This window comes from Antechinus flavipes, chromosome 4 (assembly GCF_016432865.1).
Source record: "Antechinus flavipes isolate AdamAnt ecotype Samford, QLD, Australia chromosome 4, AdamAnt_v2, whole genome shotgun sequence".
In the NCBI taxonomy this organism is placed as follows: domain Eukaryota; kingdom Metazoa; phylum Chordata; class Mammalia; order Dasyuromorphia; family Dasyuridae; genus Antechinus; species Antechinus flavipes.
Window position 1 is genome coordinate 446,057,011 of NC_067401.1, and position 288,358 is coordinate 446,345,368.

The following is a 288,358-nucleotide window of genomic DNA, read 5'->3' on the forward strand; positions in this document are numbered from 1 at the left end:
TTCCCTTCAATCTTGATCTACTGAACTTTGCTACATCGTTTTCTAGTGTTATGACTTATCATGGATATAAACATAAAAGATCCACAAAATTTCAGACAATAATATAAAAGATAAAACACAGGAAATGTGTTGGAAAAAAAAAGTGGGCTGGTAATGGAGTAAAAGGATTAACAACCACTATCAGATAACCAATGCTACCATGGTATTCCTGAAATTTTAAAAGAATCATTTCAACAGGGCTTCAACATTTGGGGATCTACCTCCCCATGCCCTATCCTTATGGCAAGATATAAATGGGTCATATAGGATGAGAAGACATGGATGGTAGCTAGCATGATTAGAGAGAAATTACAGCAATGGAATCCACTGAAGTATCTGGAGTTATGGATAACAGCTAAGTTGACAGATTCCTATTATGAAGGCTTTAAGAATCCATCAGCATGGGTATTTCATATACTAATACAAATTGCCATGCCTGTGTCTTTTTGAGTTTACTTTTAATGTTTTCTTTTCCTTTTGTTTTAGTGTCTAGGGAATACCAGATTATCACTTGAGCTGCCTTTTAAAACAATTTTATAAAGATACTCTGATGAAATCAGATGATGTGATGAAAAAAGAGAAGAAAAGGAAATTTGTAGATATTAGGGGTTTCAAGGCTCACAAAATCAAATAAAGAATTATTTTCAGAGTTCTTAGAAACTGTAGAGGCTATGAATGAATAAATGGATGAAAAAATTGGTTAAATGTGTCTAGAATTGTTTTAAGTACTGTGGATAATTAAAAAAAAAAAAAGAATCAATTCCCCATCCCTCCAAGAGCTTACATTCTAATTGGGAAACACAACACATATAAAGGAGGGGTAGGAAGGTGTGTTGTAGTATAGAAAGTTGGAGAGATAATAGTGGAACATCGGACAACTGACACTTTCTAGGAATGATAATTTTTTTAAATTTTATTTTATAATAACTTTTTATTGACAGAATCCATGCCAGGGTATTTTTTTTTTTTTACAACATTATCCCTTGCACTTGCTTCTGTTCCGATTTTTCCCCTCCCTCTCTCTACTCCCTTCCCTAGATGGCAAGCAGTCCTATATATGTTAAATATGTTGCAGTATATCCTAGATACAATATATGCTTGCAGAGCCAAACAGTTCTCTTATTGCATAGGGAGAATTGGATTCAGAAGGTAAAAATAACCTGGGAAGAAAAACAAAAATGCAAATAGTTCACATTCCTTTAGGAATGATAATGTTGATTTGACCCAGAGAATCTGATATAAGGACCCATCTGGTATAAAGGTCGTGTAGATAGGAGAGGCAATGGGAGAGAAAGAGGCAAGAGGGAAAAACATGCTGATGGCAAGGAGCAGTATATAGTGAGTCAGACTAGATAGAGAGAGTTCCCAGAGTAGGAGCTGGTGTGCCAGGACCAAGATGGAAGTTAGAGCAAGGAGACATGCATGAAGACAGCTGCAAAGCCTCATGCTAGAGTCAGGGTCATGCTACATATGTAGAACTGCCACCAATCAGGAGACCCAGGGCAGAAGCAAGTCCAACCTGAATTGAATAACAATCTCCACTACACCATACCTGAACAAATGCTCATCCAGCATTTGTTGTTTGAAAACTGTTGCTTGGAAAATTCTAAGAAAAGTGCCAAAATAACCCATTTAACTTCAAAAGCCTTATGCTGATGCAAGACATACAAATCACTCACAATTATTGTTCTACAGAGTTTACAAGGCCCTTTCCCTACCAGAATCCCATCAGGTAAGTAATACAATTATCTCTATCATATATGGGAAACAGACTTAGAAGTTCAGGTCACACAGTGAGTAAATATCAGAGTAAAGATACAAACCCATATCTCTGGAGTCCAAGCTCTATGGAATTTATCCTACCATACTGACTTTGGCATTGATTTGGACTTAACTCACACCAATACAAGAAGAAAACTGTGATATTCTCAAAAGCAAGAAGAAACTTGTTTTCAAATGTTACAAATAAAATCTTTGTTGAAATCCTAAGGAAAAAAATATGCAAGGCTTTTAATAACTTACTTTTTTTCTTCCTGGCACTGTCATTTGAAATCACCACAGCTAGTCTGGATAATGAACTAGAAATATTAAGTTACATTTTGGATAGAAATTTCTATTTTCTCAGCAAGAGTAGCCTAAAAGGAGAATATTTTTTATTCCAAATAGACACATGGAATTTTCGTTAATTTTTTTCTTCTAAGAAATGATTTTCATTAAAGTCTGGTTTGGGGTTTTATTTTGGATAATATGAAACAAGCAAATATAAGGAATCGCATTTTTTTTTTTGGCCTTTATGACAATTTTTAGGTTTTTTACATCCCCAATTGGGGGGGGGGGGTAACTAAGATTGGGACTGACAATGTCTTCTTCACTTTTGCAAAAATGCAAATTTGCTTCAGGTAATATGTCTGCGTATTCTAGGAGTTTTGGGGTTATAAGAGAAAATTAAGCCAAAAAATTTTCTAAGAACATAGGGGAGGTCAGTTAGAGAAAGCATTTAGTCATGTATCACAGTCATTAATAATGACAGATTTAGGAGCAGCTCCATAATTCTATGGTAGATCACAAACCTGTTTTGGCAAAATGAGGAAATAGGTTGAAAGCCACTGTCACCATTAAGTCTAAATAATAAATATGATTCTAATTCTCCACACTTAAGAATTCAGATTTCTTTGTTCCCTAGAGGATAAAATGGCTATTATGGGCTTAATTCCCCGAATGAACATGTGAACTGTCCCCATTGTAACAAATGGCATCATTAGTCCCAATAAATCAGCCTTCAAGAGTATCATATTTTTCACAGGATGAAAGGCATCAAGCAAATTATGGAAAAAACAAGTCCAAATATATATTCTACTGAACTATGGAAATGTGCTCAATGGGAGCCAGCACCTAATAAATGATTTTATAACACAGATAGGACAAACAAGCAGAAAGAACATTGGGATTTCAAGCAAGAAGACTTGGGTGCAAGTTCTGCTTTAGCCACACACCAGCAGATACCTTTTATCTGATTTGAGAAAGGTTTTCTTCCTCACCTAAAAAAAAATGATAATGTCTGTGGCTAATGTCTAATCTCCATAAAGAATGGACTCTAATACAATGTGCCATTTGTTATCACTGGTCTCTAACTAAATACAATCCAAAGTTACTATATTTTAAAAGAGATTATAATGACATTTTTAGCACTTGTACAAACAAAAGTGTTAAAATGCACTTTGTGCATATAATTCCTGAATTGTATATTATATATTATACTACAGCCACCAAACCCCAAAACCTAGAGAAATGTTTCATTTTTTGTTATCAATATATTCAGCATTACAATTTATAGCACGTATGTATTTTCAAGGTGTATGTAACAGACTGGGCCTAGAATCATTACAACTGGTGGGGGGAGGGGAGGTAAGGAGGGGGAAAGAGCCTGAAAAGGAACTGAGTATTTATGAAATAATGATTCAGCTTTCTTTTTTTTTTTTTTTTTTTTTTACTATAACCAAAACATCTGAAGCCCAAAGTACTTCAACAGGTATTCTCCAATCATGAAAAATGATTACAGCAATCTTGCTTTATCCAGTGTTACCTGAATCATCAACTACCCTCCAAAACTATGTGCATGGTCTTGCTATTGGTGCATAATGGTCGTTTTGGGATCCTTAGTAAAAAAAATCAAAAGACAAACTGAAATGGAATAAAATAGAAATTATTTCATCCAAACATGGTTACATAAGAATTTTTAAGAAACTGTACATAATTCAGTATGCTCTCATTTTGATTCTCTGTCTTTTCAAGGTTATGTTGTATCTCTTTCAAACAAATTTCTTGGCGTTGTTCCTTCTAAATAAAAAAGTGAAAAATGCATTAGTGACACAATTTATACCAAAAAATACAAAGCAACAATACCAAAATATCATTGTTTTGAGGGAAGGGGAAGAGAAGAGGGAGAGAATAGCCTTTCAAATCTGCCATGTTATTTGACTTATTTCCTATTAAACTCATTATATTTGTACACGTATATCCAGTAGAAGCCCACTATAATAAGATTCATCAAAACAAAGACGCAGTCACGCCTGGGTTCTAGTTACATTCCCAAAATGAAATTAAACAGAGATAGGTTGGCTATCACCTGGATGTTCAAGATGAGAGATTTAATTTCTGTTCTCTGATACTGGCATTATAAATAGAGTGTGCTACATTATCTAACTTAAAATTATTAATATTTAATATAATTTATACATTTTCAGAACCAGTCTTCTTCAAAGTCTGTATTTTTATAAGTGCAAATTAGCATATAATAAAACTACACATTTATTTTAGTTATTTATTCTTAAACAGAAAGACTTTTCTTTTACCTAACTTCATTTCATAAGAGACATTTTAAAATGAAAATTGGCCTTCATTCTTGATCAAAGAACTATTTTTTCTACTATCTACCATGGATTTACTATGTGTGATTACTGAAAGTACTTCAAAACAAGGACAAGTTGCAGGAACTGCTAAATGTTAAGTTTTTATTTTCAAATCCTATGCTGGCACATAATAGCTCACTAGTTATGTGACTGGGCAAATAACTTTACTCCTAGCCACAACTTCCTCATCTATAAAATGAGGGTGGCAGAGGCATTTACCAAATCTTAAAGTATCATATAAATGTTTGCTATGACAATAGGGAAAGAAATCCTCTTCTAAAACATATCAAGTGATCAATTAATGTTTATGAAATCAAGTCCCATTTACTTGTGCTTTGTAAAGTGGCTTTTGCACAATCTAACCACTTAGATTCCACAGAAAGGTTAAAAAATGGTAATAATTCTAATGGTTTCCTGAGGTAACCTCACATTCACTACATCCTTATAGATGAAATACTTCATTCACAAATCCTTCAATCACACAAAAGCAAATTTCATGGTCCTAGAGATAACCAGGGTCCAGATACCTCTGATACCAATACAGTCAGGGCTTGAGTCAGATCAAGGACCCAATGGTCAATGGCCTTTGGACAAGAGTTGTCATTGCATCTATCATGGGCTTCTGGCCTATAACCTTAATGAAGCTAAGGGCACAATAGTGGCTAAGAGATTATAACTACACCCATAAAGCAACATTGCTATGCATAAAACAAACAAACAAACAAACAAACAAACAAATCTCACTTGACTCCTGGGCTCTCTCCTGTTCTGTGGTGACAGCATATAAGGGCCTATTTAGGAAAATCAGGCCAAGAAATTTCTCTGCTTTAATCTACTGACAAGAAGGCTCAAAGCAGATTCACAGAGGTTCACGTCCTTGTTAGAGCTATTGGGAAAAATCACCATCTTTTAATTCTCATAGCTCAATTGTCCTATGTCCGTGACTGTTGTTATCAGCAAGTAGTCAGCACTTAATTATTGAATGATCAAATCATCAATAACTACATAATGACCTACTGAATGTAAGGCACTGTATACAGGTGGTATCTACATTAATAACTACAAGTTTCTGCCTTCAAAGAGTTTAGAAACAGTGTCAAGCAATTATTGGTAGTCTGCTATGTGTCTACCAGAGTGAGAAATAAGAGACATGCACAATCTCTTTAGCAATTTTTAAGCATATCTAGACATTCGATCCACAACAAATGATGAAATAAATATAAAATGTTTTAGCATCATAAAATGTTTATAGAGCCTAGAAAAAAAAAAAGAAAACATCATTTTGTTTATATCATATTTTCTGTTTTATTTAGCAGCTTCATTTATAAAAAACTAATCCTTATTATTTAATATAGTAATGAAAATCAAATTAATAGCAATTAAAATAAGTTTAAAATTTAGGAGAGCAATATTAAAATAATCAAAAATAATGTAACCTTGGTCATGATGAAAATGTTATTACTATTTTTGTTGATGACTTAATGGCAAATCCTGAAAATCATTTAATTTTTGAACTTTTCAATTTTTCATCTTTTCACTCTGGAAGGAAAAAGGAAGGGAAGGAGCAACATTATTTTTCTAGTACTAGATTGTATTCAGAATAAGAAAGAAGAGGTAAAGACAAAGACACTGACAAAAAGGGCTTGTAGGGACAATTAAAGAAAAGACCAGGATGACTTTATATAGTTAGATGGGAAAGAGGAGCAGTCCAATTTTCATTTGGTGTTTGAATGGCCTAGAGGAATAAGCGACCAAAGAATTCATATTCAAGATAAGCCAAGTGAGGATGGCCCAGATCAACTACATCTTCAAGTGTGACTATGAAAGAAGGCACTTCCAGGGATATCTGAATGTGATGAGACTGGAAAAAAGCAAATCTCCCAATTTTCAAAAAAGAGAAGACATTAGCCTCTGCTAATTGGAAGTCAATGAGTTATGACTTTATTTCTACTAAAGTTTGAGAGCAGATCATTAAATGTTTGGTAAATATCTAGAAAAGGAAATGATTATTACAAAAACCAGTGTGTCTTCATCAAGAACAGGTCATATAGATTATTTTTTTCCATAGGGTTATAAAATTGGAAGATCATGAAAATCAATCAATAAATATTTATTAAGTGCCTGCTGTGTACGGCAGATATTATTTCCCTAGATCTTAGTAAAAATTTTCTTGTGAAAAAGAGGCAAAATAGTATGCTAGATGAAGACAAAATTAGATGGAATCAGAGCTGGCTGAATGGTTAAACTCCTCAAAATATTAATTTATGATTCCATGTCAACTTAAAGAGAAATCTCTCTAGTAGCAAGGTTTTATGTCTGGCCCTATTCTGTTTAACATTTTTATTTATAAATAATTTGGACAACAACACAGAGGCTATACTAACTAAATCTGTAGATGATGCAAACTTGGAAAAGATTCCTAATACACTGAATGACAGAGTTGAGATCTTGGGAGTCTATTACCTGATATGAATTGAATAGAATACAATAGGGATAAATATAAAACTTGAGTTCAAAAAATCAACTACAGTTTTTAAAACGGGAGTAGAGAGTAATTTGTCTGAAAAAGATCTGGTAGTTAAAAGAGGACTTTAAGCTCAATATAATTTAGCAATGTGTTATGGAAGTCCATGGAGATAATGCAATCTTGGGTTGCTTTAAGAGGCAAATCCTCTAAAAAATAGTGAAGGGCATGGTTTTTTGGTACGCTGGTCAGATGTCTGGAGTACTGGCTTCCATTACAGACCTCATGGTATAGAAAGAAAGTTAGAGAGAACCTAGAAAAGAGCAACATGCTGACAAAGGGCCTGGAATCCAAGCCCCACCAGGAAATGGGATGCTTAACCTAGAGAAGTCACAGGAAAAACATGACAGATGTTTTCAAGTGTTTGAAGCGTTATTATGAATAAACTATTTTGGTTAGGTTCAGAAGGCAGAACCAAAGGGAAGGAGTCGCAAACAGGTAAATTTTGTCTTGATGTCAGAAGAAAAGACTAGCTAACAACCAGAGCCATTCAAAAGTGGCTGGGACTGCTATTAGAGGCCAGGGGATATCCCTATTTGAAGTCTTCTAGTAGAAGCTGGAGAACCACTCCTCAGGCAGGTTAGATTAGGATTCCTTTCCAGGTTTTGGTTGAACTAGATAAACTCCGAAGTACTTTCCACCTCTAAAATTCTGTGATTCTACAGTTTCAATGATTCTCTGGTTCCTAGAAGAAAATAGTGCAATAGCATTTTCTATGACATCTCCAAATCCACTTGTTTTCAGTTAATCATACACAGTGATAGTTATAAAAGGGTCTCATATGAACTACTTAAAAAAGAACTGAATGGACAAAGTTAGTGTGATATTATTTCATGGCAAAATAAAAGCAAACTATGTGTCATAATCTAGATACCTATGTAAAATGAAAACAAGTCAATATATCTAAATTTTAACATGCTTACTAGAGGGATACTGGGCTACCTTGCTCATGTTGCAATTAAATATCTTCAACTTTCCACTGTTTCTAAAAAACTAATGATATGGAATTAATTATCTTAAATTTATAAGTACTATGAAGTGGTTACCATAAAAAAAATAATATTCAGGGAAAAGCCCAGAACAGACTCATGAAAAGTATAATAGATATTCCTGAGAAAGCAAAGAGAAGAAAATATAGCACAGACACTTAAGCAAGAACTTGATATTGCATGTTACTTTATTACAGGAGTTAATGGATTGCTTTTAATTGTCATACTGTTAGCTATACTCTTTTCAAATACATTATTCTGCTAAATATTTAGGTAAATTGTGCATTATTAAAAAGCTTATTAATTTTCTACAATAAGAAATGAAAACACTCTATACTCACAGTATTTAATATGCAAACAAGTTGGTTTTGTTCTTCATTTTTTTTCCTAATCTCACTTTCCAGGTCTAATATTTTTGTTTGTAAAGCCTGCTCTCTGGATGTCATTTTCTCTATTTCTTCTGAAACCTGAAATATTGATAGTAAAAGAAAATAACTATAGATGTGTATTTATGTTTGCTTACTAACAATTTAAAAGCCCTGTTGTTTTCATTGCTATTCATTATATCTCAAGATGATGTTGAAATTAAATGATTTATCTTAGTGGGATAAGTACAAAGAAATATTAGCTTACAAGTCAGATAAATATTATTTTCCTTGAATTATAACTCCATTATATACTGCTGTTGAGATTATAAGCTAGCTGTGGACTGGAACCATGTCATTTTACTTTTATACCTCAAGATATTTAACAAAAAACTAGATACAGAATAGATACAAATAAACACTTTTAGAAATGTTTATTTGTAAATGTTTTAAATACATTTTAAACTCCATTTATGCAAGGAAACTTTTCTAATTATACAACTTGACAAAATTGAACTTGGGGGAGAACAGATGAACTTTTATAATCAAATAATTCTAATTAGATTTATGATATGAACTTTCAACTAATTGAATTATTTTCTAAATATTGTGAACTGTATGTTCAAATTTTAATTTTCTGACATTTAATAAGTTCTGATTAGTGCAAACAACAAATTCCATGAAACATTTTCATTATTCAAATTCATACTATTCATAATTATAAAGATGAAATACAGTCATTAGGTCTACCCCATTGGAAGTAGGCAGGGTAAAATTGAATAATGTGACTATTTCATAGTCATTAACTTCATATAAGAACTTAATGCAAGAAAAAATGGACTGCTCAAATGGCACTACTATTCTCCTAATGTCAGGAGAAAACAAAGACTCTTCTGGCTCACTATGAGTTCAAACTATGCAGAACTTTTGAGAGAACACAAATGAAAATACCATAGGATGGGCAGGCCTGGATGAGCTGTAATTAATATTGCTGGAAGAAATTCCTGAATCAATGAGATCAGAGAATCACTGGAATATGCTAGCTAATATGTTAATATGTTTTGCATGATTTCATATGTATAATTGATATCACATTGCTTGCCTTCACAATGGGTGGGCAAGAGGCAAGAGAGAAGAGAATTTGTAACTCAAAATTATTTTTAAAATTAATATTAAAATATAATAAATTTAAAATAAATATAAATCTCACATTAGCTAGCTTATTTCTGATTTGATACCAGAAATAATTTTTTAGAATATAACAATATCTGTGACTTGTTTTTAAGAAGAACTAGAGATAGCAAAGTAAGATAGGGAATGGAGCACTGGACCTGAAGTCAGGAAGACCTGAGTTCAAATGTTGCTTTAGATAATTGCTAGCTATGTAACTTCTGCCTCGATCTGTAAAATGGGAATAATAATAGCATCTACCTTCCAGAGTTGTTTTGAGGATAAAAGTAAATAATATTTCTAGAGCACTATGCAAATCTTAAAGTATTCTATAAATGATGGTTATTATATTATTGAATTAACTAAACATTCCTATAGGAGACTGCAGAGGCTCATGACTGTAATCAGAGAGGTTGCCGCTAGATGGCAATACTGGCATATTAAGCAATTCTTTTCAGCCAACAGATACTGTCAGTTTATTTTTAAATTGCTGTATAACTGTATAACCTTTAATCAATTATTTATAAAGATGTTTAAACATTAATGGGAGGGGATAAAAAAAATAAGCATAAACCAGTATAAAATTTTCCAAGTTCCTTTGTCACCAGGGTAGTGGTAAATAAGCTAACACAATTGGGCTGCACTGATAGTCTCAGCTTCTCCTACCACGTTTCTCTTGCTAGCCACATCTGGCACATCGTACCCAGCTCTAGGCACCACAGTGAAAGACCTGGAGGGTGTTCAGAGGAGGACCACCAGGATGATGACAGAGCTTGGGACAAGTTACATGAAGCCTGGTTGAAGGCACGGAAAACGCTCAGTATGCAGAAGAGAGAATAGGAAAGAAGCTACCAGGTCCTGAAGGGCTGTGAGGACAGATTCCTTTCAGAACTTGAGTAGAGTAGATGGACACCAAGACCCCTTCCAACTCTGAAATTATACTGACTGTCATACAATACATACTACATCACAGAGAAAACTTCATTAATGGGTGCCCACGGCCAGTCAGTATAGATTTAATTAGCACTCCCTGTAATTCTGGCATAGTGACCAATGAGAGAGCTCCATGAACATGCTCCAGATTCTGCTGTTGTGTTTTCCCTTTTCATGCTCCTGCCACAGCATCCCTTTGCCACCCACAACTCTGGCCCAAGTGCACTCCCAGGGTGGCCTAGTGTGTAGTAGGAAAAACAGAGGAATAGAACTGTGTCTATCACCTAATCATCAGCAGAACAATATGAGAATACACCAAAAAGGAATCTATACCTTTTGTTTTCCTTCTTCTAAAGCAACTTCCAGCTGCCGGGCCAAGGCATTGTACTCTACAGATTTTTCTTTAAATTTGAATTTGTTCTTCTTCAGGTACTCTTCTTGGCTTGCCAGCTTCCTTTCAAGCTTTTCATTTTCTGCATCCATCTGTTCTAATTTTCTTTTTTTTTTTTTTTAAGAAAACAAATTTATGAAATTAGATTACAAATACAACTGATTAAAAATTAAAACCTGATTACAAATCAATTTCATACTTACTGTTTAAGGTTTTCACATTTCAATTTGGAATTATTTTCCTCTTCCAAAGAGAATGTTTTCAAAAGATTCTGATTATCATTAATCTAAAAAAGGGAAAGAAATTCATAATTTAACTTCATTTACTTTTCTCATCAACTTCTTGCCAGTTCAATCTATTTCAAAAAAAGTTTCAAAATATCCATATGAAGTAGAATAATATTATCCCAACGTCACAGACAGGAAACTAATGCTTCTGAGAAAGAGTATGTGCAATTAATAAAATACTCTCCAATTCAGGTCTTGTGTCACTCAGATCTCTGAGGCTACTGCTAGCACAGTGGAGAGAACACGGGGCTTAGGGTGAGGAAAACATGAATTTAAATCTAGCCTGCAAGTGACTTCATTTAGCAATGGGATATGACTACCAAAAATGTTAATGCAATTGGGCCATGCTGACAGGTACAATTTCCGCAAAGAAAAAGGTGATGATCCCACCATACTTAATCCCCATTAGACCACAAGGAACACTGTGTTCAGTTATGATTTTGCTACTCTCACAGCTTCAGTTTCCTCAGCTACAAAATGGGGATAATAACCTATATTTCAAGATTACTGTGAGAATCAAGTCAAATAATGCTACACAGTATTATTTGTGTTCAGTGAAGTGTCTCGTATACAGTAAGTATGATATAAATGCTTATTCCCTTTCCCTCACTCCTTCCTCAATATTATATTGTTATGATATATATGATAGCTCATATTTCAACAGTGCCTTCAAGTCTACAGGACAATTCCTCATAACCATCTTGTGATATTAAGTAGTGAAAAATGTGAATATAACCATATGACAAATGAGGAACCTTTGTCTCATAAAGAATAAATGATTTGCCCAGTGTCACAGATTTTTGGGTCAATGATTCTTTCCCAATTCCCAGCCCAATATTTTGTCTACCACCTTACACTGCTTTTCAGGTGCTTCATGAGACTATGGAACTAAAAACATTTCATTGTTTGAAATTTCTATTTTTTACTAATAATGCCATCTTTTTTCTAACAATTCAAAGGATAAATTCCAAACAATTTAATTATCAACCAGAAGCTATCCATCCCCTTATCCTGCCATCTAGAAAAGATTTACAACAATGCTATAAATCGTCCATTTATTTACCAGGACAAATTTAAACAATTTGGGCTGTGCTTACAACTATTCACCTGATCTAATTCTACTATCAGTTTTAGATAATGAAATTTGCTTTTAAGAAAATTGGGGAGGGGGCAGTTGTTAGGTGCAGTAGTTAAAGCACTGACCTTGGAGCCAGGAGGACTTTAGTTCGAATCTGGCATCAGACACTTTTAACATTTCCTAGCTGTGTGACTCTGGGCAAATCACTTAATCCCAACTGCCTCACAAAAGAAAAAATAATAATTTAAAATTTTTCTTTGACATTTTAATTCAAATAATTAAATAATACAAATTTTTTTGTGTTTTTCAAATAGTTCAGATTTTTCAATTACATTTGGAAAATAGTCAATATAACCTTCAAATAATGTCACAAAAATTTAATAAAGATGAGCCCTTTGAGAAATATATAATAATAATGCTAAAGGATGAAATAAAATTTATAAGCTAATCTATTCATTTGCTGAAAACATTTGGTTTTTAAGCATTATTATAAAAATTAAAACATTTAATTATTTGCTAAAGTACTTTAGACTAATAAAAACTTTACTTATAATACAAGTTTAGACCAAGATCAAAGTTCTGCTCTTACACTATCATAATTTCCTCAAGCCTGACAATTTATGTTAAAACATTTTACCAGCTATAATTAATAAATGATACTAATTTACTGTTTCTGGAGGCAAAAGAGAAATTTAAATAAAGAGCCTATGGAAAAATATAATATCTAATTGAGAAGTAGACTCTTTAGAGAGTGGTAAGCTCCAAAATCCTGACATGAGTGCCCTCAACTGGTGAACTTATTTCCAAAACTTCTTTACACATGTTTCTTAAGGTATCACCAGCAATTTCACTAAGCACCTGATTCCGGAGCTCCTGGACAGTTTGGGATTTGTCTGTGTATTTTCCTTGGCAAGAAAGGAGTCTCTCCTGACAGTTCAGCAGCTTCAGCTCAGCCCCATCCAATAAACCATGAACATGTTCTAACTCCTTTGAATGCGACTCCACTTGGCCCCTTACCTGAGCAGCACCATGGAGAAAAGGAAGTACAAGAATGCTTGTTGAGCATTAATATTTTAACTTTTTTCCCAAAAAGACAGATAATAAACATGTATAACATAGTTTTTGTAATAGTATTTCATTTTAAAATAAAAAGTATGTAAATGCAAATGCATTAAAACTTATTAATTTGAATCCATTAATTATAACTTGATATAATGCTTTACAGTTTCTCAATATACTTCCAAATATATTATCTCATTTGATCCCAACACACTATTTTTAGGACATCTTATTCCCATTTATTTGCATTTTAATACATAGCCTTCAGGGAAATGAAATGCTTTCCTCACAACAATAATGGTAATTGACATTTATAGAGGCTTTAAAATATGAAGCTTTCTATATACAAACATGTGAGGTTGACATTGCTACTCATATTTTATGCCTCACAAAATTGAGACACACAGAGGTTAAGTGGCATTTTCACAAAGCTAATTCCTGTTGGAATTAGCAAGGATTTTTAAAAATGCCTCCTATTTTACAATTAGGGTAAAAATTATAATTTTAAAATATCGTTATTATATCAACATATCAATATTGGTAAGACTTTGCTATTCAAAGAGTTACAATTGCATTTCTTAAAAATATTTTATAATTTAAACTTTTTATTATATTCAACAAGCCTTAGCTCAGCTGAATTACTAAAGTTTTACTATATTTGGTGCAAAGTGATTAACTAAGGCCTATTTCCACTATTTTGGTTACTATAAACCACTTGCTGCTATGCTTCCTGATTCAATACTCATGTGAGCAGTGAGGATATAGACAAGAAGCAGCCAAGGGCAGTCCTAGAGAGGCAGCACCTGAAATAGTTACTAAAGGAAAAAGAAACAATTGCCTGTATGTTGTATTTAGAAACAAAAAGCAAGATGGCTAGCTGGTCTCTCTTCACTGACAAAATCAGGGTAGAGCAGACAGCCTCGTATTGCTAGGATAAGAGATTTCTGCAGTACCCATGGCCACTATAAACACCCAGTACTCTTCATCAAGAAGAATACAAGTAGGATCAGGTCAATAAGTACTTGTTAAATTCATATTATATACAAAACCTTCTATTAGGAAATGGCAGAATCTCTTCTCAAGTCTTGGGAGGTCTGGATGTTAGGGAAGTCCTTTATCCTCCAATCATGGCAAGTGTTCAGGGCGATTCAGAGTTGGTGAAGACACTGAAAGGTCATGTGAAACCACAGCCTGAAAGCCTCTGGCTTCTGCCCTGCACTCCCATCCAGTGTCTAAAAGCACTGCCTGACATGGCGCATTCCTGGGCTGGCTTCTCCTCGCTTCTCATTGCATGGCCCAGGAACCAGATGCTAAGGTCCTTTCTCAAGCTGACTTACCAAGCATTCTACTGCTGCACGCAGCTCCAATGGGGTGGACATGTTGTTTGAATGCCAAATGTATGTTTGCCTAAAAGACTATTATGTGGAGAGCTCATAGAAGACAAGAACTCACATGGAGGTCAGAAGAAATTCTCTCTGGAGAACCTTGGAATCAATTGTGGGACATGGGGGACATTGGCAGCGGACTGCTCAGCATGGCGGGTCCTCATCCAAGAAGGTGCTGTGCTCTATGAGCAAAGCAAAGCAGAATTGCAATAGCTCAAAAGAAGCGTGAGATGCACAGATTTAGAGAATCCACTCCAAATGTTCCTATGAACTATTTGTCCTTGACTGGGGTAGAGACCTTCTGAGTTCACATCAGTGTACCAGCCTATCGGATTCCAACACAGTAATGTCCTTTTGGTTCCCTACTAGCATGAGGAACCTCCAAAATTAAGAATGGACAATGGGATTTTCCATGAGAGAGAAAATACTCAACAAAGCACTCTCCAGTCCTTTCATTCCCTTTCTCTCCTGAAGCTACTTCTCCAATGCCCTTGCTTCCCACCTCAGGAAAGGACTTTCTCCTGGCCTAACTTCCTCAAGGAAGAGAGAGGCCCTCAATGACAGTGTGCCAGGCCTGAGGCTGGGCTCCAGAAAGTGGAGTATATATGCGGAGTGGGGCCCAGGTTCTCAGTTAAGTCAGTGCAGGATCTGAAATAAATATGAAGTCATGAGAGAGCTCCTTTAGAGCTTCCTTCTATTAATTGTTAAATTCATATTATATACAAGAAGGTGTATATACATACACCTTCTATTAGGTAATGGCAGAATCTCTTCTCTCAAGTCTTGGGAGGTCTGGATGTTAGGGAAGTCCTTTATCCTCCAATCATGGCAAGTGTTCAGGCCATTACCTAATAGAAGGTTTTGTATATAATATGAATATAACAAGTACTTATTGACCTGATCCTACTTGTATTCTTCTTGAGGAAGAGTACTGGGTGTTTATAGTGGCCATGGGTACTGCAGAAATCTCTTATAGAGCTTTAGGGGAGCTTCCTTCCCTTAGAAGGAAGGACTGAATGGAGCTGGAGGGTGGCCACTCTGCATCCATGTCCACATTGATTCCTCTTTACTTAAGCAGACAGAAATCATGACTTGCTCTGGGAGAAGGGATCAGCCTATGGCTAATCTTGCTTCCAAAGGAAACAAGGCCAGTCATGAAATGACAGATATATTTATGGTACATTATGCCACTGAAAATTAACACCAAAGGAAAAAAAATTGATGGAATAAATAAATAGGCCTGTATAGGATAACATACATTGAGGTAGAGTCTCGTCCTACAAATTTGGGTAATAGAGCACTTTTAGATAAAGGTTAAAAAACAGGCAAATCATTAAAAATGTGATTTTACATACCACACTGTTTCCTATGTTGCCCAAAAATACACTTTTATTTTTACATTTAAGAGGAGTAAGCTTACCTCCTCCAATGTTGAGTTTTTGCTTTGCGTTATTAGCTTTTTTTCACAAACTAGTTTTTCATATCTGCTTTTCACGTCTTCAACTGCTTTTTGTAACTTCTGTACCTAAAGATACACTATATTAGTTATGCCACCCACTTGTCCCTTCTTTTCTCAATCATCATAATGCTGATAATTATATCATAATCAGGATCATCATCATAAAAAGCCCAAATTTTAGTCAAGTGATAAATTATTTTTCAATTATAGTCTTCCTTTAACCTCTCTAATCATATGCTAACTCCAATTAGCATATTCCTCTAATATGTGGCTCTTTACCCATTATTATTTCTCTCAAGAAAAACCACCACATTATAGTTTAAACTCTTATTTCTATGCTGATGACTCCTAAATCTAAATCTTGACCATCTTCTGCTTAATTTGGCTTTAAGTCATACTTGAGACTAATTTGGATGATTATCATGGGTATTAAGGAATAGGAAAATGAATACTTAAATAAAATAATAGATAATAATGCAAATTTTTTCAATCTTTTTCATTTCTTAATAATAGACCTGGCTACTTAGTGTATACTGACATATCAGACCAATAACTTCCATAAACATTAAAATATATGCAATAGTTACCTGAGATTTATACACTTCAACAAGTGCTTTCTGCTTTTCTTCCACTTCTCGTAATTCCAAGCATTCATTTTCAACTGAAATAACTTTTTCCTCCAGATTAGCAAGTGTGATCTACCAAGGAATATATACATACATATGTACACACACACACACACACACACACACACATTATAAAAGACTAAGAAGTAGGATGATATAAATTTAAAGGAAAACTTAATAATGAAGTTGTTTTTTTTTTGTTTTTTGTTTTTTAATGAATCTGAGACTTCACTGATCATGGGAACTGTTTGTTCACTTGTTGGGCAGGGGACTTTGAAATAAAAAGTCAAGATAGAAGTTATTAAGGTTATAGAGAAATAGAAGTAAAAGAAAGTAGTATATTTTCTCACTGGCTTCAACAGCAAATATGACTATAAAAATGTCTATGACTGCTTATCGCCAAACAAAGAGAGAAACACTTTAAGCTTACTTGTGACATAAAATTATAATGGCCAATTAATTATAAATAGTGAACAATATCTCATTAAGGAGAAATTTAAGGAAAAATGAATGTGAAACATAAAAAATTAAAATGTAAAAACTTAATAATATTAGCTGACATTAATATAGTGCTTTTAACATATCTTGTTTGAACCTCACAATAAAATTAGATGTTACTATTTTCTCTAAGAACAAATTAAAAATTGAGATTTCTTGGGGAAAAGAAAACTACTCTAAAAATAAAAAATTAACTTAAAAACATGTAAATGTAGAGAAGGATGGATTTTTTCTAGCACTGTTTGATTTCTTTTTTCTCAATGATATTGTTATTAAAAATCATGGAATACACTCTCGTAACATTCTGAACTGCAATTTCCTCAGAGGGCAATGGAAAAATATGTAGATATAATCAGGCTATGGAATGGGACCCATGATAAACTGCTTTTGAGGAGTACTTATCTTTGAGGATAAAATGCTCCAAGAACTAACTTTATTGTGCATTATTATTTGAAAAGAACCTTTACATGCATTGTTTAAACTGATCTTCACTCTAAGTCATGAAACATAATAAAGCTTATTATCCCCATTTTGTAAATGAAGATATATGGGAGCAGGGGAGGCTAAACTACCCAAAGTCACAGAACCAGTGGGAGAACCAGGACTCAAATTTGGTTCTCTTCTGATTACAAATTAGTGTTTATATTTCCATTATACAACAGCTTATTTTGTATTCATACATGTATGTAAAACTACATTCATGTTTCTTAATCAAGAGGTGTTTTGTTTATCAGTTCTTTTGTTAAAAGGCTCTCAATACAAAGGAAAAATGGGGTGAGAGTATTTATCTATATGTAATCTAGCTCTACCTCAGTGTGTTACTGTACCTTTAATTTTTCATTCTCAAGAAGAATGTTTTCATTTTCTGGTTCACTGGAGTTAAGTTTTCTAAAAATATCTTTATTTGAATTTCTTTTAGGATCTTCTTTCTTTTGTTGTTCTTCCAAAAGATTTGTGATCTTCCTTTATAGAAGGATAAATTTTATACAAATTATTAGAGGTATACAGATAATAAGAATAGCTCAAATTAGCTAATTAAAATCAATATAAATATATTGTGCCATTTTTACATGAAAATATAAAAAGATAATAAAGAAGTTGTAGCAATCTTCAATATTGAAATTACTATTTTTTTTTTTTTTGAATCAGACTTCTGGTTTTATTATTGCAGGGAAATCTATATGAAAACATTCTCTACAAAAGCAGGCTGGCACTAGCCTTAACACTTAATAGTTTTTGAGAGTAGACTGAGGCACTGGGACATTAAGTGATTTGCAAAGGGTCACAGAGCTTGAATGACTGAGAGACAGGGTTTGAAAGTCTCCCTGACTCAGACTAGTTCTCCATCTACTACCCTATCTCACTGTGTAGATCTCCATCCCCTATACCAAGAAATCCAGAACAGAAAGGACTAAATAGGAGACATAAGGAATGATGACAAGAAGAGTCTAAGGAGTGACATCTAAAAGAAATTCTGGTAGTATGTGATTATAAGCAACCATGAGTACCTTTTTTATGGAACTTAAATTCTACTTTTCTTTCTTTCTTCTATTTTTTTCCTAATTTCTTTCTATTTTCTTTCCCAATTTTCCTTTTCTCCTGCCCATGCCATAAACTGGTCAAAAATATTCCAAAGTATAGCTTAACCCATTTAGGGTCTAGAGAATACTAATCCTTCCCTTTTCTATTTAATAAAAAGTATCTAAAGGGTCTCCACATTTTTATGCACTAATTTTGATACATAAAATAGTTTGAGTTTTTCCCCAAACACTATTTGATAAATTTAAATATGCAAAATAATGATATCACAACTGATCACTAAAGTCTATAAAAGTAAAATAGTCCTAATTTCAGTGATATGACAAAATGAGAACATAAGAGAAAAAATCTGAATGAAAATTCTAATGTTTAGTTTTAAATTCTATTAGTTCATTAATTTTAATTATGCTCCCTCCAGAATTACAAAAATATCATTTGTATAATTTTTTAGTTTTCTTTAACTGCATAAAATATTTCAGATGTTATTTATTTTATATGAAGAGAATTCATTTTATTAATTATAAATTATGATATGCTGATACTATTACATAAAGAGAAAAAGGTTATTCCAGTTCTATGGGACAAGGTAATAACATAAACACATTTATTTCCAATTAGAATATCCAAGTGTATTGTTTGAAGTGCAAATATAAAAACAAATGCAATTGTTAATTCACTATGAATCATTTGATGAATTTTCTTAGGTAAATATATTATATTGAGCAAGGTTAAAAAAAAATCCTTTATCCCATGAAATCTTACAAAATCAATTACAAATCCTTTAAAATGAACTTTAAAAAGCACTGAAAATATGTCTTGTTAAATAATATATTTTTCTCACTTTTTCAAAGTCTCAACCTGGACCTCCAAATCTGTCTTTTCTTCTTCAGCTTTCTCATAATGACTTTTCCAGGCAAGGGAAGCTGAAAGTGCTTCAGACAACTTGGCTTCCTAAAAAATGCACCAAGTACTCATTATATAACTTAATAATGATGTGTGTTGTTCAGATCCCTAAACACAAACAAAATATAATTTAAGGAAATAAATTCATTTTATGAAATATGAAACTGTAGAATGCAAAAATATCCATTTTAGTATATATTCTCTTTGGAAACAAATTTTAAAATCACTCTTAATGGAAACACTACACAGCATAATCATTTACCTTGAGATTTTCCTACAAGTATGGACCTAGAACTTAAAAAGTCACAATATTTATTTGTATTACACAGATAAGAAGTCAGTTTTTAAAAGTGTTAGAATCCTGCCTCAGAGATTTAACAGCCAAGTGACTCTGGGTTTTTCCCAGCTTCAGACTCCTCAACTATAAAATATGGAGGATAACAAAACTTACTTTCTTAGGCTATTGTGAAGATCAATTAAGACAATTTATGTACAGTGTTCTGAAACCTTAAAGAACTAAACACAAATGTTACTTTTTATAACAAGTATGAATAATTGACTAAATTTCTTTCTTAATTAGGAAGAATCCCTACAATCCAGGAAAGATAAGGCAGAGTTCCATCTTTACCTTTAGGTCTTACCCTTTGTCCTAGTGTAACCCTGTGTCCCTCTGCCCTGTTAAAACTACTAATGCTTCTACCAGGGGAAGAAAGGTAGTAGGAGTCACTGGTGGGCATATCTCTGATTTACCTGCCATGTCACCAATGCAATTGGTGCATTCCTTATAGGCCAGTGAGTAACCTAGGACACTGGATTTCCCTTCTGCTTTATTGTAAAAAGAATGGGAATTATAAATTAAAAGGCAACCAATGCCGAAGACTGCCAGGGATCTTTTTATCTACCTCAGGGAATGATCTAATCAAAGTCACAATATAAAGAATGACACTAGTCAAGATGATCATGCATTATCTCACTATCCTTATATTCTTACTAGAAACAGAGATGTAGCTAAGGGAGTTTTAGAAATTATATCATCGGATCATTTTGTTTTACAGATGAGGAAACTGAAACCCCAAAAAGTGAAAATTCTTCCCCAAGACCTCACAAAACAGCAGAATCAAATTCTAATTGAGGTCTGCTGGCTTTTCCCACTACATTAAATTTTCATGGAATGTGATTATGATTCTAATTCCAGAAAAAAAAGATTGAGCACATTATAAAACTTCAGTAATACTAAATAAAAATTAGAAATATTAAAAAAGTGGTAAAACAAACAACAAATAAAAAAATTATCCAGTCAAGTCTTTTTTTTTTTTTTTTCAGAGAAACCTTTCTTTTGTGGTGTTTTTGATGTCTAAATAATACTAGGCTGAACCAGAGACTGATGGAACTGTATGTAAAATACAGTCTAAAAAGCTCAATTGATAATTAGCTTTTATTTTTATGCAAGTTTAAAAAAAAAAGACAAGGACATTGTAATGTTCTTCTCTAAAATATAATATTCTCTGGGAACAAGTTTCTTGGGGGGCTTCTGGAGGCAGCCTTCCTTTCAGTTCAGTATAATAATCACCCCAAATGCAGCCAGGAATTAAAGTCCACATCCTTTGTTTTCTCTTTCAAATACTCTCCTTCCTTGGGCTCGGTTAGCTTTCTTAGAGGCCTATCTCTCTCCTTCGTTCCAAGAGCTCTTCCTGCTAGTCCTTTGCCTCTGCCAGCTTCAGCCTCTAACTCCCTCCGAATCTCCAGCCAGCACAAAGGTGGAATATGGAATGAATCTGACTACCTCAGAAAATGGGCTTGTGTATTAGACTTGTGAATCTCCTGGACTCAATCTTGGTGAGGCTCCTAGCTTATATATGCTCTCTTAAAGGTGTGAAAGGTGTGAACTCTAATAAATACTAAGTTCATTAGTGAAGTAGAAAACTGTTAAGCACCATGCTAAATTAGATAATTATTGTCTCTATCGATTCCAGTGACTTAGCACCTTGTAATAATTCTAACAGGACATAAAGTTAAAAGAAAAATACTAAATTATTATGGTTTTCATATTGTTAGGAAATGGTGAAATAAAAGTCAAATATGGTTTGTGTTTCCATAAATGCAAACTGTTCTGGGCCTGAAGATTGTCGATTCCAATTAGCTCATCAAAAATGAAGGGTCATCACTATGAAGCAATTTCAGCATAGTCTTAAAGAAGTAAACAAGTTTTTTATAAAATCATTGTCACTCACCCGATCTCTAAGTTGAGAAGCCAGATTTTCAATATTTGCTGTAAAAAAGTCAGCTCTTTCTTTGCAAACTTTAGCTGCTTTTTTCAAGGCTATTTTTTTTTGCTCATTTGTTTGCTTCAGGGCAATAATTTTCTGTTCATATGTTTTCAATTGTAGCTTCCACTCGTCTATCTCAGCTTTTAAGTTCTGTAAAAAGGTTGATCAATAACTAATACACAAAATATCAATGTATGGGTAAAAGTCTGTCCAGATTTTAATTTAAAACAGTTTCACTATAAGCAACATTAAATGAAGAAATATGATTTCATTTTTACAAATTAGCTTACAACATAAAAGAAACATATAGTTAGAATGGCAATGACTTCATAATACAATTATTGCTAATTATCAAAGTAACAATAAGCTGCAAAATCTTCAGGAAAAAATAATATTAGTGCTTGAAATGCAGAATGAGACATAGATTTTAGGAAATGGATAAAATGAAAATCTGTTTTGCTGAACTGTGAATATTTATCATGAAAATTATGTTTTTATTTTCTTTTTACTGTTTAACTGGGAAGTGAGGCTTGGAAGGCCAGATAATCAAGGCATCTGAAATAAATTTTTAAATACAAAAAATAAATGCTACCAACATAAGAAACTTTCTGAGGCTGCAGAGAACCAGCTAAACCACATCATTCTCAGGGGATCTATTGGTTAAACTTGAAGGGGAGAATAATGAAACATCAGTGATGACAATCTATTACCAGAAACAAAGATGGGATCACTAACTTCAGATTCTATCACTTCTGTCACTGGTATGTGAAAAGAGATAATGGCAACAGGACCTATGCTTTCACCACACACTGCTGCTCTTTCCAAATGACTTTCACCACTTCTTACTCCCACAATCCAAGTATTTTTCATCCCTGTGTGCACTAACACTAGCCCACAGATAACTTCTTTACCACCAACAATATTGTCCCAGAGATGCCTGTTCACTCCTGAACAAGATTCTGATACGGGTTTTTCAGAATCATGGCTTCCCCTCTCCAGGGAATTTCACAACAGGCTCTTATAACTGAGATGTGGCAAGAGCTGTCAGCTATGAACTTGCAAGCTGCTGGTCCCAAACAATTGGAGGAGGCAAAGAACAGGTGTATGAACAGCTCATCTTTTGACAAGGCTGTGACTCAGAAGGTTTGGGACTTACATGGGAGCCAGTGTTTAATAGTGCTCATTGTAGCCTCCTCAGCTGAGAGAGAAGACTAGTAACAAGATTGGGAAATTTAATGCTTTTCTGAGTTTGAGTTTCTTCATCTACAAAAAGCAGGGTCAGACTAAGATGACTTCTAAGTTCCTTTCCTGTTTTAAATCCTACAAGCCTATGAAGATTAAGTGAAAAATACCAAGAATGTGAAGTTAGTTTGTTATTAAGAAAACAGATCTATAGATCATATTAATATCAAAACCAATAAAAATTCCAAGTTATTATAAAGAAATGCAGAATAGGTTTTTGATGAGAAACAATGCCTATTTCTGATATCAAAGCTAAAAAGCACAGAGATAAAAGTGCTTGTATTTATCTTGGTAAACAGATAACTAAGTATTTTATATATCTTACAGTTATTTTAAATGTAATTTCTCTTTATCTGTATTCATACTGAGTTTTGTTGTTAACATGTAGGAAGCTAGTGATTTGTGTAGGTTTATTGCTGAAATTATAATTGCAGTTCATTTTTACTTGACTCTAGGGTTTTCTATGTTTCAGCTTTCCTTAACATGATAAATAGTAACTATTTAAAACTAAGAAGCAATGTTATATATAATAAACTAGAGGTGTTTCTAAAAAATTAAAGTGAAAAGCAAGGATTGTCCATTATCATCACTATTTAAAACAGTGCTAAAAATACTAGCTAAAAGATACCAAAAGAATAAACATAGCAAAATGGAAACAAAATGAACTATTTTTTGCAGGTAAAATATAGAAAACTCTAGAGACTCAAGTAAAAATGAACTGAAATTATAAATTATAACTTCTTTTATTTTTACTTCTTTTACTTTTACAAAGTTACAGGATATAAAATAAATCCATGTAAATCACTAACGTAGTACATTCCAACAAAACCCAGCATGAATACAGATAAAAAGAAATCACATTTAAAATAACTGCAGAATGCATAGAATACTTAGGAGTCCACCTACCAAAATAAATATAGGTATTTACTGAATAGCACCCCAAAATAATCTTTACAGAAATAAAGGCCTATCTAAAAAACTGAAGAAATAATAAGTACTCATAGTCTAGACCAATATAATTTTAAAATATAGGAGTACTGGGTCAGCTAGGTGGCACAGTAGATAGATAGCCCTGAAGTCAGGAGGACATAAGTTATATAACTAATTATGTTATAATTATAATATATTGATATTATATTATAATACATTATATCACATTAATATTAAGTTACTAATACCCTATTTTAGGTTTTCAGTTGAGATAAAAAATCTATTAGTAAACATTTATATTTACTGCCAGATACTAAGGATACAAAAGAGGCAAGAGATAGTGTCTTCTCTCAAGGAGCTTACTCTGATAATGGGGAAGACAACATGAAAACAATATATACAGAATAAGCCAAATTAGGGATTTTAAGAAAGGGAAGGTACTATAATTAAGAGAGCTTGAGAAAGATTTCCTAAGGAGGAAGACATTCTAGGCTTGAAGTTAGAAAACTATGGTCTTTACATTAAAACCATGAACCTAGCCCAAAAGCTTATAAAAGAGGTTTTCAGAAGAACAATTTACCCAGGAGAGAAGGGAGGAAGGAAAAGAAGGAGACAAGCATTTATATAGCATTACCATGTGCCAGGCCTTGTGTGAAATGCTTTTGAAAATATCTCATCTGATCCTGACAAAAATTTAGTAAGTTAGAAGATTTTATCTCCCTTCTACAGATAAGGAAACTGAGGCTAATAACTTAAGGGATTTGCCCTGAGTTACAAGTGTCCAAAGGCTGGATTTGAAGTCAGGTTTCCTGACTCCTTATCTAACATCTGTCCACAATACTATCATCTGCCTCTAACGAATGTTACCAGCATGAAGCACTAAAATTGAGTAACAGATCATCAGGTTTGACAAATTTTGAGCTTCTTTTTCTTTTTTTTTTTTTCTTGCCTTAAACTAGCACAGGGGAATTTATGTAATAATCATGAAAATACTAGATTTTAATCTCTCATTTCTCAAATCATCATTTTAGAATAACTCTCCAGAGAAGTTTTACAAAAACAAGTACACTTCCTGCTAAACTACAATGCTAATAAGGCAGTTCCTAAATTCTATTTAAATGAGGATTGGATTTTAGATAATTTATAACTACTCTATTACCAAAAGTAAACCCCTTGATATAAATAGATTATTAGGAGCTTTGCATATTACCTACAACATGTAAAAATATTTAAAATACAAGAATTTGGTGGAAAGGGTTTCATAAACAAGATTTTCAAACTATCAACATGACTGAAATCAGGAAAAATAAAAAAGAAATAGCCTCTATTTTTAACATATCCAATATATTTTTACACTGTAGCTGTTTAGAAAATCCATGGGAAATGTAGCTGTTATTCCTTTTATAAACCACAAGATGTCACTGCTACTCCATGAATAACAGCAGTAGTAAAAAAGTAAGAAGCAATATCTATTATATATTTAATTATTTTGGTAGAAATTTAGTTTTTTATTCTCCTTCATTTATCCTCCTCCTTCTCTGTCTAAGATTCATTTAACACTGTCTAATTTGTACCTAATGTCCTGGACTTTTTCTGTCTTTTATGATTTCTATCCCCAAAATCAATGTTTTCTCTAAACAAGCTAAAGATGTTTTAAGAAAAAAAAGTTTCATTCCAAATCTTAATAAAGTGGTTTGCTGATTCATCAAAAAGCAACTATTATATGGCAGACAGAATTGGACATATAAAGGCAAACTGAATATAAGTTCATGAAAAATAGTTTCACCAACTCATTAATCCTTCTTCTAAACTATCTCCTCACACCCAGACTTTGAGGGAAGATTCCATGAAGAATGAAACAATAAATGAAAATGTGACAGAAAGAAGAAAAAGAAAGAATTATTGGAGTCATTCCAAATATAAGACATAGAATAGGTAGAAAGCACAAAAGTAGAAGAGGGCTGCACATGATCACTAAAAATCAAATATCTCAGTTTGCCAATCTGGCAGGAACAGAAAGGATAGGAAAGATAGTAATGTGAAGCAAAGTTGGAAGAAAAGACTGGAGCCAAATAAAAGACTAAAAGTCAGCCCTATGTTCCTAATCCAAAGGCATCAATTTGAATCAGTAAAAGGGGGGAACTAGATATTAATTAGCTGATATAAAGAAGGGCAGGCTTCTGTCTTTCAAAGTCATTTATCAAAGGCATGAAAAAGAACCTCATGATTTGTTTTGCTTGACTACAAAGATTTTTTTCACCTTTTTTTTTCTGTTTGTTTTCTTTTGAAAGGAAAAATATAACATTCTACAATTTTAAAAAAGGTTAAAAAAAAAAAAAAAGAACCTCAAGATCTGTCAAACCTGATGATCTATTACTCAATTTTAGTGATAGCCTCTCATGATATCTTCATGCTGGTAACATTCCTCAGAGGCAGACGGTAGCACTATGGTTAGAGTTAAGTAAGAAATCAGTAAGACATTTGTGACTTGGGAGAAGTCCCTTGTTAACTTCAGTTTCCTTATTTGTAGAATGGAGATAAAATATCATCTAACTCATTAAGTTTTTGTGAGGATCAGACGAGGTATTTGCAAAAATATTCCACACAGGGCTGGGCACATGGTAATGCTATATAAATGCTTATCTCTTACTTTTCCTTCTTCTCTTCTCTCCTGGGTAAATTGCTCTTTTGAAAACCTCTTTCATCAGCTTCTGGGCTAGCTTCATGGTTTTGATGTAAGACCATAGTTTTCTATACCTTGAGCCTAGAATGCCTTCCTCCTCCCTCAACTTTCTCAGTATTGACTTCCCTGGTTTCCTCTTGTCTCAAATAAAATCCTATCTTTTACAGGACATCTTTCTCAAGCCCTCTTAATTCTAATACCTCCCCTCTCTTAAAATCCTAAACTTAGCTTGTTCTGTATGTATTGTTTTCATGTTACCTTCCCAGTATCAGAGTAAGCTCCTTGAGGGAAGGCACTATCTTTTGCCTCTTTTGCATCCCTAGCATTTAGTGTCTGGGTAAATATAAATGTTTACTAATTGATTTTTTTAGCTCAGCTGAAAACCTAATATAGGGTATTAATGTATGCTTAGATAAACAACAACAACAACAAAAAAACTGAAGCTGTCAATAAAATTAAAACAAAAAAACAACAGATGGGTAGGTAGATAACTAACCAAAGCCCAAACTATGGGACCAACAAGAGGTTGGTTCTGGAGCCTGTTATCTCCTGGGCTCTTAGTTCCAAGTGCCACTAGGATGACCCAACTAGTTAGGTGTGAGAGACATATATGTTCTCTTCTTACTGTGCCCTCCAGGAAATATAAGTGAAAAAGTGAAAATCAACTTCCAACAAGCTCAATTCTTAGGGCCACAGCTACTTCTCTTCTTAGCTGACTAAGGTCTGATTACTAGCAGGGCTGACCATTCAGCTTTTATAGTCTTGGTCACTCCTATTTGCCCATGCAAAATATATAAAGCAAATACCATGAACAACCCCATTCTTAGTTTCCATACATATACATATATATATATAGCTAGGCTAATCAAGATCTGAAAGAGTCACATCCTCACAATTAATTGTCTCTCATCTGCGTCTAACAACTTATACTTTCAGCAAGTGAACTAGGATGAGGAGGTTCAATAATTCAAAGAACCCAGATCAATTCCTCGATGCATTTGTAAAGTACTTTATAAATGTCAAATATTATGACTTCATACTACCTTGTTTCACATCCTCTTTTTAAAGTTTTAGCCAAATGTGAATCCAGTTTTCTTCTGTTTTTTTAATCTCTCATCACTATGTCTGAAAGTCAATTCCTTTCTTGTTGTTTTCTTTTATTTTGCTGAAATCCCACTCTTCCTATAAAATCCAATTCCCTGAAAATCAGTTATTCTGCTGCCTTAATGCAAAATCTCCTTCCGGCAAATTTCTCAAAGAATTTTGCTTGAGTTTCTATTTAACACTTAAATATGATAGAAAGGAAAGTGAAATAGATTTCCCTTTTTCTAAAGTTCCTTCACAAGAGGGTGGAGCTAGAGCTACTTTTATGTCATCAATATGTAACTTTGCCCTGAAACATAATGGAGATTTAATGCATGTTGCAGAGAAAAAAAAAAAAAACTATAGGCAAGACTATATCTAACTTAGAAATTTTAGAGGTAAAAACACTCAATACTTAAATTTCCTTAATTCATTTTCCTTAAAAAAAAAAAAAAAAACTGCCAAAATGTAGGAATGATTTTCTCATTTCAACAGTTTTTCATTTAATTGACCATTTAGGCAACAGTGGAAAAATAAATATATATTAACCTTCATATAAGATTTCAACTGGTCATTTTCAGCTTCTTTTTTCTGAATCTGGAGCTGCAGACGAGATTGAACCAATTTCACTGAATGTGAAAGCTGACTTGTTTTTAAGGTATTTTTCTAAGAAAAAGAATGGAAAAAACATGAGGCACGTTAATCTTTTGATAAGTACAAAAAGTTATTTTCATGTTTGTCCTGTGATCTCTATTTGGTTATAATCATCTCTAAATTAAATAAAAATGTCATGTCAAACTATGTAATGTTTTATTTCTAGTTTTTAAATGAGTCTTATATGTGATAGGAATTTTTTTTTTTTGGCTTCCTTATGTCATACTTCAAATCCTTAATTTATCTGTATAAAACTTTCCTTCCTTAGAATATAATCCTGGGCTATGCTAACATATAATTGGCAGATCACAAAATTATTTAAGTGTTCAATTAAATTTTAAACTCTGGAAAAAATTATTGTATAGTTCATAATTTGTAAATTTTATATGAAACATAAAATTTTGGTTTTGCATTAAACCTAAAGCATCCCCCAAAAAATATATTTAGGGGTAATGGCAATAGATAGCACAAGCAAGCTCTTAAAATTTCCAAAAAACAAGAGTTTAAAATATGCAAGCCATTCTTTCTAAGACTATTTGAGTATTTATATGGAGAGGGAAATGAGGAAGGGGAGAATTTTTTTTAATTAACTTCTAGGAGAGATAGGGGAGAGAAGTAACATAGTAGATAGAGAGCACTGGCCCTGGACTTAAAAGAAGTTGAGTTCAAATCTTAACTCAGACACTTGACAATTATTTGCTGTGTAATCCTGTGCCCCAAATGCCTTGCAAAATAATTATAATAATGTTTCCAGAAAAATCTGTAATTACTGGAATTTTATACCAAAACACACTTACTTTTTCTTTCTGAATAAAAGAAAAAAGTTCCTGGATATAGTTCTCCTTTTCCAGAACTTTATTTTTAAGAACCTAAAGTAAAAAAAAAAAAAAAATTAGAAATATTACACATAGAGTGATATTATATAAATTAAATATATAAATCAAATAATACACAAGGCAGCAAAATAATAGAGAGACAAAGAAGAGAAAAGAACTTACATTATTTTCGTTTTCATTATCAGCTAACTTGGCCTTCAATATGTCAATTGAACTGTTCACCTACAAATTCAAGACAATTATAAATAAAGAACAATAAAAATGTACACAAACAGTAGTAGAAAGTTGGCAACTAATTTAACAAATGATCATATACTCTCTTAGGGCTATTTGGTTGATTTTTAAATGTTTTCTCATCAACAAATCTATTTTTGACTAAATTATCTAAATATAGCTTCTTCCTGTTTCCAAATTATCCTGTTATTTTTTTAATGTTGCACATTTGATAATTTAATGTATATTTATAATAACATAACTGACATAATAATATATCTGATGTGTTTGAGACATGTGTGGCTGGTAAATATATATATATATATATAAAATAACCTGTATGTATTTACATAAAATATGAACACATTCACACATGCATCAACATGAGAATATATATGCATTATGTATGTATACAAATGTATTGTGCAATTATGCACATGCATGTATCCCTAGAAGACATAGGTGTAAATCTTGCTTCTGCCACATAATGACTAAGGACTCTGGGCAAGGGATCTACCCTAGCTGGGCCACAGGACACTCTAGGTTATAGAAAAGATATCATTGCTAGAGGGAGTTTTCTCTTATAGGAATTCCTTACAACTATAATGTGCTTTACAGAAATTTAGCTAATATGTAAAACTTTAAAGAAATCTCATCGGGATGATTTAACTGGCAAAGGACAATGAATTTTGATGTTCATTCCCTGAGGTTTTTTAGTGTTCCTACAATCACAGTTTTATAGGAAGTGATCCTCCCTCCAAAATAAAATAAAAATGAATTTCAAAGTGTAGCCATTGACCACTGACTGCTGGTTCTGAGATTGACTGCGACAACATTTCTATTAAATATAATTCTATAGGAGCACATTTTATTTTTACATTGTGATGTTTAATAGTTTAATACTCTGATTCAAATTATTCATTACCATACCAATAATCATTTTTATCTGTTCTGTGAAGCAGAATTTTTAAAATCTCTAGCCTCTGACTTGAAAATCTCTAGTTTCTAACTTGAAATTCATATTTTCCAGCAAGGAGAACAATGAAAATTATTCTTTAAATACAAATCAAACAAACAAAAAAAGATTTTCCATATTGTTCCATATTCTTCAGTCTAGCCATCTATGTTTAGAGCTATCTCTGATGACATAGTCCTCTTTGAAAATGAAGGACAAACAACAATCTCTGTGGGGACCCAACTGAACCCACACACAGCTTTGCACACTCTTTTCCTTCCTTCTTTCTTTCCTCCTTTCCTCCTTCCCTCCTTCCCTCTCTTTCTTCCTTTCTCTCTACATAGAGTATCATATTCTTACTCACAGCTACTCTTCCCAAAGTAATGTATTTTGGGGAGATTGCCTGAAACCTCTCAAAATATTGGGGGTTTAAGGGTTAGATTTCTTTCTTAAAGACTAGGCCCTAAATCCAAATCACTCTAGCTCTCATTTATTAGCCAACAATAGGTTGAAGGCAAATCCCACTTGATCATAATTTAAATCCAGATTGACTCAAGAGTAAAAGTGAATAGCAACTGTCACATCATTTGGCTAGAAACTCTAAGGGTTTTCCCTTCAGATGGATTTCTTTTTTGACTAAAAGGTCATTCTTTGCTTCAATTCTTACCAAGTCTAAATCACTGAACAGATGTTGCCTCAAGATAAAACCTCTGAAAGACTTTAGCTTAAAAAAGCCAAAGTCTCTTATTCCATCCAGAGCCATCCCCAATTGACTTGATCTACATCTTGCAACTTAACCCCAGAAGGCTCTGGAGGTAAAAGTGAAGTTGGTGACTTTGTATAGCCCACTTTCACTTAAATACAACTCACAAATTGGTATGGCATCATCTCCCTGAAGTCACTGCACTCCTCAAGAACGAAGGTCAAACAACAGCAACTTTATAATGAGTCTTTCTAAATAGATTATCTAAAACTAAAAATGTTGCATATCGTTTCTTAATTTGTCGAATTATCATGGTTCTCTGTGATAAGGTTATTAGCTAATAAATTATAATGCCACAAAGGCATTTAAAAATGTATGATTAGCACAGTTTTTACTAAAACATATTACTACTACTGACAGGGATGAACCCTGAAACTGTCCCCTTTGACTTTTGAGGGGAAGCAAGTGAACTCTGAAACTCTCCTCTGACAGAGACCCACTCTTCAGGACAGTGAAGTGGTTTATTAAGTTGATGATTAGCCCAGGGCCACTCCCCGTAGCTCAAATGTAAGTGGTCTCATTCAGTTGGAGATCTCGACCAGATATTTCTATTGAGTGGCTTGAAACTCCAAGATAGGTACTTTCTTTTGAATTGGAAATCTAAGTCTGAGGGCATTGACAAGCCTGAGTCTCAGATTGCCAAGAAAAGTCTATTCTGAACTCCAATTCTCTTCAGAAGTCGGAAGTAGGATTATGCTTCGCAAGGGACTGCTCCTCTTGGCACAGTTGCCTGCCAGGACTCTTGCCCACTGTGAAAACATTCTCTTCTTGTGATAACTTTTGTTATTTCTCTGACAGGAGCTCTTGCCATGAGGAATGTCTTTCGAGCAAAACTGGCTTCTCAGCCAACAATAAACTTCCCTTTTGCCATTCAGATTTTTCGTGTTCTTAAATTCTTTTCAAGTTGGACCTGCACTGACCAGAGGGGATTCCCACACCTCAATTCTCTACTACTAGAACCATATCATAGAACCATAGAACCTGGGTTTATTTATTTAAGGTTTCTTCCACAATCACTGCTTTGTTGCAGTTCTACCAAAAAAGCCCTTTTTTTTGGCATAAATCATTCAAAAAGCAATCATAAAGGAAAAGTGAACTTTGATAATTCCAAATTGAGAGCTGAAATGCTAAATTTAAGGAATAAAGGTAATGGACTAAAATATCAAACCTTCACCCAAACGCAAACTTGAATACTGAAAATTTGAGGATACTTAATTGTCAATGATATATAACATTCTAAATGTGAATAAATGTCATCTCTTTGGAAAATCCAGTTTTTCAAATCCCCAGAGAATTTAAAATGTTAAGTGCTACTTGCCAATTGCTAGCCAGACCAAAGAGTAATATAAAACATAAGACCTCTTGTCCTTAGTTCTTAATGTCATTATGTTTATGAGAAATTTTAAGATCTATTGCAAAATCAGAGGATTTATGAGCCCAGACTCCCCCCATATATAGCAAAACTGTATTTTGCTTTCCAGCAACCAGCTTAAATAATCAAAGAGAAAGTTCTTATGCATTGCAAAATAATTACCAAATTGGCTTTACTTTTTAAGAAAATGGTTACTTAAGAAAATGGTTACTATTCACATGAATTTTAACTTTTGAAAATGCAATTGGATTACTCACACTTTCACTATTAAACCCAGCAAGGAAGTCTTTAAATATTGGTATTAGTGACACTACAGAATTAGCTGCAATCTCAGTTTCCTGAAGTTTTCTCTCCAGTTCAGTCTGTTCATTTAGGGTATCTTGTTTCAGCCTACACACACACACACACACACACACACACACACACACCAAAAGAAAAAAAAAAAAGCTGAAGTTAATTTTTTTTTTCATGCTTTTCTCATTATGCTTTGAAAGGACAAATAAAGCCCTATCTTGGTACCTCTTTGGAGCATGGAGTGACTCTGGATCCTAAAAGGTTAAACCAGCAAAACATATTTCCCAGAAAGAAAAGGTTTGCTTAAGTATAAGCCTTATCTATGACATCCAAGGATCAACCTCAGTTAGACACAGAGTGAAGCTTTGGGGCACAGTGCCCAGCAGAAACAATAGAGCTGGTTTACCAAAAACTTGGGAGGGGGATGATAACTATAGTCTTCCTATGTACTTATTACACATATAACCAGGAGCAAATCCCTTATCGTCTCTAAACCTGTTTGTTTATATGGAAAAGGAAGATAAGAATAAAATATTTTCCCCTAACTTATCAGAGGACTTGAAGCAATACTTTTTCTTCCTTACTACACCACAAGTTTCTGGTCTCCATCTACAGGACAGCCATGCTAAATAAATCATCTACCTTCAAAGATCTGACATTTCAAAGAACAGAATTCCACACCACCCAAGTCTACTACCTCCAAGTGGAAGAGAGTATATGTCAGCAGAGAAAGAGCTAACAAGCTATACAAGGTTTTCATGTGGGTCCAGAGACAACCCATTATAGAGCCCTCATCTGAGGACCAGACTGACTATACCTGGAGCTCATCTTCAGAATGAATAATTTCATTTCAGCATGGTATGAGGAGCTAAAATCTGTATCAGCCTTTTTAAGAATCAAGGGTCATCTCTCTGCCAAAATGAATGAATCATGTAAAAAGGACCTGAATGGAGGGAGTTACTAATTATTCTTTATGAACTTATGATTATATTTATCTAAAGTACTCAGGCTTATATTTGTCAAAGCCAAATGCCTTTGCTATACAAATATTTTATGCGAGGTTTTTATTATTGTTTTTACAAAGTCTAATCCAATTCTGGCAAATGAAAATACACGTAATCTGATGATATGAATATGTGATTGTAAGAATAAAGTTGGAAGCTTCACTGGAAATATAGAAACAATTGTGGGAAAAATTAGAAGTTATATAAATTATATTTACATGTATAATTTATGTAACTTATATAAATTATAGATATTTAAGATTTTTCTATTAATTAACATACCAGTTTACTTCATTTTCACTTGTACTCCATGGTTGCTTATTTTCTTGTGTTTTACTTGGATAGTATAATGACAGTTCTTCAGGATGATTTTCCTGTTTTTCTGGCTTATCCATAAATCCAATAATAGAATCCAGATTGGCTTTGGGAGTTCCTTTTCCAGGCAAGCTGAAAACTTGGAAATATTTTATTTTTTAATTTTAGCCTTTCTTCAACTTTCAAGATGAACTTTTGACTTCTATCACTAACCTAGTCAGACCAAAGCAATATAAGTAATCCCTTATAAGAAGGTGATACAGTATAAAAAAAAGAACTGAAAGGCAGGTACTAAAACTTACTAGCTGTGGATGCTTGTGCAAGCCTTTATCTTTTCTATGCCTCTATTTGCTCACCTATAGATTAGGATATTTGTACTACTCTTTCAGAGTTGTGAAACCAGCATTCTGTAAACCTCAAAGCATTATATAGATCAGTTATTATGATTGTCCAACATTCCGTAACTTTAAGTAGATTTAAAATACTGTGATAAAAGCTATGTCAATGAATTTAATTAAAAAAAAAAAAAAAAACCTTCCAAAAAGAGCATAAGAATAACCATACTGGGATATTACCATATTATAGAATACAGAGAAACATAGCAAAACTTACATAGCCTGATGCAGAGTATCATAAACAGGAAAACAAATACACTAAGACTACAACAATGTAAATTAAAACAACAAAAACAATAAAATCAATACTGAACTCTGTAATTATAAGGATCACTTTTTTATTTTGAAAAACTTAAGAATGTACTTCCCTCCCTTCTTTGCATTTGGAACAATGTTGGACTAGGTTAACATCCTAGTTAATTTTGTTAAATTGCTTCCCATCTTTTTTCATTCTTTGTTCTAAGAGATGGTTCTGGGAGAAGAGGGATTAGGGATATATACTGAAAAAATGATACAAAAACAAAAGTTATAAATAAAAATTGTAAAAAAAAAATGAACCCTAAATGACTGGGTTTTTTTCTTTCTTGAGGTTTCAATCTATATCTTGAAGTGAAACAAAGAGGGCTATGACCCAAGGAGAAACTGACACATTTGATATTACCTCATTAGAATCAGGAATGCTATGTTTGATACCAGTGATCCCAAGTATTAACAGAAAAGGATACAACCAAAACACTGCATAGCTATAACAGCTAATAAGCCATTTAAATATATTTGTTTCTCCACATCAAGTTCCTAAAGAAATCTAAGGGAAAAGATCATTTGTTTTTGTCCTGCATGAACATAAGCACAAGCGGCCTAGAACACAGTCTGTAACATCTAATGGTTGTATTGTTGGACACACAGTGAACATTTAATAAAAATTTGATGTTTGGACTGATAGACAATCTGAAAGATAATGGTTCTGCTACATAATAGGATGTCAAGCTAGAGAATCTTTGAGAAAACTTCCAATTCTTAAAATTCTCAAATTCTAAGAAAATCTTCTGTACTCTTCTTCCTCTAAGAACAAAACAAAACAAAAAAACAAAAAACAATTTGCAAACTTACATGAAAAGGATTAGGATGAAATATCAGTTCTTGATTTCTGGAATGAGATAGATCACACTAGTCTGGTTGAAAGAGAGGTAATAGCATTCCAGCACCCTGCTCCTAGAGAAACTCTGAAGGAACTTCACTATTGTGTATACCGATCATAAAATCTAGATGAATCAGAGAATGTCAGAAATAGAAGGTAACAACAATGCCAAAAATTTACTTCACACTTTTAGATGGAAATTTCAGGAAACTAGAAGCTTTTCTCTCTCCTTAAGTGGAGTAATGTCTTCCAATCTAGCCTCTCTCTGATAAGTCAGTGTAGTACAATGGAAAAAGCACTAGAGTTAAAAAACAAAACAAAACAAAAAAAACAAAAAACAAAAAAAAACAACTTGTTCTAGTTCCAGCTTGGACATCTACTAACCTGATGAATAAAACTGAATTAAATACTTTCCTGAACCCATTTCTACACCTATAAAGTGAGGACAATACTTTGCTTTAAAGGGCTATTGTGAGGAGCAGATGAAATAGATCTTCAATATAATAAGGACTGAAACTCAGGTTTATTGAAGGCTGTCGGCCTCCACACTCAGTGACCCCAGACCACAGCTTTCTAAAGCTTGCCCCTATGCTTCCTGCTGAGCTGTTACTTCTTGTGGTTGTCAATGTGCCTAGAGCAAACAGGCTGTCTCCTGAACATTCCTTCATTCGGAAGGCCTCAATTAGGCTGTTTAAAATACTTGAAAAGTAAGTTTATTATAATTCTTAAGGCAAGAACAGTCCGTGAGGTCAAGAGGACAACAAGTGTAAGGTACCTACTTCTAGAATTTGTGACACACATTTTGGCAGCTTCCTAAGTGTCAAATACAGTCAATAGATGAGGGTGCCAGGTGTACACCCTCCAGATAAGTAAAGAATTTATTATGATTTCTGCTAACCATACTTTTCTTTCATGTGGAATTTAAGAAGCATTTTTATAGTAGGGAAAGAACAGAATTTGGGAATTCTGGAGAGGACTTGGTATAATCATTTCACTTGTCTAGTTATAAGTTTTTCTCTATGTGCCTTTTATCTACTGTTTCAATAGTATATTATAACTGCAACAAATAGTATTTTTATTTTTATCTTATAGATAGGGAAATAGGTTCACAGGAGATTAAGTGGCTTAAACCATAGTTATAAAACAAGTTATGGGGAATTCAAACCTAGATTTAAAGATTAGTGCCTCTCACTATATTACACTGGCTCTCCACAGTATAAAAACTAAAATATCAAAATTAAACATGTTTTATTGTTCATTACTTGTGACAAATACCAATACAAACAGGCACTAAGTCATTATTAACATGACATAATGGAGAGAACTGGCCAGAGATTCAGAGAGACCCATGTTTCTCCCTGATATATAATGGATGCGTAAGTGGCCAAGTCACATGATTTCCCAGGGTCCAAGGCAAGGATTGTTTTTCCTTTGTATTTTAAGTGCTTAGTGCAAAGCCCCTCACACAGCAAGTGTTTTAAGGATCAACAATATGAATGGGGCACTTAATAAATATTTGTTGATTGAATGACTTAAAAAGTGATTTTTTTTTTCAATAAAATATAGGCCAGGAAAAGAAGCAATATCAAGCAAATTCAAAAAAGTTCAACAAAGGCCAAAGCATGTTGTGAATTTTCCTTATTTAGTCCTTCTGTTTGTAACAAAATGGGAAGCCTTAGACTCTTCCATAGTAACCTCTCAAGCTGCACAGATGAAGCAGGACATAAGGGCTGAAATTGGGTGTGGGTGGAGGATGAGCCAGCACTCATGGGACTGGGGCCAGTGTTTGGGGGGATTCTTTGGGACTCAAGCAAGGTAGGCACTGTGGTCAGGAGTTTCTTCACTAGGGAGGTTCTGAATCAGAGAAATCACCAATCTAGCCCCTACCTCTTCTGCCTCTCATCACTCTGTGATGTAATGATCGTGTGATGACACCCAGGCTTGGAATCTTAGAGGAGATCCAAGATCAGGAGATTCTAACATTTTCCTGACTTTGGGCAATGCTGATAACTATAATAATAATAATAGCTAACACTAAGATATGCCTAGTTATAGATATAAAACTATAATAGCTAACATTTAGATATGCTCAGTTATAATAGGCATAACTATAACAGTTAACATTTAGATATACCTAATAAATTGGTATAGCTAATATATATATACATATATATATATGTATATATATATTAATAGTGATCATCATGCCGTAATCCCCTTGATCTTTAGGAGGTAAGGGTTGGAAAGGCCCTGATGTAAACTGTGTCCCCTTTAATCTTTGAGAGGAGAGCGATCCTGTCTCAAATGCTCCATCCTCTGGTAGGTGCCCCACCCTCCTGTTCATAGGGAAAACTCCCAGATAGTAGGTCTCCTATTGAATTGGAGATCTTGGCCTGGGGCATGATCACCACCCTCCATTGAAAGGTTCCTCAGCTCAGAGACCAAACAAACCAGATTTAACTGAAGGCCTGGCGCCCAGAGTTGCTTTTCAGTGTAAACCCATCTTTGCAAAAGTCCCAACACAAGTTTGCCTGTTGAGAAAGATCTTTCTCAGTGTAATAAACCCATTCTTGCCACAAATCTCGAGCCTGTATTCACTGGGGTTTGTAAATTCTTTCGCAAAGCCTGCAGACAGGCCAGGGGATCTCTCAACCCCCATTTCTCACACCTCGACAATCATATACTACAGAACAATCTGGATATACCTTATGACGGTAATGGCTCACATTTAAATGCCTACTACGTGCCAGGAACCGTGGTCAACTCTCAACAACTATTATCCTTGACCCTCACAATCCCGGGCAGTAGAGGCTACAATCCTCTTTTTACAAGAGTAAACAGACTCTTGTCAGGTGACTGGCTGGCTCAGTAACAAGGACAAGTTAAAAGCTGCATTGGAACGCAGGTCCTCCTAGCTCCGATCTTCCGGGGCTCTTCCTTTTGGGCCTGTGAATGGGACAGCTGGCCCTGGAGCCCTTTCCCCTTAGACCATACCCCAGTCCTCACATCTATTCTGAGGAAGGCCAGCACACTGGGGACGGGGCCCGGGGGAAGAGGTACCGCTTGGGGTCTGCTAGGTACTTCCCTGGGAAAGGAAGAGAGGATAGAGAAAACCACGCAAACGTCGGGCCGCCACGGGCATTTCCCTCCCAGGCCGCTGAGGGAGGAAAGGGGTCAGGAACTGAAACAAGCTCTGCGCGGCTCGATCTCGCCCCCACCCCACCCTCCCCCAGATATAAAATGGCGCTACGAACGTCAATACGCCGACGATAGCGTCAGTACGTCACGTCGCGTCGCCCGGGTATAAAAGGAAAGGCGGGCGAACAATTCCATCTGCTATGCCGTGGCTCTCTCAACTGACCGGCAGGGGGCTGTGGGAAGTGGGGAGTGAGGAGGGTTGGTGGGTGGGTGGCCCGGGGAGAAAAAAGCGTGTTCCTTGGATTCGCTAGCGGAAAAGTCACCTTTACCGGACAAAGTAGGAGGAACGCAAGCGGCGCTGGTGACCGAGGGGAAGCGGCTTCTTGGCAACCCCCAAGCCCCTCCTTTTCCGCTTTGCCTGTAGTCGCCTTAGCTCATTGGCTCGCCTTGGGAGTGAGCGGGCTCTTGGCGCCTCTCTGTTATTGGTATGCTTAGGGAAAGGGGCGGGACTAGGTGAAGCCGAGTGTCTGTCAAGATTACTCCACGTGAAGGAAGAGAAAAAGCCGGCTTGGGCTCTACCTATCACCTGACTTTGGAAGGCGGTATTGAACATCCCCCTAGTAATACGCTGCCTTGTCCTTGGGGAAAGGGAGGATAAACGAGGGTTAAAAAAAAAAAAAAAAGAAATATACATGATCGGAGCTTGCATTTCCTCCTGCTTCTCCAGCCCGACTGACTGGTCCAGCCCTGGATAAGAAAGGGGGAAGAGGTACTCTGATAAGGGCGCGGCCTCTTTTATATTCTTAAATCAGTTCTTTCCCTAACTTTGCCCAGAGGTTATGGATTGAGCCTCTTTGGTTGCTCCAGCTCTTGGGATGAGCCTGGCTCTCATATATTGATCCAAGATTTCAAAGAATCAAAGATCCGGGAACCTTCCCCCCAGCTTGTCTAGTTTAACTTCCTGGATTTCAGAGAAATGAAATAAGAAAACCGGTCAATTGTTTAAATGGTTCTGCCCGATTTGAAGGGACTCGGTGCTTAAGAATCCAGTCCTCTTGGGGCAGCTAGGTGGCGCAGTGAATGGAGCACCAACCCTGAAGTCAGGAGGACCTGAGTTCAAATATGATTTCAGACACTTAATACTTCCTAGTTGTGTGACTCTGGGCAAGTCATTTAACCCAATTGCCTCAGCCAAAAAAAAAAAAAAGAAAGAAAGAAATAAAGAAAAGAATCCAGCCTTCTCTCTGTTAAACTTTACAATCCTGCAATTATATCATTAATTAGTTCCTTGGGTCCTAGAAGGAAGACTGGAGAAGACGTAAGCGATAGAGACCCCCTCATTTAAGAGATGAGAAAATCCAGGCACATAAAAGTTTAAAAAACAGGTCGTGAAAGGAGAAGGGAATAAGAGTTTGTTGTTCTGTGCCTTTAAGCTCTTTACAAAATAGATTGATAGAGTTAGGTTTTATTTTTTCTCTCCTTTTAAACTTATTTTCAATATTCACCCTTGCAAAACATTGTGTTCCAAATTTTTTTCTCCTTATCTTTAGTAAGTAATCCAATATATGTTAAACATGTGCAGTTCAATGCATATTTACACAAATATGCTACACAAGAAAAATCAGGTAAAAAAAATGCAAGCAAACAACCACAAAAAAAAATGAAAATACTATGTTATAATCCACACTTAATCCCACAGTCTTCTCTCTGGATGCAGATGGCTCTCTTCATCATTGGAACTGGCCTGACTAACAGTCATTCATCATCGTATAATCTTCTTGTTGCTGTGTACAATGATCTTCTGGTTCTACGCACTTCACTTAATCCACACTTAATTATATAAGTCCAGGCCTCTGAAATTGTCTTGCTAATTGTTTCTTAGAGAACAATTCTATTATTCTGTTATATTCATATACCATAACTTATTCAGCCATTCCCCAACTAATGGACGTCCACTCAGTTTCCAGTTTCTTGCCACTACAAAAAGGGCTGCCACAAACATTTTTGGCACATGTAAGTCCTTTTCCCTTTTTTATGATCTCTTTGGGACATAGGCCCCGTCGAGACACTGCTGGATCAAAGCATATGCACAGTTTGGTATAGTTTCAAATTGCTCTCAGAATGGTTGAATCAGTTCACAACTCTACCAACAGTATTTTAGTGTCCCAATTTTCCCACATCCCCCGATATTCATCATTATCTTTTCCTGTCATCTTAGCCAATCTAAGAGGTGTGTAGTGGTATGAAAGTTAGTTTTAGAAGCAATATTCAACCAAGTGCCAGAAGGTCCTCTTGCTCAAAAAAGAGCATTTTCTGCTACACAATGGTATTTGTTTTTCCAATGTTGCAGTTATCGTTCATAATAGACATTCACAGTGGTTTCCCTCCTCCCCCTTTTCCTTGCTATATGCAGGAGAAATAAGTCATAATAGTGTATAGAAAATATACTTTTATGTTTTAAAAAGGCAATAATTCAATATAGACTGTATTGTAACTATATTGTAAATTTCCATTCATTTGATTAATGAAGAAAGCAAGTTACCTAGAAGTTTTGTGATCAGTCCTGTTCAATTCTCTGTGACCTCATTTGGAGTGGTCCTGGCAAAGACACTAGTCGGGTTTTCCCTTTTCTTCTCCAGCTCATTTTACAGATGAGGAACTGAGACAGACAAGGTAAAGTGACTTGCTCCAGGGTCACAGGTGTCTTAAGGTGAGATTTCAAGTGAAATTTTCCTAATTCCAAGGCCAGGAAGTAGATGGAGATTTGATAACTGACAACTAAATTGGTTCTTTGGAAAATTCTCTGTCAAAGGAATCCATAATTCAGGAAGCTATTATAAAATTCCAAATCCAAATTTGCTTCATTTTTAGCTGCAGCTTTTTACCTTGCTGGAGGCTGAAAGCTCTAGAAGACTTTACCTCTATTTACATAAAGTTATATAGCAAGTAAACTAATTTTGGTGATTGGTGTGTTGTCCCTTTTTTCTATTGAATTGGCAAGTAGGAAATACAACATACTGAAAAAATGAGCATTAGCAGGAGTTATTTAGAAGGCCTTGTTTCCATTAACTACTACTTACTGAAACTTTGGCAAGTTCCCTAGCCTCTTTGAGTCCCATTTTCCTTCTTGGTAAGAATGGGGATCTTGCCCTCTCAAGGATTGTGAAAGTAAGGTGAAAACAACTTTTTACAAATAGTTCTCTGGCTTATTTTCTCCTCCCTAAATAGTGAGATGAAGATAGAATGAGTAGAATTTTTTTTTTTTTTGGAAAAAAAATAATTTACATAGTAAATGTGCACATGAAATGCAGATTGATTGCACTAATGGGCACCTATGAAAAATGTGCACAGGGACAATTGTCCATATTTTGACAATGCTGCTAGAACCTAAAGCACTTCCATTAAGTATTTACAGGATGTCCTCAGATTGTTTAGTGCAATAACACTTTGCCTCATCCTTTATGTGAGCTAATCAATTTCTCTTGGAGCTATCCTTTATATCCTTTATAGATAGATAGATAGATAGATAGAGAGAGAGAGAGAGAGATAGATAGATAGATATAGATATAGATATAGATAGATAGATATCTTATTGTTTTTTTTGCTAGGAAAAAGCACATATTCCAGAAAAAAACAGCCTGGCTCAATACTGCAGGCTTCTGAGTAACCATGAATAAATTTTAAAATATCATTAGTTTATGTGCTAATGTGCACATTATGTGCACATTATTATGTGCCAGTAGGGTGACAAGAACAGGAGATACATATACAAATACAAGGAACTTCCCTAATGATGGAAAGCACTGGCATAGGGCCAGGGATGGCCTGGGAAGAGACAATTTTGGATTAAAAATTTAGAGGAAGTACAGAAATTAGGAGCAGCACTTAATAGGAAGACAAAGGGAATGAAGATTTGGATTTTTTTGGTGCCTTAATATAAGACCACTGATACCCCTTGCATACAACTAAATTATGACTAAATTAGCACCTTACATTTAAATTTGACACCACCTCTCCTCATTTTATAATAGGGAAATGAATGGTTTGCCTGAAGGATCACAATAATAAAAGATAGCAAAGTTGTATTAATGTAAGATTTTGAAAGCACTTTACAAATACTATTATCCTCACAATATCCATAGGAGATACTTTCACTTTCCAATAAATTATGCTTAATTCATTTAAGTGTTCTTACTAACTGTTCCCACCCTTTGGGGAACAGGAACCAGTTTTGCCAGCCTTACGTAAGAGGCAAATTTTAAAAGAACAAGCCTTTTAAAGATTTTAAAATAGTTTGTACATAAATCCTTAGAGTAGATACAGTGGTTCTCAAACTTTTGTTCTCAGTATCTTCATATTGTTTAAAGAAAAAAAAAACTATCGATCTGTTCAAAGAGTTTTTGTTCACATAGGTTATATTTATAGCTATTTACTATATTAGAAATATAAAATGATTTTGAATTTGTAGACCCTCTGCAAGGGTTTCAGAGACCCCAACAATTCTTTGGACTACACTTTGGGGACCATTGGAGTAGAACATATTGTAATTGTATTGGCTTATAATTATACCAAATTAATCAAAACTAAGAAGTGTTGGAATTTAATATTTATCATTAAATTGGAGAAAGATAGAAAGCATCTTATCAAATATGTATATGAAGGAGATAATCAACTATACTGGACGACATTTGGGATAGAGAAGGGAATCTGTTAATTTAAAATATTGGGTTCAACTATATTTAGAAAAAGATGAAATTTAACAGATAAAGTGTTAAAACGTGGGTTCAAACAATCAAATTCCAAAAACATTTAAATTTACACGATGCTTTAAGCTTAAAAAGAACTTTATACGAATTATAACATTATGTACATTTTACAGGCTAAAAGTAAAATAACTTGTTCAGGATCAAACAGCTAGTATGTGTTAAGAGTAGGATTTGAATGCAAGGAAAATCCACATTTCAAATCCAGCACTCTTTAGTACATCGTGGTACTTCTCAGTGCAAGATGGGAGAAATTTAAGATACACAAGTTGAGAAAAGATCTGGGACTTTAGCATTCTTGACAACAACCTAAACATGAGTAGTTGGCAATGTGATTAAAACATTCAAAAATATATATGGCTGCTTTAAGAAAAATAATATCTAGGACTAGGGGAGGTAAATAATCCCATAGCTATTGTGTTCATCTTGAGTGGCACTTTTTTTTTTTCCTGAGGCAATTGGGGTTAAGTGACTTGCCCAGAGTCACACAGCTAGGAAGTATTAAGTGTCTGAGACCAGATTTGAACTCTGGTCTCCTGACTTCAGAGCTGGTGCTCTATCCATTGTGCCACCTAGTTGCTCCACAGTGTCATATTTTTTTAGACTGACAAGAAAACTGGAGAGTTTAAAGGCAACCAAGAGATAGACTTCATGATGAACTTAGGAAGATCTTGAACATTCTGAGGATGCAAACTATACTAGTTCTGCTTCCTCCAACAGGCAAAACCACAAACAAGGTAAAAAGGCAGAAATACAGGCTTTATTGTAAGGAAATATTTTAGAATTATCAAGATACTTGGGGAGATTTTGTTTTACACTACACTGTACTAAGTATAAATCAAGGTTCAGCCACTCAGAAGTGGTGAGCTTTTGAAACATGCTTGTAAGCCATTTCCCTCACTTAGAAATTATATTTCTGTTTGATGCTTTCTCTGTTACACTTGGGTCACCCACAGGTTCTAGGCCAGTTACACTTAGTAGATATAATTAAGGCTATTCAAAAGTAAATTGGATTATTTTAGGAAGTAATGGGTCAAAGAATTCCTATTTTACTGGGATGTCATCAATCAAAAGCTGGTGACCACTTGTTTCCGATAGGGAATTTTTACATTTAACACTGGGTGCTCTTTCAGGTCCCTTTTAAGTCCGATAAGGACCATAAGCCAAAGATATGGGGGCAAAAGGAGATTTTGAAGTGATGAACCATCTTGAAACTTAGGGAAAATGGGAGTTGTGAGTATAAATAAAGAGGGAAAAGTAATGTCTTAAAAGTGTGGAATTAGAGTGTTAAAACAACTTTCAGGTCTAGCTGTCCCTCAGAAGAAGGATTATAATGGTTTTATTCTACTCTGTCTCAGAGGACAAAACTAAGCAAAAGGTTGAAGTTTCAAGAAAAGCAAATTTAAATTCATGTCAGTAAAAACTTCCCAACAAGACCTGTGCCAAAGTGAAATGGACTTTTTCAGCATACATACACACTTTATTCCCGGGTCTTCAAGCTGGATGTTTTGTAGAAGGGATTTTTGTAGAGGTACAGATTGGTTTTGTTCAGGTGTGAAATGGCCTGTGAGATCCTATCCAAATGTGAGATTGTTTGGTTCTGGGAAATCTTCATTTGCAGCAATGTTTGGCCTTTTCTCCTTTTCACAAAAAGTTTACAGATACTACACATGTTAATAAACACAGATTCTGCCTTGCTAAGTGTTCCAAGTTGTACATAATGCATTCATTGTTTCCTTATTTCCTTCACCTCACACAAACTTAAGTTATAGAGCCTCAAAGGACAGAAGAGAAACTTCCAATTGTGCCTTCTCGTTTACAAGAAATGTTTGGCCAGATAGCAAACCAAAGCATAAAAAGCAGATGGGAGACAGATGGTCTGTTTTGAGTTCGCAGAGGTGCTGGCTACAGTATTAGCAACTTTTTACACACCCATTTTCTGATCCCTGATGTTTGCTGGCTTGGGGCCCACTTCTCAGATCTCTCTTTCCTTTAAAATGGGAGTTCCTTGAGCTCAGGTACTATGGACTCACTTTTAGCCTCCTTTGTGTACCCTACACTTACCTCAGTGCTTGGCAAACAGTAGGTAAGAAGGCTTAATAATGGCCAGTTGTCTTACTGGTTGGCTGTTTCCTTATCTATAAACAGTCATAAATATATTGCCAACTTCACAGGTGTGTTGTGAGGAAAAGAGTTAAATGGGCCTTGAAATACAGTATAATGTGGATTATTACATAGGATAACTCATTGATTTCTCAACAACCTTGATAGGCAGGTACAATTATCTCCATTTTATAGCCGAAGAAACTGAGACAGAAGTTAAAAGTGTCTTACCTTCATTAACACAGCTAGTAAATGTCTGGGGTAGGATTCCAACTCAGTTTGTATATACCTCGAGGCTTCATTAATTGTTATATGTTTACATATATCTAATAACTTAAGATGAATATGCATTTGCTCATTAATCGTTTATCTAAATTTTAGTCCTGGGATGTCTTTCCCAGTGGCTACTCTCCCTGCTTAGTTTTAAGTGGCCACTGAGATAGCTTTAGCCATCGGATTTTTTCTTTCTAGAGACAAATGTTCTCAGGATTAAGGAGAATGGAGTTGTGAGCCAGTCTTCCTTTCAATAATAAATATTAAGCATTTACTATGTGTACTGGAAATACAAAAAAAAAAAAAAAAAAAGATTTTTTTTTTCCTCTTCCCTCAGTACTTCCATTTTCCTTTTTTGTTTTTTTTCTGATTGTATTTGTCAGCTTTACTCTAGGCTCCTACCAAGAGAATTCCAGAGCAGATAAGCATTCCCAGGCACTCTCAGAACTGAACTGCCTAGAAGCTACCCAAAACGTGAAACTCCTGTGACTAGACCAACAAGGCCTCACTGATAAAAATGGAGTTAGATAATCTCTAAAGTGCCTTTTTAATCTAAGATCCTGTGATTATAAGAAAATTGTAGGCTTGGTGGCAAAAGAATTCTATCTTGACTGCTGGCTTACTGTATACCCTTTACCAAGTCACTTACACATGCTGAACTCTAAACATACTGAAGCATTTTATTATCATAAAGATCTTTATTATACTACCTACCTCTCAAAATTGTTAGGAAAATATTTTATAATATACAAAACATTATATAAATGTCAATATTGAAACACTTAGCATACTGCCTATATAATGCATTTAGCATAGAGCCTTTATGATATAATAAACACAGCACAATGTGTGATATAGTAACATATCTATATAAATGTTAGCTATCATGATTTTTTTTTTTTTTTTGGACTGAGGCAATCAGGGTTAAGTGACTTGCTCAGAGTCACACAGCTAGGAAGTGTTAAGTGTCTGAGATCAGATTTGAACTCTGGTCTTCCTGACTTCAGAGTTGGCGCTCCATCCATTATACCACCTAGCTGCCCCTATCATTCTGATTTTTAATGTGTTAGTTGAAGGGTTACTAAAATAGAAAACATTTCCCCCTTTTAGAAGTTTCTTTGCTAATATAATGCTTCAAGATTGTACTCTGTCAAAAGGGTTCCAATCACTGAGCAATGAAATGGGAATTTCCAAGTTTCCTCTTCTAAAATCAAGAATGTAACAGAGGAGCTTATAGACTGGTTGAGAGGTTTTATAATAGAGAAAGTAGTTTTAGCAGCTCAGTGATGTAGAAAAACTTCATTGGAGTATCTCAAACTAGAAAAAATGTAACAACTCCTGGGTACAACTTAAAGTACATAGGTGTTATTGATTAGAGAAATGAGGATTAAAACCATCTTGAGACATCATTTTACACCTACCAGATTGGCTAAAATGAAAGAAGGAGAAATGTTAGAGAAGATGTGGAAAAAGTTAAGCACCCATTCATTGTTGGTAGGAACTGTGAAATGATCCAGTCGTTTTGGAAAGCAATCTGGAGTTATGCCCAGAGTTATACTCTTTGACCCAGCAATATCACTCCTTGGTCTATTTCCAAAGATGATTAGGAGAAAGGAAAAGAACCTATATGTTATAAAATGTTTATAACAGCTCTCTTTATGGTGACAAAAAACTGGAAATCCTACTGCAAAAAATTATGAGCTCGATTTTAGAAAAGTATGGAAAGACTTGTACAAAATAATGAAGAGTAAAAAAAGAGCAAAACCTTGTATACAATAATAACTATATTGTTTTAAGAACAATTTTGATCAAATAAGTTATTTTATCTATTATAAATACCCAAATTAATTATAAAGGACTTATGAAGAAAGATACTGTGCATCTAGAGGGTGGGGGAAATAAGGGGAGAAAAATTTACATGATAATTTCATTGTATATTTGAAAGGAATACCCAAGTTGTGCATGGTAATTCTGTAGCTTCATTTACAATCATCTTTTTTATTGTACTATGTTATAGAAATACTTATTTTATTCCATAAATTTAAAATTACATAGACCTGAGCAAAAAATGATACGAAATCTACAGCTTCATTTATAATTCCATCTTTTTTATTGAACTATGTTGTGGAAATACTTGTTTTATTCCACAGATTAAGAATAAAATAAAATACATTGGCCTGAGCATGAAATTATGAACTTTATTTGAATTTAGAAAGGGCTCCACAAATACCTTATAAATGTTTTTTTTTTAATTTTAAATTTTATTTTATTTAATAATAACTTTGTATTGACAGAATCCATGCCAGGATAATTTTTTTACAACATTATCCCTTGCACTTGCTTATGTTTCGTTTTTTCCCCTCCCTCCCTCCACCCCCCCCCCAAGATGGCAAGCAGTCCTAAATATGTTAAATATGTTGCAGTATATCCTAGATACAATACATATTTGCAGAACCGAACAGTTCTCCTGCTGCACAGGGAGAATTGGATTCAGAAGGTAAAAATAACTTGGGAAGAAAATCAAAAATGCAAATAGTTCACATTCATTTCCCAGTGTTCCTTCTTTGGGTGTAGCTGTTTCTGTCCATCATTTATCCATTGAAACTCAGTTAGGTCTCTTTGTCATAGAAATCCACTTCCATCAGAATACATCCTCATACAATATCGTTGTCGAAGTGTATAATGATCTCCTGGTTCTGCTCATCTCACTTAGCATCAGTCCATGTAGGTCTCTCCAAGCCTCTCTGTATTCATCCTGCTGGTCATTCCTTACAGAGCAATAATATTCCATAACATTCATATACCACAATTTACCCAGCCATTCTCCAATTGATGGGCATCCATTCATTTTCCAGTTTCTAGCCACTACAAACAGGGCTGCTACAAACATTTTGGCACATACAGGTCCCTTTCCCTTTTTTAGTATCTCTTTGGGGTATAAGCCCAATAGAAACACTGCTGGATCAAAGGGTATGCACAGTTTGATAACTTTTTGGGCATAATTCCAGATTGCTCTCCAGAATGGCTGGATTCATTCACAACTCCACCAACAATGCATCAGTGTCCCTGTTTTCCCGCATTCCCTCCAACATTCATCATTATTTTTTCCTGTCATCTTAGCCAATCTGACAGGTGTGTAGTGATATCTCAAGAGTTGTCTTAATTTGCATTTCTCTGATCAATAGTGATTTGGAACACTCTTTCATGTGAGTGGTAATAGTTTCAATTTCATCCTCTGAAAATTGTCTGTTCATATCCTTTGACCATTTATCAATTGGAGGATGGCTTGATTTTTTATAAATTTGAGTCAGTTCTCTATATATTTTGGAAATGAGGCCTTTATCAGAACCTTTAATTGTAAAGATGTTTTCCCAGTTTGTTGCTTCCCTACTAATCTTGTTTGCATTCGTTCTGTTTGTACAAAGGCTTTTTAATTTGATATAATCAAAATTTTCTATTTTGTGATCGGTAATGGTCTCTAGTTCATCTTTGGTCACAAATTTCTTTCTCCTCCACAAGTCTGAGAGATAAACTGTCCTATGTTCCTCTAATTTATTTATAATCTCGTTCTTTATGCCTAGGTCATGGACCCATTTTGATCTTATCTTGGTATATGGTGTTAAGTGTGGGTCCTTGCCTAATATACCTTATAAATGTTGAATGAGTCATAATTTGGGGGGAGGGGGAGAGAGGAAGCATGCAATAAGCATCTTCTTATAGCATAAAAATGTGTTATGAAGCACCATAGGGCTTTGAAATAGATCCGTACAGTTTTTATATAATGATTGTTTTAAAATCAACTTTCTTTTCAATATATCATAACCCTGTATTTGGAAGTAGGTATTAGGATCTGTCTCTGTCATGTGTTCTACTTCCCTATTACAATAGAGACAACCTATTTCCTAAATTCTCATTTCAGACTCTGAGATTTAGCTCCTGTCTCAGCAAGAAGCACATGAGATTTATTGTCAAAAACCAGTTTTCTCAGATTCAAATTCTGCTTGTTGCCAGTGCCTGTTGTCTGCTATTTGACTTGACTGTGTACCTGGCTTCTAATCTGCTGCTTTGCCTTTATCTTTATTTCTTGGCTATGACTTGGACTCTTTCTAATTCTTGAGTTCCCTTCCAAATGGAAATCATTGTTTGAAACACACTATAGTCTGATTACCTTTCAGGTATGACACTTCATCAATGCAAGTTGCTATTCAGAAATCTGTTTAAAAAAAAAAAAACAACAAAAAAAGCAACCTTGGATTTCTTAACTTTAACTCTTAGACTTATTGAGGCTCTTTTAAGTCTGGCTCCCTATTCCTTGATTCTGTGATGTACCCATGCACTATAATGAGATTGGAGGAATTTAATGTCAGCCTAATAAATTGTGCAAAAGTTTTTGCAGGCTTCTGAATAGGAGCTTAAGTTGAACAAATATTATATCTCAAAGGTAGTCTAGCTGTAGATTTCTCATACGATGGGTTTCAATCTAGAAAGGAACTCAAGATATTGAAATACATGAAGTTGTGGGCTTAGATAAGAAGTGTAATTATATGCCTTCAGTTTAAAGATCTTATAATACAATTTCTAAAAATATTCCCAATTCAAAATTGGTCAAACCAGATTATTTGCTCATTATTAAAGGGGAATCCCAGCTAATAAATTTGGAAGGTTCTCTTCTCAACAGTGTTGATATCGGCATATCAGAATCATTGAATTATACTCTGGCCAAAGGTGTTCTCCACTGTAATGAAAGGATTTGATGTGAAGTCTTAGCTGAAAACTTATCTTCTGTGGATGGCAAGGCTCTCTAGATTTTCCTTTCTGGAAAAGATAATCAAGCCCTGGACACAGAACTTAATGCAAGAAATCTGTACCACTTAATAGTTTTCACAAGATAAAATCAAGGGAAAAAAGAACATCATTGTCCAGATGTAATTGAATGTACAATCTATCCAGTACTAGCTCTCAAATATTTTGCACATAGTACAATATTCTTTGCCATGAGGAAGTGTGGCACAATGAATATGTTACTTGGCAACAAGGTAGGAGAATCAGAAGAATTTCGTATTTCCAGTTTTCTTTTTATAGTGCAAATGTTTTTACTGAGTTCTCTGCAAATTTGGAATCTGGATAGTGCTTATTTATAGGAAGCACATTTTATTTAATTTGTGACTTATATTCTGGTTAAGTAAATAGATGTAATAGATAGAGTACTGGTCTTGGACTCAGAAAGACTCATCCATGATCAGACATGTAATAATTGTGTGACCCTGGACAAGTCACCAAACTCTGCCTCATCTATAAAATGAGCTTAATAAGGAATGACAAACTACTCTAGTATCTATCCCAAGAAAGCTTCAAATGATCTTGCAAAGAGTTGGACATGACTGAACAACATGGAATTTACATAAAAATATCGCTTACAAATTATTTTTTATCTGCAATAGCATATCATTCAAAAACTTGCAGCACACCATTACTGTCAATAATGAGCCAATGCTACGAATAGACAAGTTGAGCTCAGAATTAAAAGAGGAGACTGGATCACCTTTAACAAAATGCAAAGTTTCTTTAATGATCCTAAATCTCTTCTAGAAAGAAGGGTCTATCTTAGAGAAAAAAAAATCAGTATTCTATCAACTTTTTTGTAAGACTATGAGAAATGGAACCTATAAAATTGAAAATGAAATTACACAGGAGACAATTGAGGGGCACATGTTAGAGGTAAATAAATTCCAAACCATAACAAATCTTACAGGTAAATATTTCAGAGGTTTTTAAGTTATTATTTCTTACATATAATGTGTCCAGGTAGAGAGTTATATTGTATATAGTCCTTCAAAATAATAGTTATATTGTATATACTCCTTCAAAATAATAATACTAGCTAATGGTATATATGTAGCTAGTAATATAGCTATTATGCCAGTAATAGCTAATAGCATAATATATATACTACATATGCACATATATAGTACTTTACAGAATATATCTATCTATCTATGTAGATAGATAGATAGATAGATATATTACAGTATACTTGAACAATATAGTGCATATATTATTCAAAGGAACCACAAAAAATAGGATTGAAGAATGTTGTCAAAGAAATGTATGACCGGAAAAGCATCACGAATGCCACTGAGACATAATGGGTAGACAGTCAATCATCATTGATTTCCTCATGATAAGAGGAGAAAGTGACAACCTCCAATGCTGCAAGACTACTGATAACTTTGTATTGTTCCCACCATCTTTGGTACCAAGTGTCAATTCAAGATGATGTTGCTAGCCTTTTTGTAGTGGCAAGGAACTGGGAACTGAGTGGATGCCCCTCAGTTGGGGAATGGCTGAATAAGTTATGGTATATGAATGCAATTGTTTGAGAAATGATGAGCTGACTGATATCAGAAAAGCTTGGAAAGATTTACATAAACTAATGCTAAGTGGAGTAAGTAGAACCAAGAAAACAAGATTATGTGAAGATCAAGTATGATGGATGTACCTCTTTTCAACACTGAGGTGATTTGGGCCATTTCCAGTAGATTTGTGATGGAGAGAGCCATCTGCATGCAGAGAGAGGACTATGGAAACTGAATGTGGATCACAACATAGTATTTTCACCTTTTTTGTTTGCTTGTTTTTTTCTCATTTTTTGATCTGATTTTTCTTGTGCAGCATGATAATTCTATAAATATGTATAGAAGAATTACACATGTTTAACATATATTGGATTACTTGTTGTCCAGGGGAGAGGTGGGGGGAAGTGAGGGAGAAAATTTTGGAACACAAAGTTTTGCAAGGGTGAATGTTGAAAACTATCTTTGCATGTATTTTGAAAAATAAAAAGCTATTGTTAAAAAAAAAAAAGATGCTGTTGCCAGGATGGCTACTTCCCTGTCATTCACCAATCATTCAGTAAATTATTAAGCACCTACTATGTACCAGGCACTGTGCTAAGCACTAGAAATGTAAGAAGGCAAAACAGACTCAGTCCTCAAGGAACTCACAATGTACCACCACTTAACTTCTAGCTCAGCTAAAATCTTTGGCTTGGATATGATATTCCCATAGGGTATGGTATGGTATGGTATGGTTTCCCTAAATCACAAAGGGCAGAAATCCTTCCTTCTCTGATTGTGAACAAAAGTTTCCCTACTTCTATTACTTCGATATTGTGGCTTTAGGTAAAGATTCTCAACTCCAGTGTTGTGCCACAGTCTCCTTGAATTGTCCTACCTCAGTTATTCTGCCCCAATCCCCAGGTTGCAACATCACTGTTCCCTCTAAATTCTTATCTTTGCAGTTTGGAAATTAAACCTAGCAATGGCCATTGACTCAGTACTTATTAAATAGCTTTGAGGATTCCCTAATTTGCTTTATCTTTTGGGCTTTCCATCTATGAAAATGAATGGATTATAGTAAAGGTGCAGTGAATGTATGTCAGAGATGGGGGAAGTTTATTGTTTCTCTTACCTTTTTCTCATCTTTTCTAAGATGAGAAATTCTACTCTTTCTCTTCTTTTCATACACAAACACAGCCACTAGATGTTTGAAAGCATCACATATTTACATCTCCTTTTGTTACTTGCCCCCTAACATCCTGTTCATTTGACCATCCAATGTCTGTGAAAAGGGCTTTGTCACACACCCTCACAGGAGGAAGGCCTCTAGCACATTGGGTGGATAACCTATGGTGAATTGTGGGAGGACTTGGACAAAGAATCTCAAAGTATAAACAAGAATGAATGGGTTACAATCTGAATCGCTGAAAGATCACATTTCCATTTTAGTAAATTTGGAAAATGGGATCTTGTCTTTTCCAAAATACCTACATTATGCTTTTTATAGCAACCAAGAATATGATGTAGCCAAAGTATAAACCAATTTCAAAAGTTAAAAGTCATAGGAGATTTAGTTGTGCAAATTAAACTAATACGATTTGGCTATAGAAAACAAGTTATTGAGATTTGGAATGCAAACAATCATGTTTTATAGTGGAAATAAGAAGCTTAATCCAAATTGAGGCTCCTGCCTCCAGCTCTGGCTTAAATATGGACTAGAATCTTTAGCAGTATGTCTGTGCCAAATATCTACTATGCCAAAAAGAGAACGGGCCAGAACAAAACTTTGTAAGAGAAAGCTAAGGGAAATGAAATCTGCTTCTGCCCTCCCTTCCAAGTTCCCACATTCATTAATTCCAAAGATCTGCACAAAGCATAGGAAGGAGGGACAAAGACCAAGATATTTTATCATAGGGATAGCAAGATAGTACAGTAGATAGTCAGAAAGAGCTGAATTCCAATCCAACCTCAGATAATTACTAGCTGTGTAACCTTGGGCTTAATTTTTTTCCTTTGTTTTCTTATCTGTAAAATGATAATAGCTCCTTATCTCTCAGGATTGTTGTGAGGATCAAATGAGATAATTGTAAGATGCTTAGCAAGTGTCTTAAACATAATAAGCACTATATAATTATGATTAGCTCTTATTAAGTGTAATTATGTTATGATTGTAATTAATCAACAAACATTAATTTCCTACTATGTGCCAGGTACTAGGGATTTAGAGACAAAAATAAATTATCTCTGCCCTCAAGTTTAACCCATTGATAGAGACAACATTTCAATCCATAGTGTCCTATGGAAAGATCAGCCTGAAGGCTACTTTTAATTCAACCAGAGGATGCATCAAAGTGGGTAATGTATATGTACCTATCCCTTATAAGTACCATGCCTCTAGCTGATCCCTTTCAGTGTTCCATGTGCTTCTAGGCACAAGAGTCTTGACATTTTCCTGTAACCCCTTTGATAAAAAGATAAATCCAATGAGATGCTTCTGACTTGGACTCTAATGTGTTCTCTCTCCCTCATGGTGATGACACTTAATAATTGTTTGTTGACTGAAAATGAAGACTTGAGAAAATTGCAGTACAGAGGGAATTGTTGAGAGTTGTGAAGATAGAATGCCTTTCTAAATGTTCCAGGAGTGTTTTATGTTTTGAATATTGTTTCTAGAGAGAGTGTAATGTGTCTATCTCTAAGTAATTCTCCTGTTTTAAGTGCAAGTATGATAGACTTGGTCCTCACCCTCTGTCTCCCAATCCCAGTTTTTATATTCATAGAATGCAGTACCAGATAATGAGGTGATAATGTGACAATGAGGTGTTAATACCTAGCATACCCTTTATAAAGTGTGAAGACTTTTCTCTGATGGAATTAAAGGTAGCCTGGCTATTTGGAAGATATATATATCTATATATATCATACCCAGAGGGATTTCAATAAAAGGGCTTTGAAGACAGTTAGACAGTCAGTTTAAACATTCAGGACAGTTTGTGGAGAATTCAGCTGTTGATGAGAAAACTAGCATCTAAGAGGGAATGGGAGGGCAGACATCAGCATCTAGCAGCAGACTGCTTGCCCAGGATCTGGGGAGCCAGTTTGAGAGAGGAACATAAGACCAACCCCCCTCCCCAAGGGTATCTTAACAGCAATACTTAAGCAGCAGTAGTAACATAATGACTCATATACTCTCCCTGGAGGTTGACATTTTTAAAAACATCAGCACCTGATATGGTTTGCAGGATTGCTGAATAATCTACTTCTGCTCTGTTCTGTCCATAAATTTCTCTCGTAGTCCACGATTCCTAGAGAAACAAGCCAAGATTTAAACTGCCTTTTATTTGGCAGTTGTCTTCTCTTCAGGAAGCACCAACAAAGCTGTAGAATTCTGACCTCTTAGACTCCCAAGGTTACTTCCAAGGCTGGACATGTCCATCCTAGGATTACTTTTCAGTTGGAGAGATGGAGAGAAGGAATCACAGAACAGCAAAAGCACCAGAGTACCAAAGACCTTGGCTCAAGCTTGACCAACCCTGGTCTCTTAACTGTTTTGGAGGAATGTGAGTCTGAAGCTGCTTGGAGAATCAAAGAAAGACATCACTGAAATCTGGCTCTCTATTTGAATTGATGCAGGACCATATCTCCTTGTCACTGTCACCTTGTCATTGGCTGCAGGGAGGACTCATATCAAACTGCTGATATTCCTCAATTCCATGTAGGCTCTCTGGGGCTCAAACCCTGCTATATAAGAATGTCAATGTCAATACATTGTTTCAAGCATTTTTTTTTTGTAGTGAAGTAAATAAGTAGCTATCCTATATGAGGCAGCTAGGGTAGAAGGAGCTTTAGATCCAGAACTTCCTAACACAATAACCCTGGGCAAGTCCCTTAACTGCCTCAGTTTCCTCAATTGAAAAATGAGGATCATAATAGCACTGTTTCCTAAGCTTGTTCTAAAGATTAAATGAAATATTATTTGTAAATCACTTAGTATGTTCTCTTGCACATAGCAGACATTCAAATAACATTTCTTTCCCTTCTTTATACTTGATTTACACTTTACAGTGAGTGCATTGAGTCTGGGAAACCATAGCTTTGTGAAAATTATTAAGCTGCTTTTGAGAGATTTTCCCTTTTAAGTACTGGGGACAGACACCAAGAAAGGTAAAATCATGATTCCTCTTTTTCAAGGGGTTCACATTCTGAAAGAGATAGTATACAACAGCTGAATAGTAGGAGCTTAAATGTTTGCTGATTGATAGATTGATGATCTATAGAAATCCCTTTTCTATTTGGACTCTAAGCAGAGTATCTTCATATATATTAATATAGATATATGCACATATATGCATATACCAAATAAAATATATATGTATATGCATATCTCTGTATACACATAAACACACAAAATGTAAATTGGAAGTAATCTCAGAGGGAAAGTACTATTATTATTCTCTAGATCAGGCTTCTATTATTGTTCATCCTATTATCTAATCAATAATATGAAAGAGAGGTAGCAGAACATGCTGGATAGATCAGCTCTTACAACAGAAAATCAGGTTCAAGTTCTTCAGATTATACAAACTCTCCATCAACTCTTTGACTATCAGTTACAAATTGCTCATATGCCTCAGCATGAGGAATTTTTTATAGAGATGGAATCATAAGCCTGGACACTTAACCCCCAAAAGAAAAAAAAAACATGCATTAAAGGAGCTGCTGCCCTTGTTGGTGTGAGAATTTATTGTCCCACAACTCTCAGATTCACATTCAGGTCCTGCAGTGTGTTCATGATGGATAGTCACCTCACACCAATTGGAGTCACCTCATGCTGTCTGGTTTTGACTATGCATAGCTCAGGGGGAATAATCCCCCCTGTACCATCTTGATATACTGGGAAGCCAGGATATTAGCTATAAAACATGACCTTGAGCCTGCACTCCCATATTTACAACAGTAAAGGATGAATGAAAAAGTTAAGGAATGAGATTCCTTTTTCCATGGCCTTGGAGGGAAAGGAGCCTTAGCAGTTTCCTGTCAAGGAAGCTGTTAAAGAAGGAATGGTTTCCTACCCTCAAAAGCAATTTCAGACAAAACCGTAGCTTTCAGGCTGGGATGCTATTACATCTGGCGGCACAACCACTAAAGATTCTCCTAATTATGTGGTTGGGGTAACTAAGTGGCACAGTACATATATTGCCAGACATGGAGTCAGGAAGACTCATCTTTGTAGACTGTTTGCCTCCGTTTCCTTATTTGTGAAATGAGCCGAACAAGGAAAGGACAAACTATACCAGTATCTTTACCAAAAAAATCCCAAAGGGGGTCACAAAGAATCAGATAGAACTTAAAAATGACTGAACAGCAATTATATGGTAAGCCAATTAGACACAGCTGTGAAATGTCTTCATGTATCTAGTTCTCTGAGTTCTGAAAGCAACTCCTTAGTGCTCTCCACATGGATGTGACCATGCCATCCAACTGATAGGCTCTGTCAGTGAGCAGACCTTCATCATATCCACATGACCCATGTTGTATGGTGAAGACTTGGAAATACTCTTCCAAGTTTACTACCATGTTGCTTCAAAATGAACTCCTCCAAAATTTAATGGGCCAAGTTTGGTCCAAATTCCCATATCCATGAGAACTTAAGTAAAAGAGATCATCTTGTACTTCTCACTTTTAAACTTCAGACTTTAGGAGAAAGCTATTTTAGTCTTTGTCCAATGTGCTTTTCATAGCTGTTTCTTTTTTTTAAACTTAGTTTATAATGCTATTTTGTCATTTTAAAACCATCCAGTACTTTAGGCTCGCTTAATTTTCTTTTTTCTCTGTTAGATATTTTCTCCTAAATCTTACTTCAATATTTTGATATATCCAATGATCTCATTAATGTGGTCATTCCCTCCAGTGATACATATGCCATCAATTCTAATTCATCAATTCAATTTTTGTCAATAAAACATCAAAGATTTTATTGAGTTTTACCATCTTTCATATCTTTCTCTAATTCTTTCCTGATTCCTTTTAATATTAATGCCTTCCCTTTGTAGTTGCCTTCAATTTATCCTCTATTTCTTTTATTTATGATTAATGGTTTTCCAGTTATCTTCTCAATAGACTTTGAGTTTGAGAGTAGAGACTGTTGTTGCCTCTCTTCCTATCCCTAGTATTTAGAACAATCCTTGGCACATCGTAGGTGCTTAATACATGCTTATTGTCTTAACTCTTTTTGATATTTTATGTATACTGGTGCTATCATCCCAATGTATTTTGTATATGTTTCTTTAGCTATACTATATTATTGACCTCTATCTTCCTTTCAATATCAAATAATATCTTTTACATCATTTCTCAAGTATAAGTCATCATGGATAATACATTGCTTCCTCCTTACCCATGTCAAGCATGTTTTCATTACTTGATGAGTTACCTGCTAGTCTGATTCATCTTAGCTCCTGATATTCCATGATTTACAACCATATAAAAAATCACCAAGAAAATACTTTTGTTTAAAAACTATGCAGAGAATAGTGTGGGATCCCCAATTTCCAAATGCAATACAGCTTGATTTTTTCCTATTCAATTTGAAATTCAGCTCATTATCCATCTTTAGTGCCTATGTAAGCTATATGTATATATAGAAAGACTCATTGAATGGGCTAATGATCCTGCTGTTTAGCCTAACTAGATTACAAATATACTCTGTTTACTTGATATTTATTAGGCGAATCGCGATATTAGGCTTATCTCTTGTGTAACTATGGAATTCCTTGAGAAAGGTTTGTAATGTTCCAGGAGCACTAGGAAATCAACATGATACTATATGTATGTGTGTGTGTGTGTGTGTGTATGTATGTATAGATATAAATAGAAGCATATAGAAGCTCTCTCCCATGCCTTAAATGTAGCCCCAGTCTCACCCTGCCTTAAATCCACCTCATCCAAAATTCCCTCTTTAAGATACAGCTCTGATGCCATCTTTAGCCTTACCTGATGTCTCCAACTGGCAGAGATCCCCCTTCCAAACTATCTTGTATTTACTTGGTATATATTTGAGTCAGTATATCACTTTATATTGAAGCTGTATATATATTCTTTGTACTTTATCCCCTCACCTCCCAATAAGCATTAGAATGGTAAATATAAATTGTTTTTTTTTTCTTTGTCCTTGAATCCCTAGCACCTAGCATGGTGCCAGGCAAATAGCAGGTGCTTAAGAAATGTTTGCTGATTGAATGATCATATAGAGGGATTGTCTTTTCTGTTGGGAACCCAACATGTAACTTTGCTTTATCTCTGGTAGACCTTCTCTTCTTGTGAGAGGATGATGGTGACACAATGAGACTGAGAGGCAGTTGCTATTCTCTGATCTCCCCACTGAGAGGCCGTTGCATTGTCTGACCTCTCTCCTCTTTCCCTCTGCCTCCAATTTATTTTCCCAGTCCATAAGCAACACCTGTGTCAGTAAAGGCTGCTTTGCAACTCCTTCAGATGTTCACAGCTGTGGAGGCTCTCTGAGAATTGACCTGCCCCTTACAATGCACTTAGGGATGGTCCTTAACACTTTTCCATTTAGACTCTGTGCAGAATATCTTTAATCACACTAAAGAACAACTTCAGAAAGAATACAACTCCTAATTTTTGCTTAGTTTGTTATTAATACTCAGAAGATTCTGAATATCATTATCAAGAAGAAAAGCAAAAAATTGCTTTTCATCAAAGCAATTTCTGAAAATACATCTAACAAAAAATCTTGGAAGGTCTTAATCTATGCTTATATTACACATGAATGCATACCTTGATAGAGTACAGATTGCATTTTGCCATGTTGCCTCAAATTATTATTATTTTGAATAAAAAGAAAATGCAACAAATCTCTAAATTAGGTGCTCTTAAGATGGAAAGAATGCTTAGGTCTAAGTCAGGAAGATCTAAGTTTAAATTCAGCCTCAACAAAGGGGACTTGGGAACTCAGAAGCAAATCATTGGCCTAATGTAGACTTGCCTTAAAGCGATTTTCTTCTTAAAATTATGTTGAACTTCACATTTAGTGTCTGAATTATAATGCACAGTTTCTGATAAATGAGTTTAATGTATTAATCTATGCATTCAGAGGAATACTTTAATATACTTTTTATAATTTATGATAAGAGCTTTTTCCTACTTTGTTAACTGGGGATCTTCCCCTACTGCATGATTAAAGCATGTGTTTACACCGAGTATAAACATCTGAAGATTTTTCTCTTCATGTATTATTATTTAAATATAACAAATATTATTAAAATTAAATATTAGCTGAAAAAAATTTAGCCTCAGATATTAGTTTTGTGGTTATAGGAGAGTCATTTAACTTTTGTTTGCTTCAGTCTCTTCATCTATAAAATAATAATAATAGCCCTATTTCCCAGAGTTGTTATGAGATAACTTTAATGAAATAAAAACTTTAAAGCATGTACACACATTTATATATCCACTTGCTAGCTGTGTGATCACTTAGCCTCAGCTTTCTGATTTGCTAAAATATTGATAATACCAGCAGCACCTACCTCAATGGGTTGTTGGGAGGATCAATAGAAATAATATGTAAAGTACTTTGCAGAACTTGAAGGGAGAAGAAGGAAGGGAGGGAAGGAGAGAGAGAGAGAGAGAGAAAGAGAGAGAGAGAGAGAGAGAGAGAGAGATGTATAGATACAGATATAATTGTTAGATCAACTGAAATTATGTATGTGTGTATATATATATTATATATATATAATGTAATATATAATATAAAGACATGTGTGTACACACACACACATATATATGTTTCAGGGAGGATCAACTGAGATGTTATATATGATACTGTGTTACATGTGATATATACATATATTATCTTGGTCTTTCCATATAATATTACATATTATTTATATCATATCTCATATCCGATCACATCATATTACATCATATCATATTATTTCAGCTGATCCTCTTAACAACAATATGTCAATATGTTCTCTCTCTCTCTCTTTCTCTTTCTCTCTGTTCTTTCCCTTCTCTCTCTTTTCCTCTCACCCTCTTTCTGTCTCTTTTTTCTTTATCCATCTTCAAGTTTGACAACTGAAAATATCAAGATATCTCTCCTCTACTGTGGGATACTCATCCCTGATTTCCTTAAGTCTCTCTATCCACTCTATTACTCTTGCTATGTAACTTGTCTATCTCTATTTCCAAACATGCCGTTGGTGCAGGGGTTTTATCACCACCATTTTTATTTATTTTTTGCACATTCATCCATTTTACATTTGCCCATTGCCATTGGGTCATCTACAATTTGTATTCTGCTGAAATCAGGGTGTTTCATGATTCATATATATGCAGCACTGGGAAAACTGTAAAAAGGGATAAATATTTGGTGAAAAAGCAGATGTTATAGGAAAGCCATTTTCCATAGAAATGAGAATCTTCAGGCATTAGCTAAAAGTTGAAGAGAATAACATATGTGATTCAGTCTTTCCCCTTTGTGCTATAACTAATTCCAGTAATTATCATAATTTGGAAAAATTCAAAATTGTTTGGAAAATCATGCCAATAACTGTCATACCAGCACAAGTTATAGCATATGTCCAGTATCTACTCTCAACAAAAACAGCTTATATGTGGAACATTTAAAAATTATCTTTTAGGAGCTGATCCATGTGGTGTCTTGGCCATATTGAGGGATGAGAAAGTTTATTCTACAGCCATTTAGAGGAAAAACTTTATTTATTCTGTTTTTTGTTTCTCATCAGGTTTCTATCCCATAGGGATTTGGCTTTTTTTTTTTTTTGAAGGCTAAGAAAAAATTGCTTCTTAGCTATGAAACAACCTCCATAAACTCTTAAGTGTGGTTGGTCTTGCTGAATAGTCATGGCTTTGAAAATGTAGTATAATCAGTATTAATATCAAAGCATTCAAGTTTTATATAGCCCTAGAGAGCACTGACATTGTCTCTAAGACCCTTGCATAATCCAGAAGGGTACTGTTACCACTAATAATTCATCCTTGAAGTCTATTGCTTAAAGAGCTCACAAGAGGAAAAAAAGAAGAAGAAAAAGATGATGTGAAGAGAGACATCCATATAGTTAGGGAGCATATTTGTGGTTAAGGAGCGAGAACGCTTGTATTTTGGGAGCAGACGTTTCACTTTCCAGTAATAAAATTGGCTTAGCCTGGATAAATTGCTTTAGAAATTATGCATGTGTGTGTGTGTGTGTGTGTGTGTGTGTGTCAAAAATATATGTACATAATTTAAAGAAATAATAAAATTAATGTTGTGGACAGTACCCAGGTGGTCTATATGGAGCAAACATTTCTGGGAAGTTTCTTCTCTTCCCCTCCATAATTTTGTAGTCAAAACAGAAAGTTTCTGTTAAACAACCAATTTTAGCAGGGCAGTGTGGAATAATAGACCATAAGTAAATGAAAAGACCTTGATCTGAGGCCTTGCTGTGATATTAGACATGTGATCATGAGCATTGTTTTATTTGAGCCTTAATCTCCACATAAAAAAAAATGGAGACAATAGTATTTATCTAATTTCAAACAGGATTGCTGTAAATAAAGCACATGGCAAGCTTTAAAGTAAAATATAATTGTGGAATATTATTTTAGCTAGATTGGAATTAAATTGTCAGCTCACTGACTTAATCAACTTTCAGTATCTCTGACTGTCTATGTGAAATTTGATATGCATATGTGGTGTCTTTTGGTATTTTTTGAAGAGTGCTTAATTCAGAACAATGGAAAAACAAATATTTATGATGATGACAATATATATCTAACTCATGAATGTCAATAAAATGAATAACAAGTAAAAGGAACCTCCATCTGGTAGAAATTATTAGCACATCTCCGGTAACATTTAAACATTTTAGCCTAATACTATTTAGTCATTTTCAGTCCTGTCTGATTCTTTGTGATTCTGCTTGGCTTTTGCTTGACAAAAATAAGAGTGGTTTGCCATTTCCTTCTTTAGCTCATTTTACACATGAAGAAACCGAGGCAAACAAAAGTAAGTGATATGCCAGTGTCATACAGCTACTAAGTGGCTGAGGCTACATTTAAACTCATATCTTTCTGACTCCAGATCCAGCATTCAGTGGCCCCGAACCTAATACTACAGTTAAGGAATATTTCATTTCTATATCTTGATAATTTATTAATAGGAAGACTCTAGTGTCCAATATAACATCTTGTACATAGTAGACATTTAATAAGAGTTTCTTGAATTTAATTTCCAGTCACTTTTATGTGGAATTAACAGAGTGAAGACCTCTCATGGGAAGATAACCTTAAACTATACCTTAATTATGACTTGAGACTTTATAATAACAAATGAAGCTAAAGCTAAAAAAAGAAAAAAGAAAAAAGTTTCAGGTGTTTGTCCCCTCCTGTTTCCCACTATCTTTTAATTAGCATTTAAGTACCTCTTTTAAAGGCAATTTATTCTTTTATTTCTGAGTTAGATTTCCAATTAGAATGTAAGCCAGGACTCCCCCAAACAATGGGAGAAAAGGCCAAGTGGGGACTTCTGTATTCAGGTATGTAATTTTGTATTTTGCACTTTTTGGGGGGGCACAAATTTTTATTTGGCACTTCTTTACTGACAAACACCTTATCAGATGGGAGATTCCCTTTCTTATGAGATGATTATAATCCCCTTTTTGCTTTTTCTTACTCTTAAGAATCTCTGATTGTTTTTGTGGTCAATATTGTCCTGCATACCTTGCTTTTGAATAAGCTGATCCCCATGTCTGGAATCTCCTCTGCTCCTAAGAATCTCTAGGTATTACTTTTAATCTATGGGAAACCTTTCAGAAATCACTATTCATTTATACATAAAAGGAGAAATCTGCCATCAGGTTTTAATCATCTAGTTGAGGAAATATGGTATAAGGTAAATCAAGACAATAGTACCAGATATTTCTCAAAGCAATAAAAGATTAATGCCAGAGGAGAAAAATGGGCAATAAATTGTTATTCAAGGAAGAATAACAATTAACAAACCCACTGTAGTTTGTATGTAGAGCACAAGGATTCTATCGTTAAATTTAATCTTCAAAAATGCCATCTGAGGAGAAGATGGTACATATTATTCCCTGCCCCTGCCATGTTACCTCCAAACCTTAGTGAACCTGTAATCTTGTTAGTAGAGGTCTTAACTTCACTGATGCAGATAATAACCTACCCATGTCTGATTATCTTTCTACTATTTTGTATATTAGAGTCAAGGACTTAAAGATGCTTGAGGAAATCAGTATTTGTAAAAAGGCAAAAGATGCTCTAGGACATTATTGATGTGTACCCAGAGGTTAGGTACAAATTGACCGTAACCTGTGTTGCAATCCCACTTAACTAAGAGCAGTTTTATATCATGGCCCAAAGAAACCCAAGAGCAGAAGAGCAAATCGTAATTCTTCTCTTGCCAAGTTTGTTTTTTTGGTGAAAATTGACTTCTTAGGAGCTCCAGAGAGGTGTAAGTAAGGGGTAATGGAGAAATGGAGGCAGGGTCAACCACTACTTATCAAGCCCTACTACTGCTATTCATCTTTTCAGTGGATTCTGACTATTGTGAGGGACTATGAGGGTGGGAAAATATATTCCTGGAAGTAACAATTGTGAGATCTACTGAGTCGCCAAAGCACAATCCAGCACAGAAAGAAGCCATGGTACTGTTGAGGTTGTGAAGGGGACCCCAAAAGTTTGAAATTATAGATTGGTTTTGTGAGGTGTCTCAAAAGAATTTGCAGGTTTGAACCCATTTCCTGGTCAAGGGGCAAAGTTTTATTGTAATTGTAACACCAATTGAAATGGGCTAAGTTCAGAAAGAATTTATCAAAGTGCTAAGAGAGAGAAGACACCTTTATCCAGCTTTCTATCATTGACATGCTAATTCTATGGGCCAGGAATGGAGTAGGGGAATTTCCTGGGGCAGACTCCAAAGCCAGAAGATTTAGGATTACTGATTTCTTGTTAAAACAGAAGTCCCCCTAAGATCAGGGAATCTCAAAATCATTGCTGTGTCCCCTAGAAGCTATATGGTATCAGTATCAGAGCTGAACCTAGGAATTCTGATAGAAATTCATTGGAAGAATGGGGGCTTCCAATCTATGAAAACGTCTGTATGAAGTTAAGGTAGACTAGAGACAAAAGTTATAGAATTTGAAGAAACTGAGAATCTAGAAGACTAGAGTGTTTGAAAGAGTCAGGAATTGGGGGGCATAAGATTGTGAGTCAGTGACCAAGAGGTCCATTCATTATAGGATAACAGATTCAGAGTTGAAGGAACCTTAGGGGTCACTTACTCTGGCCACTCCCCTCATTTTATAGATGAAGAAACTGTCTTCAGCTCCATAGGACAGGTGAACAGAGATTCAACAATTTCACATACTCCTTTAGTTTAATTGGAAAATGAACTTGGAAGAAAACACAAGAGAGAATTGTGTGGACGAGGATGCCATCAGGTCCCAGGAGACAAAGCTAGTTGTCACAGGAATTCAAAGATAGTGACCGAGGAGAGTCTAAAATATGTGAAAAGTTGGAAGCTGAACCAGCGGAATGGTTGTGAACATGTAATGCTTTTATCCTCTGGCTGATGTATCCATTCCTTCTCTCGATATTCTATTATCATCAGTTTCTTTTATTTCTTTTTTGTTTATTTCAGAAAATTAAATAGACTCAGGTGAGATGCAAATTTCATTGCTCTACAATTTAGTGGAAATGAAGCTGGACTTTTCTCTCTGTCCAGAGTGGCTTGAGAGCCTTGAAACAAAAGTTTTAGGAGGAAAAGAAAAAACCTAATAAATATTTTCTTGAAAACCATGCTAAGATGTCAGATCACCTAACTCCTCTGAGACTAATAAGCCAGTTTACTTGCTCTGTGGACAGTTCTCTGCCTTCTGACTCCCTTGAAAAGGAAGTTGAGAGATTTTTGTGACCAGCCAGGCCTGCCAGAATGAGACAATGAACAAAGAGGAGCCTTAAGTTCTTTAGTTACAAAATTTAAATAAACTCTTCTGTTCTTGAAAACAGATAAAAGTCCCGAGTATGCCAAATCTTTAACATTTATATAATATTTAAATTAGTTCCTGTAACTGCTTCTCCATCTCTTTCTTCCTCTTCCCCTTTCACTTGAAGATATTTCTTTAGTCCTTATAAATGCTATTCAAAAGTTTATTTAATGAATGAAGTCTGCTTTGTACCCACTGAAAAGTCATCTTTCTGGCAATGTATACCACACTTACCCAATCTGCCCAGAAAAATTTCTTAAGCCATACTTTCTATTTAAACATTTATCATATCTCTTAAAAAGAACCCTGTACAACTAAGTACTCTGGAGAATCAATGCCCGTGAGATAGATTTTTATCTTTAAATTCAAGTTGGGTTAGTTGAAGGCAGACAAATTGAAAGATCTCACTCTAATTTCCCAGTTATCATATTGGGGAAGTCATGTTATAATATTTGTCTTATATTATGATAAATGTCATTCCATTTTCTGTTTCATTGACTGTTTAAAAAAATTCGAATTTTCAGATTCGTCCTATAGAGAACTCCAGAATTTTATAAATACAAGAATTGGAAGGAAAGAGACTTTTTGGTAACTTATCAAGAATTCTCTTCATGTCCTTCCTCATGAGTGGTTGCTGAACTTCTTAAAAATCTCCAGTTAAGGGGAACCAACTCACCTACCAGAGCAGTCCATTTTCATTTTAGATAGCTCTGATTGGTAGGAAGTTTCTTCTTATGCCAAATATACATACAGTGGTCTTTTTGCAATTCCCATCCAATGATTCTAGTTGTACTTTTGGGGGTCAGGAAGAACAAGTCCAATCCTATTTCCACATGATAATCTTTAGATGACTATCATGTCCTCCTCCAAGCCTCTTCTCCAGGTTAAACATTCCATGTAGTTTAGTTTTCTTCAATGAATTTTCATGTGACATAATCCCATTGGTCCTTCATCATTCTATTAATTTCCTTGAAACAATCTCCACCTTAGTAATGGCCTTCCAAGAATGTGGTATCCAGAACTGTATGTATTTCTACCATTATTTCCCTAAACTAATACTCATAATTTGCACAGGCAATGATTCTACTAGGGAATGATGTTGTATACATAATTTATTGGTAAAAACACTAGGCACTCAGGACCAGAGTATTTCATAATTATCCAATCCTTGTTTAGTCTAAGTAAGTGTAACTCAAGTTTTTCCACAAAGGTAGAACCTTGCATAAAATCCTTTTATTATTTTTAATTCCTTTTAACTAGCATGACTTTTTTAAAATTAGGGACAATTAAGGATTTCTTAAAGCATAGTGGCTTAGATCACAGAGACAGAAACATTAAGCTACAGTGTAAGAAATACCATTATACTTCTGACTTTCTGTGCCTTTTTCTATTAGTACATATATCTCTTCTGTCCCCACTGCCATTTTTAAATTTCCTTTTATTTGTTTTTTTCCTTCTATTGGAATAGGCTATTTTAAGAGAGGTATTATCTTTTTCCACTTTGCATTTGTATTCCTAGATCTTAGTATAGTGCCTGGACCAATACACACTCAATAGTAAGTTTCTTGACTTGATTTGACTTTCTGTGTAATCTTGAACAAGTAACCTTCTAATGCCACCAGTGAGCTTTCATGTTCTTCCTGAATCTTCTCTTCCCTAAACTGAACACCTCCAGCTCATTCTTTTTCTAGTAATTAAAATTATTATTTTTATATCACTACATTTCTCACTATATCTCCATCTAATCCCTCCACCTCAACCATCCATTTCTTCTAAAAATAATTTTAAATAGATTTTTTTAAAAGTTCCACAAAATTAACCATTAGATAGAATGAGACTTACAATTATGTCATTCTGCCTCACTTAAATTCAATTTACATGAGAGCCAAGACATCATTGGTCCTTTTTGAAATGAAGGACAAACAACAATTTGGACACTATATTGTTGTAGGCAATCCTCTATTTCTTATGTCTCTTAGACTGTCAAAATTGACAAAAGAGAAAGATGATCATTGTTGGAATAGTTGGGAGAAGACAAACATACTGACACACTGTTCATGGAACTGTAAATTGGTCTATTGATTTGGGAAAGCAAACTGGAACAGTATCTTAAAAATTACCAAACTTCATATCCTTTGACCTATTCCAGAGAAATCAAAGAAAGGAAAAAAAAGAAATATATATATATGTATATATATAATATTTATAACTGTTCCTTTTGTAATGAAAAAAACTGGAAAATAAAGGGTTATCTATAAATTGGGAAATGGATGAACAAATTTTAATATACAAATATAATAGAATTTATAATGTCATAAGAAATGATGGGATGGAGAGTTTTAACCAAACCTTGGAAGAAGTTTGAACTGAAACAGAGTAAAGTGAGTAGAACCTTGAAAATAATATGTATAATAACATTGTAAAGAAACATCACTTTGAAAACTTAAGAACTCTAATCAATGACCAACCATGATTCCAAAGTACTTGTAATGAAGCATACTACCCAACTTTTGTAATGAAATGTACTTCTGACAAAAAGGTGATGAATCCAAAATCCAGAATTTATACATGGCCATTATGGCTTAACTTTGCCTATCTAATGCAAGGGTTCTTTTCTTCCTTCTTTCTTTCCCTCCCTCTCTTCCTCTCTCCCTTCTTCCTTCCTTCCTTCTTCCTTCCTTTTTTTTCTTCCTTCCTTCCCTCCTCCTTTCCTCCTTTCCTTCCTTCCTTTCTCCTTTCCTCCTTTCCTTCCTTCCTTTCTTCCTTGAAATTAGATGGGAAAGGCTGCCAAGAGGAAACACCATTTTATGGGCACAAAATCAAAAGCCAGCTAATAAAAAAAAGGAGCAACCTCCACTCATGAATGAGGAAACATGAAACCCAAGGCTTAGGAACAGGGAGGTCTCTTTTGTCAATGTCTAACACATCATACTTGGAACATGGAGTATATATTTGCTAACCCCTTCAAGGTGATTGACACACACACACAAAAGAAATGCAGATTCGAATGGTTGGTCTGGTTACTACAGGAAAGACAACTATTTTGTACAAATTGAAGCTGGATGAAATACTAATTATTATTCCAGCCATAGGTTCAATATAGAAACTGTAGAATACAAAAACATTATCTTCATGATGTGGAATGTAGGTAGCCAGAACAAGATTCAATCCCTATGGCGCCATTACTTCCAGAACACACAAGGACTGATTTTTGTGGTTGACAGTAATGACAGAGAATGAATGAATGAGGCTTGAGATGAACTCATGAGAATGTTGGCAGAGGATGCATTTAGAAATGCCATCATATTAGTGTTTGCTAACAAACAGGGTCTTCCCACTGTCACAAATGCAGCTGAAATCATAGATAAATTTGGACTGCATTCTCTTTGTCACAGAAACTGGTACATCTAAGCTACCTGTACAACTAGCAGGGCTGAGTTTCATGAAAGACGGAACTGTTTGTCCAGTCAGCTTCAAAACTAGAAATCAAACAATCTTCTCTCTCTTATTTCCTCCTATTTACCTTTACTCATGTGGCAAACTGTGCCACTTTGTGGTACTGAGTGCTGACAGCTGTTTTTTTCCTACCTAGTATGTATTGCCCCATGCATAAATGTGGCAAATACAGGCCTGAAAATAAGTTTCTTATTTACAGTAAATAGTTTTTATTTCCAGTGGGGAAGTTTCTGGCACTCCTATACAATATTATTCAACTTTTCTTATTGTAAAAACAACCAACAACAACAATTTAACAGTTAGTACTGCAAAGGGATTTTAAGCACATTAGTATTAAGTTTCTGCAGGATAATGAACAGCAGCATTGCTGAATGCTCCTACTGGCTTGTGAGATCTGTGTTGAGATCCATTTTGGTGACTGGTTTTTAAATAGTAAAAAAAGACAAGTAAAACATTTAAATACACAGAATAGAGGAATATGCTTAGAGTAGGTTTGCAGTAATAGCTTGAATACCTGACCATTGTTATTTAATTTGAATTGTTATGTAGCTTTTCTTTTGAAACTTGAGAAATGATGATAAAAATCAAATGATCAATTTTTCATGGTTAAAATAGAAATACATGTAATGCTATGTCTTTGGATCTTTGTGTATTTCATAGTATGTGCTTGTATTTGTCCTCACAAAAAGTTTTGTGGTTGTGGCTCAGAGCAGGCTGCATATTGAGATCGTTAGATCTTCATAAACTGTTTACAACTAGACTTTTTCCCTTTTGCAGTTTAGGTCAGTTGTGATTAGTTCTCCACCACACTTGAATAACTCTTAGGAAGAACATAATGGCGATTGGTAATAAACATTGAGAAAAGCTTTGGGACATATTTGGACAACAACAACAAAAAACAGTCTTTTAATTTTGTTCAAGTATGTGGTGCTTCTGTTTGAAATTTCTCCACAATAATCACAACCTCCATTAGTCCCAAAGCTTGACTGGAATTATGTTTAAAATACAGTCAAGAATGCCAGTTATTGTGCCTAGGTTTTGAAAGAAGATAAACTGAGCATGAGAGCTTGGGGAATCACTCCACTCTTAGAAGTATTCATATCCTCCTTTGAACAATCCTCCTTTCTGGATATGTGTGAAATATTTTTTACTATCCCTTCTATATTACAAAGGTCAGATTTCTCATCTGAAAAAAAAAAGATCTTTACTTTTTTATTTTTGTATTTTGATAAACACTGAAGAAGCTTGAGTTGTTAAACCTTATCTCTGGAAAAATTCAGAAGTGGTTTGTTTGGTGGTATAGAAACTTAACGTTTTCAATATATAATTAGTAATTGATACTTTGTATATTTGTTTTCAGTTTTTATTTTGACATGAAAGCATTGTAATGAAATCTATTAGAATATCTCGGAACTATTAAAGTAAAAGAAATTAGATGGGGAGAAAAAGGGATACTTAAAAGACCAGATAGGATGGCCAGAAAGAAAAGTAAGAAGAGAGGATTCTTGAAATTTTTTAAATGCATAGAAGAGAATGAGAATCAGTAAGGAACATGGAAAACAGGTAGCTTTGAAAATAAGTTGTCAAATATATATGTAGTATAATATAATTAAAGCTATTAGAGTAAAATCTCTGAACTATTAACAATTTTTTTTAATTACGAGATCAGTCAGTGATGCGTGCCTAGAAAGAACAATAAGAAAAGAGGGTTCTTGAAATCTTTTTAAATGCTAGAAGAGAATGAGAGCCAGTAGGAAGTATGGAAAACAGATAGCTTTGAAAATAATTTTGTTAAATTTATTGCATGTTTAAAAACAAAAACAAGCTGTTCAGAATGCAGATTCCTAACTTCATGCAGAGTCTTTTTCTCTTCTACTTAGCATACGGAAATTCTCACCCTATTTGTGTTGGTTAAGTTCAAAAATTTTAAAATTAAAATTAGTTTTCTTTCTACATTTGCATGCAAGTTATAACAACACACACAAGGCCACTTTTTGTAAATTTGCATTTATTTCATTTAACATAGCACTTTGCATGTACTGGGTACTTCATAAATGTTTGTTAAATTGAATTGAAGACATCATTAAGAGAGAATAAACTTCTCACCATCTGTTCTTTATCCTACCTGGCAATACAAAAAGATAATAGAGCCAGAATTATTGTAGGCACATTGACAAGTCAGTAATACCTGCAGCAGGCTATGATGACTCTTGATTACAAGATAATTATTTATATCATTTTCTGGGAGGCTGAGAAGGTGGAGTAGCTAACACCCTATAATTTTAGACTATATTCAAGGGAGAAAACAGCAGTAGAATAAGAGGAGGAGTCCTTGGTCCTCTGAGGCTCTAAGCCAAGGAAAGACATTATGGACTCATCTGTTTGAATAACTGAGCTGCCTCAGCATAAACAAACAGAATAAAACAAAACAATGACAACAACAACAACAACAACAAAAACCTCACAAATGAAACTCAGCTGCTGAAGTGTCCAGCCAAGAAAAGACAATGGAATGCTTTTTAATTGCTTAACATAAAGGATTTAATTTCTGGTTCTTTTAAAGGAAAACCAAAATTTCCTATTTCTTTTTTTTTTTTTGGTGAGAAAAGAATGGATTCTGTTGGAATCAATTCAGCTTTTCAAACTAATAGGAAGAGATAGACATCCTTAATGTCTTGAAACAACAATAGAGAAGGAAATAGTGGAACTGGTGGCAGTGAAATGGGGTTGAGGAGTCAACAGCAGCAGTTGAGAGGGCACATAGTTTAACACTCACAGAAATCCAGGTTCAGTCTTTGGAGAACCTAACCTTTAAAGCAAAGGGATTAGGTTCTCCTTGGAAAGGGGAAAGGAAGAAAGGGAATAAACATTTATTTAGTGCCTTCTATGTGTTACTCACTGTGCTAAATGCTTTAAAAATATTACCTCATTTGAGCTTGCCCACTCTCTCAGGTGAAAGATAGATGGTACAGTGGATAGTGTTGATTGATTAATTGTTAATCTAAATTGGAATCCTGTTTCAAATCTCCTAGCTAGGTGATCCCATGCAAGACATTTAACCTCTGATCTGTAAAATGGAGATAATAATCACATTTCCCTTCTACTCTTATTGTAATGATCAAGTATACAGTATTTTGCAAATCTTAAAGTACTATATAAATGCTATTTGTTATCATCATTTTTTATTGTTCAGTTGTTTTTAGTTGTGTCCAATTCTTCATGACTCATGGGTTTTATTGGCAAAGATACTGGAGTGATTCACTATTTCCTTCTCCTGCTCATTTTACAGATGAGGAAACTGAGGCACACAGGGTGAAGTGACTTACTCAGTGACACAGCTAGTATCTGAGGTCAGATTTAAACTCAGGAAAATGAATCTTTCAAACTCCAGGCTTGAAACCACTGTGCCACCTAGCAGCCCTTATTATTATTATTACCTGGTTCTATCTCAGAGTAGAACTTCAGGAAGTGTCTCTTAAACAAAGGTTAAGAATAGCTCAGGTCTCCTCCATAGGAATTAATAGAGTCCCTTCTAGAAAAGCTCTCAAAGTGCAAAGTAAATCACATAAGGAGCAGCCATTTACTTTCTCCACTCCAAAAGAATATTTAAAACATGGGAGATTCAAGAGGGTACTTTGACAAAGCCATTATTTGCTAATGAAATAGATATCCCAAACTCCATTAGACATTTCTGGGAAGAGGTAAAGAATCTCACGTGACTCATGAGACTGTTGAACAACCATTTCAGCTTCATCTCAGTTCTGTCCTGTCTGAGCAAGCCTTTCAAAGTTCATTTGGAATAAGTTAGGATATGACTTATCATCCTGCTAATGATCATTCTCTCCTCCAAGAAGTAGTAGAATAATTGGAAAAACCTCCTTCTACCAGTCAGTATTCCGACTCAAGAGCTCTTGACCTCTGGAACTCACAACTTACTGTCAGGGCTAGAAATGCCCATTTAAGGATTATTGTTTAGTCATTGATGCTTTGGGGGAAAAAACACATAGAAGATGAGTTAGCCAGGGTGTAGAAATCCATTCTAACGTTCACTTAAATGAGCAAATGTTTTGGTTGCCTGCCATGTGTGCGTAACTGTCCCAGGTACAAGAGGATATGTAGAATATCTCTTCTTCTTCCACTTCCATGGAGTTCTAAGAAAATGACTTAAAAAATCCTAACACTTGATAAATTCAGAGAAAGAATGATAGCAAAATAATTTCTCCTCTTAAAATCTACTGAGTGGAGAGTATTTCCTACTTCCTACTTCTTCCTACTTAATGACCAATTATCTTTGACACAATCCTTCCCCTGCCATCATGGGAACTAAGAGTAGAATGAATGAACAAGCATTTTTAACTAGCTGCTACATGCAAGACACTTTGCTATACATTGGTCACACAAAAACAAAAATTAAATAATGTCTTCCTTCAAAGAACATACATCCTACTAGAAGAATGGAAAGAGGAAACATTAGACAGACTGAAGGAAACAGAAAGATTTCCTTGGGTAGCCATTTATAAAGGTTAATGAAAGGGGGGGAGAGTTCTAGCTTATCTGAAGTCATAAGCTCATATATCCAAATGTGAGAGGGACCTCAGGGTTCAACTAAGTCAATCCCCAAATTCCACAGATAAAGAAACAAGCTCAGGAAACTCAGGTGATTTGTCCAAGGATACACAAAAGGTAAATGACAAATTGTGGATTCTAATTCATAATCTCTTATTCCAAAACCAGTGCTCTACCGATGGCACTGTACTGTTACTCTATCCTATCATTTGCCAATTGCCCCTGATCTTATCAGGAAATTGTTCCATAATGCCCCTGATTTCTGTGTTCTCCCATAGCAATAGTCCCTCAGCTCTGAACCAGAGGTAATAAGAGTTTTCATTTATTGCAACTATAACTGGAGTTAAAAATAATAAAGATGAGCAACAGCTTGCTGTATTAGATAAAAATCCAAGAAAAGCAGGATTCAAAACCACCCTGTGACAAATTTAACCCAAGTCACTTAATCTCTAATTTTCTAAGACAAAATGTTTATAGAATTTTTGCTGATAAGCATCGGTAGAAGGTGTTTATCAGGATCTTTTCCTACACCAATGAAATCAAAGATCTGAGTAAAATGATAATAAATAAAATTAATTTTCAATCATTTCAGTCATGTCCAACTCTTCCTGATCCCATGTAAGGTTTTTTTTGGCAAAAATACTAAAGAGGTTTGCCATTTTCTTCCTTAGCTTATTTTACAGATGAGGAAACTGAGGGAAACATAGTTAAGTGATTTGCTCAGAGTCAGACAGGTAGTAAGTGTCTAAGACTAGATTTGAACTCAGGAAAATGAATCTTTCCAACTCCAGATTCAGTACTCAGTGCACTATGATGATCCCTAACTGTAATTACAATGACTAACATTAATAGCAACTACAATAAAAATGGCTCACATTTATGTAGCACTCTCAAAGTGCTTTATAAACATTTCATTTGATCCTCACAACAATCTAATGAGTCAGTTGCCATGTACAGATGAGGAAACTGAGAGTCCAAAAGATTAAGAGGTATTCCTGGTATCATACAATAGTATGTATTTGAAACAGCTTTCCAACCCAACTCTTTCAGATCCCAAATTTAGTATTCAGCTTTCTGTCAAGCTGACGGTTGAAAGTATGAATTTACTGAATACTTTCATGGATGAAAGTCATGGATTGATTGCTTCATTTGTGCTCCTATTTCTTCCTGTATACAAGATGATCCAAGAATGAAAAAGATGAGAATAAAATGGATTGAATTTTACTATCTGAGAGAGGGTCAGCCAGTCAGTCAACACACATTTTTAAGCATTGTTTATTTATTTGTTTTTGTATTCCTTGCCCTTAGCATAGTGCTTGGTAGATAGTAAGAATTTAATAAATGATTATTTAACTATTTATCTCACTAGCAAAAGGAAGTGGTCAATTGGCAAAAATCTTTATATCAACAGTTAGTTTTAATCATTTCATTGTTCTATCTACATTGTCTCTACAGAACTCCTGCTACATGACTATTCCTGGATTTTTGGCCAATGTTGCCAATTTTTTTAGAGATGAGGTGAAAGCTTGGGGTTGTTTTGATTTGCAATTCTATTATTATTATTTTAAATTTGTATCATTCTTTCATATAGTTGCTAATGGTTTGGAGCTCTTTTTTGAACCATATATTTATGTCTTTTGACCATATAGGAGAAAAGATAAAGCAGGTAATATGTAGGTGGGGAGAAAAAAGGGAAGACAAGTTTCCATTCTTCTAGGGGGAAAAAACATACACACGGATGAATAAATTACAAATATATACAAAGTAAAACAGTATAAAGTAATTTACAGAGGAAAGGATGAAGATAAGGAACAATTAGAGAGGTTCAGCTAGGTGGTACAGTAGTATATAGTATGTAGTATCTACTACATGCCAGGCATTGTTTTAGGTACTTTTACAAATATTATTTCAGTTGGGATTGACCAGAAAGTGACCTGGAAGACAAGCGCAACTTTTAATGATTCCAAGAAAGCTCTTACTAATCACTGGCAAAGAATTGGAAACTGAAGGAATACCCATTAATTGGGGAATGGCTGAACAAATTATGGAATATGATTGTGATGGAATATTATTGTACTTGAAGAAATGATAAGAGTTAGTTTCAGAGAAACCTGGGAAAATTTATATGAACTCCTGCTAATGGAAGTGAGCAGAACAAGAACACTATAATAGCAATAATATTGTAATGCTGGAGAAACTGAGGCAAGATAGAGATTAGAGAGTTTTTAAAATATTTTATTTGAAAGGGAGAGATTTACTGGGACCAAGTGGATCCATGGTTTGGTCCCAGGGCTGAATGAGACTATCTTCTCCAAGAATCCAGCATCCAGCCAGCATCCAGTAGCCAATGTGAATTCTCCATGACATATTTATACCAGTAGCCAAACAAAGGCAGGGGAGTGGAGTCTAAACTCTGGTAGGCAGGAATCTCTAGGCAGGAAGCATTAATTCAGTTCTGATAGGCTAGAAAGTAGGACCATAAATTCAAACAAACTGGGAAATAAGAAAGTGTCTGACTAGAGACAGAATATCTGGATTGCCCCTTTTTGAGTGTACACATTGACAATGTATATAACTTCTGAGTTATACCAGTCTTAATGCACTGGAGTGGGGGTGGGTTTGCAACTAAAGGGATTGAGGGAGAACAATTAAAGAAACTGAGGCAGAACCAATTAGGGAAAATGAGGCAGAACAATTAGGGAAACTTAGGACAGTAAAAGGGAAACTGAGTCAGGACAATAAGAGAGAACTGTGGCACAATAATATAATGACAATTGATCATGAAAAACAGCAAATGATCAACACAGTGATCCATGAAAATTCCAAAGGACTCAAGATAAAAAATGCTAACTCCAGACAGAGAATTGATAGACTATAATGGCATATTGAAGCATATTTTTTTCTCTTAATTTTCCTGCTTTATTTTCCTTTATAACAAGAATAATGTGAAAATGTTTTGCACTACTTCATATGTATAGTTGGTATAGTTTTTCTTTCCTTCTCAATAGGCATGGGGTGAAAGGTTACAATATATATATTTTTCATTTTAAAAAGTTCTCAGCAATCATCAAGTCACTGCACTTTATTTGTGTAAAAGTTTTTTTCAATTTCATGTAATCGAAGTTATGTTTTTTATATTTTGTAATGGTTTCTATCCTTAATTTGCTTAATAATATATACACATACTCACACCAACCCTAATTATGAAAAAGATTTTATCTGGTTTCCTTCTAATTTTTTGTTATGATATAGTATTTAATATTTAGATCATATCCCTTTTGATTTTATTATAATAACTATTGGTTTAAATCTAGTTTTTAACAGTTTCCTTTCCAATACCCTTTATTCAGTATATTGGACATATAACATTTCTATCCCTTTCTGGGCTATCTCCTTGGCTTCTTTCCTCTTCAAAGACTTTGATTATAATTCTGTTTAAAAAACATATCTCAAACACCTACTATAAGTTAGTACTAGAAATAAAAAGTCAAAAGTAAAATAGTCCTTGCTTTTAAGAAGCTTCCATTCTTCTTAGGGAAACAACATACATACAGATGAATAAATTACAAATATATAAAGTATAACAGTATAGTATAAACAATAAAGTAAAACAGTATAAAGTACTTTACAGAGGAAAAGATGAAGATTGGGAACAATTAGAGAAGGACAGCTAGATGGTATAGTAGGCAGAGCCCCAGGCCCAAACTCAAAAAGACCTAAATTCAAATCCAGCCTCAGGCATTTATTAGCTGTGGGGTCCTGAGCAAATCACTTAACCCTATCTGCCTTAGTTTTTCCTTTGTAAAATAAAGGAAATGGCAAACCGTCCCAATTTCTTTGCCAAGAATACCCTAAGTGGGGTCACGAAAAGTCAGACATGACTGAAAAATGGCAAAACAAAAGGTGGGAGATGATGGTGCCTGAAATATGATGGGAAACTATACTAGTTCTATTGTATCCTCTTGGACAACATCTGCCAAAACAAATCTGAGTTTTGGGATTTTTACCTTTCTAGCAACTCATTATGTTTATGTCTGGCAGTTGGTAAAGTGAGACCAAGAGAGAGGGAATGGAGAGACTTACTAAAATTTCATTTTTCCATCCCATCTTAGAAGTTAGGAGGAAATCAGTTTTGTTTTCATAAAGTTGTCTGTGGAAAATTAATCCTTTGGATATGTTGCCAACTGCCTAATCATCTTTGGGAGGAATTTTGTTGTAGCCAACTGGAGACTACAAAGCCTTCACATCTGTTTTCTTGATCTTCCAAATCTACCTCTCAATAAACACAGATTTTACTCTCCAGCTTTGAGTCAGTGACTCTAAAAATAAGTCTCAGAGTAGAATAGTAACAGAAGGATTCCAACCTTATAAGCCTTTTCTTGTGTGGAGCTATAGGATACCAGGCTGACTGAATAGTTCCATTTCCCAATATTAGGTAGATGGTGACCGCAGAAATACACACATTCTCCAATAACAGACTCATCAGAAATCCATTTGGATCAGAGAGAATCTTAGATCTTATATTTTGATTTCTGTTGCTTTTTTTAAGTTTATATTTTTAAAAAATTTATTTGAAATAGTAAATAGAAAATGATGGGGAAAATTGTGCTTCATCTTACATTATGTTGAGCACCAATGAAAACCAAGAAAAACAACCCTTTTTAAAAAAATAATAATAGTAATATATAATGCTTTAAGATTTGCAAAACATTTGGCATGTTATCTCATTTGATAACTACAAAGTAGATATTATTATTATTATTATTATTATTATTATTGTGCAGGTAAAGAGTCTGACCATGAATATGATTTATAAAGGATGACACAACTAAAAACTCCATTGTTATCCCAGTTTTCTATATGAGATAAACTGATGTTGAGAGATTAAGTGATTTGCCAACTTCACTCAGCTAGTAAGCATCTGAGGGAAGATTTATACTTGGATCTTGCTGATTTCAAACTTAACACTCGAATCATGACCACTAAATTGCCTTCCAAAATTTTTTGACAGAAGTGAAAGTCAACTCCAGAAGAAAAATTGACTCAGTTGTCCCTAAACCCAAATTGCACAGATTTGTAGCACCAACTGCCACTCACTCCTACTCAGTTTTAATTGATTAGCCATGATACAAGTGACTTCCCTGGGCTCTCAACACACTGAAAAAGCCTGAGCAAGAGTTTCTAATGGTCTATAATTAAAATTAACAGAAATGTAAGTCAAAACAGCTACAAGGTTTCAGAACTTTTAACAAAAATGATAAAAGATGGGATGAGTGGGGTTGTAGAAAGGTAGGCAAACTATTGTACTTTTGATGAAATTATAAATTAATAAAAATTATTTTGCAAGGCAATCTGAAATTACGCAACTAAAATATCCATCCCCTTTAACCCAGCAAATACATTATTGGGTCTATAACCTAAGAGAGCCATTAATTTGAAGAAAATTCCTACATACATCACTTTTTGGGATAGCAAAGAAGTAGAAACAAAATAGATGCCCATCAATTGGAGAACTGTTAAGAAATCTGTGATACAAGGATGTAATAGGATGTTACTTTGTTTGAGAACTGAAGTGATAATTACAGAGAAGCAAGGAAAGATATACATGAATTGATACAGAGTGAAATAAGTGTCAAAAAAATAATATATGCTAAAGTTTCTTAAACTGTGAATTGTGACCCCTATATGAGGTAATGTAATTGAATGTGAGGGTCAGGAAATTATTGTTTATTATAATATTAGGACATGTTTGATATGTATATCTATTTTATATACTCAGCTGGAGTTGCATAAATATTTCTTGGGTGAAAAGGAGTTGTGAGTGGAAAAAGTTTAAGAAGCCTTAATTTATTCAATTACTACCATAGTATAAATGGAAAGAACAACCATAAAATAAAAAATTAATCCTTCAAAATTACAAAGAATAAGCAAAGGAGATAAGAGAAGACACCTCTTTCTGTTCTATTGCAGAAACAGAAGGTCCATTGATGTGGAACATTATGTAAAACATTTTTAAACTATCAATCACTTTTGCTGTTTTCTCCTCTTACTCTCTTTTCTCTTACAGGATATTCTTTGTTCTATGGGTTGGATCTCTAGGAGAGGATGGAAGGCAAGATGCCAGAGGAAAATTTAGGTCATATGAAATAAAAGACATCAATAAATTTTATTTTTAAAAAGAAATTAGCAAAAAAGCTAAGGTTGTGTCCAAGAATAATTTACTCGGCAAAACTGAGTGTAATCCTGAATGGGAAAAAATGGATATTTGAAGAACTGAAAAGTTTCAGGTATTTATAACAAAAAGACCAGAAGTCATTGGAAAATTTATTATAAAAGATCCAGAAGAAATATAAGGAAAATATTAAAGACTAACCATAAGGCATTCATTAAGATCAAACTGTTTATAAATTATACATGTGCCAATGTTATCAGTATTTTTAAAACTTATCATTGCTAAAGTAATTTGAAAGAAAGATTAGGGCTGAGTCAAATATGATGGGATAATTTTTTTTTTTAATTTCTTGGGAGAAGGTAAGAGGCACTAATTATATTTCAAAATTGGGGCATGAAAGGAAGAACTTATATGGAGGAAGCTAGTGAGGTTGGAGGGCTGGTAATGTTATAAATCTCTATTGAAGAAAAAACAACATGTACATCTGGAAAGGAGAAGTTTTCTGAAAATGTAGAGAGATGGGAAAACTGCAGGACAGGGTGGGAGATGGCCTTTTGTCCATTTGGGGTTTAGGATGCTGGGGGAGAAGATGAAGGGATGTGGAGGGTGTATGGATTGAGATTCCCTTAGTACTGGGAAGGGATGAGGGAATTCTGGGAGAGATGGATGAAGTATTTGAGGGGAAGAGAAGATAAAGTAACAGAGATAGGGTAAAAGACGATGCTGAGAAAGAAAATAATGAGTAAAAATCAGATGGAGGGAAATTCACAAATCATAATTATAACTTTGAATAGGAATGAAATGTTTATAGTAGCTCAGTGGTGACAAAGAACAGGGAATTTCAGGGATGCCCATCAATTTTGGAATGGCTGAATCAATTGTGGTGTAAAGCTGTGATGAAAATCTACTGTGCTATAAGAAATGATAAGTTCATTGATTATCATCATTTTATATTATCATTTTAAGTAATATCATTTTAAGAATGACCTTGAGTTAATGTCTTTTTGACTATTATAAATACATAGAGGACATGAAGAAAGATGCTATCTGTTTCCAGAAAAAGAACTAATAAATAAAAATCTATAGAGAATAATGTGTGTGTGTGTGTGTGTGTGTGTGTGTGTGTGTGTGTGTGTGTGTGTGTGATGGTAGCCATTTATGGAGCAAGGGAAGGGTGGGAAGGAAAAAAAAGAAAAAGAAAAAAAATTTACATGATAACTTTGTTGTATATTTGGAGGGAATAGTAAGTTGTATATGGTAAATTTATAGTTTTATGTGCATTCATCTTTTTTATTTTATTATAGCTTTTTATTTACAAAACATATGCATGGGTAATTTTTCAACACTGACCCTTGCAAAACCTTCTATTCCAAATTTTTTTCCCCCATCCCCTCCTCTAGATGGCAGGTAGTCCAATACATGTTAAATATGTTAAAATAAATCCAGTATATGTATACATATTTATACAGTTACCTTGCTGCACAACAAAAATTGGATCAAGAAGGAAAAAAAAACCTGAGAAAGAAAAGAAAATGCAAGGAAACAACAACAGAAAGAGTGAAAGTGCTATGTTGTGAACCATAATCAGTTCCCACAGGCCTCTCTCTGGGGGTAGATGGCTCTCTTCATCACTGAACAATTGGAACTGGTTTGAATCATCTTGTCGTTCAAGAGAATCATGTCCCTCAGAATATCTCATCATATAATGTTGTTGCCATGTATAAGGATCTCCTAGTTCTGCTCATTTCACTTAGCATCAGTTCATGTAAGTCTCTCCAGGCCTCTTTGAAATCATCCTGTTGGTTGTTTCTTATAGAACAATAGTATTCCATAGCATTCATATACCATGACTTATTCAGCCATTCTCCAACTGATGCGCATCCACTTAGTTTTCAGTTTCTTGCCACTATAAAAATGGCTGCCACAAACATTTTTGCACATGTGTATCCTTTTCCCTCCTTTATGATCTCTTGGGATAGAGGCTCAGTAGAAACATTGTCAGATCAAAGGGTATGCACAGCTTGATAACTTTTTGAGCATAGTTCCAAATTGTTCTCCAGAATGGTTGGATCTGTTCAGTTCCACCAACAATGTATCAGTGTCCCACTTTTCCCACATCCCCTCCAACATTTGTCATTATCTTTTCCTGTCATCTTAGCCAATCTGAAAGGTGTGTGGTGGTATCTCAGAGTTGTCTTAATTTGTATTTCTCTGATCAGTAGTGATTTAGAGCACCTTTTCATGTGACTTACAAATAGTTTCAATTTCTTCATCTGAAAATTGTCTGTTCATATACTTTGACCATTTATCATTTGGAAAATGGCTTGATTCCTTATACATTTGAGCCAATTCTCTATATATTTTAGAAATGAGGCTTTTATCAGAACCCTTTGAATGTGAAAATATTTTCCCAGTTTGCAATCATCTTTTTTAGTGTACTAGGTTATGGAAATGCTTGTTTTGTTCCCTAAATTGAAAATAAAATAAATTTAAATAAAGTAACTAATTAATAATAAATAAAAAGAAATTACTGGAAACTCTAAGATGGACTTTACATCCTGTTTTCCTGACTCTAAAAATAGAACTCTTTTCTAATCTGTTATACTCTTCTTTATTAGAGAAGAATTGTCAGAAACTATGGTTGTGAATGTATGGTTGTGTAAGAACCCAGTCCATTATTAGAGCAACCATGGTGGTTGAAATGCTTTTCTAGTATCTCCTTGGTTGCTGAGGTCATGAACCATATGAAGATTCTGGGAATTTCTCATGAGGAATGCTAGAAGAGAGAATGAAGAAAACCAGCATGTGTCCTCAAGCTCAAGGACAATTTTGGACTGACCTTTAGGTTATTATCCACTTCTAAATCAATCATTCTGAGACCAGGCTGACTACCTGATTGTTCTTGGTATTGGGAAGTGAGCATGAGGAATCCTTTTTGTGCCAAATGGAGAGTGGCCCCTCAGAGATATTTCCTTCCTCATCTCTGCCCAGACTCTGACTACTTCTCTCCCCTATGTCTAAGCAGGAAAAGCCATTTTCTTTCTTCAGTCAGAAAATATTTACCTTTGCTATAATATTTCTAATATGTTCTACTTTCTAGCTCCTTTCTATTTCCTTTTTTTCCTGTTGAGGCTTCTGTCCATTCCTTCTCTATAATTTACTCTGGTGTTATATCAAATATAGTAATCACTGCTAAGTTTTTTTTATATTTGATATTAGTTAGCTGTGCTGATAGCTGCTGACTGGCCAGCAAAGTTTCTTGGAAATGTTACAACCAATACTAAACTTGTGATTGAGTAAAGTAAATAACATTTCCTTCTTAAGAGCAGAGAGGGGAACAATTGATGTTGGGACTTCTTCTTTGAATTAGAGAGCTGAGGAGGAGGGAAAATGTGTCTGAGGTTAGTCTAATTTAACCAGGTCCATTTAGCAACACAGAACTTCCTTGATCTCACTCTGGAATTTACTATATTATGTCACTAGCCACATTGCAGGGATGAACAACTAGTCATCATTATTTCTTTGAATGAAAAAGCTTGGGAACCAGCATCACTCCCATAAACCCCCAAGATGAAAGATACTCAAATGCTATTTATTTCTCCTCCTTCCTGCATCTCCCACCAGAATAATCCAAGAAGCCTTCATATAGTTCATGACCTCAATGGCTAGGATGATCCTGGAAAATCATCATCATTTCTGGGGTTACCTTGATATAACTCAACATTTAGCACAGTTCCTGAAACATAGTACGCACTTAATCAGTGCTATTTGATGACTTGGTACAGGACTAAATTTCAACCCAAGGTTATGTTTTTATAGTAGAAGCTTTAAGCTTTGTAGGAAAGAGACACTACTGTGAGCTGTACTCCCCATCTCACTTGAAATACAAGTGATGGGGGAACAGGGGAGAGGGAATAAGCCAGTAGGAAGGTGACTGAACAGCAGCATCTAGCTTGGACATCTCTTGGGTAAGACTAAGTTCTATTTGTAGAGTCCAATGTAGGATCCCTTTGTTTTTTTTTCTTCTAACCAAAGAGATCTATTAAGATGAGGATTGGTAGCAAGAACCTTGCAAATCAAGCAAATTTCACTCTGCCATAAAATGGGATTCCTGGGCATCAGAAGAAAGATAATACACTGTAATCCACTGACTGTAGAGATGGGGTTGAGGAGTGAGACTATTCTTATCCCCTATCAGGGAGACGTAACAGAGAGGTCACAAGGAAGGCTTTTGTAGCCTGACCCTACCACCTTGCTGCTGACAAGATGATGTTTCTGTGGGTTACCTGATAGCTATTGCCTTTGCAATAAGAAGAGAGTTCTTTCCCTAGGGGATAAAACCACAGCCTTCTTCCAGAAACTTCCAAAGAAGCAGGTAATTTGAAGCTGAGAAAGAAAAATGACCCAGAGGAAGGGAAAAGAGTGATGGGAAGGGGTGGGGGGAGGCCCTCAAGGAGGGCAGGAGGCTTGGTTAAAGGGAAATCATTCTCAAGTTTTGCCTTCTTACTCCAACAAAGGCAGAAGGTCAGGCCCTCTAGGAGGTCTGGTCTCCATCCCAGCTGGACCAAGGGTGTCAGCCAAGTTCTGACACCTCACTCTGAGAATGTCTTTATCTCCATTTCTTTCTCTCCTCTGTAGAGAAGATAGTAAATGAGTAAGGAGGCTGGCAGACTCGGTGTAGCTGCCTAAGCATGATTGAGAGGAAGCCCAGTTACAGGGCTGGGCAGATACAGCACTGCCTACAGAAAAGGAATCTGCTGAGGCAGGTCCAAAGAGAACCACCCTGGGTGTCTACAAAGGACGGACTCTCCAACTTTCCCAGGTTCAGGAAGGTAATATTAACTTCCTGGCATCATGAAGACAGTGGAGAGCTCTGAGTGAACTGGGATCCCCAAGCATTTTTTACAGCATGCCAGAGAGAAATCATTTGCTCCTTGTTTGCAGCCCCAAATCTCTGGTTTTCTTGGTGGTCCTAAGCCCAGAACTCCTGTTGCTGGGGACCAGCCTACAGCTACAAGACAATGCCTACGAAGGGTTACTTGTTGCCATTCATCCGAGGGTGATGGAAGATCAGGACCTCATACCAAAGATTACGGTGAGTGGGAGAGGTATCAGTGGAATTGATTAGCCCTAATGTTTTCTCAAAAAAAAAAAAAAAAAATCAATGGTGCCGTGTCAGAGAGAGCAAAGTCATTTACGGTAAAGCTTGGCTCCTTTCAGTTTATTTCAAACTGATCCAGCCCTTTGTCTACAAAGCCACTTTTTTTTATCATCAGTTATTAGAGCTTTGGGTTTCTCCTTGTAATTAAGTTCTTATGCTATAATTAAAAGAAATAACTTTTATTACAGCAAAAATTGGAGAGATAACTACCATCCTATGATTGACCACTGGACTTTATTCTTCCCTCCATTAAATGGAAGCCTTTAGGTGCAATTTTTTTTTAAAGACCATCATATAGTAAAAATTTTGGAAAATTTATCATATTATGGTGCTAAATAATCTACCTTTCTGAAGTATTCAAATCTATTTCAGTGAGAAAATAAGGTGATTTTGAGAGTGTTTATTAAAATCACATGATCCTAGAGATGGACCATCCTCAAGAGCCACGTAACACAGTGGAAGGAGACATAGATTTGGACCTAGGAGATCTAGGTTCAAATTCTGGCTTTGTTTCTCACTAGTGGTGGAGCTTTGCATGGCTTTCTTAATTTCTCAGTTTCTTTATCTCTAATACAAGAGAGTTGTACCAGATGACTCGAAAGTTTCTTTTAGTCCTAAGTCTAAGATGTCCTTCTATATTATCATCTCATCCAATATGACCATGAAGAAGAATCTACATTGTACCCAAAAGTGGTCATCTAATCCCCGCATGGAATTATCCAAGGGGGCAGCTCAAACCACTCTGGGATTGTTCTTATTATTAGGAAGCTTTTCTTGGTGCTGATCCCGTTGCCTCTTTGCTCATCTGCCCACTTCTCTGAATGCAGGTGTATTTCATCTTAGTAGTGAATCTTGCCAGAAAGGTGGTACTTGAGCACGAGAAGGGACTGTCAACTAAATGGTTGAAATTTGAAGGGAATCAGAATCCTCTGCACCTGTTGTCAATTAGGTGGTGTTCTTAGTCTTAGCGATATCACATAGGATCAGGACTACATTATCTAGTGCTTCCTGGAGAGGTAAAATTAGCTGATTTCAGCATAGTCTTAGAAGGCATGGGCCCCAACATGTTCACAGGTAAGACAAAAGGATTTCTTAAAGAACCCCTTAGAATCCATTAAAAACTCCTCTACAGCATTGAAAGGGTGAGAAGACAAGCCAAGACAACTCTCCTTTCCCCAAAACCACTTTTAGGGAAGCAACATGAAAAATGTGCTTTAGAACCAGTTCCTCCAAACTTCTATAGCTTCTTAAAAGTAGAAAGTCAGATTTGTCATTAGTCACTCAGCTTAGGCTAACAAGTCTTTCAGGTCAACCCATGAAACAAAGCCCTGGGGATCTATGAATGATGAAATATGCTCTGCTTGTGTTTACATGCAGGGAATGATAACTGAAGCTTCCTCTTACTTGTTCAATGCTACAAAACGAAGAGTGTATTTTGGGAATGTCAAAATCTTAATACCAGACACATGGAAAACTCACAATTACAGTCAACCCAAATGGGAGAACTATGAAAAGGTAAGAAAAAGCCTAGATTCCCAGTAAATAAATTTGATTACATTATATCAAGGGTTCTTACATCTTTATTTTTACTAACCTCTAATCTAAACTTAGGATTTCCTTTTTTCTTTTTCTTTCTTTCTTTCACTTCCTTCTCTCCTTTCCTTCCTTCTTTCCTCCCTCCCTTCTTCCCTCCTTTCTTCCTTCCTTCCTTCCTTCTTTCCTCCCTCCCTTCTTCCCTTCTTTCTTCCTTCCCTCCCTCTCTCTCTCCTTCCTTCCTTCCTTTTTTCCTTCCTTCCTTCCTTCCTTCCTTTTTTCCTTCCTTCCTTCCTTCCTTCCTTTTTTCCTTCCTTCCTTCCTTTTTTCCTTCCTTCCTTCCTTCTTTCCTTCCTTCCTTCCTTCCTTCCTTCCTTCCTTCCTTCCTTCCTTCCTTCCTTCTTCCTTCCTTCTTTTCATCCCTTCCTCCCTTCTTTTCTTCCACTTCACCAGATAGCAAAAAAGTTGATTAAACTTTTACATTAAATTACAAAAATTCACAATACAAAAGAACATGAATTTAAAAAGTGTTCTATTCTTTAAAAGCAATTTGAAAAAACTATAACGTGCCTAGCACATGCTTGGAAGGTGCTATATAAATGTTTATTCCCTTCTCTTCTCCTTTTCCCCAAGAAAATAATTGAATCTAATGAAATATAGTTTGGGATTGTTGTTAATTTTAATAACCTAGGAACATAGTTGTTATGAAAGTGAATTGTTTCTGGAGGCAAAGGACCTGAATTCAAATCCCACCAATGTCATTACTTATGTGGCCCTAGATGAGTGTCTCAATCTCACTGGGCCTCAATTTCCTTATTTGTAAAATAACAGGGATTGTGCTAAATGGCTTCTGTGATCTTTTTTGCTCTAGTTCTATATTTTTAACTGAAGAAATGAAAATTTTTAATGATATCTAAAAATATAAGGTCACTAAATTGAATAAATAAATAAATATCCTCTTTGGATAGATTGATGTCCAAAATTGGTTTGGAGGATAAGTGGGCATGAATTAAGGAAGATTATGAAAGAGAAGATTCATAAAACAAAACAAAACAGCACAATTCTGTAATTCAAGCTAGCTCCCAAGGGCAGAGCAAGGGAGAGGGTCCTTCCTGGAATTTTTGGTTGGGAGCCCAGAGTTTAACATTACCCACTGATTGTCAATTATAAAAACAAACATGTGTGTTCTTATATCTCCCAACTAATCTGGAGAAATGTATGCATGTATAAACAAAGACCTCCCCACATATATACCAATATGATGCATTGTGATTCCTGAGACTCTAATTGGAAAGCTTTTACATTTTTATAAATCTAGAATCATATTTTAGTTGGATATGGAGAAACAGGAAGAAAAATGGGGAATAAAGTTTTTTTTTTCCTTTCCTTAGATAAAACCCTAAAGTTAATTTTAAAACCCTATGTAAATGATAGTATATATAATGTACACACACACACACACACACACACACTTTTTAATAATTAAGAGCTTTTGGCAAATACAAACCATTGCTCTTTGTTATGAACAACTTCAATGAATGTGGATCTGATAGACAGAAAGAGTAGTTAAAGACTCATATATTTAGAATACTTAGAAGGGACTTTGAAGGTCCAGTTCCTTATTTGTCAAATGAGAAACTGAGGATTTGGGAATGTGAAGTTCCTTGCACAGCATCATACCAGGCAAAATAAGAATTTTAAACCAGGTTCTCTGCCTTGCAAGCACAGCATTCTTTCCACTTTATGATTCTGTCTATTGTATGATTTCCTTCAGAAAGACAAATTTCATCCTCATCCTTCCATTTGTGTAGAATAGAGAGATAAGGTGAAGAACTTAGAGAAATATGTGAATTCTTTTTCTGTATTTTATTTTAATTATTTTTGTGTTTCCCCTATGACCTGTATAATATGTACAGGCCCATATTTACTTGAGCCTTGGCCAGCTATAAATATATTTACTTAACCTGAATTGATGACATTTATCAGTATTTGACATTTATTGATATTTAGTCTATTAGCTTGCCCACTGTCTAAACCAGAAGGCCTGATTTTCTATTTCCTAGAAATCAGGTGATTTTGGGGAAACAGAAACTTTCCATTCCAATCTCTCTGGATAGCAAAAACCAATTAGATGCCTCCTCCTCCCCTTCTCAATGCTCTCTTGTGATGTAATCTCTTATATTAAAGCTGTGTATCTTTACTACTTCTTTAGCCCTCCTACCACGAGCTTTCTCTTTCTTATCTAGTGATGGGACAGCTCATCCTCAGGAGGTTTTATTAGCAACTTTTCTGCTTTCTACTGAGTGATCTCTGAGTAGTCATTTTGGGTAAGGGTCTTCTACATCCCTTATACATTGAATAGACAGTATCATGTAAGACAAGGCCCTTAATTTTTTTTGTATCATATACTTCTTGGCGAAGTCTTTATCCCCATTGTTAGAATAATATTTTTAAATTAAAATAAAACTAATTATATTGAATACAATCATCAAAATATGGTGTTGTTTTTTAAATGCAAGTTGATAGACTGGAAAGAACATGGAACCTGGAGAGAGGTTAAGGAAGATCAGGATTTGAATTCTCTTTCTGATGTTTCTTTTGTGCAACTGACATTACAATGACCAATAGAAGTTATCAGTGGAAATCCAATCCACTAAAACAAGTGAAGCTTCTTATTCTTTGATCTGGACATGAGAGAGATTTGGCTACACTTTCCATACTCCAGAAGCATAAAAAGAGTTTTTTAGAGACAACTCTAGAAAAGGGAATAAGCATATGCATAATATTGGTTTTCTAATGCTTTACTTTTCATTTATTTCCTGATTAAATATTTCAATATAATTTACTTGATTTTTCTATTTATTCTGAAGGAAGACACCCTACAGACTGCTGAGAGATAGACAAACTAAAACACTGTTATTAAAACACTAAAACTCTGACTTGGTCCAACTATTTTTAAAAAAAATAATTTGGAATTATGCTACTTTTAAACCAAGATAGTTAACAAAGGGAGGCAGATTGTCCAGATCTTACATACTTAGTCCAGCAAAAACCAAAAATTAGCCCCAGACCAAATAGTGATCTAGCAATCCAAGGAAAAACCATAGAAAGTGACTTCCCTCTACCTTAAATTGCATAAGGTCAGTTAATAAGAATGGGAACCTCTAGCAAAGCCAACACCAGAACACATGCCAAGCCTCCCAGCATAACTGAAAATGAATCAGAGACACAGGTAGCTTACAGAGTCCTGGTCTAGAGTAAGGAAGACCATAGGTCCCTTTGGGAAAGAGCTAAGAAGGTCAGAAAACTCCAATATAAGGATCTTGAGGTGGTAGCGCTCTGGCCAAGATGCTGAAGGCTTCTGTGATCCCTAGCAATCTACTCTAAGATGACAAAGAAAACTTCAAGGATTCAGTGCTCTGAATCTTAAAAATCCAGAGCATTCAATCTTGGAAAGTGAAGGTCAGTGCTAGAATCCCCAGGAATCAGGGTGAAAGTAAGAACCTAGAGAAGCAGTTTGGTGGCTAGTGCTAGAGAGATGAGCAAATCCAAGTATAAAAAGTATAATAGATCCAGAGATCCCTAAAATGAAGATATAAGTAACTCTGTAACAACTGCAAGCAATGATTTAATTTTAGAAAAAAAAGTATTTTCTTCAAGGACTATATAAATACCCAGGAGAAATGAAGCAAAATACAAAAAGAAAAGAAAAAAAAGAGCGAGAGAGAGAACAATAGAAAAAAACTAAGTTATCAAAAAAAATTGATTCAGAAATCAACGTAATTTAAAATTTTAAAAATTTAAAAAAGATGTAATTTAAAAATCACTGGACTCTGAAAATCATCATTTAAAAAAACTAGAAATGATATTTCAGGAAATCATAAATGAAAACTGTCCAGATCTATTTAACCAAGAGAGGAAATTGAAGATAAATTAATGCACTGGTCATCTCTTAGGGACAGAGAGGTAAGAGGGGAAGAAAGAAAAAGCAAAGTCCCAGTAATGTCAAAGTCAAAATCCAAAGCCTACATCAAAAAAAGCAGTCTATATGCCAAGGATCTAAAGTCAGGTTCATACAAGACCTGGCAGCAGCCATTATTATACAAGAAGAGATTCTGTGGTACAATATCTTAAAAGGAAAATGATGTAGGTTTGCAACAAGGAATAAATTATGCTGTAAAGTTGCGTATAATAAAGCAAGAAGGGAAAGTAAAATTTTAATAGAATTGAGAACTTGCAAACACTTCTGATGGAAAGACCAAAGCGAAGTACAAATGCTAAATTGCAAACACAAGAGTCATGATGAGAAATCTTTAAAGGTAACGTGATGTGAACAACTGAAAGGGGGTGTTATGACAATGCGGTATTTACTTTCTGGACTGTTAGAAAGTCTTCTTTCAGAAGGTGGTAGTTTAACTGAGACTTACAGGAAGCCAGGAAGTGGAGATGAAGAAAAAAATAATTCCAAGCATGGAAGACAACAAATTCAGGAATTTGGGAAATGGAGTATCTTGTGGAAGGAAGAGCAAGAAAAACCAGTGTTACTGTACTACAGAGAGGTTGGGGAGAGATGTTGGAAGGGGTAGAAATATCCAGATTAATAGAGGGAGAATAAAGAAATGTCTCTTCAGAACTTTAATGTATTAAAAGGATATTGAGGAAGCTAAATAAGAAAAGCAGAGGACCTGGGTGTATGTTAGTTCTGTTTTAAGAAAGGAAATAGAAGGAAGGGTAAATAGAAAGGAGACAAAAAAGTGGTGGATGGCTTGCTATATCTCAGAATTATGAGAAGAGTATAAAAAGAGAGACATGAAGTGGACATGAAATGAACTTCACTCTTATCTGGAATGGAAAAGGTTGAATGAATACATTACACACACACAAATAAACATACAAATAGTATGGTGTAGCAAAACATTAAACTAGGTTAAGAGGGAGGATAAATCAAGTGAAGGAATAAAACAAAACAAAATTCTCGATTCCTAAGGGAGGAATTAAAGGGGGAGGGGAGAGAGGGGAAGCAAAGAACTTGAATATGAGAGGGTGCTCATGAGTTGAGGAATGAATGAGCAAATAGTAGTTATATGAAAAATTATTGAGCCATAAAAAAGGATGAAAGAAACCATCTCAGAGAATCCTGGATGGTTCAAATTGATGGAGAGTATAGTGAGTAGAACTAGGAGATTGTGTTCAAAGATGACAACATTGTTAAGAAACACAACTTTGAAAAAGACTTCAGAAGTCTGATTAATGCAATGACAATCATGTCTCCAGAGATCTAATAATAGAACATCCTACCCATCTCCTAAAAGAGAGGTGATGGATTCAAGATGCAGAAAGAGATGCACATTTTTATACATGGCTTATGAAGAGACATGGATAGATACGATCTGGAATTTGGCTCACCCCTCTCCAGGGAAAACTGGTTTCCTCCCTGAGATAATGTGAGGAAGGACTATGATGCCTTCCTCCTTCTTATTCCTATTTCTGAGAGTTTCATAATAGAATTATATCTCTTGATCCTTCCTTAAATACTGCTCATTTAAAGGAATGATTTTGAGTACCTCCTTGGTAATTAACCTTTAACTGGAGGGAGTAAGGGCAAGGGGTGGACATAGCCCTCAGCTGACACCAGCCAACGTGGTCCCTTTTCATCACATCTTGGTTACATTAAAAAAATCACAGAGAGAAAATCCCTTTGTTATATTTAAACAAAACAGAAGTTGGGGAAGTTCTACAAATTAGAATTAGAATTAACCTACATATTAGGATAAATTGAAGAGAAAGTGCAACCTATATTGGTAAAGGGAATATATAATTTTTAAAATGATGTGTCTAATCCCTATAACCTAGAAGAAATGAAATTGGGGGGAGGGAATTTTTATTTATTTTTAAGCAGGAAAATGATAAAGGTCACACAGTCATAATGTGATTTCATATTACTTTCACTAAACATTTTAAAGTACAGTTAAATATTGTGGAAAGGTATTCTGGTAAGATTTTATATCCTTGTATTCATGTGGTCTTGTTGTTGTTTTAGGCAAATGTCATCATAGCTGATTGGTATAGGAAACACCGAGATGACCCATATACCCTACAGTATAGAGGGTGTGGAGAAGAAGGTCAATATATACATTTCACCCCTAACTTCCTACTAAATGATAACCTAACTGCCATTTATGGATCACGAGGTAAGTTCTGACCATCAATCAATCAGTCGGTGTTCGGTCTATAATATGTACTAGACACTGCTAAGTACTGAGGGTACAAAAACAGACAAAAAGTGATCCCTATCCTCAAAGAGCTTACAATTTAATGTAAAAAGTTTAAAAGATTTGGTTGATAAATATTCTCACAGAGAAATATAGAGAATTACAGGTCTATAGATGACATACAATCTAGATGAAGAAAGAAATTCACATATGGAAAGCTGGTCAATAATATGTAGATGTGAGAGTACTCCTGGGTATTTCTTTACCAGGTATAGAATTGGATTAGTTAATCTTTTATAGGTAACTATGTGTTATCACAGTGTATAGAGAACCAGGTCTAGAATTAGGAAAACATTTTCCTGAGTTCAAATCCACCCTTAGACAATTATTAGCTGTATGACCCTGGACAAGTCACTTAACCCTTTTTGTCTCGGTTTCCTCATCAGTAAAATGAGCTGGAAAAGGAAATGAAAAATCACTCCACTATCTCTGCCAGGAAAACACCAAATGGGGTCATGAAGAGTCAAACATGACTGAACAGCAATATAGATCTTTAGGTTAAGTGACTGCCCCAGGGTAACACAGCTAGTAAGTGTTTGAGATGAGATATAAATCCAGATTGTCATGGCTGGGATTGTATCCTTCAGTTCAAGTCGGGTAAATTCAATAAATATTAGGCATCTCCTATATGATGGGCATTGTGCTTAGCATTCTATTATTCCAAACCCAGGACTCTTCTCATTATACATGGCTGTTTTTCTATGATTATATCACCAAATAAATTTTAAATTTTATAAAAAGGGAGCAGAAGCAGGGGTAGCTAGGTGGCACAGTGGTAGAGCAACTTGGAATCATAAGGATCTGAGTTCAAAGACAGCTTCAGACACTTTAAGAAATCACAATTACCTCAACCCCTTCTGCCCCCCCCAAAAAAAATCAGTAAAAAATTTAAAATTTCACATTGGATTCAAAAAATTTCATATATATATATATATAGTTTTACAAGTATAAGATGGAGACAGCTAGGCTAGAAAGCAGTTTGTACAAAAAATACATGGGGATTTTAAGCTGCAAACTTAATATGAGGCAGTGATGTGGTATGGAACCCAAGAAAACAGTCTTAGGCTGCATGAGATGTATAGAGTTCTCAGGAATATGAAGGTCCCAGTGGCCTGTGCCTTGTTCAAACTTCAGTGAGAACAGAGCTTCTCATGTATGTGTATGTGTCCTGGATCCCTCTAAGAGTCTGCTAATACCTGTGGACCACTTCTCAGAATTATGTTTTTAAATATTTAAAAATAAAATACATAAATTTATGAAAAAATTATGTTCAAATACAATTACCTTTTTTTTTTAAATCATAGGCTCACAATGGGGATCCATAGATCTTACATTAAGAACTCCTGGTTCACAGTTATCATCTGTGACCAGAGTTTCTTTCTTTTTTTTTTATTAAAGCTTTTTATTTTTCAAAACATATGCATGGACAATTCTTTAACATTAGCCCTTGCAAAACCTTGTGTTTAAATTTTCCCTCCTTTCCCCCATGTCTTCCCCTAGATGGCAAGTAGTCTGATATATGTTAGACATGGTAGAAATATATGTTGAATCCAATATATGTATACATATTTATAGAGTTATTGTACTGCACAAGAAAAATCAAATCAAACGAAGAAGAAGAAGAAGAAGAAGAAGAAGAAGAAGAAGAAGAAGAAGAAGAAGAAGAAGAAGAAGAAGAAGAAGAAGAAGAAGAAGAAGAAGAAGAAGAAGAAGAAGATGATTATTCAAGCAAGCAACAATGAAAAGAGTAAAAATGCTATGTTGTGAATCACATTCGGTTCCCATGGTCCTCTCTCTGGGTGTAGTTGACTCTCTTCATCACTGAACAATTGGAACTGGTTTGAATCATCTCATTGTTGAAGAGAGCCACTGGACATGTAGTTTTAAAAGTCTCAAAGTGAAAGTTGGGACTTTTTTTTATTATAGCTTTTTATTTATAAGATATATGCATGCGTAGTTTTTCAGTATTGACCCTTGCAAAACCTTCTGTTACAACTTTTCCCCCCTTTTCTCCCATCCCCTCCCCAAGATGGCAGGTAGACCCATACATGTTAAATACAATATATGTATATATATATCCATACAGTTATTTTGCTGCGCAAGAAAAATCAGACTTAGAAATAAGATAAAAATAACCTGAGAAGGAAATAAAAAATGCAAATGGACAAAAAAAAGGGGGGATTGGAAGTGCTATGTTGTGGTTCATACTTATTTCCCATAGTTCTTTCACTGAGTGTAGCTGGTTCTCTTCATTATTGAACAAATGGAACTGATTTGGTTCATCTCATGGTTGAAGAGACCCACGTCCATCAGAATTGATCATCATATAGTATTGTTGTTGAAGTATATAATGATCTCCTGGTCCTGCTCATTTCACTCAGCATCAGTTCATGTAGGTCTCTCCAAGCCTCTCTGTATTCATCCTGCTGGTCATTTCTTACAGAACAATAATATTCCATAACATTCATATACCACAATTTATTCAGCCATTCTCCAATTGATGGGCATCCACTCAGTTTCCAGTTTCTAGCCACTACAAACAGGGCTGCCACAAACATTCTTGCACATACAGGTCCCTTTTCCTTCTTTAAGATCTCTTTGGGATATAAGCCCAGTAGTAACATTTCTGATCAAAGTGTTTGCACAGTTTGATAACTTTTTGAGCATAAATCCAAATTGCTCTCCAGAATGGCTGGATCTGTTCCACCAACAATATATTAGTGTCCCATTTCCCCTACATCCCCTCCAACATTCATCATTATCTTTTCCTGTCATCCTAGCCAATCTAACAGGTGTATAGTGGTATCTCAGAGTTATCTTAATTTGCATTTCTCTAGCTAATAATGATTTGGAGCATCTTTTCATGGCTAGAAATAGTTTCAATTTCATCTGAAAATTATCTGTTCATATCCTTTGACCATTCATCAATTGGAGAATGGCTTGATTTCTTATAAATTAGAGTCGATTCTCTATATATTTTGGAAATGAGGCCTTTATCAGAACCTTTGACTGTAAAAATGTTTTCCCAGTTTATTGCTTCCTTTCTAATCTTGTCTGCATTAGGTTTGTTGTACAAAAGCTTTTTAATGTGATATAATCAAAATTTTCTATTTTGTGATCAATAATGATCTCTAGTTCTTCTTTGGTCACAAATTCCTTCCTCCTCCACAGGTCTGAAAGGTAAATGATCCTATATTCTTCTAATTTACTTATAATCTCATTCTTTATGCCTAGTTCATGAACCAATTTTGACCTTATCTTGGTGTACAGTGTTAAGTGTGGGTCAACGCCTAGTTTCTGCCATACTAATTTCCAATATTCCCGCAATTTTTGTCATATAATGAATTCTTATCCCAAAAGCTGGGGTCTTTGGGTTTGTCAAACACTTGATTATTAAAGTTATTGACTATTTTGTCCTATGAACTTAACCTATTCTACTGATCAACTAGTCTATTTCTTAGCCAATACTAAATGGTTTTGGTAACCGCTGCTTTATAATATAATTTTAGATCTGGTACAGTTAGGCCACCTTCATTTGAGTTTTTTTCATTAGTTCCCTTGAAAGTCTTGACTTTTTCTTCTTCCAGATGAATTTTGTTATTATTTTTTCTAGGTCATTAAAATAGTTTTTTGGGAGTCTGATTGGTATAGCACTAAATAAGTAGATTAGTTTAGGTAGTATTGTCATCTTTATTATATTTGCTCGCCCAATTCAAGAGCATTTAATATTTTTCCAATTGGTTAGATCAGATTTAATTTGTGTAGAAAGTGTTTTGTAGTTTTGCTCATAAAGTTTCTGATTTTCCCTTGGCAGATAGATTCCTAAATATTTTACACCATCAGTAGTTACTTTAAGTGGAATTTCTCTTTGTAATTGTTGGATTTTGTTAGTGATATATAAGAATGCTGATGACTTATGTGGGTTAATTTTGTATCCTGCAACTTTGCTGAAGGTGTGGATTATTTCTAATAGCTTTTTAGTAAAATCTCTGGGATTCTCTAAGTATGCCATCATATCATCAGCAAAGAGTGATAATTTGGTTTCCTCATTGCCTATTCTTATTCCTTTAATCTCTTTCTCAACTTTTATTGCCAAAGCTAGCATTTCTAATACAATATGGAATAGCAATGGTGATAGCAACCTTATTTGTGACCAGAGTTTCTTGTGCAGTTCTGGAACAGGGCTGGAAGAGTGTGAAGAGTTTTGTAGAGATAATAAATGGGCCAATTTAACTGTGCTGAGAAACTAAACTAAAGAAGCACTAGTTACTAAAGGTAGAAAAATTTGATTGGAATTAAACTGTAGCTACCCCTGAATGCTGGCATAAGGAGTTCCAACTTTGTTTAATAGTAATAATAATTATAATAATAATAGGGCAGCTAGGTGGCACAGTGGATAAAGCATCAGCCCTTAAGTCAGGAGGACCTGAGTTCAAATCTGACCTCAGATACTTCCTAGCTGTGTGACTCTGGGCAAGTCACTTATGCCCAATTGCCTCAGAAAAAAAAAATAATAATAATGATATTCCCATAGCTCTTTAAGATTTACAAAGTGCTTTATAAATATGATCTCATTTTATACTATTTCTATAGGCTGTTAGGAAGTTTTTGGCAGAAGTATGACATCACTGATGTCTTAAGCAGGCTAATCTGGGAACAATGTAGGACACAGGAAAACCAATTAAGGGGGTTAAGTCTTACCATGAGCCTCAAACTAAAGTGGTGGCTTTAGAACTGTAAAATATAAAAGTGATTATGAAGGGGAAATACAAAGAACTTGATTATTAATTATCTTTCAGTCAATCTGCCAATAAGTATTTATAAAGCACCATGGGTCAGGAAGTGTACCAAACCCTGAAAGTACAAAGGCAGGCAAAAACACAGCCCCTGATCTCAGAGGAGCTCATGTCTTAATGGGGGAGAGAGCAAGCAAATAATTAGATATCCACAAGATACTGGAACCTTTGGAATGAGTGAAAGGTTATCTCTCAAGGGAAGGCTGGAATAGGTGGGGAAGGGAGGTGAGGACTGATAACAGCTTCCTGTAGAAGGCAGGATTTGAGTTGATCCTTGAAGAAAGTCAAAGAACTTAGAGGTCTAAGTAAGAAAGGAGGCATTCCAAATATGGTGGAATGCTCAGTGAAGATGCAGGGAGTCCAGAGATGGATGGAGAGATCAGAAATAGGGAGATCAGTAATAAGGAAGGGACTGGTCCCTTCAAATGCCAAGCGGACACTGTGTATTGTTCCTAAAATTCATAGTCACTGGAGTTTATTGAATAGGGGCAGATTTAACTTGGTCAAAACTGAATCTAAGGAAAATCACTTTGGGAAATGGGAGTGGAGATATAAGTCCGAGAGATTGATTAGAAGGCTATTGAAACAGTCTAGGCCAAAGATGATGAGGAGGATGGCTATATGAGTAGAGAGAAGGGGACCTAAATGAAAAATGTTGGGAAGATAGAAATCATGAGATTTAACAAGAGGTTAAATATGTGGGGTAAGTGAGGGAGGATAGGGATATCTTCCATAATAATAAAAAATCTGGCAAAAGGGAGAAGCTTAAAAGGGAGAAAAGTAATGATTTTTGTTCAGGAGGTGTTATTTTGTGATATATAAATTCAAAGGGTCCAAAAAGCAGTTGGTAGACTCATTGCCTTTCCCCTCCAATAAAGATGCTTTAGATAAATCAGTATGGATTTACAAGGTAAGAGTTGAACTCAATAATCTGATCATAAGATCACAGGCTCCTCCTCCATTAAAAGGATATGAATAATAAATGCTCAAAGTAACTAGTGCTCCTCAGTCTGAACTCTCTGGACTCAACAGATGCTCAAAGTCTGAGAGCAGCTCAAGGCACAACAGAGACAGTGAGAGCTAAATGCTTTGTCCTTGTAACTGATTAGTAAGGGCTTTTTGCGCAATGACTGACATTTAAGCTGATTATCAGGAATTAAAAGAAGAGACTTTTTTTTTCTCTCCACAGGCAGAGTTTTTGTACATGAATGGGCCCATCTTCGCTGGGGTGTGTTTGATGAATATAACAATGAGAAACCTTTTTACATGGCAGGCCACAATCAGGTGAAAGTCACCAGGTTGGTATTTTCTATCTAGTTTTCAAGCCAGTGTTTCACAAAATCATTGGAATCTGAGAGTGTGAAAGGGCCTGGAAGTTGTAAAGTTTCCTTTTGTGGGAGAGAATTTTAGATTTCTCCAATTCTGATAAAAATAATAGGACTTTTGGGACAATGTGCTTCTATTTATTCAAAAGAAAGCTTTTAACTTGAGATTCTCTTGGGTCTAAGGCAAGGGAAGCCAGGAGGCAGGCAAGAATATACCCAGATTATAGTTCCTAGAGACCCAAGGATACATTTATTAATGCTTTAATAAAACAAGTATTTATTAAGCACTTACCAGTGCTGTGCTAAGTAGCTTACACATATTTTCTCATTTGATCCTCACAGCTAACCAGTAAGGTATTTTTAGTCCCAGTTTATAGTTAAGGAAGCTGAGGTAAATGGGTTAAGTGAATTGTACATGGTCACATAACTAATAAGAAACTGAGGCCAAATTTTGAACCCAAGAACCTACAGGTACCACACTTCTTCTCTAATTCCTTTTAGCCCCCTTATCAAGTGTCACATGACTGATTCATTAGGTCCTGCCTGCCATCTTTCTTGTTAATGGTGAGTTCCACTGGAGAAGTTAGCCAGCATCTTTCATCTTGTGAATAGCTATTTCCCCTTTGGAACTTAGCCCACCAGTCAATGGAGTAATAATAAAATTTTTGCTTCTTGATTTGGAGATGGTCTAACCCTACAAATTCTTTTGAGATACCCTGTGATACTGGCCTGAAATTCCAGTATATTTTTGAAGTTCAACCCCATTCCCCAACATTTGGTGACCCCTATGGGGAGAGTCCAAGAACCCCAACATATTTTAGAGGGTTCAGCCGTTCTGCACCCCTATACCCTATTATTGTCATATTGATTTTAGGCCTAGCTCTTTAGCCATTGTACTATTAGATGCTTAGGATGAGATGGTTGTTAGGATACGAGAAGAAGAGGAAGAAGAGGCAAGCCTAATGACTTTTAGCCAGATGATTCTAGGCTCTTGCCATTTTTCCTGGTTTGATGTGATCATAACTAGGGTCTGGCCAATCTAACAGGATTACCTTATGAAGCCTAAATGTTTTATAAGAAGGATTCTGTGTGTTGGGAGGCATAGTTGGGAGGAAAATCATGTTTAGGTGCAACTAATTTGTATCCCTTTTTAATATCCCTTTTTTTAAAAATTTTAATCATATATTTTTAATTACCAAAAAAATCTGTAAGTTTGGAAGTTTTCAGGGAAAAATTCTATAGACAGCCTGTCCTGGGAAGGTCTAGGTCTAAAAATTAGACTGCCAAAAAAAGGCCATCTAATCCACCTTCTGACCTAATGCCAGAATTCCCTCTAAGTATTTCTGATCTATCTTCATCTACTTCTTCAGTTTATTCAATGCCAAAATGTCAGTTATTATTTTTGGTAAAAGATATTTATTAAGTTATGGGTTTTCCACTTAATGGAAGATACCTTGTAGAACTCATTTTTTCTCTACTCCCTTTTATTCTTTTTTTTCTAACCTGACAGAAGGCAAAGAAGCTGAGAGAAGATCTGACACAGGACATCATCCATGGACATACTGGAATATATTTAATTACTGGCTTTTTTTTGATCAATGAAATCTCCCAAGATATATTGAGGTTTACAGGCTAGACTTTTTTCTTAAGGACCATGCCTTAAACCCAAATCACTTTGGCTCTCAGTGATTTAGCCAAAAATAGGTCCCAGGCCAAACCCCAGTTGATCATTGCTAGGACTTTAATTAGCTCAGAGTAAATGTAAATAGCAGTAGATTTTGTTTTGGCTAAAAATTCTGAGAGTCTTCCCCTCCTAGATTTATTTTATTAGATAAAAAAGACCATTTTTTGCCTCAGTTTTTCACTAACTTTAATTACTGAATGGGTGGTACTATAATCAAACAGATTTAGCTTAAAAAGGTCTCCTCCCTGATGTCAAGATCCTCTTCAAGAAGAAAGGACAAACAAGTATTGGCACCCTAAAAAATGTACCCACAACCAATCTTTAAATTTAATTTTTATTATTACCATTTTCCAGCTTAATTCTAGACAAATAGCAACAACAAAAATTAAGCCCTGACTTGTAGCATTTTCTGATTTCTCATATGTAAATGCTCACACTGAAAATTTAACAATCCAACTTAAAAACTGGAGAGCTAACATGAGCTGCCCCCAATATAACCCTGTTTTCACACTTCCTCTATACCATCCTATCCAAGAAAGGAGTATTGGACCTCTGATTTTAGTATAAAAATTCATCTCCTTGCTTATAATTTGTTATAGTTACCAAATGCAACAGAACTAGAGAAGACTTGTATGGAATTAAGTGTGTGAAGATGCTTTCATGGGAATATAACTTTAAATTATACTTTAATTGTGACTTGAGACTTTATAATAAATAGAGCAATAGCAAAAAGTTCAGATGTTGTTCCCTCTTGTTTTTCCACTACCTCTTAAGCAGTATTTAAGTACTTCTATTAAAGGTGATGATGGCTTTGGATTCTCTAAAGAGTTTACAACTTGTATTCTTTTATTTCTGGATTAGATTTCTGGGATTAGAATGTAAACCTGAACTCTCCCAAGCAATGGGAGAAAAAGCCAGTCTTGGTGGATGGGGGCTTCAGGAGCTTCTGCATTCAGGGACCTATTTAATCTTGTGTTTCACAGTTCACACTTTGCACTTCTTTGCTGACAAACACCTTGTCAGACGTAGGATTCCCTTTCTTGCAAGATTATAATAAAACCCTTTTTGCTTTTTCTTACTTTGGGAGTCTCTGATTATTTTTGTGGACAATACTGTCCGATATAGGAGACTAAGTGTCCTTTTTTCCTTTAGTTTTTGAACATTCCTTTTCTGTCTTTATTTTGTCCTCTGTCTCTGTATTCCTTTAAGTCTAAGTAAAAATCTTATCTTTTATAAGAAGTCTTTCCCTTTCTTTCATAATCTCAATCTCTCTCCTCTGAAATTATCTCCAATCTGATTTTTTAAAAATATCTTGTATGTATTTAGCTATTTGTAGGTTATCTCCTCCAATAAAATATAATCTCCTTGAGGGCAAAGACTTGTATTTTTATTTTGTTTTATTTTTGCCTTTTTTTCTAGTCCTAGCACAGGTGCTTCATTAATTCTTGTTGATTTGACTGTAGAAAGGTAGAGTAGAATAATGATTAACAATTAAAATAATTGACATCAATACAGGTTTTCAAAAATTGCTTTTCAGACAGCAAGCCTGTGAGGTGGATAAAACATTTAATGAACAATTAGTTTGTGAACCACAAAAAAAGAACCAGGTATAATTCTAGAGCTGAACTGTTTTCTTTCTGATGTTTTCTCTTTTAGATGCTCATCAGATCTCACGGGTATTTTTGTATGTGAAAAAAATACTTGTACCCAAGAAAATTGCATTATTCACAATCTTTTCAAAGAAGGATGCATGTTTATCCATAACAATACACAAAATGCCACAGCGTCAATAATGTACATGCAAAGCCTATCTTCAGTAAGTATGGCCGTCAGAGAACATTTAACACTACAATCATTAGGGCATTTGAAAGGATGTGTTCATTTCTCAGCAGCCTAGAATATAAATAGAAGGGAATATTAGAGATTATCTGCTTTCTAAGGCTCAGAGAGTTTGATTATGTTGAGGTGTGAGAATTGAGTATTGAGAGATCCCCTAACAGCAATGGGATCTCCTTGGCCAGTGGCAGGCTTTGTGAAAGAATTCACAAACCCCAATGAATACAGGCTCGAGGTTTGTGGCAAGAATGGGTTTATTGACTCTGAGAAAACAGTAGGCTAAGAAGACAGCTTTCTTATTAGACAAGATCCTGTTAGGACTATTGCAAAGATGGGTTCACACTGAGAAGACAATATCTTCATCAATGGGCATCAGTGGGCAAAATCCAATTAGGACTTTTGCAAAATGTCAGTGCTATTGGAACTTCTTTGGTCTTTAGCCCAAAGCTGGGGGGTGGGGAGGGGGCCAATCCCTAGATGAATCTGAGAGACTAATTTTCAACTCAATAGGACATAGACCATGCCCCAGGCCAAGATTTCCAATTGAATGAGATTACTTATCTGGGAGTTTCTCTGATGGGTGTAAGGGTGTGCTTCCAAGAAGCCAGGAACTTTTGAGACCCCAGATCACCTTTCTCCCAAAGATTCCTTTCTGACCCTTCCCCCCCACCCCCACAAGATTAAAGGAGACACAGTTTACATCAATTACTGTTACTGAAAAACAAGTCATTGGAGTCCTTTAGGAAGGAATTAATACCCAGGAAAGAATATGGGGAACCTCATGATCTATAAAAATAAAATCCTCTCTACTTTATTTTCTGTCTCTAAGAATATTATTGGGTTTTTTATAATTTTTTTCAAGGAGAAAATCTGAAACACAAGGTTATGCAAGGGTCAAATTATCCATGCATATGTTTTGAAAATAAAAAGCTTTACAAAAATTTTTTTAACTTTATTTTTTGATAAAACTTTTTATTTTCAAAACATATACAAAGATTGTTTTCAACATTCATCCTTTTTTAAAATATTTTATTTTATTTTATTTAATAATAACTTTATATTGACAGAATCCATGCCAGGGTAATTTTTTTTACAACATTATCCCTTGCACTCGTTTCTGTTCCGATTTTTCCCCTCCCTCCCTCCCTCCACCCCCTCCCCTAGATGGCAAGCAGTCCTAGATATGTTAGATATTCAACATTCATCCTTACAAAACCTTGTGCAAGAGAATAATATTCTTAAGGATTATTTTCCTTAACTTGGCTTCCATAGACAAGATTCCAATATCACCTTGTTCCATATACTTTACTTGGAGAACTCTTTGATAAATAAAACTAAAATTTTGAAGTAGATAGACATTGTAAGAAGGAAAGATGTCAGGGGAAAAAAAGTTAATATAATTTTACTGTATTGTTGTCTAAACTGTGAATAGCTGGAGCCACATAAAGCAGGCTCAAAGACAGATTTTTTAGAGAACAAGTAGTGGTTTAATAAATCACTTTCAGAGTAAAGGATAGAGTTTTCAAGCCAGAAGATCTCTTGGGAAGGAGACCTTTCATGCTGAAGTAAAGGCAGAGATTAATGTATAAATCATAAGAGGGAAAGAAGAGAGAAGGTAGATTACAATACAATCATTTTCAGGACCTCGGTGGTTTCCCACGACAAGCCCATGAGTGGAGGACATATGGATGCTCTCAAGTCCTGTGGGCACAATTCTTAAGTAATTGTTTCAAATCTGAACATGTAGGGTCATTAATTGATACAGGACAGGACCAGTGTTCTGTGACAGGAACAGGTTGTGTAATCTTTGATTCACTTCACTTACCCTACACAGGAGAGCATTGTCAAGAATTGATTGATCATTTCAAGCTGTATTGTAAGACTCTGACTCCCAAGTCAGAATCTGCTGGGAAAATGGTAGCTCTGAACAATCTAAATTATTAATGTATTCATTAAACTTATCATGTTGATTAATATGAAAACCATAGGTTTTTTTTTTTTTTTTGTGTTTTTTTTCCACAAAACTAACCTACAAGTCAAAATATGGATAAAGTAGAATGGGCTGCCTCAAAAGGTAGTGAGCTTTCTTTTGCTGGAGGTTCCCAGAGATTGGAGGACCACTTGTTTGGGATCTGATAGAAGAGAATCATTTTCAGGTTTTGGTTGGATTAGATGTCTTTTATGGTGCCTTATTATTAGCCCAATAATAAAATATAGGCACAACAATTTACAACCCTCTTTCCATTGTTCTACCTTGGAAGACACCATATCTGAGTTACTTTGAGAATCTTTGGAGGATTCTTTGATGCTAGTCAGAAAACTTTAATTGTCTCTGGACTTGGGAAGTCTCAATTAACTATGACTCAGTAGGGTTTAATGGCAAGAATATCACTGAAGGGAGGTTTATTAATGCAGGTTTTTTCCCCACTCTGTTATTTATTACCTATGGGAAAGTCCCAGATATTCTGCAATTGCATTGCTTTATCTTTCCAATGGGGATATGGTGAAAGGTGAATTAAATGAAAAGATTTGGGGAGAACTTCAAACATTTCAGAGAACTTCATTTCAAATTCTGATACTGTCACCTGCAAGCCTCATTGATCATAATGCTTTAGAGGAATCACTTAATTTGTCTTAGCCTCAGTTTGTGCATCTGTAAAATTAGATTTGTCCAGGATCCTTCAGACAAACCACTCAATTTGTTGCAGTCTCAATTTCCTCATCTTTAGAAAGAGTTTGAGCTAACAAATCTGTTAGCAGATCTTTTTGATTCTCAAGTGTCATCTGTCAACAGGAAATCCCTATGTTGTGTACTTACCCCATGCCTACACTCAGGGTTCTGAGATTGGTTTATGTCATTAGATCAATAACATAATTATGAATACTACTCTAACCCCTGACTTCCTTATGATAAAAAGATCAGCAAACAGCAACTTAGGGTTTTTCTGCTATCCTTCTCCTTTGTTGGATAATGATAATATTTGAGGTAGAGCAATTTTTAAAACATGCTGTCATTTATGTGTGTTCAGGAAATAGGTTCAGCAAGATAACACTTTCTATGGAAATGTTTGGTTATGGGGATATTACCTTATCGTTTGCTAATGGGATGATAACAAGAAGGTGATAACACCATCAATTTGTTTTTATAACTTTGATGTATAATACAGCTATCTGTCAATTTCCATGCAAATAGGGAATGAAAAGAAATAAATTTAAGTACTGAGCTTCCCTTGTATCCCATACTGTGATCCCTGAAGTGCTAGAGTATTGGGGTTTTTTGATTTTTGTAAAAATAAGATTTATTCATAACTTAGGAAATAATTTGGTCTTCCAACTTACCAATTTCCTTTCCCTTCTTATCCAGTGGTGTTAGTATAAGAAAATTGACTTTTTTTCCTTAAGATTTATATTATTTGGGGAGATAGAGCCAGGATGGCAAAGTGAAGGTAGGGACTCACCCAAGTTTTCCCCCAGACCCATCCAAATACCTTTAAATAATGACTCTAAACAAATTGTAGCATGTCAGAACTGACAAAAAGCAGAATGGAACAATTTTTCAGCCAAAGGCAACTTGGAAGGTCTGCATGAGGGATCTATTGCATGGGGTGGATATGAAGTATAATGTAAGCAAAGGCCACACCAGCACAACCCCAGGTGTAAGAAATAAGAAGTGGCAGCAATCTCCAGCCCCCTCAGCCCACAGAAGTCAAGGATAACTCAGCAAGAAAGGTTTAGTGCTCTAGGGTGTAAGAGAAGCTCCAGCATAAGATCAATCTTTGGGAGCCACTCAATCAACAATAGCTGCAGCAGAGCTCCTAGCCGTAGTGACCACAGCAGAGACAGTGGAGACTTCCAGAGAGCTCAGCTCACAAGTAAGGGGAGATGGACAACTAGTCAGAGGGAGATTGCAGAAGGGCCTCTTTACTGACACTGTGGCAGAACTCTTTTGTCTTGTCCATATTCAGATCTGAATGGCAGTGCTACTTCACAATGCTGGCCTTAGAAGGAGCTCTGAAAACAGCTGCACAAACTGCTGTCCCTGAAGCTTGAGACATGTACTATCCATTCTGGGAACAGAGACCTACATTAACAAAGAATTAAAATCCAAATAATAGGTTGGGGAAGTGAATAAATAACAGAAAAAGATTCTGACCATAGAAAGCTACTATAGTGACAAGGAAGACCAATATACACATTCAGTAGATGATAGTAAAATCAAAACTATTACATCCAAAGCCTCCAAGAAAAAATAAGAATTGTTCTTAGTCTATGGAAAAGCTAAAAAGGGATACTGAAAATCAAGTAAGATAGATAGAGGAAGAATTGGAAAGAGAAATGAGAGTTAGGTAAAAGAAAATACAAAAATTTATGAAGAGAATGCTTATAAATTGGTCAAGCAGGAAAGAAGGTACAAAAATCCACTGAGAAAAATAATTCCTTAAAAATTAGAATTGAGCAAATGGAAGTTAATTGACTTTATGAGAAATCAAGATATAATAAAAATAAAACATCCAAAAGAATGAAAAAAATTTAAATGTGAAATATCTTATTGAAAAAAACAACAATTTGGAAAATAGATCCAGGAAAGATAATTATAAAATTATTAGTCTAACTGAAAGCCATGATCATGAAAAGAGCCTGGACATCATTTTTCAAGAAATTATCAAAGAAAACTGGTCTAATATTCTAGAACTAAAGAGTAAATTAGAAATTGAAAATATCCATTGTCATCTAAAATAAATCCTAAGATGAAAACTCCCAGGAATATTATGGCCAACTTCCAGAACTCCCAGGTCAAGTAGAAAATATTGCAAGCATCCAAAAAAAAAAAGTATAATGGAGCCATAGTCAGGATAATACAAAGATTTAGCAGCTTCTATGTTAAGAAATAGGAGGCCATGGAATATAATATTCCAGAGACTGATGGAGCTAGGTTTATAACTAAGAATCACTTATCCACTAATATTGAGTATAAGCCTTCACGAAAAAGGTAGATATTCAATGAAATAGAGGATTTTAAGCATTCATAATGAAAAGACCAGAGCTGAATAGAAAATTTTATTTTCAAGTATTAGACTCAGGAGAAACATAAGGAGGTGATCAGGGAAGGAAAATCATAAGGAGCTTGACAAGATTTATCTGTTTACGTTCCTACCTAGGTGAATGATATTTATAACTCATTATTAGGACATTTAGAAGAAGTGTATATAGACAGAGGGCACAGGAATGAGTTGAATATGAAGGGATAATATCTGAGAAATAAAATAAAATCAAGGAGTAAGAAAGAAATGTACTAGAAGAGAAAGGGGAAAGTGATATAAATTATCTGCAATAAAAGAGGCAAGGAAAAGTTTTTACAATGTAAGGAAAGGAGGGAGTGAGTGAATCTTATTCTCCATCAGAATTGGCTCAAAAAGGAAATAACATATACACTCAATATGGGTATAGAAATTTATCTTACCTTGCAGGAAAGTAGTAGGGGAAAGGGATAAGAGAAGAAGAAAGTGTGATAGAAGAGAGAGCACATTGGAGAAGGGCTGATCAGAAGCAAAACACTCTTGAGAAGGATATAGTGAAGGGAAAGAAAGAATAGAATGAAACAAATGGTTAGAAATAGCAACGGTAATGATGAAAAGAATTTTGAAGCAATTTTTTCTGATGAAGGACTCATTTCTTAAATATATAGAAAATTGAGTCAAAATTATTTTTTAAAAAAGAGCCATTCCCCAATTCATAAATAATAAAATATATATATGATCTCTGCCTAAAGGAATATAAATCATGCATGCAATCCTTTTATCTAACAGTACTACTATTGGCATGAATCCCAAAAAAGATTTTTAAAAATAAAGAACAAAATATATGTATTAGCTCTTTTCTCAAAGCAAAGAATTGGCAATCGAGGGGATGCCCATCAATTGGGGAATAGCTGAATAAATTGTGCTATGTGATTATGAAGAAATCTTATTATTCTATAATTCTATAATAAGAATTCTATAATGAGCAATGAAAAGTCCTCCATGAGCTCAAGCAAAGTGAAATGTACTGTTGTCCAAAGTAACAGCAAAGTTGTGGGATGATCAGCTCTGAATGATTTTGCTAGTCTCAGCAAGACTCCTTTGAAGGGCTTATAATGAAAAAATGTTATCCATATTTGAGAAAGAACTGATTGTGTCTGAATACAACTGATGCATTCTTATTTTATTTTATTTTTCTTGAGGGTTTTTCTTGGGGTGGAGGGGTAATCTATGTTTTCTTTTGCTAAGTGCCATTTAATTATGGAAATGTTTTGCACAACTTCACATGGTCCTTTTCAATGGGAAGGGAGGGATGGAGAGGAAGCAGGGAGAATCTAGAGCTCAAAATTTTAAAAACAAATCTTAAAAAATTGTTTTGTATGTAAGTGGGAAAAATTTAAATATTTTTAAAAATTTTTTAAAGATTTATTTTTGTTGATTTCTTTTATTTTGGGATCACATCCATTTTTCCTTCTTCTACCCAGGAAACTACCTATTATAATAAAGATTAAAAATAAATAGAAAAAAGCAGTTCAGCAAAACTAATGGCAAGATTAATTAAATATTCCCTACTCACTGTACTTCTTTTCTGCTGTGAAAGGAAAGAGGCATAGTATCTCAACTTTTCTCCAGAACCAATCTTGGTTGTTACAATTACACAGCAACATTGTGTCTGTTTCTCTTCCATCAAAATTCCCTTTATTGTGCTTAATTAGTATTTGTTTACTTGTTTATTCCTAGTTCTTTAAACTTTAGGCCCTGTTCATTATTCTTCTCTTTTTTTCTATCTTGTTAATTTTTGCTTTCAGAGATGTTATATTTTTCCTAAGGATTATTGAACTGTATGCAGAAATATTGACATGTGATTGCATGTTATCATTTTTTTATTATTAATAACTTCTATGATATGGTCTTTGATCTATTAATTATTCACAACATCATTGTTGATTCTTTTTAGCTCTATATTTTTTCTTGTTATTCTCTGTACTACTATTTTTATAGCATTTTGATCTATAAAGAATGCGTTTAGTATTTTTGTCTTTTTGTTTGTTTATAAATTCTCTGTGCCCTCACACAATCTATTTTTGTAAGGATCATGTTGAGAAATATGTATATTTTTAACATTCACATTCAGTAAATGGTGTAGGTCTTTCTGGTCTAACTTCAACAATTTTAGTTTTTTATTTTCCTCTCTTAAAGAGGAACATAAAAGTCTACAATTATATTATGGTCTAAATATCCTTATATAAATTAATTAATTTTTTCTTCATGAATTTAGATGCTATGCCATCTGGTGAATATGCCTTTAGTATTGATATGGTTTAATTGTTTAAAGTTCCTTTAACATATATAATATGTGCTTGTTCTGTTTATCTGTCTTGACAGGGTGAATTGTATTTATGCTAAGTATAATAGCACAATTTTAATGCCTGCTTTTTAGAATCATCTAGCTAATAATCAATTTTGTTCCAATTTTTCATTTTTGTTCTTTGGTATGTGCTATACAATCGATGTGCTTTGTTTTCTATCCATTTTGTCAGTTTTGATGTTATTAGATTGTTTAATCCATTCACAATAAAGTTATACATTTTAAGCTTTGTATTTCCTACCATTTGTTTCTTTTGTATTGCTTTCTACATCCTTCCTCCACCTTGTTTTTAAAGTCAATAATTGTCTCTCAGAGTAGTTTTACATATACCACTTTGAAGGTCATCCATTCCCACAAGCTCTACTTACACTTTAACATAAGTTCTTTGTACTGACTTTTGTAATATGTATATACCTATCTAGCTATTTTTTTTTCCTTGACCTTTTTTATCTTTCTCTTTTCCCATCTACTTTGGAATATGGTTCAAATTCTTCTCTCCTTCCCATCTTTCCCAATCTTTTTTTTCAAGTAACATTCTTTTCCTGTGTCTTTTTCCAAGAAATTTTCCTTTGCTTTGTCCTCCTGATTACATTTCTTCTATTCTCAGTCAATTCTGATTTCTATTTCTATTTTCTATTATATTTATTATTATATTTCTATTATATTATATTTCTGATTTCTATTTTCCAGTTCTTAGATTATATATCCTTATTTGTTTCTTCTTTATTCTTTTAATATCTCTAATCAGTCAGTATTAGTAATTATTAAATGGCTACATGGTATCATTTACTGGCATAAGCACTGAGTTTAAAAAGGAGGAAAAAATAACCTTTATTCTAGGAGTTTTCACAGAAATGGGAGAAATGATAATGTAAATAAATACATACAAGATATTTACTGAGTAGTGGAAAGACCACCTTAGAAGGAAAGCCTTTCATGATAGAAGAGCTTCAGAAGGACCAAATTTGAATCCCATCTTCTGTTGCATTTCTATGCGATTGCATTTGGAGATCTCACTCTACTATCTATATTTTTCTAGTTATTCATGCTTAGAAATTGCAATTTGCAAAAGAAACTAAGATTAAAGAAATGTCCTTTGATCATGGACATAGCTCTTCTGCTAAACCTTATATTATTTACTCTCCCACTAATTAGTTTTATCTTTGATTCTGTTTCTCCAATATCCTGGGTATTGATTGATCTTGAAGACTCATATACATCATTTCCTGAACAAGATAACAATCCCGGAGAAAAACCTTCCTTAGAAAGGTTATTATCATAATATGTGAATTTTGCCATTAACAAAACCCATCAAAAGGTTCTCACTTTTTACCACAGATATATTCCTCACTCTCCATAATTCTTTAGTGACGTACTTCCCTTCTTTGTTCTGAGAACTAACCTCACTTCATCTTTTCTTCCCTATCCATTGTTTTTCTCCTACTTTTCCTATAAGCCCTCTTCTCATATGAAATTGATAAAGCTTTACCATCAGATCTCTTTTTACCTTTTACCTCCTCTCTCCCGTTTTCTGACTTTTTAATAAAAGGAAATAATGAGATTCAATTTGTGAAATATTCATTTAATTTTTCCTCCTTCCCTTCTTTTCACTGTTTACAGTACCCTTACATTTTTAATTTCTTAGGTCCTTGACCTTCATCAATTCATCTTTCCCCCTTCTTTTACTCCTTAATTTGCTTATTTCTTTTAAACAATGCTTAGAAACATAAAAGAATTAGATTGGTTACTTAGCCTTTTTTCAATAATTAGATAATAATCAGTAATAATTTATAATCAGTAATAATTATTTGAACTTTCTTTTGTTTACATTTTATAGGATGTTTGCAAGTCAATTTTTTTTTGTTTTTATTTGTTCATTTGTTGCTAATATCCCAAATGCCTCTCATTTATTGATAGTCCAATTTTTTTCCTTGGTGATTAGGTTCAGCTTTGTAGGATAAGCTATTACTTGACTGTGTAGCTAAAGCTCTTTTGCTTTTTAGAACATAATATTCTAGTCTTCTCTTCACTTTCTCCTGACTGTGAAGTAATTCAAGGCTGTTCAAATAGGCATGTCTTTATAGTTCAGATTCTTTCTTCTGACTAATTTGCTATTTGTTATTTAAATTTATCATTTATCTTTGCTATTAAAACTGTGAAATATAACCAAAACATATTTTCCCCTGCTAACAGTCCTTGAATTCATACGATCAGTGTTTTTTTGTCAAAATTCAAAAGCCCTAGACAGTGTTTTTGTCTAGAAAACCTGCAATGTGGCACTCAATTTGGAGGATGGAGTTACATCATGCTTTTCTGGAAGACCTATGATACTTACGTTATTTCTGTACATCCTGGCTGCAAGATTAATTGCTTAGACTTCAGTAGAATTTCTGTGTTTATTTAATGTCATTGTCTTTTCTTTATCATATGTTAAATTTCCTTCTCCTTCTGCATTTCTGTCATCCAAAATTGTCAGTTTTATCTTATAAAGTCGCTGCTTCAGAGAGAATGTATATTGTGTTGTTCAATATCTGAAATCTGCTATTGTTTCTTTTTATTGAGCCCTCTGATTTTCAACTTAATTTAATTTCTAATATATTTTTCTATTGTCTTATTTCTCTTCTTTTGGAGTTTCTTACTGCTTATCTATGATTTCTGGAGAATTAGAGGAATTATCTTTTTTGGTTGGAGAATTTACATTCATTTTCCTCCATAGGATTACAGTTGTTTATGTTGTTCTGTATTCTCTTTAAACTTTTACTAATTCTCTCTATTTGTGCACTGGGTTTTTTTTTGTTTTGTTTTGTTTTGGTTTGGTTTTAAATTTAAGCATTTGCCCATATCCTTTTGATCCCACATCCTATCTCATTTATTTCCTTTTTAAAAATTTAAAAATTTATTTTATTTTAAATTTATGGAATAAGACAAGTATTTCCATAACATCATATATTATTTAAATGATTGTACATGAAATTGAAAATCTATCATTTTCAACTTGCTATTCCTTTTAAATATAGATTATTTAGAAAATATATATTTATCTCAACTTTTAAATATATTTACTATTTTTATGTTAAATATATAATAAAGTTGTCTTATAAATTTCTTTCCCCCTTTTTCTTCCTTTCCTCACCCTAGAGATGGAATATATATCGACTTATCAGTTCTTTCTTTAAGTGCAGATAGCATTTTTCTTCATATGTCCTATGTAGTTTGGGTATTTCTAATTTTACTATTATATATATATCATTTTTACTAATGATTTATTCTCATTTATTTTCAGGCATTGGTCTAAAACTTATTTTTATTCTTTTTCTTTTTTTTCCACTAAGGCTAGGGGTCAGTATTTGTATATTGAAGGAATTGGAGCTTGGCCTGGGTCTCTGACCACAGTGGAAAGAATACTGACCCATTGTGTTCCCATTTTCCTTTTCCTTTGAGCAAAAACTCTTTTTTTAACTCTTTAGCTCGAAGCTTTATGCTCCATTCTATTCTTCCCACATCTTTAGACCCCCTCCTTTCCACCAGTTCTCCCTTTCCTTCAAGTGGTTAGCTGCCATCAGTATCCTTTTCCTCCTGCACAGTGAGAAAAGCAAGGTTCCCTCTGAGTCCACAGAGGGAATGTCCAGAGACCCCCACAGCTGAACTCTATGGCATACAGCTGCAAGATTGCTTGTGGTCACTTTTCTCCCCATTCATAGAGTAGTTCAGGAGTAAGAACACTATTTAATTCCCTAAATATTCTCTAAGCTCAAAATATTTAAATTGTCTAATGTTATTTTATGAGGTTTTCACATGTGTTTCTTTGTTCATGTGATCTAGCTTTGGTTAGTCTATGTTACAACGCAATCATTTCTATTGGGGGAGTTTAGGGGGCTGCAGAAGCTTAAGAAAAAGAACCACTTGGCCATTTGGACTGCCAAGATCTTGCCATTATTTCTCTTTGCAATATTATCTTCTTTTTATTTCTTAGGTGGTTGAATTTTGTAATGCCAGCACTCACAACCAAGAAGCACCCAACCTTCAGAACCAAATGTGCAGCCTGAGGAGCACTTGGGATGTAATCATGGACTCTGTTGACTTGAGAAAGAGCCCCCCCTTGGATGCTGCTGCCCTTCCACCTCCACCCACATTTTCCTTGCTCCAGACTGGGCACAGAATCATCTGCTTAGTTCTGGATGTTTCTGGAAAGATGGTTGAGGTAAAATGCCTGAAAACTCTTTTATCTGCTCTCCAACAACTTAAGTTTTAAAATAAAGTTCTACACACTGGGGAAATTAGGAATACAAAGTACCATATACTAAATTGCATTAGAAAGGAATGAAATACTTTGTGAGAACTCAAGAATAAATTTTATTGCTTGATTGGAGGAAATCACCAATGGTTTCATGAATACATGGAGATCACATTTAAGCCTTTAAAGCTAAAGATAAAATTTCACTAACAGTGAGAAGTGAGGTCATTCTAGGAGAGAAGAATAATATGAAAATGTTAAAATTTATTTAAATTAAAATTGAGTAGAAAGGAACAAAGAACTTCATTATTAGATTGGAGTACAATTTTTCATGCTAGGGTACAAGAAGTTAATATTTCTGCCTTTTCTCATTCTGTTCTATCCAGCAAGAATTTATTAAGTGCTTACTGGGTTAGTTGATCAGTTAGTCAACAGGCATTTGATAGTTACTTTTTATGTGTCAGACAAACATGCTGGAGATACATATAGAAAAAGTGAAACCGTTCCTTTCCTCTAAGAGCTTAGATTGTACTTGAGGAAGCCCTCCTAGGCAGCTAGAAAGCATAGTGGATAGAGGGTTAGGTCTGAAATCATTTAAAACTATAGTTCAAATCTGGTCTCAGATACTTATTAGCCATGTGACACTGGGCAAATCATTTAGCATCCATCTGCCTCAGTTTCCTCCAGAGTAAAATGGGGATCATCACAATACCTACTTCCCAGAGTTGTATAGAATCAAATGAGGTAATCTTTGTAAAGTGCTTAGCACAGTGTCTGGCACATAGTAGGTCTTAGTAAATTCTTACTTATCCTCCTCCCCTTTTTTCATGCTATTTCTTTATCCTAGAAGGACCTCACTTCTCACCACTTGTTGAAATTACATCTGTCCTTTAAAGTTCAAATGTCACCTCCATATGTTCATGAAATTATTTGTGATTTCCCAGAATTCAGGAATGATACTTAGGCTTGAGTTCTCACAAAGTATTTCTGATGCATCTTACCATAGGATACTGTGTGTGTATCACTAATATTCCCAATGTGTGGCACTTCATATTAAAACTTAAAATTGCACTAAGACTTTGGGGACAGCCTGTATTTCAGGTATCTCATCATTGAGTAATCTGATCAATATTTTCATAATTTTTTTGGGGGGGGGGTTTGTTACACAGGCTGACAGACTCCTCCGACTGCACCAAGCTGCTGAATTTTACCTGCTGCAGGTGGTTGAAATTCATACATATGTGGGCATTGTAAGCTTCAGCAGCAAAGGATTGGTCAGAACTCTGCCACGCCAGATAAAGAATCCCAGAGACCGAAAGCAACTATCATCAGCTCTTCCTACCACTGTGATAGCTGATGCAGGTGCCAATATATGTTCAGGCCTACGGACGGGGCTTCAGGTAACAAAAGTCATCCCATTCACTTTATCTCCTGTATCTACATGACCATATCCTACTCTCTCCTTAAAGTCTCGGATGTCCTGAGGATGCTCCTGATAAACAGGCAATACATGATACACACAAAAAGTTTCCTAGATCTACAACCTAATATTTCTTGTGTTCTGTTGAGTAGCTGAAAAAAATGCAGTTCTCCAAGCCAGAGGGCTTTATTTCATAGTAAAGTATCATCCACTATTGTTCTCACTCAGGTAACTAGATGGCCCAAAGGATACTGGGCCTGAAATTAGGGAACCCTTATGTCAACTACAGCTTCAGACTCTCACTAGCTGGATGACACTGGTTAAGTCACTTAATTTCTGCCTGTGTCAGTATTCTCAACTAAAATGGAGTTCATAACAGTACCTATCACCCACAATTGTTGTATGGATAAAATGAAATCATCTCTGAAAGCATTTAGCACAGCACCCAATACATAGTAGGCACTTAGTAAATGCTTGTTCCCTTCCTCTTCCCCATTACATCATTAGGCATTCCTACTGCTGAATTGTATGAGTATTTAAATGTGGAAACAGGAAGACATGAGTTCATATCACATCTCCTATCCATAGCTAAATGGCTATAGGTAACTTAATCCCTCTGAACCTCAATTTCCTCATCTTTAAAATGGGAATTATACCAGCTGGTATATCTACCAGTAGTTATGAGGCAATGGTTATAAAATGATTTGCCAAATGTAAGGTGTCAGTTATTATCATTATCACCTTTATTGTTGTTACTTGGGATGATCCCTAAGCAAGATCAGTGGGACTAAGTGTGACTCTGGAGAACATAGTCAGGCTTCTGGGATAGTCTAGAGTAGGGCTCTCGGTCCCCCTTTTTTTATCATGAATCCCTTTGGTAGTCTACTGAAAACTAAGAAAACAAAATTAAGATTTTGTTGCCAACATTCATAATTAAAGGAAAAGTTAAAATTCAGATTAGAGATTAACAAAAATGAAAGTATAAGGGCTTTTTTCCAAGTTCATGGATCCCCTACAAAGTAAAATCAGTCAACAGTTTGGGGCAAAGGATGGATCAAATCAAAATTTGGGAAATGGTTTCAAGGTAGAGATCTGGAAACAAAAATGGTTTATGAGTCGAATAGCTGGGTCCTTGATATCTCTACACCTTCTGCTTTTTAAGCTCTTACTGGCCAAGCACGGAACTCTAGAGATGAGGATCCAAGAAGGCCATCATGGGCCAGAATAACTATCCATAGCTTATCCAGAAAGCTGGGCATGAAGACCAGCACAATTGTCTCCAATTTATCCTGCATCTTGCATATACCTAGCTGTTTAGACCAAGAAGTTAAGACCAAGACTTCTTAAACTTTTTCCATTTATGATCCCTTTTTGCCAGGGAAATTTTTATGTGACTTCAATTATATAAATATATAAAATAGGTATACAAATCAAACATTTACTGATAATAAATTATAATTTTTCAATCCCCACATTCAGTTGTCAGACTCCATATAGGGTTGTGACCAACAGTTTAAGAAGCTGGGGTTTAGTCTATACACTCCTTGAGAGAAAGGGTTATTTTTCACCTTCTTTGCTTCCTCAATACTGAACATAGTGCCATAGTGGAACATACTAATATAAATGCCTCTTGATTTGACTTGTATCTGACTCAAGTCAGAAAAATTAAGTCAAGAACCTTGTTCACAGGATAGGTAGATGATGATTTTTCATAATTTGAAAAGCAGTTTTTACATTCACAATGAATGTGTGTGTGTCTATGTGTGGGTATGTAAGAGGTATATGTGTGTGTGAGGACACAAGATTTGTGTGTGGGGGGGGCTCACACTATACTGCCAACTACACCAATTGTAAGGCCAAATGTAATGGGGATAATCTGCTCTCTCCTGATATGTCAATTGTAGGGACACAGACCTTCTGAGGGAATAATGAGATATTATAGAAGGCCCATGTTCACTTGGTTTCATAATACATTGATTAGTATCTGTTCACTTAGTTTGGTTGGGTTGCTTAATGGAATGAGCCCCAATCCTTAGTGGCAGGAAGACAGAATGTTGTAATGGATCTCCCTACCCATCCCTAAGTCAGGTCAGATATTAAAGAGAAACAGGAAAAAAGGAAGCATAGTGCCAGATCACATGTAAGTACTCCTATAAGATATTTGGAGCTTTTTTTGCTGCTTACCTTATTATTATTTTTTTGCTTTTATTACTATTTATTATTAATTTTATTATTTATTTAAAATTTTATTTATTTATTTGATTTAAATTATTTTATTGTTATTTATTATCAGCAATTATTATTGCTGCTTACCTTGTTATTATTATTACCTTATTCAAGGTGGTTGGTGTTCTTTGTGAAACTTGAGGTCACATCTTTACTCTTACATACCCCTATATAATATATGTATATCTACACACACACACACATGCACACACACATACATGCTTATATTTTTATGTCAGCGAGTTTCATATAATATATACATACATGTATACATTTATTATGTATATATTATATATGTATGTATACATATATGTATCTATGTGCATGTGTTTTTTAATTTGCTCTTTAATCGTTTCAGTCTTGTCCAATAATGTCCAAAATGAATTTTCCCAATTTCAGAACTGGGACTTTATCCACTTCACCACTTAATTGCCCTATAATAATTTAATTAGAATCTAATAATGGATAATCTATTTCCAGGTGCTTGAAAGTGTGCATAGAAATGCATTTGGATCTACGATAATATTAGCAACCAGTGGAGGAGATGGGGATATCAGTAATTGTTTGTCTACTATGATCAACAGTGGTTCAACTATTCATACTATTGCTCTGGGTCCATTTGTAGATAAAAATCTTGAAGAATTATCCATACTGACAGGTATGTGTTTTGACGATTGTTTTCTTCTTTGAGAAGTTCTCCCTTTAAATTATACAGATAATGTGGAAACTCTACATAAAGTCTTATTCTGCTGCCTTTTTTATCATGGTGTAGTTATAAGAGTTCTGCTTTCTCTCTGGTTCTTTGAAGCTGTAACAACAGAATGCAAACACTTCCTTGCAAGTTTTATGATGCTGGAAAGCATTTGAGTGTAGTCCCAGCAATAGACCAAGTCTACTTTCTGAGAACCAGCCAAGATAAGAACAAGGAGGCTAGCCACCTGTAATTCATTTTCGCCCTTGGTAATCTATGAAACAAAGCAGAATGCAAAATGACTCCCAATTTTATGGGAATCCATTATACTTCTTCAAAAAGAGAAGCAACATGACAAAAGTTTGTAGTTGTTGTTTTACTATATTTCTTGTATTTTTAAAACGTCTTTAAGCTTTAATTGATTTGGTTTTAGAAGTATGAGACCAATGTCCAATGAACAAGTAAACTTTCTACTGGGGAGGAGAACATTAATTCTTACATTATCATTGTAAATAAAACAATAAGAAAAAAGGAAATTGTAGTTAATGAAATGATAGTTCGTTACACTGTGAAGAGACAAAGGAAGAAGTTTGAGTTATTTTTATATTATTTTACTGCATACTCACAAAAAAATCAACAACATTATTGTATGGGAGAATTTGTCATTTTATATTATGCTGTTCATGATTAGTACTGCAAAAAAGATTATCATAAAAATAATTTCAGCTCATACACCAATCTCTGTGGCAGGGGATGAAAAGGGAAGGTGATTTTATCAAAAAGCCAGATGAAGTGAGAGAAGACAATGGCTATTTAAAGATTAAACAAAAGGCTTAGGCTTCTACATTAAGAATATCTTGATCAAGAAAATAATTATTAGACATGCTATGCCTTGAAAAACATAAAAAGAAAGTGATTATAATTTTTAACAATCAGAAACTTACTTGTTACTGACAAGAGAGTCATTCCTTAACAAATTGTCTATGTTCAGCAGACTACCAGCTTGTCAGTGGAAGACAAAAATTAGTACAAAGCAATTTTTTAGTACAATTTAGTACAATTAGTACAAATATTACAAAATAATAAAAATGAGAAAAAATATATAGCATACAGTTGAAACAAATCAATATTGATATACTCAAATAAGTTATTGATGATGAAAAATAGGTGAATGCATAGAAGAAAGAACAAGTTGATTATACTAATTTTATGTAAAAGTTTAAATATTATTAACCAGTTGGCCATAAAAGGGAGACCAAGAGCCTAAAGCATTTAACATAATGAACACTCAACTTATTTACCATGTGCCAAGCCAAAAACAGTACTTATTCTGAATATAAATTCATCTGTAAAACCTTGTGGGAAAGGATGATCAAAGATTGTGAACAGTATAACCTCGAAAAAACACAGAAAAATCATTGGAAGGTTAAAGTCATTTTTTAAAAAGCAGGGCAAAAGATCCAAATAAGTAAAACCATAGTAAGGACATTTAGTGATGAAGTGAAGATTAAAAAAAAAAGAAAATGGAAAAGATCTGCAAATATTTTATAACTAACTGTTTTCAGCATTAAGCATTTTAGATTTACCATACTTGGACCCAGACACTGGAACATCACAATGCCAGATGTACTTAAGATGTAGAACTGGCATTAACAAAATTAGGAAAAGTCACTAGATTAGAAACTTAGAGAAGTTCCCTGTGGAAGGTAACCCAATTGTGACATCATTAAGATGTAGTAAAAAAAAAAATCTAAAACACTATGTTTAGAACATCAACTGTTGATTTATTCATCTACTTTCCTATCAATAAATTTTTAAGAGATTCATCCACATATTCATGCAAAACATTCTCAATAATGTTTTTTAATCAATGATATTCCATAGTAGTACACAGCTTTACCATCACACAATTGATTGAAATAAGTAAAGAATACAATTTCTCTTTATGTCCAAAAACAATTAATATGATCTTGTGCTACATTAAAAGAAGCTGAGACTATCAATTGGAGACTATCATCATTCTATTCTGCCTTTGTCTAACTTCATTTGGTATATTTTACTCAGTTTTGAATGACAGAATGATTGATAAACTGCAAAGTGCTCAGAGAAAGGATGATAAAGAGCCTTTAGTCTGTAACATATGAGGAGCAACTGAAGGAGTTCTTCATAGTTATTCTAGAGAAGAGGAGACTTGAAGACTGAGGGGTAGGGATAGGGAATAGCTTTCATCTAGTATTTGAAAGACTGTTATGTACAGGAGATATTAGATTTTTCCTGTTGTCCCCAGAAAGCAGAACCCCAAACAATGGTTGGAAGCTTTGAAGAATCTAATTGAGCTTAGATGTCAGGAAAAACTTACGAAAATTCAGTGCAATCCAAAAATGGAATGGTTTGCTGCAAGAGGTGATGGGTTCTCCTCCCATGGAGGTCTTCAAGCAGAAGCTGGACACCACTGGTTAAGTATGTTATAATGGTTCTTCCTTTCATGGATGAATTAGACCAAATGGCTGCTGAGATCCCTTTCAGCCCTCCAGTTCTTTGATTCTAGGATACAGTTGTTAGGGTTTGTGTGCTATGTATTTCATTATCATTATTACCATATACACTGATGTTCACATGTGAAAAAAGTCATGGCATGAAAAGACTAATGGCTTCCCTTTCCATAGCTCTTTGAGGTTGACAAAACTTCACATTGATCTAATCCTTAGGAGGGAATTGGGAGTTTTAAGGGTTTTCCTGATAGCAAGTTCCAATATATCTCCTTGCTGCTTCTGCTCTTTGCTCTTACTTCTGCCTTCTAGGACTGAGCATAGTAAGTGTAATCCCTTAAAGACAGCTGTTACATTCCTCCATTTCTCTGCTCACCCCAGACTTCTAGATGTTGAAGATACATAACCCAATCTCACCATTCTATTCAGAGATATATAAAAGATTTTTCATTAATAGGAAAAAATTGGGGAGGGGCATTTAAAAGCACATTAAGCCATAGGGGAAGTTTGACAACTTTATTTCTATTTCTAACCTATCTTTTCTGCAGTAGATAAAGGGATTTTATCTTCAGGACAGCTTTAAATAAAATATACTTTCAAGGTAAGGAAGTGGGTCCTTTACAGTATCTTCCTCACCTGCATAGTTTGAACATTTTTCTAACAGATTTCATGTGAGTGTGTGTGTATGTATGTGACTTGAATATGTATTTATGTATAGTGTACATATTTACACATACGTATGTGTATCTTGTGTGCAGATTTATATACACACATATAACATATGCATATGCATATATATACATATATACACACACACACACACACACACACACACACACACAGACACACATGGGTAACAAGGAGATAAATGCCTTAAAGGTACAGACATACTAGAGGAAACACTTGCTGAATAAATAAGATTGACTCCACCTTTGTTAGAAGGAGTTTAGAAGGCACAAAATTTCTGGGTTGGATAAAGGTGGGAAGATAATTATCAGCATTGATGAAGAAAAGGGATGAGGTACCAAAGATTTGCAACCTTGACAATTTTGTCTCAGGACAGGTATTTAACTTTTACCTGTGTCTGTCCAAATTCTGTCTATCCACCTTCACCTCATCAGAAGTGAAACTTGACTAAGAGTATGGGATGAATTGTCCAAATTGATTGATTGTACCACAATCACATCTAATAATTAATTTATTTGCTTCTAACTTGCTTTTGTCATTATAGACCCCAGTCATTTGAATTTTTCCATAATTATAAGGAGAAAAAAAATCAATTGAAGGGGCTTGCTATCATCTTCATATACATATATACACATGCATGCAAGAATAGTTAAACATGGCAAAGCAAATTAAACATGGGCCTTGACCTTAAGGAATCTCACATTCTCTGATGATCAAAGGTTACAGATAAAATACTAATATTTTATAAAGCTCTTGAATTAATATTGCAATCATCTGTTTCAGGAGGATTAAAGTTCTTTGCATCAGACAAAGCAAGTTCCAATGGCCTGATTGATGCTTTTAGCAGAATTTCATCAGGTACTGGAGACATCTTTCGCCAACCTGTCCAGGTCAGTATTTCCTCCTCACAAGAAGTTCACTTCTTTGGAAGCTAACTCATCATTAACTGATGATCTTCAATAGCCTGTAATCAATACACATTTATTGAATTCTTGCTAGTGGTAGGTGCTGAAGGAGTTACAAAGTTTAAAGAAGACAACATCCAAGAATTTTATAAGACACTGACAAAGTTATAATTAATAAAATTACTTAGAAGCCATAGTGCACAATATTACCCAACAAGTGCATTAATGAACCACAAAAGAAAAGGCTGAGTGAAGTATGAGTGGAAATAAATTTGTAATCAGAGTGACTAAGAAAGACTTCCTGAAAGTGGTAGCATTTGAGATTAGTTTTAGAAAAAAAAATCAAAGTTCAACAAGCCTAGAGAAGGGACTGTTCCAGAGTCAAGAAATAGAGAAATGCAATTGCTAGGAGCTGAGAGTATATGAGTTGCCTGGGGTTCAGCTTCACATGGACCAGGATGGTAGTTGGTGGAGGAGCATGTTTCCTTTCTGAGGCATCCTATGGGCCATTATCCCCATCGGATCAGTTGTTACTGCTACTTCTCTTTCATCTGGAGCTGGGCCACTAGGAGAATCTCATGAACCCTCTCCCCACAGCTTTCTTGTCCCCTACCTAAATTCTTCTGGGTTATCAAAAGATTGACCTTGATTATTTTTGAGAGCAGGACTATTTTTGCCTTTCTAACTTTTATCCCCACTGCTTAGCACAGCACCTGACACACAATAGGAGCTTAACAGAATGCTGAGTGATTGACTAGTCCCCTCATTGTGGTTCTTTATGAATGTAAATAGTCAGAAAATTAATAGTACCTTCTGATACTGCACAATAAAGCGAGCTTTTTCTTATGTGTTATTTACATATATCAGGTTGGACTCATCTTCTTCCCAATATCAATTGGTCTCTATCATCATACTTTCACTGTCTATGCTGGCAAGAAGGAAAAATGACAGAATATGTCCGGGTCACTGATTTTTAATTAACACCGTGTTTTCTTCATTAATAGCTTGACAGTGCTGGTGAAATTATTGACATTCATCAGCACTTTAATAGAACAGTGACTATTGATGGAGGCCTGGGAAATGATACTGTGTTTTTAGTCACCTGGGAGACCCATGGACCTCCTGACATAGTCCTCCAGGATCCAAGTGGGAAAAAATACTTCACAAAGGATTTTAATACCAATCCAGAGTTGAAGAGCTCTTACCTTTGGATTCCAGATTCGGCAAAGGTAAATATTACCCTTAGGCTGAGTCTGGCTACTAATCATTGTCTTTGTAGCTCCAGAACTTATCAAAGTACCTGGCATTTTATCTTAGACATAAATATATCCAACATTTTATATGTATTATGTAATAAATAAATACCTGTTGAACTGAACTGGATTGAATGGTCTAATTGATACTGTGGATCGCATGATCAATGTGAGCATGTTAAGGATATCTCCTAACAGAGAGGTAGACTCAGAATGCAGAATGAGACTTTTATTTTTGAATATAGCCAATGTGGGAATTGGTTTTGTTTGACTAGACATATTCATTAATAGAACTTTGTTTTTCTGTTTTTCTTTTTCCAGTGGAGAGAGGAGAAGTAGGAGGGAAATAGGGGAGATATGCTTATTAATTTTTTTAAAAATACAATTTAATTTTTAAAAAAGATTTCAAAATTATTTATGTTATTAACTGGAAAAGAAACTTCTATAGTGTGATTAAAACATGATTCAATTTCATGAATATTACAAAGTGCTCCCTAAGTAAAAGGATTTGGACTGTGAATCAGAAAATTATGTTTGAGTCATACCTTCTCCACTTAATTGTGTGATATTATTTAAGTAATTTACTCTCTCTGAGTCTCAGTTTTTTTTCTCCATAAAAAGGAGGGAAAATAGTCACTTTCTCTGCTTAACTGTATTGTATAGAAAGTGCTTTGTAAGCATATGGATCATCACTATCATCATTACTATTTTGTTGTCCTCTTTTTCAATTAAAACAAGTAATTACTTTACTTTTATTCCTATATGTTTGCTGTTTTGTGTCTTTTGTGCTACCTTTTTTTTAGCTGAACAAAAGTACTAGATTATGACCATATGTAAGCAAGCTCACTTAAAAAAACCATTCTCAGTGCAGTGCAGGAAGACATGACAATAGGAATGATTTGCCTTTTACTCTATTCTCATTTTATTTTAAATCTCTCTTCTAAGTTTCTATATTTTGAAAGCTTTTGTTTACATGTAGATTGGAGATTTTGAGTAGTTGTCATGACAACTTCAATTAAAAATATTTTTATTTATTTTTTTAAGTCAATGTTATATATAGTCATGTGGACAAAAGTTAGATATATGATAATGGTCCAGTTTCAGTATAGCTTTTTGACTGAGTTCATCAGGACATTTTGAGCTCTGGATTTGCATATATATATGTATATGTGCAGATATGGTATTGTGTATATAATTATATTGTGCATACATACATGCATACATGTATGTGTATATATATGGTTTACATATGCATCAGTATACAATTGCAGGAGAATATATTTAAATAGCTATATATATTTATATATACGCATTCTGTATTTCTACACATATATAATTAACAATTTAAATATAAGCAATTTTTAAAATTATATGTATTTTATTTTCTGTGTTAAAAAACATTTTTCTGAGAAGAGGTCCATGAGTTTCATTGAACACTGGCAAACACTGTCACATACACACAAACACATATATACACACAGATTAAGAATCTCTAGCTAGACCATGAAAGCTGTGGGTAACTTTGAAATGCCTGAAGGCCACCACTCAGAAGTTTGCACTTTTCTCAGATGTCTCCCTCTTAAAATATGTCTGCATGGCAGTGCCAGAAGGCAAGGGCATAAACCAGAAGTGGAATTCTTAAAATCCAGATTTAATTTGTTGTAATCCTGGATCAAGCATTAGCTTTGGGATTCAAGCAAGGCACTCAACCTCCATGGACTAAAACGTTTTGCCTTTTATAGGCAGATAGATTGGATTAGATCTCAAAGATCTATCCCAGGTGTCAAATTTTCTGGGTTTATTATTCCAAGACAATGATTGGCCATACTGGTCTAGGACACAAATCTTTTATAACAACGGTAAAAAGCCTGTTGAGGAAATGTAACTACAACAGCTAGTTTTGAAAAGCAGTTTAAAAAAAAAAAAAAAGGTTCAGTAGTTTATCTCTTGTCACTGGTTCAGAGCTGAATCACTTGGTATGAAGTTTGAGATTTTTATCATAAACTCCCAAATTCCCAGTGTGAATCAGTGAGCCCAATCTTCATGTTAAATATCAATGGCTGTATTATGCCCAAAGCTGATTAGATTCTGAGGCAACTGGATATGGGGTAAGTTTTGTAGAAGAAGAAAAGTAAACCTATGAGGATTCCAAACAATGAATTAAAAATGGAATGAAAAATAAAAGAAAGGTCTTCCTATAAGACTTACTTTGCTATGGTTCTAATTTACTTTAATTTGATAACATAATTTTCAATTAGCTAAGGCCCTTTCCAGCTCTAAATCTTGGTTTTGAATCCCAGATTTAGAATTCAAGGGTTGCTGCAAGCTGTCCCAATGTCATAAAAAAAACAAAACATAGAGAAAAAGCCTTATGTATATATATATAGTATATATATAGGGAACAAGGATCAGAAGTCTGGGAAGGAGATGGAGGTTTAATTATCTAAATCCCCTAACAGCCAAAGAATGAGCTGTCTATATTGAATCACAAACCAAAGCACAATAAAAATCAGAAGAGTAGGATTCTAGTCTCACAAGTTAGTTGAGGAAAAACAGAATGAACTTTAATCTCTATGGATTCTCATTTTTTATCTAGCAAGTAGCAAGCTGGCATAATGGCCAAAGCCTTGGGTCTGGAGTCAAGAAAACCTGGGTTCAAATCCAGCCTCAGATACTAACTGTATGATCCTGGCAAGTCACTTAACCTCTGCCTGCCTCAGTTTCCTCAACTGTAAAATGGGATTAATAATAGAACCTACCTTTCAGTGTTCCAGTGAGGATCAAATGAGAAAATACTTGTAAAGCTTAGCACAGCATTTAATACACTTGTTTGCTTTTCCTCTTCTTATCTGTAACATGGAGTCAGGACAAGAATATTTCTAGCGTTAGTAATTCATGATTTTATCATTTTTCTGATTTTATTTTTTTATGTGACTAAACTGTACTTTTCATATTATTGTGACAAGTCCAGCTTAGGAAATGGTAATAAAAGTGGAAAATGATATGACCTAAACTATTTGGAAAGATTCTGAATCTGTGACTTTGTCAATGTTGAAAAGTCCTAGTGTGGAAGTTCCTTGCATCAATGAAGATCTGCAACTCATCTGTAACATCTTAAAAATATTTTTAATGAACAAAAATATATTTTTTTCTTGTTCATGTCCCCTTGCCATTGGGGAAAATAAAAGAGAAAAAAAGAGAAACTTTGTAAGGAAATATGCATAATCAAGCAAAAAGAAATCATTCTTCCATTGACTATGTCCAAAAATATGTATGGTCTCATTCTGGAGTGTGGGCTCATCAGGCTTCATGTCAAGAAGTGGGACAACATGCTTCAGCTTCGTCCTCAATAACCATGCTTGTCCACTGAGTGCAATTTATTGTTTTAAAGGATTGTCAGGGGTATTGAGAAGTCAAGTAACTTCTCCTTGGTCTTATGGCTAGTTTTTCTGAGTCAAAACTTAAATTCAAAACTTCCTCACTCTAAGGATAATCTTTTATTTACCTTACCATACCACCTGCCACCCATGTTCTAATTATCTAGAATCCAGCTTCTTAAACTGTGGTTTGCAACTTCATATGATAGTTCTAACTGAATGTGGAAGTCACAAAATTATATTATTAATATTTTAATTAATTAATAACATTTTAATTAATATTAATTACTAATGTTTGATTTGTACACCTATTTGATATACTTATATAACTGGTATCACTTTAAAATTTTTCAGGCAAAAAGGGGTTGCCAGTGGAAAAAATTTAAAGAAGCCCTGCTCTAAGGTTTTTTTTGCTTGAAATATATAACCTTCTATTCATTCATTCAACAAACATTTGTTAATTTCATATCATTTGGGTTTTTTTTTCAATTATGGAAAAAAAATTTTTAAGTTCATTTTCTCATTGGGTGTTGAACAGTCCAATTCATATTTGTGAATTACTTCGTGCTTGGGAAACTATTATAAAGGAAATCATTATTTGCAAGAATTACAAATGAATGAGGAACCTTTCCAAAACAAATGTTGGGTGCAGTTCCTTATGGGCTAGTCTCAAAAATAAGGAGGTCATTTATGCTATGATTATCATGAAACATTTAATTTAGTTATTCTTTAACAGAAATTATAGTTAGAAAAATCTTTACTGGCATCTTTTTTTGTTCTCCAACCTATAGGTAAGGCTTTGTCTGTGCTTTAAGGGGAAAGGACAAGGTTTTGTTGTAGTTTTCAAAGCCATGCTCTCTTTGTGTCTCAGACTGGCCAATGGACTTGTCTTCTGAATAATACTCACAGCTCTCCACAAGCTCTCAAAGTGTCAGTGAGTTCTCGGGCTTCTGATGACGCTGTACCGCCAGTAACTGTGACAGCCCATGTGGATAAAGATGGAACCCATTTCCCACACCCCGTGATCATTTATGCAGATGTGAAACAGGGATTTTATCCTATTCTCCAGGCCAATGTGATTGCTGTTATTGAGCCAGAAATAGGAGAGCCTGTCAGGCTGGAACTATTTGATGATGGGGCAGGTAATAAAGAAATGTCATGTTATTTTTCATGTTTTTCAAAAAGTTTTCTTAGTGAATTAATCCATTAGATTGTAAGTTCATTGAGGACAGGGATTGTTTTGCTTTTTTTTTTTTTTTTTTTTTTTTTTTTTTGTATTCCCAGTGTGTAAGCTCAGTATTTGGCACATAGTAGGTATTTAATAAATGTTTTTTGAAAAAAAAATACAATTTAAAAAAATTAAATCAACAAGAATTTATTAAATGCTTACTATGTGCCAAACACTATCCTAGACATTCGGGATAAAATTAAAAGAATGAAATGATCCCTATTCTCAAGGAACTTACATTATTACATAAATGAATAAAGTAAGAAGTGAAGATCAACACTGAGAAGATTTTTATTTTTATTACTCTACTGTTTAAATTGTGTTATGTTTTTTAATTTTTCTGAGCTATCAATTGGTGCTTACCAATTAAACAGCTACAGGTCAAATTTACACAAGGGAAACAGACTGTTTATTGAGAACAGGGGGTACTCTGGGCCTCCAATTTGCCTATTTGTACATGGGGAGTAGGGTGGCGGAATGAGCTGGTTTGGGCCTGCTTTCTTAGTATTCCAGATTTCAGTTTCTCCATTAGCCATCTGGATAATTTTGGCATCTACCACTGTTACTATGCCAGGATACACAGGATTATCTGGGTTGAGAGAAGGTTCCTGCAGAGTTGGGTTAGAAGCTGGCTCACTTGGCTATACAACCTCCATACTCTGCATCACACACTCTCTCCATCAATGTTGATCACTACCCCTCAGTGAAATAGTGGCTGGCCTTCAGAAATTGTTATAGTCACAAAAAGTCATGATCCTCCAGATAACCTGGGCATGAGACTCCTGGAACTTAGCTAGCCAGATTCATACCTATCATTTAAGTGGACGTGTACAAAACCAACTCCAAAACTACTAGACCTAATTGCCTTATGTGAACAAGCTACTCTCTTATTCAATTCAATAAGCATTTTAAACAAATTTCAAAAACTCTATGCTGAACACTGAAACTATAATTATAAATGAAAAATAGCATCCTCCCTGAGAGAATTTATAATCTGCTGAAAAAATTTCCCCAGAAAATTAGGTTTGCAATGAAATTGTGATAACCCAGGAAGGATGGGATTCAAAACAATCTTGGATGGTTTTCCAGTTGTTTCTACTTGTTCCTTTTTTGTCTTCCTTGTCCTCCTCTTCTCCCTCTCTCCTCCCCATTCCCTCATCCTTACCCCTCTCCACCTCACCATTGTTTGCTGTCTTTTTCAGCTGCATATCACTTCTCCCTCTTAGAGGAAGCTAAGTGTTGGGTCTGGAAGACCAGTGTTCAAATACAGCTTTAGACAATTACCAGTGTGACTTTGGGCAAGTCACTCGATATCTAATAAATGCTTGTTACCTAAAGTGCTTTCCAAACCTTCAAATGTTATGTAAGGACTGCTGCTGCTTCTTTTTCCTTCTTTTTTCCCCTTCCTTCTCCTCTTCCTTTTCTTCCTTCTTCTGCTCCTTCTTCATTATTATTATTACTAATGACCTACTATCTAAAACTTTGCAAGCAGATCTTTTTTAAAACTTGATCATTAAGTTATCAAGGACAGGGCAAAATTCTATTCAACATAAACTCAAAATAGTTCATATACTGATATAATAACCCTGTCTATTGACCTCTGATGTCCCAAATCATTAGCAGTGACTTTCAGTGATATGTTATAGTCCTAATTCTGCTTTCTTTCTATGCAGGTGCTGATATTATAAAAAATGATGGCATCTACTCCCGGTATTTTTTTTCCTTCACTGTAAATGGTAGATATAGCTTGAAAGTCCATGTCCATCAAGAGAGCCACATTAGGAGATTGTCCAAATCTATTCCAAGGAGCCATGCGATGTATGTTCCAGGTTATATAGTAAATGGTAAGAAATTCAGCCTTTAGAACCATACTCATGGGAATGGGATGCTTTGGGAGAAAACAAGAGATCTTTAAGCAAATGGTGGATTCCTTGTTAGCAATGTTATAGAAAGGGATTCTTTTTCAAATACTAGTTGGACTTGATAGCTGAGTCTATGAAACAATGTTGGCATTTTAAGCATAATTAATTAATACACCATGTGTACGATGTCTCATATGTCAGAAGTTGGAGCCAGGATGACCCAGGCTCAAATTCCCAACTCTGATACATGTTAACTCTGTGATGCTGATCAAGCCTGACCTCTCCATTGCTATGGGTAGTTCTCTATCACTAGAATTTGGAAAGTAAGTTCTAACCTGCATTGGTAAAGGAATTGTCTTCATCTGGGGGTCCTTTTTTTATAAAGGAATACCAGGTTGTGTTCTTGTCCTAATAGTACATATTATAATTATCTGAGTTTGTATGCTAGACTCTCAGCTCACTAAGAGTCAGGAACATGTTTAAATTTTGTATCTCCTCCACTGCAGGGCCTAGGACCCTGTCCACAGCAGACCCTTATAAAGTTTGTTAAATGAATATTTTTTCTAAATGAATAAATAAGCCACAAACTATAAAGTCAGTTCCTAAATAAAAAATCTAGGTGACTCATAAGACTACATCTTTGATCTATGTTCTTTCCTTCAAGGAAAAGTGCTATGGCACTATAAGAAATATGTTTTAAATCATCACCATCATTATTGTTTCTAGTTGGAAATATAGGTTAATTGAGGATATGACAGCTAGAAACAGCTCAAGAACCAGCAGCTAAATTTTCAATGTGAGCATTTATTTATACCTTGGAAACTGGTACATGCTAAAATCAGGGCTTGATTTATTGTTTTGTTAATTATCTAAACTAAGTGATGGACAAAATGCAGATTAAGCTTAAAAGTATATTGAGGAAATATTTTTTCCTCGGGAGAACTAGTTGTTAAAAATACACTAAAATATTCCTGGTCAAGGTACACAGAAAAAAAAATTTTAGTTTGCACTTGTGTCATAATTTAAAACAATCTAAACAAACTTTTATAAGGTTTTGATTCTTTGAGTTTTGCTTTCTGATGCTGACAAATTCATAAATCTTTTACGAGTTTCTGCATTTGCTATCTACTTAGATAATTTAGTAAACCTCATGTAATATATATGTATACACACAGAAGGGTATCACATAGACAGACATATATATATGATGTCTACATGGTACAGTGAAAAGATCAATCGGAATTCAAAGGACACCAGTTCAAATCCTGTTTTTGTTACTACTTGTGTGACTTTGAAAAGGTTATTTATCCTTTTTTGTCCTCAGTTTCCTCATATGTAAAAAATGAGGGTTTCCAAGGTTCCTTCTAGCTATGAACCTATGCTCTAATACCTGCTGCTTCTTAGCAAAAAACTATGATGTGTCAGGTGGATTTACATCAATTAGTAAAAGAATTTGAGCTCACTGGGTTCTGTTTGGAAGATCAGATTAATCATATATATATACACATGTTATATATAGTAAACATATATGTGTTATATATGTATATGTATGTACATAGGTAGAGAGATCAATATTAATGTTTTCTTGCAAATATCTGTTGCTGTTTACTTGTATTCAATTTTTTGTGACCCTATTTAGGGTAAATACTGGAGCTCATTTTATAGATGAAGAAACTTAGGCAAATAAATGACTAGTTCAGGGTCATATAGCTAATAAGTATCTGAGGCTAGATTTGAATTCAAGTTTTCCTCACTTTAGGCATAGCACTCTAACTACTGCACCACTTAGCCAACCCCTTAACTTCAAATCATTTAGATAATATACTTGGGTTTCATGCAATAAAGTAAGCTAGATGTTTGGTGCACTTATCAAATTTCATATTAGGAAAAAATAACATAAACAATTAACAAAAAATTTTAAATAACACTAACAAGAAATCATTGAGATGAGGATGGTCCTGAAGTGCCCAGGTGAGAGAAAAACAGGGCAGCCAAAATAATGAAGTTTTAAGAGCGTTTTATTACTGGCCAGGACTGAGTCCCCCAACACCAACACTGGAGGGGTTAGTAATGAGTAGCCTCAGGGCCATATACTTATAGAAAGAAGAGAGAGAGACATCAAAATGTTTCTTGATATATTTGTCATAATAAAGGAATTTCTATTCTAAACAGGAGGCAAAAAGTTATCACTCTAAGGGGGTCATTCTCAGGCAGCAGCAAGCAGTATTTCTTTAAGCATATCAGGTGTCAAGGTCTCAGGTACGTCTGGGTTGTTAAAAATACCATCTGCAGCAAGGAGTGAAGAATTAGTAACAAACTTCTAATTACAAAGGTTCAAGATTTTGTTGGGTACTTTTCCACTTCAGTCCAACTCAATCTGCAAAGACATCATTAAGTCCTTATTAATGGACTTAATTCCATAATGACTTTTTTAGTGGAAACTGAGTCAAGAGCTGTTTGATCTGATTTTGCCATCTCAGGTAACATTCGGATGAATGCACCAAAGAAGTCTACAGGTGATGGTGACATTCAAGTGCAGAAGTGGGGCTTCAACAGAACAACCTCAGGAGGTTCCTTTTCAGTCCTGGATGTACCAACAGGTCCCCATTTGGATCTGTTCCCACCTTGTAGAATCATTAACTTAGAAGCCATAAGAAAAGAAGAAGAGATTATTTTATCCTGGACAGCTTCCGGAGAGGACTTTGATCAAGGCCAGGGTATGTATTAATTTCCATACTTGTTTCTCTGTGAAATGGCATTGCTGTGACTAAATCTAATGATATTTGGCTAAAAAAATCTTTGTGATTTGAAATTTTACTATTATGCTCACTAAATTTGGTTGTTGTACAGGTAGCTGAGGTATAGATATCTCCATTCTGCAATTTTGTCTTCAGTCTTTTAGTTCCAGAAAAAGAGAGACAGAGACAGAAAGAGAGAGAAATATTGATGCATACATAATTCATTCACATGTAGATATGAAAATAGATACATAGATATATAATAGCTAGGAAAATAGATGATCCCATTCAGTTCATATATTGTGTAACACACACACACACACACACACACACACACACACACACACTCATGGAGGGAGGGAGGGAACACAGGAGGGAAAGAGAAAGAAAGAGGGAAGGGGGAAGTAGACAGGTTGATAGGTGTGTAGATAGAACATTTATTAAGCATTTCCTGTGTTCTAGGATCTGTGCTTATAACCACAGGGTAAAAATAAAAAGAGATGACATGAAGACCAGAAATTTACATTCTAATGAGAAAAAGCAGTAGTTGAAAGGTGAGACTGATTCTGTTAGAATGCAGCCATGGTTCCTTCCAATCAAATCAACAGATATTTATTAAGCCCCTACTGTGTGCCAGATACAAAGACAAAAGTGGCAAAAGTCCCAGTCCTTAAGACGCTGATTTTCTAATGAGGAGACATGTAAATGAACATATACACTACACACACCATGCAGATCCATGGGGATCCATGGGGAGTTGGGGAAAAGGCACTAATAGCTGTGGGGAACCAAGGAAAGCCTCATACAGAAAGTAGAATCTAAGCTGTCTTGAAGAAAAACAGGGATTCCAGGAGGCAGAGGTAAGGAAGAAGAGTATTGTAGGCATAGGGGACAGCCCAGGATGGAGAAAGGGTGGAGAAAGAATCTTTGATAAGCAGCAAGGACAAAGAGAGGAATAATTTGTAATAAGATTAGAAAGATAGGATGGGGCCGAATAATGAGAAGCTTTAAATGCCAAACAGAAGATTTCATATTTGATCTTGAAATAAAAGGAAGCCAGTGGAGTTTACTGAGTTACTGGTAAGCCATGACTAGTTTCCTAAATCAGGGAACTCTTCCTTATGATCTATATTGGAACAATACTAATAAATTCCACTACTCTTCCCACCTCAACACTCACCCAACTCTCTTTTCCCTAGATTCCATATTGACCTTGAGATCTTCCATTTACATCAACTCTTCCTCATTGCACCATATTTCTCAATGCTTTTACAACTCTCTCCCACCATGTGTTTTCTTTTCATCATACTTTAAATGATCTATTTCCTGATTCTACATGAAATTACTTTTTATTTTCTTTATATTTTGTGACAAATGATAAATGAAGAAGACATTCTTTTCCAAACCTGTGCCCATCTTATATTTCACTTTCCTTCTTTATTTTAATCCTAAAATTCTCTGTCCACTCACTATATCAACAAACAGATTAACCAACTAACATCCTAGGGCCATAGAACTAGAAGGGACTTAGGAATAATATAGTAGTATCTACTTATTAGATGGTTTTGAAAAGGCAACCTTGGATTGCCTCCATTACATACTATGAGTAGGCATCCAGGATTGCAGTTTTGTCCTTAAATTCCATGATCCTAATCTCATGTTTCTGTCAAAGGTATAAGTAGTGTTTCTTGTTTTGAGGTTCAGTATTGCTATCACTAATGTTATGGAGAATGTATTGTGACCACCTAACTCTCTCCCCATCTCCATTTAGAAGGTAGACAATTTATTTTTCCTTCCTTGCAGTAATGTAAGCTCAGTGAAAGACTATATTAAAAATAATTAAAAGTTTACACTTCTCTTGGTAGGGGGGAAATTTGTTTAAATGTCTCTCCAGATTACCGACCATTATCTCCAACCATTTAAGAAAAGAAAAATGGGACTAAATCCATGGGTTCATTTCAATAGAGTCCTGCCAATGGGTAGACTCCCTTTGTCCATAGAAATAACATCTCCTTTACAACTTATAGCTTGGCAGCTTGAGCTGTGAGGGTAAGCAAAATGTCTAAGTTCACAAAAATCTAGCATATCTCAGGGAGAGCACTTGACTTTGGTCTTTTTTACTTGAAACTGATTCTCTTATCTTCTACATCAGCAGTTTTCAAACTTTTTGGTCTCAGGACCTTTTTATCCTCTTAATATTATTGAGGAAAATTATTCAAAGGATTTTTCTTTGTGTGTGCTTGATATGGATAGATAGATATTTGCCATATTAAAAATTGGAACATGTTGGTATTATTATAAAAATAGTTTTGACCTTACAGATCTCCAAAAAGACTCTCAATATCCCTAAAATGTCCCTAGACCAAGCTTGTCTAACTACTATTTTCTGCCATGCTCCCTTTCATCTTCAAGCATATTACCGCATTAAAAGAGGAAAAATAAGGTAGATTCATGGGAAAATAGGAAAATTAATAGAAGGGAATAAAGGAATGATTTTCCAAAGCTGGAATCTTATAGTTATCATCAAGACTGGTCAATAAGAAACTGCATCCCAAAATATCACTTGATGAGAAGGATGGATAGGGAAAAAGATTATCTTATTTTGTGTTGTAGACATTGAACTTGCAATAAAAGTTGGTCACATAACTGTCATATATGGTAGTTCTATACCAATCCACCAAAGTCAGGCACTAGTGACTCACTAGGATGAGAATATCCACTTAGTCAAGGACAGCCAAGAAAGATTTTGAAGATAGTGTCATCATCTAATAAACAAGAATCCATAAACAAGATGATCAAACGTCTACAAGAAGTAAAGTCCAAAGTAAATCCCAAATTGCTTTCAGAGGGTTTTATGGCAATCCTGAGTTGGCAATGTGAGCCTCATGTAGGGTTAGAGTGAGTTCCTCCTGTCCCTTAATTGGCAAAAGTCATAGACTTCTCTTTTCCCTGACACCATGGATGATGGACACTGCATGCCCACCCATCACCAGTCATCCTGATTTTTGTCTTGCCTTTGGGTTTCCAATATCAAACTCTCACTATAGGCTTTGGCCTTGGTCCTCCACCTCATCTGCCTGCTACTGCAGAGCCTGGATTTTCCTTTTCATGGCTTCGGGGAGTTGACTGCAGCCATGAGGATTAAGGGGAATAGGGTACCAGCAGAGGGGTTGGCAGGACTGGTGCAGATGGACTTCACTATGGAAAGGAACTGCCACCCAGGTCCTGGAATGCCCCATTCCCTCTCTTCTGTCCTTCTTTCCTCCCTCCTGCACCTTCCACCAAAACATTTTTCAATAGAGAATTTACTCAGATTGGTGCAATAACTGCAATTACCATATTTCATTAAATTATAAACTCTGTGAGGGTAGAGACTTTCTGCCTCTTTTTGTATCCTCAGTGTTTACCATAATATCTGAAATGTGTATTAATTGGTGGATATTTCTAATTTCAGCTGCAAGTTATGAAATAAGAATAAGTAAAAATCTACAGAAAATAACAGACGACTTCAAGAACGCTATTTTGGTCAATAGTTCTAAGTTGATTCCTCAACCAGCTGGCTCCAGAGAGACATTTGTCTTTACCCCAGCACTGTTGACCAAAGAGCAGCAGCAGCAGCTCGATGGAGAAGTGGGAGAAGCCGACAGAATCTACTTAGCCATCCGAGCCCTAGATGAGACCTCTCTGCAGGGGCAGGTGTCAAACATTGTACAAGCAGCCCTGTTTATCCCCCGAAATGCTTCTTCCGTTCCTGCTCGAGAATTTCTTATCCTAAAAGGTGTTTTAACAGCCGTGGGATTGATAATGACTTTGTGTCTTATGATATTCGTGGCACATTGTACCTTCAGCAGGAAGAAAAAATCACGGAAGAAGGACAACAGGACAAAACTATTGTAAATAAAGGTCAGCAGGCAGTGGGTTTTTTGTCAAATTGTAAAGTACCTTTGTGTCTGGAAACAGAGGCAATGGAATTTCATAAAAGCATACCAGCGATAGGAATAGGAACTGAAGGTTCCTATCATAAGTGGTGATTTCATTGATCTAGGGAAGTCCCAGATGAGGAACTACTAGTGCAGTTCTGGAACTTATCTGCCAATTATAGTCTAAGAGAGTTGCCTAGACTGGAAGCTGTCACTCACTAAGTATGTCAATGGGGCTATTTTAACACTCAGGTCTTCTTCTCTCCCAGGCCAGCTTTCAGGCCTCTGTGTAACACTGCCTCTCTTGCCCTATATACAAATAAAATTAAAACCCTACTTCACTGTTTCAAGTATCTGCAATTTCATCAGTGCGTAAGCCCCCTCCATTCACATAGATCATGATTCCTTTCTACTTTGATATGAGAAATATTACATCCAACAAGAGTTCTTAGCCTCTTTTCTGTTATAGTCTTCCCTGCCAGTTTGGTAAAAAGCTATAGATCCCTTCTTACAATAATGTTTTTAAATACATAAAATATATTGGATTATAAAAGAAAATCAATTTTAGTGAAATAAAGTCATCAAAATACATTAAAAAAAAAACAAGTCCACAGATCCCAGACTTAGAATCCTTGCATTCTAAAGCAGTGTCTGTAAAAGTCAACTTAAATTTTGTGGGTAAGTTAGCTGTAAAACTCTGCCTTTCAGGGGTTGGGTTTAGGGCCTGAATTATCCAGTGAAACTAATGTATTTTATGCAATTATTCAGTTAATTTAAGGGGCTGTTAATTTCATCTTACTTATATAGACAAAAATTCATTACTTAAGATGCTAAACAAATTCAAAATAATCCCAAAAGTCCACCTCAAAAGCTTCTTGACTATACAATACTATAAATAAAATTTTATCCCTACTTTATAAGATATAACGCTCTAATTTGTCATCCTTGTCTCCTAACCCCCACAGTAATAATTAAAATCTTTCAAACGACTAAATTTTTTTTGTACATTTTAACTCACATAAAGGGAACTTTTCAAGTTAATTACTTTGAGTGCAATTACTGAACAGAAAAAGACAAATCTTTCACAAAGCTTTGCCAAAAAATAAAGATAAAAGTGTTTTGAATTAATTTTACCATTGAGGTGTCATTGATTTTAGCTTATTTCAAGTTCTTTCTTTCCCTCCTCATACCTTCTGGCTACACTGTTGCTTCTGGGTAAGGAAAGGAGGACTATTGAGGTTGGAGGACAGTGGCTATCTAGCCATGAAAAGATCTCTTGTATAAGAGAACTGTATGAATATCCACATGAGGACTTAGCCACTAAACTTCTTGAACAGGGGAATGATATGGCCAGACATGATTAAGGAATATTACTCTTTTGGCTTGTAGAGACTTGTATCCTGGCTTCCCTATTTGGATATCGCAGGCCAGGTTTAAAATTCTTGTCACTCATGACCTTTTTCTCCCCCTGAGAAATAAGTATATAAAAGAGGTATGCAAATCATATATTTACTGTTAACAAATCATAATTTCATGACTCCCATATTCAGTTATGTGATTCCATATAGGATACTAAGTTCTAGATATTTTATAGGCCAGGGAACTCTCCAAGCCTTAGCACATGAACTGTCATTGGTGTGTTTTGCTTTTTAGCCAATATCAGCTAAGTCACAATTCAGTTAATTTCAAAGGTATTTTAATTAAATAATAAGTTAAATAATCATAGGCTATTTGCCTAATTCCATAAGGGACAGCTAGATGGTATCGTGACTAGAGTTATGGGCCTGGAGTCAGGAATATTCATCTTCCTGAGTTCAAATCTGGCCTCAGAGACTTCCTTGCTGTGTGACTCTAGGCAAGATACTTAATCCTGCTTGCCTCAGTTTCCTCATCCATAAAATGGCAAACTACTCCAGTATCTTTGCAAAAAACCAACCAACAAGCAAACACATAAAACAAATAGGGTTCTAAAGAGTTAAACATGACCAGACACAAACCTTAAATTTTGGGAGAAGAATTATATGTGAATTATCTACATATGGGAAAAATGTAGGTAATAAAAATAACTAGCATTTATATGGTGCTTTCAGGTTTGCTAAGCTCTTCATATTAACCCTCACAATAATGCTGTATGACAGGAGCTATTAGTATCCCCATTTGTCAAATGAGTAAACTGAGGCTGGTAGGGATCATAGGATCATAGCACTAGTCCTTAGGTCTGGGAGTAGCAGACCTTTCTCCTGCAGATAAGTCCATCTCAGCTCAGCAGCCTCTGTTCTGCGTTATATCACATTTACTATGTCAGCTAGAGAACGCCAAAACTAAATTTTGTCCCCCATGCCTCCTGCAACAATCATAGCCTGATACTTTCCCTCAGCTTTCTATGTTTAGAATGATTTTCCCCCATTCTAATCACCTCATCAAAGGCAGGGACACATTTAAAGATCTAGAGTACAGAGACTAAACAGTAAAATATAAAGTTCTCTGAATTTGGAATCAGAGAGTGTGGGTTTGACTGCTATCTCAACTACTGAAGGTTGTGTGACCTCAGAAAAATTACTTCTGTGGGGATGAAAATTGTCCCACCAGAGACTAAGCAGGACTCTGAGACACTTTATTAAAGAATCCATGGTCTTTTCTAATAAAGCAGATTTCAGATCTTCCTCATAATCTGAGATGTCCTCTGCTTCTGGGATCTTGTTTTTTATAAGATTTAATACTTGAATATGCAAAAGAGGCATGGAGAAATACAGAATCTCATTGATTAATAGCTCTTGCTCTTGAGAGCCCAAAATGACATATTAGCAGTAGGGTCATAGGTTGGGTGAAGCATGGGAAATCTCCACTGACTAAGCAGTCATAAAACGATCACCTGCCCATCCTGGACAAGAGAAAATGATCCAGAGGTACAAAAATAAGTTGGGGGACTTTCCAAAGCATTAAGACATCACACCCACAATGGCTTTGGACATGGAATTTGAGCAAAGCAGGATGGAGATAGCTTTGTCAGCATTGTTGTGATTGTGCAGGTGAGCCTTATAACTTGTAAATGAGTAGTGAATATTACATAAAGTTTGAGGTGCCCTATAAAAATCTACCCCTTTATGATTTATGTAGACTATCAAACTGATTAATACTGATTGGAATAGAATAGGGGTCCAAATGAATTGTTTCTCACATTTCTCATCACCCACTAAATCTCAATATCTTTATCTACAAAATGAAAAAGTTTAAATAAATTCACTGAGTATTTATTTAGGGCTAACTTATGTATGGCATTGTACTGAGTAGTAGAGATTCAAAGACAAATGAAACATTCCCTGTACTCAAAGAGCTCACATTTTATAAAGGGATATAGTATGTACAGAGATATAAAAATACAAATGAAATATGGAAAGGTATCAGAGAGCACTAATAAATAGGGGGATCAAAAAAGTCTTGTATAGGAGATGGTAACTGAGCTGAACCTTGAAGACAGTGTGGATTCTATGAGGCAGAGGTGACAGGTTATAGAGGAAAGCCGGGCAAAAATACTGAAATGGAGTATTGCATTAGAGGAACAGCAAATAGGGTATTTTGGCTGGAACACAGAGTACAGAAGGGCAAGTAATATAAACTTATTCTGAAAAAAAAAAATGAGTTGAAGCCAAATTGGGAAGGGCCTCCAATGGCCCGAGAGAGCATCCAGGACCATCTCTAGTTGTCTTGATATATATCTTGTCACTGGACCCAGATGGCTCTGGAGGGGAAAGTGAGGCAGGTAACCTCGCCCAGCCCTCCCTCACTAAAATCCAATTCACTTGCACGTCATGATATCACCTCACAGATCCTGGTCTTCTTTGAAGGACAAACAAAAACAAGGACAAACCTTGAAGAACTCCTTACTTTAGGTGTGACTTTCTTGAAGAGAATAGTTTTTCTTTCAAACATGTCTTAGGAAGAACAATAGGAATGCTTTCAAGTCTTACTCTACCTTAACAAAGTTCAACTCAACTCCACAAAGTTCTTTCCCAGCAAGAATGCTGACTCATTTGTACCGAGGTATGGGAACAGATTTATAGATTCTTTTTCTGTACCTTTTATGTACCTGCATATAAAATGTGAATCAATAATCCTCTTTTGTTCAGCTCAAGCCCAACTAGAAGTTTGGAAAGATAATCTCTCTGTGTCAAAATATATATAAACAATCTATATTGGATTACTTGCTGTCTAGGGAATGGTGGAGATGGGGAGGGAGGAAGGAAAATTTGGAGACAAAGTTTTGCAAGGGTGAATGTTAAAAACTTAAAAAAAAACCCTACTTTTGCATGTATTTTGAAAAATAAAAAGCTATTATTAAAATTCAGATTAAAAAAATTATAAAAAGATCAGATTAAAAAATTAAAAATAAAAATAATAGTTTTAATAAAAAATTAAAAACACTTTTTATATGTATAGTGTGTGAATGTTTGTATAGGTGTATATTTATATTTATCTATTTATAATAAAAATCAAATTATATATACTAAAATAGCCAATATAAATAAGAGATGATGGTAACTGGTGTGTGTGTGTGTGTGTGTGTGTGTGTGTATGTGTGTATATGTACATATAGTTGATGAGGTGTGAGAAAGTTAGTCTTACAGAAACTCTAAGGTTACTACCCAGCTGTCAGAGAACAATCTTGTTAGTCACTAAGCAATAGAATTCAATGATGGGAACTACTCCACCTCTACCATTCCTTCAATGGTACTTCTAAATCATAATATTAGTATATCAACCTAATCTTTGTTTCTCTTTCCTATAAAATCATCTCCTTGTTTGACTCTTTGCTAGATTCCCTTGGAATTAGCCTGCTGTCAAGCAATGTAATAAATCTTTGCTGTTTAACTTGGAGACTAACAACGTGTGAATTCTTTTGCCAAACTTGCAACATCAATCAGGGAACCCTAATATTGTTGGGGGACTTTCCACATCAACATTTTTGGTGCCCAATATGGGCCCCCAAGTTGATGTCCTCTTTATTAAGATAAGCCCTTTTCACCCTTATAGCTGGGGACACCACAAGCACCTAGGAAGGCTTTTCTGGGTTATTGGGAGTTCCATGCTCTGCAAATTTTCCTTGACCAGGGATGCTTGGACTTGGAATTTCTTGCCATTTCTTGGAAAAGTTTCTTCTTGATGTGAGGAATGTAGAAGATCCTTACCCAAAATGACTACTCAGAGATCACTCAGTAGAAGGCAGAAAAGTTGTTTATTAATAAATTCTCATGAGAATTAGCAATTCCACTGTGAGGAGGGGAAGAGAGAAAGCTCGCAGTAGAAAGGCTAAAGACTTAGAAAGATATAGTTTTTATAGGTTTGGTTACAAAGGATTATATCATAGGTTGGGAAGCATTGAGAACTAGGTGCCCCCTCCCCTTATTGAATATTAAACATTGGTGCCAAAGGCAGATTAGAACAGAATGCTTTGTTTCCCTGATTCCGAGAGGAATCATCAGTCAGACCTTCCAACTTCAGATTACTGAGCTGATGGCCTTTAATAATCTAAATATTGATAACACTGAACAAGGACAAATGTCATCATTTCTGATTAAGTAAATATATCTAAAGTTTTAAGTAAATATTGGCTTGCCCACACAGTACTTATGCAGGTCACAGAGACATAGAAATAATATTAAAAAATACAGAAAAAGAATTTAAACATTCCTGTAAGTCCTTCACTTTATCTCTCCATTCCACCGATTGACTAAGAAACCTTTGCTACTTTTTCATCCTCCCTGAGATGATAGCAGAGGCAATGGGCTAAAGGATTAGGAATTCTAAAGCTTTTGGCAAAGATGTATCAGTTCACTTCTATTTTTAAATCTACTAGAGAGAATTGAGAGAGACACCGACCTGTCAGTTGTTCCTCTCTTTTCTACTCCTCCAGGGGCAAGGGATCCCCCATCTGTCTCCCTCATACAATCCTCAGGAAACCCAAGAATCTCTTCGGGAACCACTCACTCCCTTATCAAGATCTGGATTAGAGAAAGTGAGGTTGTTGACTTTGCACAGCCTGCCCTCATTTAAATCCAACTCACTTGCATGTCATGGCATCTCCTTCCTGATGTCATGGTTTTCTTGGAGAGTGAAGGACAAATAAACAATAACAACATCAACATCTACATGTCTATGTGACTCTCTCTGTTGTATCCAAATCACTACTGACCTCTAGCTAAACATAAATCCAATAAGGGCAACAATTGTTCTGATTTTGTATTCCAAGCATAGCCCGGTGCATATAGTAGGTTCTTAAGGGAGGGAGGTCTAGCAAATAGAATGTCATTGAAAAATTTTGCATGTTACCTAGAATGGAGCTTGACAATCTATATAGAGCAGGCCCTTAATAAATATTTGTACTATTTGTTTTTGTAGTAAGCGGACCATTGCTAAAAAAGCTTCAAGTAAATTTGGATGAGCTCTGGTCCATATTTTGTAGAAGGGTTTGATTTGTTGTGTCTGGTTCTTTGTGACCCTATTTATGTTTGTTTGTTTGGGGGGAGCTGGGGAACAAAGACACTAGAGCTGTTTTGACATTTCCTTTTCCAGCTCATTGTATAGATAAGAAAACTAAGGCAAACAATGTTAAGTGACTTGCCTAGGGTCACATAGCCAGACTTTGAATTCAGAGAGATGAATCTTCCTGACCTCATGTTTGTCACTCTGGGGTTTGATATTCAGGTTCAGATTGAACTAGATGATAGCTGAGATTTTTTCTGCCTCTGAGATTTTCTGATTTATCTCTGGGTCTTCTTCAGGGCCTACCTTATATAATGCAAGAGATGTAGAAGGCCCTTAACAGTTTCTTCTATGAAGACATGAATCTCTAGATTTCAAGGCATATCTTAGAAGGTGGTTCTGACCAGATGTTTGATGAAGATTTATTATTCTTATTATTATTTAGAATTTTCTTTAAATTTGAATCCAGAAAGATTCTGGATAATTGAAGGTTCTAGTTATTTGAATCCCAGACTTTGTTTGATGACAATGATAATAAAATATAAACTGCATCAGCATGAGATATGGACATTACACTTGGAAGCAAGAGACATGGGTTCAAACTCTAATGTGAATGAATACATACTAGCTGCTAAAAATATATCACTCCTTGTGCCTTAGTCTCTTCATCTGTAAAACAGAATTATGTTATGGCCCAGAACTCTGAATTTGAAACAAAGGATTCTTACAAGGCACTAAGTCATGGAATTGATAGAGACAATAGTTATCTAATTTAGCCTGATTCAGTATGATTGATTTAATGCTACAGGGAGATGTTATGGGCCAGAACTTGAAACAAGGTAAGTGGAATTGAGGAGACAGTGGTTAAATCTAGTTTAGCATTGATTTAATCCTACAACAAATAATGATTTCCTAGTGATATAATGATTGGTTTGTATTCAGTGTGGGGCATATAAGCAAGGAGCGCAGCCAGGAGACAGTAGGGGAGATTCAGAAGCCAGAGAAGGAAGGCAAGCTCTTAGAACCAAGGAGAGAGGAAGACCTCTAGAAAACTGGATGAGCCTCAAGTAAAGGAGACAAAACTTTGAAGGAGACAATAAAGGATTTGGACTTTAACCCCTGGCTACTCATGTAGTGATTACTGAACTGAAATGAAGGCTGCTCCCAGAGACCCCAAGAATACTTCAACAGAGAACATTACATTTTAGAGAGAATATTACAGGATCGCATGACTTGTGCCATCTGTCTTCCCCGGGAACATCATTAAGGAAGCATTTTGCAAACTTGAAAACATTATGTAATAATAATGATATCTAATATGTATATATATTTGTATATATATGTATAGGCATATGTGGATGGATGTATACTATTTACTATGTGCCAGATACTATGTTGGAATTTTATTTTGTTTTTGTTGTTATTTTGCTTTGTTTTGTTTTTATATGTTGACTTTATTTATAGCTTTAATGCCAAATTACATTTATAGCAGCTTGAAGCTGTATTTTGCTAAAAAGTTCCAAGAGACTTAGGAAAGGGAGTTTAGCAAAGAGGCAGAAGCAAGAAGAAATTATGCTACTTGAAAGTGGGTGAATTCCAGGGGAATCTAGCAAAGAGACAGAATCAGGGAGATAATTTCGTAGGAAAGAGAAACAAAGACTAAGTTGATGTGCTAATATTGAATCAATATTGATTTACTGATATTGGCCAACATCTCTGGCACTCCCAAGGCCAGGTGCCCTTAGGATTTGATGGGAGTAGTTCCCATCTTTGAGTTCTGCCTACTAATCAACAGAATCAGTATTGAAATACTTTATTGACTTGCACTGTTTGTGTTACTCCCAAGTCCTGCTTCTCAGGGAGAGCCTTAGAGTTTCTCAGGAATTGCTACTTTTCTCACATCTCTTCTAGGGCACTGGCCTGTTTTCTGAGAGTATGAGTTATTGATAAACTGTCAATAAACAAGGGTGATCCAGAACCCAAAACAACAGTCTTAACATGACTATGGGAAAGTGTATTTGAAGTTGCATCTTGGGGAAGACTTTACTGTAGGCTGCTAATGATGGTGATGATAACTGCCTGATAAATTAGTCACCTCCAGAAGCATCTACTACCTGTGAGAAATGACCTTCAATGAAATTTTCTGATCTTTGTCTCAGACTCTGGACTTTTGATTCTGATACTCATTGTCCCACACATACCTTATAGTAAATCTATATAAAATCAAGTCAACGAGCACTTATTAAATGCCAGATACTAGGTGATTAGCATTGATTAGCATACAAAGAAAGACAAAGACAGTTCCTGCCCTCGTGGAGACACCATGTCGGAGACAATATGCAAACCACTGTGTAGAAAAAAGATGGATTCAGGACAGATGGGAGTGAGTCTTGGAGAGAAGGTACTAGAATGTGTGAGAAATGGATTTATTTGTGGGTGGAATTAACTGAGTGAAGACCTTTCTTGGGAAGATAGCCTTACGCTATACTTTAAATGTGACTGGAGACTATAGTAACTAGTAGAATTATAGCTAAAAAGTTGTAGATATTTGATTGTTTTGAATGAATATTACTCTCCTGTTTCCCACCACCTTAATTACCACTTAAGTACTTCTTTTAAAGGTGATGGCTTTGAATTCTTTCATCTGAGGATATCTGCTTGAATAGCAGTTCTCTAGGGAAATTTAAATTGAGTTTATTATTATTGACTTGTACGCTTTTCTTTCTGGGATAGATTTCTGGGTTTAAGATATAAGCCTGGAGTCCCCCAAACAATTTAAGAAAAGGTCAAGGCCCGAGGAGCCTTTCTGTTCTATTTGATGTTTTGCAGTTTATGCTTTGCACTCCTTGTCAGATGGGCTTTCTCACTAGATTGTAATAAATGTCTTTTTGCTTTTTTTTCTTACCCCGAGAGTCGCTGGTTGTTTTTGAGGTTGATACCATCCCACACAGTTTGGGAGCTTGTTCTGGGATATTTCCTGTTCATGAGGAGTCTCTCCTGTTATTAAATTCTTGGGCAGGCGTTCTCCAGAAAGTTCTCTGATGGGCCTTGGACTTGGCTCAGGAACTCCCATTCTGATTTGGTGAACTCCTGAAGAAAGAGCAAAAACAGAAGTAGGCTAGCAAAAATAGAGGATTAATTTGGCTCAGGAGATAAACCAGCTGAGAAAAGTTTGAAATCAGTCAGGTAAGTTGTTCAGCGCAGGGCAGAAGGCAAGGACTGGTGAGAAGAGGACAGACTCTATCTGTATTGAGAACTCTCCTCTGCCAAGTAACTGGTGAACCATCTGGATAACAGGAAAATTCTAGGAGTTTGAGTCCGTAAGGATTCTTCTATTTTCCTTTGTAAGATCTGGTGATCTTCCATTAAAAGAGGATAAGATACCATGAAATTTAGGAAAGGAAAGTAGCTGGCTTTAAACCTATCCGGTGTCCCAGGAAGATAGCTATTTAGGAAGAATTGGGATGAAGTACCAAAATGTATAAGGATTAAATAATGTTGTTTCATTTGGGCAAGTATGCTGCTCACTCTGAGGAACTGTCTGTCCTCTGAATACTGGATGTAAATTCAATGGAGCTTTCAATATAGGTTCACCCTGGTTCCTAAGACTTCAACTCCAGAATTCCCCTCTTCAATTCTACTCCAAGATGGGGCTGATTAATTTAGAAAAGCAGTTTGTGTTGTGTATGTGAGCCCATGTTTGTCTTCTGTGTTTCTCTCAGTCTGCCAAATTATAGAGGAAAAGATCTGGCTATTTGGAATTTTAAAAGTTCTTATTTTGTACATAATTGGACTTATGCAAATAGTTTTTAGCTAGAAAGAAGAAGGGCTAGTTCTGAAAGAAGGAACATTTTTAACAGCCCCCTCCTTCCCGCCCCCCCCCACACACAATCAAAAAACAAAAAACACTGATACTACTGTGAACCTAGAACTGGCTAATTTGGATTTGCAGAAATAGTTACAAAACTGTCAAACATTTTAGTAGATTCTGGATTTTTGAGACTATGTTTAAAGTTGCTCAGAACTATCTGCTAAATTGAGTTGATCTATTGTATTTTTAATTAAAGCCTAATTTACATGATTAAAAGCATTCTGAGGACCAAAACATCTGCCCTTTCTGGGATTTTCTAAACTTCTTAGATTTGTGGAATCTAGCTAGGATTGGGAGCTGTCCCTGGCTGGCCTGAATTCTTCTAGGATTTGCACTGGTGCCCCAACATCTTTAACATGGGCCCCCACCCTTCCCTGGCATTTCTAGCATAGAGGTGGGATAGTCACTGGATTACAGACTTGCAGCTGGACATCTGGGTACAAATTATTCCAACTCTCTCCCCCAGATTCCTAAAATCTGCCAACTTAAAGCCCCTTGGATAGACTTGAAAGGGCAGATTTCTGCCAACTTAAATTTTGAGGCTATGTGTGTTTAAATTGGAATTCAGATTCTGAAATTGTATGAGATAATTATTATTAACTAGTACATGGTAAAATTGTAAATTTGTTTATTCTGGTATAAGATTTTAGAAATATGTGTGGATTGATATAATAGCATTATTACTAGAAATTTAAATCTGTATTTGATTTTAAGTTAAAAATTTTGGTTCTCTGGTAACTAACTTAAAAAGGTCACATATTTGTATCTCTTAATTAGATGAAATATTTTTAAGCTACTATGTTGCTTGCTAAATTATATATTGGGCAATTTGTAAAATTGTATGTGCTGTGTTTTAACATTTTGTCAGTCCAGCTGGACATGTGGTATAAATTTTGTGAAATTTTCCAAAGCTATTTAGAATTTTAATCTTAAGGTTTGTCTTGCTTTCTCCCTTTAACAAAGAAGTAAAAGCAAGAAAGTCTGAAGTATGGGAATGTGTGTAATTGCAGAGCACATTATGTCTGAAGGGTGTTTAATATGTCTAGTAATAAGTGGGAAGGTATTGAGAAGGTGTCCCTCCAGAGGGAGGGAGCCTGACTCCAGAATATTTAGGTTAGGTTTTGGTGAAATGGCACCAGTGGGAAAACAGATGTAGGGGATGGATGGAAGCTTTCCCCTTAAAGCAGACTGCTTTAAGAAGGATTAGTGGAATAATATTAGAACAAATTGTATCTAAGTGTGGATTGGTAGAGACTATTGATTCTGATAATGGAACAGACTTAACTTCTAAGGTCTTATAAGAAATAATGCCGAAGGGATTGCAAATTAGGTGGCAATTCCATACACCTCGGCATCTGCCCTCATCTGGGAAAGTGGAAAGAATGAGTAAGATTCTTAAGAAACAGATTATTAAATTGATATTAGAGACTAAATTGTCTTGGACCAAATGTTTGCCTATTACTCTATTAAGGAATTAGAACTGTTCCCAGAAATGATCTGGGACTTTTCTCATATGAGATGTTCTTTGGTTTATTTTTATTTGGGGTGAAAAAAGAAAATATCCTCTTATGAAACAAAGGATAAGTTTTTAAGGAATTATATACTGACCATATCCTCATCTCTTTTTAGCCCCAAGGAAGCAAGAATTACTGACCCAGGCAGCATCTTTGGAGTTTGCAGTTGCAGGAGTCCTGGAAGAAGCAGAGTGGGAAGGACATTATATATGAATAAGACTGCAGTCTAGAGACTGAGAACATCAGGCTTCAAAGACCTGTAGAGGAACCACAAGAATGTCTTACGGACAATTTATAACTTTTAAAATTGATTTTGCAATTAGGAATGTTTTGATGGTAGGTGGGAATGTTTGTGCTTAAGAGGAATTTTAACAATATTGATGTTTTACCTCTTATTTATATTTTATAGGGACTCGGTGATTGGGAAAGTTGAATTAACATTATTTTTAGGATGAAGAAATCGTTGTTAATTCTGATAAGGTTCTTTAATGTGAAATTAGGATAATATATTCTATATTCTATGTGTTTTAATTGATTGATTGAATCATTTTAAAACTGTTCCCATTGTTTAGGGAGATTCTGAGAACAGTGGTCTATGTCTTTGTCCCTTTGAACATGGTTAAGAACATGTTTTGATATAGATTGGCTATTGAGCATCTTAAAGTAAAATGATATATGTAATATGGAATTTAAAACCCATGAAGATGTGAGGGATGTAAAAGACCCTTACCCAAAATGACTACTCAGAGATCATTCAGTAGAAAGCAGAAAAGTTGTTTATTAAAACCTCCGGAGGATGAGCTGACCCATCACTAGATAAGAAAGAGAAAGCTCATGGTAAGAGGGCTAGAGAAGTAGTAAAGAAACATAGCTTTTATACAAGAGATTACATCACAAGTAAGAGAGCATTGAGAAGGGGAGGGGGAGGCATCTAATTGGTTGTTGCTATCCAGAGAGATTGGAATGGAAGGTTTCTGTTTCCCCCAAATCTCCTGATTTCTAGGAAACAGAAAATCAGGCCTTCAGGCTTCATCAAGCAGATAGTGGTCCAGCTAATAGACTAAATATCGATAAATGTCAAATACTAATAAATGTCATCAGCTCAGGTTAAGTAAATATGTTTCTAGCTGGCCATGGCTCAAGTAAATATGGGCCTGCATATATTATACAGATCATAGGGGAAACACAGAAATAATGAAAATAAAATACAGAAAAAGAATTCATACATTCCTGTAAGTTCTTCACCTTCTCTCTGTATTCCACACAAAGATAAACTGTGAACTTTCTAGGATGAATCTCTTACTGTTATCAATGAAAGTAGGTGTAGTCAATACTTATTTTGGATATGTGATCCTTGAGGGCCCAATTCACCTGAAGCTTTGATTAATGAGACTTGCTATTTGAGATAAAATCTCTTGGGACTGTCACTGATATCATTTGGAGTTTTGAATTCAGATATGATTGTCTGATGGATCATCAAGCCAGTAATCCACCATCTGAAAGGAATATGCCCCAAGCTACTCAAAGGAATGTGATCCTGAATTGTTACAGGTGGAAGTTAGTATCTGGCCAAGAGTTAGGAGGACAACCTTGATCTCCACTTAAGGTGGGATCCTTCTGATTCAATTTCCCAGTGGTATAAGAACTTGTCTGATTATTCCTGAATCTGGTTATGAAGTGGAATTATTAAACTGAGTTAAGGACATTTTGTTGTCATGTACGTGCTCTCAGGCTGAGGCCTGAAGGACCAGTTTTTTGATTATCATCATGTCCCTGCCTTTTCCTCTTATAGCAAATTTTTATAATCAGGGCAATTGTTCAGTAGATGTAAGATCTTGCAGTTTCCTATCTAAAAATATGTGGTCATTATATACTAAATAAACACATGAATATTTGGCCTAGTCATTGTTAGATGCATGTATCTGTCTGTTTCTTTTAGTATTTTGTTGTTGCCGATAGGCATTTTTATTTGTGAAAATCCACTGAATTTAATTGTTTTGAAACCTTTTTGCCTTGTCAGTTTGGTGGCCTGTTATTCTAATTACTGGAGAAACAAATGGTTGGGGTGATAGATGGCCCCAGTTGGGGGTTGGGGGTATAGAACCTTAATTTACATGCTGAATAGGTTCATTAGATTCCAGGCCATGGTCGAAATAATTACTAATTGGACAACAAGGGCACTGGATTTGTTATAGAATTGAGAGAGCATATAGTTAGCAAGGAAAGGGCTTTTTTAAGTTCCCTGGTGAAACTGACAACTTCCCAGTAAAAAGGGAATAAATACCCTATGAAGTTGGGGCATGCTCTTAGCTGGTGGGATAAATCCTGAAAGGGACTTAACATCCTAGAAGAGTTAGTTAGCTGTAAGGAGGAGAAGTGGGGTCAGAAAGCATAGTAGAGTTAGGAGAGATAACGCAAGATATGGAGGAAGGGAAAAATACTACAAGGCAGGATGTTGTGGTGGGCTGACCCAAAAGAGAGTGACAGCTATGGGATGACCCATAAGTAGGTTTTGTAGGGAAAATTTAACCTCTGGGATATAACTGGGATTTCCACAGATAAAAGATTGAACAATTTGGAGATGGAAGTCCAATTAGACAAGGATGGATCCTAGGAGAGAAAAAGGACAAATCAGATCTAAAGAGATTGGAAACTGGAAATAAAATGGTTGAGGAAATGTATCAAGAATGGTGTGAGAAGTCTTCAAAGGATAATAAATAAAAGAGAAGGGAATGTAAAGGATAAATTGAGTGAAGACCCTTTCATGGAAATATAGCCTTAAAGTGTATCTTAATTGTGACTTGAGACTTTATAATTACAAGTAGAGCAATAGTTTAAAAAAAAAAAAAAAAGTTTGCGAGTGTTCCTCCCCTACTGTCTCCCACCACCTCTTAATTAGCATGTAAGTAACTGTTTTAAAAGCAATTCTTTTGTTTCTGAGTCAGTTTTCTGATTAGAATATAAACTCAGCTCCCACAAACAATGGGAGAGAAGGTCAGGCAGCTTGGAGGGATGGGGGGGAGGTGTTTCTGCATTCAGGCTATTTAATCTTGTGTTTTGCAATTTGCTTTGCACTCTTTTTACTGACAAACACCTTGTCAGATGGGATATGCCCTTTCTCTGAGATTGTAAAAAAAAAATCCTTTTTGCTTTTTCTTACTCTGAGAATCTCTATTTTTGTGGTCAGACTTTTTCCAGATTAAGGAACAATTTAGCTATTACTCTGAGGACCCCATTAGATATTTTGAGGGCTTTAAAGCCATCTCCCTCCGAATTGATTTCATTTGGGGAGATGCTAACATAATTATCTCCTTTTGCTGTATCACATAGAAGAAAAAGATAATCTGGGATCTAGCCCAAAAGTTTGGGGAATGACATGGCTGAGTCCTCTTGTTTCCTCTGGCAGATACCCCGCCAGGTATATTACTGTCTCAATCTGAGACTCTGGGTGGAACTATCAGGAGGGAAGTAGATTCAGAGAGAGAGGAGATCATTTTCAAACCTGTCTTATTGAAGGCAAGAAGAAAGGAATGAAGAAGCAAGTTAATCATGAAAAACTTAATGAAGTTATCCAAAAAAGCTGAGGAAAATCCTGCTCACTTTCAGAGGCTTCTTGTAGAAGCTCTAAAGAAATACACTAACCTGGACCCCATTTCTCCAAAGGGGACACTGTCCTCAGCATGCATTTCATTAGTCAATTTGCCCCAGACAGTCGATGGAAGCTGCAGAAGTTAGCCATGGGGAGTAAGCTGCAGCAGAGGAGGAAGAAAGCAGAGCCAGTGCCAGGATCAGAGAAGAGGTTCAAATTTTAGCTACTGCCATATCTAGAAACCATGTGGATTTGTGCCTCAGACACCATGGACAGGTCCACTGGTCTCTCCGTTATCCTCAGAGGAAACCCCCAGACCTGTGCCCTAAGTGTAACCAGGAGGGCTACTGGAGGGGACTACCCACAGTGTGGTCTAGCCACCACTTCCCAATGTCCTGTCCTCTGGTCTCCTCAAGACCAGAAGCAACGATGCTCCCCCTACTTCACCTCCCCCTACTTCACCTTGATGGCCAAACCCAGAGTAACTTTGGATATGGAGGTAAATCCACTGAATTTAATTGTTTTGAGACCTTCTCTCTGCCTTGTCAGTTTGGAGGCCTGTTATTCAAACACTCTTTTCTTATTTCTTCCCATCACAGGGTGTGACTTACTGGGGACACGAGGACCCAATTTTCTCTTCTCAGATCTCTGGGCGTCTTTGGACAGAAAGATCTAAGAAACCTGGAGCTACTTAATAGCAGCCTCATTATCTGCAGCCCAACTGGAGATAAAACCCCTTAACTTTCCAGGCTCCTGAGGCTATAAAGTTTCTTTGTGTTAAGACCACATTGCCTGTAAATTGGGCCTTGAATCTTGTCTCTCCCAGAACCTGCCTCAGAGAAAGCTAAACTGAACTCTGCCCTGTGTTAGCCCTGCCTAATTCAAACAGGGAAAGGAAGGCAGGTTACTCTGTGAAGAGCCTCAGTAGCACCTTGGAGCTTAAGCCACTTCCTCCTGGGACCTTTGTCCTCACCAGAGCTTTAGAATTGGGGAAAGGAATGAGAGTGAACCTTATACTGACCCCAAATATACCTTTCATGTCTTGCATGCTCATAGGGCTATTTGGAAAGGAATCAGGACTCCTATATTCCTTCATATAGCTCCCAGGAACAAGCCTTTTGCTAAAGAAAAGGGATGCACCCTTTCTCCTTCTGGGTGGTTTCAAACACCCTCAGACCAACTTCTAATCACAGAAGCCAGCCAATGGAGACTTCTCTTTTGTTTAGCCCAAGCTACTCACTTGGGAAGGAATGCCCTCCAACCCCTTGTGAAACCAGTTTTCACTGGTCACAACCTGGGAGAAACACACAGGTCTGCCTCATGCTAGCTTTCTGCTATTTCTTCTTCTTGTTATCCTCCACTTCCTTTGCAAAGTTAATTGTCTTCTCCCCCATTACTGGTGAGCTTTGTATTTCCCAGACTCCAGACCATGAACTCACCACCTGAATACCAGCAGCTACCTAATCCTACAACTCAACACCCCCTGGATGCTGCTGCTGCCGTCTTCAAGTCTCTCCTCTCAGTCTGGACTCAGCAAGACAGGGCCAGCTGGACGCCCCTTGTCGGCCTGAAGCAACTCCAGAGAATGAGACCCTCACCCTTTACCCCAAATGAATTTGGATTTCGATTGCTTGAGGGGGGAATGATGAGGGGTGAGAAAGTTGCAATCTCTGATAAATTAAGGCTCCCAGCCTTGGGAGTGCCACAAGCAATGCTGGCCAATCTGTTGGTCAATAAACTGTAGAACTCAATGATGGGAACTACCCCAAGCCTACTACTCCTCAATGGAACCTCTAATCTACATTAGCATATCAACCTAATCTTTGTTTCTTTTTCCTATGAAATTATCTCCTTGATTCTCATTCTTTACTAAATTCCCTTGGAAGTTTGCCTGCTGTCAAGCAGTGTGATATCTTCATGTTTCTGACTCTTTGCTAGATTCCCTTGGAATTAGCCCGCTGTCAAGCAGCATAATAAATCTTTGCTCCTTGGAGACTATGCAAATTCTTTTGCCAAATCCATAACACTAATATTGTTGGGATACCTTGTGCCTCAACCCGGTGAGAGATGGCCCACTAATTAGGGAGTCCTGGTACTGGAGTCAGGAAAACTGAGTTTGTATACAGCTTCAGACATTTACTAGCTATGTGACCCTGGGCAAATCACTTAATTTCTGCTTGCCTCAGTTCCTTCCTTCATCTGTAAAACGAGAATGCTAGAAGCTCCTACTTCCCAGGGTGGTTTTGAGCATTAAGTGAGATCATTGATTCGCACAGTTGCTGGCACATAGTAAGTGTTATGTAAATATTAGCTCTCTCCTTTGTACCTTATCACCGATGGCTTCACACCCCGCTGTCTTTGAATGCCCAAAGCACATTGATCAATAATGCAACCGTTGGTTCCTTCTTTTTAAAATCTTGGCTCAACCAGTCTTAAAATAGAAAAACAGAAAAAAGAAACACATATTAGGGATGGAGGCTGAGTCTTCAGCTGGGAGAGCATAAGGGTATGATTCAAGGACCGAGAAGAAGTAGTAATTGGTTCTGTTCCCAACAGGAAGAGTGGCTCTGGTCACTCTGTCTCCTTATTCTGTGTTGCTCACATATGCCTCGACTCTAGGTTTGATCTCAGCATTCTCTGTTCTGCCACATTGTGGTGGGAGTGGTAGCAAATGGCAGCAGGATGAAACAACAGAGCAGAGATATCCATCTAATATCCTGGGGATCTCTCTTGATTTTTCCTCACCTCAAAAGAATACCAGTAGGATATTCAAGACAACCACCTGTTTTATCCCTTCTCACCACTTGACCACCAATCTTTTATGAACACACATTAATGACTGGTATTTTTTACACTTATTCTTTTTTGAACTTTCTTATTTGTTATGTGACTTGAAGCCCAGAAGGATCCTTAAAATATTCACAGAGTCCATATGCATTTTGGGAACAGTCTGAACTTAGAAAGCATCAAGCTACTACTCTCCTTTTCTTGCCTCATTCTACATGCTCTCATCTCCACATACATACAAGATAGTTCTCTGGGGAAAAACTCTAAATGAAGTTTAAATATTGTTCTTATCTATGGTCTTCCCAAAAGGGATGAACAGATATAAGAGAACTGTTTACTTCCTCCATAACTCAAAGAAATGCTCCTTAAGAACGAGGCTTTTCTTTTGTATTTCTCCGTATTCTCAATACAAACTCTCAGTGTCTGGCACATATAAGTATTTAATAAATGTTTGTTGACTTCATTACCAATGTTTCATCATCCATAATTTGTATAAATAGATAAGGGTTCTGTAGTTTTCATTGCATGCCATATATCTTTCTCATTATTAGTCTTTTACCTTTATACTAATTTGGATCTTTGATTTAACTAAGTGATGATCAAGTAGAGACCAGCTGATTCAAGACTGACTTTTGGATCAATAAGTCTTCTCTTTCTGTTTGTTGGTTTGTTTTTGTTTATTTGTTTTTGGAGAGGCAATTAGGTTTAAGTGACTTGCTCAGGATCACACAGCTAGTGAGTGTTAAGTGTCTGAAGTTGGATTTGAACTCCTGACTTCAGGGCCAGTGATCTATGCACTGGGCCATCCATTGTCCCTTCTCTTTCTATCTGTAAAAATACATTATGTTCATTTTTTGTAACATATTCTATCTTTGCTATATCCAATGCCTACCAATTCTTTTCCCATGATGTATAGTATTAAGACTCTCATGTCATATCTTTGGTTTCTTTCATTGCTTATTCCTGTCCTATGTTGTCTAATAGACTCTAATACCATCAACTACTTCCACCTCATATTGAAGTCTCTGAGTATCAAAGTCTCGTTTAATTTGGAGGATCTCATTACGCTCTTGGAAGAATTGTTCTCCTTATGATATTGGTATAGACCTATTTAAGCCACAAAAAATCTTCCAGCAGTCTTTTTGTAAATATTTACAATATGAGATTACCAAATATCCCATGAAATTATATTTCTTGTTGCCTTCAGGCATATGGTGTTTGTCCATGCTTGAAGAGGACCATGACATCAGGGATGTAATACAATGACATGTAAGTAAAGTGGAATAAGGAAAAGCTCTGCCAAGTCACCGGCCTCACTTTCTCCTCCAGAACCGCCGGGGTCCAGAGGCAAGAACACAGACCAATATGACCAGAGATGGACCTGGATACAGAGGGAGACCTTGGCCTTTTTTAGCAAAGATCTTTAACAAGACTCAGTTTGGCTGAAACAATTACCCATTCAGTAATTAAGGCTGGGCAAGAAATGAGTCAGAGAATGGCCTTTTTACTTAGTCAAAAAAAATCAATCTGGGTGGAGAGTATGGTAAAAAACCAACAAAACCAACGCCTTTCCTCACCTCTCCAAGGAAGTCTCCAATAAGACTTCCTAATATTTAACTGAAACTTTCTCAGAGAAAATAAAATAAGATCTCTCTGTTGACAGTTATCATCCCATGTGTCCTAAGGATAGGTCCTATTCATTTCTTTTTCAAAATATAGCAAAATAAATCCCTTTTTGTTGTCCTTATATCTCTACTCTAGCCTCAATCATTACCCATAAAGCAGTACTCCAAGCATTTGTATTCATATTCTATTACCTGTTCTTATTGATAGTGAAGTTCTTCAAAAGCTCATATGCACAAATTATATTCTATTAATTACATCAACTCTCAAAATACTACAAATATTTCTTAGCACATGAAAGAGATCTATAATAGACAAAGTGGATGAAAACTTATTTCCCAGACATACAGCTAGATTGGCTGAAATTCCATTAGTGGAATTACTCCACCAACATATATATCTAAGGTAAGTTTGAGGTCTTTCCAGAATTGAGGAATAGGAGGAGACCAAGCTGAAGCTCATTTGGAAAACTGTTCAATTTTTAGTGATCACCAATTGTTTGCTATAGCAAAAAGTCACTTATTTAAATACTAACTAATCTTAGTTACTGTCAGTCATAAAGCACAATAATATCAGGATATTTAAGAATAGAAATGTCCCAAAAGGCACATCATAATAATAAACATTTATAGGGCATCTACTATGTTTCAGGCACTGTACTATGTCCCTTATAATTATCATTTTATTTCATCTTCACAAGAATCTTGGGAGGTGGGTGCTATTACTGTCTCCATTTTTCAGATGAAGAAACTTTGGAAAACACAATTAAATGACTCCAGGTTTGCCACTCTATATCCAGTGTGCCACAAAAACACGTAATAAGAATAAATACACAGAAGCATATCTTCAACATTGACTTCCAATCAAGAAAAGCTCTAAAAGACATTATGGAGAACTTGGGTGACTAGAACCAAATATAGCTTCATTATGTTACAAGAATGATTGACAAAAGACAGGAAGTCCAAGCAGTCCAATGGTACCTCTGAGGGAGAGGAATCCAGGACTAAATCTGTCATTTCATTGGTATGAAGAACTCCCAGAAGAGGAAACTCTCTCAACCTATGTAGGTGGACACTTTCTCGGCAACTTTTAGTTTTAGAGGGTTGCCTAGAGCTAGAACCTAGAGCTAAAGCCTAGAGGCAATGATTTAGCCAAGGTTATACAATCAGGATGTGTCAGAGACAAGATTGTAATTTACATCTCTTTGGTTCTAAAGCCAGTTTTCTTTCATCTACATCATTTTGCATGTTGTAAGATATGAATTAACTAAAAGGAAGTTTCTAATATGTTGAATAAACATTTATTGGGAATTTATGGAAGAACTAGGAAAAAAGCAACATAAAACAGGGAGATATTAAGATTATATCTACATCAAAAGGAGTACTCACATACAACCAGCTCTCCAATCCCCAAATTCTAAACTAATAATAATTTTAAAACATAATTGCCCATATTCTAAATTATATACCTTCACATGTCGATTAAACTGTGGTTTTGCCTTTCCTTGGATGACCAATATCGCTTATATTCTTTACTCTTTGTTGGACCTTTAATTTTTATACTTTGGACTCATTTATACTATGTCTTCCAATCCCAAGAGATCTTTAGCTCCCGAAAACAGATAAATCATCCTTAATAAATCTACCCCACTATATTCACAAACCATCCCTTACATGTTGACCTTGACAACTCTTCCATTAAATATTTTACCATAATCCCCTATTTGGGGTTGTATAGCATTGTTCTGAATAAAAAATCAAGTGTTTTTTGAATCTATCCATGCCATGAAAGGTCCTATGGAAACCATGCATAGGAAACAATATGGTGGGGAGGGGAGGAGCAATTAATTTGCACCTTGATAGAGATGTAATTTCTATATATACAATTTCTATATTGTTGCTTATTTTTCTTTTTCAGGTTTATCCCTGGGTATGATCCAGAACACTTTACCAATATTAGATATTTCCCTTATCTTATTTATTATGGCCCTGTATCAGGTTGGATCTTTATTTATTAGGCAAAACCCAGTAAGCAAATATTAGAACTACTCACTATAACACCTAAGAAGTAAATGTTTTGAATATGCCCATAAATTATAAATTACTGTTAACTTTCAGGATCTTGCTCAAAACATTCTAATCTATGAGCTATATCATTATCATCATCATCACTATTAGCATTTATGAAGCACTTTAAGATTTGCAAAGACAATTTACCTGTATTATTTCACTTCATCTGTTGGTAATGTTGCAAAGGCCACTAGATTTGAAAGCTTTTTGTCACTAACTGTGTGGCTTCCTTCAATTCACTTCATCTGGATAAGCAAGTCTGCTGAGCTTCAGAGTATAGTTCTCCAACTTCTATCAGATAGAGCCTCTGAAACTGTTGACAATTAGACAATAAAATGCCAAGACTAAACTACTCCCCCAAATAAAACATTTGTTGATTTACTTATGAGGAAAAAGTTTTTGAGCAATGAGACAGAAAAAGAAAGTTTATGTTTGGGACTGCAGTTTCCTCATCTATGTAATGAGGGGATTGAGATAGACAGCATCTGAAAGAAGTTTAGGGACAACATGCAATAAGGATAAGAGAAGGGATAGAATTGTACATTTTGGGGGGAACGGAAAAGAGTAATAACAGGGAAGGGATGGTAAGTAGAACTTTATTGGTTGGAATGTTCTAATCAAATAGAATTGACAGATCAAAGAACGTTAGGATTTAGAACTTAACTGGCCAGTAGAGACCCCAGGTGCCATTAAGCACTTTACTTTGCAGATGTGGAAACAGAGGCATGCAGTGATAGATTAAACAGATAACACAACAATAATAGCTAGTATAGCTATACATCCCCAGCATAACTTTTAAAGTTTACATAGCATTTTGCTGTTGTTAGCGCATTTGATCTTTACAAAAGTGGGAGGTAAGTGCAATTATTATCCCCACTTTACAGATGAGAAAACTGAGGAAGACAGAGGTTGGGATCACACACATAGTAAGTGTCTTTGGTAAGATATGAATTCAGATCTCCTTTTCCTCTATTCACTGTGTCACTAAGTGCCTAGTTTGATGATGGATAGATAGATAGATAGACAGACAGATGATAGATAGATAGATAATAGATAGACAGAAGAATCAGGGTTCCAGACAGGGCAGACAATTGTAAGCATAATATCTTCCTTGGCTAACCAGCTGTTCTGATAGTGTATAAGTGTGTGTCCATTCTGGTGAACTGGGGTGTAGAACTCCCACACCCTCAATCTCAACAAATGGCTTGGTTGATTGCCCCACAGCAAATATTTGAGTGTGCACAAAATTTGTGGCCACGTTATTCTCTGGAATAGGGACAAGAATAATCATGATAAAAATGTAGACTAATTAGCTGGGTGTTTAAAGAGCAATAATAAATCAACATTGATAACTTGAAAAATTTTGTGTTTTCTATATATATATATAAAGACAGAGTGAGAGAAGGACACAGAAAGAGAGGGACTTCCAAGACCAACATTCTGACATGCAATGATGGGGTCCTTTAAGAATTTTATCTTCATTTTGACCTTGTACCTACTACGGGGGGCAACTGCTTCCCTCATTCAGCTGAATAACAATGGCTATGAAAATATCATCATTGCAATTGACCAAAATCTGCCAGAAGATGATAAACTTATTCAACACATAAAGGTAAGAAAGCTTCTCTCAGTGGAAGAGGTTTTGTTCAACTAAAGGATGGTTGGGGAGAGGTAGTTGGGCATAAAAGAAGAGGCAGAAAATCTGGGTTTTCCCTCTACTGTTGATTAACCTCTCAAGGCATCATCAGTTGCCTCATCTAGAAATTGGGGATAATAATGTTTGGTGTGCCTTTGGACCGAAATACAACTTCCTTGGTTGGAAATGACAAAACTGCAGGATCTCCAGAGAAAAATTTGTGCCTATTTAGGAGCTCTATAGGAATCAATATATTTAAAAACAAAAACAAATTTGCAGATCCTAAGAGAAGAACCCCCGATGAACCACTACAGATTAACGACTGCTTTCTAATGGTCTTAAAAAGTTGCTAGGGACATTTATAGGTGCAATGATTTGTCAAAGATCACACAGCCAAGTGTCATTTCCTCCATGAATCCCCCCAGCTGGAAGAGAGCAGGGCTCATATTGTTCAAAGTACATTGAATATCTTCTTACATTTATCATATTTCCCTTTGTATTATAACTATTTGCATATATGGCTCTCCCCCACCCCACTTCCCATTAAGTTATAAACTCCTAAATAGCAAGATCTTCCTCATAACCATCTTTCTATCTATTTTGCAAATGCTAGGTACTTAAAAGCTGTTTGTCAAACTGAGTTTAGTATAGTAGGCTCAACCCTTGAACACAGAACACCTGACACCTACTCTAATATAAGCTCATCCACATTTTTCTATTTTCTATTTTCACTTGATAAAAATGCCATAGTCGTTTCATACTAGCTATCTACATTGTAAAGTTAAATAATTGGTTGCTTATCCCTCTGTCAGCAGTCAGGTTTCCTTATATATTTCTTCTTTCCACATAGGACATGGTGTCAAAGGCTTCAAATTCCCTGTATGAGGCCACAGAAAAAAGATTTTATTTCAAAGGAGTCTCCATCTTAATTCCTAAGACGTGGCAGACAAAACCAGACTATGAGAAACCAAAACTTGAGACATACAACAATGTAAGATCATCTAACTCTTATCTTTATTAAATATTAATTTCATTTGTATTAAACATTAGGTTGAAATTTTTTAATTTTAAAATTTTAAAAATATAATTTCTAATAACTAATTATTTTTTCAGAATCTTTCAATCTAAAGTGTATTTATCATGTTCTTTGTAATTAAAAAAATCTAAAAAAAATAATACATTTCTAGGCAGATATCTTCATTGAAGTCCCTAATGCTCCAGGCAATGACCGTCCACGAACTCAGCAAAATGGACTGTGTGGAGAGATGGGAGAGAGAATTTATTTAACTCCTGACGTCATATTGGGGAAAAAGTTGAATGAATATGGACCACCAGGTACAGTTACTGATGAAAGTCTAGGCTTACATCATGTATGCAGCATATTTCATAACTTAGGTTGTACTATATAGAGACTATGATTCTCTTGATATGAAAATGCAAATTAGTCAAAAAGATTGGAGGGGCATTCCTTCTTTTCATATAGCAGTGTTTTACTTCTCCTTTAGATATGTAATTGTTTTAAATCAGTGCCCTATAAAGCTTTTTTCATTGCTCTCCCCAACACTCAAAAAACTCAGGACAATCACTTTAGTGGTTGAATGGAGATTGGATTGGACTAGGGAGAGATTTAAGGCAGACAGATCTACCAAGAGGCTACTGCAACAATCTAGATATGAGGGGATGAGGGCCTGCACCTTGAGTGCTGACAGCATCAAAGGAGAGAAGGAGCCATATTCAAGAGATGCTGAAAAGGCAAAATCAATGGGTCTTGGAAACAGATGGGATTTTGGGAGTCAGACAAAATGAAGAATCCTAGAGGAATTCTAAATTCTGAGCATGAAGAACTAGGATTATGGTGTTGCATTCTATACTAGGAGAGGAAAGGAGAGGAGGGGATTAAGATAAAAGAGAATAAATTCAGTTTTAAACATTCTGAGTTTCAGATCTCCACTGGAAATGAGTTTAAGATGTCTGAAAGGCAGTTGGAGATGAGACACTAGAGGTCAACAGAGTCAGTGGAAGTAGATTGATGTGAGAATCAGCACCAAAAAGATGATAATTAAATCTAGGGGATCTGATGGATTATGAGTAAAATAGTATAATAGGAGAAGAGGATCCACCTTAGAAACCTCTGGGACACTTCTTATGTTATTATTATTATTATTATTATCATATTACTGCCTTGGCTTCCCAGGGGTCTGGGGCTTTATTTTAGAGACCACTTTTCTAGAGTACATATTCACTTCAAATATTTATCTTATCAAAACTCTATGAATTGATATAATATCCAATAGGAACATAAAAATCTATATTTTATCCATAAGAATTCAGGCGTCTAAATATAACAGGTTATCAAAATGATCTAATCAACTAGAATCAAATAGAACTAATTTTAACAAATTTGGCAAACATTACTATGTATTTATTACATATAAGGTACTGTGTAAAGTGCAGAAGATACAGAAATAAAAATGAAACATTCTTTACCCTCATATATCCCACAGCCTACTGGAAAAATATAAAATGGATATAGAAAATTAGAAAACAGAGCAAGGAGTAAAGAGAAGAGAAGAGAGATCACCCAATAAGTTCTAGGAATGTTTAAAAAGAGACTGGGTATGGCTAGTAGGTAATGGGATCAAGGATGACTTCACAGAAGAGATGGTATGAAAATTTAATTTTGAATGAAGATAAGGATTTTGAAAAACACATCATAAGAAATGAGGGCATCCTAGGAATGGAAAATATAAACAGGAGAATGAAGTTGAACTCTGTGAACAGTAAATTATTTAATTCAAGTGGAACATGAATAAGAATAAGTTGAAGTCAGAATCTGGAGGCCCTAAAGATCAGATTCAGGGATCTGTATTATATCCTAGTGTAATAGGGAATTAACAAAGTTTTTAAGCAGGGGAGTAACATGATCAGATGGAAGATCATAGGCTCACAAGTTTTAAAGTAGAAGGGTTTGGTCCATGATGAAAATGAAGCCCAGTGGTATATCCAAGATTCCATAAATAGCTGGGCTTGAGCCAATATCCATTCTACTACAACACATTGCCAGTCAGTATGTTCCTAGAAAAGAGTAATACATAATAATGTGAGTGGGGAAAGGATTAGCAACCAGGGAGAGAGACTAGAGAAGACATCATGGTAGAGACAAGGCTTGAGCTGAACCTTAAAGGAAGACAAAGATTTTGAAAAGCAGAGCTAAGGAAGAAGTACACTCTAGGTATGGGTGATTGCTAATGTTAAATGAATAAATGTACCAAGAGCCAATATAAAATACCCAGGGGATAGAAAATGAAGACATCATGTAGCACATACTGAGTGCAGGAAAACTGAAGGTTTGGTATCTATATGAAGTCAAGAAATCTGTACAAAGATTTACTCCTTCCCAGAATGCTGGTTAGATGCTCTCTGATAGATTCGTGTTGGGGGGGAGGGAGAGGGTATGGAGATAGGCCGATATGGATGATCTGTATCACTGATGACTATAATTAAATCAGTGAGATCACAGATCTATCCAATTACCCGAGAGCAAAAGATAATAAGGAAGGAAAGAAGGAAGGGAAGGAAAGAAGGAAGGGAAGGAAGGAGGGAGGGAAGGAGGAAAGGAGGAAGAAAAGGAGGGAGAGAGGAATAATTTCATAAGAGAAGAAAGCATAACCAGGATACAATCTACAGGGATCAGTGAAATACTCACATAGATCTGAGGGGAATATCAACAACATTGCTGAATTGTTAAAAAAAATTGTATTTTTGCATTTCAAATATATTTTTACAGAAAAAATCTTAGTTCACGAATGGGCCCATTTGCGGTGGGGAGTGTTTGAGGAATACAATACAGAGGAACCTTTCTACAAGCTTAATGGAAAAAATGTACCAGTAAAGTAAGATAATCTTCTTTTAACTTTTTGGAACTCACATTAGACTGAAAGCATCTTCTCAAGATAATTTTTAAAATATTTCAGTTATCAGGATTGTTTTTCTTTTTATCTATAGACTACAACAATAGTGTGCAAATCATCAATTTCATTATTACCTTCTTTAGATAATATTTGGCAGGCTCCTATCCCAACATCCTTCAAAGCAGAGACAGTTATATCAAAGCACAGAAATTTTCCTGAATCTGAGGCACAAAATTATCACAGACCAACTCTTTGGAGTTGCTACATATGTCTGGAACACAGAGACATGCAAACATGGCCTCAGGGATAAGCCAGCTCTAGAGAGATAAGATAGTACATACATGTCCTTGTTGCCTCCTCTGGATATCAGCAGTACACTCTGACAGGCAAAGACAGAAAAATTCTTCTAAATGTGGAATGCTAAACTCTCACTGTACCAAAGGTCCTATCTAGTCCTTTTCCTCTTTCTCCTCATATACAATAAGTCCATTCCTCAAGGTATTGTATGATTTGGGGAAGAAGCACAAGGAACATTTTATTACTTCCCAGTGCTTAAATACAGTGGGTAATTACAACTCTCAAGGAGAGCAAAAGCTGGCACCCATCCTAGTGTAGGTTATACCAGCTCTCCAGTTCCTGCAGGAAATCTACCTTGTTCTCCCTGTTGGATTAACAAAAGGTCTAGGATCAATCAATCACAACTTTTGAAGAAACACCTGCTCCTTCTGGGTGCTGTCCTAGGTGCTAGGGACATAAAGGAAAAAATGAAACAATCTTGGCTCTCAAAGACCTTGGGGGAAATAATATGCATTCATGTAAATATAAACACAAAGTATTTGTGAAGTAAATGCCAAGTAATCAGGAAGGATGTGAGAGTTCATGGTGCCTTTGTTTCTTCCATATACATAATTGAGCCAGAAATCCCTGCGACAGGGTGCTCTTTTGAACACTTTTCATCTAATGAATGAACGAAACCTCATAAGTCAAAAGAAAATTAGACTTTTAGGAATACAGATAAAGAACTTCAATTTCCCCACATATTAGTGATGATAACAATACTGAGTACCTAATAAAATTGTTGAGAACGAGGATTTTTTTTAAAAAATAGTATTTTATTTTTCCAAATAATACAAAGATAGTTTTCAATATACATCTTTGAAAAACCTTGTGTTCCAAACTTTTCTCCTTCTCTTCTACCCTCCCCTACCCCAAGAAGCAGGCAATTGAATATAGGTTAATTATGTATAATTCTTATAAATATATTTCCATATTGCTGTCAAAAATCAGCTAAAAATGAAAAAAAAAACCATGAGTAAGGGGAAAATCAAGCAAACAACAAAAAAAAGGTGAAAATGTTACGCTTTGATCCACATTCAGTCTCCATAGTTCTCTCTCTGGATGTGGGTGTCACTCTCCACCACAAGTCTATTGGAGTTGCCTTGGGTCAGGATGAGTACTTCTTCATTTCCATGAAGATGATAATAAGGTGTCTGGAACTCATTCCCGTGATGTCAGGGACATCAATTAATCAGACATGGCACCAACTCCCTACAGATAGTCTAGCTTTGGGATATTCCAAGAAGCCCACCTGGAATTCCCTATAGGATTTTTCTGCCAAACAAATGGATCTTCCTGGCTACCAGAGACTTTACTACCTAAATGGGATTCTTGATAAACACTTTTGGGGATGAAGAAATAAATGTTATAACATTGGAGATATACATGAGTTAGAGTGGTTTTAAATGAATTAATGTTCTTAAAATCTAATCCTAATATGTTTTCAGATGTTCTGATGCTATCACTGGTACAAATAAGGTAACCACATGTTCTGGAGGGAGCTGTGCTACCAGATCATGCAGGACAGATCCAAAAACAGGAAAGTTTCAACAAGGCTGTGTATTCATACCTGACAGAGTTCAGACAGCGAAAGCCTCCATCATGTTCATGCAAAGCATTGATTCTGTAAGTATTTGGATCATTGGTTCTTAAGTTTGTAAACAGAAGAAAAAGGGCTCATTCTAACCCAAGAGCAGCATTTATTCAGAGTAAAGGTTTACAAGACACTTTACGCCTACCTTCTTATCTGATGCTTACAATAACTTCATTTGCCAGAACCTTAATTCCTATTTCACACATGAGTATATGGAGAGTAGGAGAAATGAAATGGGTAGTGTATAGTTCCACTGCGAGATGAGGGCTCTTTCCTCACTTCAGTCTCTTTCTAGGAGAACATCTGTTCAGATAATGTGATGTAGACTGCTTGGGCTAGGCAATCTCTCAATGAGCCATTATTTCTTTAAAATGGAAGGTTTAGGATATACAATTCGAGTTACAAAAGGGAACTTTACCATCATCATTCCAGTCCTCTTATTTTCCCCTCCCCTTCTCTGCAAGTCTACCACCAGACTAGCAATTGCTAGAGATTGTCCATGTGCAATCTTGCAAAACACATTTTCATATTAGTCATATTTAGATGTGATTTGACCAGGCCGGTAGATAAGGGAACTGTCATTTTCCTTTGAGTTTGGAAGCTCTGTATCCAAAGCTTAATGCAGGCTAAGATGCATCTAATATGAGGGCTGACATCAAACTATGCATAAGATCATGGATTTAGAGTTGACATTATTTCAGAAGCCTTGTAGTCTAACCTCTTCACTTTGCAAATGAGATAAATGGGATTTACTAAAGTGACCCAAGTCATACAAGATCAAGTGGCAGAACCAGAGTTCAAACTCAGCACTCTCTCTACTGCATGATTAGGCTGCTTCTCTTCTCAACTTCTCATGCTGAGTATGCAGTTCACTCTAAAGAACTGGTTTTTTTCCACTGAGGCAACAAGGTTGCATAATAGATAAAGTACTGAACCCAAAAAATGTGAGTTCCTATCAAGCATCAGATACTTAGTATCTGTGTGCCTTACTTATGTAAAATGGGGATAATGATAAAAAAAATCCTACCTCCCAGGGTGATTGTGAAGATCAAATGAGATAATAATTGTAAAAATACTTAGTATTACGTCTGAAACCTAAGAGATGTCTCATAAAAATAACTTTCCCCCTTATTCTCTTTGTGAAGTTCTTTCTAGACACATCTTCCCATTTAATACTTGTGGGTATTGAACCCAAGGGAAGAACTCCATTTTTTGGCACATTATGTGCTTTACCTCACCCTTGTTCTAGACTTTTGAGGTTTGGGGATCTTGATACAACCACCCAATATATTACCTATCCAACCCAGTTTTGAGATATCTGAATATCAGACACAAATATTCTTTATGTTTTCATTTGAGTCATTTATTTTTAAAAAAAGAACAAAACAGGATCACAGAAATATCCCTGTGGCATTTCACTAAACATAGCCTACCATACTGATAGCTTTGTATTATTATATTAATCACCACATATAGAATCAGTCAACCAGAGTTGAACCCAATTGCTTATGTGATTATTCTTTCTACATTTCTTCAACATGCTCACAAAAAAAATTAGACCGAGATTTTTCTGAAAACAAGTTGCCTGAGATGTTTCCATGATCTATCTGTCTAGTGAGATGGTAACAAATGGAACTGAACGCAATCTGAGATGACTGAACTGGGAAATCACCTAGTCCAGTGTTCAAACCATGGACTAAGGAACAATGTAGACAAGAACATTCTGGTAACTGTTTAACAATTGGCTTACTAAGGAAAACACATTTATAAGTGTTAACTACATTGTTAACATTGTCTCCATCACTTTGGGAAGTCTAGATCAGTGCTATCAAACTGAAACAGAAATGAACCAATGATCTACACAGAAGGATCAAGAAGCTGCATACAATTTAGTTTGAAAATGTGATTTTATCTACATTTTATTGGTTTTTATTTATTCATTAAGTATTTCACAATCTTGTTTCCAAGCACATAGGCTATCTATTTGTTGCCCCTAGGCTCTGACTTGTAGCATTTGTTGATTGTAAATGATCATGATGAAAATTCAACAATTGGCTCTTTACAGACCCTTAGAATTGATTCCAGCACATTTGACCTGCAGTCCTAGAGACTTTTCTGGGGGTTCCTCCAGTATTCATAGTATTCACAATAATACTAAGGCACTTTGATTTTTAACATGGTTATTATAAAAGGGGAAAACTGTTATAAACAAAATCCCTGAGGCAGAAATGTCCTCAATTTTTATGTGTAAATGAATCACAAGACCTACTTATCTGCTCCAACTTTTTCACTTTGCCAGTAAGAACATTCAGGTTAAATGCCTTGACCCAGACAGTGAAAGGGGAAGGACTAGAATCCTAGGAGTCATAAAAAGTTTTTCAAATGAGTTAGTTTTCCTCCCTAAATCATTATTGGGTTGTTAGTTGGATTTATCATATTTATGGTTTAAAGAAAGGTTTCTTCCCCCTTTTTGTGTTATGGATCCTTTAGTACTCTGGTAGTTTTTGAAATCCTTCCAATAATCAAGTTTTAAATGTACAAAATGCAATACCCAGGATGACAAGCAAAACAAATCATAATTTAAATTATATAAAATGTCTTTTCAAAATCTAGTTCATAGACCCAGCTTAAAAATTCCTTGTTTATAATTTCTTTATTTATCATGAAATTGGGTTTTTTCAGGTGGTTGAATTTTGTAGAAAAGAGAACCATAACAAAGATGCTCCAAATGCTCAAAACCAGAAGTGCAACCTCCGGAGCACATGGGAAGTAATCCAAGATTCAGAAGACTACAAGACATCCACTCCTATGACAGCAGCACAACCACCAAAACCCAGTTTCTCATTAAAGCAGATCAGAGAAAGAATCTTGTGCTTAGTTCTGGATAAGTCTGGAAGCATGGCGGTAAGCCAAAATGATTCCATTATCCTGGAGATTGGAGGGCTAAGTTTACAACATATAAGGGACCCAAAGAATCTTGGGCTTATTGGAAATCCCACTGATCTCATGGTTTTAAAAGGAACTAGGAAGCAGGGAATCATTTGTCCTTCACCAAGTTTCCCCCTTTAAGCCCTCATATTCTTATTCCCTCCTTTCTTCTTTCTCCATGGATCTTTATTCATAGTGAATTATACCCTGAATCAACATGACATTTTAATTGCCAGAGTGACTAAATGAAGAATTTGTTCTACAGTTAGTTTCTCATCCATGAACATCTGTAGTCTCTGTTAATCAAACTATCCAATCCACTTTGTATAACTTCACATTTTCCTCCTTTGTTGATGATTGTACACAGGCATCAAACATCCTACCTAAGAATGTAACTCAGATTACATACTTTAAAATAGTTGCAACTTCATTAATATGGGCATTCTCTATTCTACTCCACCATTCCCCACTGAACAAAATAGCCTAGTAGTCCTAGCAAAAATTCCATTAGTTTCCTTACTGAACAATGATTTATTAAGAGAAAATATGATGAAGTGGATGGAAAATTGATCTCTGAGTCAAGAAGATCTGTTTAGTTCCCATATCTGGCATGTACAGCATAGACAATTCTTTGAAAGTATAAGTTGCAGGGAACGTGTCAGCCTGCCTTATAGAAAGAGTTAATTCATTTGGGATTACCCTGTACCAATAAAACTGCAGATCTAGGTCCTCTTTTACATGGTAGCCCATTTCTGGTGATGTGGCTCAAAGCAAAAGGCAAAAAAAAATTACAAAGAAATTATTTCATTTACTAAGCTAAACATTAACCCATTTACAACCATGATCCCACTCAAAATCCCATTTTTCAAAGTATTGAGAATCTGCTAGTTTGTTAATGAGGGCCCATCAATGCAGAGACAAACACTTCCACCACTTAAGCTTTGAGCGTTATGGGGACTGAAACTGGCCCCATTATCACCTTGTGATGTGCTTCTCCAAATAAAGGTGGCCTTGTTCTCCGATAGGAAATATAGCCTCTCCTGAAGCACATCCTCAACTCCTTTCTAGCCTAGAAGAATAGTCTAGAGCTTGTGTTCTGCTGGTCTAGCCCTTGAGAACCCAGAGTTTTCACCATAGTACCCAGAGCCTCTAGAGTTCCATATATGGGCTGAACCCATTCTACTATAGCTTGCTTGGAGCTAACCACTTGCCAACTTGATTTGTGTTTTCATTCAGGGTGGGGACCGGCTAAACCGACTGAAACAAGCCTCAAAACTCTTCCTGCTTCAAATCATTGAAAAAGGATCCTGGGTTGGAATGATCACATTTGACAGTGCAGCCACTATTCAAAGTGACCTGGTACAGATAGAGACCGATGCTCAGAGGAACACACTCATTACAAAGTTACCTGGTGTTGCTTCCGGAGGAACATCCATCTGTTCTGGACTCAGAGCAGCATTTACGGTGAAATAATCTTCCCTCTACTGTCTCTATTGTAGTGGATATTTTAAAAGTGAATTTCTATTTTGAATGGCCTGGTATACAATTGATGTCTCTAAAAAAGTGAAGGTATGTCCAGGGACAGGGAAAGAATATCAACAAATGATGATATGAACAAATCTTAATTAAATTCAGCCCAGCACATATTAAGCAGTTAATGTGTAGAAGGAAGAAAGACAGCCTTACAGGCAGGAAGACCTGAATTCAAGTGACTCATACAAGGTAACAAAGTAGAGTGGATAAAACAAGCAACTTGGAATGAGAAAGAGTCAAGTTCAAATTCTTCTTCAGGAATGTTCTAAATGTATGACTCTGGACAGAACACAATCTTTGTAGACTTCAGCTTCCTCAGAAGGAGAGGAGGGGAATTGATGATATTTGAAGTTTCTTTTAGTTCTAAACTAATAATACTCTAGGCTATATTGGCTGTGCACTTCTAAAACCAATGACAAAGTTACTGGGTATGATATAGAATGAGGTACATTGAATACATCAAAAACATCTAAGACAACCAGGAGCAATGACGTTCAATCTTGGCTCCATTCTGGCTCTGCTGATTAGGAAACACATTGAGACAAAGAGCTGTCAGTCATCCTTTGGGAGCCAAAGAGTGATGAATTAGTTTTACTATGGAAGGATACTATCCACATTTTGATGCCCTAATACTGTCTAAAGACTGCTTCTCTTGATAAGAAATAAAATCATACAACTATCTTAGTGATCATGCAATCCAACTTCCTTATTTTATGAATGAGGAAGTTAAAAAATAAATGACAAGTTAGTTGGGTTTGGGATTGTATAAGTATTTGTGTGACTAATTTTTATATAAAAAGAATGAGATAAAGGTCAACAAGCATGAGGACTAAGAGGACATGGATTATTTTGTAGCTACATGCTTCAATAGAGAACATATAGAACTCAGTAAGGACTTAAGTGATATATAAGTGAAAGGCATGAAGTTTAAGAGAAAAGAGGAAAAAGAGGGCGTTTGAGCCTGTACTCAGGGTTAAGTTTATTTACATGGTATAATTATGTTTGGAGGAATGGAGGAAGAAATTTATAGAGAGGGAGACTAAGGATATGGAAGAGGGAAACCAAGGAAGGTCAATGGAACAAGGTCCTGGAGTAAAGGAAAGGGAAGGATCAATGTGAAGAAATTGACTTTGACATGACAGCACTGCTGTTTCCTTTCATATAGGAGGAAGGAAATGGATGAGAAACCAGAGGATGCATCAGATGGCGAAGTAAAAGATGGTGTCATGTGTTGGGATCTAAGAGATATGGAAGAGAATCTGGCATCACAAAGAGTTGAGAAAATCGTTGGAATAGATGTTGTGAGGGACATGCTAGAGAATCAAGAAAGAATAAATGCAACCAGAATAGCACAGGGCTGGTTGGAGTGCATATAGTAGATATTCTTAGAGGAATTATAGGGGAACCATTGCCTCTGGGCTTCTTGTACCAATTCTCCATTGCTCAGGAGCATGGGCACTGATGTTGAGATTTAGTCAATGTTGGAAAGGAAAAGAAAGGCAAAAGTGGAAGGACAAGGGGGCCAGAGATTGCTGAGCACTGGATAGGGACATCTGAGATGCCTTAAAACTAAGAGGGCACAGTATCAAAAAAAACAGAGTCAGGAATAATCACTCTTCCTGAGTGACCTACATGAGGTTGTGGAAGTATATGAGACTGTGGTCAGACAAAAATCATCAAGTCTGAGGTGTTTGCTTTTTTTGAACAATTTCAAAAAATAGCAATATATAGAGTAGGGCTCCTTTTGCAGAAAATAAATGTCTTTGTCCAATTAATATATTGCTTTCTATTGCATAACATTCCTCATTAGGGACAATGAGGCATAATGAATAGATCTTAGTATGGAAAAAACCGATGGTTATATCCTGCTTCTGACACTATAGGAGTCTAGCTAAGTCATTCAACCACAATCTGCTTCAGTTTCTTAACTTGTAAAATGGAAATAATAGTTCCTACTGTAAAAGTTCTTACTTTGTGATATTAATGGGAAGTTCAAATTAGATCTTAAACATAAAGTGCTTTGAAAACTTGAAAATATTACCTAAATGCCATCCATCATTATGATGAAATATCCTGGTCACATAGTCACAGGAAGGTATAGAGCCCTTGTGCTCCACTGATATCATCCCAGTGTTCCAAGGACATAAGAAAGATCTCTAGTTCATTGAATGTATACTTGTGGTAAACAATAGAACACCATAAAGTTGATACAAGAAGGTAAAGTAATAAGTGTTTCTTAAGTGCCTTCTACATGCTAGGGTCTGTGCTAAATATTTTGCATACATTATCTCATTTGAACCTCATAATAACTCTGGGAAGTAGGTGATATTATTATCCACATCACTCAGTTTTCCCAGAACAACTTTGGTTCCAAATGACAGTGGCAGCTGATAAATTATCCTGCATTAAAGAAAGAGAAAATTGGCTTGGGCTGAGTTTCTGAAAGTTGACCTTTTCATATTTGAAAATTTCAAGAGGGGAAGATGTTCCTGAGGTTCTTGGATTTTGTCCCTTATCCCTTCTTCCTGTCCTGGTCAGTTCCATGCATTCAAGGTTATCTGGCAACACTGAGCCTGCTTATTAATGTCTGGCATGAATTTCTGCTTTCAGTCAATCAGAAAGAAATTCTCAACTGATGGTTCAGAGATTGTCCTTCTGACTGATGGAGAAGACAGTACTATCAACACATGTTTTGATGAAGTAAGACAAAGTGGAGCCATTATCCACACGGTCGCTTTGGGACCTTCTGCAGACAAAGGCCTGGAGGAGCTGTCAAAGATGACAGGTAAAAGATAACCTGAAGGAATTGTTTCTTTAGTAGGCAGAACAGATTATTTCTATGGGAACTTCCCCTTGAGTTCTCCTCTAAGGGTACAGGTACTGGGGTTTTCTGAATGCTATATATGAGGGGAATAAGCTCTGGAAAATCAGTCCATAAATATTCAAGTGTGTACCCAGGTTCTGAGCTAAGTGCTGGAGACACAAAGAAAGGCAGAAGAAAACCTTCAAGTAACTCACATCTAATGGAGATGGGGGAAATAACATCCAAAAAGAAGCTGAAATGGGGAAGGGGAGAGATGGATGCCCAGAACAAGGATGATGAAGTTCAGAAGAATGAACCCTGGTGGGAAATGAATAGATGACTGGCTTGAGCATCTTGCTAAATGGAAGCTTGCAAAGGAGCTCTCTGCTCTCCATCTTCTTCCCTCCATTCTCCACTCCCTCCAATCAGATAGTGGGAGGAGTGACTGGGGCCAGTAAGACTGATGAAATATAAGGTCCAGGACTGAAGTGAATTGGAGGAAGATGAGTCCCTGGGGATAGGATGGGGACATTCAGAAAAGGATAACTCAGTGAGAAATTAAACAAATGACTGGTCTTCCCAAATTGGAGAGACTTTAAATAAAATCCAACAACAGCCTTAGTGTATGTCATCTGAGATCATGCTGAGCTGCACGTTTAGAGAGAGAAATTTGTCCCTATGTTAGTTCTGTGGTGATTTTTCCCCTAAAATAAGTCTCAAAGGCTTTTGATAGAATTACAGAATCTCAAAACTGATCTTTGACATCCATTAATGATAATCTCATCCAACCCACATCCATATAAATGGTCATTCATGCCTTTACAGTCTCCCAGATTTTTCAAAGACCATGATAGAAATAGTTAATTCAAGTGAACAAAGTCAGCAACCACTTTTTCAGAGCCTATTCCATTTAAGACACTGTGCTAGGTGAAAAATGGCAGTTACTGCCAATAATAACTTAACAGTTTACTTGGGGGTGAAGAAGAAAATGAGACATGGACACAAAGATGTCAACAAGACCTGATGAGTTATTCCTAAACTAAGGGCCAAATCACACCTCTGATGAGGAGAAATAAGCAATGGATACCAAATAAAGTAGGATTTGATTCTCTTGGGTCAATCAATGCCTGTCACCATCACTGGGGAATGAGTGAACTTTCCAGACAGAATGAAATATGTGAACTGGTTTAAATCGTGGATCCTGTGACACTCATGTAGGTCCTCGTTAGTCTTTCTTATCTCTTCCCAAAGCTTTGGTTGTTTTCCAGATAAATGAGATTTTAATTATTGTATAATATACAGTTTATACAACACAAAACTGAAATTTTTTACACTGCCTTCCTAGAATGAGGCTGTATACTTACTAGCTGTAGGCTGCCTGAAGTTTATAAAGCAATATAAAACTTTATGAAAAAATAACATTTTAATTAAGACTGTTAAATTCTCTCTAATGAGGGCTATTTATTTAACATCTGATGATGTAATGCTATTTCAGGTGGTTTGCAGACTGCTGCTACGGACAATGCCCAAAACAATGGGCTCATTGATGCCTTCAGTGCCCTCTCATCAGGAAATGGAATGATCACCCAAAGATCCATCCAGGTAAGTTTCAATTTCTCATTTCTCATGATTATGTTTTATAGAAGAGCACAGCATTCTACTATGAGAGATTTAGAGCTTAGAAGAACTTTAAGGTTCATAACATCATACATCATAGATATTTAGTAGAAAGGGACCCCAGAATCATCCAGTTCAAACCACACATTTTATAGGTGGGGAAACTGAGGTAAATGGACTTGCCCAAGGTCAAGCAGGTCATGGGAGTCATGATGAGATATGAACTTTAGTTCTCTGACTCAACATCCAGTATTCTTCCACTGCACCATACTCATTGGAACATCATAATCAATGGGAAATGATGTATAAATAAAAGGTGTTCTTTATATACATATGTATGTGTGTATACATTCATATACATATATACATGTATGTATGTATGTATGTATATATATATAGTTCAAGTTCTATTAAGCACCTACTATGTGCCAGGCACAATTTTGCAAATATTGTCTCATTTAATCTTTACAACAACCTTAAGAAATAAGTGCTATTATTACCTCCATTTTATAGATTAGGAAACTGAGGCAGGCAGAGCTTACCCAGGATCACATGGCTAATAAGTGCTGGAGGGCAAATTTGAATTCAGGTCTCTCTTTCTGACTCCAAGACTAGGGCTATATTGACTATGACACCCAGCTGCCTCTAGACAGTGAGCATTTCCACTGGCTATCCACTCTTATTTAAGTTTTTGAAAGGAAAAAGAACACAGTAATAATCACATTGCCAATTCACCTGATGCTCTAACTATCCTACTTACACATGAAACAAGCTCTTCACCCAGCTTGCTTTGAGAAAGTTGTCTGGTCCTCATGGCTCCTTCTAGAGGATACAGACACTGATTTTATGCATCCCACTATCAGTAGTGGCCTCTCTTTTCATATTTCCATGTCCTACTCCCCTCACCATGCTACTCTCTGACCATTAAAGACTACCCCACTGCTTCCCTCTATGGATCTCCAGTGATCTCATGATTTCTCTACAAATCCATGATGTTTTAACACCTTGAGGGTCATCTGAATCTAAGCCTGAGGCTTTTTCAAAGATCCCTAACAGGGTATTGGTGGCACAGTGACTGAAATGCCAGCTCTGAAGTCAAAAAGTTTCCTCTTTGTGGGTTCCAATCAGATATTAGCTGTGTGATCTTGGACAAGTCTCCTGATCACGTTGCTTTAGTTCCTCATCCATAAAATGAGCTGGAGAAGAAAATGGCATGTTACATTGTAAGCATTTAAGTGCCTACCATGAGCCAAAGATGTTATAAAAGAAAACCAACAAAAGATTGGCTATGAAAGATGAGAGAGAATAAGGAATTGAGAATGACACTAAAGGTGCAAGCCTGGGTGACTGGGAGGATGATGTAGTCCTCTACAGTAATGTGAAAGTTACAAAGTAGGGAGACTGGGGGAAAAGATAATAAGTTCAATTTTAGATATATTGAATTTAAGCTCTCAATGGCATGTCCAACTTGAATTATCAAATAGGCAGCCAACAATACAAGTCTGGAGGCCTGCAGAGAGATTAGGGATGGATAAATTGAGTTAAAAATCATTAGTTTAGAGATAGTAGTTGAATTCATGGAATCCAATGAGATCATTAAGTTAAATGGTATAAAAAGAAGAGAAAATGACCCAGGACATAACCTTATAAATACATGATTAGCAAGTAACACCTGTATGAAAATTCAGCAAAGGAGACTAGGAAGAACCAGTCAGACATGTAGGAGGTGAACAGGAAGGAATCATTATCATGGAATATCAAATATCATGGATCAACAGTGTCAATGGCTATAGAGAGACCTGGAAGGCTGTGGATTGAGAGGTCATTAGATGTGGCAGCAAGAGAGCAACAGGATCATTGTGGTCACTTTGGAGAGAGAAGTTTCAGTTGAATGCTGATGTTGATCTGGAAAGTGTTAAGAAGAGAATGAGACAAAAGGAAGCAGAAGCAGCTCTTGTAGCCAGCCTTCTCGAGGAGCTTAGCTGAAAAAGTGAGAGGTATGGGGTGATAACTACTGGAGAGGACAAATCAAATGAAATGTGTTTTTGAAGCTAGTGGGGACATGAATATTTTTATAATATAGAAACAGGCAGTTAACAAGACAAAGAGCTCAGAAGACAAGGGGACTGAAGATAAATCAGAGTGTGAAAATGATAGAGAAGATAAACTGCTCGAGAAAGCATAACGGAATTGAAGTTTTTGTCTGTAGAGAGAGTTTTGCCCTGGCAAGAAGAAGGGCCACCTCTTCATGTGGAGCATGGGTGAAGGAGGCAATGGTAGAAAGGATATGGGAGACATGAAATGAAGGGGGAGTAGAAGGGAGCTCTCAACAAATGGTCTTCATTTTTTTCAGTGAAACATGAGGCAAGATTTTCAGATAAGTGAGGAAGGGAGAGGGCGTCATGAGAGGCTTAAGGAAAGATGGAAAGACTTAGGTGAGTCGAGTCTCTGTGGTGATTATGAGAGTGAGTAAGTCAGGAGGAATAAAAGAATGACAAAACCAGGGCAGCCCAGGACGTGCCCATGAGGCAGGGTGGTTCAGTAGAAAGAAATCTAAATTTGGAAGCTGCTGATTCCTTTCTTCTGAAACTATCTTCCACTTATACTGTGTATATCTTACATGTACAGTTTTTCTCAATTTTAATGTTATTCCTACTCAATCAGAATGTGAGCTCCTTCTAGTAAAAGAGTGCTCTAAATCTTTGTCCTTTTGTTCAAAGTTTTCCTTCTATCCACGCAAATACTGTTTTTGCTGCTGAGAAGCTGACTCAAAATCAATGAGTTGAACTAAAGATCCTACTTCAGAAGACAATTTTATTCTCTCCCTACTCATAATGAAGGGAATTTGATTTAGAAGTTGAGTGGAAAAAAGAAGGGAGTAAGAGAGCATGAATGAGTGAAACTTGCATATTACCTTAGGCTAAAAAGAAAAAATCTTATTCTAGCTCTCCCTTTTCATGTCCTTTTTGGCCAGAAATATTATTCTTGCACATTTGTATAATCAAGACATCTATCTTCTTTCCCAACTATCCTATGTCCTAATAACTACAGGGATAGGGAAGACACCTCTCATTTTATTATTACAAGGAACTTTCAAGTAAAGAAGTCATTCTACCAATGCACATTTGTTCCTTCTCTGAAATTCATAATCTTTTGCTCATTGGCATGTACTCAGATTAACTATGATATGATTTGTTGATGAGTTATTCCTTTGCCAAGTCACTGAATGTTTTGTTCTATTTTCTTAACAGCTTGAGAGTAAGGGAGCCACTCTAAAGGATGGGGAGTGGATGAATGGCACAGTTATTGTTGACAGCACAGTAGGCAATGACACTCTATTTCTTGTCACGTGGACAACAAAACAACCCCAAATGTCTGTCTCTGATCCCAGTGGGAAAGCATACACCACTTTTTCAGTGGATACAAATTCCAAAATGGCACACTTACAAATACCAGACACTGCCAAGGTAAGAAATCAGCCTTTTCTCTTTTGTTTTCTTAAAATATTTAGAAAATGGAGTCAATAATTTAATATCAGTATTATAATTTTGTAACTATTCTTGAGGAATATTAGTTTTTTTTACTAAAATAGCTTATTCCTATTCCATCTGTTCTCTTAGAAATGTGATGAATTGACCACAAAAAACAAAAAAAAAAATTTAATTACACTGCAGCAAGAAATATGTCTTATAAGAATTATCAAAAGGGTAGAAACTGGGCTAGAACACAAGGAAGATCAGGAGAGCAGGCCAAGAAATTAGAACCATATTTCCCCATCCAGAGTTTTAGAACACATATGTTTGGACAGCCAAAATTTTTGCCTGAAGAGAAAGGACTATGGCAGGGCATATCATTCAGATCACATTTTTCATATCAAAGTTTTCAGTAGTAATTGGCATTATGTATACCCCAGGGAAAGCCCTATTCTAGATGTTGTATTCGAAGGGAAGAATGGTTTGAAAAGACTGTCACAGCTAATAGAGAAATAGCCATACTAACATTCTAGCAAATAGTTTTCTTAAAGTGCAATTATATAAATCAGATAAGGGATTAACATAGATAATGGATAACAGAGCAAAGAGGTAAAGTAGGTTTTAACTCTATTTTACTCTAATGAATTTTTATTGATATTTTTAGGTTGGAATTTGGACTTACAGTCTTAAGTCAAGTGCACAGACACTAACTCTGACTGTCACATCTCGTGCTGCAAATCCTACTATACCCCCCATTACAGTGGATTCTAAAATGAATCAAGACACCAGTAGCTTTCCTAATCCAATGGTTGTTTATGCAGAAGTTCGCCAAGGATCCCTGCCTATTATAGGAGCCACTGTAACAGCTCTCATTGAATCAGCTGATGGAACAACAGTGACTCTGGATCTTCTGGATAATGGTGCAGGTAACTTCTCCCGCACAAAAACCTCAAGGTTCTTTCTCTTTTAAGGAAGAAATATGTCCTTTTTTAATAGTATTTTATTTTTTCCAATTATTTGTAAAGATAATTTTTAACATTTTTTTTATAAAATGTTGAGTTCCATATTTCCTTTCTCCTGCCTTCAACTTTCCAATGATAGTAAATTATTTAATATAAATTTTATGTATGCAATTATGTAAATTCCATATTAGTCATTTTCCATATTTCCATATTAGTCATGTTGTGAAAGAAGAAACAGTTTACAAAAAAAGTATATTGCAAAATGAGAAAAAACCGCATATGCAAAAAAAAAAATGTGAATTGTGTACTTTGATCTACATTCAGACTCCATCAGTTCTTTCTTTGCATGTGACCAGCATTTTCCATTAAGGATCTTTTGGAAATGTCTTGGAACATCGTATTGCTGAGAAGAGCTATATCTATGTTTCATAATTGATCCTTATACAATGTTGCTTCATACATGTTCTCCTGTTTCTGCTCATTTTACTTTGTATCAGTTCTTATAACTCTTTCCAGATTTTTCTGAAATCTGCCTGCTCATCATTTTTTAAATAGCACAATAGTATTCCATTACATTCATACATCAGGACTTGCTTTGTCTTCTCCAATTAATGGACATCCCCTCAATGTTCAATTGTTTGCCACCACAAAAAAAAAAAGTGCTGTTCCAAATATTTTGTACATATAAGTCCTTTCCCTCTTTTTTAATGACCTGTTTGGGATTCAGATCCTCATTTGAAATTCAGTACTCCTAGTAGTATTGCTGGATCAAAGAATATACAATTTGATTGTTCTTTAATCATAATTCCAAAGTCCTCTCCAGAATGGTTGGATCAGTTCATTACTTCATCAACAATGCATTAACGTTCCAACTTTCCCATATCTCTTTCAACATTTATCATGTTACTTTTCTATCATATTACCCAATCTGAGCGGTGTGACATGATACCTCAAAGTTGTTTTAATTTGCATTTGTCTAATCAATAGTGATTTAGAACATTTTTATTTAACTAGAGATAACTTAAATTTCCTCATCTGAAAACTGCCTATTCATCTTTTGACCATTGATCAATGGAGGAACAATTTTATTTTTATACATTTGACTTGGTTCTCTATATAACTGAAAAACAAAATCTTTATCACAAATATTTGGCATGAAGAAATTTTTCCCCAATTTTCTATTTTTTTCTAATTTAAGCTGCATTTTTATGCAAAAACTTTTAAACTTTATTTTTTAATCAAAATTATTCATTTTAATTCTCTTGATCCTCTCTATTCATTGTTTAACCATTAATTTTTCCCTTATCTATACATCTGACAGGTAACATTTTCCATGCTCCCCTAATTTATGATATCACCATTTATATGTAAATCATGAACCCATTTTGAACTTATCTTGGTATGTGTTATAAGATGTTGGTCCATATACTTTCCAATTTTCTCTGGCAATTTTTGTCAAATATTGAGTTCTTGCCCCAGAAACTGGGGTCTTTGAGTTAATGAAACACTAGATTTCTCTAGTCATTTACCATTTTGTCTTGTGTACCTAATATATTCCATTGGTCTTCCACTCTATTTCTTACCTAGTACCACATTGTTTTGATGATAACCATTTCATAATATGGTTGGAGATCTAATAAAGTCCTCTTCCTTCACATTTTTTATGGAATTCCTTGATATTCTTGTCCTTTTCTTCTTTCAGATAAATTTTGTTATTATTTTTTTCTAAGTTTCTACAATAATTTTTGGTAGTTTGATATAAATTAATTTAGGTAGAATTGTCATTTTATTTGTATCCATAAACAATTAATATTTTTCTAATAGTTTAGATCTGACTTTATTTAATTGTGTAAAAAGCATTTTGTAATTGTGTTCATATAGTTCCTGGGACTGTCTTGACAGACTACCAACTACTTTATATTATCTATAGTTATTTTAAATGGAATTTCTCTTTCTATCTTTTGTTGCTTTGGATAATACATAGAAAATTTGATGATTTCTTTGGGTTTATTTGAATTTGTTAATTATTTCAACAACTTTTTAGTTAATTTGCTAGGATTCTTTATCATATCAATTATAAAATGTGATTATGTTTTTTCTTTACTTGCTATTCTCATTTCTTTTTCTTCTCCTATTGCTTCAGCTAGCATTTCTAGTACAATATTGAATAATAGTATTTATGAGGTTATTCTTTCTTCACTCCTTACCTTATTGGGAAGGCTACTAGCTTATCCCTATTATAGATAATTACTTACTATTGATTTTATACCAATATTACTTATAATTTTAAAGAAAGTTTAATTTGTTCCTTTATTTTTCAGCATTTTTACTAGGAATAAGTGTTTTTTTTTTCTAAAATCCTTCCTGCACCTATTGAAAAAATCATATGATTTTTATTTGTTTTTTTCCTACTGGTATGGTCAGTTATATTCATGATGTTTCTAATATTGAATCAGCCCTGTGTTCTTATACATTCCAGCTGATCATAACATATGCTCTTTGTGATACATTCCTGTAATCTCCTTGCTAATATTTCCTTGAAAATGTTTCCATCCATGTTCATTAACCTTCTTGGCAGGAAGTCACCAATACCTTTACATGCTGAAAGGGAAGACTCAGGCACACAACTTTTATATTTGAGAAACCTTAACAAAATAAAATGAAAAATAGCCTGATATAGTGCAAAGAGCACTGGGTACTCACTTTCAAACATATTTTCTGTATGATCTGGGGAAGTCACAGTCTGACTGGATGTCCATTCCTACAATTGTAAACCAAGGAACTAGACGCAGTGATATCAAAGATCCCTTCCAGTTTATAATCCCTGGGATTCTGGGCCTGTACCAAAGTTTTCCTCCCTATTCCTTTCTCTGAATAAATAACCTATTCCTTACTCATCTCTGATTCATGAAATCCTTACTTCCCTTTAAAACACAAATCTGGTCCCATCTCTTACATAAGATTTCCCCTGATTTCCCCTAATAGCTATTTTCTTCTATAATATCCTACTCACCTGTTTAGTACTTGCCTTGCACAGACTTTCTGTTGGCCTTTTCACTCCTTAGTTCTTTTGAATGGAGTCTGCCAAATTAGATGTAATCTCCTTGAGGGCAAGGTCTATTTTCTTCTTGTTAACTTCTCTCTAGAATTGAGTTGAATGAATGTTAGCATCGGGTTAGCATGAATGGAGAAAAGCAGACTGATGCAAGAGATGATATAGAGGTAAAATTGACAAATTGGCAAATGATTAGATATGGAGATTGAGATAGACGGATGAGGCATGGTTCAAACCCTGCCTCTTACACTTACTTGTCACTTAATTGATCTAAGCTTCAGTATTCTCATTTGTATAATGGGCACAATAATATCTTTCATCTGCAATGTGCTGGTAAATTTTTAAGAACTGGCTCTGGAGAAAAAAAGGAATATGGAACATTGCTAAATTTAATCTCCATTGTGTTCTTGAATATAGGTATTTAAAAAATAAATCAAGCCCCAATTGTACATATTTCCACATTGAAAATGGTCACATTGAAAAATCTGAACAATAAGCTATCTCTAGTATAATTTGACCCTAGCTCAAGAACTATTATATTACTTACCTTACAAGAATTCTTGGGAGATTCTAAAGAGATCATGTTTGTTATAACCTTAGAGAATCTGTGCATAGAAGTGAAATGTATGTTTGAATTTACTACTATCTTCCAATATTGCAATATTTTTGAGAATATACATATTCGTTTAACATGGCAATGTTTATTAATTTTTTTTATTTCTACACAAAGGAGCTGATGCTTCCAAGAATGACGGCGTCTACTCAAGGTATTTCACAGCCTATAAAACAAATGGTCGATACAGCTTAAAAGTGAGAGCCTTGGGAGGAACAAACACCCAAAGGTCAAGACCTCAAGTGAATGGAGCATTATATGTACCAGGATGGGTAGAGAATGGTAAGGAATCATAATAAAACTATGGTGCTGTCTTAAATCAAGGGCAAGATAGGATCTAACTGAACTCGGATCTCAAAGTAAAGATTACTCATACATTATGGATGTTGAGGGAGTCATGACTATTTAGCCCAGAGCAGAGAAGACTGATCTGTTAAATAGCTGAAAGAAGAGAGAGTGGATTTATACTGTTTAACTCCAGAGGGCAGAGCCAAGCTCAATGGGTGCAAGTTTCAAAGAGAAAGGCTTGATAGAAGGAAAAAAAGCTCCTAACACTTAGAGTTCTCCCTAAGTGAAATGAGCTCCCTCAGCAAGGATAGTTTCCTCTCATCAGATGGGCTTCCCATCATTAAAGAGCTTCAAGTCCTGTCTGGTTGACTGCTCAGATTTGTTGTGGAGGGAAACTCTTTTTCACATAATAAGGACTAAATGGCCACTCAGATCCCTTGCAACTCTGAGCTTCTGTAAGTGTATCTTATCAAGTGTGTGATATTTTAAGTTCCCTTTCTGTCCTACATAGAAAATTCAATAGGCCAATATAATAGAAGAAAGCAGTCCCAGTGTACATGCAATTGGCAGGAAAATTGGGTTTTAAGTAAGAATTATTCCAGTACTGCCTATAGATGCAAATATTTAGATAAAAATAGAAAGGTTATGGCTAAGTGTTACAGCATTTCAGAACTAGAAAGGATCTCTACCATCTTCTAGAACAACCCATTCCTAGAGCAAGACTCTCCTCTAAAATATACTGTTTCCATTCTCCATTTTAAGCTTTCTAGTGATGGAGCTATCCACTGAAGAAATCTTTTTTAATGTCAGAATAGCTCTAATTGCTGTATTTTCCCCTTTCAAGTGTCTAACTATGGCTCCTGGCTCTCTCCAATAAGGAAAAGCAATAGAAATCAACTCTCTCCAATTTCTCAGTGAGTCAGGCAGCATGTTTGATGCTTCTGGCATAGGCAGTAAATACTACAGGACTTAGAGGCAAGAGAAATTAGTTCATTTGTGCCTGAGACAATCAGAAAAGACTATGAAATAGGATGTGAAAAATGCAGAGGATTTAATTAGATGCACAGAGGAGGTTGTATAGATTTTCCAAATGAATGATTTTCACACACCTTTTAAGAAGTGTCTGTGGGAAAAAAATAGCTGAGATATTTCTTTTCTTTATTTTCCTCTTTGCCAATTATACTCATGGTCTCTAAATTTATCAAAAGATGACACTATTAATGAGAAGAGAAAAAGGTGAAAAAGGAGAGTATATTGGGGGCATTATTATCATAAATAATGAAAATATGCAGCAAGCATGTGATATTATACCTAAAAACCTGAGGGACTTCTTCCATGCAGGAGAAGTAAAAATGAATCCACCAAGACCAGAATTTGATGTCAACGATCTTCAAGGCAAGCAAGTGTGTTTCAGCAGAACATCCTCAGGAGGTTCATTTGTAGCAACCAATATTCCAAGTGGATCCATTCAAGATGTCTTCCCACCATGTCAAATCACTGACCTCAAGGCTCAGATGGAAGGAGATCGCATTAATCTGACATGGACAGCTCCTGGAGATGACTATGATTATGGACGAGGTAAGTCTGAAGTTTGATTATGATTTAGAACAAAAGGGAGAAGTCATTTCCAAAGTGCCTGCTCTGTGCAAGGCAATCCAGTAGGTACTGGAGAAAGACAGAGAATCTGCCCTCAAAAAGTTTGTTTTTGGTAGGGAGATGGAACATGAACACAGTTAAGTAAACATAATTAATATACAAAAGAATTCAAAAGAAAATCAAGAAGGAGAGAACGTTCACAAGAATCATAGACTATTAGCATGGGAAGAGAACTCCAAGTACATCTAATCCAACTCATATCTAATCAAACATCCTCCCTGCAACCTACCCGACAAGTGGTCATCTAGCTATTCTAGAACACTTTCTATTTAAAGGGAATTTAAATCTATTTCCTCCCATGAACTCTGTTGAGAATGCTGTTTTAAAAAGATGGTTTTAAAAAGAAAATCACTTCTTAGAATTCATGCTTTTATATTATAAGATATTTTACTAAAGTACCTGTAATAAACTTCATAGAAAGCCTTCTTGGGGTTTGTCTCAGAGAAGATAGAAGAATGAAAGGTAGTTGGAGGGGCAGGTTTAGGAATAATAGAAGTGTTCTATAGAACTAAGTTGCTCCCTTTGCAAATAACTACAAAACTTAACAAGAACTCAGTTCTAAGGAATTTAGAAGTATCATTTCCCTTTCTAAGGCAGGATCATCTCTGTGAAAATCTACTACATAGGTACCTGCTTGACATTTATCATTCTATAAAGGTTGTACATACAAGACCTTAAATGGGAAACTAGACAGGACTATAAATATGGCTTGCCATTTGATTTCTCAGATAGGGAAAACACATTTTTCTGATCTCTGATTTTTAATATTTTCTGCTTTATTAAAGCTATTCAAATATTCTAAGTAGTTTCATGTCCTTTTAGCTCAACAGTATATCATACGAATAAGTGAAAGTATCCTTGATCTGCGTGATAAATTTGATGATGCTCTCCAAGTGAACACTACTGACCTGATACCTGAGGAAGCCAACTCCCAGGAATTCTTTATGTTTGAGCCAAAAGACATCAATCTGGTAAATGGTACCAACATCTATATTGCCATTCAGGCTGTTGATAAAGCGAATCTGAAGTCCAAATTATCCAACATTGCACAAGTATCTGTATTTATACCTCCAGAGGTCGAGACCCCTTGTACTGGCAGTCATATCTTTAAAATAATGTTGAAGTGGCTGGGTGAGCTGCAGCTGACAATACCCAAGTAAAAGGCCTAATTTATCCAGATCTGAAGCTCAAGTCTTTTGCAATAAACACAAAATCCAATTTTTTTTCTCAATTTGTCTCACCTCATTCATTTTATTCTTAATTATAAATGTTTATCAGATTTTTCATGATTTCTGAATAAGAAGGATACACTGATGTGTGGATAATTAAACACAAAACATCTGGCTATGCATGTGAAAGAACTATTTAGTCAAGTGGATAATTATCACTTTTAAATTCACTATTCCATATACTGACAAATAAAGGCAACGGATTTAATATTTTTAAAAAATTTTTGTTTTGATTATTTGGATGAGAACTAAGATAGTGTTGAATGGCAGTCAATATTTTCCCTAAAGAAGAGATGGGAAAGCATTCTTCCCAACTGTATGGCAGAGGAGGACTATGGGAATAGAATAATGCATCTCTAAAAATAAGATGCAGTCCATTTGTTGATTAGTTTTGCTGAACTTCTTTTACCTCTTAAAAAAAACTTCATCAAAAAGAATGGATTGCTGGTTAGGGGCAGAGGGAGAGAAATTTTCAAGCACAAACTATAAAAACCAAAAGACTACAATAAAAATAAAATAAACAATTAAAATGTAGAAAGAGCAAAAAATATTAATTGTTCACTGTTGGCAGAGAGATTAAACTTTTAACTTCTCACTTTGTTTACCCAACAACAGTTGTGCCCAGAAGTTAGTCTACCCCTACAAGGCAGAATCTCAGAGTAGGAAGAGAAGCAATCCTTACTTGAGCAGAAATCTCCTCAATATAACATGAGTTATTCATGAATCCAGTGAATGCCAAACAAACTTATATGACGTGGAAGACTCAGTGGTTGGAAAAGAGTCTCCACTTGAAAAGTTCTAAATTTGGAAAACCCAAGCTCCCAAAGTGGGCCATGTCACTTTTGGACAGTTCTGAATAATAGAAAAATTCTCTTTCTGTAGAGCTGAAGCCTATCTCTCACCTGTTGTTTCTAGAACTGCCCTCTTGGGCAAAATGAACCAACTTTGATTCTCCTTCCACATGATAGATCCTCACAGACTTGAAGGTCATGCATGGGTCAGTGGGAGAAGTGTTGGGTCTGGAGTCAGAGAACTGTATGGCCTTTAACCTATCATTCTAATCTTCTTTTCCCATTTCCTCATCTATAAAATAAAATTGTATTCTAAGGTCCCTCTCAGTCCTAGGCCTATAGTCTTGTAGACCCCCAAAAGTTTTCTTCTCCATGCTAAACATTACCATTTCTTTCAAATGAGCTTTAAATAGCAGAGTTTCAGTCCTCAAACCTTCTTCTAGACTTTCTCCAATATACCAATGTTCTTCCTCATGTAGCCTCAAGACCTGAGCACAATTTTCATACATATATTTGAAAGAAACATATAGAACCAGAAACTAAATATAACAGTAACTATAAAACAATTGCCAGTTTTGATGGCATCAAACACTTATAGAAAATCCTACATGTTTTAGGTCAGTGACACTATGACCAGGGCCAAACAAATGTAATTTAATCATTTCTTTTTCAGAATCCAAAGTCTGAAGCAAATTATTTCATTAATCATGAACTGTGTTGAGGGTCTTTTTGAAGGATAAATTTGTGAGTTAACTTTTATTAGCTCAATAAATTCACCCACAGGAGGATATCTACCCCTCTAAGCAGATGCCTCCTGAATTTCTATGGGATTCTGCACTTTCATTTCCATCTGCCTAGTCGATATATATCCATCTGTGTGTTCCATCCGCATATCAAGTTCAAATTATATCTAAAATTGAATTCTTTCCCCACAATTCCCCCATCCTTCATCTACATGATACTTCTTCAGATTCTATTGTTTCTGTGTATGGTATCCCTAATCTTCTAGTTACCCATGCTTATAACTTATCATCTGACCCCAGGTCCTGTCCATTTGATCTCTGACATGTTTTTGGCATTAATTAGTTCTCATTTACCTGGACAATTGCAAAAGCATCCTATTATGCGGTTTTCCCCACCTCTAGTCTTTCCCTTTTTCAACATATTGTAGCCAGAAGAAGCAACAAGAACACTCTAAAAGTCTTTCTTAAAAACTTTGAAAATCCAGCAGCTAGAGATAGAAAGAGAAACCCCATTTAAAATAACTATAGATAATATAAAATATTTGAGTCTCCACCTGTCAAAACAAAGTCAAGAATTATAGGAACACAATTACAAAACACTTTTCACACAAATAAAGTTAGATCTAAACAATTGGAAGAATATCAAGTGCTCTTGTAGGCCAAGCTAATATTTAAAAAATGACAATTCTATCTAAACTAATCTATTTAATTCAGAACCATACCACTCAAACTACCAAGAAATCATAGAGCGAGGAAAAAATAATAACAGTTCATCTGGAAAAGCAAAAAGATAAGAGTTTCAAGGGAATGAATGAAAAAAATGCAAAGGAAGGTGGCCTAGCTATACCAGACCTAAAACTATATTATAAAGAAATGGTCATCAAAATCATTTGGTACAGGCTAAGAAATAGAACAATGGATCAGTGAATTATGTTATGTTCACAAGATACAATAGTCAACAACTATAGTAATCGAGTGCTTGATAAACCCCAAAACTCCAGCTTCTGGGATAACTCACTATGTGACAAAAATTGCTGGGGAAAATGGAATATCATATGGCAGAAACTAGGCACTGACCAACACCTAACCTCCTATATCAAGATAAAGTCGAAATGAGTTCATGATTTAGACATAAATAGTGATACTATAAACAAATCAGGAGAACAAGGGATAATTTACCTCTTAGATCTATGAAGAAGGAAGGAATTTATGACCAAAGAAGTACTAATATTATGAAATGCAAACTGGATAATTTTGATTATATTAAATTTAAAAGTTTAAAAGTACAAATAAAACTAATGCAACCAGAATAGAAAAGTACTAGAAAACTGGGGGAGGAGGGATTTATATACCCAGTGTTTCTAATAAAAGCCTCATTTCTAAAATATGTAAAAAATTGACTCAAATTTATAGGACTACAAGCCAAAGGATATTAACAATTTTCAGGTGATGAAATCAAAAATTTGTTATAATTTTAAAATGCTCTAAATCACTATTTATTAGAGAATTCAAATTAAGACAATTCTGAGGTACCACTTCATACCTCTCAGATTGGCTAAGATGACAGGAAAATATAATTATAAATATTGGAGGGGATGTGGAAAAACTGGAACATTAATACATTGTTGGTGGAGTTATGAACTTTCCAACTATTCTGGAGAGTAAAGTAGAACTATGCCCAAAGAGCTATCAAAGTATACATACTCTTTGATGAAGCAAAAAGGGGAAAGGACCCACAAGTGCAAAAATGTTTGTGGCAGTCCTTTTTGTAGTGGTGAGAAACTGGAAACTGAATGGATGTCCATCAGTTGGAGAGTGGCTGCATAAGTTATGGTATATGAGTAATAGAATATTATTGTTCTGTACAAAATAATGAGCAAATTGATTTCAGAAAAACCTGTAAAGACTTATAAGAATTGATTCTAAGTGAAGTGACTGGAATCAAAAGAACACTGTATACAGCAACAAGATGTGATGATCAACTGTGATAGATTTGGCTCTTTACAAGAATGAGGTGATTTAGGCCAATTCCAATAGATTTGTGATGGAGAGAGCCATCTGCATCCAGAGAGGGAACTGTGGAGACTGAAGGTGGATAGTATTTTTACCTTTTTGTTGTTGCTATTGTTTGTTGGCTTGTTTGTTTGTTTTTTCTTTCTCATTTTTTTCCCTTTTGATCTAATTTTCTTGTGCATCATGACAAATGTAGAACTATGTTTAGAGGAATTGCCCATTTTAACCTATACTGGATTGCTTGCTGTGTATAGGGTAAGAAGGGAGAAAATTTTGGATGTTTTGCAAGGATGAATGTGGGGAAAAACTATCTTTATGTGTATTTTGAAAGATAAAAAGCTTTTATTATTTAAAAAAGAACTATGAAATTGATTATTGACATGGGACACACTGGCACAGAACCACCCAAAATGTAGAGTGCCCTCATTAGAGAATGTGTTGTGTTCTAAAAGCAAAGCAGAGTTACAGTAGCTCAAAAGAAATGCAAGATGTGAACATTTAGAGAATTTATCCCAAATATTCACATGGACTATTTGAGGCCAATCTTTGGTAGAGCATCCCAAGTTCAAACAGGTCTGATCAGCCATAGCTGGACACACTGTAACTTGACTCTAGTGAATCTAGAGGATTTTGGTCCTCTAAGAATGAAGGACAGCAAACAAACAAACAGTATGTGAGACATATGTTCTCACTCTCTGGTGGCTACTTCTCAACATCATACCATAGTCCATTTGATAGTGTTGCTAAGACTCTCCAGAAGTGTGCAGCCCTGACTTTGGAGAGCACTGACTCAGTCATAGATACACATAGTTTGGGTCTAAATGGAAGGGGTAAGAGAAGCAAATTTCTCTCTCTTGACTATAAAGCATACCAGGACAAAACTTTATGCTGGCCTAGGCATCTGGGGAATGAGGGATAAGAGAACAAGAAACCATAGTTCAGATAGGTTAGGTCTTATCTTACCCTGACAGTATGGTAGGTCACAAATCTGGAGGCCTAAAAACAAATGGTGTTTCACAAATCCCCCAGAGAATTAAAACTAGTCATGAGATACATCTTGTCAAACACATTCAGATGAATATAAACTGCTTGCATTTTTGTTTTGCTTCCCGGGTTATTTATACCTTCTGAATCCAATTCTCTTTGTGCAACAAAAGAATTGTTCGGTTCTGCACACATATATTGTATCTAGGATATACTGCAACCCATTCAACATGTAAAGGATTGCTTGCCATCTGGGGGAGGGGGTGGAAGGAGGGAGGGGGAAAATCGGAACAGAAGTGAGTGCAAGGGATAATGTTGTAAAAAATTACCCTGGCATGAGTTCTATCAATAAAAAGTTATTAAAATCTCAAAAAAAAAAAAAAAACCACATTCAGGCTCACAGACATATACAGCTTTTATTGTCCCCTCTACCTGCACAGAAGAGGCAAAATAAAATTCAATGAAGTTAAAAAAATCAATAAAAAACAATGCTCTTTATTTTTCCAATTTTTCTAAATTCCACATGCCTCATGACAACTAGTAAAGATGAGAAGCAGCTGGAAAAACAATTCTGTGATGATTTCACGGGGAAATATGGTAGGAATACCTGTCCTAGAGGTGGTTTATAGTAAGAATGATATGATAGGAATCACACTTTCTCAAAGATTGAAGCTAATGGTTTAAACGAAGAAGCTTTGTTCTATCTCATGTCTAGACTACTAAAGAAATTCAAGGATTTATAGATGTTCTGTGAACATTTGGTAGTAATTTAGTCTTTTCTATCTCCCTATCATACTTTTCCTTGCCTACTGATGGGGCAGAGTGAGCCATATGTACCCTGACTCAGTGCTAACTCACTGCACCCTCACCATTTTCATGCCAAGCTACATCCTTCACCTGACTCTGCATTTAGTTCCTGCTCACACTCTGGCCTGGTGAGAGTTCATCATAGTTCTCATCACCCAGACCTTCCACCCAGTTCTCTAGTTCTGATCAGGTTATAATACCTTTTACTATCATCCCATTTCATTTATAGTTCTAGGAACACTAAACAAATCAACATCAACATTTCTAGAAAGAAAATGTGACTAAGAACCTTGTGACATCATTCCTGCGTCTTCCCAGAAGGACAAACACACCTCTTCTTAGCCACCATTCCCCTTTATTTATTGTCTTTCCCTATTAGAAAGAAAGCCTCTAGCTTTTTGTACTGGTATCCTTAATTCTTAGAACAGTGTCTGACACACAGTAAATATTTATTAAATGATTTTTCATTCAATCAAATGTGAGGTAAATGCTATCACGTTCATCATCACCATTTTACAGATATAGAATAAAAGACTTGAATAATTAATCTCTTGGACATCTCCCAGCTCTAATGACTTCCTCAATTTTAGAATCTTGTAATCTGTGAATTTTTAAGTGTAATCTGAGTATTGATTGGTACCCTTTCTTCTTCTACCTCCAACTGTACCCTTATTCAAATATACAAAATAATCTCTGCTTCTTTTCTCCCCTTCCTGGTGATGAATCATCCACTAATTTTGATACCACTTGACTTTAATAGAAAACCAACTCCCCTCTCTTATCTGTGATAAGTTAGTCTAGAAGAATCACTGCTCTTGTGGTTTATTACATAGTACTGTTATAAGAATTTAGGAGATTGATGAGATCCTGAGTAACTAGGTGGGGTTGTCAAGGAAAGACTGAAATACTGATAAGATTACTCTCTGTGGGAAGCAGATCTATGATCCTATGAAAGCAGAGAACTCAGATTATATATAAATATAAATATATATATAATGTACATACATATATAATTTTTTATAATTTTGAAGAAGCAATTAAATAGTTCAATAAATATGTTGACATTTCATATGCAGGTGTTACTGCTGATGAGATTGTTGTAGACACCAATTGATGTGGTTCTGGCTCCAAATGATATGCACTAAATCTTGGGGTCTGATCATTCACAATGGTCTTTCTCTTTGAGAAAAGGTATATTTATTTAGGAGAAAAAGCTACAGACAAAATGGGAGAGATATAATAGACACCAGGAGGGGTAAACGTGAAAGAGAACATGAAAGAGAGTATATAGTTAGTTAGCTATAAGAAGAAAGACATTATGAGACATAATGGGGAGATCAGAGAGGAGAGACACCAGATGCTCTGGGGAAGGATGAAAGGAAAGTCACTGGGAGGCAGAGTGCCATGGTGGGCTATACCCCCAAGAGGGATTCAGCAAAGATTCAGCAAACGGATTTATAGGGGAAATTTAACCTCAGGGTTTTGGCATAGCTTGGATTTCTTGGCTGGACACAGTAAAGTGGCATTATAAGATTAAACTGATCCCAATCAGTGCCCTTCCTGTTTGCCTCAGGGAACAATTCCGTGAATATTTTATTCTCTCTCTGCCAACGAACCAATGACCTCATCATTTTCCTAATCTTTTGACTTCTTAAAGAAATCTTTGAAAAGTGAGTTGGTGTTAGCTTTAGCAATAAGAGAAGAAAAAAAAATTAAAGGAAATAGAATAAGTGATGAGGAAACAACATCATCACTCTTGTCAGATGATAAGATGATATACTTAGAGAATCAACTAAAAAGCTACTAGAAACAATTAACAACTTTAGCAAAGTTTCAGGATACAAAATAAATCCACAAAATCATTACCATTTCTATACATTAGCAACAAAGTACAGCAACAAGAGATACAGAGAAATTCCATTTAAAAATCACTGTAGATAATATAAAATATTTGGGTCCCTACCTGTCAAGACAAAGCTAAGAACTATATGGATACAACTACAAAATACTTTCCACACAAATAAAGTCAGATTTAAACAATTTGAAGAAGATCAAGTTGCTCATTAGGCCTAGCTAATATAATAAAAATGACAATTCTACCTAAATTAATCTATTTTATTCAGTGCCAACCAATCAAACTGCCAAGAAATTACTTTACAGACCTAGAAAAGATAATAACAAAGTCCATCTGGAAGAACAAAAGGTCAAGAATTTCAAGGGAATTAATGAAAATAAAAGTAAATGAAAGTGGACTAGCTGTACCAGACCTAAAACTATATTATAAAACAGTGATCATCAAAATCAGATGGTACTGGCTAAGAAATAGAGTAATGGATCAGGGGAATAAGTTAGATTCATAAGACACAATAGTCAATGACTATAGTAATCTAGTGTTTGATAAACCCAAAGACCCCCGGATAAGAACTCACTCTCTGACAAAAATTACTGGGAAAATTGGAAAATGGAAAGGCAGAAACTAGACATTGACCAACACCTAACACTCTATACCAAGATAAGATCAAAATGGATTCATGATTTAGACATGATACTATAAGCAAATTAGAAGAACATAGACTATCGTCTACCTCTTAGATCTGTGGAGAAACAAGGAAATTGTGGCCAAAGAAGAACTAGAATATATTATGGAATGCCAAATAGATAAACTGTGATTATATTAAGTTAAAGAGTTTTTTGTATAAACAGAACCAATGCAGACAAGATTAGAATGGAAGCAGGGGGGGAAATTTACAACTAAGGGTTCTGATAAAAGCCTCATTTCTAAACTATATAGAGAATTAACTCAAATTTATAAGAATACAAGCCATTCTCCAATTGATATATGGCCAAAGGATATGAACAAACAACTTTCAGATGAAAAAATTAAAACCATTTCTAGTCATATAAAAAATAGTGAATCACTATTGATTAGAGAAATGCAAATTAAAACAACTCTGAGATACCACTATATACCTCTCAAATTGGGTAAGATGACAGGAAAAGATAATGATAAATGTTGGATGTGATATGGGAAGACTGGGACACTAATACATTTTTGGTGGAGTTGTGAACTGATTAAACCATTCTGGAGAGCAATTTGGAACTATGCCCAAAGGGCTATCAAATTGTGTATACCCTTTGATTCAGCAGCTGTTCTCCTATGCCTGTATCCCAAGGAGATCATAAAAAAGAAAAAAGAACTCATGTGTATAAAAATGTTTGTGGTGGCCCTTTTTGTAATGTCAAAAAACTGTAAACAGAATGTATAACCATCAGCTAGGGAATGGCTGAAAAAGTCATGATACATAAATATTATTATGGAATATTATTGTTCTACAAGAAATGACCAGCAGGATGATTGCAGAGAGGCCTGGAGAGACATGAACTGATGCTAAATGGAATGAACAGAACCAGGAGATCATTATACATGGCAACAAGAAGACTATATGATGATCAATTCTGATGGATGTGGTTCTTTTCAACACTGAAGTAATATAGGCCAATTCCAGTGGATTTGTGATTGAGAGAACCATCTGCATCCAGAGAGAAGACTGTGGGGACTAAATGGGGATCACAGCATAGTTTTTTTGCCTTTTTTGTTGCTGCTTGCTTGCTTTTTGTTTTCTTACTCATTTTTCCCATTTTGATCTGATTTTTCTTGCACAATATGATAATTGTGGAAATATATATAAAAGGGTCGTACATGTTTAACATATTGGATTACTTGCTGTCTAAGGGAGGGAGTGGGGGGAAAGAAGGGAGAAAATTTTGCAAGGGTTAATGTTGAAAACTATGCATATATTTTGAAAATAAAAAGCTAAAAAAAAGAAAGAAGAAAGAAAAGTGGGTTTGGGGTCCCTAAACAGACCAATGTTAAAATTTTAGAGGCCAAATAGAAGGACCCTTGTTAAGTAGTGTCCCAAAGTTGGCCTGTGGTGTGGGAGTGTACCAGGGCACAATAGCAGAGATTAGCACAGGCCAGTTTGCACCTTATTGGGGGTCCATTCAGATACTAGGGTAGTATTTTGATGGGGTCCATTTGCCTCAACAGTTTCCTTCTAAACAAATGAGGCTCAAAGTTCTTTGATATATGGGGTGATGATTTCATCTCCTGAAACTACTTCCTGCTGGGAATAAGCATAAATCTGAGTCATTCTACAGGGTCCCAATCTGGTAGAGTAAGCCAAGATGGCAGAGTAAAGGCAGGAACACACCCAAATTCTTCCCCAAGCCACTCTAAATTCCTTTAAATAATAATAATATGTGTTTTGAAATTTTTCTCTTAGGAGCAGCTAGTTGACACAGTAGATAGAGCACCAGTCCTGAAGTCAGGAGGAACTGAGTTCAAATCTGACCTCAGACACTTAATATTTCCAACGTGTGTGACCCTGGGCAAGTCACTTAACCCCAATTGCCTCAGCAAAAAGATAAATAAATAAAAATTTTCTCTCTCTTCCTTCCTTCCCTCCTCTTCCTTGAGAAGATAAGCAATTTAATATAAATTATACTAGCTACAAGGACATGTAACAAAAGAAAACACAGACTAAAAAACAAAATGAGAATAATGAACTTTTATTTAAAAGTATGCTCCAACTGACATTCAGACTCCATCAGTTATGAAGGTAGATAACATCAATTTCTTTTTTTCCCTCATCTCCATCAGTCAATTCTTCCATCTTAATAATGCCATAATGATAGCAGTAACTAGTATTTACATAGCAATTTAATGCTTGCAAAATGCTTTATCTCATTTGATCTTCACAACAACCCCATCAGATAGAATGTTTTCCTTTGGGCCACCTGGCTACCTCTCTAGATTTAAGGCTGAATATGTGTGGCCGGGCTTTGTTGAGGAGAGCAGAAAGAGGATGTGATTCTATAGAACTCTGTCAGCAAAGTCTCCCCATTTTCTTTCCTTTTCCATTTCCCTGCTTCTTTTCATGCTGCTTTTTTGGCTTTAGTTGCTGTCGGTACAATCTGGCAGTCCTATAAGATTAAGGGAATGGACTGACCCAGTGCCATTTTCTTCACTAGGATGTGTGTATGTATGAGTGTGTGTGTGTGTGTGTGTGTGTGTGTGTGTGTGTGTGTGTGTAGGGGCTGTTGTTGTTTGTCCTTTGTTTTTTCCAAGAGGAACAATGACATAAGGGGTGATGTCTTGACTTGCTTGTGAATTGGATTTGAGTGAGACAGAGTTGTACAAAGTTGTCAGGCTCACTCTTCCAGAGTCTTGGAAGTTCAGGGGCAGGACAAAAGTCGAAATGATTGGCAGCAGATAACTTTGGAACCTTCAGGGTCTGATGGAATTCTAGACACCTGCCTCAGTCATTTTCGTGGCCACTTGAACAAACTGCTCTCATCTGCCTCTTCTGCTGAGGGAAATCTTCTCATGCTTGCCGGAGACATCCCCCTCTATCATAGATGGGTTTGAGGCCTGTTGGCTACCCCCAACCCGCTTTATCCTCTCTGCCAAGATAGTCTGACCAGAGTGTGGCTGGAATAGCTTCTTGGAGCCACAGGTAAGAACTGGTTGACCAATGGAACACCAGATGTGGATGATCAGCGCTGAAAAGACCTTGACAAGCCCTCACACCAGAGATGCTAGTCCTGCCTTAACCCCTCATACGCTCCTCAAGCAGGGGCTAGGAGCAGCTAGATGGCTCAATAGATGGGGGCTGCCCTTAGGTCAAGAAGACCTGCTCAAATCCTGCCTCAGACACATTAGCAGTCAAGTCATGTATCCCTGTTTGCTTCAGTATCTCCATCTGTCAAGTGAGCAGGAGAAGGAAAGGGCAAATCATTCCAGTAGCTCTGGCAGACAGACAAACAAAAAAAAACTAATGGGATCACCAAAAGTCAGACATGACTGAAAATGGCTGAACAATAACAGGGTGAAACTGAAGTATCTGTTCTCAACTCCTCTGTGCTGTTCTTCAATGGATTTCCATATTTGTATTCTGGTTCTATGTGGTTTATAAATAGCCTTAATAAAGAAATGAATGTATGCTTCCTTTGATGATTTGGGCCATTCTCAGAATCTCATTGGCCAATTGCCAAAAGTTCTGACCACAGAAGCTGAACAGGACCCTGCACCCTATCTATCGGAATGAGCAAAGGTGAACAGTGAGTCAGTGACTGATTCAAGGTTGGAGGTCAGTGCTAAGGACTCCATTTCCAGGGCCCTGACCGTCCTAGTGGGCAGAGTTCAGCAGTGGGAGCAGCAGCAAAAGATGAAGGTGTGGGACAAAGCTGGGCTGGCCACAAGGAATGACGGGTCAGAATGCATGCTTGGATATCAAACTTAAGTTCAATGTCCCTCACCAGCTCCTGACCAGTGAGGCCAATTGATTCCTAGGACTCTCTTTCCTTCTCTTCCTCTTTCTGGGTTCATGATTCTTGTTTATGATCCTGCTTTGGTACATAGATGAGCCTTTTGTGACTTCTTAGCCACACCCTCCACCTAAGCCAGGGGAAAGAAGAGAGTCATTGCTTAATAATTCATGAATGTCTGTGGAATGACTGACACACCTACCTATGGACTTGTGATTAGAAGCCAATAGAATAAGAGGAATAAAAGGTATAGCAGAAGTGAAATCTACTTAATAGAGATTCTGAGCCACTTTGGCAATCTGGTAAAAAAACAAAACAAAACAAAACAAAACAAAACAAAACAAAAAAACAGTGGTCTCAGATCCATGGTTTTAAACAATTGAAAGAAATGCAAAATTTCCTAGGAGTAAAGTAGTGAAAATAAAGATGTCATTTGTTTTTTATTTGTTTGTTATGTATTTTATTTTATCTAAGGTTATGGACTTCCCCAAATCCATCCATGGACAAGTTAAGAACTTCTGTACTATACAGATGAGAGTTATTGTTATTTTTATAATTATTATTGTTGCTTTTATTATTAGTTGTCTTTCCCACTTTATCAAAATTATTTAATACTGTATTATCATAAGCATTTTGCACTATAATTTAATTTCCCAAATTATCTCCCACATTAGAGGTATATTAGAAGTCATCAGTATTTTAATGAATAGAAATACTGTTCTATTACCAGGCTTGAAAGTGATAGATTTACAATAAACTCTTGGGACCTTAAAAAATAAAGTTCATAATTTTAAAACTTATCATTATCATTATTATTATTAAGAACAATAAAAACCTCCCTCAAAATCTCATTCTGATTTCTCATCCATGTTGATAATGATGCTGAGTTCTTAGAATACTTTGCCAGTACAGTTAAAGCTATGGCAGGTTTTACCAAATCTTCAAAGAAGGGTCCATTGGTGAAATGGATATCTTGCTTGCTGAGAAGCAGCTTCAGGTTCATTTATTAGCTGACTCCAAGCTGATAAAATTTTTGGCCACTTGCAATTCACAAAGATCAGTTCTAAAGGCAAGATTTCTTAACCTTTTTATTAGCATAATGAACTCCTATCCATTACATATGTAAATATATAGATCTTCGAAGGGAAAAAAACTATCCTGAAATACGGTTATTAAAATACTTTTTAAAAATTATGAACCTAAAGTTAAAAGCCTCCCAAAGAAAAAGGTTTTTGAAACTAGTGGAAAGAGCACCCACACTTAAGAAAACACAAAATCTTCAAACACTGAAATTATAATTTTATATTCGTAATGTTAAGAACAGTGTTTTGCCATCTAGCAAACATATAAGAAAACATACATGCATATGCAAACAGATGTGTTATGGTTGTGTGTATGTGTATGTAAGACACAGAGAGAGACAGAGAGAAAGAAGGTGGGAGGAAGAGAGAGAGGGAGAGAGAGAGAGACGGAGAGAGAGACAGAGAGACAGAGAGAGACAGAGACAGAGATACAGAGACAGAGAGAAACAGAGAGAGAGAGGATCTGTTATTTCATTGAAGAAAAAAGGGGAAGCTTCCAGATAAGGAAATTCCCTCTCCTAATGGAGCTTGGAACCTTTTCTATAATTTATTGTCTTAAAGAATTGCCTAACACTGAGAGGTGAAGTGAGTTTTTCAGATCATAAGCAAACATTTTTAAGTACTAACACTATAAATTGTTTTTGACATGACGATGAAAAATATGCATTTTATTTGAAATAGGGTCAAAGTCCTAGGTGAGTTATGCTAATAACTTTTAAGAGCATATATATAGCAGCAGAAAACAATTTCCTAGACTGGCCTCTTCCCAAAGAAGCTGGATACAGACAGTCCATCATGGTGTCATTTAAAACATTTCTTTTAACCTTGGTCCTGTACATGCTCCAAGGAGCAGGCACTTCTCTCATTAAGCTGAATAACAGTGGCTATGAAGATGTGGTCATTGCAATTAATCCAGACTTGCCTGAGGATGAAAACCTTATTCAGCAAATCCAGGTAGGAGAAGTGTTACTTTTTTGCTCTTCCATTTTCTTTGAATTCTGAAATGTGTCTATGTATGTAAAGGAAAATTCTTTATTGCTAACTATTTATTTGTAAAGGATTTTAATATTTCATTGGCTTGCTCTATATGAACTGACAGCAGGCAGGAAGCAAGAAGACTAAAGCAATCTTTTAAACCTTTTTTTTTTTTTTTACTGATGCCTTTGCTATTTACATTAGTTATATTTAAAGGGGAAGAAAGCAGGTCTTTTTTCAGAAATAACTATGTCCTCAGTGGCACAGGATATACTAACAAGGACAGTTCCATTTGGAACAGTCACAAAAATTATTTTGTCAGAAATGCCATTATCTTTATAATCCCTCTTCCTAGTTTGGGGCAATCCTAATCCTCAGAAGCCTCCTGCCTTGTAGTTTTTTGTTCCCTGGTAGAGGTCATGTTGAGGTCCAGCTTTGGGGTACCTAAATGAAATTAGGGTTAAGGTCTAGTGGCAGGTTTGGGGTACAGATTCGGCGCAAGGTGATCTAGTAGCGGCGCGAGTTCCCAATAAAAGCATTTATTGGCCCGGAGAGCTAGATTGATAAAAGAGGTTTATTATTGGATAAGCAAAGTTAAAGTATAGGCGAAGGTAGAGATAAGGAGGGCACTGGAGAGAGGGTCCAGTGGACAGAAGTCCTCACATGGTAGCCATGTTTGGAATCTCTGCAAAGAGGGGTTCCCAGCGTGGACTTTTTATAATAGGAGACTTAGCTCGAGGGGCTTTCGGGTGTAGCCCCAAAGTTGGCTCATATCCGGGTGGGGCTGGGAACAGGTCAGATCTTCTATTGGAATTCAAAGGGACCAAGATTTGTGAGTTAAAGGGCAATTTACATCATTAACTAGGAGAGGGTGGGAATCTAGAAAGGAATCTTTCCCGCATCAGTCAGAGGGTATCAAACTTCAGGGGGACAGGCAAAAGGAATTCTGTTGCTCTCCCCTGCCAGATGCCAATTACAGGAGCACTCACTCCTCCCTATCCCCAACAAGTATCGGAATTACTCATGCAAAATATTTTGTCATGAATTATCCATGTTCAGTTTTCCCCCAGTAGAAAGAGTTACTTCAGGACAGAGGTTGTTTGCTTTTTGCCTTTGTATCCTCTCTGCTTAATATAATGGTTGCACAGAACAGATGCTTCAGAAATGCTTGTCACCCAAAGTAAGCATTTGAGATGTTCATATCACAATTGATATTTATGTCATTTTAAGGGCAGTTAGGTGGTACAGTGGCTAGAGCACAAGGACTGGAGTCAGAAGGACCAGAGTTCAATCTGGCCTCAGACACTAATGGACAAATCATTTAATCATGTTTCCCTCAGTTTCCTCATTTGTAAAATGAGTTGGAGAAGAAAATGGCAAACCACTCCAGTATCTTTGCCAAGAAAACCCCAAGTGGGGCAACAAAGAGTCAGACTTATGGGAACAACAATGTCCTTCAAACATCAAACCTCAATTTTACAGAAAACTAAGTGACTTCATTATGATCACTTCTAGCTAAGCATATAAGCCAGAATTTGAATGTCAAGTCCAGTATTCCTGAAATTTGGTAGTCTGATAAACTCCTCAGAACTATTCTCAGAATAATGTTTTTAAATGCATAAAAATTATGCAGCGGATAAGCCAAAGGTTAGTGCAAATAAGGATGTGATTTTTTTTTTTCCCATCCAAGTTCAGGGACTCCCTGAAATCTATCTCTGGACCTTAGGTTCTCCTGACTTAGAGAAAATCTACAAATTTCAGCAAGGAGATTTTTATGACTGTGTCCCAGGGCACTTTCTTGGGTGCAGAAAGATGGAAAGGGATGAGGGGAGAGGAAGATTGTGAAGAGCTCTGAAAGTGAAACAAAGGATTTTCCTTTTAATTCTAGTAGTGCCAGGGAATCACTGGAGTTTACTAAATAGATAGGTAAGTGGTCAGATCTGCTCTTTGGGGAAGATCAAACAGTAGAATAGAGGAAGAACAGGAGCGGAAGAGACTTGTAGCAGCCTTTGTTACTCATTTATCAAGTGGATAATTCAGTTCAATTTAACAAGACTTACTGAGCTCCTATGATGTGGAAGGAATTTTGCTGGGACCTGAGAATACAAAGTCAGAAATGAAAAATAATCCCTTCAATGAATGAGTTTCCATTTCACTGGAAAAAGCTTGAATCATGAGGAGGACCAGGAAGATTCCTTTAAGAAGCAACAAGTGAGCAGAGCCTTGCATGAAGGAAACCAAAAGATATCAAGATGTGGAGGAAGCACTTTCTAAGTAAAGGGATAGCCAACCCTTTCTGGGACGTGACTGTGAAAGGTTCCAAAGGAATTTGTACTTAATCCTAGATTCAAGAGGATTGAAGATCGGGTTGTGCAATCCTCTGATTGTCAGCCTCCCTGCCCACATCTCTCCCCACTCTGGCCATCCTTCCATTTAAGCTGTCATAGTGATCTTCCTAAAGGAGAGGTCTGATCATGCTGCACATTCTGCCCCCCACCACCATGAGCTCCAGAGTTACCCATCACCTCCAAGATCAAATACAAAATAATGCCTGGCATTCAAAGCCCTTCACAATCTATCTCCCTTCTGCTTTTCCAGTCTTTTCACCATTCACTCCATGTCCTAACTCAGTACTTTTGATGAGGACTAGATTTGGGGTACCTAAATGAAATTAGGGTTTAGTTGAGGTCTAGTGGCAGGTTCGGGGTACAGGGAAACAAATAGAGCTCCCCTGCAACCCCACTGGATTTGGCGCAAGGATACGGTGGTAAATGAGGTCCAGTAGCAGCACGAGTCCCCAATAAAAGCATTATTGGCCCAAAAAGCTAGATTGATAAAAGAGGTATATTATGGGGTTTAGAAGCAAAGTTAAAGCATAGTTAAGGAAATGGACAAAGGTAGAAATAAGGAGGGCACCAGACAGAGGGTCCAGTGGACAGAAAGTTCTGACATGGCTGGCATGTTTGGGACCTCTGCAAAGAGGTGGTCCCAGTGTGGCCCTTTTATAATGGGAGATTTAGCCAGAGGGGCCTGTGGGTGTAGGCCTGAGTTGGCTCAGATCCCAATGGGGGCTGGGACAGGTCTGGATCTTCTATTGGAATTTAAAGGGACGAGGATTTGTGAATCAAAGGGTAATTACATCAACTAGGAGGAGTTGGGAATCTTAAAGGGACCACATCCGAATCACTTTCCTCTGTCTGTTCCCCATGTTGGGAATTCTATCCCTTCTCATCTCCACCTCCTGGGCTTCCTTTAAGCCCCAGCTAAAATTCCACCTTCTACAGAAAGCCTTTCCTATTTTTCCTCTGATGATTATTTCCCAGCAGAACTAGTTCCTCCCCCTTGGCTGAGTCTCACTCCCATCTCCTTGACTTTATCACATTTCTCCTTGTATTATAACTATTTGTATATGTGGCTATTCCCCAATCCCTTCTTTCCATTAGATTTCAAACTCCTAAAGAGCAGGATCTACCTCATAGCCATCTTTGTATCCCCAGTGATGTTTTGCAAATGTTAGGTATTTAAAAGCTATATATCAAACTGGGTTTACTTGAACTGTGTCCTGTTAACAGTGAAGTCCTTGGTGACTCTAAGGATGGGAGGAACAATCTCAGGGCCCCAACTAGACATGTATCAAACCCTCCATGCTTTGGAACTGGCTTACAGATCTACCAAGTTTCATAATAAAGGTTGAAAAAGCTTTGGCAAAGACCCTTAAAGCATTCCAATCAGTGTCTCCTCACTGAAAAGCTGGCTGCTTGTGAGACAAGAGGAGCAATTGAATTTTATTTCACAGATGAGAGCACTGATAGTCTAGTTAAATATCTTACTCAAAATCACAAGATTTATGAGGCATTAGCATGGCAGGCTTGCCCCCCCCCCCCAAACAGCTGATCCCACTCTAGTACTTCTTCTACCCTATTATATTATCTTAGCCTCATTTAAATTAATCTAGATAATGAAAAGTCCACAAATGTAAATAATAACTATAATAACCACAGCAAAATGGATTGGAAATTAAAGTAAGGTTGTCATCTGACCAATCAATTGAAAAGCACTTGTTAAGCATCTCCTATGTGCTAGTTACTCTGTGCTGAGGATTTAAAGGAACAAAACAATCCATACTCTCAGGGAGCTCCCATTCTAACTGATGTTGAGAGTCTAAAAGGAACAACATTGCTGGGAGGTCCTTGTGTTCTTTCTGTGCCCCCTCAATATGGAAGTCACTACAACAAAGTCCCAGGCTCACTTGTGATAAATACTGGAATTCCAGTTTGCTTTAAAGAAATCTTGAGCACAATTTTTAATAAAACCATTACATTGTCATGGTATACCTTTGATTCTCCCTGGGGCTATATATGGCTGTAGGCCCATGTGAATATGTGTTTAACATAAAGACATATAGTGGGGGGCAAACTTGGGTTGGAATACTTCCAGGGGATTTGGGGTCCATGAAGAAGGGTATGTATACTCTGGCTTCTTCCTAAACAGCATGCATTATTGGGACACTACAAAAAGACTGAACAATACAAACATCCAAATGTTGCCATTTTCACTTGATTAAAATGCTATGATGTTTTTATACTAGCAACTTTCTTTGTGAAGTTAAACAATTGTTGTTTATCCCTCTGTCAGCAGTCAGTTTTCCTGATATATTTCTTCTTTCCATATAGAACATGGTATCAGAGGCTTCAACTTACCTGTATCAGGCCACAGAAAAAAGATTTTACTTCAAAGGAGTCTCCATCTTGATTCCTACGACATGGCAGACAAAACCAAATTATGAGAACCCCAAACTTGAGATATATGATAAAGTAAGATCATCAAACTTTCATTTTTATTAAGAATTATTTTTTATTAAATGATATTTTAAGTTAAACATTAGGTCATGTGTGACAAATTTTTAAATGCAATTTTCTGATAATTAATGAAAAACTTTTCAGAATTTTTTAGTCAGTATTCCAAGTTTCATTTATGATATTCTACATAACAAAAAACTTTTTTAAAAAAATACATTTCTAGGCAGATATCTTCATTGAAGTCCCTAATCCTCCAGGCTATAATGTTCCACGAACTGATCAGATTAAAGGGTGTGGAAAAATGGGAGAAAGAATTCATTTAACTCCTGACATCATACTGGGAAAAATGGTGAACGAGTATGGACTACCAGGTACAGTTGCTGATGAAAGTCTAGTATTACATCATGTCTGCTGTGTATTTTGTAACTTAGATTCCACTATAGCAACTATAGTTCTCTTAAGAAAATGAACATTAGCAAAAAGATTGGAAGGGGGTTCCTTCTTTTCATTTAAAAAAGTATATCAGTATTTCATTTCTCCTTTGGAAAGGTAATATTTTAGACTAAAGGCTTCTAAAGTTTCTTGATTTCTCTTCCCATCAGTAAAAAAATAAATAAATAAATAAATACAACTCACAACATATACAGATGTACCTAATTACAAATTATTTTTGTAGAAATTATTATATATACTCAAAAGCTTTTATAAAAGAGATATTTTAAAGGATGAAAAAAATTAATCAATATTTAATCCTAAAGTGAATGGAGAGATGCTGGAATTTATTGAGTAGGGGAGTGACATGGTCAAACCTGCCTTTTAAGATTATCACTTTGAGAGCTTTGTGGAGGATCAACTGGAAGAGAGAGAAGTCAAAGGCTAGGTGGGAGACTAATCAGCAGACTACTGCACGAGTCAAGCTATAAAATGATAAGGGACTGAACCAGTGTCAACTGTATTAGTAGAGAGAAGGGGACAGATGTGAAGATTAAAAGTGACAGTGTATAATGATTGACTGCATCCATGGATGTGGCGGTATCTAAGAAAAAATAGGGAAACTTAAAAGATAAATTGGTTTGAAAGAAAAGCTACTGTTTCATATATTCAAGGCAAAACAAAAGTGCTCCAATCTCACTCTGGTGGATTCTGTGTCAACAAAAAACAAAAGAGGAGGCGGTAGGGCTCTTATCACTATCACTGCCCCCAAATGAAGAAGAAATTAGGAAGTGTGAACAATTTTTCCAATGATGTTTGAACAGATGATGTAGGGAGTCAGTTTAGTTTGTAACTGCTTAGAAGATGTAGATACCCAGCTCAGAAAAGGGAAGGGTAGGAGCTTGAACAGCACAAGGAGATGATAGAATGGGGGAGTTTGGGGAGATTAGGTAGGCATGGTTGTGTTGGAAATATAACCATAGCAAAATAATATAGCCAATATAACCATAGCAAAAAGAACAAAAAGACTTAGAGTCAGGCCATAGTTTCTCCTAGATTGATCTTAATAAATGCCTACTATATCCTAGGAATTATACTAAGCCCTGAGGATATAAAAAAAGAGTATCTTCTCTCAAGGAACTTATAAGCTAATGAGAAAAATAGCTAGTAAATATGTACAAACAAGTTATATATAGAATACATAGACAAAAATAAACAGAAGAAGACAGCACAAGAATTAGGGAGATTAGGATAGACTTCCTGTAAGAGGTAGAATTTTAACTGGGATTTAAAGGGAGACCCAGAGGTCATTAGTCAGAACGGAAGCGGGAGAAACATTTTAAGCATGAGGAAAAGCCAGAGAAAGTGTCTGGAGCCAGGAGACAGACTGTTTTATTGGTCAATTAGACACAAGGCTGTTTGACGAATAGAATGAAAGCTACATAGGAAGGCTAGGCTGAAGAGTAAGTATTGAGGAGTAAAGCATAAGAATATTGGAAAGATAGGAGGTGGTTAGAGTACAAAGGGCTTTGAATACCAGAGGATTTCATATTTGATCCTGGGAGTGATAAAGAGCTTAATAGGAGATGGGGATGAGAAGGAAGGATTCGGGGCATAAATGATGACATGATCAGACCTGAGTTTTAGGGAAATCATTTTAGTGGCTAAATAGAGGTTGGATTGGACTGGGGGAGATCTGAGGCAAGCAGATCCATCAGTAGTTTATTTCAATAGTCCAGATAAGGGATGGTGAAGGTCTGGGATGGGGAAGAGGGGTGACAACAACAGAAGAGAGGAGTCATATACAAAAGATATTTCTAAAGAGAAATCAACAGGCCTTGACACCACACTGGATTTTGTGAGTAAGACAAGATGAGGAATCCTGAATGACTCCTAGGCTGTGAGCCTGAGGAACTAGGAGTATAGTGTTGTCCTCTATAATAATAGGAAGAAGAGTAGAGGGTTAAAGAGAAAAAGAATGAATTTGGTTTTGAATACAGTGAGTCAGAGAAGTGTCTACCAGTGTCTACTATGTGTCTACTATGGCATCATGTCAAGATGTTTGAAAAGCAGTTGGAAATGTGAGATTGATGTCAACAGAGAGGAAAGGAATGGAGGGAGGGAGGGAAGGAAGGAACTATTATGTGCCAGAATTGTGCTGTCTTTACAAAAATTATCTGTTGTGATGCTCACAACAACCTTGAGAGGTAAGTCCCTGCCTTCTTTCCTCCCTCCCTCTTTTCCTTCTTTCCTTTCTTCCTTCAGTGCCATGTGAATTGCTCTATCCACTGGACCACTTACCTGGCTTAATATGTTTTCAGATGTTCTGATGCTATCACTAGTACAAATAAGGTAAATGTATGGAGATTAGAATCTCCATTTTATAATTGAAGAAATAAGGCAAAGATTACAAGACTTGTACAGGGTCATGCAGCTAATAAGTGTGTAAATCTAGCTTGGAACTTGAACTCCTGGTGCCACGTGAATTGCTCTATCCCCTGGACCATCTACCTGGCTTGAATATGAAATTGAAAAGTTCTAGAAAAAAGGCCTCCAGGGAATTTATGACCAAAGAAGACCTAGAGATCACTATTGACCACAAAATAGAAAATTTTGATTATATCAAAAATATCAAATTGAAAAGTTTTTGTACAAACAAAACAAATGCAGACAAGATTAGAAGGGAAACAATAAACTGGGAAAACATTTTTACAATCAAAGGTTCTGATAAAGGCCTCATTTCCAAAATATATAGAGAATTGATTCTAATTTATAAGAAATCAAACCATTCTCCAATTGATAAATGGTCAAAGGATATGAATAGACAATTCTCAGACGAAGAAATTGAAACTATTTATAGACATATGAAAATATGCTCCAAATCATTACTAATCAGAGAAATGCAAATTAAGACAACTCTGAGATACCACTACACACCTGTCAGATTGGCTAGAATGACAGGGAAAGATAATGACAAATGTTGGAGAGGATGTGGGAAAACAGGGACACTGATACATTGTTGGTGGAATTGTGAACACATCCAGCCATTCTGGAGAACAATTTGGAACTATGCTCAAAAAGTTATCAAACTGTGCATACCCTTTGATTCAGCAGTGTTTCTACTGGGCTTATACCCCAAAGAGATACTAAAGAAAGGAAAGGGACCTGTATGTGCCAAAATGTTTGTGGCAGCCCTGTTTGTAGTGGCCAGAAACTGGAAAATGAAAGGATGTCCATCAATTGGAGAATGGTTGAGTAAATTGTGGTATATGAATGTTATGGGATATTATTGTTCTGTAAGGAATGACCAGCAGGATGAATACAGAGAGGCTTGGAGAGACTGACATGAACTGATGCTGAGTGAAATGAGCAGAACCAGGAGATCATTATATACCTCAACAACGATACTGTTTGAGGATGTATTCTGATGGAAGTGGATCTCTTCGATAAAGAGAGCTTTAATTGATCAAGGATGGACAGAAGCAGCTACATCCAAAGAAAGAACACTGGGAAATGAATATAAACTGCTTGCATTTTTGTTTTTCTTCCCGGGTTATTTATACCTTTTGAATTCAATTCTCCCTGTGCAACAAGAGAACTGTTCGGTTCTGCACACATATATTGTATCTAGGATATACTGTAACCTATTCAACATGTAAAGGACTGCTTGCCATCTAGGGGAGGGGGTGAAGGGAGGGAGGGGAAAAATCAGAACAGAAGTGAATGCAAGGGATAATGCTGTAAAAAATTACCCTGGCATGGGTTCTATCAATAAAAAGTTATTTAAAAAAAGAAAAAGGCCTCCAGGTACTGGACAGTTTATCTACAGGTGATCTGTGAGAAACCTTGAATAAGGATTTCACAGGAGAAAAAAGCTTAACCAGGATGCAAGCTTCAGGGATCAAAGGAATGCCCACATAGCTCTAAGGGAATACTCACAGCACTGCTGAATTGTAGAAGTAACTGTGTTTTTACATTTCAAATTTATTCCCACAGGTAAAATCTTAGTTCATGAATGGGCCCATTTGCGGTGGGGAGTGTTTGAGGAATACAATGAAGAGGAACCTTTCTACACGTTTAATGGAAAAAATGTGCCAGTAAAGTATGACAATTTTCTTTTAACTTTTTGGAACCCACATTAGACTGAAATCATCTTCTCTTAAGTTAATCTTAAAAATATTTCAGTTGTTAAGATAAGGAGTCCCTCTTACTTCCCATGGAGATGACAATAAGAAGCTGGAGGCCATTCCTGTGAGCAGCACTATCAAGGATACTAGTTAACCAAACCTGGTACCAGATAAACTAGCATTGAGATAATCCAAAAAGCCCTGAAATTCTCTGCAGGAGTTCTATGTCAAATAGAAATGATTCTTCCTGGCTACCTGAGACTTTACTATCTAAATGGGATTCCTGATACATACTTTTGGTTATGAAGAGATAATTAATGTGATAACATTGGAGATACACATGGGTTAGAGTGGTTTTAAATTAATTAATGTTCTTAAAATCTAATCTTAATATGTTTTCAGATGTTCTGATGCTATCACTGGTACAAATAAGGTAAATGTATGTTCCGGGGGCAGTTGTTCCATCAGATCATGCAAGACAGATCCAAAGACAGGAAAGTTTCAAAAAGACTGTTTATTCATACCTGATAGACATCAGACTGAGAAAGGCTCCATCATGTTCATGCAAAGCATTGATTCGGTAAGTATTTGGATCATTGGTTCTAAACAGAAGACACAATGTATTCTAATGCGAAGAACAAGATTTATTAGTGTTATACTTTGCAAAACACTTTTCCCTACCTTCTAATTTGACCATGAGAATGCCCTTATTAGCTATAACCATCATTTCCCTTTCATACATGATGAGAAATGATTTGAGTATTACATGGTCCCACTAGTAGTTCAATGGTCTTGCTATTCACATGCTCTGTCAGAACATCTGTCTGGATGACCTGAGGCAGGTCCCTTGTGCTGAGCAGTCCCTTAGTGAGCCTTTATGTCTCATTAAAAGGGAAGACAGCAAAGGGAACCCCACTCATTCCTCCAGTCTTCTTATAAACCCATTACCTCACACATGTACTCTGGCTCTTTCTCTTTAAGTTTAGGTTACATTAAAAACCCCTTAAATCCTTAAAATAAATAAAATTGGGCCTTTGCAGAGAATGCTTTCTTGGAAGTAAGGTGGGGTGGTGATGTCACTACATCCTTAATAGTTCTTTTTAATGTTTTACTTTCTATTATTCTTATACATAAACCAGTATGTGTGTGTACATACATACAGACAGACATACATTTTTCATTGAAGCAACAAGGTGTTGTGGTATATTACAGGCTGAATTTGGACTCAGAAAGACTTGAATTCAAATCCACCTGTAGACACTTCCCATCTATGTGACCCTGGGAAAGTCAGCTTCCTTATATGTAAAATGGAATAATAACTGTACTTACCTCCCAAGATTATTGAGGATCAAATGAAATCATAATTGTGGAGGGCTTAGGATAGTATCTAGCAGGTGACTGATAAATGTTCTTTATGAACTTCTGTATAGACACATCTCCCCATTCTGTACTTGTGGTTGTTGAACTCAGGGGAAGAGCTTCACTTCTTGGCCCATTCTGTGCTTTACCTCACTCCCTGTTTAAGCCTGTTGTATTGATGCAGCCACTTGATGTATCAGCTATCCAATTCAGTTTGAAGACATCTGGATATCAGACATATGTACATATTCTTTATGCCATCATCCAAGTCACTGATGAAAAAATTAATAGAACAAGGCCAAGGAAATATCCTTGTAGCCTCTTAGAATTGATTACTGCACACTTGACCTGCAATTCCAGAGACTTTACTGGAGGTTCCTCCCTATTTCATAATAATGCTAAAACATTTTAATATTTAATATGGTAAATATAAATAGGTAACAGTGACATAAACAAAAGCTCTAAGGAGGAAGGGTCCTCAATTTTTAAGTATAAATGAATCACAAGACCTTATCTACTCCAATTCCTCTAAACAAAGCCTGCCATATATCATACCTTTGCATTACTATATTAATCACTATTTCTGGAATCAGTCAGCCAGGGCTGAACCTAATTGCTTATGTGATTATTCTTTCTACATTTCTTCAGTGTGTTCATGAAGAAACGTTGTCACATATTCTGCTGAAATTTAGCTTCATGAGATGTTTCCATGATCTAGCTGTCTTTGTCATTGTCTTTTCATCTTGGAAGTGCTCACACAAATCAAGGTTTCAATCATTGTTTTTTCATGTTGCAAGTGCTCATAAAACTCAAGCCCTAGATACTCAGAGAAGAATCTAGTTGGAAGAAAACCTGGAAATCACCTAATCCAGTCCTCAAATTGTAGACTGGGGAACAATGTGGACAAGAGTATGCTGATGAATGTTTAACAATTGGCTCGCTGAAAAAAATTATATATATAAATATGCATGATACCTGTTTAAGTGTTAACTGCATTGTTAATTGTGACCAGTATCAAACTCAAATATAAATGAGCCAACAATCCACACAGAAGGATTCTAGAACCTGATACAAACTTGGTTTGAAAATGTGTTTCTTCCCTTGAATATTTCACAATCTGGTTTCTAGTGGCATGGGTTGTCATTTGTTGCCCTAGATATTCAGCAAAACAATAAACCTAGCCCTTACTTTTAGCATTTACTGACTGTAAATGATCATGATGAAAATTCAACAATTGGCTCTTCACAGCCTCTTAGAATTGATTACTGCACACTTGACCTGCAATTCCAGAGACTTTACTGGAGGTTCCTCCCTATTTCATAATAATGCTAAAACATTTTAATATTTAATATGGTAAATATAAATAGGTAACAGTGACATAAACAAAAGCTCTAAGGAGGAAGGGTCCTCAATTTTTAAGTATAAATGAATCACAAGACCTACTTATCTACTCCAACTTCTTCACTTTGCCAGTGAGGACAGTCAGGTTAAATGCTTTGATCAAGATAGTGAAAGGGGAAGGATTAGAATCCCAGAAGTCATAAAGAGTTTTTCAAATGAGTTAAGTTTTCTTCCCTAAATCATCATTGAGTTGCTAGTTGGATTTATCATATTTATGTCTTAAAGAAAAGTTTCTTCCCCTTTTTTGTGTCATAGATCCCTTAGTACTCTGGTGAAACCTTTAGAATCCTTGCAATAATTAAGTTTTAAATGTATAAAATAAAATGACAGGATGACAAGCAAAATAAATCATAATTAAAATGATGTAAAAATGTCTTTTCAAAATCTAGTTCATATACTCAAGTTAGGAATCCCTTTTTTATAATTTCTATACTTATCATGAAATTGGGCTTTTCAGGTGGTTGAATTTTGTAGAAAAGAGAACCATAACAAAGATGCTCCAAATGCTCAAAACCAGAAGTGCAACTTCCGAAGCACATGGGAAGTGATACAAGATTCAGAAGACTACAAGACATCCACTCCTATGACAGCAGCACAACCACCAAAACCCAGCTTCTCATTAAAGCAGATCAGAGAAAGAATCTTATGCTTAGTTCTGGATAAGTCTGGAAGCATGGCGGTAAGCCAAATGGGTTCCTATCCATCTACAAATATTTATATATAGATAAGCAATATCATACTAATTGTATACTACTAATTTTATCAATTAGTTCTACTTAATACCTTGTTTCAGGTTCTGGCCCAAAACATCTCCTTTGTAAGATTAGATCAAGGACACTGAACCATGATAAATTAGATAATTATTGTCTCTATCAATTCTAATGACTTAAGAATTTGTAAAGATTCCAACAGGTTCCATTCTCCTGGGGGTTGAAATATAAAAGAGACTCATAAAATCTCGGGATTGTTGGAAATAAAACTGATCTCATGGTTTTAAAAGGAATCCTTTCACTGAGTTTCCCTTTAAGCCCTCATACTCATACTCCCTCCCCTGCTCTTTCTCCATGAATCTTTATTTATAGTTAATATCCCTTAATCAACATGACATTTTAATTGCCAGAAGGACTAAATGAAGAATTTGCTCTACAGTTAGCTTCCCATCCATGAACATCTAGAGTACCTGTTAGTCAAATTACCCAATCCACTTTAGATGAGTTCATATTTAGATCCTTTATTGATAACTGTACAAAGGCATCAAATATTCTACCTAAAAATTAGCTCAGATTACATTCTTTAAAATATTTAAAACTTCATTAATGTTGTCAGCACTCTCTACTATACTGCACCATTCTCCACTCATCAAAATAGCCTACTAGTCCTAGCAAAAATTCCATTAGTTTCCTTGGTGAAAAATGATTTATTAAGAGAAAATATGGTAAAGTGGATGGAAAACTGATCTCTGAATCAGGAAGATCTGGTTTTAGTTCCCATATCTGGCATGTACTGCATAGGCAATTCTTTGAAAGTATAAGTTTCAGAAAAGGTGCCAACTTGCCTTGATAGAGAGAGTTAATTCATCTGGGAGTACCCTGTACCAAAGAAATTGCAGGTTTATGCCATCCACATGGTAGCTCATCTTTGGTAATATGACTCAAAGGAAATAGAACTTCTTCCATTTACTAAACCAAACATTAATCCATTTACAACCATGATCCTACTCAAAATCCCACGTTTCAAAGAATTGAGAATCTGCTAGTTTGTTAATGAGGGCCCATCAATGCAGAGACAAACACTTCCACCACTTAAGCTTTGAGCGTTATGGGGATTGAAACTGGCCCCATTATCACCTTGTGATGTGCTTCTTCAAATAAAGGTGGCCTTGTTGTCAGATAGGAAATATGGCCTCTCCTGAAGCACATCCTCAACTCCTTTCTAGCCTAGAAGAATAGTCTAGAGCTTGTGTTCTGCTGGTCTAGCCCTTGAGAACCCAGAGTTTTCACCATAGTACCCAGAGCCTCTAGAGTTCCAAATATGGGCTGAGTCCATTCTACTGTAGCTTACTTGGAGATAACCACTTGCCAACTTGATTTGTGTTTTCATTCAGGGTGGGGACCGGCTAAACCGACTGAAACAAGCCTCAAAACTCTTCCTGCTTCAAATCATTGAAACAGGATCCTGGGTTGGAATGATCACATTTGACAGTGCAGCCACTATTCAAAGTGACCTGGTACAGATAGAGACCGATGCTCAGAGAAACACACTCATTACAAAGTTACCTGGTGTTGCTTCCGGAGGAACATCCATCTGTTCTGGACTCAGAGAAGCTTTTACGGTGAAATAATCTCCCCTCTACTGTCTCTATTGTAGTGGATATTTTAAAAGTGAATTTCTATTCTGAAAGGCCCTCACGTGCCTATTTTCTAGTATACATTTGATGCATCTAAAAGTGAAGGTATGTCTAGGGAGAGGAAACAATATCTACAAATGGTGATATGGACAAATCCTAATTAAATTCAGCCCAACAAATATTAAGCACTTAATGTATGAAAGGAAGAAAGTCAGATTTACAGGCAGGAAGACCTGAATTCAAATCACTCCTGCAAGGTAACAAGTGTTCTAGAATAGATAGAACAGTCAACTTGAGGAGCCAAATTCAAATTCTTCTTCAGGAACTTTCTAGCTGTGTGACCTGGACAGAACACAATTTTTGTAGGCTTCAGCTTCTTCATCTGTAGAAGGAGAGGAAGGGGATTGATGACTTTTGAAGTTACTTTTAGTTCTGAACTTATAACACTCTATGCTATATTGGCTGTGCAATTGTAAAAGCAATGAGAAGGTTACTGGGTATGATATAGAATGAAATGCATTGAATGCATCAAAAACATCTAAGACACCAGGAGCAATGATGTTCAATCTTGACTCCATTCTGTGAAAGGCAGACATTTCCAACTCTGTTGATTATGAAACACTGAGACAAAGAGTTGTTTGTCATCCATTTAGGAGAAAGATATAGCACAGCCAAAGAATGACGAACTGATTGTTTGACTCCCATTATGGAGGACTCTCTACATTTTAATGCACTAATACTATCTAAACACCACTCCATTTGATAAGAAACAAAATCATACAACTATCTTAGTAATCATGCAGTCTAACTGCTTTATTTTATGAATAAGGAAGCTAAAAAATAAATGGCAAGTTAGTGGGTTAGGGATTAGATATATCAAGTATTTGTGTGACTAATTTTGATATAAAAAGAAGGAGATAAAGGTCAACAAGCACGAGGACTAAGAGGACATGGATAATTTTGTAGCTACATTCTTTAATAGAGAACAAATGGAACTCAGTAAGTATGTAAGTGGTATACAAGTGAAGGGCATGAAGTTTAAGACAAAAGGGGGAAAAAGACAGAGCCTGAGCCTGTACTCAGGATCAAGTTAATTTACATAGTATAGAACACTTAATCATGTTTGTGGGAATGGTGGAAGAAATTAATAAAGAGGGAGACTGAGGATCTGTAAGAGGGAAAGCAAAAGGTGAATGGAACAAGGTCCTGGAGCAAAGGAAAGGGAAGGGTCAGGATGAAGAAATTGGCTTTGACATGAGAGCACCGCTGTTTCCTTTTACACAGGAGGAAGGAAATGGATGAGACCAGAAGGCACATTAGTTAAGTTCAGTTTTTCAGCAAAGTAAAAGATGATGTCATGTGCTGAGATATGGAAGAGAACTTGGTGTCTCAAAGAGTTAAGAAAATTGTTGGAATAGATGTTGTAAGGGACAAGAAAGAATAACTTCAACCAGCATAGCAAAGGGCTGATTGAAATGCATGTGGTAGATATTCTCAGGGAAATTATAGGGGAGCCACTGACTTTGGGCTTCCGGTACCAGTTCTCCATTGCTCAGGAGCATAGGCACTGATGGTTTTTTTTCTTATTTTTTTTCTTTTTATTTATTTATTTATTTTTAATAATTATAACTTTTTATTAACAGAACCCATGCCAGGGTAAATTTTTACATTATCCTTTGCACTCACTTCTGTTCCAACTTCTCCCCTCCCTCCCTTCACCCCCTCCCCCAGATGGCAAGCAGTCCTTTACATATTAAATAAATTATAGTATATCCTAGATACAATATATATTTGCAGAACCGAACAATTCTCTTGTTGCACAGGAAGAATTGGATACAGAAGGTAAAAATAACCCGAGAAGTAAAAAAAAAAAATGCAAGCAGTTTGCATTCATTTATGGGCACTGATGTTGAGATTTAGTGAGTGTTGGAGAGGAACAGAAAGGCAACAGTGGAAGAGCAAGGGGGCCAGAGATTGCTGACCACTGGATAGGGACATCTGAGAGGCCTTAAGACTAAGAGGGCACAGTACCAACAAAGCAGGATCAGGAAGAGTCACCTACATGAGGAAGTATATAAGACTGTGGTCAGACAAAAATCATCAAGTCTAAGGTGTTTGCTTTTTTTGAATAATTTCAAAGAATGGCAATGTATAGAGTAGGGCTCCTTTTGCACAAAATAAATGTCTTTGTCCAATTAATATTGTGCTTTCTATTGCATAACATTTCTCATAAGAGATAATGAGGGATAGTGAATAGAGTATTGGTCTTAGTGTGTAGAAAACCTATGTCCACATCCTTCTTCTGACACCACAGGAATCTAGGCAAGTCATTCAGCCACTCTCTGCTTCAATTTCTTGACTTGTAAAATGGAGATTATAATTCCTACACTACAAGTACGTACTTTGTGGTATCAATGGGAAGCTCAAATTAGATCCTAAACATAAAGTGCTTTGAAAACTTAAAAGTTTTCTTTTACTATCTAAATAACATTCATTATTATGATCAACTACCCTGGTCATACAGACACTGTAACCCTTGTGCTCCCCTGGTATTATCCCAATGTTCTAAGAACTCAAGAAAGATCTCCAGTTCATTGAATATATACTTGTAGTAAACAAGTAGAAGAACATAGATAAGGTTGATACAGGTAGGTAAGGTAATAAGCATTTCTTAAGTGCCTACTGTATGCTAGACACTGTGCTAACAAACATTATCTTATTTGAGCTTCACAATAATCCAGGGAAGTAGGTGACATTAAGCTCTACATTTTACAGATGAAGAAATTGAACCACCTTGGGGTAAAATTATATGACCTGGATCACATATCTAGGAAGGTCAGATATGAACTTAAGCCCAGTTTTATCCACTATCCTACCTAGCTGCCTCATGTAGGACAGCCAAGGATGGAGATTGACATGATTGGAGAATGTAATGGGCTGAAACTGAGCAGATGCACTGAGGTCCGAGTACTTAATGCTAATTACCAATTGGACAATACTCTTTTAGTATATGCTTGGAGAAAGAATGGCCCTGCCTACTACTCTGTGCAAGTTTCATCTGTTGTATAGGAGATTGGGTGGAGAATTTAGGGAGTGGAGTGAGAAAGCCAGAGTCACTCCTGGAGGATGCATGTCACCATTGCTCTCACTTCGTATCACCATTCCATTCATGTCCACAAAGAATAAAGATCAAGGACTTTTGCTGATCCTGACTCAGGCTGATTCTAAAGTGGCCAGGGTGCTAACACAGTCTTTACAGGAGAGGATGCTCACATAGATGGAATTCCAGATCGATTAGAATATAATGTCTCCTGAAAAGCCAGCATTGTTTCACAAACAGAACACAGAGGAAAAAACCCGGGTTCAAATTCAGCTACTGGAATTTTTTAGCCGTGACTTCCTAAGACATCATCTGGTTTAGCAAAAGGAGTTTCTACCCCGAGATTTGTATAATTTTCCCTGTAGTGAGTGCCATAAGTCACGCCTTAGTTTCTAAATGTCTACTTTGGCAACTAAAGTAGAGCATCACTTCCCAGAGCTTCTGTGGAAAACACTCTCTATTATGAAGAGGTTTAGAAAAAGAAAACAGATGAAGGGGAGCAAAGGAACATAGTATGAGAGCTGGAAAAGACCAGAGGCAACCTATACCTTTCTTTAACAGATGAGGAAACTGAGGTTCTGAGAGTCTTAGATTCCAAAGCCATTGCCCTCTCTACCATAACTTTTCTAAGATTCATAAACTTCCTCCCCTTTAACTCCTTTCCCCTAGTAATAACAAAACAATCAGAAGCAATTCCTTCCTTTGTGTTTACCTGTTCACCTAGGTTCTAGAGCCAAAAAGAACAGATATCCTGACTGGGAAGAAATATCAATGTATAGAACCTGGGTCACTCAGTATTCCCAGAACAGCTCTGGTTCCAAATGGCAGTGGCAACTGTGATAAATCATCCTGTATTAAAGAAAGAGAAAAATGGCTTGGGCTGAGTTTCTGAAAGTTGACCTTTTCATATTTGAAAATTTCAAGAGGGGAAGATGTTCCTGAGGTTCTTGGATTTTGTCCCTTATCCCTTCTTTCTGTCCTGGTCAGTTCCATACATTCGAGGTTATCTGGCAACACTGAGTCTGCTTATCAATGTCTGGCATGAATTTATGCTTTCAGGCAATCAGAAAGAAATTCTCAACTGATGGTTCAGAGATTGTCCTTCTGACTGATGGAGAAGACAGTACTATCAGCTCATGTTTTGATGAAGTAAGACAAAGTGGAGCCATTATCCACACGGTCGCTTTGGGACCTTCTGCAGACAAAGGCCTGGAGGAGCTGTCAAAGATGACAGGTAAAAGATAACTTGCAGGAATTGTTTCTTTAGTAGGCAGAATAGATTATTTCTATGAGAACCTCCCTAGAGTTCTCCTCTAAGATCTACAGGTAATTGAGGTTTTCTGAATGCTATATATGAGGGGAATAAGCTCTGGAAGGTCAGTCCATAAATATTCAAGTGTCTACCCAAGTTCTGAGCTAAGTGCTAGAGACACAAAGAAAGTCAGAAGAAAGTCTGCCTTCAAGTAACTCACATCTAATGGAGATGGGAGAAATAACACCCAAAAAGAAGCTGAAATGGGAAAGGGGAAAGATGGATGCCCAGAACAAGGATGATGAAGTTCAGAAGAATGAACCCTGATGGGAAATGAATAGATGACTGGCTTGAGCATCTTGCTAAATGGAAGCTTGCAAAGGAGCTCTCTGCTCTCCACCTTCTGCCTTCCATTCTCCACTCCCTCCAATCAGATAGTGGGAGGAATAACTGGGTCCAGTAAGACTGATGAAATATGAGGTCCAGGAGAAGTGAATTGGAGGGAAATGAGTCCCTGGGGATAGGATGGGGACATTCAGAAAAGGGTAACTCAGTGAGAAATTAAACAAATGACTGGTCTTCCCAAATTGGAGAGACTTTAAATAAAATCCAACAACAGCCTTAGTTTATGTCATCTGAGATCATGCTGAGCTGCACGTTTAGAGAGAGAAATTTGTCCCGATGTTAGTTCTGTGATGATTTTTTCCCCTAAAATAAGTCTCAAAGGCTTCTATCCAATGATAGAATTACAGAATCTCAAAACTGATCTTTGACATCCATCAATGATAATCTCGTCCAACCCACATCTACACAAATGGTCATTCATGCCTTTACAGTCTCCCAGATTTTTCAAAGACCATGATAGAAATAGTTAATTCAAGTGAACAAAGTCAGCAACCACTTTTTCAGAGCCTATTCCATTTAAGACACTGTGCTAGGTGAAAAATGGCAATTACTGCCAATAATAACTTAACAGTTTACTTGGGGGTGAAGAAGAAAATGAGACATGGACACAAAGATGTCAACAAGACCTGATGAGTTATTCCTAAACTAAGGGCCAAATCACACTCCTGATGAGGAGAAATAAGCAATGGATACCAAATAAAGTAGGATTTGATTCTCTTGGGTCAATCAATGCCTGTCACCATCACTGGGGAATGAGTGAACTTTCCAGACAGAATGAAATATGTGAACTGGTTTAAATCGTGGATCCTGTGACACTCATGTAGGTCCTCATTAGTCTTTCTTATCTCTTCCCAAAGCTTTGGTTGTTTTCCAGATAAATAAGATTTTAATTATTGTATAATATACAGTTTATACAACACAAAACTGAAATTTTTTACACTGCCTTCCTAGAATGAGGCTGTATACTTACTAGCTGTAGGCTGCCTGAAGTTTATAAAGCAATATAAGACTTTATAAAAAAAAATAACATTTTAATTAAGACTGTTAGATTCTCTCTAATGAGGGCTAGTTATTTAACTTCTGATGATGTAATGCTACTTCAGGCGGTAAGCAGATTACTGCTACGGACAATGCCCAAAACAATGGGCTCATTGATGCCTTCAGTGCCCTCTCATCAGGAAATGGAATGATCACCCAAAGATCCATCCAGGTAAGTTTCAATTTCTTATTTCCCATGATTGTGTTTTATATAAGAGTGCAATGTTCTCTCCAAAATGTAATGTTCTCTGTTGAGGGTCTCTGGAGCAGCCTTCATTTCAGTTCAGTAATCACCACAAGTATAGCCAGGTGTCAAAGTCCAAATCCTTTATTGTCTCCTTCAAAGTCTTATCTCCTTCACTTGGGGCTCGGCTAGCTTTCTGGGGGCCTTTGGGAGTCTTGATTTCAGTGAAGAAGTAAAGGAGGAGAGCCTGCCACCGAGGTGATGTGAGATAGGATGAATCTGAGTTCAAGAGCTTGTGCTCCAGCCTTCTGTCTGTTTGTCTCTGAGTCTCTGAATCTCTCTGGCTGAGGCTTCTTGCTTATATGCTCCATACTGAGTACAAACCAATCATTATATCACTAGAAAAGCATTATTTGTTGTAGGATTAAATAAATGCTAAACTAGATTTAACCATTGTCTCCTCAATTCCACTTAGTACCTTGTTTCAAGGTCTGGCCCATAACATCTCCTTGGAGGATTAAATCAATCATAGTGAATCATGCTCAATTAGAGAACTATTGTCTCTATCAATTCCATTGACTTAGTACCTTGTAAGAATCCTTTGTTTCAGAGTTCTGGCCCAGGACAGAAGAGCACAGTATTCTTCTATGAGAGATTTAGAATTTAGAAGGACTTTAAGGTTCTTCATATCAAACATCATAGATATTTTAGTAGGAAGGGACCCAGAATCATCCAGTCCAAACAACACATTTTAAAGATGAAAAAACTGAGGTAAATGGACCTGTCCATGGTCAAGCAGGACATGGGGGCCATGATGAGATATGAACTTTAGTGCTCTGACTCAACATCCAGCATTCTTCCACTGCACCATACTCGTTGGAACATTATAATCAATGGGAAATGATGTATAAATAAAAGGTGTTCTTTATATACATATGTATGTGTGTATACATACATATACATATATACATGTATGTATGTATATATGTATATATGTATGTATGTATGTATATATATAGTTCAAGTTCTATTAAGCACCTACTATGTGCCAGGCACAATTTTGCAAATATTGTCTCATTTAATCTTTACAACAACCTTAAGAAATAAGTGCTATTATTACCTCCATTTTATAGATTAGGAAACTGAGGCAGGCAGAGCTTACCCAGGATCACATGGCTAATAAGTGCTGGAGGGCAAATTTGAATTCAGGTCTCTCTGACTCCAAGACTAGAGCTATATTGACTATGACACCCAGCTGCCTCTAGACAGTGAGCATTTCCACTGGCTATCCACTCTTATTTAAATTTTTGAAAGGAAAAAGAATGCAGCAATCATCACATTGCCAATTCACCTGATGCTCTAACTGCCCTACTGATACATGAAACAAGCTCTTCACCCAGCTTGCTTTGAGAAAGTTGTCTGGTCCTCATGGCTCCTTCTAGAGGATACAGACACTGATTTTATGCATCCCACTATCAGTAGTGGCCTCTCTTTGCATAGCGCCATGTCCTACTCCCCTCACCATGTTACTCTCTGACCATTAAAGACTACCCCATTGGTTCCCTCTATGGATCTCTAGTGATCTCATGACTTCTCTACAAATCCATGATGTTTTAACACCTTAAGGGTCATCTGAATCTAAGCCTGAAGCTTTTTCGAAGATTCCTAACAGGGTATTGGTGGCACAGTGACTGAAATGCCAGCTCTGAAGTCAAAAGGATTCCCCTTTGTGGGTTCCAATCAGATATTAGTTGTGTGATCTTGGGCAAGTCTCCTGACCATGTTTGCTTCAGTTCCTCATCTGTAAAATGATACAGAGAAGGTTTAATGAGCATATATTAAGTGCTTACCATGGACCAGAGATGTTATAAAGGAAAAAGTGACAAGAGATTGGCTATGGATGACACTAAAGGTGCAAGTCTGGGTGCCTGGAAGGATGGTGTGGCCCTCCATAGTAATAGGGAAGTTACAAAGGAGGGAGATTGGGGAAAAAAGGTAATGAGTTCAGTTTTAAATATATTGAATTTAAAATACCAAAGGTACAACCCATTTGAGATAGAAGGCAAAGTTACAAGTCTGAAGGTCTGCACAGAGATGAGGACTGGATAAATTGAATTGAAAATCATCAGCTTAATAATAATTGAGTCCATGGAAGCCAATGAGATCACTAAGTAAAATGGTATAAAACAGAAAAGAAAACCATGCAGGAAATAGTTTTATAATGCATAATTAGCAGGTATGACCTAGATGGAAACTCCACAAAGGAGACTAGGAAGAAGCAGTCAGATATGTAGGAGGTGAACAGGCAGAGATCAGTATCACAGAATATCAAAGGAAAAAAAATATCATGGAAAAGAGGCTGATCAACAGTCTCAGTGGCTATAGAGAGGCCTGGAGTGCTGTGGTTTGAGAGGTCATTAGATGTAGCAGCAACAGAGCAACAGGATCATTATGGCAACTTTAAAGAAAGAAGTTTCAATTAAATGATGATGTTGAAAGTCAGTCTGCAGAGTGTTAAGAAAAGAATGAGAGGGAAGGAAGAAGCAGCAGCTCTTATAACAAGCCTTCTCAAGGAGTTTAGCTGAAAAAGTGAGAGGTATGGGACGACAGTTAGTGGGGATGGACAAATCAAATGAAGGGTTTTTTGAGGCTAGTGGGGACATGGATATTTTTTTAGTATAGAAACAGGCAGCTAATAATACAAAGAGTTCAGCAGACAAGGGGACTGAAGATAAATGAAAATGTGAAATTGATGGAGAGGACAAACTGTTGCAGAAGACAGAATGGAATTGGATTTCTTGTCCAGAGAGAAGAAGGGTCACCTCTTCATGTGAGGCAAGGGTGAAAGAGACAATGGTAGAAAGCATATAGGAGACATGAAATGAAGGGGGAGTGGAAAGAAGCTCTCAGCAAATGGCCTTAATTTTCTTCAGTGAAACATGAGATAAGATTTTCAGATTAGTGAGGGAGGGAGAGAAAGCCATGGGAGGCTTAAGGAGAGACGGAAAGACATGGACGAGTCTCTGTGGTGAGTATGAGAGTGACTTAGTCAGGAGTAATAAAAGTATGACAGAACCAGGGCAGGCCAGGCCATACCCATGAGACAGGGTGGTTCAGTTAAAGAAATCTGAATTTGGAAGCTGCCTATGTCTTCCCTTTGAGATTATCTTCCACTTTAGTGTATATATCTTGAACATAGTTTTTTCATTTTAAATTAAGTTCCTACCAAGCAGAATATGAGCTCCTTATGGGCAGAGACTGCTCTAAATTTTTGTTCTTTTGTTCAAGACATTCTTTCCACCCAACTCACTTCTGAGAAGATGACTCAAAATCAACATGAACTCAACAAGTACCTACCTTAGATGACAGTTTTATTCTTTCCCCACTCAGAATGGAAGGGATTTGATTTAGAAGAAAAGATGGTTAGAAAAAAAATGGAGTACCTTAGACTAAAATAAGGGATCTCATTCTATCCATATCTTTTCACATCCTTTGGTCCAGGAATATTATTCTTTTTTTCTGTACTATTTTAATACTTTTTTGTTTTTCCAAAATGTATGTAAAGATAGTTTTCAATATTGATCTTTCCAAAACCTTGCGTTCCAAAATGTTCTCCCTCTCTGTCTCCCACCCACCTCACTTAGATAGTAAGCAATGTAATATAGGTTAAACATATGCTTCTAAACATATTTCCATATTCATCATGCTACACAAGAAAATTCAGATCAAAAGGGAAAGCGCGCGCGCGCACACACACACACACACAAAAACAAACAACAACCACAAAAAAGGTGAAAATACTATGCTTTGATCCACACTCAGTCCCCACAGTTCTCTCTCTGGAGTTGGTTGGTTCTCCCATCACAAGTTGTTGGAATTATCTCGAATCACCTCATTGTGGTAAAGAGCAATGTCCATCACAATTGATCATCACATAATCTTGTGTTACTATGCACAATGTTCTCTTGATTCTGCTTATTTTGTCCAACATTAGTTAATATAAGTCTTTCCAGGTTTTTCTAAAATCAGCCTGTTCATCATTTCTCAGAGAACAATACATACTTAGATCATAACTTATTCAGTCCCAGTAGAAACACTACTGGATCAAAGGTTATGCACAATGTATAGAATTTGGGGAATAGTTCCAAATTGCTCTCTAGAATGGTTGAATCAGTTCACAACCAGGAATATTATTCTTGCACATTTGTATAACAAATGACACATCTCCTTTCCTAACCATCCTACCTCCTAGTGGATGTTAACCAGAGGGATAGGGAAGGAACCTCTCATTTAATTTTTACAGGGAACTTCCAGTTAAGGAAACTCACTCTACTAGTGAAAAAAATGCTACTTTTTGTTCCTTCTCTGCAATTTATAGTCTTTTATCCATTAGTATGTCCTTCAGATTAAATATGATATGATTTGTTGATAACTTACTCCTCTGACCAGTCACTAAATGTTTTGTTCTATTTTATTAACAGCTTGAGAGTAAAGGAGCCACTCTGAAGGATGGGGAGTGGATGAATGGCACAGTTATTATTGACAGCACAGTAGGCAATGACACACTATTTCTTGTCACTTGGACAACAAACCAACCCCAAATGTCTATCTCAGATCCCAGTGGGAAAATACATAGCAATTTTTCAGTGGATACAAACTCCAAAATGGCTTATCTACAAATACCAGACACTGCTACAGTAAGAAATCAGCTTTTTCTCTTGTGTTTTCTTAACGTGTTCAGAAAATGGTGTCAAGACTTTACTATCAGTATTATAACTTTTTAACTATTTTGAATGACAATAGGTTTTGTTTTTTATTAATAATAGAAAAAACTCATTCCTATTCTATATATTCTCTTAGAAATGTGATGAATTGGTCACAAAAGCAAAAGCTTAAAAAATTACACTGCAGCAAGAAAGAACTCTTATAAGAAGTATCAGAATGTTGCTATGTGACCCTGGGCAAGTCACTTAACCCCAATTGCCTCAGCAAAAAGAAAAGAAAAAGAAGTATCAGAAGGGCAGAAACTGGGCAAGAACACATGGAAAGTCACGAGAGCAGGCAGAGAAATTACAGAGCCTTTTCTGATTGGTGTGAACATACTAATGACACTATTTCCCCATCCAGAATTTTAGAACCCATGTGTTCCAGCAGCCAAAATCTTTCTTCTGAAAATAAAACACCATGGCAGGGGCCTATCTTTCAGGTCACATTTTTCATAGCAAAGAATTCAATAGTAAGTGGTATTACGTATATCCCAGGAAAAACTCTGGATACTACACTCATAGGCAAGAATGGATTGAAATGACTATCATAGCTGACCAGAGAAACAACCATACAAACTTTCTGACAAATAGTTTTCTTTATGTTCACTTTTATAAATCAAATAAAGGGTTAACATAGATAATGGATACCAGAGCAAGTAGGTAAAGCAGGTCTTAACCCTATTTTGCTGTAATGAATTTCTACTGGATTTTTCAGGATGGAATTTGGACTTACAGTCTTAAGTCAAGTGCACAGACACTAACTATGACAGTAACCTCTCGGGCTGCAAACCCTTCTGTACCTCCCATTACAGTGGATGCTAAAATGAATGAAAACAACAGCAGCTTCCCTAGTCCAGTGATTGCTTATGCAGAAGTTCGCCAAGGATCCTTGCCTATTATAGGAGCCAATGTAACAGCCCTCATTGAATCAGCTGATGGAACAACAGTGACTCTGGATCTTCTGGATAATGGTGCAGGTAGATTTATCCCCCACAAAAAACTCAAGGTTCTTTGTCTTTTAAGAAAGAAGTGTCTAGTCTTTGTGATACATTGTAATCTCCTTGCTAAAATTTCTTTGAAAATGTCTACACCTGTATTCATTAGCATTCTTGGCAAGAAATCATAAATAGCTTTTTATGCTGAAAGGGAAGACTCAAGTTCATAACTTTTATATTTCAGTAACCTTAACAAAATAAAATGAAAAATAGCACTTTGAAACATATTTGCTGTGTGATCTGGGGCAGTTACAGTCTGGCTGTGTATCCATTTCTACAACTATAAAGCAAGGAATTGGACTCTGTGACATCAAAGATCTCTCTTTTAGCTCATGATCCCTGAAAACCAAGCTTCATTCTCTTTGAAAGGAATTCTAGGCCTGTTCAAAAGTTTTCCTTCCTACAGCCCTTTTCTTGAATAAGGAATCTATTCCTTCATCATCTCTGATTCTTGGAATCCTTAACTACCTTTAAAACACAAATCAGGTTCCATCTCCTACACAAGATTTTTCCTGATTTCCCCTAATACCTACTTTTCTTTATAATCTCCTCCCCACCAACTTGCTTGGCATTTGCCTTGTACATGCTTTGTATTGGGCTTTACACTATTAGCTTTGAGTCGTCTGCCAAATTAGATATAATCTTGAGAACAGAGCCTATTTCCTTTTTGTTAATATATCTCCAGCTCACCGAATTGAACTGAATGAATGTTAGCATCAGGCTTGAGAAAAAAGAGGATTGTTTTCTTGGAAACATAAATGATTCCTAGTGACCCACAAAGATAGGTAAGAAACTTTTAGCCTTAGGGAAGGTGTATAATCTATAAACAAACAAGCAATCAGAGCTCTCCCTTAGATCTGAATCCACCTTGGGTTAGGTGATTTTATTGCTACCCACAGAAGAGTGTTATCAAATATCAACAAAGTCATTAGACTATAGGGCAATACTTTAGAGCAGGGACTCCCACATTTTCCTATGATCTTCGGGAGGAAGGATGATGCTCATATTGACCAAACATCAGCACCACCTTGCCTCTGTCCCTTCTGACTGAAAGTGACATGACTAGTTAACCCAAAGCAGAGAAGACGTATCTGTTAGATAGTCAAAAGGATATCCCAATTCATCCCCTCCTGGGAATGCACTATGTGGACAGACTTCAAATGATGCCTTTTTTACCTTTTGGAATTTCTGTACATTAAGAGGAGAGGACACTCTTGGCACGATGTGTGGTGTCCCCTTAATAAAAATGTGTGGACTTGAGAGACACTTATTATATTCCTACTAAAATAAGGCATAATGCTAGGAGTTACATTAACTAACTGTAAGCAATCCTTACCCTCAAGGAACTTAAAATTCAGACTGCCTGAATATCTCATGTAAACAGAGAGGTAAATGCAAAATTTATACAAGTTCAATCTGAAGTACTTTGGGTATGGGAGAAAACAGGGAAGGAACTAACAAGGGGAATCTGGAAAGCCCTTGTGTAGGAGACAGAACCTGAGCTAAACTTTGAAGGAAGCATGGATTCCCAGAAACAGAGATGAGAAAGGAGCACATTCCAAAAATGTCAAGCCAGTGAAACACTTAAGCAAAGGCAGAGAATTAAGAGTTAAAAGATGTATACAGGGCAAAGTTAGTCTGCCAATCTGACTGGAATGAAGGTTACATGAAAGGAGTAATGGAAAATAATACTATAAAGGGTAGTTGGGAGCCAGATTATGGAGGGATTTAAGACTGATAGAATTAATATAGAGGTAATAGGGAGTGATTGTAGATTTTTGCATAGGAAGGTCATCTGTTCAGATATTTTAGGAATATTAGCAGAGGAAAAAGACTAGAGGTAGGAAAACCAATTAGGAGGCTATTAAAATCATAGAAATGCCTGAATTAGGGTAGAATATGTATGAGTAGAAAAAAACAGACTGATGCAGGAGATGATATAAAGGTAGGTGGAATTTACAAGACTTGACAAATGATTAGATTTAGAGTTTGAGAGAGGGAAGAGGCATGATTTCAAATTTTGCCTCTTACACATATTTGTTCAAGTTTCAGTATCCTCGTTTGTATAATGGGCACAATAATAGCTTTCATCTGCAGCGTATTGGTAAATTTTTAAGAACTGACTCTCTGGAGGAAAAAAGAACATATAACACACTGCTAAGTTTAATTTTCATTATGTTCTTAAAGAATTCAACCAAACAATAAATCAAGGCCCAATTTGTACATATTTCCAAGCTAAAAACAGTCTTATTAAAAACTGATCAGCTACCTTTAGTACAAGTTGACTCTATCACTCTTACATTATCTGCCTTACAGAATTGTTAGGAGATTGCAGTGAAATCATGTTTTTAATAAGCTTTGAGAACTCTGAAGTACTCATGTATAGAAGTAGCATATATATACATACACATAGATATATAGATATATAGATATATTTATATATATGGAATATCCACTATTATCTCCCAATGTTCAAGTTTATTTCTGAGAATTTATATGTTCATTAATTATAACACTGCTTTTTAATTTGTTTCTACAAAAAAGGAGCTGATGCTTATAAGAATGATGGTGTCTACTCAAGGTATTTCACAGCCTATAAAACAAATGGTAGATACAGCTTAAAAGTGAGAGCCTTGGGAGGAACAAACACCCAAAAGTCAAGACCTCAAGTGAATGGAGCATTATATGTACCAGGATGGGTAGAGAATGGTAAGGAATCTCCCATAACAAAACCATGGTGCTGTTTTGAGTCAAGGGCAAAAGAGCGTCTAACTGAACTTGGATTTCAAAGTAAAGATTGGGTTTCTACATTATGAAACAGACTGAAGGTGACATGGCTAGTTAACCCAAAGCAGAGAAGACTTATCTGTTAGGTAGTCGAAAGGATATCCCAAGGAGGAGAGAATAAATTTGTACTGCTTAACTCCAGAGGGCAGAACCAAGCTCAATGGGCCCAAATTTCAAAGAGAAGGATAGGGTTGATAGAAAGAAAAATTTCTTAACACTTAGAGCTCTCCCCTAGTGAAATGAGCTGCCTCAGCAAGGAGAGTTTCCCCTCATCAAATAGGCTTCCCATTGTTGAAGTTGGGAAGGGACACCCAAAAGATTGGGGTTACAGACCATGTATTTGTGTGGAATGGAGTATCAAGGACAAGGCTATTGATGCTTTTTCTTTCCCTTGATGCAGGTGAAATCAAAATGAATCCACCAAAACCTGAAATTAGTGAAGATGAAATTCAAGGAAATAATCTAAGTTTCAGCAGAACATCCTTAGGAGATTCATTTATATTAACAAATATTCCAAATGGCCCTATACCAGATATATTTCCACCAAGTCAAATTATTGATCTGGAGGCTAATATAGAAGATGAACATATTAATCTGACCTGGACAGCCCCTGGGGATAACTATGATGAGGGACAAGGTAAGTGTGCCAACCAGTTTTGATTCACTAGCAATGTAGAAAAGGGAAAACAACAATAATAACACACACAAATACACATACAAAATGAGGGATTGACCTTAAGAGAAAAAGAAAATTAACAGAGCCTGAAAATTGTGATTTCTAAACCAGTTCTTAGACTAAATTAGCAATACCTGATTTGAGAAAAAATCATTCCAGAACTCTGAAATAGAAAAGATCTAAGTTAACTGAGCCCTGAAAAACCAAAGTTCAACTTGAAAAGCTGATAAGGAAATAATTCTGAGATATAGGCCTTAGTTTATTCATAGCATGTGTGTGGGAAGGGTCTGGGAGTGGGACACAGATGACCAGAATTCCACTCTCTACTAGGCTTTTCTTTAGATATGACTTTGAAGATAAGAGTAATAAAGGCATTGGAAATAGCACTATTTAACAACTGCTGTCTATACAGGAGAGACCCAAATCCATTCATTGTTATGTCCTTATATAACATTACACATTACCTGGAGGTACACGGAGGTATCTTTCCTCTGTTCAGTCATATGGGTCAAAGGCCAGATCTAGTTCTACTCCCTGAACACTTAGGATCAAATTCCCCTGCAAACAGGATTCCAGTGTTTATTACTAATCTACATGGTGGATTCAGGTCCTCCTTAGGGATATTTAAGTTTCAGCTTTGTTTCTAGAAACAAGCCATTCTTGTTTGGTTTTTCCACATGGTTATTTCTGGTCTCTGAATACCTCTATGTGTCCAAGATGGCCTACAGTCCTGGTCCTGAACAACGGTCTCTTCTCTGTTTTAGCTCAATACTACATTATAAGAATGAGTAAAGATATCATCAAACTAAGAGATTACTTCGACACTGCTCTCCAAGTGAATACTACTGGCTTCATTCCAAATGATGCTAACTCCAAGGAAACTTTTGTGTTTGAACCACAAGATTTTAAAATAGAAAATGGCACCACCATTTTTTTTGCTATTAAGGCAGTTGATAAAGCCAACCTGACATCATCTATATCCAACATAGCTCAAGCATCTCTATATGTTCCAGAAATTTCGGCTGGTGTTAGTATTTCAACAATAGTGATGTCAGTGGTTGGTGCAGTTGCAGGGGTTTGCATCATTGCAGGTGTCACACTCTGCATCCTGAACAAGAACAAAAAGTAACAAGACTAAAGATGGAATTATGAGGAAATCAGCACAAAATAAAAGAATTCTCTCAATCTTATGGACCGACTGTATATTTGGATGCAAACATTCTTTTTTTTAAATTATAGCTTTTTATTTGCAAGTTATATGTAATTTTACAGCATTGACAATTGCCAAACCTCTTTTTCCAATTTTTCCCCTCCTTCCCCCATTCCCTCCCCGAGATGGTAGGTTGACCAATACATGTTAAATATGTTAAAGTATAAATTAAATACAATATTAAGTATACAGGACACAAACATTCTTAAAGCAAATTATACATTTAATATTAAAGGAATAAATGGATTAAACATGTAAAAATGTATTTAAGGTAAAAATATAAAAGTAGGATCATCCTTTTCATGTTTTATTTTATTTGCTAGTAAATAAAGTTAATTTTTCATATATTTGCCTTTATATGTGTTTTTATTTGACTTCCAGAGATATAGGAATTGAGAAATAAGATGGTAGTTAATCTGAACTAAGAAACTAAAAACTTTTTAAATGGTTCTTCTCTTTGGTAAGTCCACTAGGACATTTATGAAGAAAATGAGAATTATTTGAAAAGCAAAGGGAGTGTTTCAGCCAAGGAGTCTGTTAATGAAATAGTGTAAGAGGACAAACTGTACTACAGAATCTGCTATATCCTCAAATTTACTAGAGCACCAGGATTCCTGAGGATGTTTTCACACCTGAAGCCAGCAAAGCCAGACCCACAAAATAACTACACAGAGATTATCAGAACAGAACAACCTAGGGGAAAGAGGGGTGCATTCTTCTACTTCCTATCCAAATAGCTTCCACCTGTGACGTCAAACCTGAAGACAATGTTGGAGACCCTTTATAATTCTCTCTGTACTCACTCAGGCAAGATGGACAAGTTCAAGAGTGACAAAGAGAACATCAACAAACCATATTCAAAGCTTCCAGATACAAAGGTGCTAAATTCCAGAACTAATTCTCTAGTGGCACAGCCTCTGAAAACCCAAGAGGACTTTAGTCCTATCAAATAATGGAGCAATTACATTATTATGATGAATTAGAGGCAGCTGGTCACACAGTGGAGCAAGCACTGGACCTGGAATGAGACTCAAACCTACCTCAGACACTTACTAGTTGTGTAACCCCTAACCTCTGCCTGCCTCGATTTCCCCATTTGTAAATGGAGATAATAACACTTCTCTTCCAGAGTCATTTTGAGGATCTACTGAAATAATTGATACAGCATATAATGCAGTGTCTGGCCCATAATAAGTGCTATATCAATGGTAGCTATGACTAAATGAATAATAATCCATTTATATAGTGTCTAACATTTGCAGAGGTGCAAAGAAAAGCTTACAATTTTAGAAATCAACAATAAATGAAGATTTCAATTCCATATTATCAGAATATTATAAATCAAGAAAATGCTAAACAAATTAGAACTGACCATTGATATGAATAAAGTTTAAAATAAAAATAATTTGTGAAGTTAAAGAATCTGTATTCCAATACTATACTTTTAGACTATTCTCCGTAAGTCTTTGCACAAATATCTTCACTTCTTTGAGTCTTCAACTTCTTCAGGGGTAAGATGAGCAGGGAGGATTGGGCTAGAATCTATGCAGTTTCTTAAACTAGATCCTATATGGGGTCTAATAACTGTTTGTGGGGTCATGAAATTATGATTAACAGTAAATGTTTGATTTGTATATCTATTTTATATATCTATAATTCTAGGGTCCCATAAAAATTTCTCAGGCAAAAAGGTGGTCATGAATGGAAACAAATTTAAGAAGACCTGGGCGAGATGATCTCCAACTCTAAATCTTAGGGTACAGTAAATTCATCAAATTCATGAAGAGAATTTAATGGAAAAATAAGGATTTTCAAATACACATAGAATTACAGTAGGGATAAATAATGAAAAATGATTTAAAATTTTATTTGAAAACTTTAAAAATCCATTAAGAAGTCCTATTTCTTAAATTGTACATAGTATATTAATATCTGCAGAAAAAGCCCTTGACAAAATACGGTGCTCAGTGCTCATGCATTCTGAAATAAAATTAATATGTATAGAAGAATTGCCCATGTTTAACATATTGGATTACTTGCCATCTAGGAGAGGGGTCAGGGGAAGAGAGAGGAAAAAATCTGGGACATAAGTTTTTGGAAGGATGGATGTTGAAAATTATCTATGCATATGTTTTGAAAATAAAAAGCTTTAATAAAAAATTCATTCTTCCTCAAAAAAAAGAAAAATTAAAAAGAAAAAAGCATTAAAGTGACCTTTTCTAATATGTTTTTATTTTTATTTATTTTTAAATTTTTTATTAAAGCTTTTTATTTAAAAAACACATGCCTGGTAATTTTTTCAACATTAACCCTTGCAAAACTTTCTGTTCCAAATTTTTCCATCCTCCTCCCTACCCCCTCCCCTAGATGGCAGGTAGTCCAATACATGTTAAATATGTTAAAATATATATTAAATCCAATATATGTATACATATTTATACAGTTACCTTGCACAAGAAAAATCAGATCTAGAAAGAAAAAAAAAAACCTGAGAAGGAAAACAAAATGCAAGCAAACATCAACAGAAAGCATGAAAATACTATGTTGTGGTCCACACTCTCCTCTCTCTGGGTGTAGATGGCTCTCTTCATCACTGAATAGTTGAAATTGGTTTGAATCATTTCATTGTTGAAGAGAGCCATGTCCATCAGAATTGATCATCATATAGTCTTGTTGTTGTCATGTATAATGATCTCCTGGTTCTGCTATTTCACTTAGCATCAATTCATGTAAGTCTCTCCAGGCCTTTCTGAAATCATCCTAGTGGTCATTTCTTACAGAACAATAATATTTCATAACATTCATATATCACAATTTACCCAGCCATTCTCCAATTGATGGGCATCCACTCAGTTTCCAGTTTCTAGCCACTACAAACAGGGCTGCCACAAACATTTTTGCACATACAGGTCCCTTTCCCTTCTTTAGTATCTCTTTGGGGTATAAGCCCAATAGTAACACTGCTGGATCAAAGAGTATGAACAGTTTGATAACTTTTTGAGCATAGTTTTTAAATTGCTCTTCAGAAAGGTTGGATCCGTTCACAACTCCACTAACAATGTATCAATGTCCCAGTTTTCCCACTTTCCCTCGAACATTCCTCATTATCTTTTCCTGTCATTTTAGACAATCTAAGAGGTATGTAAAAGTATATCAGAGTAGTATTAATATGCATTTCTCTGATCAATTATGATTTGGAGCATCTTTTTATATGACTAAAAATAGTTTCAATTTCTTATCTGAAAATTGTCTGCTCATATCCTTTAACCATTTGTCACTTGGAGAATGGCTTAAATTCTTATAAATTTCAGTTAATTCTCTATATATTTTAGAAATAAGGCCTTTATCAGAACTTTTGAATGTAAAAATATTTTCCCAGTTTATTGCTTTCTTTTTAATCTTGTCTGCATTAGTTTTGTTTGTACAAAAACTTTTTAACTTAATATAATCAAAATTATCTATTTTGTGATCAATAATGATCTCTAGTTCTTCTTTGGTCACAAATTCATTCCTCCTCCACAGATCTGAGAGGTAAATTAATACATAGATTCTCTAACATATTTGGAGAAAATGCATTGCTTATAATTGGCAAGTCAATAAAAAAAGATATTACCGATTTAAATTTAGATTTAATGTTAACCAAAATTTTTTTAATGTAGATATAAGGAGGACATAGTATTTTCTATCATTAAGCTATTTTATAAAACTGTAATCAAAGAAACTATTTGGTACTGGTTACAAAACAATAGAGCAGATTAGTGGAAGAGATTCAATAAATAATAACTATAAGAAACAATCAAACTCAAGACAAACTCCCAAAATATAAACTATTGGGGAAAGGATTCCATATTCAGCATGGTTTCACTGGTAAGGTCTCCCAGTTAAGAAAATCCTCCATCAAAACAAGTTGGTACCATATCTGCACCTTTATATTGTTAGAGATTACTAGAGTCCTAAGAACTTGAATGACATGCCCAGGGTAACAAAGTAATTACAACAGAGTCTTAGAAGTGGACTTGACTATTGACTCCAGACTCTTATCCACTAAGCCAGAAGATAAGTGTAGACAAATAGGAGGTATCTTTCTCAACTATAGTTAGGGGGAGAATTCTTAAACAAAACAGAGATAGAAAGATACAACAGAAAATAGAAAATTTTGACTAAATGAAATTCAAAAGGTTTTTCACAAACTGAATCTACATAGCCAGAATAAGTAGATAGTTTGTCAACTAGCGATTTTTTTTAAATACCTATGCATCATATAACTCTGACAAAAGTCTGATATCCAAGATATACTTGGAATTTAAAAAGCTATATGGGATAAAGCACCATTCACTGAAAGAAAAATGCTTAAGTTATGAAGTTTTCCAAAACAGAACAACAAACAGACAAAAAAAACTTGTTCCAAATTCTTAATGAGAAATTTCCATAAAATCAACCCTGAGATTTCTCTTCATACCTCAAAAGTGGCAAAGATGACAAAAGATCCTATTACAAGATCTAGCCTCACTCAGAATCCATTTGATTATTTCCTGCAAGCATACGGTTGTTGATAGAAAAAAAAAAAAAGGAAGAAGACTCCTTTTATAGACTTCATTTATTGTCTTTTAGTTTTTCAAGACCTAACTTTAAGAAAAATAAAATATGATTTTTAAAATTTATGGGATAGACAGGATGATTTCAGAAAAGTCTGGAGAGACATGAACTGATACTAAGTGAAGTGAGTAGAACCAGGAGAACATTGTACACAGCAACAGCAAGATTATACAATGATCAATTCTGATGGATGTGGATCTTTTCAACAGCAAGGTGATTCAGGCTACTTCCAATGGTCTTGTGATGAAGAAAGCCATCTGCACCAAGAGAGAAGACTATAGGGACTGAGTGTGGATCACACATAATATTTTCACTTTTTGTTGTTGTTGTTTGTTTGCATTGTTTTCTTTCCCATTTTTTTCTTTTTCATCTGATTTTTCTTGTGTAGCATGATAATTGTGGAAATATATATGGAAAAATTGAATGTGTTTAACATATATTGGATTACTTGCCCTCTGGAGAAGGAGATGGGAGGGAGAGAAAAAAAAATTGGAACATAAGGTTTTGCTAGGATGAATGTTGAAAATTATCTATGTATATGTTTTGAAAATAAAAAATAAATAAAATAAAATTTATGGAATATATTTAAGAAACTGATTTTATACCTTTTATATATTTAATAATCTTTTATTTCTCTACAGCTCAGAGTCAGTATTCATTTTCTAGTATGAACTCATTTATTCATACATTTTATTAATTTTTTAGACTTTCCTAGAGATACTTTTAGTTCATTCATTCAATCACAATCAACTCTTTATGACCTCATATCCCATAGAATGCCAGGTCTTTCTATATTCCACTATCACCTGAAGTCTGTCCAAGTTCATCATGTTCACAGCTTCCATAATACTATTTAGCAATCTCATCCTCTACAGTCACTTTCTCCTTTTGCCTTCAATCTTTCTCAGCATCAAGGTCTTTTCCAATGAGTCCAATCTTCTCACTATGTGGCCAAAATATTTATGCTTCAGTTTCAACATCTGTCCTTTCAAAGAATAGTCTGAATTAATTTAAGTACTGCCTGATTTGACCTTCTTGTTGGCCAAAGGGACTCCACAATTGAAAAGCCTCAGTTCTTCAGCACTCCACTTTCTTTATAATCCAACTCTCACAGCCATACATTACTACTAGAAAAGCCATAACTTTGACTTAAAAAATTGGTATAAAGTTGGTAAAGTGGTGTCTCTTTTTAGTATGTTGTACAGATATGCCATAGCTTTCTTTCCAAGGAACAAGTATCTTTCAATTTCACCGCAGCAGCTGCCATCCCAAGAATATAAAAATCTGACCCTGGTTCCATTTCTTCTCCCCTTTTTTGCCAGAAAATAACGAAACCAGTTGCCATGGTTTTAGGTTTGTTTTTGTTTTTTTTTTTTTGTTTGTTTGTTTTTTCCTTGAAAAGTTTTCTTTTATTCAAAGTAGTATTGTTGATTTCCTATTGCTCTTAAAGATTTTTGAGTGTTGCATAAGATATAATTTTTAAATACTTTTTTTAAAATTTTTATTTAATAATTACTTTATATTGACACTCGTTTCTGTTCCGATTTTTTTTCCCTCCCTCCCTCCCTCCGCCCCCTCCCCTAGATGGCAAGCAGTCCTTTATATGTTGGATATGTTGCAGTATATCCTAGATACAATATATGTTTGCAGAACTGAACAGTTCTCTTGTTGCATAGGGAGAATTGGATTCAGAAGAACTCGGGAAGAAAAACAAAAATGCAGATAGTTCACATTCGTTTCCCAGTGTTCTTTCTTTGGGTGTAGCTGCTTTTGTCCGTCATTTATCAATTGAAACTCAGGTCTCTTTGTCAAAGAAATCCACTTCCATCAAAATATGTCCTCATGCAATGTCGTTGTCGAAGTGTATAATGATCTCCTGGTTCTGCTCATTTCACTCAGCATCAGTTCATGTAAGTCTCGCCAGTCCTCTCTGTATTCATCCTGCTGGTCATTTCTTACAGAACAATAATATTCCATAACATTCATATACCACAATTTACCCAGCCATTCTCCAATTGATGGGCATCCATTCATTTTCCAGTTTCTAGCCACTACAAACAGGGCTGCTACAAACATTTTGGCACATACAGGTCCCTTTCCCTTCTTTAGTATTTCTTTGGGATATAAGCCCAATAGAAACACTGCTGGATCAAAGAGTATGCACAATTTGATAATTTTTTGGGCATAATTCCAGATTGCTCTCCAGAATGGTTGGATTCGTTCACAACTCCACCAACAATGCATTAGTGTCCCAGTTTTCCCGCATCCCCTCCAACATTCATCATTATTTTTTCCTGTCATCTTAGCCAATCTGACAAGTGTGTAATGGTATCTCAGAGTTGTCTTAATTTGCATTTCTCTGATCAATAATGATTTGGAACACTCTTTCATATGAGTGGTAATAGTTTCAATTTCATCCTCTGAAAATTGTCTGTTCATATCCTTTGACCATTTATCAATTGGAGAATGGCTTGATTTCTTATAAATTTGAGTCAGTTCTCTATATATTTTGGAAATGAGGCCTTTATCAGAACCTTTAACTGTGAAAATGTTTTCCCAGTTTGTTGCTTCCCTTCTAATCTTGTTTGCATTAGTTTTATTTGTACAAAGGCTTTTTAATTTGATGTAATCAAAATTTTCTATTTTGTGATCAGTAATCGTCTCTAGTTCATCTTTGGTCACAAATTTCTTTCTCCTCTACAAGTCTGAGAGATAAACTATTCTATGTTCCTCTAACTTATTAATAATCTCGTTCTTTATGCCTAGGTCATAGACCCATTTTGATCTTATCTTGGTATATGGTGTTAATGTGGGTCCATTCCTAATTTCTGCCATACTAATTTCCAACTATCCCAGCAGTTTTTATCAAATAATGAATTCTTTTCCCAGAAGTTAGGGGCTTTGGGTTTGTCAAACACTAGATTGCTATAGTTGACTATTCTGTCTTGTGAACCTAGCCTTTTCCACTGATCCACTAATCTATTTCTTAACCAATACCAAATGGTTTTGATGACTGCTGCTTTATAATATAATTTTAGATCAGGTACAGCTAGGCCACCTTCATTTGATTTTTTTTTCATTAATTCCCTTGAGATTCTCGACTTTTTATTGTTCCATATGAATTTTGTTGTTATTTTTTCTAGATCAATAAAATATTTTCTTGGAAGTCTGATTGGTATAGCACTAAATAAATAGATTAGTTTAGGGAGTATTGTCATCTTTATTATGTTCACTCGGCCGATCCAAGAGCACTTAATATTTTTCCAATTATTTAAGTCTGACTTTATTTGTGTGGAGACTTTTTTATAATTTTGCTCATATAATTCCTGACTTTCCTTTGGTAGATAGATTCCCAAATATTTTATGGTATCAACAGTTATTCTGAATGGAATTTCTCTTTGTATCTCTTGCTGTTGGGTTTTGTTGGTGATGTATAAAAATGCTGAGGATTTGTGGGGATTTATTTTGTAGCCAGCTACTTTGCTAAAATTATGAATTATTTCCAATAGCTTTTTAGTAGAATCTCGAGGGTTCTCTAGGTATACCATCATATCATCTGCAAAGAGTGATAGTTTGGTTTCCTCATTGCCTACTCTAATTCCTTTAATATCTTTCTCGACTCTTATTGCCGAGGCTAGTGTTTCTAATACGATATTAAATAATAATGGTGATAGTGGGCAACCTTGCTTCACTCCAGATCTTACTGGGAAAGGTTCCAGTTTTTCCCCATTGCATATGATGCTTACTGATGGTTTTAAATATATGCTCCTGACTATTTTAAGGAAAAGTCCATTTATTCCTATGCTCTCAAGTGTTTTTATTAGGAATGGATGTTGGATTTTATCAAATGCTTTTTCTGCATCTATTGAGATGATCATATGGTTTTTGTTTGTTTGGTTATTGATATAGTCAATTATGCTAATAGTTTTCCTAATATTGAACCAGCCCTGCATTTCTGGTATAAATCCTACTTGGTCATAGTGTATTATCCTGGTGACGATTTTCTGTAATCTTTTTGCTAATATTTTATTTAAGATTTTAGCATCAATATTCATTAGGGAGATTGGTCTATAATTTTCTTTCTCTGTTTTCAGCCTACCTGGTTTAGGTATCAGTACCATATCTGTGTCATAAAAGGAGTTTGGTAGGACTCCTTCAATCCCTATTTTTTCAAATAGTTTATATAACATTGGAGTTAATTGTTCTTTAAATGTTTGGTAGAATTCACATGTAAATCCATCTGGTCCTGGGGATTTTTTCTTAGGGAGTTGATTGATAGTTTGTTCTATTTCTTTTTCTGAGATGGGACTGTTTAGGATATTTACTTCTTCCTCTGTTAGTTTGGGCAAGCTGTATTTTTGGAGGTATTTTTCTATTTCATTTAAGTTGTCGAATTTATTGGCATAAAGTTGGGCAAAGTAACTCCTAATTATTGTTCTAATTTCCTCTTCGTTAGTGGTGAGTTCTCCCTTTTCATTTTTAAGACTAACAATTTGATTTTCCTCTTTCCTTTTTTTAATCAGATTTACTAAAGGTTTGTCTATTTTGTTGGTTTTTTCATAGAACCAACTCTTAGTTTTATTAATCAATTCAATAGTTTTTTTTACTTTCAATTTTATTGATCTCACCTTTTATTTTTAGAATTTCAAGTTTAGTGTTTGACTGGGGGTTTTTAATTTGTTCCTTTTCTAGCATTTTTAGTTGCAAACCCAATTCATTGACCTTCTCTTTCTCTATTTTATACAAATAGGCCTCTAGAGATATGAAATTTCCCCTTATTACCGCTTTGGCTGCATCCCATACATTTTGGTATGATATCTCATTATTATCGTTTTCTTGGGTGAAGTTATTAATTATGTCTATGATTTGCTGTTTCACCCAATCATTCTTTATTATGAGATTATTTAGTTTCCAATTATTTTTTGGTCTACTTCCCCCTGGTTTTTTGTTGAATGTAATTTTCATTGCATCGTGGTCTGAAAAGGATGCATTTACTATTTCTGCCTTACTGCATTTGAGTTTGAGGTTTTTATGTCCTAATATATGGTCAATTTTTGTATAGGTTCCATGAACTGCTGAAAAGAAAGTGTATTCCTTTCTGTCTCCATTACATTTTCTCCAGAGATCTATCATATCTAACTTTTCTAGTATTCTATTTACCTCTTTGACTTCTTTCTTATTTATTTTGTGGTTTGATTTATCTAATTCTGAGAGTGCAAGGTTAAGATCTCCCACTATTATAGTTTTACTGTCTATTTCTTCTTGCAGCTCTCTTAGTTTCTCTTTTAAGAATTTAGATGCTACCCCACTTGGTGCATATATGTTTAATATAGATAGTGCTTCATTATCCATGCTACCCTTTAGCAAGATATAGTGCCCTTCCTTATCTCTTTTAATTAGATCAATTTTTGCTTTAGCTTGATCTGAGATCAGGATGGCTACCCCTGCTTTTTTGACTTCACCTGAAGCATAGTAGATTTTGCTGCAACCTTTTACCTTTAACCTGCGTGTATCTCCCTGCTTCAGGTGTGTTTCCTGTAAACAACATATTGTAGGATTCTGGCTTTTAATCCATTCTGCTAACCGCTTCCTCTTTATGGGGGAGTTTACCCCGTTCACGTTTATGGTTAGAATGACCAATTCTGTATTACTTGCCATCTTGTTAACCCCGGTTTATGCTTTTCTCCCTTCTTTCCCCTTTCCCCCCTTCCCAGTATTAAGCTTGTGAGCACCCCTTGTTTCTCACAGCCCTCCCTTTTTAGTGTCCCTCCCCCCGCCTTAGAGTTCCTCCCCCTATCTTACCCCTTTCCCTCCCAGTTCCCGTGTTCCCTTCCGCTTAGCTTATTCCTTCCCTTTTCACTTTTCCCTTCTCACTTTTCAATGAGGTGGGAGAAGTTTCACCATAGATTGAATATGTCTTAAGATTTTTTCACTTAAAGCCAATTATGAAGGCAGTAAGATACCCACTATATTCATCCCCCTCCATTCTTTCTCTCAGATATAACAGGTTTCCTATGCCTCTTCATGAGATGTACTACCCCTACTTTACCCTTTTTCTGATACAATGTCCTTTCCACATCAATTTCTAGAACAAGGTATACATGTATTCTTTATACATCTATATAGTCAAAATATAGTTCCCAAGATTAATCTTTACCTTTTTAGATTTCTCTTGAGTTCTATATTTGTAGATCAAACTTTTTGTTAAGTTCTGGTTTTTTCATCAGAAATAGATGAAATTCGCTTACTTCGTTGAATGTCCATCTTCTTCCCTGGAAAAAGATGCTCATTCTCGCTGGGTAAGTTATTTTTGGTTGCATACCAAGTTCCTTAGCCTTTCGGAATATCATATTCCAGGCCCTTCGATCCTTTAATGTGGATGCTGCCAGATCCTGGGTGATCCTTATTGTAGCTCCTTGATACTTGAATTGGGTTTTTTTAGCCACTTGCAATATTTTTTCCTTCATCTGAGGGTTCTGGAATTTGGCCACTATATTCCTTGGTGTTTTGATTTTAGGATCCCTTTCAGTGGGTGATCGATGAATCCTTTCAATGTTTATTTTTTCCTCTGTTCCTATGACTTCTGGGCAGTTCTCTTTGATAATTTCCTGGAAAATAGTGTCCAGGCTCTTTTTTCATCATGTTTTTCTGGAAGTCCAATGATTCTCAGATTGTCTCTCCTGGATCTGTTTTCCAGGTCTGTTGTCTTCCCCAGAAGGTATTTCACATTTTTCTCCATTGTTTGATTTTTTTGGATTTGCTTGACTGATTCTTCTTGTCTCCTCGAGTCATTCAGTTCCACTTGTTCAATTCTGATTTTCAGTGAAGTATTTTCTTCACTCACTTTTTAAAAATCTTTTTCTAATTGTCCAATTGAGTTCTTTTGTTCTGTGGAATTTTTTTCCATTTCGCCAATTTTGTTTTTTAGAGAGCTGTTTTCTGTTTCCAGTTCACCAATCCTATTTTTCAAGGATTTTACTTCTTTATCCATTCTCTCTTTAACTTTCTCCAGGCTCTTTTGCCAAGCCTCCCTCTCCTTTTGCCAAGCTTCCCTCTCCTTTTGCCAAGCCTCACTCTGCTTTCCCCATTTTTCTTCTAGCTCCCTTGTGAGAGCCTTTTTAATCACTTCTATGAGGTTCATCTGTGCTGAGGAACAGATGATCTCCTCCTTTGGGGATTCACCTGGAGACAGTCTGTTTTTAGTCTCCTCAGGATTTAGAGTCTGCTCTCTATCTGTGTAGAAGCTGTCAAGAGTTAAAGTCCTCTTCAGCTTCTTGCTCATTCTGTCTAATAATCAGAGACAAACTACCAAAGAAAAACAGAAAAAACTGGAGTCTTTCTTTGGGGGAGGGGCTGGGTATGTTATCGAGCTTCCTCTACAGACTGCAGGGGGCAGCAGTGAGGCACTAGCAGGACTGTGTTGCCCCAAAGCGTGCTGAGTCATTGTGTGTGGGGGGGGGGGGGGGGGAAGGGGGGAGCGGCCAGGTCCCGAGAGACTCCAGCTGTTTGGGGTTGTGTTCTTCAGCCCCGGTGTTTTTAGCTTCTCTGCTGGGCTGCTGACTTGCTGCCAGAGCAAAGTATCCAAACCTGTAGTGAAGCTCTCCCCGCAGAGACGGCTGTGATCACTCCCCACGCCTCTCCAGTCTGCTCCCGTGCTCTCACTGCCGCTGCCCGCCGCCTGCACCCGATCTAAAACCGCCCCAGCCCTCCAGTAAAGACAGACCTTTCTTGGCGAATCTCAAGGATGGCTTCTCTTGGTAACTATTTGTGGGTTTTTTTTTCAGTCAAGCATTAATTCAGAGGCTTGTAATGAAGTGGGTAGTGAGAGAAAGCGCGGAGCTTATGCAGCTGTGAGCCTCCTCTCCACCATCTTCTGTTTTTGTTTTTAATGTTAAGCTTTAAGACAGCTCTGACACTCCTCTTTCACCCTCATCAAGAGACTTATTTTTTTCTTTTTGCCATCAGAGTGAAATTGTATGCATATCTGAAATAGTTAATATTTCTTCCAGCAATCTTACTTCCAGCTGTGGTGTCATCCAATCTAACATTTCACATAATATACTGTACATAAAAGGTAAATAAATAAGGTAACAATATACAGTTTTTTTGTACTCTTTTTTCAATCTTAAACCAATAGTTATTTATGATTTGGTTATATATACATCTTTTTTTCCTGGAATTCTCTTTCTTTCTTCAAAATCCAGTGAATACTGGTAATTTGGTTTCTAGGTCATCTCTTTCTTCACAAATTAGCTTGCTTTCTGGTAATTCTTGATGCACATATATGGCTGGCTTGCAGAATTGTAGTATCACTATTGTAATGGGCTGAGGCTTGAGTTGATGCACTGAGGTCCCAAGCACATGAGGCTAAATAGTAATTGGACCATACTCTATTAATATATAATCTTGGAGAAAGAATGGCCCCCGCCCACTCTTTGTGCAAGTCCTGATGTGTTGTATAGGAAATGACGATTTTGGTGGGTGGAGGCAGGGTAGTGGAAAAGGAAGGGGAGGAGAGACTTTTGGCATTGCCATTGCCGCGGTTTGTACAGCTCAGATCTCTCTCTGTTAGCTGTTTGTTTCTCTTCTTCTTTTTGCTTTTTGCTGAGGCAGTTGGGGTTAAGTGACTTGCCCATGGTCATACAACCAGGAATTGTTAAGTGTCTGAGGCTGGATTTGAACTCAGGTCCTCTTGACTTCAAGGCTGGTACTCTATCCACTGAGCCATCTCCTCCCCTTCTCCTTTTGCTTTTCAATTCCAACAAACAGCTAACAGAGAGAGATCTGAGCTGAACAAACCGCGGCAATGGCAATGCCAAAAGTCTCTCCTCCCCTTCCTTTTCCACTCCCCTGCCTCCACCCACCAAAATCGTCATTTCCTATACAACACATCAGGACTTGCACAAAGAGTGGGCGGGGGCCATTCTTTCTCCAAGCTTATATATTAATAGAGTATGGTCCAATTACTATTTAGCCTCATGTGCTTGGGACCTCAGTGCATCAACTCAAGCCTCAGCCCATTACACACTATGTTGGCATGTGAAATGAGTCCAATTGTTCAGTAATCTGAACATTGATTGGCATTGTCCTTCTTTATGATTGAGGTCATAAAAGGATCTTTTCCAATCCAGTGACCACGGTTAAGTTTTCCAAATTTACTGCCATATTGAGTGCAAATTGTTAGTAATGTTTCTTGTAAGTTCTAGGCTAACTCCCTGGAAACCTCAGAATCAGCTGGAGTCAGGATAAGTAAAAGTCCTTGGTCTTTAGGGAGAGAAGAGAAGTGACAAAATTGCCACAAACTCTCCATCAAAGTCGTCCTCCTCCAAAGTGACTCTGACTTGTCTCACTCCACCCCCTAATCCCTCCTACAATTGTCCTAACCCCAAGCATTGAGCTAGCATTAACTGTGAGAAGAGAAATTCCAAACATGCTAATAGAGTTATTGTCCAATAGGCAATTAGCCTTAAGTGCTTTGGTTTTCTGATTCAAGTGTACCTATTCAGAGTTTCAGCCCTTTACAAATCCTTAAGACTCAGATGACTTCATTCTCCAGGATGTTTAGTTCTAGATCAGTAATCACACCATTGCTATTATCAGCAATGTTAAGAATTTTCTTATAGAGTTCTTCTGTATATTCTTGCCACCTCTTCTTAATCTCTTCAGTTATTAAGTCTCTACCATTTTTATCATGTCAATTTTTGCTTGAAACATTCCCTTGATGTCTCTAATCTTCTTGAAAAGATCTCTTCTTTCCTATTTTATTGTTTTATTTTTTTCTGCTTTGCTCATTTAAGAACACCTTTTCTCTCCTTGCTGTTCTCAGCTATTCTGAATTCAGTTGAATAAATCTTTCCCTTTCTCTTTTAACTTTCATCTTCCTTCTTTCTTTAGTTACCTGTTAAGCCTCAACAGGAAACCATTTTCTTTTTGTTTTTTGTTTTTTTTTTCCTTGAAATGCTTTTTTGTTGCTGCCTCCTAGAGAATACTGCAGTCTCTATCCATGGTTCTTTAGGCATTCTACCAGATCTAATCCCTTAAATCTATTACTAAAAAATGTTATTTAAGTCATACCTAAATGTTCTGATGGTTTTCCCTACTTTCTTCAATTTAAGTCTGCATTTTACAATAAGAAGTTCATGATCTGACCACAATCAGCTCCCAGTCTCATTTTAACTGATTATAAAGAGTTTTTCCACCTTTAGCTGCAAAGTATATAATTGACCTGATTTCATTATTGACCGTCTCATGATGTTCATGTGTAGAGTTACCCTTTGGGTTATTGAAAAAGAATATTTTGTCTGACCAACAGAAAGTACTGGCTTATATAAGTCCATTTTTATATATTTATAAATATCCATTTTAAAACCAATAGTTTGCAATAGAGAAATACTAGAAGATCTCTCAAGACATACTGTAACAAAATAAAGATTCTTCTTCTCTCCATTATTATTTGATACAGTTCTAATCATGGTAGCTGTAGTGGTAAGACAAAAGTAAAAAATAATAAAAAGTATGAACATTGGAAAAGAAGAGGAAAAAATCTATGCTTAATAGATGACAAGATGGTATGCTAAAAAAAAAAAAAAATCCCAGAGAAACAGCAACAAAAGGAAGACTAGAAATATCTTCAGGAAAAAATATAAAATAAATTCACAAAAATCAAGTTCTACTAAATACTCAAGAAAACTAGAAAGAAGCAATATCTTGACATTCAATTCAAAATAAGAATAAGTGCATGAACTATCTGAGAATTGACATTCCAAAACACAGGTAAGATTTGGTATGACCAAAAGCACATATTTAAAACAAAGAATTAAATTCCTTGCAATGGAGAAATACCATATAACACTCTTCAAACCATAAAATAATATAAACTGGGAAAATACGGATTATTTAGGGTTAGACTACCAAATTAATTCGTAGCTTTGACTACAATTTCTCTCAATTGGGTATGAACTATATGAATGGCAACATCCTATGAAGGTACATAGCCCTTGAGAAACTTACAGTTTAGATCGGGGGTCCTCAGCTTCTTTTATGTCATGGACTTTTTTTGACAATATGTTGACGCCTATGGTAGTGGTGGCAGTAGCAGCTAGGTCCTGGAGACAGAAAGAAATGACAGTCCCTGTCCTTAAGAAATTTATTTTTCTATTACTATTCACATGTACATAGATAAAATCAAATCATAAAAAGTAACCTTTTTTTAAAAAAAAAAAAAAAAGTATTTTTAAGAAAAACATTACCTGAGGCTTCTTGCCTCAGTTTCCTCTATGGTAAAATGTGATAATTCCTACCTTGAAAAGTGGTTGTGGGACTAAAATATGTGCGAGTTGCTTAGCACGTGTCTTGCACATAGTAGGACTAGGGAAATGCTTATTTCTTTGCTCTCCTCTGCCCTTCCAATTCTGAAATCACCTGAGAGAAGCCTGTGATTTATTCCCATCCTCCTCACTGTCCCTAGGCTCTTCAGGGTCCCCCAGTCCATCTTAGCTGCCACTTCTGCTCACCTGGGGTGTCTCACCTGTCCCTCTATTTCCCTGATAGAAAAGAGAGGTTTTCGAAGTCTGGGCCTGTGGCCACGTGCTAGGCACGTGATTAAGGGCGGGGCTTGGCGAGGTGACTGGAGTAAGCCTTGCGCCTGCGCCAGCATATGGGCGGGGCAGGAATTGAACCTGGGGAGGGAGATGGGAGAAGAGTCTTGGCTAGCCCAGTGACATACTGAGACAGCCGGAAGGTCTGACTTGTGGCGAGAGATAACGCGTATCCGCTTCCGGTCCACCTGTCTCCAGGTGAGATCCCGCGGCAAGTCTTGCTTAGAAATGAGCCTTAGTTCTCTTCAGAAAGCCCCTGCTCCTTCTTCCTCTTAAAAAGGCCTTCAGATGTCTGAAAATAACCTTCACATTCATTCACTCAAACAAAAAGCATTTAATAAATGTGTTCTATGCTTCCTGTGCTTGCCGTTTCGTAGAAGTAGAGTAACAGCTTTTATTAAGCATCTCCTGTGTATCAGACACATGCATACAAAAATTCTCTCATTTGATCTTCACTATGACCCTAGGAGATAGATGCTGTTATAATCCCCATTTTATACTTGAAGAAATTGAATTAAAAGTTAAGTGATTTGCCCAAAGTCATGCTTCTGCAGCCATATTTGAATTTCTCTATTTTTAGAACAAAGAATTAACTGGTACCTGTTTGCAAAGAAGGTACATTTTAATTAGGGAGATAAATGCATTTGTAAACACATTTGTAGCACAAATACACAGAAACCAAATACAAAGTACTTAAATAAAAGGAATGCTGAAACAAAGGAAAGGCCACTTGCAGAGGAGATCAGAAGTGGTTTCATGGAGAAAGTGGCTTTTTTTTTAAGCTGTGAGGGAATAATTGAGATGGTGGTGAAGAGGGCATGTAGCCCAGATTTGGGATCTGAACTTGGAAAGCCACAGAAATGAGAGATGAAGAAAAAGCATCATGTCTGAAGAACAGAATAAACCACTTTGGTAGGAACATAAAAGTTCAGAAGAGGAGTAATACTGAATGAATTTACAATAGGTTGGGGGCAGTTTGTAAAAGAGCTTTTAAAACTAAACAATGGATTTATATTTTTTTCTTAGAACCAAGAGGAAGCCAATAGAATTTACTGAATAGAAAGTTAAACTGTACTTAAAGAAAATTACTGGAATAGTAATATGGAAGATAGGGTGGAATAGCAACCATCTTGAGTCAAGGAGACTAATTAGGAGTCAAAAATCTAGGTCAGGGCTTTTTTAAAAACATTTTGCATTTGTGAGACTCTTTTTTTGCCCAAGAAACTTTTACATGATCCCAGGTATATAAGGTATATAGAATAGGTATACAGATCAAAACTTACTGATAAATTTTGTGACCCTCACATTCAGTTATGAAACCTCACATGCTGCTGTAAACCACAGTTTAAGAAGCTGGGATTTGGGTGGAAAAGCAGTGGGACTCTAAATTAAAATGAGTGGAGAGTTCTGTAAGATATTGGAGATGCAGTGGATGTCAAAAATGATAGTATTTGGCAACTCATATGTTAGAATGAGGAATGCAAAGTCAAGACCAAGTTGCTGGTCTTGCTGAACTGTAAATAAGAAGGAGACTTAAGTAAGATAGTGATTCAGGTGAAACTCTTGATGATGCATCAGTAAAGAAGATGACTTTTATTGTGTTTCCCAGTGTTGAGCGAGGAAAGTCTCATGTATTGGATCATGATGCTAGCTGATTCAAGTTTTGAGCTTGAATAACTTTAATGGGTTTCATGATGAGTCAAAAATCTGTATTTACATTTACATTTATAATAACAACCTCTTTTATGGCCTTGACTATTGATAACCCCTGTTATATTGTCTCCAATTAGACCAAGGAATTTATATTGTTTAAAATTAAAATTTTAAATAAAAAGTTTATATTGTTTAATTTTTTCTCTATAAGGATATCATTTGATAACAAAAATTTATGGAGCACCTGCCATAAGCTGGAATGCATCTTGCCAGATAGAAAGTTGTGATGATTGACGTCAGATAAGTATAATTTATATATATATATATATATATATATATGTATTTATGTATATGTGTATGTATGTATGAGACATAGTCGTCACCCAAAAGAAGTTTATAATCTAGCTGAGGAAGAAATTCATATGTGAAAAAAGTCTAATTTTTTTTATTAAAATTTTTTCAAAATATAGGCATGGATAATATTTCAATATCTACCCTTACAAAACCTTGTGTTCCAAATTTTCCCCTCCTTTCCCCCATCTCCTTCCCTAGATTGGATATATAATCCAATATATGTTAAACATGTTAAAATATATATAATTAAAACTTCTTGACATTATATGGCAAGTTTTAAATCAATTCTTCATATTGCTCCAGAGATATGGTCTACAAAACAGCAGAAAGAAAAGATTTCTGCTTAAAGATCTCAGGAAATAACAACTTAATCTTCTGTTTGAATTAGACTTTGGCACTAATTTGCTAAGTGATCATCAAAGGAAACAGCTTGAATTAACCTCTAATTCACACTAACAGATTCTACATAGTCTTCTAAAATGTACAAAGTAATTTGTATACATTTTCTCTTTTAAACCTCACAATAAACCTGTGAGGTAGATTTTTTGGAGGGAGAAAATGAAATTGGGGGGTGTAAAATGACTTACCCTAGCAGCTAGTGTCAAAGGCAGAATTTGAACTCTTGCTTTTCTGACCCAGAAAGTAACATTGGCATGCTGAAACCAATTCATATTGATTGGAGAAAGAAGATTATAGGATATTTAGCGTGAGTATTTACACATTGGAAATTGGTCAATACTGCAAATCAAATATCTGATTTGTTGTGTTGAGTCTGATAAATATTGATTGATTGCCTGGACCCAATAAATTAATGAAGAACATGTTAATAAGGAGATTAATTTTGAAAGGTATTATATATTTTTAGAGAATGATTTATTAAATGTTTATAGCATACCACTGTATCCAGTATAGCAGAGCTTCTTAAGCCTTTTCCACTATTGATCCCTTTTTAACTGAGAAATTTTTATGTGACCCAGGGTATATAAACATATAAAATAGGTATATAAATCAAATGTTTACTGATAAGAATTTATAACTTTGTAACACTCTACACACACACACACACACACACACACACACACACCTCATTTCCCTGATTTTTTCAAACCATATCACTGCATGTAGATCCTACCCTGTTCCCTAGCTCAGTCTATGGGTTTTCTTTCTCATTAGAATATAAACACTTTGAGGGCAAAGATTGTTATGCTTTCTCATATTTGTTTTTATAACTCTTATCATAATGCTTAATGGTTCTTAATAAATGCCTTTCAATTCATTTATTGAACACATACATAAAATTTTAATAAAAAATGTCCAGATGAACTATTTAAATAAAAACTGGCAAAGGAGAACTTGTCCTTCCTTCAAATTATTTCAGATTTCAAAATAAAGCAACAATGCAAAAGTCATAAAAACTATCTGTGCCATGGTAGTGGAAGAAAAATAGAAAAAAACAGACCAATGGAATAGGAGAGAAAATCCAGAATGTATGAAGTTAATGTTTTATATGAAAATAATGGGGAATGACTCAATATTCAATAAATAACCATTGGAAAAAACCAGTTGCTTGAGGGAAAACAATGGCTTCAATTCATACTTTGTACCCTACCTAGGGCAAAACTGATGGATAATGATGAATGGATGCCTTGGTGGTGACTGACAAGAATTGCTTGACAAGAAATTAAAAGGATAGTGAACAGGAGCCATTTGAGAGAAAAATGTAAAAGCTAAAGAAAAGAGTGTAAGGGATGGGGAGCCCTAAAAGGAAGTACAACCCCTTGGTGTTCCTGCTAGAACTCTGCCTATCGCAGTGCTATAAGTGACTGAGATTATTCCCAAAACTGGAATGATGGTGGCTCACTGGTGGCTACCATTATTTTCTATGGTCTCCATGTTGTCCCTATCTTGTCAATAAAGCTCATTGTGCTTTCAGCCTCATCAAACTGTGTGCTTGTCAGTGAAGTTGGTGATTACACTTTGGGTTAAAGACAGATACTAAAGATCAGATAGATCTGGAAGGTGGCAAAAAGCCAGAACCCCCAAAGTTTAACCTGACCCTTCTTGTCAGGAGGGAGCCTCTAACACAGGAGTTATATAAAAATGAGAGCAAAACCAAATATAGCAAAGAACAAGTACATTTTTGATCAATTTTTGTCTCTTCATTTGGTTCTACTATGTTACATTTTGCATGTGTCTTTTGTCATGTGTTTGGGGTTAAAACATGTTTATAACTGTTATTATTTATAATTTTTAAAATTTTAAATTTTAGAAGATACAAAATTGAGAGGGAGAGCTAGCTAATATTTTGGTAAATGGATTGGGGATTTTAAAATTATCAAGTTTGAATGGTAGGCCCAAGATAAAATTTAATAATTGGGGGTATAAAATTTTATTCTTGGGTTTTAAATGAATAAATTAATAAGTACATAATGAAGAAGGTATAGCTAGACAATAGTTTGAAAAAGATCTGAAGTTTCTGTCTCAATAATATTTTGTAAATAATGTTTTTGATGTTTAGTTTAAAAAACTGCCATCCTGAACTACAATAAATGAGGTCCTCTATATTATCCAATACATGTGAAGTAATTATTTCATTGTACATGTGCTGGTCTTTATATATTACATAAATATTAACTGTTGTAATTATTAGGTATAAATTCCAGGAATAAGGAGGTAATGGTGTCTCTATATTCTGGGATCTTTAAAAAGATTATGGATAAACTGGAAAATGTCCAGAAAGACAATAACAGGGTTATGGAGGACCTTGAGTCTACAGCAGGTGAGGATCATTTAAAGGAAATGAGAATTTTAGAGAACAAGAGAACAAGTATTAATTAAGCACCTACTATATGCTAGACACTGCTGAGATCCTTACAAATATTTATTGATCCTTATAACAACTCTGGGAATTAGGTATTATTATTATCTCCAGCTAAGGAAAATGAGGCAGACAGAGGTTAAATGCCATGTTCAAGGTTATACGGCTAGTGAGTCTGGAAGTTGAATTTGAACTTAGGTTTTTCTTCCTCTAGGCCCAGTATTCTATTCCCTGTGCTACCTAACTACTTAGATGGTTTAGGCTGGGAAAGAAGAAATTCAGGGTACAAGATGGCTATCTTGTGAAAGAAGGATTAGATATATTCTCTTTGGGTCCAGCTATCATGACTAGAACTTGCAAAGAGGCAACTTCAGTTTTAAATCAGGAAAAGCTCCCTAGCAATTAGCACTGTAAGCAGTGGAAAGAGAACACTGGATATGTCTTATTCTAATTTAAACTGGTCTATGTAACCTTCTTATGGTCCAATCCCACCCTGAAATTCTGTGATTCAATTAGTATTCTAATTTGCCTGCTTTAAAGGCAAACAATGGCAGGAGTCCTTTTTAAGTTATGACTCCATGGATCATATTGATGCTGAGAAATATGAGTATTTAAATACTTCCCTAAAGATTATTTTTTTAATATTGAGTGCCTCCTATATATCTCTAATCATATTTCCCAAATCATTTATCAGAATCAATTGCTCATGCAATATAAGCACAGGAACCCCATCCATCCAGAAAATTTTAATTAGTACTATTTCTCTGAGACATATTAAATATAAATTAATTTAATTGATCCTAAGTTGGTTTTCACTCAATGAAAGGAGCTTTTGGAGCACTTAAAAGTAAATGTGCCCTAATCCTTTAAGTGAGCTTTGCCCTAAATCCAACTCTTACTCACTATTTATTGACCCTAAAGCCTATCTCACTGATAACTGACATGTTCTCCAAAGTTTTTACTAAAAGCCATGACTTTGAAATAATTAGCTGTCTATTGTAAAAACAAGCTTTTGTAGTGATGTCATTGCATAGGAAAATAATGTCAGTTACATAGGATTGATAGCATTAATCAATATTTTATTAAATATGAATATGCAAATCTTTCCCTTAGTGTAAGTTAAGGGAATTTGACTTATGCAACTTTACTCAGTCAATTACTTATGCAATTTCCTTGAAATACAGTGGGGAAAGGAAACAATATCTGGAAGAAGGACTATTTTAAACATCAAAATCTAATACTATGCTAATTACCTCAAAGCAGAATGGAGATCATAAGAGGAAGGCTAACTGGCTTCTTAGATATCAGGTGAAGGAGGAGGAGATTTTAGTTCAGGGAGAGCTTGGAATAAATGGCCTCTGAAATCTTCCAATTCTGATATTCTATGGCATCAAATTCTATTAATATATCCTCTTGGATCTATCAAAATATTTCTCATACCCATCCTTATTTCTTTCCATCTTACTATATTAGATAATAGACAAGAACTAAAATATAGTCCTTGACTTGAATTCACAAAGACCTGAGTTTGAATTCTGCCTTAGACATTCACTAGCTATGTGATTCTGGACAAGTCACTCCTCTACCTATCTCAGTTTCCCCTATAAAATGGGAATCCCTCCAAAGTTGCTGTGAGGATGAAATGAATAAAAATATTTTAAAGCTCTATGCAAACCTTAAAATGCTCTAAAAGTGCTAGCTATGATTATTATTGCAGGGGTGGTATGGTGAGATGATCAGAGGACCAACATAAGCTTGGGCAAATCACTGCTTTGAGTTTCACTTACTTCATCTGCAAAGCCAGCCTTTTGAACTTGTTAGGAGTTTGTTTGCTTAATAATGAATAATAGCTTAGTACTCTACTTACAATTCATGACAAGTTATCTCTTTGGACTGGATGAGAGGGATGAGGGAGAGAGGAAGGAAGAGTCAAGAATAATTACTTAATTGTTTGCAAGCTGTCTCCTCTTGTGAGCTCCCAGAAAACAGGCACTGTCATTCACCTCTCCAGGGACTAGTACAAAACCTGGCACAAGGTTGTTATTAAGTCTTTTTTGATGGGATGACTGACCCACCTTCCTTCAACTCCATTCAGAATAATAAATGGGTCAGGGCAGGATACATGATTGGATTGAGCAGTTTTTTATTATTAGCAGTCCAAGACCTCTTCCTTCCTTCCTCCTTTCTTCCTTTCTTCCTTTCCTCCTCCTTTCTTAATGTCCTTCCTCCCTCCCTTCTTCCTAACTTCCTCCCTTCCTTTGGCAATTGGAATTAAGTGACTTGTCCAGAATCACATACCTAAAAAGTGTTAAATATATGAGGCCACATTGGAACTCAGGTCCTCCTGACTTCAGGACTGGTGCTCAGTGTTCCCTCTTCCCCAAGAGGAGTGGGACCCACTTCTGGCAGAAATATTAAGACAATTCCTTAAGATTCTTCTTTAATAAATTTCCTTGATATCTGATATTCAGTGTTTTCTAATAGAGCTAAAGTTCTTTCTCATTTGAGGTATCAGTACTATCTACCCCCATCCTAGTCCCACTATCCAAACAAGGATTATAGACTATAATCCTCTTTCATATAATAGCTCTTCACACGTTTGTACACAGCTAGTATATCTGAGCACAGTGCTCAGCTTGTTGACAACATCCATTCCATCTAATTACTAGTGAAGAGATAGGAACAAATGTTTCAAAAATTGAGCAACCAAAACAGGTGTATTCCAAGAAACAAATTTTGGCTTAGGGAACTGAAGAAACCAGTGAAAATATTGACTTTTGATTTCAGACCACAGGAACATGACAAGGTCCCTGACCTGGAAGAAACTCTCTCCCTTGAAGGAGCTTGCTCCTTCTGTGATTGGAGATGATCAAGTTCAAGCTGTGGAGAGCCCCTGCAGGTGGAAGTCCACAAAAGATTGTCACTGCTTCAAAAATCCTGCACAATTCCAAGGGACAGCAGGGAAAGAAAGTTGAACTTAGAGCCCTACACTTGAACTGATGGGACCAGACTTGAAATCTTTCTCTATCACTTCCTTCTTTTATCATTTAGGGCAAATCACTTAATTCATCTCTTTCCTCAGTTTCCTTTTCTGTAAAATCAGATGGATGGAGTATATGATCTCCCAATTCCAGCTCTATTATGCCAAGATTCCTCCAACTTCCAATGAATAAAGATGGAGGATTCTTAATGTTAATTACAGCAGCTTCTGGAGCCCTTAGCTTGTTTCTTGCAAGGAAAAGAAAAGAAAGGACGTTAGCTCTTTTGCAGCCTGGCTCTACTCTTTCTACAATATGACTTTAGATCCTAAAGTTTCAGAGCCCCAAGGTTTTGAGGAGAATGTGTGGAACAATGGGCAGAGCTCTGAATTTGGAGTCACAGGACCTCTGTTTGAATCTCAGCTCTACTTTTTGCTATCTGCAGGACCATAGGGCCATATCTTAACCAATCTGAGTCTCAACTTCCTTATCTGTAAGAAGAGAGGATTGAACTTTAAAATGCTATCCACCTCTAGATCTATGAGCAATACGGGCTATGACAGAGTTGACCAGTGGCAGCAGCTCTAAATTGGGTATTTATTTTATTTGAGGTATGACATAAGATTAGGAAAGATAAACTGTGCAAGGGATTAGGAGCAATTAACAGGTAGATTGAAAGAGAACATGCTTATGGTGCAGTTTGGGGTAGAAAGGACATAGTTCAGAGTATCATCTAAAGGATGAAGTTTTGGGGGATCAAAGGTAAGAATTCACAGAGGTATAACCAGTTCAGAAACCTAAGCAAGTATGTTGAAGAGCAGGGTAAATGCCAGGGAAGAATGGAGTAGAGAAAACCCAAAATTGGGGATGAACCCAAATACTGGGGATGAGTAGAGAGTGAAAAAAGTAGGGGAGAGGTGCAGGTTCTAAACTAAGGAAATGAGGGGAGAATACTTGGAAGATGGGGCTATTATATGACAAGATACATTAAAGATCCAAAGGGAAGGATCACTAAGCATAAACACAAAGAAAATCAATCAGGACAGCCTTCTTTTATAGACTATGCTCTTCACTCAACTGGGTCCCTCTGTCTCCCATCCCCTACTTCCCACCTACAGAATAAAGAAAAGAAAAGCAAGACAACAGAGCAAAGAGAACCTAGAAACGAAGGAACAGCTTCCCCAGTTGAATTCATTCTCATTGGTTTCAGGCCCTTCCTCTACTACCAGTTTCTACCGGTAAGGGAAAAAAAACTGCTGCTCCTACTAAGCATAGCTTACCAGGCTGACTAACCCATTCTTCAGCTCCAACTCATCATAAATTCAGATAAACAAGACAACATGATTTTCTTCCTTCTGCCTGGCCCCCACCTCACTCCCATGACTACTCTGCCCAAAAGAAAGTAACTCCTACTCTTAAAAGATAATGAACAGCCTCTTCTGTCAGCAAATCTTTGCATTTATTTTTTTTTCTTTCTTGATCCTCTCTAATTGGGATAAATCACTCAGAGAATAGCTAAGATTTAGTTGTCATAACAAATAAGAGAAACTTTTTTTCAGCAACATACTTTTCTCTGCCTGACATCCAGATCCTCAGAATAAATAAGGTACATGGAGCTCACCTTCAAAGGCAAAATTATTAGGAATTTTTTTCCATATATATATATATATATATATGCAAACTTTCTGGTCTACATTAAATTCCTGAAATTGATTGCAAAAGTATATATAATCTTCCAGTGACATTTCCCATGGCTTCATTGAAATTTGAGCTAAAATGGAGTCATTTCCAAATGCTTTTCTGATTCTGGCATTTCAGGGGAAGGGTCAGTGATACAATTGAATGGCAATGGATATGAAGACATTGTGATTGCAATTAATCCCAGTATGACTGAAGATGAAAAACTCATTTAAAAGCAAAGCTAAGGGAGAAAAAAATATTAACCAAGTATTTCTTTTTCAGTAGGCATTTGCTACCAATGGAAAGACAAAATATAAGCTTATATCTCTTCTCTCCTCCCCAGTATGTTGATTGTATTTATGTTTTATGCAGTATTCTCTAAAATGCCATTTAGAGGAAGTTATTCATCTGTTTAGTATATGTATATCTTCACTACAGGGCTTCACAATTCCATTCTCTAAATACTTGAATTTGTGAACACGATACCTATAAACATTGCTTTCTCAGCCTACCATGCTGAGGGAGGGGAGAGAGTAGAAAAGTAGTGGGGTAGGATTACACAAGTGTATCTCCCACCTGGCACTCCTTTTCTACTCTATCCCTCTTCAAATGCTTATTACTGCAAGGAATCACAAGAACTATAGGCTCATAAAAACTATACCTAAAAGACTATAGGAAATATAGGAAAACCAAAAAGTTTTGTGTGTGTATGTATCAAATATCAAAGTGTTGAAACCATGATAATACTTAAGTTCCAATTATATACTGCTGTCTAAGGATTTCTGTTCTGCACAGGAAAATAAACAATTGGTTACCAATTTTAGAACAGGAGACATAATATAACTGTTTTTATAATCTAATAAATAGGTAGTCCTTTTGAAATGGTATAAAGGGAATCAAGTTTCAGCCACTCAACCCAGTCACTCTATATGCATTTCCCACTTATTTCCCACTTTTTAATAAGCTCTCTATTGTTTTAAGCATTGATCATATAGATCCATTTCAACCCAATACTAGCTATATATTGTGGACAAGTCATCTGTCAAATGGAGATAAGAATAGCACTTTTCCTCAAAGAGCTGTTGTAAGGATCAAATGAAATAATGTATGTAAAGTGTTTGACAAATGGTAGAAATGCTATTAACACAGAATTTCATCTCCCTCCTACCTTCACCAAGTGATAATATCATAGATTCAAAACTAAAAGAAATCTTAGAAGCTATCTAGTCCAGTTCAATCAATTTTAAAAATGAGAAAGCTGGACATAGAGAAGTTAAATATCTTGTTTAAAGGTACATAAGTACCTTAGAACTTAGAAGTACCTAAGGAGGAACTGGGATTGAGGTCTTCCTGATTCCACATCTAGTATCTTGCTCATTATCTTTTTGTTCAGTTATTTTCAATCATGTCTGACTCTTCATGACCCCATTTGGATTTTCTTGGCAAAGATACTGGAGTAATTGGCTATTTCCTTTTCCAGCACATTTTACAGAGGAGGAAACTGAGTCAAACAGAATTAGTGACTTGCCTAACATCATGCAGTTAGTAAGTGTCTGAGGCTGTTTTTGAATTTAGGAAGATATATTCCTGACTTCAGACCAAGTTGCCCTTTCTCCTTTCTTCTTCAAAATTTCCTTCTACAGGGGCTCCTCCTCCTTAAGACCCTCTCTGTGCCAAAGGACCTCCTATGTTTCTCTCAACTCTTTTTTTCTGCTATCTCAGCCCCTTTCTTTAGTCTTCCAAAGATGTTCTTCAAGTCAATCTATTTGATTCAGTTCAATTCAACAAACATTTATTAAATATGTAGTAAATGCAAGGCCCCATAATATGACAAAGGCAACACAGTTCCTACCCTCTGGAACTTACTTCTCCAGGAATGCAAACCTTTGGTCAGCTCTTTCCTGCACGTTTGTTTGGTGTCCCAGCTTCTGGATCTCCCCTTCCTGATCCATCTCACAGACATCTGCCAGAATAGTCCTCATAAATAAGACACTGGTCCAATCATGTTATTTGTGCTCAAAAACCTTAACTGCCTTCTCATGATATCTAAAAGAAAATAAACCCCTCAGATGGGCATTTAAAGTTCATTCACAACCAGACTTCAATCTGCCTTTTAGGACATTTCATAGGCTACATAGAGGAAGTTAGGTAGTACAATGCATACAGTCATGACTGGAATCAAGACCTGAATGAAAATTTAACCCTCAGACATTTATTCAATGTGTGATCCTGGGCAAATCACTAACCTGCCATCTGCCTCAGTTTCCTCATCTGTGAAATAGGGATAATAAAAGCATCTACTTCCACAATTGTTGTGCGGGTCAAATGAGATAATAATTATAAAGTACTTAGCACAGTATTTGGCTCATAGGAAGAGCTATATATATATGTTAGCTATTATTATGCCAGCTGTTACCTCACAGGGCTGTTATGAGGATCAAGTAAGAAAAAAAAATGAAAAAAAAAAAACACACAACTCAGGGCCTGGCACATAGTAGATCCATATAATGTTTATCCCTTTCTCATCCTTTCAAGAATTCTACAACCCAGCCAACCTGGCCTGGTGGTTACTTTACTAAGCATTTTATTTCCCATCTCCTTACTTTTGTATAGACTGTATCTCATGCCTGGAATCCCATGTCTTCCTTCCCTCCAAATCTAAGAATCTCAATACTGCAAGGTTCAGTTCAGATACCACTTCCTAAAGGAAATCATTCCTTACTACCAGCCTCCCCCTTCTTCCTCTTCATTAATGCAGTCTCGCGGTTTACTTCCTTATCTGTGTACAAGGCACATTCCTCCAGGTGCATGAAAGATCCTTGAGGAAAGGGACCATTTCATCTTTCATCTCCTAGTCCCCAGTGCCTTATACAAAGTATAGACTTAAAAATTTTCTGTGCATTTGAATTTCATTTATGTTGATCGGAGGAGCTAACCCCAAAAGCTGTACTTTGGGGACATCATTTTCACTTCCCTATGACTCCATATTTTAATCTGTCAAATAAAAAAGTTAGACTAAATAACCTTTAAATTCTTTTTCAGCTCTAACAGATTATGGATCTATTAATAGATTTATTTGGAAGCTGAATGAATCCATCAAAGTTTGGATTTTTCCTCTCAATATTAAATTTAAAAGTTATTTAATTTTGTTCTCATCAATCTACCAGGGAAATAATCTATGCATAGATGAAAAAGACTGCAACATTCAATCAATAAACATTTATTAAATATTTAACATGTGCCATACATATTAAACATCTTTTCTTTGTTTTTCTACTACCTCCCATTACTCTTGATAATTAAAATATTCACTACAAAACTACATATACATTTACAATGTTCATTATAACAATGTAAATGGAAAGGACAACAAATAAAAATGATGCACTGGAAAATTTTAATTGGTCAAGCTCATCCTCAGAGAGGTAGGAGAATACATATGAAAGGCAACTGACATAGTTGATGTTTTGAGTAGTTTTGCTGAACTGTCTTTTTTTTCTTTTAAAAATTCTCTTATAGATGATTTCCCAGGAGGTAAAAGGAGAAGAGATAAATTATAAAATTTACGTGATGCAAAAATGATTAATATTGATTATCCCTTTAGAAAGTTGAGCTTTTTACATGGAAAACCAGATACTTTAATTTTTAATTAATGGATCAGATATACACATGGTTACCTTTAGATTATAACCCAAACCTTCTCATTTGTTAGGCTGATTCAAAGACAACTGAAAAAACTGTGGCCTTATTTTCTTTTCAGGGTTAGAAACGCCCATTGCAATCTTTCTTCTAATTTCTTTTTTGTTTCAAACTGTACTATGCTACTTTTCTAAAATAACTCTCTCTGATTTTGAAAATGTCATTTCAACATTACAACCTCATATAAGAAGAAAGAATTGTCCATACAATTGGTTAACAAGAATTTATTAAGTACCTTGTACTGGGCACTAAGTGAGAGCATACAAAGAACAAGAAAAACAGTCCCTTTCCTCAAGGAACTCACAGTTTATACAGACAGCTAATGGCCAACCGTCTCCTTGACTATCTTTTGCTAGATCTGTTGTGGGCTAGGGGTGCTTAGAGAACTGGAGAAGCCATAAGAGGAGCCTACACACTCCTGCAACAAAGCTGTTGTAAGATATCAACAGGGATGATTTGGGTTAACTTTGCTTGCCAGTAGATTGATCTGGAATTTAGCTGTGGCCCTTTGGATGAGAAGAATATAAAACTATTTTTAGGACTTTGGGGCAAAGTTCCTAAGACCCCAAGGAACCTCTTTGTTGATTGTTTTTTACAGTCTTACTGATGGTTTTTATCAGCTTTCACCTTGTGAACCTTTTAACAGCTTTGAGAGCTATCTTTTTGGGGGATGGAAGGGGATAGAAGCTTTTTTAATATAGGTTAATCAAATGGTTGTTTGTTTGGACTCATCATATCTGAGTAATCCTTTGCATGGGACAAGAAACTGTATGAGGAGTCTAGGAAAGGCTTCCTAAATAAATGCAAATTAGAAACCAAATGGTATATGACAAAGAGCTCTGGATTTGGAGTCAGGACCTGGGTTCAAATTTCACTTTTGCTATCTAACCTCTTTAGTCTTAGTTCCTCATCTGTACAATAAGGCAGTTGGAGTAGACAATCTCTCTGATACATTATTATTCTATAAATGAAATCACTGGAGCCTTAGAAGAGGTTATACATGGATGGTCTGGAGAAGTAAAAAAAAAAAAAAAAAAAATTAATTAAAAAAAAAAAAAGCTCGCACCTCAGAACCTTGGAGAGCTGCCAGAGCCCAGACCAATGCAGCCACATTGGACCTCCCCAAGTGCTCCTGGCTCCAAAGTCAGCTTCAGTTCTCTCTCCACTTTATCATAGTGTTTCTCAGGGAAATAGAAAAGATTTTTTTGATTCAAACATATCCTTTCCTCAGACTCTAAAAGTAAGGCTAATTTTCTTAATGTCAAATCACTAACATTAAAGGATCAGAACTTCCAGGGATGTTGTTTCATAATTTTTTATTTTTTCATATAAAAAATTAATGGGAAAAACTATTTACATGCCACATAGGCATGTACCAGCATATGTCTTTAACAGAACAAAGATCCCAATAAAGGTATATGCATGTTATTTTCTTTCAAATGACTGACACAAGTTATATGTTTACATGAAAAAATCCCAGTTTAAAGAGATATTCCTATAAATATTTTCAACCTCTGATCCAAGAAATCTTAGTTATGAGAGATAATTTATCTTTTGGTCTCGACCTTTAATCTATGTGATCAATGTTTGGAAACTACCCTCTTACTGCGAGACTTACATGAACTGATGCTAAGTGAAATGAGCAGAACCAGGAGATCATTATATACCTCAACAATGATACTGTTTGAGGATGTATTCTGATGGAAGTGGATCTCTTCGATAAAGAGAGCTAATTCAGTTTCAATGATCAAGGATGGACAGAAGCAGCTACACCCAAAGAAAGAACACTGGGAAATGAATATAAACTGCTTGCATTTTTGTTTTTCTTCCCGGGTTATTTATACCTTCTGAATCCAATTCTCCCTGTGCAACAAGAAAACTGTTCAGTTCTGCACACATATATTGTATCTAGGATATACTGTAACCTATTCAACATGTAAAGGACTGCTTGCCATCTGGGGGAGGGAGTGGAGGGAGGGAGGGGAAAAATTGGAACAGAAGTGAGTGCAAGGGATAATGCTGTAAAAAATTACCCTGGCATGGGTTCTATCAATAAAAAGTTATTTAAAAAAAAAAGGAAATTACCCTCTTCTGTCACAGATGGAAAACTCCTCTATAATTCATAATTTTAGATAGCCATCTGTGGTGTCAGTGAGTTGTCTAAGGATCCTATGACTCATATGTATTAGGGGCAGGTCTTGATCTCAAATCTTGTTGACTTTTTCAGTCCACTATGGTACATTGCCCGTCATACTGGAGCCTTCAAGTCATAATCTTGTAACAGATAAACAGAAATGATAACAATGGCTAGCTTTTTTATACCATTTCGAGGTTTGCAAAGTACTTTATAAATATTATCACTTTCATAGCAACCCTGGGAGATATTATTATTATCTAGGAAATAATATTATTATTATCCCATTTTATAGGTGGGACTAAGAGAAAGTTAAATGATTTGCTCAGAGTCACACAGTTAGGGAGTATCTGAGGTAGATTTAGAAATCAGGTCTTCCTGACTCCAAGTCCAGAACTCTATCCATTGTGCCATCTAGGTGCAGATGAAGAAACTGAGACATGATAGGATAAACCTCTTGGCAAAGGACGCATAGCTCATTCAAGAGGAATCAAGATTCTAGCTTTGTGATAGTGTGAGGCTCTTTGAGACCATAGATTCAAAGAGAAGAACACTGAGGCAGAGTGTGGGAATAGAGCAGAAAAATGTCCCCTAAGGAGAGAAGCCAGTAAAGGAAAAGGTTGTGACCACAGACTGAGGGAACAGACAAGGTGGGTCCTGGGCTTCCCACTGCTGAGGATGTAGGATTGGGACACTCAGTAAAGTGAGTCCTCATCTGCAAAGAGTGGAAGACACAGTCAGTGTTCCATTAAATGTAAGAACTTACAGTACTATAAAGAGGAAAACAGATAACGATCAGAGAAGAGGAGGAGGAGCAGCAATAAGGCTGTAAAAGAAGCAGAGGTTGAATGATAAACTGAATCACCAACAGTAAAGAATCAAGCTGCCTTGAGAGATAGTGAGCTCACCCCTCCTGGGAGGTCTGCAAGCAAAGTATGGATGACCCCTCATTGGCTACCTGACTGGTGAGATTCTTGGGCAGGTGTATATTTGATTCAGTGAGTTCTGAGATTCTGTTGCTATGAAGTATTTGAATATAAGCCAGGTCCCAGCCTGAGCTTATTTATTACTGTAATATATGCCCATATCACATATATGGACAGTAATCCAGGTAGGCAGATTACATGCAATTTGGGTATCCTTGTCTAGCAATTCTTTCCCCTGGCATATAGATTCTAAGTCATTGCCTTTCATATCAGAATTAAAGTTTTTTCACTTCCATGTGAAAGTCGCGTTAAAGAGCTTATATTTGTATAGTACTTGGTAGTTTACAATGCATTTCATATATCTTATTTCATTTTAGTAATCCTGGAAGGCAGATTCATTTGGAATAAACCTAGTGTACACCTAGTATGTACATAAATAAGTTGTCTCTCCCATTGGAAGCTCCCTGAAGGCAAAGATTGCTTTTGTCTTTCTTTGTATCCCCAATGCTTAACCCAGTGCCTGGGACATATTAGGTCCTTTATAAATGCTTGTGGACTATTAATATTTCATTTTATAGATAAGGAAATCGAGGCAGGCAGAGGTTAGGTGACCTTATCCAATTCTTAGCCAATTTCTAAGGTATAAATGCTTATTCAGAAATGTTAAGAATCAGCTAGTCTAAGGGATGGTACTAGCACAACCCTGCTAAAACTGTACAAACAAGATCTCGATAAGATAAATTGATGACCCAAAGTAATCCACATAACTCCTCCTTCCCACAAATTGGTTTATCTTCTTTATTTCTTTATCTTTATTTTAGATGACGTGTGTAGTTGTTGAGTCATTTCACTTGTATCTGATTGTAGGGTTTTCTTAGCAGAGATATTGGAGTGGCTTTCTTCTCCAGCTCATTTGCAGAAGTGGGACCCGAGGCACACAGGGTGAAGTGACTTGTCCAGGCTCACACAACTAGTGTCTGAGATCAGATTCAAATTTAGATTTTCTTACCTCCAGCCTCGGCACTTTATGATATTTTCTTCTCATTGACTTTGCCAGGTAGCTGAATTTTGCACTGCAAAAATGCACAACCCAGAAACACCCAACCTCCAGAACAAGATGTGCAACCAAGGGAGCACATGGGATCATGGATTCTGATGGTTTTAGAAATTTATCTCCAATGTCAGGAACAAATGCTCCACCACTGCCTGCGTTTTAGGTTCTTTGTTAAGATAAGCAGGGTATAAAATGAGGCAGGACTGGGACCTCCATATTTAGTGGATGATTCACCAATCAAGACAGCATAAATGCCAGGACTGAAACGACAGGACTGAAAGGATTAAGTCCCCTAAGGTATCATCTTTCTTCTAGTAAAGGCCTATTATGTGCCAGGCACTATGCTAAGGCTTTACAAATATTATTATATTTGATCCTGGTGTATTGGATTAACCAGGGCAGTGGTTTTATGTTAGTTCAGATTGGTCAGACTCAGAGTCCCATAATTAAACCCCTTATTTTTGGTTCTGAAATAGTTTTATTAACAAATAGAGAAGACAATGAAATGAGCACTTATTTTAATGAGATCAAACAAAGTAGAGCTGTGAATCACACCATTGCTTTGGGTCCAGATGCTGCCAGGGAACTAGAGAAGCCACCAGTTATGACAAGTAGAATACATTTTTGGAATATCTTTTTTTTAAAAGAATTTTATTTCCTCCCAATTACATGTAAAAACAATTTACCATTTGGATTTTTTTTTTACATTGAGTTCCAGATTCTCTCCCTTCACCTCATTTATTGAGAAGGCAAGCTATTTAATATAGGTTACACATATGTAGTCATGCAAAATATATTTCCATCAGAGTCACGTTGTAAAAGAAAACATAGTCCAAAATAAAAACCAAAAAAAACAAAGAAAGGAAGAAAAAGTATGCTTCAATCTATACTCAGACTAGATCAGTTTTTTTTTTCTGAGGATGGATAGCATTTTCCATCAGTTTTTCAAAGTTGTCTTGGATTATTATATTGCTGAGAATATACAATATTGCTTTTACTGTGTACAACATTCTCCTGTTGTCTGCTCATTTTACTTTACATTAATTCATTTAATTCTTTTTAGTTTTTTTCTGAGAACATCTTGCTTATCATTTCTTATAGCACAATAATATCCCTCACAATCTTATGCTACAACTAGGTCAGCCATTCCCCAATTAATGGATTTCTCCTCAATTTCCAATTCTTTGTATCAGAAAAAAAAACAATTCCTTTATTAAAATCTATTTTTACTTATAGACCTAATAGTGATATTGTTAGAGTAAAGTAATTCGTGGTTTTATAGGACGTAGGGTATAATTCCAAATTGTTCTGCATAATAGTTGAATTAGTTCACAATTACATCAACAATGCATTAGTGTCTCAATTTGGAATCCACTTTTTAAATAGCAAAAGAGCCAAGAACCTGAAAAGATTATTGGTAATTAAAATTAATGTATCGCGGTATAGTATTTCTTTTAAAACAAACCTACAATAAATAGAACTATTCTTTTGGTAAAATGCTAATACTGTGGTGTCATATATTTGTTCATTTTCTAAAACTATTTAATTGTGGACACAATTTACAAATTTTTAAAGATATAAAATTCAGTGTAATGCTAACTATAACATTTTATCCATAGTTTCCATTTTTATCACTATTTTCTTCCTTATCCTAGCTTATTTTATTTCTATCCTACCTGCCTTTTGAAACACCCACTTTTAACCAAATTCAAGTTTTTCTTAGTTTTCAACCTCCTTTACCTTTCAGCATTTGACCCTTCTTGAAATAATCCTTTCTTGAAATCCCATCTTGAAATAATCTCCTTGTTTTTCCAATGCATTGATTTAACCTCTTTCTGCCACTGTGATCATTTCTTTGGTTCCTTCAATGATGCTTTTCTCTTTCATCTCTTTGTTGCTCTGTTGTTCTTTCTTCCCCTTATCCCTTTTTTTTCTCCCCCTCTCTCTCTCCTCTAAATATACATGTTCATATACATCCATCCATACATCCATATTTCTCATAAAGCTGTATTTATGTTGGGGGAGATGGAACTCAATTTTGAAATTTCCCTATTTTTCTCAGTGGTGCTATATAATTGTAATCTTTCAGGTTCAAAACCTGAGAGTCTACTTTAACTCTTTTCTCTGCTTTGTTCCCATTCATCCAATAAATCACCAAGTCTTGTTTTGATGTCTCTGGATTTTTTTTCTCTTCCTATCTTCCCATTCATTAAGTCTAAAATCTCATCACCCTGGGCCAGAGTTAATTCCATATCCTCCTCGTTGGATTTGCTGTCTCTCATTTTATCTTCCTACAATTCATCCTTCTTCAACTTTTTTAATCCATATCAACTTGTAACTTCTTCAACTCTCTTTGCATTTATTGAATCATTTGCATTTGCACTCTTTGCATTTTATTATATATTAACTTATTCCCTCATTTTTCACATATCCATGCTCAACTAGATTTTAAGACCTTTGTGTGAGAGACAGGACAATGATTTCTATTTCTTCCCTATACATGATACCTCTGACATATTAAAAGAAAAAGTTAGGAGATCTCTGGCACATTGGATGGATCTCCTGGAGTTAGATAAAAATAACAATTATATAACATGAAAAGGCATGAAAAATCATAGTTTCAGTCTTTATATCTGTGAGAGTCAGTGTCCCTATGAATGAAATTATAGAAATATCAACAAAATCTCCTCCATGATGCCAGGGATTTCATATTGGTAATTGGTAAATAAGCAATATTGTTTATTTACTCAATACTGGCAAACAAACATTTCTTATCTAACTATTGGTGTTAGACATGCAACAATTATTAACTAATTAACTTTGATGGTGGATACACAGTGATTGTTAGCTAATTAACTGATATGGCTAGAAAAAAATTGATCCATTGTTTAAAGGTACTCTTATTTACATATGTATTGACCTATATTTTAGGTCACCATAGGGATTGAGTCTTACTGTATCTGACATCTGTAAATGTCCTTCAATATTCTGAGAGATTCCTATAACTGCATACAGTAGGACATGCCAGAAGTTCATTGTTAGACCTAAAAGGAGACAGGTTACTCCAGATTCACTGTGGGAAATCTTTCTGCCCCACCCCACTTGGGGACATTGACTTAGAGTATTAGTGGAATCCTTTTAGCCAAATACAAAGTTTTTTCTTAGTCTTTATCCTCTTTCACATTTCAACATTTGACTATTACTATGGATCCCAACTCTATGTGAAGGCTGGAGAACACCTTCTCCCCTCTGGCCTGCAAAAACCTATTTCTTTTTCTCCCTGGACCCTCTCTACCTCTCTCATATCCCTTTTGTTTTTCATATTTAAATTTTCATATTTGATTTCTATATGAAAATGCCTAGGAATCTCACTCATCCTTTGCAAATTCACTAGAAGATTTATAAAAACAGCTAAACATGTCCCTGTGAGAAGATCTTAAAGAAAATGAAATATATTAAGGCAATTCAAATCCAGCCTTGGACATTTACTAGCTATTTGACCCTGGCAAACCATTTAATTCATATTTGCCTCAGTTTTCTTAGCCATAAAATGGGAATAGTAATAGTACCTACATGCCAGGATTGTTGTAAGGATAAACTGAGACAATATTTGTAAAATGCTTTTTCAAATTTTAAGTATTATGTAAATGTTAGCTATCATTATCATCCTCTTCCTCCTCCTCCTCCTCATCAAGGCACAATCTCATTTCAAGAAGCTATAGAGTTACTCCCAAAGGAAGTATAGAAGATGTCATTAATGCTTTCAGTAGAATTACATCCAGAAGCAGCAACCTTTTCTAACAAGCTACTCAGGTTTGCATTTCAAGAAAATTCTTTGCTTTTTCACAATTTTAACAATTCATTATAAGATCTTTTAGATGTCCTGATTATAAATAATTTAAGTTTGAGGAAAAACAAATTCTTTATCAAATGTATTTGTTATCTATTATTTTCACACTTGGTGTTGAACATGATTTTTACAATTTAATCTGTGATTTTATAGGTATAAAGAAGGCCCGACCCTGAAACTCCTCTGTCAATGCAGAACAAACTCTGTTCCACAAATTCATAGCCCTGCAAGAAAGGCTGAAGCTCTGAGAGTTTAAGGACATAGCCACGACTAAGTATATATCTAAGCTATGTGTCCAAGGCAGGACATGAATCCAGGATGTCTTGACACTGAGTCTGACTTTTATTCTCTACACCATGATTGAACCTACTTTGGTTGTATGTCATGCAAAGTGTGCTCTCTTCAGGGCTGGCCTCCTGCATCACCCCTCATGATCACCCTGCAGAATGGGGGTATCTCTTTTCTTTGATAGGATCAAGTCCCTGTTGGTTGTGTTCCCCTAGTTCAGGGGCATAATGACCAGTATCCCAGTTTCATTTAGACACCTGACACAGTATGGCTTGACAAAGGAACATTTACTTCATAGTGTGATAATAATTGTAAAATTTTTAGCACTGTGCCTTGCTCCACTAAGTGCTATTAAATGTTAGTTATTATTATTATTATTATACCACTTTGGTTTCTTAGTGGAAGAGGGATAGGAGAAGATTAGGTTCATAATTCATTTCAGTTCCTTCATGTCATCTATCCTACTGAGTTCACAACCAAAGCCAGTATCCATGTTGGACCCTTGTTCCTCAAGGTGTTGCTGCTAGGTTGGTTGTAATGCTCGGTCTGTATTCCTGAACTCTACATCACATCGTAGCAAACTTACAGGCTCTGCCAATGGGCCGGACCCTCCTTACAGCAATAATATTCTTCCTCTTCTGCAGATCTATTCGTCACATTGTGATATGGAATTAATCCTGAGTTCTCAAGGATCATAGGCCCAGGCAGGTTATTGGAACAATCTGCACAAAGGCTTTGAGCACCATGGTCTGTTGCCAGAGGACCAGGTTAGCTAAGGTTAGAAAGGGTTAGAACAAGGTTGACTGAATCAGAAAGGGAATGAATTTTTGGTCAGAGAAGCTCATTAAATGGGCTTCTTAATGTCAGAAGGGCTATGACCTGTGTCAGTGACGGAAAAACACAAATACTTGAAGTGTTGGAATAATGCTATTACTATCAATATTGTTAATGATGATCATTTTCATTTATTTAACCCTTTACAATTTACAAGGAGCTTTGATAGACATTACTGATCTCCTGATCTCCAATGCTTTTTCTAACAGATTCCTCACCAATATTTTGCAATTTTAGATTAACAAAAAGTGTTTAAAAAATAATTACGTAGGCATAGTATTTTTGAACCTTCAAAATGAATTTTAACGATTACTCTGAAATAGTTAAATATTAAAAATTTATTAATATGGACTAATTTTTGTTTATTTGTTTAACAGTTTGAAAGCAAAAGTTTAACACGCAATTCCAAGAAGTGGATAAATGGCACAGTATTTCTGAATAGCACAGTTGGAAATGATACTTTGTTACCACATGGACAGAAAAAATGTTCCCAGAATCTACCTTTAAGACCCCAAAGGAAAGGAATATCAAAATGCAGATTTTTTCAGTTAATAAGCTAAACATGAAGACTTCTCATCTCCAAATCCCAGATATTGCTGAGGTATGAATTCTAAGACTTCTCTAATTTTTTAATGTTTTCTTATTTTCTGCAAACTTGAAAAAGAAAAAAGAGTGAAAATGGTTACTAGATGAGTGAAAAAATAATTACGAAGTACTGATCATGTGCAAAGTATGACATTAAGTACTGTTGTTATTGTCCTTAGTTTTTGAAGAGGACCAAAATGATATCACTATGTTAGAATCAAGTTACAGTATGTCTGACTGTGGCTGTTTGGACCAATTCAAGCTCGGAATGCTCTGCCACAGTATTATACTAAGGATTACACTAATATTACAAAATATTACACTAAGTACTGAGGATTCAAATAGAATGACAAACTCCCTGCTACCAAAAAGCCACGTTTTGATGGAGGAGATGACAGAGAGGAGGTTTAAGCTGGAGATCAGATGGAAGGACTCCTCCCACTCCCCTTACTCTTACTCCTTCTCCATGTCCCCTGTCTCTTTCCCATTCCAAATCCTTAGGATGCAGCTGCAAAACACAGGGTTGAGAATTTTCCTTGATGCCATTCCCACTGATAAAACTCTTGACCTCAAACTCTGAGTCAATGATGATAAACTGAAATAAGATCATTTTAAAACTAGCTCTTCTTGTAGACAATTAGAGAGAAATAATCGTAAAACATACAGGAGGGAAAATTCAGAACTGGGTGGGTGTCTAGGTTCAAAGGGTAAATGTCATATTGGGAGGAAGTTACTATAGGTATTTGACTTTGTGCTGTTTAAATTCTTGATCAATAGTATACTAATTAACACCTTGATAAAGACACAGATGAAGGTCTTGAAGGTATCCTTGTTAAATCTACAAGTGACATAAAACACGAAAGGATTGTATTGAATGACAGAATTAAAATTTGACAGTTTCAATAGACTAGAATGATGGGGCACATATACTTAAATATTTGGGATTTTTTATTCAGGATGAGGACTCTTGGTATGAGAACTCGCTTCACTGATGCAGATCAGCAGCCTATCATCTGAAAGTCCCCTGGGATACTGAGACTTGCCAGCACATGTCAGAGGTAGGAATCTGAACCAGAGCTCTCTGCCTTCTGTCCACTGTCCACTAGACTATCTTGTTCACTGACCAGTCATGTGATCTTGGGCAGCTTCCTTAACTTCCTCATCTGTAAAAAAAGTATTGAACTGAGTGACCTTTAAATTCCAATGCCAAAGTTCTAAAAGAAATTTTAAATTTTTCCTCCTTGGAACTAGACTAGACATAAATCTATCTAGGCATAAAAGCATTCTTTAAATCTAATGAATAACTATTTTTTGAGGAACTCCAAATTGAAAAGTACTTTTATCTTAATTGAGAAACAGAGTAGAATTGCAAATAATAAATTGGTTCTGGCATCAGAGTGGAACTGGATTCAGATCCTGCTGATGATTCTTTTAACTGTGTGACCACAGGCAAAGCTACTAGACTCTGTGTCTCCATTTTCTCATCTGTCAAATGAGGATGATACTGCCTCAGAGGATTGCTGTGAAACCCAAATGAGATAATACATGGAAAGTATTCTATAAATGTCTAATTAATGCCCTTAGCTCCTGATATACTTTTTACAGTCTCATTGAAATGGGAGTTCAATCACAGTGTCTTTCTATTATTGACAAGATTTCTGCCACAAACAAAGGACATTTTAGCTTGGTTTGATCTTTACTTTGCTCTCTCCAGGTTTTGATATTTTGAAGAATGATGGCATCTATTCCAGGTATTTCACAAACTATCATGAAAATGGAAGATACAATTTAAAACTACAGTTCCAGGCAAGAAACAATACATCCAGACTAAGCATAAGAGTGAAACTAGTACATACCAGACAGTGTAGAAGATGATAAGTAGCAAATTGTCTTGTTCTCCATTAAACTTCTGCCCCTTCCACTCTGCTGATCTCCCCTGCAAGGTCTTGGTTCAAATCCAGGACCCTCACTTGCTACCTGTGTGTTGGTGGGGAAGGTATTTGATTTCCCAGGACTTCAGTCGCTCCATCTGTGATGATAATCATCGAAGCTCCATCCTGTTGTATATTTGCAGTCCTATTCTAGTAAACACTTTTAGCTATTTTAGGTTTGGGGATTTTTTGAGGGGAGGTGGGTGTCTTTTTTTTTAATGCTTGTTTTTGCGTACAGTTCTCAATAAAGAGCACTTCTAGGCAAAATCACAAAATGATACTGATTCCATCGTTTTTAATTCCATGTTGTGTGATCTTACGTGAGTCCTCCCTGTTACCCAGAATCCTTTTATTCATCTCTGATCATATTCCTCACTTTTCTGTTTTCACAAATGAAAACCATCCCCACAATCTCAGCTTAGCTCTTACTTTGATTAAAAAAAAATGAAGCCATTGATACAAGTTCTTTTAACTTGTCTCCCATTCAGAATTTTTGTCTTTTTCTCTTCTGTTTCCATTATGTCTCAGGAGAAATATAATTTGCTTTCCAAGGCTGATACTTCTATGAATGAATATTGGAAAAAGGTCTAGAATCTGTGTACTCTAGACTAGTCAATCCACAGATGGATATTGTGTTTAGTTCTAGGCTGCACTTTACAGAAAGGTAAACTTCAGAAACAGCTATCACAAAAGTAAGAAAATGGAAGATTGTCACAATTGAAGGTGTTTAGATCAGAGAAATTGGGCTGCTAGGTATCACAATGGATAGAATGTCAAACCTAAAGTCAAGAATCTTCTTGACTGTGTTCATTCAAATCTGGCTTCAGACTAGCTTCTGTGACTTTGGGGAAGCCACTTTCCTCTGCCTCCATCTCTTCATCTGTAAAATGATTCAGAGGAGGTAATGGGCAACTCCAAATGGAGTTGTGCAGAGTTAAACATGATTGAACAACAGCAAACCTAAAGAGATATTGAGGGAAATTCTTAAAGCATACTCCTTAGAGGATTGCCATGTAGAAAATAATATCTGCAAAATTTTGCAAACAAACCTTAAAGTACATATAACTGATGTCATTATTGTTAGTAGTAGTTTTTCCTGATCCTAGAGAGCAGAAGTAGGAGCAAGAAATGTATATTACAAGAGACAGATTTACATTTGCTTCCAGAAATTATGTTCTCCTGATGAGAGAGATACAAAAATAGAATGGCCTGCCCTGAGAAAGAGTGAATTCCCATTTATTCAAAATCTTCAAGAAAATACCTGCTAGATACATTGTGAAAGGAATTCTTGTTTAGGTATCAATTGAATTAGATGTTCTCTGAGATTTCATCCAACTGAGTCTGTGATTCTATATAAAATATGTATAGACAGGATAAATTAGACAGTCAACACAGAGAAGATTGTAAAGTTTTTGCAAATCTTAAAGCACTGCACGAATATTAGCTATTTATTATTACTAATATTCCTGCCTATTGGTAGTATTACAATACCCCCAGTCACCCAAAGTTCTAATATCTGGATCACATTTGATTTCTCCCTATCTCTTGCTTCCTATATCCAAGTCTGATCACTTCTACTTTAGAGACAGAGAGACAGAGACAGAGACCGAGACAGAGACACTGAGAGAGAATGTAAAAATACTATGGAGATACCTAAGCACAACATCTTAGGAGATGCTCACGGTAAAAGGGCAGGAAAAGAAAAGAATCACGCAAAAAGGAACAGTCAGAGAAGTGGAAAGAGAATGCCATTGAGTACAACATCAAGAAAATAAGGGAGAAAAGTCCATCCAGAGAAGGATGGGGCTCCCAGCATCAAAGCCTGCATAAAAGTCAAGGTTGATCAGAAAAGGCTGTTGAATCCAGCAGTGGGAATATCATTAATGAAATCTGAAAGGGAGGTTTCTAATGAAGTTTGAGAACCGAAGTCAGATTGTGAGAACTGAGGAGTAACCCTGTGATAAGAACAAGGACACAATAAGCCTGGATTCATTCTAGACATTAAGGAACAGAAAGGAGGAGTAGGAGGAGAGTGCTTATAGCAGAACAGAGGCAATAGATAGAATTTAGGCTGGAGAGACCTAAGCATTTTGTAGGAGGAAAGGAAAGGACAAATTAAAAAGGAGGGACTAAAAATAAAAAAACAAGGTCCCAAGATCATCTTTGGGAGTTGGGATGGAGAGGATAGGGTGAAGGACAGAGATGGCGCTCAGTCAAAGAAGGGGGCCACTTTCACCAGGGAGAAATAGAGATGCGGACATGTAGAGAAAACAATGTGAGGGAGCTCATGTAGGATCTTTCAGCAATGCAGGAGGTTGGGTCATCAGCTGAGGGGATAAGGGAGAAATGGAAACCTGAGGAGAGAAAAACCGTCTAGGAATAGAAAGTCAAGGTCTTGACACTGCCAGGATACTAATATCTTGGCTATAGGTGACATTGCAATGTCAAGAGATCTTGCCAAAGAAGCAGTAGCTGCTGATTCACTGAAGCTTTCAGTATTTTCCATGCCCAAGACCTCAAGTAGCTTATAGCACAGCCTAGTGCAGAGCTCCAAGGACACAGAAACACTAGGAGATATCGGAACCTAAGGAAAGCCGCGCTGCCCTGTCCTAAGATGGTATCCCGGCTCCTTGGCTCTGATGGCTTCCGTATAATCAGACCTGCAGTCACAGTGTGAGGAAGATCAGCCAAAGCCTCTCAGTGCTCGCCTTCAGTGCCCTCCCCCGGCTGCACTTGCTATTCCCCTGTAGCCAGAGCTTGTTGTCTTGCCTCTCTGATTATAATAACATAGGGAGTAAATGTTTGATGACAAACTGAATGAATATGAAAAAGAAAAATAAAGTGTCTGATTAGATTAAGTATGTGTGAGAATCAAGAGAATATACATCATTTATTCTGGTAAACCTGATTGTATATTTACATAATGATAAATTATTTAATTATCTTTATACTATGAAGTGATTGGAAAACTAATTGACCCTCCCAGGTAGAAACAGCATGGTGTAGTGAAAAAGTGTCCTTAGATTTGATGTCAAAAGATCTGCGTTCCTGAGGTAGCTTCTAATAGTGTAGAGGGCTTGGGATTTAGAATCAGGAAGCCTCCATATATCAAATCCTGTCTCAGACCTTATCATAAAATGGGGCTTTTGGACTTGATGGCATCTAAGATTCTTTCCAGATCTAAATCTATGATCATTTTACTTGTCTGACTCAGTTAATTCTACACTAAAATAAAGATAATATTTTCATTGTCCATCTCATAGGTATGTTGTAAGGATAAAACAGAGGTGCATATAAAACATTTTGTAAACCACAAACATCAGCTATTTGTTATGGCTAGATCTATGTCTATATTTATATCTATATGAGTATGTCAGCACATCTGGCTCATAATCTCTTGAATCCCTTTGTCCATATATACTTAATATGTAATTGTATTCCTCCTATTTTATGTTACCACCATAGTCAAAAAGAAAAATTCAAACTTGACAGGTAATTCTTACTCAAAGCGGAGTCTTTTTGTTCGGGATAACAGTTGATTCAATGAAGCAATTCAATATTTATTATTATTCACATTATTCATAAACATTTATTATTTATTTGCTTTGTAAATAGCAATTTATTAACTTAAAATGCAAACTATAAATTAATTATCAATATTTCTGAAGGTCATTCTCTTATCAAAAGTAAACGTCTGGCCAGGAGCAGTGATGCACACCTGTAATTCTGACTATTGGGCAAATTAAGATTTATGGATCAATTGAGTCTGGGAGTTGTAAGCTGCGTTAGGGCTAAAACCTGCATGTTCTGGAAAAAATAGGCCACCCAACTCCCTAAGGAGGAGTGAGCCAGCCTGGATCCTTAAAGAGTAGATCTAAACTTCTATTCCAATTAGCAATAAGGTCAGACCAATCAGTGATCCTGAATTTCCAGTTATGGGGTAGAAAGGGTTAGATCCAGTCTCCCCGCCCCCCCTCCAAAAAAGTAAATGCCTACATTTGTCATTTCTATGATAACATTTTTGATAACAGTATTTATGTGTGTATGTATATATATATATATATACTATGCTATATTTATCTTTACAGTATATAATATATTTATATTTATGTACTATCTGAAAGATTTTGCAAACTAAAAAATAAGTTCTTAAATTCACAGAAAGAGAAGGGAAACTTCTATTATTGTATTGAAAGAGAATAACTTTTTTTGGGAAGGTAAAATTATACCAAATCCACCAAGACCTGAAGTCAAAGACAAGGAAATGGAGGTGAAGATAGAAGATTTCAACATGATAGGAGTTCTTCCTGGACCCTTCCCACATAAGTTCTCACTGGTAAACTGGAGGCTAAGTTCCAAGAAGACCATGTTGTTCTCTCATGGACAGCTCCTGGGAATGACTTTGATAATGGAAAAGGTAAAATTGAAGGTCTATTTCAAATGCTGGATCCCTATAGTTGTCCTATCATTTGCTGAGAATCCTCTAAGTGGCCCAAGGCTAAAACTATTCTACTCTGAGTAAAGCTAATAAATATACCTAGTATTTATATATATATATATATATATATATATATCCCTTTTCCCCCAGAACAGAACTTTGACAAAAAGTATGTGAAATAATAGCCATTATTTGGTTCAGAGTGCCATGAATATCTCCCTGGAAACTTTTTGCTTTCTAGTGTCCTACAGTGAAGGAGGTAATACTGAAGATAAGTATTAAGAGTCAGGAAAGTTCAGGGATTCCACTTGTCCTGGTTAGTCCTATAAACCAAACTAGGAGTAATCATAACAAGAATTAATTAAGCACCTACTGGAAAATGCAACAACAACAACAACAAAGAGAGCATAAGTTTGATATCAGACAAAAGTTCTTAACATTTAGAGTTATCCAAAATGGATGGACTACCAATAGTTTCCATTTCATTTGGAAGTCAACAAGAAAAGGCTGGAAAACTACTTATGAGTTTGTTGTCAAGGGGATTCTTTCCACAAATAGCTCAGACTAGACAGATACTATAGTCCTTTCCAAAGCTGAGACCATTGCTCGGAAGACAGATTTTTGATTGCTGAAGGAACTTTCAGCCAGATCAAGCAATCTACCACCAAACTAATATTTACTGAGAACAATTATGTACCCAATGGTAGCATGTCTTAGTAGAGACCTGGCTTTAGAGTCAGGAGAACTTGAGTCCTGTGCTTCTTTCTGAGTCCATTAGCTGTGTAATCAATGAATAATAGCTGTGTATCAATGAGTAAATCATACCTTCCCAATACTCAGACAATTCTCTGAAAAAGATATAAAACTCAGAAACTGAAGCCATTAAATTGTGTATGAGTATCCCTATGGGATGCATATTGACTTAGAAAACTACATATTAACATTACCTATGTCCTATTGTATTTTTGTTTATATTAACTATCTCCCAATTATGTTTTGATTTAGTTTATTCCCCATTGAGAGTGTTGTGGGCAATGATGAGACCAACAGATGTTGGTCTGTTCTTTCTGTCTCAGACTATAAGTTGCAGAGATTGTATCTAACTGTTTGGAAAGAAGAATTTCCTCCCTGAGAGCCCCCCATCCTGCTGAAATCATAGATCTAGTCCCTATCCCTACTTCATTATACTAGGTGCTTGGAAAAGGCAGCTCTGGCTTAGGAAAAGAATACTAGACTTAGAGTTTGAGAGATCTGGGCTTGAGAACCAGTTTACTAACTGAGTGATCTTGGGTGAATCACTCCATTTCCCTGATTGCCAGATCCCTCATATGTAAAATGGAGGTTATGATATTCGTACTGTCTACTTCTCAAAGCAGATGTGAGGATCCAATGAGATGATGTATGTAAGGCTTTTATAAGCGACAAAAGGGTATGTAGATATACTATTGGTATTTTTTTTAAAGTCATGGGACCCAAGGCTCTGCCCTCAAGGATTTTGCAATGAGCACACATAAAATGAGTAGAGAATGATTAATTCTAAGATGAATGATGCGTGGAGATGGTGCAACCAGGAATCATCAGAAAAAGCTGGGGCCTTTGAAGGATGAATGTGGAGGGGAAGGAAGACCTTCCAGGAAAAATGGGAATGGAGGCTATTCACAGGATAATTAAGAATGGATAATACACCTGATTAGTGCTTTCTGACTGATGGTGCGATTATGGAGAGCCCAGAAAGCAAACAAAAGCCTTACAAATTGTAAATCCACTAAATCAATAAATAAAATTAACCAAACCTTTACAGACATTCAAAAACTTTAAGGATTTTTCAGGAAATAAAGCTTTCTTAAAAAAAAAAAAAAAAGAAAGAAAGAAAAAGAAAGAAAGAAAGAAAGAAAAAAAAAAAACTTAAAAGTTTGAAAAGAAAAGCAATTAAACTCCATCCCAGAAAACAAGAGTCAATTAACAAGGATTTCAAAGACTATGTAGATTATCAGAGGCTAGTAATTTATGCACAGCCCAGGTGAACAACAAGGTGCTTAAAAAATAATTAACACCAATGGAGCTCCCAGAATCCTGTGTTCCCCTATCTCTTCTTCCTCTCCCTTTGTCTTTTTGTTGCTGCTTCCACCTCACTTTTCCCTTCCCAGACTGATCTCGACACCTCCTGATTGACTCTTTTCTTAATGTCTTTTCTTTGCCTCATTCTCTTTCTATCTAGTTCTCTCTCCCTGTCTTTCTATTTCTCTCCTCTCCTTCTGCCTCTTCCTGTTCTCTCACACACTCTTTCTTTCTTCTTCCTCCAAGTAATTTTCTTTTCCTTAAATAGTCATTTTATGGCACTACAGAATAATATATATTTTTTAAAATCTATTCTTTTAATTGAACAGAATTACACTCCCTGCTCTTAATTCCAGTAGTGGTGAAAGTTATGTTTTCCTTTTCAATCTCCAAAGAAACAGCCTAGATTAAGTTGGTTTTTACTTATCTATGGACCTGGATTTATTTTCTTTCTATAGATTTCAGATGGGGTTGAAGGGAAGTCTTCATTACCTCTTTGTTGCTCTTAAAATCAATTCATAGATAATTAAAGCTGTCAGTAACTTTAATGATCCCCTATTCCAACTCCTTCATTCTACAGATAGGAAATTGAGATTAGAAGAGACAAAGTGATTTGCTCCATTTTACATGGAATAAAGATTTGTTTGGAAGAACCATCTAATTAAGGAATTCCTGGTACTAATTCCTAAAATACTAGTAGCAGAGATTTTAAAATTCTACTACAATATTTCAGACTGGATATCCTATAGCATCCCTACTACCCATCTCCATGTATTCTTATGCATCATTTGTTCAGATCAATGTAATTATATCACATTGGCTAGAGGTGTAGCTCTGAGGATCCTTATCTCATCTTCCTCTATGAACTGGTCCCCTGAGCAAGACTCCAACTCTCCTTCCAAGTTTCTAGGATTCATATCCCAACTCAGAGACTCATTAGTTATTTGGCACTGGGTAAGTCATTTACCCTCTCTCTACTTCTATTTCCTCATCTGTAAAATGGGGGAAATAATAGCATCCAGGTAAATGAAATGACATGTTATTTAGCCTTTGCTAAATGAAATAGCATATGTAATAAAGCACTTTCTATATGTTAGCTGTTAAATGAGATATATTAATGCCAGCTATTAGCAGTGTCTGGCTAGTGGCTGTCACATAGTAAGCAGTTATTAAATGCTTATATATTGGTTGATTGAGTGATAATTACATGCAATACTTTAGTTATATCTAGGAATGTTCAATCAGTGCATTGTCTAAGGGCAGTGAAAGTTAATGTGCTAACGACTTCAATAGGTAGAAACAACCATGTTTAGACTATAATTAGTTTTTTTTTTTAAGTTAAAATAGAAAGGGACAGAATAAACTTCCTCCCCACTCTACTCCCTTATACCACATATGAGTCACTAGACTCATGTCATGTAGACATCATGTAGATGAGTCACTACCTACGCTGGCCCCATTTTGTCCCCTCCCCAGCAAAAGCCAGAGAAAGAGCATCTCAATCCATTGAACCATTGTCCTAAGGTCCAAGGTCTTTTCCCTAGGTTGTCCCCACACATTTAATGGAGTTAGTCTTAAAAGTTTATTTGAAGATTCCTTTAATGCTGCTTTCTCTGAGTACTTCTGGACAATACTAAAAGTATCAGCTTTTTTCTAGTTGATTACTATAAGATAAAAATTTGTGGAAATTCTATGCCCCAAGGCCATTTAAATAAAGCTGCTCCAGTGAATACTTCTGGTCTGATGCCCAAAGAGACCAACTCCAAGGAAACATTTAAGTGTAAATTAGAAGTTTTAAAAATGAAAAATGGTACCAAAGAGTACATTGCAATCCAGACTGTTGATAATATCAGTCTCACCTCAGAAATCTCTAATATAGCACGTTTTTCCTCTTCCAGTACCATTCTCCAGTACTGCATCCAGTACTAAAGTTCCCTATACTAATAATGACAGCATTAGCTTCAATAATAATGTTGTTACAATAATTTTGGCAGTAGTTGGAACAGCTGCAACTATTAATATATTTTAACCAAGAAAGTATGTCGAACTGAAAGCTGATGTTTATTCAATAGCAATTTAAATTTAGTTTAATTTGGAAATGTACTTTAAATTTGACCTAAGTTGCCTCCTTTTTCATCTAACATTCTCCACAGTATATTCAAAATTACTGCATCATATTGTACATTATTTAAGTATTGATATTAAGACATACTGAATCAAATATCTAAATGTCAAGCAAAATGAGAATTGTATCTTTCAATAATTTACTTTCAGTTTCTGGGAAGAGGACATATATTTCCATATGGAATGCTTTAATTTTGCTTCAAAAATATGTCAAATATAGTTTAGTTCTACAACAAGAAAATAGTAATAGAATTAATGCAAGTAAAATAAAGGGGAACTATAAGCCTTCAAGAATCTTACTGTGTTGGTGGCATTATTTGTGGTATTATTTCTACTTACTAATGTCTAATTTCTATGGTTTATATAGATAACAGTGGCATAAAAGTAGTTTAGACAAGAAGTTACTAAGCAAAAATTCATCTCAATATGGAATAAACTACATTGCACATGCCTATAATCAATCATCTAGAAAACACTTATTAAGCATTATGTGCCAGGCAATTTGTGATGAATACAATAGGAAGAAATTTAGTACTCATAAATGAAAAGTTCTACATGAGATAAAAAGTCAATGACACAAGTGTGAGGTTATAGGAGATTTGATTAACAATAATTTGTAGGAAAAAAACTGTGAGCTTGAAGTTCAAAGTTAATCAAAAGTATCACACAGAAGGTAAAAAAAAATCTCAAATAGATTCTTAAGACTTCATTGGTAATAATAGAATGTTCCAAGCCAGGGAAGTGATTATTTACTGATGAGTTTCTACTAGATTCTGCATTTTGAGGTGGGATCAGCCTCTCCTTCCTTCTTCCCCTTTCAGGGCCTATTCCTGACTTTCTGGACTTCAAAATCATGACTCCTCTAGGGATTTTATTCCCTCTTCTTCCCTTTCCCTCCACCTGCTTTTTTAACTCTCTTTCATGTGTCATCTGCCTCATTAGAATGTAAGCTCCTTGAGGGCAAGAACTCTATTTGCTTATATGCCCAGCCTTTAGTAGAGTCTGGTAAATAATCAGCACCTAATAAATTCTTATTTTCCATCCTTCCTCCTCCAGCCTAGTCAGAGCCCACGTGAGGCATTGTGATCAGCCTTGAGTGCCTCATTTTAGAAAGAACATTGACAAACTGGAGCCCACCCAGAGCAGAGTAACAGAGTAGACAGAGAGTGAGAGCAAGAGCTAGATGGAGAAACACAGAGAGAGAGAGACAGGGCATCACTATATACAGCAACAAGAAGGAAAAGGAGGAGGAAGAGGAGGAGGAGGAGAAGGAGGAAGAAGAGGAGGAAAAGGAAGAGGAGGAGGAGGAGGAAGAAGAGGAGGAGGGGAAGAGGAAGAGGAGGAAGGAAAAAGAAGGAAGAGGGAAGAAGGAGGAGGAGGGAAAAACGAGGAGGAAGAGGGAAGGAGGAGGAGGAAGAGGGAAAAAGGAGGAGGAAGAGGAAAGAAGGAGGAGGAGGGAAAAAGGAGGAGGAAGAGGGAAAAAGGAGGAGGGAAGAAGGAGGAGAAGGGAAGAAGAAAAAGGAGGATGAGAAAGAAGGAGGGAGAGAGGAGAGAGATACGGTCAGAGACAGAAACAGAAGGGAGGGACAAAGAGAAAACATTAGAGGAGGAAGTTCTGAGGACTGTGTCACACTGAAATCCTACATCAATTAATCAGTTAAAAATTGATTTTTAAATGTATGTGTGCCAGGCACTCTGCCAAGTTCTGGGGATACCTACCTTTTCCCTAATTAGACTGATATTATGAACCCTTTGTATAATCAAGGGGGAGAGCTCATGGAGCTAACAAAAGGAAATTTAATAGGGATAAATAAGTGTCTGAGATAGCTAGGTAGTACAGTGATTAGACCTCTGGCTCTGAGTTAGAAAGATCTAAGTTCAACTTGGGCTCAGACTCTTACTATCTGGCAAGCAGCTAACTTCTAATGGTCTCAGTTCCCTGAAATGGAAAACAGAAATAATAAAATCACGTGCCTCGGATTTATTGCAAAGATCAAATGAGATAATATCTGTAAAGCTCTTGGCACAGGCAGATTGTAGATGCTATATAAATGTTTTAATTATATATATATATACATATATATATATGTGTGTGTATATATATATATGAGTGTGTGTGTGCAGAAAATCTGTATGTTGAGTATTTTAAATAGATTTTTATTTTATTCTTTTTTGCTTCCGTGGTGATGAACAAAGCAGCGGATGAAATTCAGGCCATTGAATTATGCTCACATCCATTGAAATGATTGGTGGTTAGTCTTCATACACAAAGAATACCAAAACGGCGTCACTGTCCCGGATTAGATTAAGTCACATTGAGAAGGTTCTATCGCTGGTTGGGCACAAATATCGCACATGGACATCTGGAGCCACGATGTCTCTAAGTTTGCATGTCTCACATGTCTTTTTACTTACTTATTTTGCTGAGGCATTTGGGGTTAAGTGACTTGCCCAGGGTCATACATCCAGGAAGTGTAAACGTCTCACCTCACATTTCTTTTTACTTTTGTATTTTGCTGAGACAGTTGGGGTTAAGTGACTTGCCCAGGGAAGTCTCACCTCACATTTCTTTTTACTTACTAATTTTGCTGAGGCATTTGAGGTTAAGTGACTTGCCCAGGAAGTGTAAACGTCTCACCTCACATTTCTTTTTACTTACTTATTTTGCTGAGGCATTTGGGGTTAAGTGACTTGCCCAGGGTCATACATCCAGGAAGTGTAAACGTCTCACCTCACATGTCTTTTTACTTACTTATTTTGCTGAGGCATTTGGGGTTAAGTGACTTGCCCAGGGAAGTCTCACCTCACATGTCTTTTTACTTACCTATTTTGCTGAGGCATTTGGGGTTAAGTGACTTGCCCAGGGTCATACATCCAGGAAGTGTAAACGTCTCACCTCACATTTCTTTTTACTTCTGTATTTTGCTGAGGCATTTGGGGTTAAGTGACTTGCCCAGGGAAGTCTCACCTCACATTTCTTTTTACTTACTTATTTTGCTGAGGCATTTGGGGTTAAGTGACTTGCCCAGGATCATACATCCAAGAAGTGTTAAACGTCTGAGAGCAGATTTGAACTCGGGTCCTCCTGCCTTCAGGGCTGATGCTCTATGCCTGCGCCACCTGGCCGCCCCTTACATCACACCCTCCTTTTGAGCTACTCTAGCTCTGTTTTTGCTCATGGAGCACAGAACCTTCTTTGGCTCAGACCTGCCACGCCGGACTCGCCTGAGCCAGTGTCTCTCCCGTCTCACAAGCGACCCCAAAGTTCTTCAGGGAAACCTTGAGAGTGCCTCACTACCTCCTGTCTCCGCACGAGCACTTCCTTGTGTCCGCATTTGCAGGTATTTCTATAACTATTTGGGGCAAGTTACCTTAGACGTTTTCGGCCGGCCCACGGAAGCTGGGAATGCCGGGAGGTTTCGCTTGAGGAAGCCGCGGTGTCAGCTGTCTTACCTTGCTGCGTGATCTTCGGAGGGAAGCGACTCCATTAGCTAGCCTGGCGCTGAGGGACCGCCCACGTTTCCAGGCACATAAATCAAGTAGGTCTGCACCTCTGGCCGCTCCCGCCCGGAGCAGGCTCTGGCAGCAACCTCGTGGCGGAAGTAGACGCTGCCAAGGTGCGGTGACGGCATCCGCGGCGCTCAGAACCTCCCCACGTGCTGTAACTGACGGTGCTCCCAGGGATGCTGCCGTTCCGAGCAGGGGGGAGCCGCGGCTTTGAGGAGGTTGATTGTCAGACCAAAATGAGCACGTGGCAGAGACTCAGTCCGACCAGGTCCCAGCTTCCCGCCGCTTTCGCCTGGCTGGCGCCTTTGCACGTTAAATCATTTACCATCATGTGAATGGGATGGACACTATTGTTCTGTAAGAAGCGACCAGCAGGAGGATTTCAGAGAGGCCTGGAGAGACTGACAGGAACTGATGCTGAGGGAAATGAGCAGGGCCAGGAGATCATTATACACTTCAACAACAAGATTATGTGCCGATCAACTCTGATAGACGTGACTCTTCAACAAGGAGATGTTTTAGGCCAATTGCAATGATCTTGTGATGGAGAGAACCATCTGCATCCAGAGCCTGTGGGAACTGCGTGTGAATCATAACACAGTATTTTCATTTTTTGTTGTTGTTTGCTTGCTTTTGTTTTCTTTCTCATTTTTTGAGCTGATTTTTCTTATGCAGCATAATTGTGGAAATATGTATAGAAGAATTGCCCATGTTTAACATATATTGGATACTTACCCTCTGGGGGGAGGTGGGAAAAAATTTAGAACACAAGATTTTGCAAGCGTGAATGTTGAAAATTATCCATGCATATATATTGAAAATAAAAAGATTGCATTAAAAAACTCTAAATAAATAATAATTTACCATCAGTGCAGTAACTGATCTTGATGTCATTTTTTGTTCTTAATGAAAGCAATGGGCAATATTTCTGCTGAAAATGTTATACTAAAAAGCAAACTTGTTTTTTCTTCATCAGTGACTGAGAAAGCGTGAGAGCATCGTCCATTATGCAGAACCAGTGCAAACATGCCCTCAAAGAACTGGCATACAACACTGATGAACTTCTCCAGGCCTCATGATTTTCCATTAAAATATAGTTTAAACAAAGGAAGGTAGAGTTCTCCAGGAAGATCGGAGCTGAGCCAGGAGTTTAATTGGACAGATCCATACAAACTACACTTTAAGCAATAAACAGTAAAAGGGTAGCTGCTTGGCCCTCACTATAGAACAGCAACAACAATAAAAATAAAATTTAAATTAAAAAAGAAAAAACAATTATGTTCTACTCTTTATTTCAAAAGATGGTTTTAAACCTTAAACCTGCTTTTATTTTATATCCTCAAGTTGAAACAACACAAGTACAGATTTGGGGAAGAAAGGCAACATGGAGAATCATAGAGTTGGCTACAATCCTCGATGTCTCCTGGATACAAAATCACCTGGGTGAGTGTCAATTTTCCAGTCCCTGCCGCCTTCAGCATTAAAATGAGTCAAATAGCACCTCCTGGTGGATTCAATATTTAAGGTCCTATGACAAACATCACTGGAGCTAATTTTAACTCTCTGCTACAGTGAGGAATAAATCAGGAAGACATACAACTTAATTGTTTGTAGAATCAGAGACTTTGTGTGGGCAGAAAATTTAAAGATCCACTAGACCTGATGTTCTTTAACCGGGTATTGAGGGGGTTCCATGAACTTGTTTTTTTAAATCTTTTGAGAAATGAATTTCAATATAATTGATTTCTCTGCAATATCTTTTATTTATGTATTTATTTATTGCATTTAAAACATTCTTCTAAGAAGAAGAAGACACAGGAAAAGATTAAGGAATCCTTTTCTTGCCCAAGCCTTTTATTTTACAGATGAGTGAGTTGAGCCTCAGAGATGCTTAGGATCTACTCAAAGGTATTACAAAGCCTGGTTTGATCCCATTTTTACCATCTCCAAATTCAGTGCTTTTCCTTTTATGTCAGCCATTTTCCAAGTGTTGTCCAGAAAACCCTAAGAAAAGCTGAGTCACTTTCAGGGTGTCTGTGAGGTCAAAACTATTTTCATAACAATGCTAAGATGTGTTAATTCCTGATATGGTCATTTTTGATAAATATAATCGACATCAACAAAAGCTCTTGACACAAGGGCATCTTCAACAATTTTTAAGAGTGCAAAAGTTTCCTGAGAATGCTAGGGGTGAATTAAAGCCAGCTCAGAGCCCAGTTATTAAATTTTCACCAGGATTTGATTTATTATTTTGTCATTTGTCTAGACTTTAAAATTGGTGGAGAAAATGTGAATACAAATTAAACTTTAGAATGTGTCAAGTATACATTTTTCCAGAGAGCCAGTTGTTAAATTTATCAGGACATTTCTGTTGATCAGATCAAAATGTTTAAGATATTCTATACTATGCTGCCTCTAAGAGGTATAGCAATGCCACTACTACTCTATTGCCTTTAAATTCATTTTTTAGAGTAGCGACAAGAGGTTATATTTCCTATTCTTTTTCAGGCAAAAACATAAACAAGAGTTTATATCTTTCCTATGAGAGGGGGAAAAAACCAAACAATTCTCTGTATTCTTCTAAAGATGGCTGTTAAACCCATTTCAACTTGAAATCCTTAAGTTAAAATAACAGGAATGAAATCCCTTAATGGCTCAATTTTCATGAATTCATCTACAAGTTTGTGTTATAGCACATTTCTGAGGTTAGTCTGACATCTGGTGGGTAATAAAGATAAATCTGTTATCCCAGAAAGATTTTTTTCAAAATGTACTTTATTTTTTAGAAGAAATTTTTTAGATCCCCAGAACAGATTTGATTTGAAGAAATGACAAGAATCCTCCTTCTAATACCATAAATATTTTAAACATAATGAATAGCAACCCTGAATCATCATTTGCCCACCATAATTCACATGACTGTTAGATATATAAAGCGTAGGTTAAAAGTTTCTATAACACTATAGGTATTCTCTTTTCCAGAATTCTGAACTGCAATAATTGTGACAAGCAATGGACATGAACAAGAACCCCTGAAGCATGAGGTATCAAATTCAAAAATTTTAAAATTTATTCCTTACCTCACAAATCACCTGGACATAAAATATTAACTCAAAAACTCAAGGTGTCTCCTATAGCACATCATATATCTGTTTGCAAGCTCACCTGTGCATCTGTTTATAGAAAACTAGAGGATTTCCCTTTCTCCCTATCTCAGCTGATATAGTCCCTGAAGACTTAAGAATATAATCAGAAGGTATTCATGAGGTGTTAAGTCACTCCTGTTTGATCTAACCCAGTTTGATGTAATGGAAAAAGAGCCCTGAACCTGTAGTCACAAGGAACCTGGGTTTGAATATCACTTCTGACACTTACTGTGTGACCCTGGTCACATCACTGAACTTTTCTGTATCTCTGTTTAATTATC

The 288,358-nt window shown here is 35.9% G+C and overlaps 4 protein-coding genes and 1 pseudogene across 8 annotated transcripts; 4 read left to right on the plus strand and 1 right to left on the minus strand.

Moving 5' to 3' along the window:
* Window positions 1-941: 941 nt before the first annotated feature.
* ODF2L (outer dense fiber of sperm tails 2 like) lies at window positions 942-41,140 on the minus strand. Of its 5 annotated transcripts, none has more exons than XM_051999256.1 (17): window positions 39,266-41,140; window positions 35,771-35,922; window positions 34,233-34,404; window positions 32,910-33,042; window positions 29,512-29,571; window positions 29,311-29,382; window positions 28,409-28,525; window positions 21,886-22,071; window positions 19,593-19,702; window positions 18,040-18,175; window positions 16,676-16,786; window positions 16,050-16,154; window positions 13,044-13,202; window positions 11,024-11,106; window positions 10,763-10,925; window positions 8,303-8,428; window positions 942-3,876 (listed from the first exon to the last, which is right to left on the minus strand). In XM_051999256.1, the coding sequence occupies exons 3-17, from the start codon at window positions 34,343-34,345 to the stop codon at window positions 3,748-3,750; spliced, it is 1,803 nt and encodes a 600-aa protein (XP_051855216.1). In that variant the 5' UTR covers window positions 34,346-34,404; window positions 35,771-35,922; window positions 39,266-41,140; the 3' UTR covers window positions 942-3,747. The 5 variants fall into 5 exon arrangements, with proteins under 5 accessions (XP_051855216.1, XP_051855214.1, XP_051855218.1 ...); XM_051999258.1 differs by lacking the exon at window positions 39,266-41,140 and adding an exon at window positions 5,885-5,987 and having other exon boundaries at window positions 3,727-3,876; window positions 35,771-37,870; XM_051999257.1 differs by lacking the exon at window positions 39,266-41,140 and adding an exon at window positions 5,193-5,987 and having other exon boundaries at window positions 3,727-3,876; window positions 35,771-37,870.
* Window positions 41,141-69,382: 28,242 nt separating this feature from the next.
* On the plus strand, window positions 69,383-69,926 carry LOC127560400 (ADP-ribosylation factor 1-like; annotated as a pseudogene).
* A 15,501-nt stretch (window positions 69,927-85,427) lies between these two features.
* CLCA2 (chloride channel accessory 2) lies at window positions 85,428-137,996 on the plus strand. The gene is made up of 14 exons (XM_051999260.1): window positions 85,428-85,732; window positions 87,176-87,313; window positions 93,372-93,522; window positions 99,589-99,697; window positions 103,065-103,224; window positions 114,604-114,831; window positions 116,034-116,264; window positions 118,991-119,168; window positions 123,161-123,267; window positions 124,287-124,511; window positions 128,784-129,054; window positions 130,814-130,984; window positions 133,483-133,719; window positions 137,195-137,996. Exons 1-14 carry the CDS (start codon window positions 85,547-85,549, stop codon window positions 137,635-137,637), a joined length of 2,835 nt encoding a protein of 944 aa, XP_051855220.1. The 5' UTR covers window positions 85,428-85,546; the 3' UTR covers window positions 137,638-137,996.
* Window positions 137,997-161,031: 23,035 nt separating this feature from the next.
* CLCA1 (chloride channel accessory 1) lies at window positions 161,032-187,448 on the plus strand. The gene is made up of 14 exons (XM_051999262.1): window positions 161,032-161,205; window positions 162,080-162,220; window positions 162,417-162,564; window positions 165,017-165,122; window positions 166,925-167,102; window positions 169,753-169,974; window positions 171,235-171,462; window positions 174,142-174,316; window positions 175,830-175,936; window positions 179,203-179,418; window positions 180,089-180,350; window positions 184,172-184,336; window positions 185,684-185,920; window positions 186,821-187,448. The coding sequence occupies exons 1-14, from the start codon at window positions 161,044-161,046 to the stop codon at window positions 187,156-187,158; spliced, it is 2,685 nt and encodes an 894-aa protein (XP_051855222.1). The 5' UTR covers window positions 161,032-161,043; the 3' UTR covers window positions 187,159-187,448.
* A 13,294-nt stretch (window positions 187,449-200,742) lies between these two features.
* LOC127563057 (calcium-activated chloride channel regulator 1-like) lies at window positions 200,743-232,172 on the plus strand. The gene is made up of 14 exons (XM_051999261.1): window positions 200,743-200,928; window positions 205,623-205,763; window positions 205,972-206,119; window positions 210,177-210,282; window positions 210,710-210,887; window positions 213,525-213,746; window positions 215,172-215,399; window positions 219,574-219,748; window positions 221,275-221,381; window positions 225,875-226,090; window positions 226,875-227,136; window positions 229,699-229,863; window positions 230,342-230,578; window positions 231,382-232,172. Exons 1-14 carry the CDS (start codon window positions 200,770-200,772, stop codon window positions 231,744-231,746), a joined length of 2,709 nt encoding a protein of 902 aa, XP_051855221.1. The 5' UTR covers window positions 200,743-200,769; the 3' UTR covers window positions 231,747-232,172.
* The last annotated feature ends 56,186 nt before the right edge of the window (window positions 232,173-288,358 follow it).

What these genes read in the sequence shown, in the direction of transcription:
- ODF2L (XM_051999256.1), bottom strand. Translation starts at nt 34,345, where the DNA reads ATGGATAAGCCAGAAAAACAGGAAAATCATCCTGAAGAACTGTCATTA. An exon ending in AGTGAAAATGAAGTAAACTG is followed by an intron (nt 33,043 to 34,232) that starts GTATGTTAATTA and finishes GTGTGTGTGTAG; the next exon opens with GCTGAAACAAGATACCCTAA. An exon ending in TTGAGAATGAAAAATTAAAG is followed by an intron (nt 16,787 to 18,039) that starts GTACAGTAACAC and finishes ATTCCTTGGTAG; the next exon opens with ATCACACTTGCTAATCTGGA.
- CLCA2 (XM_051999260.1), top strand. Translation starts at nt 85,547, where the DNA reads ATGCCAGAGAGAAATCATTTGCTCCTTGTTTGCAGCCCCAAATCTCTG. An exon ending in AATCAGGTGAAAGTCACCAG is followed by an intron (nt 99,698 to 103,064) that starts GTTGGTATTTTC and finishes TTTCTCTTTTAG; the next exon opens with ATGCTCATCAGATCTCACGG. An exon ending in GGACTTTGATCAAGGCCAGG is followed by an intron (nt 133,720 to 137,194) that starts GTATGTATTAAT and finishes TTCTAATTTCAG; the next exon opens with CTGCAAGTTATGAAATAAGA.
- CLCA1 (XM_051999262.1), top strand. Translation starts at nt 161,044, where the DNA reads ATGATGGGGTCCTTTAAGAATTTTATCTTCATTTTGACCTTGTACCTA. An exon ending in GAATGAATATGGACCACCAG is followed by an intron (nt 162,565 to 165,016) that starts GTACAGTTACTG and finishes ATATTTTTACAG; the next exon opens with AAAAAATCTTAGTTCACGAA. An exon ending in ACCAGGATGGGTAGAGAATG is followed by an intron (nt 184,337 to 185,683) that starts GTAAGGAATCAT and finishes TCTTCCATGCAG; the next exon opens with GAGAAGTAAAAATGAATCCA.
- LOC127563057 (XM_051999261.1), top strand. Translation starts at nt 200,770, where the DNA reads ATGGTGTCATTTAAAACATTTCTTTTAACCTTGGTCCTGTACATGCTC. An exon ending in GGAAAAAATGTGCCAGTAAA is followed by an intron (nt 210,283 to 210,709) that starts GTATGACAATTT and finishes ATATGTTTTCAG; the next exon opens with ATGTTCTGATGCTATCACTG. An exon ending in ATAAGTCTGGAAGCATGGCG is followed by an intron (nt 213,747 to 215,171) that starts GTAAGCCAAATG and finishes GTTTTCATTCAG; the next exon opens with GGTGGGGACCGGCTAAACCG.